We start from the raw sequence: 288358 nt of genomic DNA, 5'->3' as shown, positions 1-288358 counted from the left end.
AAAGGGCAATATAATGATGTATATATATATATATATAATATATATCGAGCATATAAAGGGAGTGTCATTTATTATCTTCCAAATTCACGTGTTATTCGTTTGGTTTCTCTGTGTTAAGGAAAAAAAAAACACTGAAGTTTTCAGAAGAAAATAACTTGCTATCCCCATATGAGACATTGCAAGTTCATCTTCAGTTAGACTTTATAAAAGGTCACATCCGAGATGAGATTCTAGCACTGATTGACGATCGAAAAACCAGTTCTTCTTAATGTGCTACCAAGACAATGTACGCAACGGTATTAATTGCATGCAAGAGACAAACATTGGCTTGTAGACAACGTTTGAGGTAAACTTTTGCATCACGGAGAATCAGTGACAAAATTTATTTAGCTAAATAGTTGTAAATGTATATATCTCTTTTTAATACTTATCCTTAATTCCCGTTACTTATTATGTTATTCAGGACAAAAATGATTCTTCTAGTTTATTGAAGCGAATGGAACATATCAAGAGTAGAAAGGATAAAAAATAAATTACGTCATATTGATGTCTGATTTCATTGTGATCATTTTAAATCTCTACATGGTTACCATCCATGAATGGTTACTTGTAAACCTATAGTAAATTCGTACTATGGGTGAGGGGCTAATGATTTTTCCCTATTTTTTTACTGATTTTTTGTATTTATTTATTTTTACCTAGTCTGGAGAGCCAGCTATAGAGACCAAATATGAGATTTTTTCAAGCTCCTTCAGGCTTCCAATAAGCTGACAATGGTCTCACACCTGGCAAGTAACATTTGAACTAAATTTAAAGTATTTTGATTAGGCTCAAATAGTGTTATCTTTTTATTCAGAAGAAATTATCTGTTGGACAAGTGTGTTGTCGTCATTGGATTGAAGCCAACATTAAGCTCACACGCTCTGTCCTATATTTCAGCAGGTGGCCCCATGCGACTTGTCCCTTATGTGGACCACAATTCCGTTGTTTAAAAAAATGTCATATGAAAGGAAATACAGAAAGAAGTAATTTAACTTTGAAGTGAAGTTTAAATCAAAATTAACAAACACTGTAAGAATTGATGCTGTTTAAACAGGCAAATATTTCATTTCGTGAAGCAAACTAAACAGAATTGAAATAACAACCGATACATTTATTAAAAACAGTAAGATAGGTAAAAATAAACAGAAATATTTTCAAGAACAGTCAACTTTAATCTTCGAATTAATTTGTAACCTACTTTTTTGCTCAATTCATAAAGCAGCGTATTTTGGAGATTTAGCTGTTTACTCTAATTTGGAAGTGCTTTTAAAATAGACCATATTCAAATATCACTAGCAGTGGTAAAAAAACTTGAAGATTAAGAAAGACTCTTCGATTATCTAGAAAGAAAATTATAAACGAATGATGAATTAATTAAAAAAAAACCTAGCGAAATGACTTTCAGTCCTAAGATTATTTTAAGTTAAGTGCGAGGGATTTTACTTGGATGCGTTGGTGAAAGAGATCTATGAGAGGCAACTGGAGAAATATAGACGATTTAATCGCTTTCAAGCTAATCATTACAATACTAATTTCTATAAATATGTAGTTATTTGTTGTTAATGATTCTGTGAAATCACGGCTAAGATGTATAATTGATTTAGTAAGTTATCAAATACTTGCACTAAATCGGTTTCACGTTTATCCGTTATTCATAGTAAATAAAGTTTATTTTTATTGTTTTTTATATAAATTAGTGAAATTTCCCCCCACGACACATGGTTAGTTCGTCGAGTTGCCATATTAATTATATCATTCTATTTTTTTTTTTGAAAAGGGAAATTGAAATGTGTAGATAGAATATGAAAGAAGTCATTTAAAAAATAATCACATAGTTGTCCTACTGTTACGCTCCTGTATGTAATTCTAATATAAAGTGCCTTGTTTTATAGGTATCAGTCCACACTGATAAGATCTTAATTTAATCTGTCTGAATCATTGTGAATAATACATGAAGGTAGAGAGGTTGAAGTAGGAGTAGAAATAATAAAAAAAGTACATATTTCATCGCCTACCTCATAAAAACAAGATGATGGAATATAATTAAATTAGCTGAAGATGAAAGCATAGTTTTGAGGCAGATATAAAGAATTCACAAGGCGTTTTAGATATCAAAGAAACACACACAAAAAAAAACGTTTTCAGAAAATGTAGTTGAATATATTAATAGAAAATCTGGATATTCAGTGTCTGAATCGCAAACATATCCTACGATTTCGTTAATAGGAATAATAATTTAATCAATGTGAGTAGTTTTTCTTTAATTTTAAATAGAATTAAATATTAATAAGGGTTTTAAAAGTTCACTATATCTGCCTGAAAAGTTTAAATTTTATAAGGTAACTCGTGCAATATTCACTCTGACCTATTTTTTATTTTTCATTTTCCTTCTCAAAAATGCTTTCTTCCTTCCCTCATTAATGATAATTATCCCCAACACTCTAAATGAAGACCTTATTAATGAGGATCTTTCCTTATTGAAGAACGTGTTTTCTATAAGAAAGAAAAAACTTAATAAGAGCGCCTCTCATTTCTGAATATTTCAATTTTCGGGGATTAATTATTAAGGAAGATCAAAAGAGGAAAAAATGGATCAAGGAGAGTAGATAAGAAAGAATGAAAAAATAGTTATAGCTATATTTAGATATAGTAATCCTAAGATGATTAAGTCTACGATGTGTATTTACTGTATTCTTATTTACTTCCTTATTTCTCTTCGCTCCATTGGGAGCGTAGGGCCTCACTATATTGTTAACAGCATCCATTTTCTTTTCTCCGTTTGTCTCTCTCTCTTTCTGAGAGAAAAGGGGGAAAAGGATAAATACGGACACACAAAAATCTTTCCTCTAAGATACGACGTACTCAAAACTTTCGGGAGTTACATAAAAATGTAACATTTCAAGTTGATGGACGAATTAGCGGAGATATTTCCAAAAGATCCAAGTGGAAATGAGTGGGAAGAATAAAGTAATATTTAATCAAAACATTCTAGTTAGTTGTGATGATTTATTTTTACACAAAGTACGATTTGCGCACACTTATCCGTAAAGAAAGTTTTAGTGAAGAAAGATCTGTTCAAATAGAAGATAGTTTCTTTTTCTAATGATTTTATTCGAATACGAATTGATTGGAATTACTGCTGAAGTAAGTAAGGCGATGATGTCAGTATTTATATTTTCTATTATTTTTGCGTGTTCTTCAAAAGATTTGTCTGTTTTGAGATATGCGAATCTTTTGAATTACTGTCGAAACAACTAAGAATAAGAATTATTATGTGTATAAATTTGCGTATGTTCTTTGTGGCTGGTATTGTGGTATGTTTTGGAAGAAAGAAAATCCTATCTGCCATCTCCAAGTGAGATTAGCTACGTCATCATCATTTGAATAGCTCTTATGATTTCTCGCATTCTAGAAGGGATTACGACCTCAGGACTTCTGAAAGATAGCTCAAAATATCTAAGATTACAAGGAATAAATATTGATGATTATCTTTTAGGCTCTATTATAACAACAAATGAACTTATATTGTGAGAAGAGTTTATAGAATAGCAAGTCATGGTCAAAGAAATAAATGCGGAGCGAGTTATGGGAGTTACACAGTTAATTACTCATTATGTAACTCTTAAATCGTGATTTAAGAGAAAATAATCAAACTAAACTAAAACAATCAAACAGAACAAATCAAACTTGTTCTGTCAAATCATCATTTGAGAAAAATCAAACAAATCGAACCTTCCATCAATTGGAGCATTTAAGCAAAGAGCTTAAAAAATGAAATTTTGCAGTATACTACAGCGATTATTTGCAAGTTTGATATTGAAATAGGAAGTATAGATTAAAAATTGTAAGCAGGATGGGAAGAGTTTGCAAAAAATAAATATACGCAAAGTTAATTTTATATTAATTTTTATGGATATTTTGGCTATTTTTCTTTAGGATTTCCTTTTATGATTATTAATTTTATACTTTTTTTTCAGAAAACATTCATGGGGTGCTATGTTCTGTGGATAAATATCTATTCTAGAATTTAGTCCGCAGTTCAATCGATATCGAACCCGGGTCTTTCCTTCGAGTGGAAAGAGCTGGGTTCAAATCCCATCTACAAAGCGAAGAACCTTTACAAGGTCTTTTCAACGAAAAGTAAATTAACCGGTCTCGAAAGAAGGATGCAGAGCTTTTTCTTCCTGCCAAACAGCTACCCCGGCCAGACGAACATAATCTTCTTCCGGTTGGTTTTGCTAAATTTAGTTCTACCGCTATTAAACCCCTGTTATTTTATATTAAGGATCTCTTTTTCAATATTTGACTGCTGTCTTCTACTTCTGGACGTCCAGTTCATGAATATCTTCGCGGTCTTCAGAAATATATTTCACACGTTGATAAACAAGAAGTCTTGATATCGCTTCACCTTCATAAGCATTAGTAAGTTTATGAAGGTGAAGCGATATCAAGACTCGGTTCAAAACCCGAATAATAATTATTTTTCAAAATATTTTTGAATGATTTCTACGACAAAGTGTCAAACACTATCTCAGTGATGACAACCCGTTCTAGATAGTACGTTATTAAAATAATATTACAATACAACAAAATTCACAAATATTGTCTAACAAAATCATTTAAACAGAATAATAGTAAATGCATGTTGTTATTATTATTATTATTATTATTATTATTATTATTATTATTATTATTATTATCAACAACAAGAGACCCCCATGGAGTCAACAGACTTTGGAAGGTCCCACTTTCGCATGCATAGCTCATTATACCGCGACTTAAATACATTCACTGTCTCTACACTCACCACACTCTCAGGCAATGCATTTCAATCACCCACACTCTCCGTGCAAAATATCTACTCCTCACACCAACCTCATACAGCTTCCAGGGATAACCTCTCGTTCTCTCCCTGTCGCCAGATATTCTATGAAAAATCTCATCTAAGTTAATCTGGTAATTTTACCTTACCATCTTGTAAGTCTCGATCATTCCCCCCACCCCTCTTCCTTCTATCCTGCAATTTTCTCTGCAATTGCTGGATTACTGGCTCTGCAATTCTCATTCTCTCAATCTGTCCTCATACTCCAAAAATCAGAACCGACTTAGTGCATCGTCCTTGAACACTTTTCAACTCATCATCCTTTTGAAAATCAGGTGACCAAATCTTTTTAATGTAATCCTTATGCTATCTGATCAAAGCTTGTACAATGGAATCAAAACATCCTTATTTCTACAAGTTAGTATTCTCCGCATCATTCCCATAATTTGCTGTGTTATTCTCACAATTTCAAATTTTTTGTAAAATGTTCACGAAATTTCAAGCCCCTATTCACCATCATCCCCAAATCTTTCATCTCCTCCACCTCGTTTAAAATATCCTCATCAATCCTATACTCTGCATCCTATCTTTGCTTCCCAAATTTTAAAACTTTACACTTTGTGGCATTAAACTGACATCTCCCCACATACTTGCTCATTCAGACAATCTATTTAGGTCCTCTTGCAAAGCTATATCTGCTCTACTTTTTATAACTATCCCCAACTTTGCATCATCTGCATACAACTGTATATCACCTTTTAAACCCTTTCCAATGTCATTGGCATACGAATTAAACAACAATGGCCCCAAAACAGACCCATGGGGGCATGCCACTATTGATCTTCCTCTTCTGGATATCCCTCCCCCCTCCCCTACACAACCTGCTGATACCTATCAGACAGCCAATCTCCAATCCAACGCAGTAATCTACTATCCAATTCCATCTGTTCCAATTAATACTAGTTTTGTGATATTATTCTACATCCTCTGTCCAAAATGAAACCGAACTTTTCGAAAATAAAAGAAACTAATGGCGCGAACTGTTGTATCTTTTTGTTGTCGAAAGTGGCAACCTTCCTTAGTGTTGTGTCAACTGTTTATGACATGTGTTTCATTAGAAGCCGAGTTATAGTGGCAAGAATGAGTGTGTTTTGACGAACGGTCGGAAAATGAGTTTCAAATAGGAGCTGCGATTGACTTTTGTGTTAAACTTGGTAAACGTTTCACGAAAACGCATCGAATGCTTCACAACACCATACGGTGATGAATGCTTATCCTGTACTCAAGTTTACAAGTGGTTTAAGTAATTTCAAAGTGGTCGTGAGACGCTTGAGGACGACGAAAAGCTGGGCTGTCCAAAACTGGACTGAGCGAAGTTAACATCCAAAACGTGCGTGATTTCAGCAAAGAAAACCCGAAATCGTCCATGAGATCGATTGAAGATGAATTGGGGATTCCAAAATCAACTGATAACAATATTTTGACCGAGAGTTTGGGCTCGTAAATTTAATTCACGATTTTTTCCCCACAAATTGACCGACGACCAAAAAATGTATTGAATTGAACACTGCAAGGACCTCATTAAAACTGCTCGTACGGACTCAAACTTCCTTGAAACGATCGTTACTGGTGACGAAACGTGGTGTTTTGAGTATGAGCCCGAAACAAAACTTGAGAGTGCTGAGTGGAGCCCACCAGAAGAGGGGCATCCGAACAAACGTCGCTTAGAAAAGTCAAAAGTAAAGACAATGCTGATTTTTTTCTACGATTCCAAGGGCATTATCCGCAAAGAATTCATTCCACCTGGCCAAAGTCAATGTTGAGTTTTATCTCGAGGTTTTGAAGCGAATGATAGCGAGAATTCGTCGAGTACATGAATATCGTGACGACCGAGCGTTCGTCAAAAACACACTGTCACTCTTGGCGCTATAACTCGGCTTCTAACGAAACGAATGTCATAAACAGTTGAAACAACACTAATAAAGGTTGCCGCTTTCGACAACAAAAAGATGCAACAGGTGGCGCCACTAGTTTCTTCTATTTTCGAAAAGTTCGGTTTCTTTTTTGGACAGAGGGTTATGTTCGAATATGCGTTAGTAAAACGTATGAACTTTATTGCATTGAACCTCGTATAAATGCAAAGGTAGTACAAAGCAATGCTAATCTATGAAGAACAGTGCACATTTGTGAGCTTTTCTTCGTTCTAGAACTATTTCAAGACGCATACGCTTGAAATTTAAAACTCTTTCTCGTCTTTAGAAGCCATTACTGCCACCCAATATACAATAAGAGTTCGGTGAATCGCATTCTCATCTAAATTTTTGCGTACTTCATCTTCAAATTCTATGATAAATAAATACTGTAAAGCAGGCACAGACAGCCCTTTAAACTAAAACCTGCTTCTAAATAAAATAAAAGTCTTTCCTGTAAGAATGGCAGTGATGACGTTTTCGTAATCGAAATCTCTGTAAACAACTTAAGAATAAGAAAAAGAATTCCACTCAAAATTGAATAGAATTACGGAGAAAGTAAATAACATTAATTTTTAAAGAAAATCAGATATCGTAATTCAAATTTAAAAAATGAAATAGTTACAGACCGAGGAGAAATTGGAAGACGTACATTTTCTTTGAAACGCATTAAAAATCTCGGAATTAATCTTAAGCTGTACTCTATCTGAATATCAAAGAAGGTTGTTCTGGGTTGAAGATGTCGTCATCAGTAGATCATTTTGCTTCCATTTTTTATGTAGGAAATCATTTACACACAAAATAGAAAATAAAGGACTGGAGAAAAAATAACTAGTAAATTTTAGTTTTTTTTTTTTTTTTGAAATCTGATTTTTAAAATCAAAAAGTTGATATTCTAGTTAATCCATCAGCATTAACAAAGGAAGTGGTATACCGGATGCTGTCGGAGAAAAAGATTCGTTAAAATTAATAATTATAATAAAAAAAACTAAAAATATATCTACATGCGTACCATTAGATAACTCTCTTCGGATTATTTTAAAATGTATTTCTTGATATTTTATGCTTTGTACAGCAAATATGCTACAGAAAACTGAAGAGTATTAACAATGGAGGAGAAACAATACATCGGACATTAGTGAAGAAGAAGATGTTTTCGAATTAATTTAAATCATTCCGGATTTTGATGCTTGATCTTAAAACGCTTTTTCATTAAAAATAAGATTGACAGAAACTATGAATATTTTATTTTACAGTAAAATTACATAGCTTGCATGCGTCGAGTATTTTTTTTAAATTCTTCATAGCAATATAGAATTAAGCTGAAATGGCAAAACTCATTTAATTTTATTAAAAAGAAATACATATTCACAGATTAGACATTTTCACTTTCAGTTTGGCCTGCAGAAATTAGATTTCCTACTTCTGAAAATAAATCATTTATTGATTCGCTTCAAAGAAAGAGCAACGTAGATATATCTGATTTCGGTTCTGCGCTGTATTTCGAGATGAAATGAATCAGGCTTACTCATCTATCTAACCCCCCCCCCCAAAAAGAAAAACAAACTAGTGTGTCGTATTTGAATTTTAGATCGCTATTGCGACCGCACATCGATAAAGAAACACATCTAAGAATATTGTACTTTAAATATGAAATCTCAATTCTCATGGCAATTTCTTTAAAATATCATTAATCTTCGAGTTGGTATCAAAATAACTTGTGTAGGAAACGGAAATCAGGGAACATGAACGTTCTTCGCTGATGTAATTTATTCATTGTGTTACCCGGATGTAATAATTCGAAATTTTGAATAATGTTTAAAGGTTTTCAAGAAATCTAGGAGAGGCGGAGGAGAAAAAAAAAACTGCATAAAACTTCTGGTATGTAATATATGCATAAGTGAACGCATTAATTTGCTCTGCTGACATTTTCACCTCTGATATTTCGTATGTTTTAATACGAATCAAAAAGGAACATGGATTCAAATGTATAAATAGAGAACTTTCAATGGCGAAGATGTTTACCCTCGCAGGCCTCCTCAGCAGATAAGAATAATAATAATCCCAAAAGTAGCTTTTCATCTTCTTTTTGGGATTATTATTAACAGTTTGACAATTCTCTCGGAGTTGTCAAAATGCTCGATGCTGTAGCTGAATCGCATTTAGGAAGTTCATTTTCCGATTATTTTATAACAAATAATCGGCGGTAGATGGCGTTGGTGTAGTTGCAGTCAGTTTGGTGGATTGAGTGGTGGAGACAGAGTCGTAGAGCAGGTGCCCTTCCTCGATGAGTCGTTGGACTCCCTGGAGGTGTCAAATAATAATTATAGTTATAATTAAATGGCATACTTTTTCTCGACATTAGCAACAACAAAATAACTGTGATTCTGATCACAATCACCAACTATAATATCTCTCATTTGTTTTGTGAACCTTCTTTCATTTCAGTGATATTGTCCTCCCATACTTCCGAGTAACAAATGTCCTTCTTTATTGAGATTTATCTGAATTAAAAAAATTAACTTTAATTATATATATATATATACACACACACAGATATACATAGGAATATACTTTTCCTTTGGTATTTATTTCAATAAAATACGTACAAATAAATACACCTTTTATTTTACAAGATCATATACCTACATGTAAAGTGAATAAAGATGATTGTTATTCAAGGATGGAGTAGGGAAGAAGAAAAAGCCCTTTTTAGGACTTCCAGGGTAACAATTAGCAATGCTGAACCGAGGAAGTTAACTGAGGTTCGGCTGTTGCTGTTATCCTGGGTGTGAGTTTTTGAGTTCGCTCCCTTAGGGTTTTTGCCTTAAGGGAGCACCTTGAGTCTCCGGGGAAGGTGTTCTCCGGCAGGGCCCGCTGAGGGGTTCTTGTCGGTGAATTATTTTCCTCGGAATTTGAGCGGTTCTGCTCAGGAGTCGGGGAGCCCATCGGGGTGCTAGGATGGGGCGGCCGACACTGAGCGGAACCAACGCTGAGCGGTTCTGCTTAAACGGGGTGCTTGGACGGGGCGGCCGTCAATGAGTGGAACCAACGCTGAGACATGGACGGTCTTTCGCCCACTATGGAGTGGCCTAGAGATCGTCCGATTTTTTGAGATTTTACCCTTTACTTACTAATCAGGGTAACAATTAGCAATGCTGAACCAAGGAAGTTAACTGGGGTTCGGCTGTTGCTGTTATCCTGGGTGATGAGTTTTTGAGTTCGCTCTCTTAAGGTTTCTGCCTTAAGGGAGCACTTTGAGTCTCCGGGGAAGGTGTTCTCCGGCACGGCCCGCTGAGGGGTTCTTGCCGGTGAATTATTTTCCTCAGAATTTGAGCGGTTCTGCTCAGTGGTCGGGGATCCCGTCACTGAGTGGAACCAACGCTGAGATATGGACGGTCTTTCGCCCACTATGGAGTGGCCTAGAGATCGTCCGATTTTTTGAGATTTTACCCTTTACTTACTAATCAGGGTAACGAATGGCAATGCTGTAGCCAATGAAGTTTTAACTGAGGCTCGGCTATTGCCTGTTACCCAGCCATGACTAGAGCCTTTAACACAATAAAACCCATCCACACAGATTTCCTTCATTCAGATGACGGGATAAAGAGTCAAGAACTCAGCCCATCGCCCAGTTCTTTTAAGAACTTTAAGAACTAGTTATTCAGGGTTAATAGTGAGATGCGGTGATTAATACCCTTGGAGGGTAATGAATGGCAATGCTGTAGCCAATGAAGTTCTAACTGAGTATCGACTATTGCTGTTACCCTCTTGCCATGATCAGAGCTTTAATAGCTCAATAACACCTTATTCCTACACTCTCCTCTACAGATAACGGGGAAGATGAAAGAATTCTTGCTTCGCCCCTTTAAGCCAGTCCTTATAAGGACTAATTATTCAGAGTGGAAGAAGGAAAAACCCATCCCGGGAGGGTAACGGATGGCAGTGCTGTAGCCAATGAAGTTCTAACTGAGGCTCGGCCATTGCTGTTACCCTCCTGCCATGATCAGAGCTTTATTTATATAGCTCAATAACATCTTATCCCTACACTGTCCTCTATAGATAACGGGGAAGATGAAAAACATTCTTGCTTCGTCCTTTTAAGCCAGTCCTTTTAAGGACTTAAGGACTAGTTATTCATTAGTATTATGTATATGTGTTTTTTGTTTCACAAAACTGATGGAACTATTGATGTGTATTGGCATTAAGAGTTATTGGAAAATTATTGGCAAATAACAAAAGAATGATCGAGAAGAATCATTATTAGTTTCTTGCCAATCAGGAGTATGCAACCTCCAATATATGTATGTATAATATTGCAAGTAAACAGGATTTATGCATTAACTACTCTTCTATTATTTCATCCAGGATTTGTTCAGATTACGAAACAGTCAGTAATTACTCTTCTCGAATATAGCACACTCACTCAGATGTTTAAGTTGTATTTATCTGATTCCAATAAAATTGGATTAAATCGATCATGACCGACTTCCTAATTTTACCCCCTCCATATTTAGATAAATGACGTTTCTAAATGTGAATAGGTGCTCTCTCTTTGCAAGAATCCTTTAATTCAGTTTTCTAAGCCACAAAATTTAAGTTAAGTAACAATCTTAGAGGATTATAGGATTAACTATCTTAGAGATATAAGGGTAGGTAAAGTCACTTAAAATGGATTGTCATTTGACAAACAAATATGAATAATATGAAATAATTATTCATATTTTTCTGTGTTATGAATAATTATGCATATATGAAATAATTATTCATATCAGTACAGAAGATTAGTACTGAGAGATCAGTACTAATCTGTTGTACTCACGGTTGTATCATTAACGTTATCTAAAAGCTAATATTATAAGCAAGCAAGTCAGAGAGTACGGCTTTCGAGCTTTAGCGGTAACATATATAAAGATACAATCGCAACCTAATTGTCCCGAGAAGCAATTATTAAAGAGTTTTTATGTTACGTACTGTGACCAAATTATACATTATACTCTTTACTAGAAATCGATAGGAATACGAAAACAGAGTGAAAGATTCATTTAAAGTCTGATAAATTGAACCTTTCATATGTCCATAAGCGAAAAGAAACATTTTTAGAGTCCGAACATTAATAATTTAATAATAAATGAATATAATTTAAATTTGTCAGAAAGATCCTCCTTTAAATATATTAGTAAAAAACTGTTACAAGAAATGTTACCTAAAATATGAATGTCCAAATAAAAGTGATATTCGCCCTAACATACAACTTTCATTTAAACACAATATTTTGTATTCTCTTGCTTCCATTCAGTAACTTCATTTTCGCTGGCCCTTTCTGATTTCATAGTCTACTTATTGACAGGCAAAATAAAGCCAAAATCTGGTTTACGTTGTCTCGCTAGTAATCCAAAATAATCCGTTTCAGCATTAACTTCAGTGATATTAATTTAAGAACGCAAAATGACTTCGTTCCCTTCTTACTAGCGAATATTTAGCTACAGTAAGTTAGTATCGAGATGGATAGCTTACAATTATACTATTTAGGAAGTGTTCTGTATTTGAATTGTAATTCGTTTATTCTACGTTTTAATAAGATTTAACAAGAGCATTAACGCTGTAAATTGCACAGCGATGCCATTAATGTTACCCAGAAGCACCTAAAATAAATACCTTTGGCCACTCAAGCGCTTCTTAAAAATGAAGGCTTTCGCCTATCCGAGGTCACCTCCCTTCAGATTATAAATCCTGAAGGGTGTCTCTGAAAAGCTACATTCGGGATGGATCTTCGCCCTCGGCAAACCTTGTGCAGCTGTAGGAAGAAAGGTCCCAAAATCAAGATAGATAACGTTCGGACTTAATGGCATCTGCCAAGACGTGCTACTGCTGTAATTGCCTCTCAAGGTAGACAAACCAGTTCCATTCTCTAATGTGGTTTCTAATATAAAGATCGAATAGAATAACAACAGTTTTTTTTCTTTCTGCTTGTTTTTGCAGCTTTCATTTCTTTTATAAATTCTTTCAGTAAATGGGTGCGTTTTTAATAATAAGAAACCGTCTTCTCAGTAAAACGAAAAAGACTAACAAATTTACATCAGCGTTTAAATTCCTTAATGATTTGAATTTCCTTTAGTCAAACCCATTAGGACCAATGTACATTTTAATGAATGACTTATCCATAAACTTTCCCAAAAAAAATGTTTCCTTTCATCATTTATTAAGCATCCTATTAAATACACTTATAAAACACATCATTAATTATAGAAAATTTGTACTCGAAATAAAAACATAATGGTCCGCTATGTTTATGTGTACCAACACGATTTAAAAACATAAATTAATTACCAACCTTATTAAGGAATCCCTGAAAAAGAACATTAACTACCAAGTCTTTCTGAATTCTTACTTAAAACCATGCGACCTTCATCTTCTTCTGTTGTACGACGTCTTCTTTTCTTATATACCTTTATTTTTTGAGATATAATCTCACATCCCCTTAGGGCCATCTTTTTAAATAAAAAAAAAGTTGCAATTTACCCTTAATAATTTCGTCTTGTTACAGATGCCTGCTGGAGACGAGGATTTCAAAACTAAATAATTAATAGCATGTGCTACCATGACAACAATGTATTTCCAGTTCATGTTTTACTTACATAATACAGATTGCCTGTGGTGCTCCTGAGAATGTTTTTTACCATTCTGCTGTAGATACAATGCTAACAAAAACCCAATGCTTACATCAGTGAATTTTAAATAAATCTCTTCCGACGGTATTGCACACATGCAAACAGACTAAAATGTAAAAAAAAAAAAAAATCATCTAAATATAAGGTATTATGAAGAACTCCCGAATTTCTCCAGTGAACTAAGAGATTCGATGTTTTGAATAATACATCACTACTTTATTTTTAAACTCTGAACATGTAAAATGGTTTCAAGTCGAGTTACATGGTCAATTCTTAAGGGATGGGCAAATACCTGGCTGATAAAAGGAGCGAATAAGACTTCAAGGGCATCTTTTATTCATCAACTTCTCAAGAAAGATATTTACGAAAGAACAAGAAAATCTGATGATATTTTAAAAAATAAATAGTTTACTCCTTCTTTTCTATCGAACAATAAATATTCAAAAGTTACTCTGTTTTTAGAGATTAGAGTAAATAATGTCGATTTTAATTAAAAATTATTATTCTCTTCCTGAACGAAAAAAAAATTGAAATTTTCAGTTTTGTATTTGGAAAGGCTTTGATTATAGAAGTGCCAGAGAACCTTTTTTTCTCCTCGGGATACATTTCCGTTTGTAGACACTGGCGCTGTTTACCAATTTTTGTGTGCAGCACGTTCCTAGAAACCTGTTTTATAGGTGGGCCAATAAAATAGGCGCTGTTTTGAATTCCTGCAGCTGTGATTGTTGCTGCAGGAGTTCAAAAACAAGTCGACTCAATCAATTATAGGACACACGTAGACCTTCTTTCTAAATAAGAGATATACATACACATAGTAAAGATACATATATTTTAATAAAACGAAAATATAAAATATAGACATTATTTCTCATGTGCAGGCATCTGGATTGTTACCATTTTAGTAACTTAAATGTTTCCATGATATTTCCTCTTTTCGAGTCGTAAAAATAAATAAATAAAATAAAAGCAACTATCGTTTACTGCACGTGGTCTTAATATGTTTATTTCAATTTTCTATTGTTCATTGTACATTACAGATGCTTAGCGACACACAAACTGAAGTTTTGGTATTTTTATGTAAACAGTATTGTAATGTTGATGTACACTAGACAACGGGCACACATTGGAATACTTTTCTCGCTATTTGGATTGGTGTACCCAAAACCTCCTAATCAATTCGTGATTTTATCCAGAAGAAGACTGTCTGTCTAATTAGGTGATTCCCTCTCTCTCTCTCTCTCTCCAGTGAGTTTCATACATGCTCTCTGTTTCTGCGTTACATCTTTTTTTAAAATAGTAATTTTCATGGCCCTTGTTCCACTGAACTAGCCACTATCACTCTTTCGCTTTTCTGTAATCATGTTATAACTCGGCCAGCCGCCAGTCAACATCCGTACACAGTTCAACTCCAAGCATATCGAGCCAACTTCCTCCTTCGTTCCCTCTATCGCTGTTCATTGAAACACATTTCCCCTTACTGTTTCCCCCAGTGAGTAAAAGCGATTATCACAAGTTTTCAGCACACCCTTGTACCTCTTCTTGAACTCACTGAGAGACTAAGGACTCATAAACTGAAGTAGGCAACGCATTTCATTGATTCACCACTCTCCAAGCGAAAAAAAATCTAGTCCTCCCACCCTTCTTAACCACACCCTTACAGGGAAGACCTCTTGTTCTTCCACCACTATTCCACTGGTGAAATATTTCTCCTCTATCAATCCTATAAAAACATTTTAGTAACTTAAATGTTTCAATGATATTTCCTCTTTTCCGCCTATCAATCAACCAACTTCTGTAACCCAGAAACTCTAAATCTATCAAGGTAGAGAGGATTCTTTACATCCCTCACCAACTTTGTCACTCGCCTCATAATGTTTTCTACTACCTTCTTTATCTCAAAGGAATTCAGGAGACCAGACCTGAGCACGGTAATCCAGAAGTGGACATATCATATTAAAAATAAACAGCCTTTAAGATTTATTCAGGCAGCCAACTACCTTCTTAGTCGTTGGGGGTAGTTAAGTTCATAACTAAAGACGATTTCTAGAATTTACAGATGATGACAACAGTGTACGACACACACACACACACACACACACACACACACACACACACACACACACACACACACACACACACACACACACACACACACACACACACACACACACACACACACACACAGTTAATACCAGTAGGACTTAGAATTAAAAGATGGTGGAAGTGTCTGCTGTTCTCTCTCTCTCTCTCTCTCTGCCTTGTAGTTACCGTTGATGGCTTAAGGTGGAGTAAAGCTGTTCAATGATTTCCTAAAAGTTATGGATAAACGCCTTCACTTACTCTTTCTTAGACAAACTAAAAGTCGGTAGAAGTCATTTATTTAAATACATCTGCTGTGTATGAAATTAGAATTTATATTCAAATCGCTTGTACATATTTTTTTCATTAAAGGTTAAACTTGAATACATTTAATTTTTCGTTTGTATGGTACAGTATAGGTAGTAGCAAGAGTCCCAGATTGCCCACTGCTGGCTTACCAGTTAAGGAAAAAAATTAAAAGAGCTATTTAATCATCGGAATTAAATGTTAATGGAAAAAGAGTGCAGTTTCTGAATATCAATGCTTTTTTTTAAATGAAATTGGTTGAGGTCAAAGGTCACATTTTTAAAAAAAAAATGAATTTGTTTTTCCTGTTTGCGCTTACATGAATGAAATACCAGCTGCCGACATTCCTAATTTATATACTCCCGAAGGAAATGATTCGTACCAGCCAGTAAACAGATATTTATTTTCTAACTGTCCAAAGGCTTCGGCAATACAGAGCCGTGACCGAAAAATCCAGTATCAACATCTGGAGACAATAAATTACTTTCTCCCTACTACTTGTGTACGCCTGCACGCTCAGGATTGCACGTGCGGTAACACAACGCCCTCTACGGCACTGTGGCAGTCAAACATCTCAAGAACGTTGTAAATCACGTGGGAATTCCTGCTCGATTGCTTTAGAGAGAGAAAGAGAGAGAGAGAGAGGAAGTGAAGCTCCCAACTGTCTGGACACATGAAAGACTGGCGGTGAATCTCCTTCACAAACAAACGGTTTTGTTTTGGTAGAGATCGAATGTCGTGATTTCGGCCGAGGAAATGTGGAAATGATGCGGACATTTTCTACACCGAGTTCCATACATGCTGTCACCGGACTTAAGATGTGTTGACAGCTTTATTGGTTCCGCAAAATTACGAGGATTTTACAAGTCATTGACAAATAGGTTTCGTTATTGGTGTTTAAAACGAGGTCACAAGAAAATAACAAGTGATCTCGGAGATAACGCACGCTTTGTAGAAGAATCTTTCTTTTAAATGACCACCCTCTGTATATGTGTTAACAGCCATTCCAGAAAAAAAAAAAAAAACTTTCAAATTAGCATTTTTAACTGCCGTGTATAACTATCTAGCAATTTACTTAACAATGAAAAATGCGCAATTTTTTTCGATTGTTGTGAACCTTACACTTCGTGATAGACACGCGTAAACAGAAAAATGCAAAATCTCATCTATCGCACCTAACACTAGTGTTTATCTGATGTACAAGAACGAAATTAGATTTTTTTACTGTATTCTCTTACAAACAAAAAAAACTTTTGTCTTACTAGCTAATTACGTTAATAAAATAATCAAATTCAGTAATCATTTAATGAAGCTAATTTGCATTTCTCCTTTTTCTTTCTATTTTTTCACTTCTCAATTAGAAAGTAGAGAGGCACCACAACGGAATAAGATTCGCGATTACTACGATTCCTAATTCTAACCAGATATTTATGGTGCTGCTTTATCAGGACATCGTTTCAGTTGTTTATTTTTTAACTCAAAATATAAAATAAATATCTAAGCACGAGGTCAGAATAATTATAAAAAATACTTTTATTTTAAATATAAATGAAAAAAAAATAGGCCTTTAAACTGCACATTTCATGGCTTAAATTTGCCAGTTTTAAAATTTCAGTATGAAATTTTAAAAGGGGCAAATTTTTGCCATTATTGGTGTCTATTCATGATGTGTTTATCTGCTTCAGAATGCATCTATTTCTGATGCATTCTCGTTCAGGTGTGAGTTTCAGAATACGTCTATTTCAGGTGTCTGTTTTCAGAATGTTTCTATTTTAGGTGTCTGTTTCAGAATAGATCTCGTTCAAGTGTTTGCTTTAGAATGTGTCTTGGGATGTGTCTATTTCAGAATTATTTTGTTTTAAGGCTATTTTTCAATTGTTAGGAGTAACAATATATATATATATATATATATATATATATATATATATAACCAAATGACTTAGTTCCTGAAATCAAATAACGATGCCTTGTTGATGTTTCAAAACAGCAATGTTTTTGAAACAATGCATTCGGTTTCATTTAATATTATTCGTGTTTCGACTTTCGATTCACTATTAGTATAGAAATGTTTCCAAGTGGATAATCTTTTGTTTAGCTGTTCAGATGCTGTATTTTACTGTGGTTAAATGTGGATTTGTGTCTCTTGAACAGGTTACGTACAATCACAGTACATACTGAAGAACCACGCTTACATTTGGTGATCTCAGCACTCCACATGGCATAACACGCGAGTTTCTTCTTCAGCGGTTTCCTTATTGCTTCCTTTAGCATCAGTACACATCGGTTCGCCAAGCTCAAGTGCAGATAATAGTCACAAAAGGGTTCTTAAATAAAGCAAACAGTGCGTTCCTACAACACAACACTTTATTATCATATATATTACTTGTATTTCCACTTCGGAGAAAACATTTCTCTCACAATACAACAGTTTTTATGAGCTGCTCCTTGTAGATGAGCTTCTACAACATATTGCTTTTTTGTGTTTCTGAATATTATTGTAAATAGGTTGGTTGTCTGACTTCAGCGACTGGTAACACTTTGTTAATCTCTATGTAAGCAAAGTGTCGAGTTTTAATTTCTTTATAAGCATTATTATGTTTGACAAAAGATTACTTGTTTGGCTTGCTCGGTAAACTGAGGGTAGCATAGAGATAGTTTTGTCCCCACTCCATTGTCAAAAAAATGACGGAAGTTAACAAATTGAATAAGTTGAATTCATTAACATCTCCCAAAAGGGAAACATGTAAATAACATGTTTTAGGAGGTGTGTTGTAAGTATAGATTCGTTTAATTAATTACAAAAATGAATAAAAATGTGTTGTTGAAAGTATTTTTTGTAATATAAAAGCGAAAACTTGAAATCCACGTTTTGTTACTTAGAGACTTGGATAAAGAATTCTCAGTTAGTAGGGAAAAAACAGTCTTGGTTACCGAGGTTGAAAATATGTTAATAGGGCGCATTCCTTTCAATGAGACCATTCGAGTTGACTAAGTTTAAGTTGTAACGTATTCTGTTGCCTAAATCACGTAGCGTAACAATCAAGGTAATATATGCAAATCTATTCCAGACCCATGGAATGTTAGTGGTTACCTTAGCTCGCGTATTGTTGATCGATACACCGGTTGTGATTGAATTACTACAGGCCTACCTTCTTTACAGTTTAAAAGAAGCAGCGATAATGTTGAAGTAGGGGGGGGGGGGAACGTATATTTGCAATGTAAAATGAATATTAAAAGCGTTCGGTATGGTGTCTTTCATTCCGTTAGAATTTCGTACATTGTAAAACGTAGATTTTTTATTTAAAATAAAAAAAGTCTTTTTTCCAGTCAGAGGACTCGCTAACAAAGTAACGAATTTTAGTTTGGTTACCACAAAGAATTTCTATTTGCAGACCGTTGAATAATAACCGTGTTGAGTAGTAAAGATTGAAGATGCGATAGTTTATTACAGTTTTCCCCTTTTTCCATTCGCTGAATATCCTACCTGAGCACAAGAACGATAGAATGTTCAATGATTGCCGAAACAAAGATCAATATCTACTCCACACCAGATGTCTCTCACATGTCGTGCCAAAATATAATCGATTGCAGATCATAGTAGCATAGTGGAGAACCAGTCACGGTGTCAGACTCTGCTGAGTGCCCGCTAGGCTCCCCCGTTACGTTTCCTAGTGACTGGGATAGTTCTGGAGGGGGAAAGAAAGAGCTAAACCATAAGCGTCATGCACGGTAACGTACCCACCCAGCCATAGCCTTATGCATAGAGTCTGAAAGGAAATTAGTCAGTCGGCAGATGACCATGTGAGCGTGGACGGTTTTTGGTTAAAAAAATAATAATAATACCACCAGATGCGAAGTTTGGGAGGGTAGAAGAAAGAAAGGCACATGTAAGGGGGGGGGGGGGGCTCACAATAGCTGTTACTCTAAAGGAGAAGACCTTCCAATCACGCTTGTTAGGAAATTTTCACTTGGATAACATCGATTTGTGTTTACATGCAAACTGCCTTTCGCTAAGATTAATCGAATTCACAGTTAAGATTCAAATTATTTTTTAAAATGTTTTTGTCTTAAAAAATGTCATTCATTAGACGTTTTTCTTGATAATATATCGGCTTGTCACTTTCAATTTGCATTCGAAAAATGTTCTGTATTTATTCTTACTTATTTCAAAGTTCATACATTACGCGGTATCCATTGAAATATATTTAACACATTTGCAAAGCATAAATGGAAATTTATCCAACATTAGTATTAGTGAAAGAACAGTCCACGAGATCCAACTATCGCACCATTAGGTGAAAATTACTCTACGTATTCAAATGTTTGTCTCTTAAGGAGTATAAACAGTTGCATTCTAGAGGGAAGAAAGAAATAAAGAGAAACTTAGAGATCGGCTAACTCATCTTTAGTTGGCAAGTTCTTATTAAGGTTGTCGGGATTTGAATCTCATACCATTCTCATCGAGGACACTATTCTTCCGATTCGTTCAAGAAGAGCCCATTTTTAAAATGACTTTTAAATGTAATTCTCGGAAAATAGGGAATCCTTTGCCTAATTTTCATAAACTAGATGATGATAATGATCAGCAATGGCGATATGATCTTTGTCTATCATAGAATCCTTTGTTGGTATCTTTCTAATTACTATTTTCACGTATTTTTGCCGACAAACAGCATCTCTTTTCTTAATAGTTGGGCATTTTAATAAAGCAACCAGATATTTACGACTAAAAAGCGAAACTGAAGAAACTCTATTCACTTTATCATTAATAAAAATTTTCATACTATTTCCCTCAAATACCATAAAGATTTCTTATTCGAATATATTTTATTTAATAAATCATGATCTTATATAAATTTTAGTATATTACATGTCAACCTATAATTGAATTTCATTTGTACAAAAAAAGAAGTTTCTACTTGAGTCTATTCTCCCTGATGTACTTTTTAAAGAAAACTCACGCAGCAGCAGAAGTAGAAAAGACAAAAATTCGTGACTCCGTTTTAAAGAAACTAATAAAGTCGTCTGAATGCTGTGATAATGGAACTTAAACTAAAAAAAATGTAAAAATAGAGAGTAATAATTTACTCTCTTGACTGTTTATATCATAGTAGAAAATTTTCACCTACTTGGAATTTTTTTCCACCGCCTATTTTTCACCATTTTTGTTCCTATGATAACTTTTTTTTGTTTTCCAGGAGACAAATTGTAAAGAAGCATTCTACTGTGTGTTTTAGAGATATATAGGATAAAAACAAACAAACAAATGAAATACAAATAAATAAATAAATAAAAATAAAAACTCGGATTCCTCTATTAGAGTTCTTTTGTTAAATTTCTACGTATGCATCTTCATACAGCACAAATCTAAATAATTCTTTTGACGGCTGAAGGAATTGCGCATACGCCAATGGTTAAGTAGCTGTTAGAATCCTCTCCATCGGAAACGATTTGATTACGAAGGATGCTGACTAACGAGCCCAATTAAGTTCCCTTTGTATTAAAAATTACTTCAAGATATTCTTATTTGTTTCGCGGGATGATAATTTTAATTGGGAATTTAAAGCATGACAGGACATTGCTCGGGGAAGATCGATAACATCAACCTCTCAAATTAATCTCCACACCATCTCATATTTTCTTCTTTAGCGTTTTCTGTCCATTGTCGGATGCAAGTCTCTCTCTCCTCATCATGTCTATTCTTAGCTTCTAATTGCCAATTTCATCTCGTAATTTTTCTAATATCCTAATTTCATCTGGTTTTACGTTTCTTATTGCAGTCCCTTAAGTAAGTTATTTCTTTAGTTTACCTACGATTCAGTCTAAGGACTAGATTGTCTTCCTACTTCAATTTCATCTTTACATCTGGAGTGATGAGTCCAATACGTTTATCAGTTATTCTCTACAGACAGAAGTGCATCACCAGTTCGTTAGTAACTAGATCTGTACATAATTAAAATGCAGGCAAGTAACAATTATACATTAATCGTATTGACATCATTTTTTTCTTTAAATTCGCTGAATTAAATTGTTTACTGAATTTAGATTTTGTGAGGAAAAAACAATTCAAACTCACTCGAGCCACACCTACGTCTCTCTAGTATACAACTATATCCGGCAGTTCTTTTTTATCTTATATTACTCATTATTATCACTTTTTTTCATGGAAATTCCATCTATGGAAGACTCTAATCCTACAGAGCATTGCAATTAGTATTATGACAGCTAAGTGTTAGAAATTTCGGAACCTTTGCTCTAGAGATCAAACAAGGAATTTTTCCAGCCACTTCAATCCTCCAATAAGTAACGTGGTTGTCTCAAACCCGGTGATATCTGTTTGGATTTTTCATTTGAAATTATTCTCCAACATATATCATGACTACACTTCTGTATTTATTAAATATATTTTTTTTAAGAATTAAAGAATATGTTACTACAAAAATCATTTAACAGGCCAAGCGAATTTCTAATTACTGTCTTGATTGTTATTTTATTCAAACTATTCTAATTTATTCAGCGGATACGCTAACCACTTACACTTGGCTTCGTAATAAGTACGAAATAAAGAATGTATAAACTAAGAAAGTTTTCTTTTTCACTGCATGCATAAATCTGTCTCCACTTCAATAAAAATAAGTAAGAGAGATAAACTTCCATCCCTCCATTGAGAGTTTTTCTGAACATACAAACATATTATTCGCGAAAATAATAATAATAAAAACCTCTTCAAACTCCCTTTACTATAAAAGAAACCAGTAAAGTTTCCCATGTAGGAAGACAGTCAAACGAGTTTTCTTTTACAAGCCCCCAAAATTTCTAATTATCCGACACAACAGTGAATCCTCAACGGATAAACAATCTCTCCAAAGCATCTTACAATAAATATATAACATAAGAATCGTGATATTTTTGAGCTAAACTGTAAGTGCCTTGAAATGGTCACAGTCTAGAGCTGCAGTCCCATTGTACTCAGCCGATACAGGTTATATTAAAGCTATTTGGCAGAAAGAAACTGCAACATATCCTTCCTGTACTTGAGGCTTGATAAAAAAAAAACCTTGTGGAGATGTAATTCTTTTACTTTTTTTTTTCATCCTTTTTAAATACCATCAGTACAAGTGTCTCCTGGTGTAGTCTACACACGAAAACACTTATCGATTGATGTAAGAAATCTCCTTTTTTTTTCTCTTCTATGGCTCGCTTCTCCTGAGAGCTTCATTTCTTCGTGCTCTGAGGGCACCGTAAAGCTAGCAGGATTCCTTTTCTGCGTACAAGCAGGAAAGATGTAAGTAGATGTAAGTAAGTGAGTTTTTCTAAACTTCAGTGTATGCTACACGCTCTAGAAGCCAACAACGAACGGGGAAAAAAAAACACCAAAAAAATCAGAATGCCTACCACTTTCTCTACACAGCGAAGCAAATGTCGCTTGCCTTTTTTTTATCTTTCAACCCTCGTCATCTTTCTTCTGAACCATTAGGAAAAGTTTTCCCCCGATTTCATCTTCGATATCAATCATCCCTTGCCCCGTGATTTCGAGCCCTGATCCCAATGAAGCGTACATGTTATTGACTGAACTTGTCAGTCCAGCATCCCGAGAGCCTCCAAAGCTTACATAGCCATATGATGGATGAGGCCCACCTCACTGGGAGTCCCAGTTATTTTACACACGGAGATAAAGTCACGGTGTTACTTTCTTAATACACCTTCTTTGCCATCCTCCTTCTCCTCCTCCTCCTATACTACAGGCCGAAGTTAAAGGCGAAGGGGAAGAAAAAAGCCGAACGCGTTATGTGTTGAGATCTACGTGCGAAAATGCGAAGCAAGAGTGGTCTCGCATCGCGTTATTCTTGGGGTTGAAATTAAGAAACCTGAAAGTCTTGCCGGCCAGGCTGTCATCTCATATGAGAAAGAATGAAGAAATTTAACTCGTGCAGAAGTAGCAAATATCTCTTTCGGTAGACGACATGTAAGAGAAACTCCAGGCATACGCAGTGCGATACGACGAAATCCCCCTAGTGAGATCATTACAATGATCCATTTTTCCGCTGAGAACACCCACGGAAGGGGGAAGTTATGCATTAGTAATATCGAAGAAAGTAAAGCGGCTACTATGGCGTCTTGCAGAAACAACATTTTGTACTCCTAATGCATAAAATCTTATTATTTTCTTTCATAAGGGATTCTGATGTTGAGTTTCTCTTTTTTTTTTTTTTACTTTGTTTAATAAAAGAAATTCGTAAAATGCAAAAATCTAGGATTTGGAAAACACAATCTAACTAGAAGCCTTGCGTAGAAATTAGAAACCACGTCTCGAGTTCATAACAATTGCATCGCGTGCTTTCCCGTGTTGGGTTTTTGCTAAGAAGAAACTTGGATTCTCATTTTATATTCGCGTAGAATAAACACTCTCCGTTGAAAACATTCTCATCTTGAAAGTTGTTTGATTAGAGAACGGAAGATGCTGTTTTGGGAACGAAAACAAATATTTGTTGCTATCCGGTTGTATTAAACCTTCTCGGCTGTTTTATTTCCTGCTTTCAAGGCCGTTTCATTGCCCTGAGTTATATGAAATCAATACACGTAAAAAAAAAAAAAAAAAAAAAAAAAAAATTATTTCAGTTCTATCTTGTCCTGACAGCGTTTAGCGACACCTTGCGGAAAAACTAGAAACTTCGACAGGATTCAAGTAATAGTGATAGTTTCATAGTAATAGTGAATATCATTCCCTGTACACGTATCTTCTCTATTATTCCTTCGCTCTCTTTCTGTTAGCAGAAATAAACATATTAACTAAACGTTTTATTAAGAATACTTTAACAGTTTTATGCCTGCTCTCTTTACTGTCCGCTTATCCTAATATTTTTGCCAGGTTAATCATCCATCACCAAACTATTTTTCCATCTTCATTTTAATATCTCTACACTCATTCCATCTTTAACTCGTATTGGAGAAACTCTAAAATTGTCACTGTCTGTCTTTCGCATTTCTTCGTTCAAATCCACATCTTTATAACTCTGGAATACAATTATTTCCACAGTCGTTATATTCATTGATTCCGAAGAATTTGACTTTTCTAATCTTTCACTGCAGTAAATATCCTTTCTTTATTCTACTTATCATAATCTTCACTCAGTTCCCCAAAGTACTGAACAGTCGTCATATCTCCAGTGGTTCACTTCTTTGAGAGAAAGATCATGACCTTAAATCTTTCAGCTGATATCTCTCCATTTTCTCTTTCCAGTATTCTATTTTCGCTCGCCTCTGATGATCTCATCTCTCTCTCTCTCTCCTTCTCAGGATTCCCTATCGAGTTTTCAAGCGCATTTCCGTATGACTCGATCTCCGTAGAGTGCACCGCTCTCTCTTTTTCATCTTGTCTTTTAATCACTCATTAAATACAAAGAAAATAATCAAAATCTTTTACGACAAAGTGAGATATTTTCAGCTGTATTAAATAATTCTTGGTGAAAAACGTAAGACTTATAAATGCATCCAGTGCTTTCTGTAGACATCAATTCTTATACTCTTCGGTATCATTCGTATTTCTAATCAAATCAGTCTCTCTCTCTCTCTCTCTCTGTGTGTGTGTGTTATTGTCTACTCTTTTATGCATATTCTTCCATGATCTTGTTTGCTTTATCTCACATTCACAATGAATAGAGAGTTTATGTGCCTCTCAATTACAACTTCTTAGCCCTAAACCTTCAGTGTGGGTTTTATCAGGTGAGTTCAGTTTTTTTTCAGTGTCACAGAGTTCACCTTTCACAGATCTTAAAGTTCCAGTTTAGTTCCTATACTGCCATTATAGGATTGCTGAATTCTATAAAAAAAAATAAAATCTTATTAACATTAAATTTACTTTTATAAAGAGTTAAACCATATAATCCTAGTGTATTCAGGTGGATAAATGAGGTTTACGAGTAATAGATTTTCTATCATCATTTTATAGTGTTCATTGTGATTAACTACATCAATAATATATATATAATTACTGCCTGTATACGAGTATTTATGCAGAAAAGATATCAGATTGCCTTTTGCTGTACAATCTCAGTCTGTTGTTGATTCATTTATGCCTCAACTTTTGCCAAGAATTTTAATATGATCATTATTTATGACTGTTGAGCTCAAAGTCTCTACCTTTTACTTACACTTCTGTATTTTTATGAATTCACATATGACAGTGAAATATCCATCAGAATGTTTATATATAGTAAGTAAGCTATTTACGATTTGAAAATAGTAAGCTATTTTCAAATGCAGTTTACGTTCCATTATTTGACTTTCATCCTCTTCGTCGCCCCCTTGAAATACACTCAAGCAACAAAAATTATGACAGTCCAAATACGCTTCAAGTTAAGAAGTAGCTACGTTTTTGAAGGTCTCTTCTAGTGACGGTTTGAGAACTAGAATTTCAAAAGGAAAATAAAATAAACATAGCGTTGAGTCATTGACCTTAGTGTTTTAAAATTTTTGTAAACCTGTCTCAGTTAATTCCGACTTGAATGTAGTTTATTCAACTTTCCGAATTTAACGTTCTACTTACTTAGTCAGCATAATTTCTTTCACAATTTTCTCTATTTAAAAGTACACCCACTTAGTTACAGCTATAGCATCACGAATTCCGGTGATCTGACGTTACACGCGCCCTCTATATTTATTTTAAAAATTTATTAATGCCATAACAATACGCATCCTACTGATCTGCGTCACAAGCGCCCCCTATATTTTTTAAAAAAGATTTATTAATGTCATAACAATAAGCATCCGGTCTGCTCTACGTCAGAGGCGCCCCCTATATTTTTAAGGATTTATGAATACCATTATTCTGATATACTGTTTATCAAAATAACAAACTTTGAGGGGGGGGGGGGAAACAAAGCAAAAAATTACGTAAAAATTGAAGCATATTTCCCTTAAAAAAAGACTGTTAAATAATGAATATTTTATTTATGAAAAAGAAGATACCAAGTTGAAAATCAGCTAATATTTTTAATAGACAGTTCAGTTCTCATTAAAGTAGATAACATTTTTGATTTTTTTTTCGATATAAAATAATTATATAACTTTCGAGCAAAGGTTAATTAAACCTTGGCCACTGGTTGGTTTAGAAGAAAGAGTTCTTAAAGGGGAAAAAATCTCTAATGGTGCTTACGCCTCGAACTTGATCAGCGTCCCTGGTGCACGAGACTTGAGAGTTCCTACGTGATCATTAGAGATCAATTGTTAAACCACTCGCTAGCAAAGTTTCCATCTAATAGTAAATCACTACAGAGGTTTTCTTGCTACAATACTACTCTTGGTCCGAATTATATGAGAGTATTTGTAGAGATTCAAGTTCTCGTGCTTGAGCATAAAATAAAGAATTAAATTTTACCGAAAATTTTGGAGATAATAATGCTTGATTAATATTCCAAAAAATACTGTATATTATTTTGTGTATTAATGTATAATATAATACAATTGGAAACTGGTATTGAAATCGCAAAGTTTACATTTTATGTTGTGAGTTTAAGTCTCTCACAACTATAAACTATTGTTTGTTCTTAAAAGAACTGGGCGATGGACTGAGTCCTTGACTCTTTATCCCGTCATCTGAATGAAGAAAATCTGTGTGGATGAAGTGCTATTGAGCTAAAAAGCTCTAGTCATGGCTGGGTAACGGCAATAGCCGAGCCTCAGTTAAAACTTCATTGGCTACAGCATTGCCATTTGTTACCCTGGAAGTCCTAAAAAGGACTTTCATAAACTATTGTTTGCAAATGTTTAAATTCATCTAGTAATTTAATTATATTAATCATTAAAAGGTGTTAAGTAAAATCACAGCATTTTATAGAAATATTTTTTAAATTAATTTTATTTATTTTATATTAAGTTTTATTTTTATATTAATACTTTTATTATAGAATATTATCATATTTTAATAGAAGAACATTGAATATTTGTCTTAGTATCTATTTATTTATTTTGATTTTAAAGTTGAGTTAAAGAATCATGTTAGTGAGATAACTAGTAAATCTCACCAAATTTTGGGATTTTGGGATTAATTAAAAGAAACCTCACTTGTAAGAGAACGGATATAAAAATATCGTTATACAAGTGTTTACTCAGGCCGATATTGGATTATGGCTTTCAGCTATACTTGCCAAGATTTTTAAAATATGTCACGAAATCAATTGGCTGGATGTCAATCGAATTGTATGTTTAATGATGATGTAATTTGGCTGTTGAACATACCGGTATTGTTTCGTGTTTGTTCATAAATATATATGGAAAAATAAAAATAAATTCAAAATCGTGAATAATGTATGGAATGGTTAAACTGCGTGTGTTCTTCTTGCTGTTTTGTATATTTTCAGGATGAAACCCACTTAAGCATGTTTTAATTTGTAGACCTGAGTGAATGGTGCGATGACAGATTCATTCCTTTGTACATCATTAATTCATATGATTGTGGTGCATACTGAATCCCACGTAATATTGTAGGATATCAGTCTATTTAATGGTTATTTATAATATTGAGGAGGAAAATATCTAAAATGAGATGTCACAAAGTGCCATGCACAAAACATATTACAAATATATCACTTAACAAGCTTAAAAATTACTTTAAAAATTCATAAATTTTTTTAATCCTTATATATAATTGAAAATGGCTAAATATAAAAATAAACAAGCAAATAATTAACCTCATGATCTGATATTATCGGGGTGTAGATGTAATTTCATGTAATTGTTCGAGACACAAAACTTAAAATAAATTTATCTGGATTTTTTTTAATTAAAAAATTTAAACATGTGATTGGAATTAAATACATATATGAGGATCCAGTTTAGTATTAAATACGTAATAAATGTGGGGAAAGTGAACTTCTTGGTTTATTTTTTATCATTTTGATTTTAATAAGTCTTTTAATATTTATTTCAGAAATAGTTTAACTTAATAATAAAAAGGAATAGGAAACTGTTTTTTTTTTGAAATATTACTTCTGTTAACTAATCAATAAACTATAGCAAAAGGGGGGAAAATTAAACTTATAAATAAAGAACATTAGTAATCTCTCTCTCTAATATGATAATAATAATAATAATAATTTTTTAAACATTTTTATTATTTCTCAGATACATTACATACATTATAGGAACACAATTATGCATAACAAATACTTTCTCCTACATAAAGTTTTTTTTTAAATAATAATAATAACAATAACGGTTTACAACGTATATTATTATAATATTCATAATGATGATTATTACAGATGTTTCTTTGCAATTTTACACTCTGTATATACAATATCAATGGATATAATCACTCTCTATTGCATACTTTTGTTACAGTTATTACATATATTAGATACATTTGATTACATATGATACGTTACTTACTTTTGTTTACATATGATACTTACATTACATACATTGGTTTACATGTGATACGTACATTACATGCATTTGGCTACATATGATACATCTTGGATGAGAACTAATTTCTATGCTTTCATCCTCGAAGCTTATCTGAGGATGACACCAATTAGTTATTATTTATTGTGATTTTTTCTGTGTTGGGAAGCTACGAAATATATGATTGAGAAATTCGCACGCACGCGCACACGCACGCACGCACGCACGCACACACACACACACACACACACACACACACACACACACACACACACACACACACACACACACACACACACACACACACACACACACACACACACACACACACACACACACACACAAATAACTTGGAATGTATTGATGCGTCGCTGAACTGGAAGCCTGAACGAATATATTATTGTGTTTCATTAAGTTTGTATGGCATTTTGGGTGCGTGTTTCTTGTTCATAGTATGTCCTTAGAGCTCTTTTCAGGCTATTGTAGTTTGTAAGGTTTCTGTATTCAAAAGGTAATTTGTTTATCATGTCTGGGATGTATAAGTTTCGCGTGGCCTTTCCGTAGTGATTATTGTATTTATATGTGATATAATTAGTTGTCTGAGGTCTTGTTATACAGTATGTATTTCTGACTGTCCTGTAGTTGGCATCGAAATAATGTTTTAGCAAAGCTGCATAGTGACATAAATGGTTTTGCTATCAGTATTTTGTGTTCTGACGTTGCAGTGTATATAAAATCGTTATTTTCTCTTTGTTCCCAAAAGATCAGTTTTATCATTTTGTACTGTAGCGACATTAATCTATTTAATTTGTAGGGTGCACAGAAATCATACGTTGTTATAGCGTATCTTAGTATATTTTGGCATAGTGCTTTGTATATTAGTGTTTTTAGGGGTATGGGAACTATGTCTTTTAACATGTAGAGTTTGCCACTTATTGTTCGGAGTTTGTTGTGCAGATGGTTTATGTGGCTATTCCAGTTCATATCTGCATCGAAGTAAATTCCAAGGTATCGTATTGTTTCAACCTGAGTGATTGTAGTGGTTTTGCTGTTCTGTGTGTTTTTTATGTTGTAAAGTGGATGTTGGATGGTTATATATTTGTTATCAACTGGTCGCGTCAGTGGATTTCTGAATATCATAAATTTTGTCTTTTCTGAGTTTAGGGGTATGGAGTTTTTCGTGAGCCAGTCTGTGATTAGATTTATGTCATGTTGCATATTTGTTTGGGCTATGCTTGCGTTATTGTGGATGGATATTATTTATTGCTGTATCATCAGCGTGTTGGAATATCTTACCTTTGAGTGGTAGCTGATTAATATCGTGCGTGTAAATGTTGAATAGAGTTGGGGAGAGTACAGCTCCCTGTGGTACTCCACAGGTTCACATTCATTTTTGTTGTGTTGAGATCTTCTTATTGAACTAAGTTGGAGTCTTTTGTTTCACTCTGGCAACCTATCTATATCTTCCGAGCTTTTTATTTGTATAGACTTTGAAGTCTGTGACTTTCTCAAGAATATTTTGCCGTTCTTTGTTCCATAAAAATTTATACTTTTTTTCTGTTTTTTTCTTTTCTTGCTTGGTTCAAAAGATTCTGATTGAAAGGTGTTAAATAATAATAATAATAACAACAATGTGTTTATTAGTTTAGAAGAATATTAAATAATACCTTAGAAATGTTTCTGATGCCAAAATCGAAACTTTTTTTGGTAAAAAAGATTCCATGTTACTAGGTAAAAATTCTCACCATTATGTTCAATGTATTCCATGTTCGAGTCCAGTTTATACCAGAAATATTCAGATCGCGCTTTCTACTAGTGAGCACGTTGTAAGATTGACTGAAAGAAATATCGCCAAGCTTAGAATACTACTTGATTTAATTTGTTTTGAGCTGAAGCACACAACGCAACCAAAGCTTCAAAATGATTATAATTGCCCCATGATTTCCTCTCTCTCGCAAACTGAGCCTTAATAAGCAGAAATTTGTAGGTACAACACTGACGCGCTGTTGTAAATAACCATCCAAAAAAATCGAAGGCCATGAAAGCTCCGTTTGCATTCTTATACAAGAAAATAAGCTAAGAGTAATTTACTGAGGTTTTATGAATTCAGTAGATCATCGCTTCCTAGTTAGAACATCCAGCAGGCCAAACTGAACTCTAATAAACAGGACAACCTGTCGGTGCAGTGCAAATGATATGCACGAGATCATCAGTCACATTATTTCACCATCCGACGCATCCGTACAATCTGATCTTTTCCACCGATCGGAGTAAATCGTTTGTCATCAAAAGACGAGAGGGTTTATAAGGACTTTTTTTTTCTTGGCGGCCAGTGTGCTGCGGCAAAAGCTAAGTCAAAAACACCCCGGGGTGCTGTTGTCCCGCCTTGAATTTATGTTTCTCTGGAGTTCCGTAACGTGTCTGGTCAATCATTTATTTTCGATTTGCTGTTTTCTTTCTACCAGGGCTATCTGTATCGACCGCAGCCAGCGCCCTCTATAGCCTATAAGAATTTTTGAAATACATACTGGGCAAAAGCTGTTTATTTTTTTATATTTTTTTATTTTTTCTCCCAAAGATTGGGAGAAGTTTTCTTCTTGCGACTTTAAACTACTGAAGAAAAATATTGCGCTATTTCAGAACTTCATACTGGGTTAGAAATCCATGAGTGCACCTTTATGCAAGCATTATCTGACACCTTATCAGTGAAAGATGAAATAGTATTCTGTATAAATCTTAGGTTAACTTCGAAGCTTCTAACTCCTAGTAAAAGAAATACTGCACTTGTTTCGAAAGAAAATTCTTAGAACTTTTTTTTTTCAGAAAAGATAATAATATTGGGAGAAATTTCTATATATAGCTCGTTCTTTTGCTTGAATTTCACATTTTAAAAATGAATCAAATTAAATAACATGAGCAAATGTAACTAATAATAATAATATTATTATTATTAATTAATAATAATTAATAATATTATTAATGTAGTAACCTCATAGCGTAATTGCTTAGGCAATAATTCAAAACAACCACAACCATATCAATCCACTGTTGCAATAATGAAGCATTTTGTTTGCTTAAAACGACAACAATGCCACCTATCCAAATGTAACCTATTTAATTGTTACAGTTGCACGGGAAGCCTCGCGTTTTAATTGTGGTATGCATTAAAATGTTTCAATTGTTTAACTGCTTTCATTGTTAGCTACTATCTATCAAAGAGGTTCTGTTCAAAGGAGATGGAAGCGTTCCACGTATTTCGGTCTTTCAACACAGCAGCCTACTCTAAACCTATTTCATTTGTCAAACCGGTTTGTTACACATCGAACACTAAAAGCAGCGGAAAGACTCGCCTCATCGGAGACCAATGGTTTTTTGAACCGAGTCTTTGCCTTGTCACAAACGCCATTCACTGAAAGAGGACTTGCCGAAAAACGACACAACGCGAAAGACCAGCCTGAGATAAATGGGAGCTTCTCGTAGCCAGAATAATTCATGGCAGCCGTCGTTTGTCCAATAGATAGTGATATACAACATTGATGACACCATCTTTCCTTTAGCGAAGCGCAGATAATAGAGCACAGACGGTCCTGTTTGTTGAGGTATTTCTACTATTCTCCAAGAAACAGCCATTCATTTATCTTTTACAACTTTCCTCGGAACGCAATACGTGCTTCTGTGTGGAAGAAACGTCTTCGTTAAAAGTTCCTAGAATTGTACTCTATTCTTTTCTTTCTCTATCTTTGTTTATCTCTGTCTTTTTCTTGGTTAGCTGAATATTCTGAAATACGTCGTAAAATCACGTGATTACCGACGTCATCTTAGCAGAGCATTCATAAAACTACATTGAATCACTTATGAGCATTCTATACAAATAAATAAATAAAATAAAATAGCAATAGTAGTCGCTTTGGGTCCATCCGATTTAGGGGGGAAACTATATTTCTTTAGAAAACACTATATATATATATATATATATTTATGACTGTGGCCGTGTGTTCCAGGGACCGGTTTGTCTGTTTTGAGGGATGAAAAACCAGAATTACCGGGATAAAAAAACCTCCACCCCATATGAGACCAGTTACCTTTAGTCGAAAGACACCAGATAAAGGTTCCTCACCTCACTGACGAGAATCGAACCCAGGCCATTCCGACCAAAGGGTTTCGTCTATACTGACTGAGCTACGAAGGCGCCTGGAAAACACTAATGTGATCAAAACAACTAGAAACAAATGCAGGAAAGGTCTGTCATGTTATGTAAACAAGTTCTGTAATACTTGGATGTGATTCCAATAGAATGGGAACCTTCGTAGCTCACTAAACATTGACGATGCCCTTTGGTTGAAAGACCAGGGCATCGTCAATGTTACTATCGAGGTGTAGTCGGGCCAGAGCGATGCCCTGGTACTTTTTAAAAACTATCGAAATTTTTAAATTCATTATAATAAATTATAAGAATTATAATAATGAGACTATAATGCATTTCCAGCTTTTGGTCAAAAACTAGCAGCTTGCCGCTCTTGTCATTTTTGTTTCAGAAAACAATGCAATCTCTCTGCCATATGGCCGTCGCAACAACAACAACAACAACAACAATAATAATGCCGCATTTCGTGCTCTGTATTTTTGTTTCCAAGGTAGAGCCCTGGCACTATTTCTTTTTAAGGCTACGCCCCTGTGAAAGACCCGGGTTCGAACCCCGTCTAGGACTCAAATAACATTTATAAGGTGTTTTTAAATGAAGGATTAACCGCTTCGCATACGATAATGACAGGGATGGCATCTTCCTCCCAGAAGCTTGAATTTTAAAAACCATAGGACAATAGTAGAAGTACACGCTGTCCTACTTGAAGGACAACGAAGATGAATACTGTCCTTCTATAATAATGATACCTCCTCCATCAATATACTAATCATTTTTGATTTCGAAAGTTAAAATGCAAAGTGTCGTATATAATTAAGCCGCCACACAATTTCATGTTGATCCCCTTTAAATTTGGCCCTCCCATTCTTCAAACACACATTCTATAAAAACTTTTCAGAAAATTGCATTTCTTTTTTCTTCGTTATTTGAGCTGCCTTTAAGATCTCTCTTTCTCTTCCGTCTAGCCCAAGATAAACGGCTCTCTTATGGGGATTTCTGCAAGTTTTCTGAATGAGATTAAGCACAGCAAAGCACTTAAGTGTGTTTAAGATTGGTTCGAAAAGAATCGCTATAAAATATTTTAGAATTCGGAAAAACTTTTGTGGATAAAGGGGGAGGGGAAGAGAAAATCCCCCTTTGGTCTTATTTTCTATTTACATCCAAAGCTTCGGATAAAACTGTGACTTTAGTGACTGAATTATGGTCGAGTCTTTGCTCGTGAATCTTAATAGAAAAGAGGAATTTGGAAATTTCTTGAGAAACTTCGAAGTTTTGAATGTTATTTATATAATAACTTAAAGATTATGACGAAGAAACCGTTAAGATAGGAAGAGTGGATGAAAGCGAATAAAACTTATAAAGATTAGGCGATAAAGAGAAGAAGAAAAAAGAAAGAATATTATTTCTGTCTCCATAGACTTCATTTGAAAATATTAATCCAAGTTAAAAACGGAAAACTGCTACCGTAATGTGTTTCTGAGGAGAATTATGAGCCGTAACTGGTCCCGATTTAGCAACAATCGGAAATCCTGGTAAGCCGTTCCCTCTAAAGGTTCATTTATTTACTTCAAAGATTAAATACTTAATGTTTTTCTTTCTTTTTATATTAATCAACGATCGTGCCGGTTGCTAATTTTCATGTGGCCCTCAGTGATTAAAGACCAAAAGGGCGTCAGTTATTACTCTAATATTAGCTCCTGTAATGTCGTGCAAGTGGCAATTAGTTGAGATTTAGTAAAGGTCTCTATCGTTGCTAATCTAAAATATCAAAGACTTGCTTAGTCTCGGACGTAAACTAACTTGAAAAGCACGTAGTGAAAGATAGAATTAGCTTTGACTCACCTCAGAATCCAACGTTGAGCTGACAGCAAATCATTAAAAGTTATATTTTTGCTATCTCCTATCTACAGTCATTTTGTATTATTGTCTGATATCAGTTACCATGGTTACCTTTATCATTGGCTTGGTTGTTTTATCGTACCAGTATCCAATTCGCGTTTAATTTAACAATTGTCACGTATTGTCCATTTCTGTCTTTTATGTTGTTTCTGTTATTGACCGCGCGCGTTGCTATGGTTATGCACGTGAAATGATTTTCCCATAAGTTTCTAGTCCATTTCTAATGGCGGACATTTCACTTCTGACAAATACGACATGGTTATTCGAATGTATTCTACCTAAATTAAGTACATTGCACTTTTACAGTTTGATTAATCACTAACGTAATGAGAACTTACACGTTATTTTGCACATGACTTTCAGAAATAGCAAAAATCAGTCGTTGATTTGTATTTTACGCTATTCAGGTGATTACATTGTCTGATCATACACCCCAAATGTCGAACTCAGGTATTCTTAGAAATCTTATCATTGCAATTACCTGAGGAAACCTCAGGGATAGAACACCCCCTTACAATTGTCTATCTTATGTTAATTTTCCAACCTTGTTATTCATTAAATGGTACTTTATACTCTCAACAGAGTCGCTGCCCAGCGCGTGACTGGTTGGCGTTCTGCTTAATGGAACATGTAATTAATTCTAATGACGTAATCAAGCGGGTTGGAAATTAGCGTCACCTACCTTCCCACCAGTTGTAGGAACTATGTAAACTATCGCCTTCTCTAAATCCTCCCCCCCTTTCCCAACTAAAGTTACCATTCTATTAATATTAATTTACACATATTAATACGATTAATATAATTAACAATCCATTAACATTAATAATCTAATTACGTCTGCCAACATCGGACGCTTTAGGTTATGTACACTCCGAATGCCGACATGTCAGAAGCGATGATGGGATGTAAGCTGAGGTAGAATTAAAGGGATAATTATTCTTGGTAGGACTGTTATCACAAGTGTCGTAAGCGGGAGGGTGAGGCGTAGGGGGAGAATCGCTGAATTCCTCGGTTTCGTCGTGTGACACATCTCAATAAATATTTTCGGAATCTGTATAATTCCCCTCCCCGATGTATAAAACTTTTCCTGTAATCCGAGAAAACCCTTTGTGGTGTAGTCAGTTATAATAAATCATTTTATAAATTTCTTTTTTTTTATTTCCTTGTGAGTTGGATGAGATAGTTCTTGTTCGCTGATTTAATTCGTATCCCTAAGGCAAGCAGTAAGTATTAACGTAAATATGTTAAGTTTTGATGTTGTTTCATCCTGCGACATTGTTGCTGTATTTTATTTAATGTAATACGAGTTGTAGCTGCTAATATCTTAATAGAAATTTCCTGTTGGTTCTAGTAACTGATCTTCATTTTTTGTTTACATCCTTTGTCTTTTTATTGTGTTTTCATCGCCTATACAAAGCCTCCCAATATTCGTTTTTAATTACATCATTGGTTTGTGTTTAAAAAAAATAGTAGCCCATTAATCGAAATCGGAAGCAAAAATACTGAGGTGAAAGGACCAGGATAACAGTATTCTGTCGTTTATTTCAATGTCCAATTTAGATATAATTAAAAAAAAAAACTAAAAAAAAAAGTTCTAAACACTTACGAATAATAGTGCATATTATTACCTACATAAAAACATTTCATTACATTGTGTTTACTATGCTAACGGACGGTATCTGAATTTTATCTGTTTCTTCACTTTCTAGTACTTTTAGAAAAAATTATAATCTCTATTAGAAAATTCAGTTTCTTTCGTGTAAGTATTTTTTTATTTGATCTCTTTATTTAATAAATATCGATGCTTCTAAAGTTATTACACATAATCTTTACATTTTGAAAAATTGATGTTAAAAAAAACGCAGAAAACAATTCATTCTCCAAGGTTTAAGCACGTAAGCATCTGTGCGTGGCATAAGTACGATTCTCCCCCCCCCCCCCATGTATTCAGTAATAGTGCACTTTAAGCGAATCATGAGTCGCTCAGATTAAAGTTGGTGAATTTTGGGGGCCAACATGGATCCATCACAAGCGATCTACCAATGGCTTCTCATTAAGAAAGTTAGTTACTTGATGAGAATAACAGAGCTCATTCTTGTTTTATCAGAAAGCCTTTAAACTGTACTAGTTTGGTTATTGTTGTTTACAGATTTCAGAGGTAACTAAGACTTTGCGCCGAATGTATTATGTCTGTAAATGGCGTGTTCTAGCCGGTTTGCTTATTTTATTTTTTATTTTTTCGTAGAAATGCGCTGCCTCTGCTGTATGAGACGGGTAACTCATCTTTCCTCCATCTTTATGGAAATTCTTTTTTACGTCCTAATCGAAATTCGAACCAGTTCTTTTTTTAATAGAATTACTGAGAAATCTACCCGCATTTTGTTCCTTTACCAACTGTTGGCTGATGCTGATGTCTAGGGATTATATCAGGAAAAAATGGAAGTGTTTAGATGATTAAGTTCAATTCCATTTGAAACTATGTCTGAACAACGATCACTCCATAAAACTGATATGACAGCATGCGTATCTGATAACCAAAGCTGGAGTTACATCAGCTCACCAATCCACATCATTTTTAGATCGGAAACAAAGTCTGTAGCTCCTTATAAAATAAATATTTTGGGAATTGGTCTTCAATATTTTTGATTTAGTTGTTATATATATTCGTAATAACTGTCAAATTCTTAGAGATATTTTAGAAAATGATCTGTAACACCATCATTTTTACTTTATTCTTCATACATATTCTTTCCTATGGTGAACTATTAAATCATCATAAGAAATAGTATCCAATATGTAATTCCAAAACAAGATGTGTATTATATTATATTATATATTTATATTATATTATATAACATTTTTGGGGAAAAATATTGTTTAGGTCAGCCGGCTCTGGGAGAGCTGAAAAATCGTCATTCTCTGTCGGTTCAGAATTCACTGTTGGAATAGGTGTAATAGTCCCTCCTAGAAGTTTCGCATGAGATCTATGCGGGCAGGTGTCCACCTTATGATCTGTATTTCGACACTTTAGGCAGGGTGTTTGGCATTGCTCCAATGCGTGTCCTGCTGTCAAACAGTTTTTGCACTTTATTTTAGTGCAGTCTGCTCCAAGGTGATCGTACGAACTGCATCTGAAGCACTGTCTTCTTACGCCAGGATAATTAACCATTACCATGGCGGAGCCTATGAAAACAAAGTTGGGGACGTCTGTTTTCATACCCATAGTGATTATAACCTCCCCTGATTTCCAGTCTGGCATGTCGATATCGTTTGTCAGTTTTATTTCACGGACGTCTCCATATCTTGAAAAGAACTTTTGAATCACTTCGTCCACTTTTTCAAGGTATTCAAGTGGAAATCTATCTATTTTAAGAGTCATAAGAATACTCCCTACCATAAAGGGATAAATTATTTCCCCTGCACATTCGAAACCTTGAACGAGTTTCGACCGCGTCTCCACATCTTTAACGACTATCTGATACCTTCCACCCCCATAAGGAGTAAAACCGTTAATGCTCTCTATTCTTATCCGGAGAGATGGTAGATAGTATAACTACTTTTGACATTTCTCAAGTTCTTAAAAGAACTGGGCGATGGACTGAGTCCTTGACTCTTTATCCGGTCATCTGAATGAAGAAACTCTGTGTGGATGAAGTGTTATTGAGCTAAAAAGCTCTAGTCATGGCTGAGTAACGGCATTAGCCGAGCCTCAGTTAAAACTTCATTGGCTACAGCATTGCCATTTGTTACCCTGGAAGTCCTAAAAAGGACTGGGTGATCTTCTTTCCCCCTCACACTTTCTACTCTTCACGTCCTTATCCTTATAAGGACTGGCTTAAAGGGGAAAAGCAAGAATGCGTTTCATCTTCCCCGTTATCTGTAGAGGACAGTGTAGGGATAAGGTGTTATTGAGCAATTAAAGCTCTGATCATGGCAGGAAGGTAACAGCAATAGCCGAGCCTCAGTTAGAACTTCATTGGCTACAGCACTGCCATCCATTACCGTCCAAAGGTATTAATCACCGCATCTCACAGTCGATTCTTCCCCTAACTCCTTTGATATCAAAGGAGTTGAGGGAAGAATACCTTATAAGGACTAGCTTAAAAGGGTGAAGCAAGACTGCTTTTCATCTTCCCCCTTATCTGTAGAGGACAGTGTAGGGGTAAGGGGTTATTGAGCAATTAAAGCTCTGATCATCGCAAGAGGGTAACAATAATAGCCGAGCCTCAGTTAGGGCTTCATTAGCTACAACATTGCCATCCATTACCCTCCAAAGTATTGGATTGAATGAATCAATCAATCACCGCATCTCACGGTCGATTGATTTATCCATTTTCACACCTGCCCTAGGGGAGGAGAATACCTTATCCTTATAAGGACTGGCTTAAAGGGGCGAAGCAAGAATGCTTTTCATCTTACCCGTTATCTGTAGAGGATAGTGTAGGGATAAGATGTTATTGAGCTATTAAAGCTCTGATCATGGCAGGAAGGTAACAGCAATAGCCAAGCCTCAGTTAGAACTTCATTAGCTACAGCAGTGCCATCCGTTATATATATATATATATATATATATATATAGTTTTATGAAAATAAAAAAATATAATGTCACCTGAAGAAGGCTGTTACAGGCCGAAACTAGTAGTGTGTTTATATTAAAACCTTTTTAATTAAATCTCGGTTCTAGTCATTCAATTTTTTTCATAAATCTATGTATGTTAACCGAGTCAACGATCATTCTGTCATATATATATATATATATATATATATATATATATTATAAAACTACTTATCGTTTGAGTAATGAATCTGAACAATAATCATTTACAACGCTTAACGCAGATGTAAGTGATATAATAGCAAACCAGTGCTATTATATCACTTACTATAAAAAATCAGTTGGGTAATAATTCAGATGGTTGAAACACATAAGAATTATCAGACAAAGAAATCAAAGTTCCAAAACTCATGTGAAGTTTTTTTTTTCAATTCTTGTTGGCTAATTTAATCCATTTAATTCCTATTGATTAGATAAGTATTGAAAGTTTGTAGTTGTTTAGTCATTAGAAGAATGAAAGAAAAGAAAAAGGATCAGGAAATCGTTATCTAATGCCAGTTTTTCTTCTTTTCTTTTGTCCGTTCTTTTTTTCTAATCTCTGGTGAATAGAGAATAATGAAGAGTGCAGATGCCTGATTGGTTTCATCGTACTATTGCAGTCAAGGTATCAAACATTGAAAACATTCGTTCTGTGTCACTTTTTTTTTTCATGTCTCAAATTAAATTTGTAGTTTTGTGTTTATTTTCTTCATTCCAAGCAGCTATAGTTTTCCCTCTGGTATTTTATCTAATTTGTCCCCCCATTGTCTACTAATTCTAGAGAATTACTCAATGGCATCGTTCGCCCAAACTACTTCATTCGTCTCCTAATCCTCATCAATATTAAACTCTCAATCCGTATCTTTTGTTGCACGTGTGTACACGAAAAGCTCATTAAATAGTCTGTCGACATACTAGAGCTTACTTTTAATCTCCTTTTCACTCTCTCTCCCAAACCATTCTCTACTCAAAGTCCATCTTTACAAAAGGGGGTTTTGTAAAGATGGACTTTTAAAGTAACCATTAGTCATCTTTACCAACACTTTTGATCAAAGTTGAGGCTTAATCCAGAGCTTTTGTGGAGCGATCAAGTAACCCTACGAGTTGGTGAAATACACATAATTCCATAGAATTCAATTGAACTAATTTTTGTTCTTTTTTAGGAGTACATAAAGGCCGCATATAATCCCATTCTGTGTTAAAACTTTAAAAGAAACTTAAGAAGATTCGTTGCATGCAGATCTTACCCAGTTTAGAACTATGGAATTAGACGAATACAGCACTGCGTATTCATAAAGTCAACTTTCAGTTCTATATGAAATTTTAACAAAAAAAATAATAAATAATTCAATGCATATCGTAATTTAAAAATATTTGCATTTGTAGAGTCTAAATTTCGCATGCTGCAGAAAATTCAGAGTATTGTACAAATTTAAATGACTTAATGAGTTCCTCACGTGTATAGGTGGGCGATTACGTTCCTCTAGAAGAAGTGAAGGTAATCCTTTTATAAAATAGAAGTTTCTATTGTTAGGTGAATGTCTATTGGCCAAATGGGATCTTCTCTTTCCAGCTACGGTTTCGAACCTCACTACGTATATATGGATGTTTGTGAATGTCTTTAGTAGCGAATGAGCATCATGTACTGTGAAGCTTCTATCTTATCTTACTAACTAGAAATCTGAATAAGTTTCTAAAGTTCCATGTTTTGTCTTTACAACTCAGTTTTAAATCTAAGTGAAACATTACCCTAAACATCTAAGTGAAACATTGTTCCACCCAAAACAAGAAGCGGTTAAAGACAGAGTACTATAATAATGATATTAATAAATAAAAGGTGTATTCTAAAACTTTATTTATCATTAAAATTTTTTTAAAATAATTAAAAATTTAAAAATTACATATATACTACATATAATTTAATTAGTATTCTATATTAAATATATACTTTTGAAGCAGAAATCTCACTTTTTAATATGTTACAAAAATCGATTCATTCTTTTCACCTTGAACTACAAAATTAGAAATCCGTAAATCCATAATCTATTTAAAAACCTAATATTTTGATTATTACATATTCGCATTTGATAAACTCATTACAGATACACTACATTGAATAGAAAAATATACTATATTTGATATATAGTATGACTTTTCGCTATTCAGCGAACGAAAGTTCCAAGACAATCACGAACAGTGAATGTACATTCTGACAAGATTCTAACAAGTGTAAAAGACTGAAGTCGTCCCCGTTGACTCAGTAATCGTTTCCACCATCTGCGGAGATAATTTCTCCTCTCCCTTTTTTTCCACCTTAAGAGCACTCTTTAAGAAATGACACACTCGTGTTCGTCGTAACACAAGTGTGACTTAGGATTTACATACCGTACATCAAACAAGACGCGCATCTCCAAAAGTCAATTTTTGTTTAGACGAATGTAACTAATAGTAAGCAATGTTAGCAACAAAGATTTGTTGCTAACATTGCTTACTTCTAGCTACATTCTGTTCTATTCATGATTAGCTTATTCGTTCTGGGCGTTTTTTTACTGCTGGAACCAGTTTCTTCATTCATTGTTCCGTGTTTATTCCCAGTTTCACTGTTAATGCTAATTTTCATTGTTAATGCTGTTTTTGTGATAGAGTTTTCCTCCTAGAAAACACCCACAAATATATATTTAAGCATAGAACTAACCGCTGTATCCTAAAATAATTGTATGGCAAGCCAATCTGGACTTGTCTTTAATAAAGAAATTAATTAATGTCCTATAGGTACCGCTGATTCTATTAATCCAACGCCTACAAATTTAGGAAAAATCTTACAGATGAGTTTATCGGAGCGCCTACACGACTATTTCTTGTTTGGAACATATTAATTAAGCTATAAATTACACATAACAACGTTGATGTCCCGCTTTTCAATACACATGCGTATTTTAAATTAATTTTATACACTAATGAGGTTCTCTATATTTGTTCTTGTTTATAACTGTCATCACTGGTCAGTTAAGACAATATTCTTTAAAAATAAGTCTATTTACAAAAAAGAGTGAAGTTCATTTGACAAGTTTTATTATAATGAAGAGTTTGTAAACCACGTACTCTATATTATTAACAAATAAGAAGTCCCATTTTAACTTCTTTCTTGGATACTTACACATGCTGCTACTTTTCATCTGCTAAAAATGTGTCCAAAACTCTAATATATTCTTACAACTTCTTAAACTAGTTAATATTAAAAAATTCATTTCTCCACAAGGTATCTTGAGATGAAAATATTTTTTTTGTTTCCATCCCGCCAGAAAAATTGCAAGCAAATCTGTATATATAGGATACATATCTGTTATGCAAATGAGATACTTCATCCAGTGCAGGTAATTAGGGATTTCTTCCATCGTTCGTTGCCACAACATATAAGCCTCTCCTATTATTAATTTTCTGTGTAATCTTCGTTATAAAAAAACGCCTCTAATTTTAACAAATTCGTCTGCATGAGGGAGGGAAGGATGAGGGGGAACTTTTCCAAAACTTTAAATATATATGTAAGTCGTCGAACCATCTTGAGTAGTTGCTTATAAAAAATGTATCTTATAACCTCGGCGTTGCCAAGGGTAAATGGTGCAGAACTGTACGAAAGAGAGAGAGAGAGAGAGAGAGAGAGGAAAATTAAAATATCTTGTAAGATGGCATCCTGCCAGATTCTGAACATAATAAAATCCCAGTTTTGAAAGAAGCAGCTGCTCAGATAACTCTGACCTCGACGGGAGCTAGCTTTATCATGTGTGCTGTCACACGTCCGAAATATTGACACGTAGAACGAATACATTTCAACTGCAGACGTTCACGGCTGAAATGGGACTATATTTAGAAAGGTCTGAAAAACGCTAGCTTGATTCCGGAAGGAGAAATAAGAGAATTTTGTATTTCTCTCAGAAGACCCAGCAGCGAAAAGAAAGAAAAGTGAAAAAAAAAAAAAGCACACTTAAGTGCCTTGATGGTTTTACTCACAAACACACTCGACAGATGCGACATCTGAGGGGTAAACCCAGAAGCTAGATGCTGTTCGTTGATTAGCCGAAGTGCCCATTAAGTAGCTAGGTAGGCATCGTGTATTAACAGGCGACAATAGAGACATCTGGTGAGAAATTTCGGAAACGTCATTTTTTTTCCCCAGTCAGCAGGCGCAACTAGAAAGACAGCGGAAGCTAAAATTTCAGATTTTTCGAGCTGGTCTGGCTGCTTTGGCGGCAGAAAATCACACTTCCATTTCTCCCCCTTTCAGTGGTCCCAACTGTAAAAGCAGTAGCATGTGTGCATGATGGAAAGAGAGAGAGAGAGAGAGAGAGAGAGAGAGGAAAACTCTTCGCGTTCGCTCTATCTACTCGTCGTGATGACTTCCGGCGACCGTTATTAATGCTTGCCTTTCTTCCACCCTCGTGGCATCCTGACGGACCTCGAACAAGTCAGCAGGGGCTCGGGTTAAAAATATCCGGTTCATCTTCTTGTGGCGCTGCGTAAAAGGATGGGAAGTAGAAGGAGGTGCGGGGAAAGGACTGTTGTTTACTTTTGCTTCGAATATGGAGTTTGAATTACTTGTGGTACTACAACCCCACTCATTCTATCTCCCCGGCTTCCGCCTCATTCATTTTAACAGAATTTTTCGCAGATTGTGGGGATTTTTTTTTATTCTTCTCCCTTTCTTCTTTTTATGACGAATTGTTCGAGTTCTATATTTGCATACATTCTAAAAGATATTGCAAATAGAACAGCACATTATATTTTTGCAAGCCTTAAAATAAAAAATATTACAGAGATATAGAAATATTACAGAAATCAACACTAGATGGCGTTATATTAAAGTTCATCAGTAGTAGGACAACGATTATTGTTTGACAGCAATTGCATTTTTAAACAATCACTACTTTTAACCGCTATTATAGAATATTCCCGAAACTTTTCTGTTATTGAATTATATATATTTATTTTAGATGAACCCCCCCCCAAAGAAAAAAAAACTTCGTAAAAACAAACTCTTGATAAAAACACAAAAGTGATTATATGAGTTTTCGGCATTTTACATGGTCGTTTCAAGCCCCATAGTTTCTTTTGCTCACTTTCTACTGAAACGTCTACCACTCGGTTCGAAACATTACAACCCATAGAAAATTTACTTCACACGTTTGAAATGAAGAGTATGTGAACACTTTTCCTTTCCAAGGATTACAAGATCCGTGGGGAATTGAACTGTTCAGTGAAGAAATATTTACGTTTCATCTTTCCGTTAACATATTAAGCTAAACTGTAGTCGAAGCCAATACCTTAGCTTCATAGAAACCTGACCGATGCTATGATGTGAGAATCTCTAAATTGTGTGCGCGTGTTGGTTATCTGGTCGGATTGTCTATTTTGTGAGATAAAAAATCTCTGCTTCTTCTTCAGTAGGGATTGGCTAAGTTATCTTGAGTTCTTATAATACAATTTAAATCGGACTATTGTGATTTTCAAAGTCGGGACACACACACACACACACACACACACACACACACACACACACACACATCATGTCGAATCCTTGTTCTTAAAATATCCCTTTCTTCATCTGCGTGTGAAAAATGAAGTCAATACGATATGTTTCCTTTCGGTATCATTGATTACGCTCCCGATCTTCTTCCTCGGTTCTCCCCTCTCATGAATTTTTTAGTATTTTTTTTTCACTTGGAACGCTACCACCATCACTGTCAATAAGTGTATTTGTCTCGCAGCTACGAAACCAAATAATCATCAGTAAGAAGAAACTGTGATTGCGTGAAATATCTGCAACCTAACCCATTCTATTATACATGCAGAGAAAGCGGATTATATAAATTGTAAACATTCAATAACACCTGCGAAATAAATACGATTTCTGATTACACTTGTGTAGAGGTTTGAGGCTACACTTATGAAAACAAAGTGATACCTTTCCCAAAAGCGAGTTTATTATTAAGATTGCAAACACAAGCACGCACGCACGCACACAAAAAAACAGAGAGAAAGGACGAAAAAGTCATCATTTTATTGCAAATAATATATTATTGGAATAAAGTATACGTTGCAATATGACTGCGCCATGCAATAGGAGAAGGATAGACAACCGAATAACAAATGTAATGTTAAAATTACAATTCGTTGCTCTAAATCGTTTTATACTATGAAAATCTTTTTTTTTTTTCATTATTCCTTTTACTTGGTTCAATAATTATTTTTTTTCTTATATTTAGTGTTGGATTTCATGTAATTTCATTCCATTCATTGCTGATTGATCATTACATTCTTGTTAGGAGTTTGTTTTAATCATTTAGCTGTAGTTTGTTCTGTTTATTGTTACTGATCGCTTTTGTATTAATTGTTAGACGCCATTTGTTCTGTTCATTTCACTTTTTGGTCGTCTACTTTATTCATTGTTAGATCTCGGTCTGTTCATTGCTAGAAGTCGACTGCTCTATTCATTGGTAGAGAGATCATTTATTCTGTTCATTGTTGTGGTCGTCTATGCTATTTATTGTTAGACGCCATTTCTTCTGGTTATTGTTTGGTTGTCTACTCTGTTCATTGTTTGGTTGTCTACTCTGTTCATTGTTAGATGTCATTTGTTCTGTCATTGTTAGTTGTCGTCCTCCCTAGTCATTGTGTGACGTTATTTGTTTTGTTCATTGTTTTTGGTCGTCTGCTCTATTCATTGCTGGATGTCGTCTGCCCTGTTCATCGTTAGATTTAGTTAGATGCAGTTTGATCTGTTCATTATTGGATGTCGTCTTCTCTAGTCATTCTTCTCTAGTCGACGTTATTTTGTTCTGTTCATTGTTTTGGTCGTTGGCTTTATTCATTGTTAGATGTCGCTTGTTCTGTTCATTAGTTTGCCATCTGGTTTATTCATGGCTGAATGCCGTTTGTCTGTTCATTGCCAGTCTTCGTCTGTTCTATTCATTGTTGGATGTCGTTTGTTCTGTTCATTGTCAGTCGTCGTCTGTTCTGTTCATTGTCAGTCGTCGTCTGTTCTGTTCATTATTAGATGTCGTTTGTTCTATTCATTGTTGGATGTCGTTTGCGCTGGTCATCGTTAGTGATCGTTTGTTTCCCTCATTGTCAGATTTAATTCATGAGCATTTCTGTATTCATTATTCACTGCAAAATAAACGCATATTTAATCTGCGTTTATTTTGCTTCGTAATGCTGACGTTGTAGTAAGACTGCTATATTTACCAGAGCTACAAAAAAAAGTTCATGATATAGGAGAGCACAAATTAAAAATATAACTCAAGTTTTCCTACAAAGAAATAGCTCCTTAACAAACTATCTGATCACAGATGGCAGCACGTGCTCACAAGTATTTTTGATTACTTTGATATCTAAAACTTTTAACTGTTTGTGTGTACTTTCATAACTCTAAGAACAATTTAGGTTACAACGTCTTTTTTAACTTAAATCTTATACAGAAAACAACTCATCAGTAACCACGCACGCACGCACGCACGCACACACACACACACACACACACACACACACACACACACACACACACACACACACACACACACACACACACAAAGAAAAGGAAGAAAACGTAAATTTAATAACGGCCAGTCGGTCGACTTTGTGCATTTTCATTCGTAAAAGCCGAATTCTACGAATTCTTTTAATACTCTCTGGATAATCTAAAACTATTTTTGTATGGGGAGTTAGCGTGGTTTAATTGATGACTTTATAAGAGAAACGGGACTTTTGAAAATGTCCGGCGTGTATTCACCCTCTTTCTCCGTCCATCCATTATACTTACTGTGACAGCGTACCGTAGTCTTTAAATAAAGGCAACTTTTTTTTTACGAGATTTTTTCCCCTGCCGTTATGGATGTTTTTGTGCTATAAATCATTAACGTCAATGTCAAACCGAATATTATTAATTACCCCTTGATATTCCTCACTTTTTCTTACTAGTTAAACATTAAACTTCTTTTATTCTATTAGGGAAAAACAATATGGAACAAGCTATGACTGTCATGGGAATGCGTGCTCAGATGTCGAAAACTCGAAGTTCTAATGTTAGTTAGGGGAACTTAGTAAAGTTTTCTCATATAAATCTAATTAATTTTGTTTCGCGGTTATTTTGACTGCATTTTAATTTAATTAAAATTTTAATTTTAATTTTTAATATTGTTTTATTTTATAATTTTAAATTTTAGTTTTCTAGGTTGATCACATGTTCATTCATTATACTTCACATTTCAAATTAAAATAAATTGAGTTACGTTTATTTAATTTATTTCATTTTATATATTTTTCTCTTAAGATAATAAAAGGGGGATATTATGGATCCCTCCATATTTTATAGTTAAATATAAGAAATAAACTTAAAGTTTTGAAAATTTTAGCAATCGGAGTTGCCTCGGTTTGCACTACTTAAAAGACACAAACTCTGCCCAATAACCTGTATGTTCGCCTCTTATTAGTGCTTAAATTATGTTTCACTGGCATGACAGCTGTTTGAAGACATATGTGATCCTCCTACTGATTTTGAGCAATTCATCGCTATAATTAGTGTATTTGCCAAACCGATGAAAAGAGGTTTTATAATCAGCTTATTCAAGGAATGTCTTGATAAACAGGGCGGAATCTGAGAATTTGTCTCGGGCACAACTTAATAGAATAGTATACACGAAGAAAGAATGAAAATTACATGAAGAATACGAAACTTATTAAGCGGAAAGCCTTCGAAGAAAAGTTCTATTAAATGGAAAATGAAATTTTACATTATTTCTTACCCATTTTTCTTTTCTCGACTATCATAACGTTTCCCTTTATTTAAGTGTGGGGATACCTTTCCAAAAACTCGTAAAATCCCCCAATAATGAGCGACAAAAAGGTCGCTCATTATTGGGTGATCAATGAAAGTCAGTTGGCTCTACACCGCGGCAGGCTTCCCCGCCTCCACCAATCAGAGCCGCTCATTTGGAAGTGTAACAGCAATGCTTCAGTTAACTTCACAGTGTACAGCATTGCCATATGTAAAGGTAAAGCCGTCTCTAAAAATTCGGACAATCCCTATCCCACTGGGCGAAAGACCGTCCATCTCAGCGTTGGCTCCACACGCCACCACCGAGCAGAACAGCTCAAATTCCGAAGAGCATCATTCACTGACAAAGCCCCTCAGCGGGCCGTGCCGGAGAACACTTTCCCCGGAGACTCAAATTGCTCCCTTAAGGCAAAAACCCTAAGAGAGCGTACTCATAACTCTCGAATAACAGCACCCAAGGGGGCTAACAGCAACAGCCGAACCTCAGTTAAACTTCACAGGCTACAGCATTGCCATTCATTACCCAAACACGCAGTAAGATGAAAGAAATCGGCTAATTCTATTGCGAATCTATTTAATATTTAATTTATTTAAATTATAATTATTTATTTGTGTAATTTTTAATATATCTCTTTTATATAAAAATAAAGAAGGTGTAATATTATAATAATTATTAATTTCTTATTAATTAAAATAAATTTTGAAAAATTAATAATAAACTCCTGAAATATAACTTCCTTTTATATTCTACATAAAATTTTTTTAATAATAAAATGATTAAGAACATCCTAGTTTTTTTTTGAATACAGTGTAAATATAAAGCAGGAGTCGCATGTTAAATGACTATAGTTGTATATGGTGGTGGTGGTGTTAAGTTAACTTACTACCTCTTTGGTGGTTAGCTGCCATATTAGTCATAAGCTACATAGCAGGCCTGGTTGGCCGAGTAGTTAAAGTATCCGCTCTGCACCCAAAAGGCTGCCGGTTCGAATCCCGCCGTGAACATGGATGTTTGCGATTGTCTGTGAAAGCACTAGTGGTGGTGGACAGTAGATGGCGTTGTTGTAGAGGATGATGGTAGTTGCGGTTCGTTTTAGTTGATGGATTTGAGTGGTGGAGACAGAGTTGTAGAGTAGGTGTGCTTTCCCTCGATGAGTCTTTGGGATTGAAAACGTGAAGAAGATAATATTAGTCATCAATCACTTCGTGCGTTTGCAGCATATTTACATCATCTGAGTTCAACTGTAGCTAGCGTTATTAAAATATGGAAGCGTGTTTACGAAAAGAAAACCAGGAAGCAGTCGGGGACAGGGAAAAGCGAGAGAGAAAATAATTCACGCATGGTGGAGTGATTTTGATAGCCGACCTTTCAAAAGTCACAAATCTCGTTCTTCAAATAAGCTAGATGCGTTTGTATATAGTTAACAGGATGAGAGTGTAAGATCTCATGTATTAAATGATTTGATGCAGTGTTATGATGGGGGGGGGGGGGAATCAGGATTCTATGGAAATGAATTGTTTGAGTATCAATACGTTATATGTCAGGTCATACTGCAAGGAACGCGAAACGTAGTTGAGCTAAAATAACTATCCATTTATCAACATTTCGTCGCAAATTCTACCCCAAAGAGTGACATTAGTTTCATTGCCAAAATTGGGCTAATGTGAACTGAACTTTGTTGAAATAAAATTTTAAAAAATTAAATATTAAATGTTTCAAAATCATTTTTGTATTAGTTTGAATTATTTTTACTTATTTTGTCGCTAAAACGGTCCGATTTCAAACAAAAACGAGACTATAAAATTTAATAGTGATGCCAAATTTTAATAAAACTCTGTCTAGTTTATATATCTACTAGACAGAAACATTGTCTGTTCAGATATAGTATATAATGAACAGATATATAAACACAGGAAGACAAAACAAATCCCAGTAGTAGGTTTTTATGTCAATCAGTCTTCCCAACCAAGAAAAATCGATAGGAATAAATATCTTCATGTCCAGTACCCTGCACCCTGCAGAGAGTCCCCCCCCCTCAAAAAAAAATAAAATAAATAAAATAAGAGTAAGCGATGCCCTTTCACTGACTGCAAACTTACGTCCTTTCCAGTTTGACTCTCCTAAGTCATTTTAATGCGCAACTCGTCCAGCAAAGAATCTTATATTGTATAATATTTTTATCTTCTTTACATCCGATCCACAAATACACAACTTTTTTTGTACTCTGGCTTTATTTTAATACCATTCTGGATTATCAGCGAAAAAAAGAGGGGAAAAAATCGATTTTAGCATAATTCAACCGTCAAGACTACTTTTCAAACCCCAGCAGAAAAGCGAGGGGATTGTACGAAGCACTGATTTTAGCGTCAAGTAATTTTCTTGTCCTCTACAATATTACAAATCCAGAGGATCGCGCAGACAATGAGGTAAAAAAAAATCCTTAATGCTTACCAAAAATAAAAAAAAATCTGTCCATTCATCACTTTTTTCTTCTAAAGCCGATGCTAAGTTGCAGTTTGCGGATGTCATCGGAAAACTTGGATTATTAATTACTTTGGGAATCTTGTGTTCTTTGGGTGGAAGAGGCACGCTCTAGGTGACCTTTGCCGCTGATTTTTATCTTATGTTAATAAGCCTAAATATCTTTGATAAATTTATAATGGCAAAGAACAAGTATTTGCAAACAGTGCTTCACTGGTTTTCCGCATATCGGATTAAAGAATTCCTACGGGGAAAAAATTTGAAAAGAATTCTTAAGGAGCCACATCCGACTAAAGAAGAAAAATGTATAATCAAATTATGTCGATAAAGATAGAAACAGAACTTAATTCAAAAGCGTATTGGCATAGTCAGGTTTTAAAACGCTTTTTTTTTTACTTGGTTACAAAATGTATTATACTTGACAGAAAATTATATTCTTGCTTTAATCATTATCCAAGTGTAAGCAAACAAGCATTTGCGTGAGAGGTATCTTTCCAATTATGCTACTTGTTACAGAGGCTAATGATTTCACGTCTGTTACCTTAGCATCCCATAATGCAAAGCAACCTTCATTTAGAACGTTTACATGCTGTGCATTTTGGGAAGGGTTACACACACACACCAGTTTTGATATTTATTGAATAAATGTTAAATTGGGAGTTTTATCTCCAAAATCTGTGAGCGATCCCGAAATATCACGGCAGTAATGATAAACCACTGTATGAAAACACAATTACGAGACACTAAATAGGAAACAAACCACAAAAGCAGTAAAACCCTATCATATATAATTCATATATTTCCTATATATAAATACTAAATTGGTATATTATTATATTTTTTAAAAAAATTGTAATTTTAAAATTTTTAATTTTCTTTTAATTTTATTATAAAAAATATTATACGTAACAAGAAATTATATTCTTATTTTAGTCTTTTATTTAAGTATAAGCAAACAAAGTTTACGCGTGGTGTATTTTTACGATGAAGTCAAGTATATATTATTATGTCATCATATTTTGTATTTGTATTATTTTGTATTATTCTAATTAAGTTACATCTTTTCTGAATTAACGATATAAAGTTTCTTTCCAATACATATTATGAACAATGACTGCACTTCCTTAAACAAAAATAAAATAATGATCAAGAACAAGTTCATGTTTCATGTTTAGATCGACTGATGCTGTAACATTGGGATCACAATATACCTTATGTACACTTGAGACACCACTTATTATCAGGAAATGTCAATGTTGTAGTTCTACTAAGAGTCTTATTAACATTCTGCAGGTTATCGTTAACTTTTGCTGTCTGTTGGGATTCTTTTATCATGATAGCACCGATATTTTCCTTCTGAGTGGGGGGGGGGGAAGAATCCTAGTGGGAAAAAAAAACTAATACTTTTCGGAATATGTCTTAAATTAGTAGTGTGATAGGAGCTCGCAAAGATAATTAATGAACCGAATATGCTACATCATGTTTATTTATTTATTTTTTTTATTTTGAAATTTTTACCGTCTTTAAACTGTCAGTTTAGACATACACAGAATCAACATACCCTATAGGACTGCTTTTTATACTATTACCCATCAATCGGATTTCTTTGAGACTGAAATTATTCCTAATTAGTAGCTATTTAACGAGATGCGTTCAGAAAGTTAACAGGTGTCAAGTGTTGATCCCATCAAAAGCAAAATGGTTAACAACTCAACGTCAAATCGCTTTGACGTTGAGAGCTTTGCCACATTTCTGCAAGATCTTTTAATTCAATAAGCTCAACCTTTCACGCTGATTTCATTTAATATTATTTATAATTATCTTTCGCCTTAAGAATTTCATTACGGCTTGTTTCTGTCTTCATTAAGAAAGCATTTGTGTGAAGATTGAGTTTATTATCTCACATGATAATCACGTGTAGACTTTAATTACTTTCCATTAAGTAATTAATTAATGAAAATTTATTATTTAGTGCCGAAGATATACTCTTCATTTCTAATTAAGAAATGCTTAATTTCTTTTTCTTTGTTTTTAAATTCATCCTGTCTCGTTTATCCGAACCTCGATTGTCCAAAAGTTGGTTTGTTTGCAAAAGATTTTTTCCTTATGAATTTTTCTAGCAAATAAGTCCATGATATAGTTCTCGAGTCCATCAGATTATCCGAACTTCGATTATATGAATTAATCGGTTTCCTGTACATTTTTGCTTTGTGTAATGATGCTCCTCCTATAGAGAAAATCATCTCTTTTTTATTTTTCCATCTGAATTTTTGTACCGAATTGTTCGTTATTATATTCTCACTTCCATGATGTTTGCAAGTACGAAGGTTAATCGCTAACAAGCATACTTTTGGTTCCCATGTGACGAAATTCTCGTCGCTAGGGATGTTATCTGGCATCCAAACAGCTGACGCAAAATGTTAAGCTTTTTTTTTCCCCTTACCCTCTCGCCTATTCCTTCATTTAGTCTTGTCCTTTTACGTATTCCAACCCGTAAACTGTTGTCAGCACATGACACGGCCGCGCGCAAGACATGCTCTCACAAGGCCTTGTTAGCCAGGTCCTTGCGGAACATACGGAGGGTTTCGACACCCCCACACCTTCTTCTTCTTCTTCTTCTTCTTCTGGTGCTCCTGGAGGAGTTAACGGACAATGTTGACAGATATTGATTGGAGTGTGACGGTACTCAGCAATGTCATCTGTGAGTCTGCTCCGATGTGACAGCTGGGCGTAAGGAAAAGGGCAAAAGAGAAGAGAAGAGAGAGAGAGAGAGAGGCGAGACGTATGCATGTGCCAATTACGAACACTATTTTCGGGCCTTTTTTCCCTTCGTACGTTTAATATTTCAAATAAATGCCTCATCTTTATGCGCTAAAAATGCCGACGTATACCAAACCAACTTATTTTTCTTTTTTTCTTCTTCATTCGCTCCCTGAGGAAAATTAAAAATGATTTCAAAGAAATGCCGTCAATCAGCATAAATCTTCAACTCATTCGATCACGGATTCTTCTCTTAGAAAACGCAGGTCAATACACATTCTTTAGGTTTGTGTCCCTTATTTATCGAGGCAATAACTGTTCGCAAAACTCGATGAAATAAGTAAATAAATCGTTAGTCATCTTAAGAAAGAGTGATATAAAAACTCCTGGGGAATATTCTCTCTCTTTGCTGTTTTCTCTACGGATGGGGATTCGGCGAGGATAGATTACTCGAAGTACATCCACGTCTCTGATGTTAAAATAAATTACGCTGATTTCTTCACAAAATCGTCGCGATGATATTTTAACAAGATGGAGAACGACTAGGAAACACAGAAAATATAAGAGACTTTGTAGTTTGTTGTTCCACGTGTCACCGCACATGTGTGTATGTGCGCGGGCGCACACACACACACACACACACACACACACACACACACACACACACACACACACACACACACACACACACACACACACACACACACACACTTGACAGATGGTCCTAAATCAGGTTTAATACATCTGTCAACTGTGTGCATTTTCAGACCAGTTCAGATCGGAGGAAGGAGACCAACCACATTGATATAGACCCGACTAACTCGTCTTCAGTTAAAACGCCTTTATAACGGTTCCTTGTATCACTCACAGAGAGAGAGAGAGAGAGAGAATCTCTCATTTGGATATAAACTTACGGCAATCTATCAGTCACCCGAGTTCTTTTTCCCATAAACATCTTTCATTGACTACAAAGACGATTTCTAGTTTTTCTGATGACAGTATTTCGCAATCTTTTTTTTTCTTCACCAAGCCATACAAAACTCCGTAGAATATCTACAGTCAACTCACTGTATATACTGATTTCCACATCAATCTCCACTCTCGAAAGCCAACTTAATAAGCTTTCGTCCATCTAATGCCAATTCTGTTCTTATTTCTTGCAAAATACGCCTTTGCTACATCAGATTAAATTTTCGATAGAATTCATATCCTCCTTTAAAAGAAGATTTACCTTTTTGAAACAACAATAGATGCAAGCTTCTCTTAAAATAAATATTTCATATTTATACTTGTCCCGGCATTCAAAAAAGTGAACTTCCTTTCCAGTTGGTCTCCTTAACCTGACCTGATGAACTGCTTACTCGGCTCAATCTCTGTGTCTATTCGATACTGGAAATTAAACTTATTCATATATCGCCCTTTTCCTCGTTCTTATGGGGAAAGGGAACACTATTATAAGGCAGAGTTCCTAATGATCATTTACACATTTAGAGAAGGAGTCTTTCTTTTGCCTAATAAATCAATATTTTATTTAGCGCTTTCCGAATTAAAAGGCATTTAGTGAAACGTTAAGTTAGGAAAATACAATTTATGTTAATATTTACCATATTTCGTGTTCAGTTACAAACTGAACCCGAAAATGTGGTGTCGATATTTTATTGTTTTCACTTTATTAGCACCAAATAAAACAAATTCGTCTTTTGTTTTTGCTAAATTGATCGCCTGATAATATAAGAAAGAAATTATCTGCAGCACTTACAGGCCCATAAGGCCCACTGCCTGCCGAGTGTCGTTTACTTCCGTAACCTTTGCATCTTACATGTGATATTCCAGATCTTCCGACCAAAGACCTTCAGAAATCGACTTATTTATGGAGACTCTGGTTTGCCTGATACACAATATTTCTAGTACTTCAAAGATGTCTTTGTGCAAGCATCATCAAGCCCGATTTTCATTGGGGAAAAAAAATGAAACCATCACGTGTTAAGCAAACGCTGACTGTTTTCAGGGTTAATTTGTTTGCATTTATATTTGGTCTTCATCAGCCCTTATACGCAGCAGTAGAATGATGTCGAATTTTTAACTGTGAAAAACTTAATCCAGAAAGCTATGGTAGCATTTCACTACTTTTTTCAGTAAAAATTTGGTTCAGCATTACGAATAGCTCCAATAGCTAAATAAACATTCGAATTATCAGAAATTGAACTAGTTTATGTACGAATTTTTTTTATTATTTTGTTGTTTTATTATTCTTTACTCTATACTAAGTTTCAGTACCGCCATTTTAATCTCACCTGACGAATCTTTTCGCAGGCAGGAAGGGGCACCAAACCCAACTGAAGCAGGGTGCAGAGGAATACGCTGATCCTCCTCCTCCTCTACCTCCAGACATTACCGCCTATCCTGGACCTCCACAGACGGAAGGAGGTCCAAAGACGTATTCACCTCCGACAAAATTCCGTCCCTGGGGTCAACTGTTAGCTGTCGGTGCAGTAGTGAACAAGAGACAGTATTCAACCCTCCACGTTCCGAGAACTTCGGTTACTGCCCACCGTGGAAGACAATCACGTCCATCATCGCAGAGTCAAAGGAGAACTCATCATCCTGCAGGCTTATCTTCATCCTCATCCTCTTCTTCGTCTGATTCTTCGGACGAGGAGGACGGCAACAATTCGGAAGTTACATTTACCGGATCAGAGGTGGCGCTTTCGAGAAACAGTATGTTGGATACACAAGGCAGACGTGAGTACATTTCAGTTTAGTGAAGATTGAAGAGACTGTATTAAAATGTATAATAATAACTAGGCAAAGCAATTAGACAAAAGTATGTATTCCAAATGACAATAAATAAACTTAATTTAGAAAAAAAAAGAACAAAAACCACTTTAAAGCAGTTTGTATAATAATGAATTACGTCACTGTGAATTACGTCACAGAGAATGTTGAACGTATGACCTAATTGATTAATGAACTCTACGAGCATTTAATAACAATCATAGCTTGCTATTGTATGAAATGAATCTTTTTTGATAATTCACTGAGATCATTTGCATACAATTTTCTAATGCAGAAATAAGACAGTCAACGATAATAAACAATATTTATTTATGTAATCGCATCGACGAAAAGTTGTAAACTTATGTATATTAAGTGTCGAGGGTGGATTTAGAGTCAGATAATCGGGAACCTTGCTCTGGAGACTAAATATGGAATTTTTTTTAAGCCACTTCAGGTCTCCCGCTACTGGTTCTGCACTGGTAGATGAAATAAACTACCATTTAAGACTTTCAAATCATCAGTGAAATTCGTCTTCTCCCATTCTTGATTGGAGAGTAGATACGTCACCAGGACAGCAAAAAAGTCACATTCCACGATGTAAAAATGAAAGTATTCCATAGCCTATTTAGTAGTACGTCATTCATAGTAATTGTAAGTTTCGTTTGTTATAGAAATCCAAATCTTAATCTGGAAATCGAAATGAATAATTTCACTAATGTTTTCATTCCCAGTAGGAGATTTTTGAACTAAACTGATATAGTCTAAGTTTCTCACAGAGTAGTTTTCACTCGTCCAATATTTGAATATAACTTCATAAAAGTCTGTTTTTTTTCTTTAAATACACTTTGTAAGCTTCGAGATATTTTTTATTCAGTTATCTAGTTATTGCTATGTAAGTCCTTTACGTGCAACAGGAGTTTCTTTCAGATAAATAAAAATCGATCATTAGCATTAAGAGTATTATTCAATTACATTTTAATATGAAATAATTTCCTCATAACTGAGAGATAGTTCTCCCGGAGTGAGTGAGATCTCTAACTGTTCATGTATTGATTTAATTACCATAGAAACGTGCTCCTAGGCTTCCATTATTTGTGCAACAACACATCAATAAGAAGATAACATCTAGGCAAATTGATTGTCATTATAAATTGTTATCGTAGTCATTATCATAGTCCTAGATCAACGTTTAACTTGCATAATGGACTTTTCTTTTCAACTATGGCCCCAGCATCTCAATTTGATCTTTGACCTGATTTACACTCTTATCTTTCGGTCTCACTGAACTCCACTAACTACCTCCATCTAATAAATCAATTATAGTAAGTGTTTCCGATTTCTAACCCTGACTTTTTTTCCCATTACATTCAGCTAATATGCCACACTAGTGTGGTAGATAGCTGTGATATCCTTTGGTTCGAAACACCTTAGTAGCCTCAATCAGTTTCGACAAAAGCCCTTGAGTTGTAAGGAATTGAGTTCAAATCCCGTCTAAGTTGAAGGCAGGTTATGCGGTCTCTCCTACAGACCTATAAGAGCTTTTCGTCACGCAACAAGGCAACCCAGGCGGGTAATTTAAACACAAAAATATGTATGCAGGCTTAAATTAACCTCCTTGTTTTAAATTATGGTTACGAAGAACCAGGTTTGACAGTTCATGCCTCAAAGGCTGTAAGTAACACTTTTATGATGATGATGATGATGATGGAGCCTCCGTAGCTCAGTCGGTATAGACGAAGCCCTTTGGTCGGAAATCGAACCCTGGGTTCGGTTCCCCTTCCATGACGTGAGGAACCTTTATCTGGTCTCTTTCTACTGACTAAACGTGAGTTAACTAGTATCATACGGAGGTAGGGTCTTTTATCTCCCAATAATTCGCCTTAAAACAGGCAAATCGGTCTCGTGAACACACACGGCTATAGTCATAAATATACTTACCACAAGGAAGGCAACGGGAAATCACCGTGCTCATAATCACTCCCACTGGTTTGTAGCGTATGCCCCACCAGCCACAAGGCTGAAGGGAAAATACAAAAAGAAATATTATTATGATCTTAGCTGCCTTCTCATACTAATAGACAGGCATGATACACATTCTGGGAATACCATATTGCTTCAATAAACATAAGTGTAATAGAGTCCATTTATCCTAAGGATTTCTAAGGGAGTGAAATCAAGGATTAATTTATAAAATTATATATTAATTTATACTCATTTAAATGAACATTGCAATTAACCAAATTCCATGAAGATTGCTCACCTTATCTAGTGGAAATTGAAAATCTGAAATATCGGTTTTAAAATCATACGATAAAAATATTCGAATGTTTTGTTATGTTTAAACTTTAAACCTTATTCAAATTCAAGTACATTAATGTATATACTTTTATGTGTAATTGCAGATGTATTTCAAATATAGTGGCTGCATAAGCGTAAATTAGATCAACAGCATAATATTAGATTTTAAGGAGAAAGACAACTGGATATCAGTGAACATTATGTATTCACTGGATATCAGTGAACATAACAGATAAAAACATCGAAACATGGGTTTTCTTTCTATGGGTGCACTTACTTCTTTTGTTTTATATTACATCAGACCCACTCGAGAAATACTGCAAGAACTATAGCGTGTCATTGCTTGTGTAGGCAAGTGAAAATGAAAGAATAAAAGTTGTATTCATCGGAGAAGTCAAAATGAGGGAAGCCATTCCAAAGAACAGACGTAGATGAAATGAATATAAATTTCGATAAATTTAAACTGGGCAGTAAATTGGGGTTTACCAGCAACTGCTCGTGTTTTTATAAGAACATGGCCAACTGTAACCACTTTCCTTTAAGGCTGTATTCTTATAAGAGCATTATAAGAGAATTGAGGAAAGTGGAGGAAGTTCAGTTCGATGTGTTGCTGAACTGACGGCCAGTTCAGCAACACATCGTCTGTGAAATAGACATGGAAGGGAAGAATGCGCTATTAAGAAAGAGAGGGTGGAAATAGAATATATTGTGTGTATATTCGAATTGAAATGAATCTTCTAGCCTTCAAATATATTGCTGGAATAATGTTAGAATACTAAAGAACACTAAATCATTGCAAAATATTTCTTGAGTCAATTTGAAAACAGAGTCGCTCCTTAATCTAATTTCAGGTCTTTGTCTATTTTTCACACAAGAATAGACAGCAATTTTGAGGATCTCACTGAACCGCATGCTGTTGTTAAAATAATCAAGATGATGAATACGTCACAGATATCGTTGTTTAAAACGATCTGTTATCAGCATGTGTTTAAAGGCAAGCTGTATGGGAATGTATCGAAGAGTTGACAAATCAGCTTGGGTGGGAAAACTTCTAGGTCTTTAATGGATTGGACCATGTCATTCCAATCAAAATATTCGCATAGAAGGAAAAATAAATCTATTCTGTTTTATCTCAGATTGTTTTGTTGTGAAATATATGATCACTTCTCTGGTAGCATAACAATGATAAATAGAGCGTTACCTTCCACTCCTATTATTTGTTGATACCGAAACTTATTGGGAAATTACCTAACTTATCTCACTCCGATCTGTCTAAAATTCTTACTCATAATTCAAAGAAATCATACAGAACCAATCTAGTTTTCTGACAAGTCATCATTACTGATACAGACTTAGAAATAACCATTGAGTCCTTCTTCAATGAAACCATAAGTTTTTTTCTTCTTTGCTACGATCCAGTATCATAGGTAATAGGAGCCAACAGAAGAGACAGCCAGACGCCCCCTGGCATAAATAAAGTGAGGCATCTCATGCTTCACCAGGCTTTAGTTATGTCTTCCAAAAGACAAGAAGTGCTTCTTTTTAAGATACGACTCCAATTCTCGATGGGTTATCAACTGGGATTATCAGCTGACCTAACGTTCTCCCATTCTTAATATAAGGAGTTTTCTATGACCAGGGGTCTCTACAAGCTCGTGATCTTGCTCGGCGTTGTCAAAACAGAAGAATAAAGCGAAGAGAGGGGGGGTAAGAAAAGATGGAAAGGGAGGATGAGTTAGGAGAGTATTAGAATTGACATCCACTAGTGTTCTAACCTTATCTTCCGGAATGTCGTTGGTTTGATGGCTCTGAAAATTGAGTTGCTTCTCCTCCGGAAATCTTATAGTTTGAGGGAACGCAGCTATCGTAGTTATATCTCCGCAGACGACGGCGGTCGTTTGTCAGAGATTCGGCGCTGTGTGTTTGTGCTCGTCATGCATACAAACTAGCCAATCTTCAAAGATAGGAAGGAGCGGTTCGTGGAAATGTTGCTCACAGAGAACAAGAGAGAGAGAGAGGGAGAGAGAGAAAGGGGGGAGTAAGAAAAGTTTCATCTTAATAGTCTCCGGGATGTAGAAGGAGAACGTATGGTGAAGTGTGTGTTAACTGTCACTACGAGATCGCCTAACAGCCTTATGAAATGGAGTCCTATTTAGTCTGCTCCGAACAGCTATTAAGTTAGTCAAAGTAATTATGGTCGAGGAAATGCTGAAAAATATCATTGGATTTCTTTTTGAACGAAGTTGTGGTAGTTCGAGATCTTTCATCGTATTACTTTCAACTATAAATCTTTATTGTATTACTTTAGAAAATTTATGCCCAGTAAAGTCTAAAGAAAGTAGTTTTCTTTGATAAATAATTCAAGATTTTCTGCGGTATTTTTGCTAGTGTATGAAAAGATACTTCACTTCATGTCCTTGTTATCGTATTTCTCTAGATAAGGTTCGAAGATATCGCATATATGATCATCGGAATAAATTCCATATTTTGATATAAGAGAGAGAGAGAGAATTTTAAAACTATGACTCAATATAAGGTAGATGGAGTTTGTGACGTTTTTCTTGGCGATGAATATTCGTGCGTTTCCATGGCAATACTAACTGACAAGTAAAGTACTTGACGGAGAAAGATGATGATTACGATTGTGCCTTCAACTCTTTTCCAATCGTGATCGTATCTACTTTTTGTAGAGATGCTTCAGTGCTTTAACGAAGAGGTAAAAATCATCGTGTGAAATTTTTCATAAGTTGCTCAAAACTATATAGGAAGACTTATCATAGAACAATTAGATCTTAGTCTTGTTGTCACTAAAACCACCAAACTAACCGATAGACTAAATATTGTTCATTCGCGTGTGGCAGATCACGTGGAAGTAATGCATGCCTAATAACTTATGAGTGATTGAAATTTACCTACTTTTTCATTTCTTATGCAAGCTCTTTGGCACCATTCTCCAGTTTTTTAATACCTGCTACTAGATTCTTAATACACAGTTTTTGTTACTAAAGAATGGCATTATTAAAGAATTTTCATTCAGTTCTTGATTACGATTGGTCATCGGAAATATTAAATCTGACACCAATACACAAAGTAGGTTGTCTGTGCATACAGCTCGAATTAATTTATTAGGGCTATCTTTTGTATGGACTGTAGCTTCCAAAATGTAACCAAGTAATACATGTCATGTTTCCACTTGTCTTTTCTTTTTCTTCATATGTGAATCTAGCCCAAGATATTAGACAATGGCATAATTGAGTGTTGTACATAGGGAATAAGAATTAGCGAGTCTGGAAATTCTGCTCGAGAAATCTGTCGTGGCACAGTCCCTTCATGTCTTTAGATGTCTTCAGTTGATATATAAATTTTATCATCTGCTATAAGACCATAGCTCTGACCACAGTGGCACTCTAAGCCCGACAACCAGTTAGTTGAAAGGTGGGTACGTTATTCACTCCACCAACCAGGCTAGCAACCATATTCCATCTTGATATTCTATCAACAAAAATAAAAAAAAGAGAACAGACTAAATCATCTTAGAGAATCTTTAAAAATATGTGCATAATTTGATTAACTTTTTAGTACCAAATCTACTAATTGAAATCCTACCACCGAGAGCATAGTGCTTCCATCAAAGTATTTATAACCTGCCTCAGTTGTTAAGGAATTTGAAATTAATTTGGCCATTAAATCACTAGTCCAAGATTCATATTAGAAATGTTCATATTTATTCTGCTATTCTATTAACTACCTTAAGGAAGAACAATCGAAATATTTGATTTTTATTATGGGTGGCAATACAGTCACGCATCAGAAGATGTGTTATTTATTTTGTGCATACCTGATATTGAATAATCATAAAAAAAGAATAAAATAATAAAAATAGAATAATAAAAAGCATTTATTTATAAGGATAGCTACAATAATTGTTCAACAGATGCCTCACCATTCTCATAATGTGTTTGTAAACATGTTTTGAAATAAGACACGAATTGGGAATATTTACGTTTACAAACATGCTGTATTTTGATATTCAAGGGACAAAAATTTGAACAATTATTATAGCTGTCCTTATGAATAAATAAATTTTATTGTGATATAAAAATATAACAATATTTTATGAACAAAAACAACAAAATTGTTGTATAAAATATATAAGCAGGGGAAAAAATTAAGGAAAAAAATTCTGATTATCCAAAAAATAACATCCTATGATGTATGCTTTATAGACACTAAATATAATAAATCTAAATAAATAATATATTAAAAATAAAATTAACTAATTACACTTGATAAGTAAATTAAACCAAGGTAATTAAAGTCATGAGCCGGTGTATCATCTATCAAATCAGTGCGTTCTCCTACTAGTTAGTTTTTCAGAAGAAAAACTCCTACGACTAAGTATTAGACTAGCTAACTCATCTTTAATTGAAAGTCCTTGTAAATATTCCCGTCTACTAAAATAGGCTTCGAATACAAGTCCACTCGATTGCATTGCGGTAATGTAACGTTCAGGTAAGAAACCAAATAATGAACTTCGAGATGTTTTAATGTATTTATTCAAAACAAATTTAATAACAAAATTAATAAAAAGAGAATCGCGAACTCTCTAACTAATAATATGCGATTTCACACTGATATATTTTTTAAAATAATTTATTTAATATTGACTGTTCTATGAACATAAATAAGATCAGTAGTGTTGTCTTGAGATCTTATTCATCTTTTCTGAAAAAGAAAATGACGTATTAAAGTCTAATTCAATGAAGACATTTTTTCTTCATTCAAAATAAAAGTTACATAAACATCTTCCCATATAGCAGATATTCTTATTAAATGAAATCACAAAGTAATGGACGTTCCTGTCAAAATTCACATCCCTGAATTTTTCTGAATACCTAAAGCATTCCTCATGCAAACTGTACAAGCCCAACAAACCTTTCTAAACAGATTTATTCAATATTCTATAGTAATATCCATCTGTTGTTGAAAGAGAGACCTCAAAGAGGATTTGTTATATTGTGTGCTCATAATAGGTAAGACGATTTCATATATCCTACAACCTTAAAAGGGTTCACATATTTGACAGCATAAATACTTGTGATGACACAAACAGCTATTGTGGAGTTATATTCAGAACGAAATAGAAATCTCAGAAGACCAAAAATATGGTTTTAAATGGGCTTCAGATTTCGCTGGCAACTGTAGCAAAATAAACATGAAGTACAGTACAATGGACCGGGAAGATAAGACGAATAAGAAACCTAAGATTCACTCGGTACGACAAAGAAATGTGACAAACAGCATATGAAAAGTTTACCATTGTCAATATGACAATCGTAGTATAACTGGCAATACGAATAGTGCAAAATTAATGAGTGCTAGCGTTGTATGCTTTGTAAATAGAACAACTACAATGCAAACTTGTCAAGGATAATGAATGCTTTTACAAATGGGCGACTATGGATAATTTCCTGAAAATGAAATATATTAATTATAGGTTTATCGGATTGAGATGGAAAACCGTCGTGTTTGGTTTCAGCTTATTTTATTTCTTCAGATATATATTCAATGAGCTCTCATATCAATATATAAAGACATCAGTGGTGTAATTTCCCTAATGTAGTCTTGAGTTATCAGAGAAATATATACGTAAATAACAAATTAGTCAGATTATCTAACTTTAGCCAATCTACATCACTTATGTGACTAGGTTGGCAATTTTTCGTAGGTGGAGTTCACATAAAATAATAATAATCTTCGATTGAACAGTAATAATAAAGCTATGTCTATGTAACTAGTTAATAGTTGCAGAATATGCAGACACGTTTTTTTTTTCACTTTCCTCGTAATAATCCTTATAAAAGCCAACAAGTGAAATCCATTGAGTTAAATATATCGCGTTTTAACAAGGTACACTGACATCTTTCCACAGATATAACCTAGGATAATAAATAGTTACACAAGTTAATGGTTCAAAATTGTTCTACTCCTCGGTATATATCTGAAAAAAAAAAAAAGGAAAAAGAAAAAAAAAAAAAAACTCGGCATAATTGCCTTGGTATGGCATAATGACAATGAACACGCACTGGAAGAAAATGTAGTGAAAAAAGACGGATTACGCATGCGCGATCATTGCACTGGGACTTAACTTGCACGCATACATAAACATTAGAAATCATCTAATTTAGGATTGAAATCCAAGAAGTCATCTAAATATCCATTGGTCACGGAGCAATTAAGGTACCTTGGATCTCTTCATATTTTAAAGGTCCTCATTAAGAACACAGCACACGAAAGTTTCACGCAATATTGAAAGAAAAAAAAGGAGGAATCGTGATCAAATTGCGTGTTAGAGAGGATGAAGCATTGTTCTCTTGTCTGTTTGCATTTTGGCCATGTTTCTACTTTTCCGTCTCTATTTGTAGGTTTGTGAATGGCATTTTTTATTTACACACTGTCATATCTTTTTTTTGAAAAACCATTTATTGTGTCTTGTTAGAATAAATGCATTGGAAATGTGTTTTGACTTATAGAAATGATGTTAGCATGGACTTTACTTTTCAGATGGGTTTGCGAAAATACACTCAGGAACGAAAATATTATGACCACCTACCTAATAGCGTATTGAACTTCCTTTGGCCGACATAAACGCTTGCACCCGTCTTGGCATCGACTCCACTAGATCCCAGAACGTGTTCGGAAGTATTATGAACCAAATAGACAGAATAACGTTCTGTTGCAGTGGATGAACATATGAATCCCATTGAACATATGTTCAATGGATTCATATAAGAAAAATTAAGTAGTTACGACAAAGTGCGAAATTGAAAAACTGCAAAAGCGGCAAGAGTTAAGCGGGACTGAAAAAAAGAAAGACGCAGGTGATCGGAAAGAATAATAAACACCGACCTAACAAACAAGAAAAACAAGTTAAGCAGAAAATTATGTATTGAGACTCAATAATCAGGGGAGTACTTAACGAAGGTATGACAAAATCCTGTTTTCCGGGAGCAAAAATTCATGATATTAGCCACGCCATCCGGATGCAAAAAGGTAAGTTGAAGGAAATGATTGTCTTGGTTGGTACCAATAATTTGAGAGGCGAGAAGAATCCTATGAGGGAAGATGTCAAGGAGTTGATAGAAGAGGCAAAACGGAAGAGCCAGAAGGTGAAAATTGTGTCTCCTACCACGCTGGAGGAGAGCATGGAGTGCCGATGAGTCTATACGTAGATTGTGTAAAAGGAATGATGTAGAATTTGTGGATCTGTGGTCTCTGTTTGACGGAAAGAAGGATTTGTACAATGCGGATGAACTGCATCTGAATGGTTTTGGTGTTAGATGTCTCGGTGATGCGTTACCGAGAATTCTGAAGTGCAACTTCAGGGAAACGTAAGCAATTATGGTGGAAGCAAGTGAGTTTCTGTGAAGGAAACCATGAAGCAAGTGACTGTTAGAATGACCAAGTGAGGAATCTAGTCTCTCAAGCAAAAATATTGAATGGGGGTAGTCAATTCAGAAAGTAAAGGGATTCTGAAGTTTCTATATACTAATGCGAGAAGTATCAGGAACAAGAGCGGGGAGTTTTGGCATTGGTTAGTGCAACCTCGCCAAAGTTGTTGGCATTAGTGAGACTGGACTAACAGCAGATGATGTAGTTACAGGAATTGAATGTGAAGGGTTTAGTATTTTCAGGGTAGATAGAGAAGATTGGATAGGGGGAGGTTACTTCTGATGATAGCAGATGAATTGCAACCAAAACGAATAGGAGAGTGGCTATTAATTTGAAGCAATCTAGTGTGAGATCGATACCAATAAAACAAAATATACAGTTGGTTGTTGCTATATGCCAGGGAATTCCACAGATGATCTGGAAAATATACATCGCCAAATTAGTACAATGAGTACAGGTCGAGTGATTATTATAGACCAATCAGTATCTAGTAGTAGTAAAAGTACTAGCAAAATTGCTAAAAAATAGAATTCAAGAATGGGTAGATAAAAATATGATACTGTATGAAGGTCAGCATGGCTTTGTGAAGGGTGAACAGATATGGCCGGACAGATATCAGAAAGTGGTATATGGATGGGCAGAATCGATACGAAAACAGGTGACTAGTGGTGTGGCACAAGGTTCAGTGCTAGGACTTTTGCTGTTTGATTTGTACATAAATGATATAGGAAATAACCTGAAAGGAAATATTCAGTTGTTTGCTGATGATGCGAAACTAAGTCGAGTAATAGTTAATCAAGGATAGTTAATGTGGAGAGCTTGCACTACGATTTAAATAGGCTGACGGTATGGGCAAAAGTTAATCGGTGTAAGTTTAATGTCGAGAAATGTAAAGTCATGCATTTTGGGATAGATAGATTACAAACCGTTGATATGAAGCTAGGGATGGTGGTAGAGTGAGACAGTTAACGTTTAGAGGATATGGTGCTAAGGTTGCTAAATTAGCCCATAAGATTACATGACTAGTGAATAACACATTAACAAGTAGAGATAAGGAAGTTGTAAATCCATTTTTATAAGGCCTTGATATGCCTACATCTGGATTACTGTGCTCAAGTCTAGTCCTCTGGGTTTCTTGGAGATAAGGAAGCGTGCAGAGGATTCAGAGGCGAGTGACCAAGATGGTGAGTGGCTTGTGGAATGTTCCCTATGAGGGTAGATTGAAGGTGTGTGGATTGCAGAAGTTGGTTGAGCAGATATTATAGAAACATTTAAGTTTCTTAAATGTTTCTATAATATAGAAATTTTATAGGATTTTATAGGATGGATGCAGGGGAAATGTTTCAGCACTTGGCTAGAGGGACGAGAATAAGGGATCATCTCTGGAAGTTGAATAAAGGTGTGGTCAGTAGGGGTGTGAGGATTAGATTTTTTTCCTTAGAGAGTTGCGAATGAGTGGGATGGGTTGCCAGAGTCAGTTGTGAGTGCTTTTTTTTTTGTTAATGGGTTCAAGGAAAGGCATGACGGATTGTGTGGATAGATAGGGTCTCCCGCAGTGAGTCTACGGGCTACATTGTTACCATGTAGGACAAAAGCTGGTCAAAAACAATCCCCGAGTAAGAACTGGCGATCAATATGTGTGTCCATTGGGGACGAGAGTGATATCCATGAGAACAATCGCCATATCGGGATAACGTCAACACCAGCTTTTAACCGGATTGACGGTTATAATGTTTAGGGTTGTGAATATAGTAGACGGACTACATTGTAGAGATTAGTGCATTGATAAATAGCAGGCTTATCTGTAATTATGATATATACTCAGAATATTCGAACTCTATTTTATTTTTTGGAATACTATTTGGTCTGTTAACTCAACGATCGAGATTATTCCGGTGTAATCCGTCAGGTTTAAAGGTTGACGGACGAACCACAACCACGACGACGAACGTCACGTCTAAATTAAAATTGGGATGCGAGTGGAAAACGACAGTCATCACCCTTTCAAGTGTAGCCATTCGTTTTCGGACACCAGGCCGGATATGAACACGATGAAGCAGTCAAAGCGATAAAAAGTTGATGAACTTGTCGGCATCGCATGGATCTTTCTTTCCATCTACTGATGAAACCGAGTTCATTCAAAACAGTTGTAATAAACACAAAACTATTAAATCATTGCAGAAAATATAGTTATAACGCAGCGACATTAAAATCAAATATTAATCGGAGTTGTACAAATGCGTCGTGCTGGTATTTGGCAGCGTATCCCTCGATGAAATATTCAAAAGCTTTCATTTATTTGCTGTCTGCATTCATTCTTTTGCCAGCTGTGATTAAAGCAAACAAAATCCCATTAGCGTCGCCAGTGTTAATGTTTATATGAAGTCCTAATAGAAGCATTCTTGCGGCTCTAATTGCAAGCTGATACTGGGGGTTGTCACATGGGTATGTCCGCGGGCATCAGACATATCCAAAGAGAGCAATAGAAGCCTATGAATTCAATTAAAAATAATCGTAGCGCATTACTGTCAGTGAAATGTGCACGCACTCCGACAGGCTGGGGATTGAGAATAACTATTGGCCTTGCCGAGGCTGTTAGCGGAAATTACATTCCCAATTTCGGAGTCCTCCAGGGAACAGAAGAGACGCATTCGCTGAGTTATACATCTCTCGACGGCCAACGTGACAATTCGACTAACGTTCAGATGAATGCATGCGGAACGTGAACGATCTGCCTTGGCGACATCCGGAACGGCTAGAGAGAGAGAGAGAGAGAGGAGGCACGTCATTAACAGCACCTTTGGGCAGCTGAATTCGGACATCTTGATGTCTTTCTTACGATTTTCTTACTCCCGCTCACTCTCTCTCTCTTTCTCTCTCTCTCTCTCCCCTACTCGCTGTCCGTCTCTGTCTTTCTCTGAATCATTCTCTTCATATTTTCTCTCTATCTTGTTTCCCTTTATTTTGGCTTTTTTTTCTGCTTAGAAAAAGAAAGAAGAAGAGAGAAAGAGCATGAAATTAACTCTCTCTCGATGTATCTATCTATCTCTTTGTGCCTTTCTTTCACTTTCCAACATCTTTCTTTCTTTTGTTCTTTTTCTGTATTTCATTGTTTCTCTATCTCACTTTCGTTACTTTTTTCCCTTTCTGTCTTTCACTTTGTACATACTGACAATGAATTTTATTTTCAAAACGTCTTTGTATGGAATAAAACAAGAATTTACTTTAAAAAAATTCAAACTAAAGCAAGAGTGAAATTGCCGGAGTTGTGCCTACAATAAGTAGGTTCAAAATGCCTTTGATAGTGATGTGTACCTCACCAGATTTACAAAAGGCCATTAGAAGAAATATTCAAGATAATGCCACATGCAACAATTTTTAATAAGCAAAAGTCTTTCTATCAAAATATGCAAACTTCTCTGATCGTTCCTTTCTTTCTTCCTCCTCCTCTCCATATATTCAAAATGATGCCCATTTATCTGCAGTGGCAGTGGAACTTCGTTTACCAAAAGTAATTAAATATTCAAGATGATGGCCAAGTAATTTAGCTTTCCGAAACCTGAGTTTTACTAGGACAGGGTTGTTAATTTTGTCTCTGTCTCTAGCCACCATCATGTTTGGCAAAAATAAAATAAAAAATTCCGCCTCCTTTGTGTGAGACCGACTAACTCCAAACTTAGGTGAATGACATTTTATAAATAGTCTTTGCGTCCGAGATCGTATTCGAGCTCATCTTTCCAAGCCCATATCGTTCCGACTGCACTACTCAGATGAATGAATCAAATTAATTATTAATCCACAGTAATCACTTTTCTGAAGTCCGAGGATATTAAGCTGTACATCATGTCATTTCTGTGAAATCTTCAGTTAACAGTGGCCTCAAATGGTCTCCTGTAAGAAGGATCAGAACTGTCTGTCATATCGAAGAGTCTTCACAAGTTTCGATCAATTCCTAATTTGAGTAATACTCTTCCACTTGATTAAACTTAAGTTTTCCAGTAAAATAGCAAATAATGGTATTATTTGGTATTAATTAATCAATTAATGGTATCATAATGGCAAATAACACACACACACACACACACACACACACACACACACACACACACACACACACACACACATATATATATATATATATATTAAATTACTATTCAATCAATGTTTGATACGTCAGATGACGTCATTCAAAATCAGTTCAAAACTGTAAGAATACTCTTTTTTTAATGAGTAGTAAACCACTTTCCATTTCTTTTTATTGCGATATGTATCTGTTTTTTTTTGTTGACTGATTTTCTGAAATTTCACACGGCTTTCAAATAGTCTTTCAAATGAAATATTCCACGAGTTTTCTATCTTTATTAAATTTTACTTTTAATTGTAGTTAAAACAAGTGTTTTTGTCTATCTCTAAAAAGTTTTAGTTGGTTGTGTTTCGAACTAAAAACGATAAGGAGATTTTGCTTTTAGGTTATTTATCAAATATTTAATATTTTATATATTTAATTTTTAAATATATCTAATTTTCCACTGAAATAGCAGTTTAACTTATATTTTATTCTGAATATTTTAGAAAAATTAGAATTAATTTAATAAACTTTAAAATTTCTAAAAATATTTTATACATCTTTAATTGGTTAATATCAATATATTACATTCTAAGGAGAGGAATCGACGGTGAGATGCGGTGATTAATACCCTTATAGGGTAATGGATGGCAATGCTGTTGCCAATGAAGTTCTAACTGAGGCTCGGCTATTGCTGTTACTCTCCTGCCATGATCAGAGCTTTAACAGCTCAATAACACCTTATTCCTACACTGTCCTCTACAGATAACGGGAAGACGAAAAGCATTCTTGCTTCCTTTCCTTTAAGCCAGTCCTTATAAGGACTATAAGGATTAAATGTTTACTGCGTTCTTTAAAACAGACGCTTTAATCGAAAGGATTTTAATTCCTATGGGAAAAAATATAATTGGTTCCTGAAATTTCTTTTTTCACCCTTAATTTTATTATTATTTTTTTATAAAAGAATTAAGGTATATCTCAGGGTCTAGTTAAAGGAAAACCATGACGCTGAAAGACAATAAAACATATTCAGAATATAAATTTATTATTCTAGTTCTTAACAAATAATTGAGCCAACGTAGTTTGGGGGGGGGGGGTCTGTTTCTTTTTTTCATACAACTGACGGTGTGACCCAATTGCCTCTTCTACTCTTCTGCAAATTTTACTGCTTCTCGCTTCATCAGGGTCAGCCTCTATTAAGCATTGCTGCTTAAAAACTTTGGTTGCACGAAAAACATTTTCCATTTGTTTTTGTAAAATCTCTTTGTGCTTGTCAGTGATTAAATTTTCTTCGTATACTTCAGGAGCTTCCCGCTGTGCATCTAAATTTAGCAGGTCGGAATCACTCAATTTCTCAGAACGAGATTTAATCAACTTAGATTCATTTGAAAAGTCTCTAAAATCATTTGCACAATGTGGAAGAATGTGCTTCCTAACGGCTCGCATGTTGCTAGTTCGACTTTGTGACTTTATAACCAGGCTGAGATTTCTCGGATTTGACTAGAAAAGTCTTGAAAGGCATTGGCTTCCAAAAACAAAAAGACAGATTTCATCGACAATAAATATTTGTTGGTCACAATAGTCCCCCTTCTTCCACGATTTTCTTCAAAATCTTTGGATAATTTGTGGCCACCTCCATATCTGTACTTGCAGTTTCGCCTCTGATTAGAATATTATGTAGGCTGTTTCTCTTTATGAAACGCTCAAACCGCCTAGCACCGTAGAATTCTTATTTTCCACCATAGCCCTTTCTTTCAACGTTGCAAAGACTTAATGCTTTTGATTTAATAAGGTCAGTGCTTAGCGGGATCCGTTTTTGGTTACAATCTTCGATCCATGTAAAAAGAAGTTTCTCTAATTCAGTCATTACAATACTTTGATTTCGAGTGGTCTGCATGTATGATGAACTTGAAGCAGTCTTCCCTTTCTCTTTGTATTCAGCAGCTTTGCTTAAAATTGCTCTTATAGTTGATTCACCCATTTTCGTGTTCTTGTCCTATCTTTGCTCTGGATTCGCCTTGTTCATTTTTCTTTATAAGTTTTTCTTCCAATGAGATTACTTTTCGAATCATTTTCACACTTCCACTTTTTTGCTCACTAATTTTTTTACTCACGATGAAGGGTTGGGAAAATACTTTAAAATAAAAAAAAGCAAGGAAAACAATTGCAAAGGAGGCACGAGATATGATCAACAAAATGCAATGTAATTAACAGATGACATTAAATTTTGGCGGTAAATAGTGTAAAATAGTGTACATGAAAATATAACATAGTGTACAAAAACATAATGTACTAAAACATAGTGTATTTTTTAAAACAGTTAGCCATAAAAAAATGAATAGATAGAAAACTTTTAAAATCTGAACATTTATTTTTAAGATGTATAGGCGTACAAATCGAATTTTAGAGGCGCATTAATCTAATTTGGGTACGCACTAATCTGAGGCACATTAATCGAGGGATTGCTGTATATATGTATATATATACTACCCTAATATAATCTGAAAACCAAAGCTTGGAACTTGTCAATAAGAGCCATAATACTGAAACAAAATTAACCTGACAAATTTTATTTTTTAACGAGAAAAATATAAAGATCGACTTACAGACTGTACTGACTAGGTTATTTTACATGGGAAAAACATGTACTCCCAAGTATATATATATATATCGAGAGAGACGTTCAGTCAATTGCTCAGATCTGTGTTTATAAAGCAAATATTATTACCTTAATTGTTATTCATTGCTTACTGTAGTGTGAAGAAGGAAATCAAATTAATTTACCCTGATATACAGCAGTTCTTGTGTTAGAAACATTGGTCCTCCTATCGGTGTTAAACGGAACTAATCCTAAATTCTAACGAGCCATTTACCTTAATTAGGTTTAAGATTGTTCATATAGGTCATAACGTAAAAATTGTGCGCCGACACCCAAAACCTACAGACTATACACACACACACACTTTTACGTTTTGCTTCCCGTACAACTTCACGCTTGGCTAACTTCAAGCAGAAGAGCCAGGTTCACGTGCCAAGTCGTGGCCGTAGAAACTTTAAAGGTTCCCTCTTAGTACCTGTATCTCCCTAGCCGTGTACAGACGTGTGCGCAGAGAGAGCGATTCCCGTTCGTCTCTCGTGGAGTTAGCGTCGTGGCGCTTGCTGTAGGAGGGAAGAGTGTCGTTTGAGAATCCGACAGAATAGAAGGGGGAATATCTCTCATGGACTGCTCTGAACAACCTCCGGGAGTTCTGGAGACTCAAACGCTCCCGCCCGTAGCGATAAGGTATGGTTTTCGTTGCAGATTTGTGCTGTATTATCTTAAAAGTATTTAAGTGTGGTCTCGAGCTAAAACTAATTACGGTGTCGTCTGGTTAGTGCAGATAATGAAAACGACATTCCCTTGTTGATTTTAAAACTCTTAACCTACTGTTGGTGTTGTCTTTCTGTTTATTCTTATATACAACATCGTGTTCAACACGAAGTAAAATCAACAGAAAGTTGCACGCGCATCCATTGTTAAGTTTCGGATTGTTGTAATACCACTCAATTACAGTAGCTGTTGAAAGGAACAATATAGCGCGTGACTTAGGATTTTACGAAATGCAACAATTGTTTACATTAACGTGAAAATAATAACACGGTTGATTTCTTTTTTTTTCCCGATAATTTACATCTCAGACTATAATTAATATATAATAGGATTTAGTGAGATACTTTTCTATTATCTAATCTGTTTAAACCGCATAGCGATATTAATTTTTTAAATTCATGTACTGGAACTTGAACGAAATAACTAATTTTACAAAGCTGAATACGGATTCAGGCTAGTTTCATTTGTGAGAGCTGCTCACTTTATCCAATTATATATTTAAAAATCCTTTCTACTGAAACTGGAGAAGAGGTTTAAAAAAAAAATTCTACTGTTCCAAGTTTATACTTTTTGGCAACCAAAGTGGGCCACTTTTCAGGTATAACAGCTGAAGTTTCAAGATACCATCAAGAGATAGTTCAACTAGCGAGAATAAAAAAGCATTTCGTATGTTTTTATCTGTCTAGGTCTCACATTTAGTGCTGAAGGCCAACTGGATCTAGACAGATTACGTGATTAACCTTTTTTTTCCCTTCCAAATTTTTTTTTAGAGAAAATAAACCTTGGAAGACATGCAGTTCAGAAACATTATGGAGGGTTTGTCTCTAGTCATCTTGAAGATTTACTGATCAAATACTCCTTTCCTTTGCAACGGCACGACATTGCTGTAGCAGTGAACGCATACCTATATACCTTGAAGTTTGATATAACTACAAACTCGTATTTGATCGCTTATATTAAGATAAAAAAACATCATTTTGGAAAATTTATTTTTCAAAGCAATGTAGTACTCAAATAACTTAATATCTCAGTCAAAATTGTTCTAGAATTCAAAATATAACCGATAATGGAAGATAACCTCGAAATTGAAGGGTTCCATATTTTTTCTCATACTGCGAAGTAATTAACTATGTACAATAATATACAAGGAGGGGATTATAAAGTAAACTCTAGCAATATGAAAAACACGAGAACAACGAATAAATGAAACCATAACAGACATAACTGCGAGCACAGAACGTGGATAGAAGCACAATCACGATAATGCTAGGATTATGTCATTACCGATGGAAGTGTTTTTTTTAAGTTGTCTTCATCCTACCGTGCATTTTAATTGTGTACTGTTTGTTTTAAAAACATTAAAACCGCAATCAAAATGCGTGTTGCACTTTATAGCGGAAATGAAGTTTATGCAAATGAAACCTAACATGATTAAGAATAACATTCAAAGCGTGAAGAGTTAAGAAATGAAAACATATATTTCGAGATTGCCTTCGAGGGTTTCTAAGACCGCTTACTGAAGAAACACCAAGTTTGCCAGACAAGATATTGATTGAGCTTTGTAACTAAATAGCATAAAGTAATCTACAAACAAACCCTGTATTATAGAAAAAGGTATTTTCTATAATACAGGGTTTGATATGTTTATTTGTACTTAGTCATTTTACTACGACGATCTGAATTTTTTTTATTTCTTTCATTTATGCATATTATGTGGAGTAAACTTAAAATATGGAAATATTTATGAACACAAAAAAAACGAACTTAGAATTACGTTATATAAGTAACATTCAGTGGGTTGAAAGCAAAATCTGTAATATTAATACACTCACTACGCAGAATCACTCTAGTATAGGAACACTATTCTTTATCGCAACAATTGAACCTAGCAGCATTGTTAATATATTCGATTATTATTAATATATTCGAATTAATAATATATTCGAATTAATAATAATTAAATTTTACTCAGGCTACATGAATACAGACTACTACACATCAGTTAAAATGTAATCCCAGTCTTTAATTATCTTTAATAATTAATAATTGTAGCTTAAAAATACAAAAACATACGAAACCTTAATGAGCTAATTCAGACAAACTCAGTATAAGAAAGATGCCTTTTGAGTGAAGAGCGATTTTAAAAAATGTGAATTTATTGAACAAAACTAATTTATGAAAGTATAGTGTTACGAAAATGACACTGGGTTTTAATAAGTTGTATTCTTTCCCCAATTTGAAATATCAGATTTCTATGGATTCAAATGTCATTAAAGGAAGAATGTTTCTTAGGTTTATTTCATTCGAGTGGTGTGCGACTACCAACCACGCCGATTATTGGAGGGCTAAATTGGCCTTGAAAAGGTGCATGTTTGGTCTCTTGACAAAGGTTTTTCAGATTAGCAAACATTACTGCACTCTCGGTAAAGCTCGTTTTTGATCTTCTCCGCCCCCCCTAATATGAAAAGTGAAATGATATTCTTCATCCACAAACTACTGCATCGGGAAAATGTGTGGTTCGTCAAAAAATGTATCCGGAAAAACACTTCCCACTTCCTTATCGACTCATCCGCGATTTATGTAGTCAGTTGCGTTGCAAATCTAATTCAGGCCAAGCCAAAGCATTTTATCAAGCGATAGATTACAACAAATGCTCCCGCACTCATTGTTTCGTCGGTACCATAATTGCTGGCCGATAATGACACAAGAAGTCCGGCACTCTCCAGACATAGTAGCAGAAGACCTTTTTTCGATATATATATATATATATAAACTTAACTTAACATAACTTTTTGCGATATATATATATATATATATATATATATATAATGACCGCCGTTGCTATGATACAGCAGAGAAAAATCTGGAAGTCTTAGGGAATGGCATTAGATTCTAAACATTTAAATATTTACCAAGTATCAACTTTTCTGAATACTTCCTAGCCTTTATTAGCCAAACACGTGCACGCGAATACATGCTTATGTATTCGCGTATATATATATATATATATATATATATATATATATATATATATATATATATATATATATATATATATATATATATATAAGCATGTAGACTTTGCCGGTTCATGAGTGTCTAAGAGTTTACAAGGCAGAACATCGGAATAACATGATGACATTTTTAATTAACAACACGATGTTTCATCCTAATTGCACAAGATTTCTTCAGGTGTAAACATACAAACTAATAGACAAAACAATAAGGATTAACAAAGATGACGACTGTTATGTAGTTATAGAAGAGATTGTCGTTATTTTAAAATATTTCTAATTGCATTGTTCAGAACGTTATGCATTCTTACGCATTCGCGTGTACGTGTTTGGCTAATGAAGGTCAGGAAGGATTCAGAAAAGTTGATACTTGGTTAGAATTTAAATGTTTAAAATCTAATGCCATTCCCTAAGACTTCCAGATTTTTCTCTGCTGTATCATAGCAACTGCGTAATAGTTCCGATTAGCGGAGATGTGGCCTCCGAAAAGCGGAGGCCACAACTCCTAGGGTATTCAATATCTCCGACGTGTTCTTCAATGCTGTGTTGAATTGATATTTATGTCTATAGGAAGATAGCTGGAAATCTCACCATAGTTGATAAACACCGGAATACTGAAGTGGGCTATGCTAAGGTTTTGCGGATCGGAACAGTGATCTCATCGTGATAAAGGGAGTAAATAATACTTTGATTTTATATTCCTCAAGTATTTAATGGAATCTTTGAGATGGAATTTTCATTGCTGACATAAAAAACTTTCAAAACGAATCCAAAACAGGTACATAATATTCCTAGCTAGTAGAATAGGTTGCTTTAATCGTTATTAATTGAAATTACAGTAAGAAGCAAAGCAAACTTTGAAATATCGCTTGATTTTATTAAATGGTTAGACGCATCTTGAACTCTTCTGGATGGTTTCTGAACTTTGAGGCAAAATACAAACTTTTCATAAAAAAAAATTAAAATTATAAATTGTAAGCCTATCGGGTCTACTTCTATGCCAACAAGTTTTTTTTTTTCCCATTAACTGCAGTAGTATCATCTGGTGGTAAAACAGGAAACATCTTGATAATAGCTTGTGTTGTTCTAAATGGCTTTTTTCTAGCTTTTTCTCATATAAATATATTTCCATGAGCATTTGTTATACTTTCACCGTTCCTAAAGACAGCGAAAGAAGGTTCCACCGTACTTTCATTGCTCAAAATGAAGCACAGACGGAATTTAATAGATATAACAAACTGGGCCACATGCCTTACTTGCTTCGGCCTTAATTCCAAACAATAACAATACACACATACTCAGTTGTGTAACTTATGTATAAACAAATAAATACCAGGATTAGGAAATATCGCCTTTTGTTTAACGCGTTGAAGGAATGCACTTATCCTTAACAAGATGACAGGTGGAAAGCGGCTGCTTACCGATTTCAAAAAAAAAAAAAAAAAAAAAAAAAAAAAATTAATGCTAACAGAGCTGCTTGTTTCCTTTGGGAAATGAAAAGGTGTGTTTACGGAATTTATATTTCTTATGAATATTTCTTTATAGCTCTGCAATTCTTCAAACCAATCTGTCGTTCTCCACTGAATTTTATTTTTATATTCGACTTTGCATTCACTTTTATTATTTTTCATTTGTTATTTTACGTTTGTGAATTAGCATTGGATAGCTATTCCCTGCAGGGAATTGATTTTCTTCAACTACTAACTTCGGGAAAGGAAATTTTGGTTATAACGAGCATGACAATGCTCGTTATAACCATTAGTTTGCGTACAGACTAATGTTTAGCATGAGAATAATAACAAGCAAGTTCTTTCTTTTTAAGAACAGTTCTTTCGTAAAAAAAATCAGTCACTACTTAACTATCTTCCCAGAAGACTCCATTCAAAGAAAAATGAATTACTGTAGAAACTTAACATGTAATAACCACTCCTTGGATAATTCAACCCTATTCTAATGCAAGTGTTGTGACGTAATGACATGGAAAGGGAGTACTAAGAGAGAGACAACGGTCTCTGAACATTGGCTGGAATCGATAAGGAAGTGGAAGTAAGATACTTCCACTTCCTTATCAACAGTGTGCGAACTATTGAGGCATAAGCAAAATAGTCCATCTTACTATTTAAAATATACTGCGACTCCTTCAGGAGAAATTCGAAGAGGTTTTCACTTTGCCTTGACCCTCAAACAGAACTTGATCTTCTTGAGGAAATTAAGAATCTGGGATTGGAGTTTATTCCATGATAGGAGACATACGAAACTGTGGATTCCTTAGTAATAAACTACAATTTCCAGAACAAAGAATTAATCTGCAGTGTGAGGACCTTAATCAACAAAATGAAGGTTGACAAATATTTGAGTTTCGTACAAAGACCCAGGAGTAGACGAACGATTTATAAAACTGTTTTGATCTGTGAAAAGGATGGGAAATCCTGCTTCGAGCCAAATAATCTATAGTAATCTTTTCTGTCAATGTAGTTAGAAAAGATTGGGTATAGTAAAAGAAATAGAAAACAAAAAGCGTGGAATTGGTTAAACATCCGCGCGTATTTGGTGATTTCTTATAGAATTTCCTCTCCCGAAGAGCTAAAAATGGAAGGTTTCTTAGCCTTGTGTGGTGAATCGGAAGTTAGCCTTTTGTTTTAGAATGTTCTTACGCACATAAGCACTTTTCTTTCTAAGTCTTTAATAATTTAAATTTTCATTTATTGTTTGTTTCTGTTTCAATGTCCTTTTCCGCCATAACTTCTATTTTCGTAACCAATAAATCGCTTTTCTCCTCTCTGTCTATTCCCGTTATTTAGACTTTCTCTCTTTAACATTGACTTATATCCCTCAGCATCCATGCTATCTGTGCGAGCCCAGATGTTCTTTGCTACTTCGTTTTGCTATTTTTTTTCACAACACGAAACAAATTTTTTATTCTTTTTCTAGTCGAGTTTGTGTAAACATTTATCACAAAAAGCAATAAAGCCCAAAGAATTCAAAAGTCACGTGGATAGTTCAAAGCAGTACACACAACACGGACTGTTATTGTTGACTATATCCGGAAGGAAGAAAAGTGTTAAGGCAATCAGAAATTTACTACTTCGAACGTCAGTCGCTAAACTTGATAACGATGTAGGTTTCTATTTAATCTCCAATAAGACTGCAAGGCTGACAGTGTTTGGTGACTATGGTAATCTGATTTAAAAGTCAATGGAGAAATAGGTGTGATTGGAAGTGTGTTCGAAATCGTCAAAATAAACAGTGGGTTGCTGTTAAGATCAATGCTGAAAGTATTCTTTCGTTTATATTATAACCTATTAGGCTATATAATATTCCAGTAATTTTTTCCTTCTTATCACTTTGATGACTATGGTATGAGCAGCACGCGCGATAGGGGGATGATGTCCCTAAGCTCTGACAGCAGTGGTGCAGTTTTGAAGATCCTAGATAGTCTTTCTGATTGAGGTTGGTTGAGTTGAATTCGAAGTCCACTGACAAAGCAGAATCACTGCTTTGTCAGCTGGGCAATCACATTTGTCCAGACCAACGCAGAATAGCAGATTCCATGAATGCAACTCGACGTAATTTCACTCTCTTCTTCAAATATGGTCGTTTATGGTATTGCTAATACCATCGTCACCTAACAAAACGATTTTTAGACTACGAAATTTACATGTTTGCGTAATTATATTCGTTTTTTTCCCTAAAACAGGAGGGAATTGCTCATACATTTTGACATGATATTGTAGTTTCAGATATTTTTCAAAGGAAAGCTTTAAGACATCGGTATCGGATGTGAATAGAAAAGTTTCTTTGGAATGAGGATAGCTGTATCCGATAAGGCATTTTATGGCTATTGAGAGGAGCAATTCTTTCTTTTTTTGTTGTTGTTCATAGGAGCCAATCATGACCAGCTTCAACAATGTGAAGATCTCTGATTGCAGAAAATCCTTTAAATTTTTATATTTGTTTTCATTCTAATTTGGATATGCGATATATCAAGAAAAAATATATGTTCAATAGATACATTTAATAAAATGAACTAAAATATAGTCGATCAGTACTTCTTATTTATATACAATAAATCAGAAGAAGTCCGTGATTATGTAATGCAAATACCATCTGGCAGAGTTACGATGAACATCCTGGAAAAGTTTTTCTGGAAAGCAATTTGCTAGATATTGATGGTATATCCTTAAAATAAAGGGGGATGAGTGCTTTCTATGGTAACTTTTAATTCATTGGGAGGCGTCCAGGTCATCGAGCAAATCATTTCAAAGCCATTACTCTTCTATATTTGCCTGCAGGTGGCGTATAGGAAATGAAGAGAGGAGGAAAAAACTCCCGAGGTTGCAATTTGATGAACGGTAGGCTAAATTTTTCCCATCTGAATTTTGACATGACCTATTGAATAATTCATCTGTTCCGTTCGGATGTCTCTCCTAACGTTCACTTTTATCTGAAACACTCAGACCGATCATAAATCTGCAGGGAAAAAAAGAATACGAACGTCATCAAATCTTCACAAGTATTCGTTTTGTTATGTGAATTCCATCCAACAAATCCTGTCACGTATATTTTTAGTACCGTGATAATCCAGTTCCCCTGCTTAGAGAACAAACATGGAACGTTTAAAGGCCACCTCAGGTCTCCAATATGCAGGGTAGTAGTCTCACACCGGGCGAAGAAAATTGTGTACCACCTAAAGCCACCCATGCTATCGGCGGCCTGTTGGTTTGAGAGTGGCCACGCTATCTACTCACATAACTATACCAGCAATTGTACATCACTTTTCTACTTTAGTGATGTCCATATTCTTGTAAGAATTTAAAACCACACATCGTTCCTGATTGAAATCCAACGATCGGTTTTCTCATCCATCTCACAACTCCATTTGTGTATTCTTTCATTCTTTCTTTCTGTCTGTCTGAAAGTTTATGCTGCTATTTGATGTCAAAGCGTGCAGTGCCTACAACTTCTTATTTTTTGTAGGCATTGCTTACTTGGTATCGCATACTTCTCCTATAGAGTAACAATTATCCACTTATCCTCCAAACTGAACAGTATTATATGGATGAATACTTAATGATTCACCATAGCACAACCAGCGTTTTTTTTTTAGTTTGGTGATCTCTTAATATTCATCGAAGTCATTGAGTAACCCGAAGACCTCGATTAACGCGATTTCGCTCTGCGTTTTCAGTAGCATTTTTCAGCATCTCAACTATGCTAACGTAATGTTTAGACACAGTAGGTATTCAACCCGGTTTTACAGTAGGGTTTTAAGCTTGCAACTGATTTTGAAGACGTGAATACAACCAGTGCGGAAATCTTTCACGTAGTCGATAAGGGAAAAAGAGAGGGTAGCCAGGAATGCTATTTGAAGTATATATCAAGCCTAAAACGAAACACTCATATTTATATTCTTTTAAAACACAATAAGCTTAGTAACGCCTTTTATATGTATTTTTATGAAATCAACATATTTTACTTTGAGGCTTGCATTTTTTCTAGAATTTTGTTCCTCATTTACATCTTCCCTCCCCCCCCTCTTCCATTTAGCTTCTCTTTCATGATTTAATTGCCATATGTGAGCTCCATTTGTGAACTTATTTAATACGTAAACAAACGCATTTAAATCGACTATCGTCCTTGATAATTAGCTGTGACATTGAAAGCTAGATTTGATTTACAGATCTAAAAAAAAACTAAAAAATCACTTATTTTCATCTTAAGCATGAAAATAACAAGGAATGAGACACACGTAGAGTTTTAGTTAACCACGTTTTCATATTTTCATGGCTAAGGGACTTACAAGTAGCTTTTATCACATAAGAGAGAGAATTAGAAAATGATGAAACAAAGCAAGAGATAATGGGCCTGTCTTGCAAAAGTGCGACGATGTAGGAAGCACATTATTATCCAGAATGAGTGAATTCCCATCGGCATTCGTCTTTTCATGCACTACAACCAGTGGTCGGAGCGCGCACCATTTGAAACAGCTCCAGACCATTACACCTCCCTCATCAAACTTCACAGTTGGGATGATGCACTAGGACAAAAGCCGTTTCCCCGGCATCCGTAACACCCATACCACTCTAACCTGTCCCGTCGGAAAATAGTGTAGCGTGATTTGCCGCTCCATATCACAGGCTTCTGCTCTCTATGGAACAGTCACAACGTCGTTTACACCAATGCAGTTTGGGATGCCATCGTTGATATTTGGCTTACGTGTAGCTAGTTTTCCATAAAAACCCACTCTGCATCTCTTTATGTAGTTCCTACTAACCTAGCTTCCTCTCAGTAGACTCGTTGAACTCTTGGTTGATCACTTTTACATCGTACTGCAGAGATTTCCGTGCGGTCTTTCAGTACATTCTTCATTCTCTTGCTATTATCTTCCTGGATCATCGTGTACATTTCTCGGCTGAAGTACCACCCTCTCCTTCCATTAGCTGATAATGTTGCCTACCGTTCATTTTTGGGTAATGCACTGTTTACTAATATCACAAAAGGATAGGCAATGTGTGATACACCACCTCTTTAAAAGGCCGTTAAGTTCTCCACGTGCGATTGACGGTATATGGATGGATAGTTATTTCACGGGATATATCCGCTTGCCTTAAGTTACCAATGATTGCATAGTTTCATTTTTACACACAATAGATTTAGATTTAACGAACAGTTATATTGTTCATTTAACGAACAGTTGTATGCTATTATGCATAAAAGTCCTTAAAAGGACTGGCTTAAAGGGGCGAAGCAAAAATGCTTTTCATCTTCCCCGTTATCTGTAGAGGACAGTGTAGAGATAGTGTTATTGAGCAATTAAAGCTCTGGTTATGGCAGGAGGGTAACAGCAATAAACAAGCCTCAGTTAGAACTTCATTGGCTGCAAGCATTGCCATCCATTACCCTCCAAGGGTATTGGATTGAGTGAATCAATCACCGCATCTCACGGACTATGTAAGTAAAGGTGAAATCTCAAAAATACGGACGATCTCTAGGCCACTCCATAGTGGGCGAAAGACCGCCCATATCTCAGCGTTGGTTCCACTCAGTGGCGGGCTCCCCGACCACCGAGCAGAACCACTCAAATTCCGAAGAAAATAATTCACCGGTAAGTACCCCTCAGCGGGCCGTGCCGGAGAATACTTTCCCCGGAGACTCAATTGCTCCCTTAGGGCAAAACCTGAGAGAGCGAACTCATTAACCCAGGATAACAGTAACAGCCGAACCTCAGTTAAACTTCATGGGTTCAGCATTGCCATCCGTTACCCTATATGGGCATCTCATATAAAATCAATCACCGCATCTCACGGTCGATTGATTCAATCTCTTCTCCTTTAGTTGTTTAAAATTCATAAAAGTCCTTATGAGGACTGGCTTAAAGGGGCGAAGCTAGAATGCTTTTCATATTCCCCGTTATCTGTAGAGGACAGTGTAGGATAAGGTGTTATTGAGCAATTAAAGCTCTGATCATGGCAGGAGGGTAACAGCAATAGCCAAGCCTCAATCAGAACTTCATTGGCTACAGCATTGCCATCCATTATCCCCCAAGGGTATTGGATTGAATGAATCAATTCCATTCATAAAAGTTGCTTCTCAAAATCATTTTATATTAAATAATTTCAAATATGAAAAGGGTGTTGGAGTAAATAATATTTAAAATTCAAATAAATAAATAAAAGTATTATTAGTAATAACTAATAGTTGCATTTAAGTTTATTTCCATTTATATATATATATATATATATATATATATATATATATATATATATATATATATATATATATATATATATATATATATTTATGTTTCATAATCAGCATAAATTGTGAAAATATATATCCTTGAAGAGATATGCATTACCATAATAATAGATTCCATTACTACTGATAATACTGAGTTCGGCTAGGATGTTTCATTATATGCGACAATTTTCAGGAATTAATTTGCCGTATTGTAAGAACTACTATATTTACTTTTTATTTTATTTTATTGCGAAAATAATCTGATGGACAAGGTAAACGACACTTCGAAATACTTTTCTATCATGTAAGTCTTACGGTCCTACCAAAGATCGATCGGGGGTGACAATAGGTCAAGGACATGCCATCACGGAGTGTGATGGGAGATATTCAATGATGCATATGTTTGGATCCCGAAGCGCTAAATGATGATGGAGCTAATTAATAAGCTCCGATTAAATTCGCTCTTGTATGGGTTGATATTATCGCTTCCTTTTAAATAGGTGACAAGATGACACTTGGGTGTTGTCATTTAATTACTATCTCTGTTGTGACAACACTTCAAGTTCTGTAATGAATGTGGACAAATACATCCTTAAACCTTGTCTATTTTGAAATAATTTGAGCTTATATTTATTTGTATATTTTAATGACACCTTCGTTGAGAATAAGAAGCTAAAATTCATACTTTTGCAACTACAACGACCCTTTGCATCAATACTTGGCACTGATATCGTCCTTCGCCGTCTAGACGTACACAGTAGACTGTGTGTGAGAGTTCACGGCAAAAGAAACATCTCAAAGAAGTAGTACGGGAGTGAAAATGGGGGGGGGGATTACTAAGGAGAAAAAGATAAAAGAGCGTGAGGACTTCCAATGGAATTGAAAGCACATTCCATTAGTTTTGAAACATCTTTAAGTTTTGTTGTCTCGCGGATAAAATAATCCCTTGACAGCTGCTAATGGCATAACGTATTTTGACAGCGAAACGTGAAAAACGAACAGACAAACTAAATCGATAGCACGCGCCTACACGCGCACACATACTGTTGTTGAAACGTACTTGGTAGTATTTCGAGTCATTGTCACTAACGCGTTTGTGGCCTGTTCATGACACGCAAATCTACGCGTGAAAGAACGTGCGCGTTTACTGAAAATTATTAGGCTTGGTAGATTATATTTTTTTCCTATAATGTTATAAGTGCAATAAATAAATATCACAATAAATAACACATTATTTAGGCATTTATCAGCGAATCAATAGTGCATGCCTTGTTTCTCCATTGCTGGTCTTCAATTTCTTCAAGTGGACCGATCTTGACTAAACTTGATACAGGGGTCCTTATTCAAGAGGATCTATCAAATTACGTTTTGGTCCTTATCAGGCAATTTCACCTACCTCATTATTTTTAAAGGGTCTCGTTATGAAAACAATCCAACGGTGATGCACAAATTTTTATCTTCCTGTTAGCTTGCACAAGGGAAGAACTGTAACTATGGCAACGCGTTTCGTGCTAAAATGAATTTTATGAAATTAGTAGCGATTAGGAAAAATTGCATCTTGGGTGTTGTCTTTAGGATTTAAGTCAGATACATTAAAATATTATATTAGAAATTCAGAATCTGTGTCGAATACTTTACAATAACTTATTAATTGTGACTTTCAATGAAAATATGAAGCTCTAGACTTTGATCTGGGATTCAGTAAGTTAAATCCATCGAGGATTTAACTTAATAAATCTCAGACCCATTTAACAGCCTTTTTAAATAAACATCATTCAATAATAGCATTTTAAAATGATGATAATAGTCTTAACAATAGCTTTTAATAATAGCCTTTAACAATAGCCTTTTTAATAATTGCCGTTTAAAAGTCTATTAAATAGCCTTTAAAAAGAAATAAAAGTTAAAAACCTTAACTATGTATTCCATTTTTATTGGTTTCTCTGAAATAAGAAATTTCTTACAAGATTTTGTTACAGACATTTTTGCTTAAAATAAGTGGTTCGAAATATCTTTCTTATGTCATTAAAGCCCATAAAATTAACAATAACTTTAAATAATAGCCTTAACAATAGTCATTTTAATAACAGCCTTAACAATAACTTTTAATAATAGCCTTAACAATAGTCATTTTAATGATAGCCTTAATAATAACTTTTAATAATAGTCCGTAACAGTAGCCTTTTAATAATTGCCGTTTAAAAGTCTATTAAATAGCCTTTAAAAAGAAATAAAAGTTAAAAACCTTAGCTATTTATTCCATTTTTATTGGTTTCTCTAAAATAATAAATTTCTTACAAGACTTTGTTAACATATATTTTTGTTTAAAAATAAGTGAATGGAAATCTTTCTTATCATTAAAGCCCATAAAGTTTAGAACGCTTTCAGCTTACAGATTTCAAAGCAGATCAATATTGAGTTCGACTCATTTACAGTGTAATACTAACGTCTTAAGAGCAAAAACTGGTATATTTGCCAAGTTAAAAAAAAGCTTATACTAAATTTAATATCCTGATTTCAGTCCATCACTGATTATAATGATTATGAATTCATTATATTATTTTTAAGTTCATCCGTTGCCCTAGTTAGAAAATAAAGTAAACTATCCAGTCAATCTAAATTCAGAAAATTCTATTTAGATTCGTTTTACACATTCTGCAATTGTTTCCAATAAATGCGAAACTTGTTTATCTTCGGAGTGTTGCTAGTGGATCCATCGGTGTGTTGCAGTAGCGATTACCTTCTATGATCCCAGGGATCATATTACAGGCAATAGTCTCCACTCTCTAGCAGTAACAGAAGCGAGTTAATTAAGCACTCCATGTCTTTTATACAAAACTGCATTTGCCTTGGGCAAGCTTCTGTAGCTAACCTCCTTTTGCTCCTATCTTCTCTCTCTCTCTCTCTCTCTCTCTCTCTCTCTCTCGTAGAATTATCGATCCCGCATGAGAGCTTTAATTGGCCGTCTGTGTAGAAAGGAGAAACACTTTATGAAGACTGTAGAAGGAAGATGCATGTTTACGTATTAAAGTAGTCTTAATTATGTTTCAGGTTAGTTTATTTCCAAATAAACACGCGAAACAAAGAGCAGATTCGATTGAATTTTGCGAAGTGCTGTAAGGTATAAACGTTCCTGTAGGAACACCGACAACCAGATTCGAACAACTTAGTCTTCATTAAGTTGTTATGTCACAAATACCTAACTCGTGCTGACTCCATGGTAACGCATTCTGTGGCTGAAATTTTACAGCGTGCATTATGGTGTGGAAGATACGTTTGTGCATTCTTGTTATATCAGAGATTAGTAATCAAAATTTAACCTGAAATAGGCAATGAACTATCTGATGAGTTGTGTGGTGTTTAGAGAACAGGAAATGAGGAGAATATACTAAGCGGATTATATGATAGATAATAAAAAAACAAACGTAATACCAAAAATACTAATAAAATCGAAATAGCAATGATATAAACGATTTCCATGTAATATCTCCTGTCGCTTCCTCCCAGTAAAGGGATTATTTGAAGTGCAAGCACTTTACCCATCGCATTGGAAATTGGACACCTTGAAGGAACAATTTAGGTGTAGCAAGTTCTGGTGCGGACGTTATACAATGACTAAAACGTCTGAACTGTTACAATAAATATTCAAAGAAACAAAGTTAAGTTTGTCCAGGATTTCCGTAGTCAAATGTCAAGGCAATGGTTATCATTTTTAGTGCAGAAGGTTTAGTGTAAGCGTTTGCCCCTCCCCCCTCCAAAAAACTACAAATCAGACTGTAACAGAACCTTCTCCAATGTTCTAATCGGAAGATTCGGGTTCGACTTTCTTTTCTAGGAAGAGAGGAAGCTTTATAAAGACTTTTTTATTTCAAATGAAGGCGATTTGGATGTCATAGGGAAGGGGCAATTTTTCCCCTTCTCTTATGAAAATAAGTAAACACGCCATGCACTAATGTCACAGCCTTAGGTGTTTAACTTTAACTCCAGCTGAACCAACGCGTTTCGTTTGTTGTAAGGTGTAATTTTTCAGATGTGGCTTAAGAAACGACTGTGTACCACAATACACTTCCTTGGATGTGCAAACGTCATCTTGGTACCGTACCTTTGGTTCTCTAAGGCTTCTTTTCGTTTTCGACAGCTGAAAAGGCATAACATCCTGACAGGCATAAAAATAAATCTTGAATATGTAATTGAATAGGCTCTATCAGCTGCAGCTATCCCCAAATAGGCCATCAGAAATGCATTGAACAACCGAAGGATCATTAAAAGAAAAATTCTATTACTTGCCGACCGAAAGTTCACATATGAAAAACACAGCTCTTTCACATTGGACTGCTTTGGTGTTGAATGAGGGAATTTGTCCTCTTAAGGTTTCTGCTCTGAAGAGAATGAACCAGTTCGAAACAGCTGTCAGGTCAGTGAAACCTTTATCAAACGCACTAATAAAATGCGAATATATGGACGCATGAGCAGCGCTCGTGTCTTTTAAGTAGTGCAAGCTAAGGCAACTCTGATGAAGAGGATTATATTCTCATAAACACTCTGGCTAAAAATTTGGAAACTCAACTCCCGAAGTTTCTGTATATATTCGATTTTGAAATAATGTTGGATCTTTAATATCCACTATTTCTAATTAATAAATTTGCGTATATTTTAGTTTTCCTACAAAATACTGGGTTTCATATATTTTGTATATTCGATCCGAACTGCAGGCTGTAGAGTAAGGTATTTCGTCTATTTTTCTCTTTTCACTCTTTAGGTGGCTTTCCATATAAGATCTCATGGATATGTGCTAGTAAGTCTGGCCTTCACAAAAAAAAAAAAAAAAACTTTTCTAGCCTAAGAAACAAACCTTAGTTTCTCAGTGTAATGCCAGCTCTGTCAAGTGAAGTTCATTCCTCAAAAAAACCGTATCCCACACTGTTTGTCTCGACTTGATCTGGACTATTGCCAAACACAGTAGCCGTACTGGAAGCAGCCAACTGTCAAAAAAGCCTCATTTCAAATGGTATATTCCTGAAATATAAGTTGTTTACGAGGGCTTCTTTCAAAAATATGTCGTTATTTTAAGAACAGGCTTCTTCATATGCTATCTTCCTGTAGCTTTTTTTAAAAACGAATTTAAAATTATGAGAAATATCTTTAAGAAATGCAAATACTACTGATTTTCTGACAGCTCACACCTTCAAGAAAATTAGATAAATAATTTTAAAATAAAGTTGATTGTTTATTGAAATAAATATTTATTTGAATAAATATTTGTAGATTATCAAAATTGAGTTTCTGAAACCCTAACACGTGCTGTTTTTCTATAGCAACTACAGCTTAATATTCATTTGTTAGTTTATTCTTTCCTAATTGATAAAAATGAGTTTCAAAGAATTTGAGATTCTAAAATATCATGTTGTAAAAAAAATCCCATCTTATTAAAGATTCCTTCACGCAATTTGTTTAATCTATGTAAATAGTTTTTTTTTTGTTCCACAAATCACTTAAGTATGAAAAACGAACCTCAGAAATGATGTACTCTGTATACACACTCAAGTATAATCTCAACAGAAGGACGCTCTCACATATCCAAGTATTAATGAATGAAATCTGAAACTTGATGAGATTTTCTTTCTTGTTTGTCTTCAATAAATATTCATTATTAGCTTTATTAAGTAAGTAAACGGTCGAAATATATTAGAAGAAGAAAAACAAATTTAACTGAAAATTATATACATATTTCTTCAACGTCTCTCTCCTTCCCATCAATATCGATTTTAAGTGAAGTAAACGCGTACAAAAATCATAAATGCTTACTAAACGAGTAAGAAAGAGAGGAAAAAAAAACCACTTTTTCAATTTTGTGATTTCTCTTCTTTCTATCAGCCAGTACATAGCAGCAGACACAAAATCACTCACACTGTCAAAATCGGCATTCTTTAGAGTCCAAAAATTCGAGCTTTTCTTCGCAATCAGCAAAGAATGGAAAAGAGTGAAAATAAGAACATAAAAAAAACATACATTTATCACTATTCACAGAGACTCTCCTTTTCTCTTTAAATTATTTTTTTTTCGAAGATAAACGGAGTTTGAAAAGTTCTTTAATTTCCTCCTCTGTTATCACTTAACTCCTATCATTTATCTGTTTTTGTAGCCTCGATTCCAGGCTCCCCCTTTTCTTCACTTTAAGAATACCATGGAGTCATTTCACTTTCAAGAAACTTTGGCACACAAATTAACGGAATCGCTAGGGACAGATTAACCATTTTCGACAATCACAGAACCAATCTGCTTCCGTTCATCTTCTTCTGAGATGATAAATAGGTAATCGCTTGGGATAGAAATTCTCCCGTTCCCTTCCGTAAACTTAAAGGAATTGCCATCGCTCTCCAGTCGTTTATCCTCGAACCGGAAACTTTGAAGTAAATATGTACCTAGGGTGGTCTTATACTGGAATCGAATGGGGGAACGAATGAAGTAGTTCCTGCTTCAAAACTTTAGGATAAGATTTGACGTTTATCTGTGTATTATCCGGGATCCTTTCTTAATTTATTCTTTCGTATTCTTATTTGTACCGCTTCCAGGTGATTGACCTCTTCTCTTTCTATCCTTTTTTTTTTAATTCTCTTCTCTAGCTATCGCTGCTTCGTTGGCTCTGTCTTGTTCGGGATTCATCTACTAGTTACTTCCTCTGCGAATCAGGATTACCAGAGGATTATTTGAAGCGACTGGTTCGGTGCATAATCTGCAAATTAGTAGCTTCGAGTTCCTATTTGCAATATTCTCTAACGTGGAAGTAGTGGGTGTTATAACATTAACTGTGGGCTGCGTATTGTCCAAAAGTTAATTAAGCGAATAATTAGACACTGCGTGAGATGCCAGCTTAGCGTCTAATGGACAAGAGGAGTGGCTCTCTTGCCATAACACGGTGTTCAGATTCCCATTACTATTCAAGAACTTTTATTTTGATGCTAGCCAAACGCTTTTTCTGGAGGTACTTTTGTTCGTTCTATAACTTATAGTGATTTCATCTTTCCCGTGTCACTCATCCTCTTAAGACTTCATGGCCAGCCGCTATTCTTGACGACCACTTTATTGTATCGATGTTGTTACAGATGCAGTGGTTAAGAAACTCATTTTCTTGCCAGTTACATATTTTTTTTTTCTTCGGTTCTTTAATATGATTGCCTTTTGTTGTTGTGTGTTCCATCTCGCGATTCGGTTTTTTTTTTTACATTTATTGCTACTTGGTTAAATGTTGGAATCAATAATTCACTTAATTACTCTACATTAAGAAAAAATAATGCAATTAATTTGAAAGGAATGTTTGCCAATTAAGTCGAAGCGACAATCTTTTGTAACAATTATCATCCTTGGACATTATAATTTATTCATTAACCCGATATAAAACATTAAAAATATCTCTTTTGTATATTTTTCATGGGTAACTAACTGAAAGAGTGATCAATGAATATCCCTCATTATGAAACTAGATTAAATTAATATAGCCTTAGCATAGACATCAGTGATTATTCTACTTTAGGACAAAAATGTGCCCAAATATTTTCCTGTATTTTTAAAGTGCTTGTATTATTAAGATCTTTCTTGTGAATGGTTGTATAAGGCCATGGTGACTTTTTGGTTGCTCTTAATTTATGCTGTTTGTGTCCGATGCCGACGCTATCTTGAAATGGATTTAATAAAAACGGATGATTTAAAAGAAAAAGAAAGAAAGAAACAGAGAGAGAGAGAGAGAGAGAGAGAGACATTATGAAACGTTTATCTTTAAATACTCGGTCAGCATAATACATAAATAGGATATAATATGAATATATTAATATAATTAATTATTAAGTTTAATACTCTTATTGCAAAATATTTTTAAAAAAGTTATAAACTAAAGTTCTGAATTAATTTTAATATCTTTTAGTACACTTTTTGTTTATATGCAAATTATTCCTTGAAATTTTAGTGTTTGTGAGCTGTGAAGATGAAAAGCATTCTTGCTTTTCATCTTCACAGCTTACAAACTTGCTTCGCCCTTTTAAGCCAGTCCTTATGAGGATTGTGAACTTGAATTGTAGCCAATGAAGTCTAACTGAGGCTCGGCTATTGCTGTTACCTTTCTGCCATGATCAGAGCTTTAATAGCTCAATAACACCTTATCCCTACACTGTCCTCTACAGATAATAGGGAAAATGAAAAGCATTCTTGCTTCACCCCTTTAAGCCAGTCCTTATAAGGATTGTGAACTTGAATTGAATTATGAAATTTGTCATAACTCTTCGACTATTTTGAGTAACTTCAATATACAGTACTGTATTAAGCAATCATTATAGTGAAACATTGTTACAAACGTATTCACTCGACGTGTCCTCTCAATGTAAGGCATATTTAAAATTTGATATTTTCAAGATACTTGTGACATAAAGATTGAATAATATAAGCACGTAAACACAAGAAAGATATTTAATTAGCCAAATATTTCGGTCTGAAAATTGCAGACCATCTTCAGTGGCGCTACAAGAACAGTTTTAAAAAATACAAGGTGGAATACTAACAATAGATCATTTAAAAATAGAACAAGACACGTGATGTTATATCAGTAAGTATTAAAGGGGATATTATTAAGCAGAGACACGATTGAAATAAAGATATTAATTAATAATATTACTTAATATCGTCATCATATTTCTGATCTTCGCACCTATATTTCCACAAACTTGGATCCACATCTTTCATACATAGTTCGAAATGTCGCTAAACGTTCTACTCAACGAGCATATAATAAACTAAGTCAACATCTAAACCGCAAATATGAAGCACTTTATTCTAAACAATTCAAGCCTTTCAAAACTCCTGATAATTGGATTGTCAATATATCCGGACGTCCTCTAACTGATAGCGAAACCCTCATCCTGTCAAAAAGGACATGATTTTTCTATTGTTCCTAATAAGATACCATATCTAGATTTCCTAGTTAACATAGAATGGAATCTCAGTCATCTAACTAGTGATAAAGCTAATGCTCTTCGCCTAGAAGTCGCTTCTTCTCTACTTAAAGCCAAACTTCCTCCTTCCAACATATCTCTTTCTGAAATGAAATCTTTACAGTCTTTGAGAAAACATTATCACCAAAGCTGACAATGCGAAAGCAACAGTAGTTATGGACTCTGCAAATTACAGAAGAAAACTTTCTCTTTTACTTCGAGATCGCTCCACATATCAAGAAATTGATTATAATACAACCAACAGACAACTAAAGAAATTAAATTCTCTCTTAGATGAAGTCATCAGTTTAGATAGAGACACAATTGAAAGACTTAAAAACTCATTTTGCAAGACCTCCTAGATTTTATGGTCTTCCTAAAATACATAGGATTGACTTTCCTCTTCGTCCAATAGTAGATTGTATTGATTCTCCTACTTACCGTATAGCCAAATATCTAGTTAAATTATTGAAATCTCACATAGGGAACTCTAGTTCCTTTCTTAAAAACACCTCAGATTTCTTAGAAAAATTGACAAATATCTCATTGCAACCTACAGATCTTATGGCGAGCTTTGATATAGAATCTTTATATCAAAGTACCTCTCAAGGAGACTTTAAAATTACTGGCTGACATCTTTCCAGACGTCATTATAAAACTATTCGATTTCGTAATATACTCTGGATATTTCTTTTGTCAAAACAAATGTTACAACCAAGTAGAAGGAACGGCCATGGGAAATCCTCTCTACTGCTTTAGCCAACTTTTATTTAGTACATCTAGAAAAAGTCCTCTTCTCATCTATTTTCCCTCAACCATCGTTTTGGGTAAGATATGTAGATGACATCTTTACTATATGGCCTCACAACAAAGACTCATTACCTTCTTTTTTAAACAGTATCAATTGCTTACATCATCATATAAAGTTTACTATGGAAATGGAAGAAAACAACCAGTTATCTTTTTTAGACGTTCTCCTCATCCGGTCACCTTCAAATACTCTTACAACTACAGTTTACAGGAAACCAACGTTCACAGGTCGGTATATTCTTAAAGAATCAGCCCATCATCCTTGTCAAAAAACAGGAATCATAAAATGTCTAATCAGAAGAGCCAAAACTAATTGTTCTGCTTGTAATTTTCTACAGAAAGAACTTTCTACTATCCAACAATACAAGAAACTCAATGGCTTTTCCTAAAAGAGTACACAACATCTTCTCGATTCTTATAATTTCAGGATTTCAGAACCTATCTCAAGAATTCTGAAGAAATATGAGTTAACAGCTACTTATTCACCTATTAACAAATTATCTTCCCATTTTCCTTCTAAAGACAAACGCTCAACTATATCTCTTCCTGGAGTTTATCAAATTCCCTGCAACTGTGATCTCTCCTATTTTGGACAAACTGGACGTTCTCTTGAAAAAAGAATCCAAGAACATCAATCCTCCATTCATCACAACAAACCTGAAAATCTGGATTGGCTCAGCACGGGATTGAAACTAACTACAACATCCTTTGGTCAAAAACTCGCCTCTTACATAGATCCCGATATAAATTTGAACATTTATTCAAAGAAAGCGTAGAGGCCTTACTCCATCGTCTTAACCTGTATCGGAATGACTCTATATCTACATCAAAAATCTGGGAAAGTCTAATCAGGATAACTCATTAGTTCATATTTTATGTTATTTAATATTATTAATTAATATCTTTATTTCAATCATGTTTCTGCTTAATAATATTCCCATCACGGCTTGTTCTATTTTTAAATGATCTATTGTTAGTATTCCACTTTGTATTTTTTTTAAACTGTTCTTGTAGTGCCACTGAAGATGGTCTGCAATTTTCAGAACCGAAATATTTGGCTAATTAAATATCTTTCTTGTGTTTACGTGCTTATATTGTTCAATATTTAAAATTCGTTATTTCGTTTACTCATACCCCAAAAGATCTTTATATGTAGCGAAACATATGCACTTAAAAGTGATAGATGCAAATCTTTTTATCAGGTTGTTATGTAAATAGAACTTGAATCTCTTTAAGAAATGCTACTAGAAATCTCACTGCAATAAATTTAGTTTAATAAATAATTAACATTAATCATTAACAAACTTAAATCCAATTTCATTATCAGAATTTAATTCTGATAATTGATTCTGAAATTCTAATTAGGATTTCATTATTAGAATCTTAATTTTCCTGCGAATTATTAACTACACGTATGTAATTAACTAATGTTAATAATTATAATTATTCTATATCAAATAATTTTGTCACATATGTGACGATAATAACTGAACTGAAATTTCCTAATCACATTAGGAAAATACATTAAGCATATCGTTCGTATTTTCTATTATAAAATAGTTTTCTTTAAGGAATGTAAAGCATAGCCGATCCGTGAAATATTTTCTATCTTTATTAAGATAGCAAATAGCCTCGAGACAGACTTCAAATTTAGACAAATATATGGAATTGTAAATAAATTATTTTAATGTTAATAATTAATTCAATCAACAAATTCTGTTTATATTTGGAAAATATCATTACGTTATACTTTTAATCGCACTTTCTCATTACGTACAAGTGATATTAATCACTTGATACACATTAACTGGCACAAATAATTCTACGTCAACTTTAGGTACTGAAACCTGTCTAATCCTGGATCAGTTTTATTTCAAAACGAATTCGTATACTAATATTATTCACTTTCAGCTCAGGAAGGGACGCTGCCTTAGAGGGTGGGTTGTTTTCACAATTTAAAATTAAAGAAAAGTAAATAAAAAAGAAATTAAAAATAATAGTTTTAGATGCACAAGAGAGCTTACACGCTCTGTTATTCCTATATTTGCAACTTAGATTTCTTTCATGGAAGCAAAGAATAAATGTGATTTAAAAGCATTCATTTATATAAAGTCAACCAATCTATATATATGCTGGACACACTCTAACTCAAGTCTGCTCGAGTTAAGACTACTCATTCGCTTACCATCAGATTACGTGTTATTTCTATTTTAGCTGTAATTTATAATTAACAGGTCGAAATAAAAATAGAAGTAGGACAGCACGTGATGATTTCAATGTTTATTATGAATTCATGTATCATTGCTAGAATCCTATTTAAAAAAGGAAAAAAAAAAGCTAATCGTTATATGCATATTTATAACACCACAATAGCAAGTAGTTATACATCTGATTTTTACATTAAAAATCATTCTTATAATATTCAAAAAGTGTTATCGTTACACACTCTGTGTTATCAACATCCTTTGATTGTGTGATTCACATTTAGGACATGAGCCCCATTTATACAGGCATTCAATTGTAGGGGTGGAAACCGGTTTTACATGAATGCCATGGAAAATTTTCTCCTGGAAACTCAGGGTTTCCATCCAAAAACTGGAAAAAAAAAAAGAAAGAAAGAAAAGAAACAAACAAAACAAAAAAAAAATCATGCGAGGTATATTTGCTGGAAATACATAACTCTGTTTGTGGATAGGATTAACTTTTAAACCTTTTTTATCCCTCTATTTTTTATTTTTTACCACTCTATTTGTTTGCATTTTATTTCAAATTTTCTTGAGACACGTTTTACCATTAATGGATATTGATGGCGTGGCCTAAGCTTACCTACACTTGAAATCTGGTCTCCTATACTCCGAACACTTAGACACTACTGGTATAAGATAGTTGCCGGAGGGCAATAAAGACCAGTTTGAGTAAAACACCCTGCACATACGGGCCGGTGTATTAGAAATTTTTATATCTTTATGCTATCTAAATATCTGTAAGTAAACTTCAATTACGTAGCGTATGTCAAATACTTAGATGTTCTATGTATTCTGTGCACGTGTTCTTGGCAATTATTTCAGAATGCTGCTAGTCAGTAATCGTCAATAGTGTTGATCACAATGGGAAAAACAAAGGCTCTTTCGGAGTTCGATAAAACTCTTATTGTGGGTGCTCGTCTGACTGGAACCACATTTTGAAAACAGCAGATCTCACTGGTTTCTCAAAAGCTAAGATATCCAGAGTGTTTAATCAGTAGAAAAATAACTCGCATTGCTTGTGTAAGAGGCATGGAGACAGTGTGTCAAATATGAGATCGCCGTCGTCTGAGAAGGCTTGTATGAAAAAACAGATCTTTCTGTGTGCAGCAATTGACCGAAGCGTTTAATGAAGGCTGTGCCAAACCTACAGCTCACCGAAATAGGGGATGGGAATTGAAGAGGATCGGTATGAGCAGTTGCATGCTTATACGGAAACCACTGATTTCTGTGAAGAACCGGAAAGGTCGTATAGAGTGGTGTCAGGAACACCGTGACTGGACACTGGAAAAAAGTCATGTGGTCCGACGAGTCGCGGTTCACTTGTTATGTACCGACGGTAGTCAGAGAGTTTGGCGAGACCCCAATGAAGCACTGAATCCAGCTTACCTTGTAAACACAATTCGAAGTGCGGGGGGGTGAATGCTCTGTTAGTATGAAATGGGTCCCCTGATATTGCTGGAAGGTCCACCAAAGAAATCTGACCATTGTTGCCGATCAGGTCCCTCCTGCAATGTTGACTTTTTAACCAGTAGGTGACGGTTGTTTCATGGACGACAATGATACTATTCATCTTTCCTGGCCAGCACAAAGCCCATATCTGAATCCCATTGAAATTATATAGACGCGTTAATAAAAAAAAATGAAAATAAAAATAAAATAAAAATCTGGGAACAAAGTCTTCTTTCATCACATCTGAGCTAGTCAAAGGACTGTCTGGTAAACGCCTGGCACGTTGTAGACGTAGATGCAAACCAACACCTTGTAGAATCTTGGCCATACCACACATATATGTTGTAATTCGAGCTAAATGAAGTCCAAACACCGTATTAAATAAAGTTTTCTAATTCAGTAGCCGGTATGTATACTTGCCCCATACGATGGGCAAAATTATGACCGTTAATTTGTCCTAAGTAAGTCAACAGATGCCACTTTTCAATATCTCTTGTAAATAAAATAACTTATGTACAATTTTAAAATTAATAAGCATAGTTATTTCTGGAAATATCGGTACCACTTCATGACTGTGCAGTCCAAATATTTCAGTGATAATTGAATTTTGCTTTGAGGCACTTCTGGCAAGTACTGGATTGTGTAATATTGATCAACAATTGTTGTGTAATAATAGGACACACACACACACACACACACACACACACACACACACACACACACACACTAGACAAAGAATATATATCGCATTAGATATGCGGAAATTAATTTCCATAAACAGTTTTTTTTTCATGTTTCTAAAAAGAAAACCAAATTTAGTGAACATTTCTTGGTGCACATTATTCAAAGTGCGCCAAGAAATATATTTTATTTTAGTCCAAATATTCTAAGCAGCTGTTTTTCCAATACAATAAAACTAGCTTAAATCTTTATTGAATACTAAGTTTGCCCAACTTGAGGCGGGTCTCATGGCTACCCGTATTTTTAAGGTGCATAGTTAATTAGCGTAAGATGATACAACAACCGTCAGGTCCCCTTACGGGAAGGTACGGCACCATCTCATGAAGTATTTTTGAGGTACGAAAAACCTTAGATTTCCTCCGGAATGTAGAGTTTTTTATGAAAGGTTCCCGACATCACAGATGAGATTCGAACCTGGATCTTTCCAACCAGAGGGTTTGTCTAAACCAAGTTACTGAGACTCGGCATACATCCTGTTTATTACTCTGCAAGGATCCCCTTCAACTTTTACATTTTTGGTTCGAAGTGTTTGCAATAGTAACTTAACAACTACTGTACTAAGTACCAAGATCTAGCAGAGTTTTCATGTTATAAAAAATAAAGTAAAAATATATAACGAATAAAATAATTTAAAAAAATCTTTTATTCGGTCCACGATACTGATGTACTATAGTTTTATAATCTTTAGTTGTTGGGACACACACACACACACACATTTTCGCTATAAATAAACCGAAAACTTAAGACATTCTGAAAACCGCAAACTATTTTGTTTTTATCTATTAATTAAAAAATAAAATAAAAAATCTATTAAATATATTTCGAATAATCCGCTTTTTGATAGTAGCAAATCTATTCGACGTCACTTACAGTCCTTGATTTAATTAGATTTCCTTTTTTTTTTTAATATTAACGCATCGTTTTTGAAGTCTGATGGCGCTGAAAGAATTAGCTGTTTTTATTTGCTTCATTTCTCAAATTCCAGACATAATATCTAAACCGAACTTTTTGCTGTTAATAACTCTCTGCAGCGCCTCAGCTCGGTGAAATTTTCAATTCTTTCAAACGAATTTTTAAATTTTAGGGGGAAATATTTTTTTTTTCTGAATTTGAACTTTTTTCTTTTAAAAATGAAAGGATAAAAGAGGAAAAAAGTAAATAAAAAAGAAAGAATAATTCTACACAGCTATTGTAATTCCCGTTATACAAACCAACAATTTAGGAAAAGGAGCAGATTCAGAGATGAATGAGCTAAAACAAATCCCAATAAGTCCAAACTTTGGCTCCAATATTCTCATAGATAAATGTTCATTTTAAAATTTTAAAACTTTACATTTAAAATATCTTATAATCATATCAGATCCCATATGAACGTTTTCCGATTGCCGCATTTAGCTTATAAATAGTTATACCGTATTTCTGTTTTTTTTATACAGTGAAATATTCCTGGTCAAAGATAATTCATCGGCGAAGAAATATTTGAAAAAAAAACTCGTTTTTGAAGGTTTGCTGTAAATCGTAATCATAGCAGATGTATTTGAAAGTGTGCAATTAACATTTTCTGCTTATTCTTAATGCCTTTTGTTTCAGCATTCCTTGCCGGGAATGATATCCTACATAATATCCCGTGAATATTCAATGACATCATTTTAGAGATAAAATTATAGCTCCTGTCTTCCCCAGAAATTATTTTAATAACTTTAATAATAATTATTTTAATAATGCTAATAACTCTTTTTTTTTTCTTGTGAAAAAAAAAAGAGTTATTAGCATTATTTCATTTAAAATGACACTAAGGAAGAAAATTCAAATTCAAAGACCATTGAAGAAGTATTTAAAAAGCAAAGTGTTTGACGAATAACCATAGTAATGAAAGAAAGATATTAATTGAAATGGAAAAGACACTTTTTTATATATTCATACATTATGTAAAAATTAAGTTTATATTAATTAACCATATTATATAGTTATACGTGTTTAGTTATAATTCAAACAATTAATTTTACTTAACTGTCTGCGCGGTTAGCCTAGTGGCTATGTGCTTCGCAACCATATGCCTGGGAAAGGAGTGTACTGAGTTTGATTACCGTCGCCGACGTGAGAAGCTTAAGGATCTTTCTCAGAAATATCCAAGTTAGCCGGTCTTGGGCGTGTCCAGCAGGGTTTTTCCTCCCTCAAGCAGGCAAACCGGCCCCGTGAACACACGCATTTACAGACAGAGGACACATCGGGAGGCATAGGGCTGTCCACCTTATCCTCGGGGTGAATACTGCTTGGAAGGGCTTAAGACAGCCCCGCAACAGCCAATAGGCTTAATGCGTGAAAGGAAGAAGAAGAATTTTACTTACCTAAATATTGTTTCATCATCATTATCATCATCAAATTCCTGATGTGCCCTCAAGATGTGTACAGGATATGATAGTACTACATGAAAAACTTACATTGTTACTAACTTCCTATCCAATTAAAAAATAATCTAAAAATAATATTAAGCTTTAATACTTAAATTTCAATTAAATATAAATAAAAATATTTATTAATTATTCAATTACGATATATCTCAGCTCAACATATCTCAGTGTATTTTTAATAATTCAATTAGAAAAGTTAACTGAATTAATTTTAATCTTATTTCATTTAAGTTCGTAAAAGAACTGGGCGATGGTGAGTCCTTGACTCTTTATCCCGTCATCTGAATGAAGAAAATCTGTGTGGATGGGGTGTTATTGAGCTAAAAAGCTCTAGTCATGGCTGGGTAACGGCAATAGCCGTGCCTCAGTTAAAACTTCATTGGCTACAGCATTGCCATTCGTTACCCTGGAAGTCCTCAATAAGTTCATTTCCCTTATTTCATTTCTTATAGTTCTTATAAGAACTAGGCGATGGACTGAGTCCTTGACTCTTTATCCCGTCATCTGAATGAAGTAAATCTGTGTGGATGGAGAGTGTTATTGAGCTAAAAAGCTGTAGTCATGGCTGGATAACGGCAATAGCCGTGCCTCAGTTAGAACTTCATTGGCTACAGCATTGCCACTTGTTACCCTGATTAGTAAGTAAAGGGTAAAATCTCAAAAAATCGGACGATCTCTAGGCCACTCCATAGTGGGCGAAAGACCGTCCATGTCTCAGCGTTGGTTCCACTCAGTGACGGCCGCCCCGTCCTAGCACCCCGACGGGCTCCCCGTTTAAGCAGAACCGCTCAGCGTTGGTTCCACTCAGTGTCGGCCGCCCCATCCTAGCACCCCGATGGGCTCCCCGACTCCTGAGCAGAACCGCTCAAATTCCGGGGAAAATAATTCACCGACAAGAACCCCTCAGCGGGCCGTGCCGGAGAACACCTTCCCCGGAGACTCAAGGTGCTCCCTTAAGGCAAAAACCCTAAGGGAGCGAACTCAAAAACTCACACCCAGGATAACAGCAACAGCCGAACCTCAGTTTACTTCCTTGGTTCAGCATTGCTAATTGTTACCCTGAAGGTCCTAAAAAGGACTTTTTTTTCCTCAGCCGGTCCCCTTATTTTCTTTCGATTTCTAAGATTATATTTTATTTATATATATTGAAAAATTAGGTGTCCTTTGCTAACTTTTGTTATCTAATATTTATACTATTCGTAGAAGATTTTTCTCTAAAATCTATTTATAAAATAAATACAATAGATTTTTATATTTAAATATTTTATATATTTCTAAAACATTTGACATTCGTAATTTTTTGAACAAAATCCCTCTACGTTTAACGGGAATTGGCTCTTACATGTTTCAAAAAATAATTATCTTTAATAAATAATATTAGCATATCACATTCATGGTTATCCTAGAGATTGAAGTTGACGTTTCCGTCGATACGAAGACAGAAACGTTTCACCAGTGAATTTCTTTACAGCGTAGCATTTTGTTGTATGAGAATCGTTGGTATTCTTTTAGCCTACAAAAAAAAAAAAAGTTAAGGGATGAGAAAGATTTTTTTTCTGTCTTTTCTAAATCCCCATACCAACAAGCGCATAAGAGAACAGGATGGCGCTACAGAACTCACTTTGATTAACAGAAACTCAACGAAATTGGGAGCCTCCACTCCCTTTCTGAATGTGTCCATCTGTCCTTCACGAGACAGTTCTTCTCCTTACTGATAATCTTGGAGCACCCATCTTAAGATTACATGTCAAGAAAGTGTGCCCTACCGAAAAGCAACGTTTGTAGTGGAGCCACATCCTCAGCAACAGCTGCAATCAGCTCTGCCTGATAACAGAGGACGTGAGTGTTTACATTATGCCAAGAAACGCCACCTACAAGTGGCTTCCCTGCTCCATCAGACTCCTTTTTCTTGCTAGGTACACTCGAAGAGCTCCATCACTTGTATGTGCTCACTTATCACCTTTCACGATGTCAAGGTTATGCACACCTACGTCGTGTTCTTCATTCTACTTCCTTCAACAATACGTATTTGTTCTTCGCCAGGCAAGCGACGACAATTTGTGCCTCGTTTGTAAAAACCGCATCTAACTTAAGAACTTCAGACATTCTCAGCTTTTTACTTGGGGTTTCTAATGGATGCTGGCTTTTAGCTCATTATACGAAACGCCTTGCTTAGACAGACACAAAAAGTGAAAATTACTGTTTCGTTTCTTAAATAAGTATCCAATTTTTATTCTCTTTAAGAAAATAATTATAAAAATAAGCGAATCATTTTGAAATTATACCCTCTAGGCTGAATTTTGTGAAATGCAAAAAATGGGACTGTTAATTTGCAAAGGATAAATGATAATAATAAATCCTTCCCTGTCTTACAAAGATATCTACCATTTAAGAATTGTCTACGATCATTATCTTACTTGTTTTTACAAGCAAGAGCAATTCCACCTCTCAAGTTCTAACGATACCCAACTACTGTTAAAAAATTGAGCCCGTGATTATTAGGTGGGTGAAGTCATCAATGATATCACATTGCCTTACTATGTCACGTATTTAAAATATTGCTTCAATTTAAATCTTTCATATTTAGATAGAAGTTTTAGAATTATATCTAGCATGAAAATTTCTCTAATGCAGTATTCTAAAGAAAATTACTGCGAGTATACGATGCCATATTACAAAACACTAATGAAGGCGTTTTGCTTCTGGAATGCTTTTGAAAAATATAAAGAAAGTCATGAAGTTAGCAAAAGAAAATGTTAGGATCCATTCACTTATAAATAATTTGCTTCATTTCTAGACATTTGCCTTTACTAAGTATATCAATTTGGTTGTGCCGTAGGATTTGATCACATAAACGATAAAAAGAAAAAGAGGGTAAGATGGAGTATAAGCGGCCAAGCTTCAGGTTTCAATAATGCATCTCCGACGCAATAAGGGGGTCGCTATGATTAATATTGCATACATTCTACGTAGCATATTACATTCCACCACAAAGAAACGACTTTCGTTTTCAAATTAAGTGAATTGGAATAATTTTTTTTTTTTTTATCTATCTGTAACATATTTATTCCGGGCTTCAAATATGGGTTCAGTGAAATATAAAATTGTCTCTGAATGGTAGATAAAGTCTCATAAAACATTCATGATCTCCGATGCTTTCATCAGTGACGAGATCGAACTTAATGTGTATGAAGTTACGGATGCTATTTATAGAGAGCGATATTGTTTGGAGACGGCAGTGTTATAACAGTTCACAGAAAAGGTCGCGTTGTCGGTACTTCGGTTCGATGAGCATTGATATTTGATCCACAGACTGCGTATCGTTGAATTAATAAGTGATCAACTCATGAACCGACAAATCATTGTAAGAGAATGGGTAGTTGTGGTTCGTCATAAAACTAATTAAGCGAATTTGAATTCTAGCATCTGGTGCGTGTTTTTGAGCCTTTCTGTCAGTTGATAGAATTACTTAAATGTGATGTAAATATGTATTTTTGTAAACATTCCTATAGGTTTCTCCTCTCTCTCTCTCTTCTTTCTTTCTTTTGGCGAAATGCAGTAAAGAATATTGCCATAGCAACAAGTACCCACAGGCCAAATTCCAAAGTTTCAACAAAGATTTTTTTCTCCTTTTCTTTCCTTCACCGTATGCGGTATACGCTGAGAGCGTTGCAATAGTTTTCGTCTTTTCAAGAGACGGGTGGTGTCAGCTCTCGAGACTAACTCTGCCATCAATATTGATGCTCTGGTGTCATAAAATGCGGCGGGCTATTTTCGGCGAGTATAGTGGCAGAAGATTTTGCAATAAATTGCGATCCTCGGTTGATTCGCGCATTTCTTCTGTGTTTCCAGCCGTCAGATACCAGAGACCTGGATAATAAAAATTCAGGAAGCAAGGAAAGTATATATTTTTCTGTGCCTGTCTTTATACAAAACTATATTCTATGATTCTTAAAAACTTTTCGATATACATGCAAACATATAACAAGAATTTTTTTAATATTTGGCGTGTAAAAGAAACTTTTAATAATGTGGTATTTAGACGCTGTCTAATTGATATACCAATCAAATCGGTATTAATAACTTGTTCGTCGTCGTTTCACATATAATATCTAATCATGGCATTAACAACCATACATACAAGGATAAGTTCTCACTAGTAGAACTATGGATTTCCGATACCAAAAAAAAAAAAAAACGTTTTTCGATAAATATTCCGACAACTATAATTTTACGTACATATGAGATTAACATGATTCACAAAAACTAGATAAACTATGTTATCGTGCAAACAGAGTTAACTGCAATTCATAGTTATGCCGTTTATGCCATGTTTGCAATCTTATACTTCAAATAACACAAGCAAACCTTTGATTTCCTCATCTCATTGTCCCACGCCTTCCATACCATCACCCCAAATGGCTTTTCCGTTCATTCTTTTTTCTGTTGTACCTTCATGGGAAATATGTAACCATTGACCAGTCTCAAATTGCTGTACTTTACTCTGTAATATTGCATTTTTTTCTTTCGTTTAAGTAAATTTCTAAAGCGAATGAGTACCACTATTGAAATACGGATCAAGGTCTTTTTTTTTTATTATTATTTCGAAAGGGATCATTTTGTATCAGGTCGAAGGCCGTTTATCGAGAAGCACCTTCAGCCGATCATGAACGCTTCGATGAAACGGAATATTGCTGTTATTTAGGATAATCTACAAAACAAGTTGGGCAGGCAATTTTCAATGAGCAGAAGTATTATCTTCAAGAAAATAGCTGTCTTGCTTACTTAATGAAAAGCATTTATCTTAAAGTTCCTTAATACGTTACATAAAACTATACCTTACCTTTCTGTAATAATAAGTAATTGAAAGGGGGGAGGGTGATCTGTACCCATTACACTCTTTTTGCCATCCTCTTAGCATCATTCTGTTCTTTAGATGCATTAGTTATCCAACATTTAAGAGTCTAATGACTTCTTATAATACCTGCGTCGTAGTCTTTCTTCAAAATCTACTAAACGCAATGCGGGAACATTAACTTAAAAACCCTCATGTACTGAATCGTGTTCTGTGAAAGTTGGCTGCAGTTTAAAAGGATTTCCAAAGGAAATTTATATTCTTCTTAATTAAAATAATGTCAACCAAGTAGCCCCTTCTAATTTGTTTACCTATGACATGTTTTTAGGAGTTACAGCATTTATTTTTAGATGAAATAGACATAACAGCAGAGGAATATCTGGTCTAAATCTGTTGAACAATGGAAATCCTATAGCTGTGTCTGTGGTCTTTTACTTTCTTTTCTTCTTTTACAAACTTATTCTATATTTTGGTCAAATCATTCTCAAATGTAGGTAACCTTACATAATGTAAGAAACAACTATATTCTGAAATACGTTGAAACCAACTGAACCAGTTAACTGTATTGGAAACATCTCAATCACTTTATTTTAGTCAGATCGGAATAAAATTTTTAGGGATCTATAAAAATGAAAAAAAAAAAAACTTTATTTGAAGATTTCTTAAATCACCGACGCAACGGCTAGAAAAGAATTCATCATAGTCAAAAAAGTCAAAAACCGGCACCAAAAAAAATTTGAAAATTTCTTAAAACAGTTAAACATTGTGACTTGTATAGGTATCCAAGTAAGAGGCAAAGAAAACTGCACATTTTTGGTGGTGGGTTTCACTATTTTTGAAGTGTTTTAGTTCTTATATTATCGGATGGATTGAACGTATCAAATTTATTGTTTGTTTTTTTATATCTCTGTCAAATAAAAGTGGTAGATGAATAATGTCTAACTGGCAATCGAATTATAGCAGATCGAATTTTGGTCCTAATAATCGCGATAGTAGAATAATTGTAACTCTTTACCGTAGTTGGCTCTATACTGAACTCGTAGGAAGCCCTCGGATTTAATTTAATACAATATTTTTTGCGCGAAATGAATTTGAATTCTCATTACGTCAGTGTAGAATAAAATTCTACAAACGGTTCGCCATGTTAATCACTGAACTCACAAATAATTTTCGGCCGAATAATATTTGAATATCTCACACACACACACACACACACACACACGACGTACACATAATTTTGTTATATAAGTGAGATATTCAAATATTATTCGGCCGAAAATTATTTGTGAGTTCAGTGATTAACATGGCGAACCGTTTGTAGAATTTTATTCTACACTGACGTAATGAGAATTCAAATTCACTTCGCGCAAAAAATATTGTATTAAATTAAATCCGAGGGCTTCCTACGAGTTCAGTATAGAGCCAACTACGGTAAAGAGTTACAACTATTCTACTATCGCAATTATTAGGAGACCAAAATTCGATCTGCTATAATTTGATTGTCAGTTAGACATTATTCGTCTACCACTTTTATTTGACAGAGATATTAAACAAAAAAAAAATTTGATACGTTCAATCCATCCGATAATATAAGAACTAAAACACTTCAAAAATAGTGAAATCCACCACCAAAAATGTGCAGTTTTCTTTATTCAATTCCCTGTATATTTATTTATTCAATTCCCTGAAGATATTGTAGTCTGCTGCCAGTATAGATGAATATGCCAGCCTAGATAGCTGAATCAAAAGCTTCTTTATCTACTGTAGCTACTAGGTTATCGGTGCCTGTCTTTAGACGGTTTCATCGGTTGGTCTAGCACTAATATATTTACTTATTAGAGGCATAATGTGGACTTAAAAGATCCCGTAGTCCAAAATAGAGTGTCTAGATGATGTAGGCCCTGGTCTATGTGTGATTTTAATGTGTTATAGGCTACCATCTATTATGAGTAATATTATCATACTTTTAGGACGTAAGTAGGCACCTATTGCTGGAAGGAAGAAATAATTCTGTGTGAATATATAACTGAATTATGGGCTCTCCAATAATATTAGCATTTAGTAAATAATAATTCCTAAGATAATTCAGTTAAAACGATATGATTTATATCGTAGAAAAATCACCAAAATTTTCTTAGATATGTTAATTTATCAGTTTTTTTTTTTTACATGAAAAGAGACATTTATAGCAAATATATGACCTCGCCGTGAAGAAGAATATAAGTGTAGCGATGAGTGAACTGTTTCTTGTGCATTTGGATTATGTAAATACTTAATCCTCCATTCACGGTATTTACTACTGTGATAAATATGTAGGCGGATTTCTGAATCATCGTAAATCCGTACTAAATAAATTTAATCAGTACAGTAACTGAATATCTTTCACAACAGAGAAAAGAGAAATTTCTAGATCCATTTTCTTAACTTAACTTTAACAAGATCTGAAAATAAGCTAAATATTAAGATTTATCCGACCAAATAATATTTCCACTTGAATTCATATTGACTTGGTTATATTGACATTGTTTATTAATATCTGGGCATTTATTCTAATCCGATACATTTAAGAAATGAGAGACATAACAATAAGAGATTTATTTCTTAAATCTCTTACGGGATTAAAGGAATAATATGAGAAATAAGCTTACTGACCAAACGTTTGCAAAATCTGCAATTCTCCCAAGCTATCTACGAGAAACGTCTAAAATACTGTATAGTCACCATAATATCCCCCCCCCCAAAAAAAAAATTAAATAATTGCATTATGTTCAAAACCCATATGTGATGTATGATGCAATTTTTAAAAATATCGTATTGCAAACAGCTGGTAGCTAACTCCTTCACTAAAACTAAATGTGTAAGTTTGGGATATTAGAATGTTATATATAAAAGATTATGCCTACGTGGACGAAATTCGCATGTACTAGATGTTATATAAAGTCGGTATCGTCTAAACCGAAAGAACTCTTTCATGATTGTCATGTTCCCATCCTTAACCACCCGGTCTCTTAATTACTCAAAAAAAAAAAAAAAAAAAGAATCGTAAGTAAACAATGCCATGCAAATACCAGTACATGGTCAAAGTCGACAGTAGAGAAAGATTCTGGTTGACCGAGTGGAAATGTCTCTATCCTCCATGCTAAGGGGTTATATGCTTTAGCATGGATGTCTGTGAATTTCTTTAGGTGGAAGAGGAATTTGATCGCGCAGGCGTGAAAAACTTCCAGTTTTCTCTAGCAGGGTTCCTATGTTATCCGATCCAAAGTTTTATAGCCTTTCGGGATTCGCAATACTCATAATCCGCAAGCGTGGAGTACCAAAAGTTTTTTCTCAATCACGCAAAATTCATAAATACACAGAGTTCATATATTATATTAAATTTAATATTTGACGCATACTAAATTATTCAGTTGCAAAATAAATCCTTATATCCTTATAAGGACTAGCTTAAAGGGGCTAAGCAAGAATGCTTTTCATCTTCTCCGTTATCTGTAGAGGACAGTGTAGGGATAAGGTGTTATTGAGCTATTAAAGCTCTGATCATGGAATCTACAGGAAGTCCTAAAAAGGATTTTCCTTATCCTTATAAAGACTGGCTTAAAGGGGCGAAGCAAGAATGCTTTTCATCTTCCCCGTTATCTGTAGAGGACTGCGTAGGGATAAGGTGTTATTGAGCAATTAAAGCTCTGATCATGGCAGGAGGGTAACAGCAATGGCCGAGCCTCAGTTAGAACTTCATTGGCTACAGCATTGCCATCCGCTACCCTGGAAGTCCTAAAAAGCAATCTATCCCCTGATAGACCTTAGATTCTAGCCCATGAAAATTATTAGTCCTTATAAGGACTGACTTAAAGGGGCGAAGCAAGAATGCTTTTCATCTTCCCCATTATCTGTGGAGGACAGTGTAGGGATAAGGTGTTATTGAGCTATTAAAGCTCTGATCATGGCAAGAGGGTAACAGCAATAGCCGAGCCTCAGTTAGAACTTCATTGGCTACAGTACTGCCATCCATTACCCTCCAAGGGTATTATTGGATTGGATGAATCAATCACTGCATCTCACGGTCGATTACCTCATTATACCTGCAAAATAAAATTCATCCTTTCAATTATAGAAAGAGAAAATAAATAAATGAAAGGTGTATTAATTTTTTTATTTTTCTGAAAAATAAAAAAATAATAATTCAACTAATTTTATAAAAATGAAAAATTTTACTTTATAAATGATATTATATGAAATTTTATATATTTTTCTTTTGATAGTATTAATTATGCTTTATTTTCGAATCTACCTTTAGTGCAATATGTTTATTCATTATTTAGTGGTATATGTTTTTTCATTAGTGCAATAATAATGTCAAAAACAACCCAACAAACCCAGCTCCAAAATAATTAAAGTTTTAGAATACTTTTTCCATACAAATCAAGGCAGGTTACAGCAGTACGCAATGGACGCCGTATTAATTGCGATTACTAAAATGACCCATAATTGACACTTTTCAGCTGATGGTGAGTCAGGCAGTCTAATATGAAGATAGTAGGGTTTTTAACTCTGTTTTTAATTCCAGAACAGTAGTCTTATTTGCTTCGGTTGTAGTTTAAATAAAAAAAAAAACCGAAGCTCAATAATTGGTAAGCATAGATTTTTTTTTTTTTTTTTTGCTTAAAGCAAAAAAAGATTTTCCACCGGCATTTTTAAAGCAAGTATTTCTGATTACGAGCCGTGTTTATTGTATTCAAAAGGTATCATATTAGCATATCTTAAGATAAAATGGCACACAATATATACTGGAATGACTGCAAGAAAAAAGTAAAATGAAATTTAGTTCCTGTATTAAAATTAAACAGTATTCAGATTATACAATAACGTTTTACATCCAATCTCTGATTGCAACTAATAGCACGTTGATAATATCCAAGCAATAAAAATACGCTGTATGAAAATATATTTCTACATAAGCCTTTATACACAATCAGCATAAATATCACATTACACGTATATAATGTGCAAAATTATACTTGCGTAATTATATAGAAGAAAACAGTTGGACAGAAGTCAATGAAATATGCTGAAGCCAAAATATGGAATGAAGTTCTTGACTGCTCATGTACAAACCAAATTGACGACATATTGAAAACCGCTTTCGGAATTATTTATTATAAATATAAAATGAAAACATTGTTTAATAAGTATTTATTTTAGTTTTTTCATATTATTTATATAATATATAATGTAAACTGCTATTAATTATTAAATTTTATGTAAAGAAAATAAATTGTTTTAAATTATTCGCATTGAATGCTATTTTTAAAATACACCTTTTTAATATAATACGTATATAAAACTAAATATTGTTTTAGTTTTAAGCCAGTCCCTATAGCGATACATAATCTCCATGCCCATTCAGGGCGAGCAAACTGCTCGTAAATTTTACCCTCACTGTAACCACGACAGATAGCGGGGAATATGAAAAGCATTTTGCTTCACCCTTAAAGAATAATTGTCAATTGTCAATTTTAAGCCAGTCCTTATAAGGACTATAAGGATATGGTATAATTGGTTGGTTAATCGACCGTGAGATGCGGTGATTGATTCATTCAGTCCAATACCCTTGGAGGGTAATGGATGGCAATGCTGTAGCCAACGAAGTTCTAACTGAGGCTCGGATATTGCTGTTACCCTCCTGCCATGATCAGAGCTTTAATAGCTCAATAACACCATATCCCTACACGTAACAGATAACGGGGAAGATGAAAAGCATTCTTGCTTCGCCCCTTTAAGCCAGTCCTTATGACTTAAAAAAAAAGGGGTATAACTAGTAGATATAACTAGAAGGTAGTAGATACGCTAAAATGAAAAACGCTGATGACTATCATGGAAATTAAGAAATTAGCATTAAATACGTGCATTAATTTCATAATTTAATTAAATTATATATAAAATGTTTTTCTCTTATTGTCATTACTTTGGATCGACGTTTAGTCTTTTCATTAATGACAGACAAATCACAGCTGAACAAAGTATTAAAATGACATAAAAAGTGATAGAATTACATATAATTATATAATATAGAATTATATCATTACATATAAAATATTTAATTAAAATTTTGCAAAAATAAATTACGAAATCACTTTCTTTATTTTATAAAAAGTACATAAATAAACAATTCCTTATTAGTACATGGCAAAAATATACACAATATATATGTGTGTGTGGGTGTAGTGAGTAACCGCATTCACATTTTCCCTTGAAGTGCTGTGATAGGCTTCATGGCCAATCACAGCCAAGTAACATGGCTTCTCTGAAACCCCATTAAGGTTCTTTTGGGAAGAACCTTAATGGAGAATTCTATTGGGAAGTTTATGACTGTCAATTGCGTGCGTTTTTCTGGCCATTTTTATACACGATAAAAAAAAATCTGAGTTTTGAGAAGTAAAAACCCTTCTACCTCCTTATGAGACTTGCTACTTCCCCTTCAATTGAAACACTGTGATAAAAGTTCTCCGGATGATACGCGGCATTCGAACCCGGGTCATCCAAAAACGATCGTCGAAACTGGCGATGCTACAGAGGATATGTATTTAATAATACAATTACTAATTAATTAGTAATAAGTTTTAATGATTCTACTTTGTTTATGAAAAACAGCAACAAGTTTAACAAATGTGACCAAACTTTCTGGATAAAAGCAGTTTTACATTCTCTCTCTCTGTCTGTCTCTCTCTCTCTTTTTTTTTCTTTTTTTCTCTGTCACGCAAAATAGGCGTGTGAATAAGTGTGGCTACTCAACGAACCAGAAGAGTATCGTATTCACCAGAAGGGAACTGCAATACAATCTGACAATTTGGTAAATGAGAGAAAAAAAAAAAATCCCGCGAAACCTTGTAACTTTTAACAGCTGTGGTAAACGACGTCTTCGGATCCTCCCACGAACATATTGTCGCCTGTTAAAAACGAAAGTCTTAGCTATAATTAGAATGTAAAATTATGTAAGTGAAATCGTCAGCCCACACCACGTCCGTCAAGATATTTAAATAGCTGGCTAAATTTATCTCTGGAGGAGAATTTGAAAAAAAAAAAGCTTTGGGAGAAAAGCCCATCTCTCTCTCTCTCTCTCTCTCTCTCTCTCTCTCTCTCTCTCTCTCTCTCTCTCTAAGGTTTGGATGCTTTCCCAGTTTCCGTATCGCCGTCTGGTATTCATATGTGTATGAGAGACATCGAAGGAGTGTTAGGAGTTAATGATCCCTCGGCTAATATGCAGCAGTGGAGCATCCGTATGGATGGGCTGCAAAAGAGGAAGAACTTTAGTATTTTTTTCTTTTTTTTTGTCTGTTTTTCCTTTACGTAACTGCCATTTATGGTTTTTGAAGGAAATAACTTTAATGGTATCGATAATCAAAATGCCATAGCCATGATTAAGAATTAATAGCTGAGCAGTTAAACATAATCCATAGTTGTCGATAATTTTCCTATATATAGTAATTTTAATTTAGTTCTTCTTGTCACCGCTATGAGGCGAACTTATCACCAGAAAGAAAATGCAAAACTTCTTTTTGACAAAACACTAAAGCTGGAAAGATGCCAGATTGTTAATGTTTAAAAATATGCGGAGAGTTCTGATAGTACACACAAAAATATCCACTCTCTTTGTGAAGGATATTAACGAGATTTTAAAATAAGAAACACTATTGGAGTGTGTTTAATATTTACACAGTGAGTTTAAATTCACTTTATGCTATGTATCTCATCAGCGTGGCAAGTTGTTTACTGAGTGGAATACTCGGAAAATAGCTCATGAACATCCACAGGTGTCGCTTACAACCTTGAATATTTATATGCTCTCAGTGTGTAACATATAATTGCCTTGCTCATTAACATAAATGAAATGAATTTTATCACTTCCAGTAATTATAATCTACTTGCGTCGATTATCATTTACTTGGCTACTCTGATGTTGATTTGCTCTTAGAAATATTACCGTCTTTTACTGAGTATGTTGGTAGCAATCAGATACATTCACTAGGTGAAACAAAATTACATTAAAAAGCAGCGTGATGATTAAATCTGAGATTAGATTCAGTCATAAACCAGAGCAAATTGCTTGTTACGAGCAAAATGGTGGTTCATATTTCCTTAAGATAGAAAGGAAATAAAAGTATTCAAATCGAGGCTATTCGATTTGCATTCGATTCAAAGCGTTGAATACGTTTATTTATCTTTCTGTAATGTATCCTCTCTACTTAGGAGAGTAGGTTCGAATACCATCTAAGACACAAAGAACTTTTAAAAGGACGTTTCAACTGAAGGTGAGTTAATCAGTGTCATATCATTGGCAAGTTTTTTCTCAAGAAACTCGAGTTCTACCTGTTCTGCAAACCAACCAGGGAACGCACACAATTAACAGACAGGCTCGTAGATTTAGTTACTTCGGCCAAAAAAAAAAAAATTAGTAAAGAGATGGAGAAGGGGAAAAGGATTTTTTTCTGGGTGACAAAACTACCTTTAGGATTCGAAAAAGATATCATGTAATGACACTGACATTTCATTGCATGCTACGATACATCATGATCTATTTCATCTGCAATCAGAAATATTGGAGTGCGAATGGTTCATCACAGTAATAGACATGATGAAAAAGTGTGTTCGTGTTCTACATTCAGTAATCAAAAATATTAGATGTCCCAGTGATAAATAGAATCCATCAATAACCCACGTAAAGGGCATTCAATAAGATAGCAACAGAATACCTGGAAGAAAATATTTGCATTCGAGTGCGTGTGAAAATGGAAAAATGTCACGAGTGATCTAAGGGAAGAAAGGAAAATGGAGGTGGGCATGCCAGTAAGAGTCTCTCTCTCTCTCTCTCTCTCTCTCTCTCTCTCTTGGTAAGTGCAATATTGTCTCAGAGTTTACTGAGAACTATATGATGAACAGAAGACATAAAGTCAGCATGCGAAAAGTGGCCAAAACAGCTGCTTGATTCTAGAAGCTAGGAAAATAAAGGATTGACCAAATCACAAAGTCCACTAACTATGCTACAGTTGATGGAATTACTATTCAGTTCATTCAGGAAGTGTAATGAAATACATTTTAACGTACCGTGTGTCAGTCACTCTTTAGAGTTGATATAGCAGTAGACGGTCATTGATGGTATAACCCACCAGTTCTCTGTTGACGATCGGATACCAGAGGATTAGAGAAATATTTCATGGAGGGATCCTTTTCGTGTTATTTCATGCAGACCGAAGGATAAGAAAATGACCACAAAACGAAGCCATTCGTCCAGTATATTATAAAGCCGTTTAAAAATTACTGAATGAGAATGCAGTTATGAATTTTGGAATGGTATTAAATTCTATGTATTACAAAATTATGAAATTAAATGCGATCAAACAAGTTGTGGATATGAATCATAAAACAGATGATTCAATTATAAGAAAGGCGATGTGAATAAAAACGTCCGCTCCTGTTTGGCGGCATACGAACACTGATCTTTACAGACCAAGAAGCATGCGTCTTGTCGAGCGCACCACACAGCATCCATTAATCAAACATTGTGCGCCCACCTACCAATCCGCCCACCCTCCAAACACACACTTGTATAACGAGTGTAAAAATATTCAGTTATGGCCTTTTTAACATTTTACACTTTTTTTCTGTTTTAGTGAGTGACAAGGACATTTGCTAGACTTCTTTTTTTTTCCCTACTTACACAAGCTAAGTGATAATTGTCCCTTGCCATTTTCCCAATATAGAGAATCTGTAGACAACAACTTAAAATAGATCGTGCCGTTAGTAATTCAGACTTGCATAAGCAGACAGAGATTTCCATGAGGATATGAAGATGACCCAAATTTTTAATAAAAACGAATTTGGCATTCGAGGTAGCTATTTATATAATGAGCTAAATATATATTCATCGGTATAGAGGATCCATGCTACATGTCAGGAAGTTTTGATGAATTTAGTTAAATGTGGTAAATATATCTTGCTCATCGAGCTGCACGTGCCAATTTGCGCAGACTAATAGTGCACGTGCGAAGGAGTAATCTCGTTTGTATGTAACACGTGAAGATACTAGGTAAATTTTATCATAAGTTTAGATGGCATATTTTGCTTTTAAACTCAATAATGATAATAAAATAAATAGAATTCGCGAGTGGCATCTTGGAACTCTTACAATAATCCAAAGATGGTCATCTCTCTCTCTCTCTCTGTGTGTGTGTGTGTAACATTTGTGTAATATAAATAAGTCATTTCTTTTATAGTTTCATGTTTTAAATTTTTAAACATTCTTTTTTTCAGTTCCAGTTTTATGATAATTTTATAAACAAATACTATATTTCATCTACTCTTTCTTCGAACACGAAATGGTAAACCAAGAAACAGATACTATGGTCCAAAAATGGCAAAAATTAATATTACAAGCGTTAATAACTATTGCAACTTTACAAAGTACAATTTTAGTGAGATTTTGCATAGATACCTAACTTCCGTGTCACTCAATAATCTTTTATATATTTCTCTTTCTTCAACAATTTTACAATATCTCCCTGATTGATTCCTCACTTGCAGTGTTAACTGGCAAACAGACATACTCGTCATATATCATCCTGTAAACAGGCGCAATTTTTTTTTCTCTCTATTCATGTGGTTTTTTCTTCTTCTTCCCTTCAGGAATTAGGCCTAGTGGCCTGTTACCGAGCTATCTTTAGCCCTTCTAAGCCGTACCCGTCCCGAGGATAAGGTGACTAACCCTATGCCTCTCGGTGTGTCCTATATCTGTAGCTGAGCGTGTTCACGGGGCCGGTTTGCCTGCTTGCGGGAGGAAAAACCCTAGATAAACTGGGGAGAAAACTCTGCAGTCCACGCCCAAGACCGGCTAACTTGGCTATGGCTGAGAAAGATCCTTAAGTTCCTCACGTCGACGACGGTAATCGAAGCCAGGACACTCCTTTCCCAGGCATATGGTTGCGAAGCGCGTAGCCACTCTGTTAACCGCGCGGACGATATGGTTTAAAATTACCTAATCCTAAATTAGTAAGCCATTTGTATATTTTTCAGACTTGTCTGTCATGCATGGAGAAACACTACTTACCTGGGAGTAACCTGTCGCCTGTGTATGATACTGGCAACTTATGTTTTGTATGGGTTGTCTCATCGATTAATCTAATAGCTGTTTTTATGAATAGAATGTATAATATTTTGGGGGAAGAGACTTTTATAGACATCATCCTGTTAGGAGAATGTGATTCTATGGTAGGCTGGTTATGAGTAGCAAAATATCTCGTGGAATGAAAGGAAACCTATTTTCTTGGATTGAGGGAAGGAATGTGTTTGGATTGTTTGGAATTACGGCTAAATGAACCAATGCTCTGCTATTAAGTATGTTAAGGAATGTATAGTGTATTCGTCTAGCTGATTTGCTTGCTTTCAGAGATAAAAATACGAGTTTTCGGGAGGAGATTGAGAGAAAGAGTGCAAATGCAAATTATGTAAGAAGGAAAAAAATACAGTATTAGAGGTTTAATTTATTCTATCTCATTCTGTCTAGAGATACATGTGTTAGTGAAAGTAAGCATAAATTAAAATATTCCTTTTGGAAAGAAATTCCTACCCAAATATTCTCTTTAGCATTTAGCTGGTGACTTTTCTCTAAGTCTTAGTTGTGCACTACAAGATCTTTCAGACGAGGAAATGAATTAATATTTAAAAAAAAATAGAAATGAATTATGTGAGAAAAATAGCTATTAGAATAAAAAAAGTAAAAAAGACAGGCAAAATTATTGAAGCAGAATCGTAAAAGAGGTGAAACTTAGGGGAAAAAATATCGCTTTGCTTATTCCATAGAAACTTTAGTGTAACCTTTTTCCGATTCCAAGTCAGAATGTGAAGAATGTCGTAATTTGAAGCTCTCTAGTTGGGCTAGAGAGCTTCAAAATACAATTCTCGACATGATTTGGCAGAATTGTCACTGGAATACGAAGAGTTTCCTCAACATCAAAAATACTATCGGATTCCGAAAGATGATCTTGGTGAATTTCTTCCATTTTTACATATTTCAACCGAATTCCATAACGTAACACAGCTGCTAAGCATGATACAAAAGAATATGCAAAGAAGCTCACCAGAAAGAGCGAGATGATGATCAAACTAAGACAGAAATAAGAAAAAAATAATTGCATCGTAATTACACATCCTTATTTATTTGTGTAATTTTGTATGCAGATAAATAAGTATAATTTTTCCTACTCGCATTCTGTGTTCAGTTGCATGTTGGAATAAACGCTGATTCTGTGTACTCAAATTTCACGTGTTCTGTAAAAGGAACCACGCCCATATTAAGATCCTGAGAATGAGAGAGAGAGAGAGAGAGAGAGAGAGAATAGTTTTTTCCCCCCCAAGTGAGAAGGATTAAAGTCAACAATCGCGAAATATTTTTAGAAATGTTGATTACCAAGCAGAATGTGATGGAGTGTTTACTTCTCATTAAGAGCAGCTGGTTCCGTTTTGTCTCGCTGTTTTTTCCCCTCCACCCTGTTTGCTAAACATCGTGAGAAAGTGTGAAGAAAGAAAACGGTTAACCGAACGTAAATCTAAAACGAAAATCACGTGACTTTAATGGACAGCGATGACAGCGTCGTCAAAGTGGAAGCTATCTGCGATATGCCAAGCATCCTCTTCATTGATGTTTCGGAAGTTAACCGCTAAAAATAACGTAATGCGGTCGGCAAATGACAACAATGGTTACACAAATAGCAGACAGTAAGCACATTGTTGCGTTCCCCTCAAACCGTAAATTTTTGTGTGGTCTCCTTTTACCTTTGTGTGGTCTTGCCCTGCTTTGTCTTAATCAAATTTAACATGACACATTGGAGCACACTCACTCCATCTTAGACTTTGCTTTGAGAAGCTTGTTTCGTAGGTTGTCCTGTTGAGCTACTCTTCTGTGAAAAGTGGACACGTGTGAATTGTACTGAATTTTAGGTAGACACAAAAAAGTTATTTTTAGGCGTTCTTCGATGACTTTGTACACGCTTTAGAAACATTGAGTAAACCAATAAATTCTGAAAATAATCACGTAATTAATAAATAATTAATTTTTTATAAAATATCCGTTTGACTAAATTCTCGTGTGTGTGTATATATATATATATATATATATATAAAGCGCTGATCATGACAGGAGGGTAACAGCAATAACCGAGCCTCGGTTAGAACTTCATTGGCTACAGAATTGCCATCCATTACCATCCCAGGGTAGCCAATTTAGTCGCCTCGTACGACATGCATGAGCTTCATTGGGGCTGATATGTAAGTAAAGCCCTCTCTAAAAATTACAACGATCCCTAGACCACTCCATAGTAGTCGAAAGATCGTCCAACTCAGCGTTGACTCCACTCAGTGACGGCCCCCATCACCACCACCGAGCAGAACCGCTCATATTCCAGGGTAGAAAGCATCCACCGACAAAGCCCCTTACCAGGCCGTGCCGGAGAACACCCTACCCGGAGACTCAAATTGTTCCCTCAAGGCAAAATCTTTAAGACAGCGAAACTCAAACTCTCGAAACTCTGCGCCTATTTTAGTCGTCTTTTACGACACGCATAAGTTGCGTTGGGGCTGATACGTAAGTAAAGCCCTGTATAAAAATTAGAACGATCCCTAGACCTCAATGGTGGCCGAAAGATCGTCCAACTCAGCGTTGGCTCCACTCAGTGATGGGCCACCACCACCGAGCAGAACCGCTCATATTCCAGGGAAAAGCATCCACCAACAAGGTCCCTCTCAGGCCACGCTGGAGAACACCCTCCCCAGAGACTCAAAATGCTCTCCCAGGGCAAACCCACCTCACCAGGAGCAACCTTTCGGAAGAAACCTGAGAGAGCGACACTCTACGTCAATTTTAGTCGCCTCATACGACACGCATGGATAACATTGGGACTATTCTCATCCCGGCCACCACACAGGAGGCTATGCATGGACCATTGACAATTGACATTTATGTCTTTAGGGGTGAAGCAAGATGCTTTTTATATTCCCCGCTATCTGCTGCGGTTACAGTGAGGGTAAAATTTATGAGTAGTTTGCTCGCCCTGATTGGGTATAGAGATTATGCATCGCTATAGGAGGTTAAAATAGCTTTTGGTCTTCTATGTTTGAATATGTCCGTTGCCTCGTATGCTGGAGCTTTCTGAACCAAATCGTTGGAGTGTATGGACGTATCTTTATGAAGTTGATTGTTTCTAACATACCATGGGGCGTTCAGAATCATTCTCAAGCACTTGTTCTGTACTCGTTGTATTTTGATAATGTTAGTATTAGAGGTGGGGCTCCAGGCTGGAGAAGCGTAGGTGATGATAGGACGAATCGTCATCTGGAAAAAGCTGCAATTTGATTGTGTTACTTAGCTTGCTATTTCTATTCATTAGCGGATAGATCTGAGCTATGGCTTTAGTTGCCTTTGCGCACGCAGACTTGATGTGTTGGTTGAACGTTAGCTTTTTGTCGAGAATTACACCCAGGTATTTTGTTTCCGTCTGCCAGGGAATTTTAGTATCGAATAGTAATACATCTCCTGCAGGAGATATTGGTCTTTTCGAGAAAAGAATGGCTGAGCTTTTTTTTTTTTGTGTGTGTGTGGGGGGGGGGGTTGATTTCCAATCTCCATTTGGCAAACCAATCCTCTAGCTCTTGAAGCTTTCTGGTGATGAGATGGGGTCTGAGAGATCTGGTTAGTATTGCTGTATCGTCCGCATACAGGGCCAAGATGGAAGACATTGGATTGTGCGGGATGTCCGACATGTATATAGAAAACAACAATGGAGCTAGTACTGTTCCCTGCGGCACTCCAGCAAAGATATAGCGCCGCTGAGATGAGGTAGAACCGTTGATTTTTGACTTGTATTGATCTATTCTGAAGATATGACCGGATTAGATGAACCATTTTTAGTGAGATACCGGCTGAGATAAGTTTGTGTAGATGTCCGAAATGCCAAATTTTATCAAATGCTTTGGATAGGTCTAGGAAAACTGCTGCTGTGCACTGGCGCCAGTTATAGCTGGTGGTGATGTATTCCACAATTCTGTGGATTTGCTGGATAGTACTATGGTGTTGCCGAAAACCCAAATGTTCTTTAGGGCGGATGTTTAGGTCATTTATTGAGGTTTGGATTCGTGAGAGGATGACCTTCTTCCCAACCTTACCCAAGTTAGAGATAATGCATGGACAAGTCCTTATCCTTATAAGGACTGGCTTAAAGGGGCGAAGCAAGAATGCTTTTCATCTTCCCCGTTATCTGTAGAGGACAGTGCAGGGATAAGGTGTTATTGAGCTATTAAAGCTCTGATCATGGCAGGAGGGTAAAAGCAATAGTCGAGCATCGGTTAGAACTTCCTTGGCTGCAGCACTACCATCCATTACCCTCCAAAATGCATGGACAAATGATTGTATTAGTCCTTAACTATGTAACTGATTTTTTATAAGATTTGGTGTGTAGACGATCATTAATTTTTTTAACTATTATTTAAAGATTTTTTAAACATTTTATTTTTTATTGTTTACATAAATTCCTATAATAAAATTTATTAGTTTTACCACCGTACAGAACGCCACATGGGTATTCGATTTTTTCCATATCTTTTCGGTTTTCACTCTCGCAATGTAACAATAAAAAACATGTTTAAAATTAATGTTTGCATAATGTGAAACGATCTGTAACGATCTTTTTCCTGTTCGTCAAATACAAGAAAAAGTGAGCATTTAAGAGCCGTAAACTTATTATTTCATCTATTCCTATACTGTGTTAATAATATTGTTGAGGATGTTTGGAAAATATTGTAAAAGTGGTATTCATTCATCGTGATATACATTGCAAAAGTCGCATAACTTTGCTATATATTTATAGCATGAATTTCACCTTGTTTCTTTGTGGTTTTATATAATATATATGATTGAGAAGAGGAAAATGCCATTGCTAAAACATCTTCGAAAATATATTAATTTTCTGAAAATTTTAAAATTTTAAAATTTTATTTATAAATTAAATGTTTTTCTTAATCTTACAAAATATGTAATACACCTTTATTTGTTTAATATTATTATACTATAATTTTAACAATAAACACTGTATGAAAATGTGATAGGAGGTTTCGCATTGTACTGCCTGTAGGCAAACAAAAGTCATTGAATTTTAATGATTTATTAAACAGGTTTTACGAATATTCAAATATATCTCGTCAGTGATGCCCAGGAAAAGATGACTGAGTGTGGAAATTATTTTTGATTATATTTTAATTTTCATCTTTAGTGAGCATTTTTAATGATGGCCCTTCTACTAAAGGTTATTAACATTTTAGTCCCAGGATATCGTGGGTGAATTAGGTAATTTGTAAATCTAGTTCTCGAAATCAAATACGAATCTTTTCCAAGTCTCCAATGCACAGGTTAGTGGTCTCACTCCGTACGATATCATACCACACTGGATGATGAAATTCATCTAGCACATTAAGACTATCACAAACCATGTCAGAGTGGCATTCGAACCAACAACCACTTAGTTGGATTGTAGAGACGCTATCCACCAAGCCAACCAGATCTTCTATTTTGTTTAATTCAAAGTTAAATAGTAACTTTAAATTGTATGATATATAGTCTTATTGTATTATATACAGTATGAAAAAGTTATATTATTTGCAAGTGCAATGAATTTTAAAATAACGGTAACGGTTTTGTGTATAGCCCAGAAGTGGCACTTGCATCTTCTGTGCTAGGCCACCCGAAGATTAACTTCAGTTCAAGTCTAGTCACCTACTGGAGGAACGTTTTCTAAACCTATCTTGACTGGTTTCCAAGTTAGTCGATCTCTGGCACTGGCAAGCGGGTTTTTTCTCCCGGAAACTCGGGTATTTCATCCCGTAAACTCAAGAAAATCGACAGTAGAACCCATTAATTCAGACAGTAACATTTTCTGTTAGGGTTAGGTACCAAGAGATGGCAGTACTTGCTTGCGAGGTCATTTCATCGGTGGCGATTTATAATCAGTGATAGTCACGGGCCAGTTATCTCTGATTGGCTACCAGTGGAGATTGAACTGCCCACTCAGTCTCCAAAAGGTAGATAGGGTTAAAAGGCCTCGCCTACTCTCTAATGAGGGAATAAAAAGGCGTTAGCTTAGCTTAGTTGTTTAGTGTATACTTTACGATGTGAGGCATCGGCAAATAAATCGAGGATCGAAAAGCCTATTCGCATGAGCAAGCCGCAGTGGACTAGAGAACTTGGATGTGAAGATGGAAGTACAATAGAGTTCCATAGTAGGGAAGAATCAACACTAGTTGAAAGCATAGAAATGAGATATAACAGGAAAGATAGTGCTACCCATGCAAATGATTTAAGTACCATAGTTGTCTGTACCATAATGCATATTCATTTAATTTTTCGAAATCTATCAGACAAGTTTGTTTCACTATAAACGCAACTTAACTCGTTTTGAAATAAAGATAAGAAAACATGGTGGTATTCAGACAAGTTTCAGCTGAAAAAATAGCTTTTTTTTACATAAAAACGTCTTGTTCAAAATCATAAGACAAAATCTTCAATTTATTACATTTGTAAGCCCCGTAAACAAATCAGTACTAATCATACGATTCCTCCCTTCCTTTACATCTCTCAGTATTCGAATTTCTTTACCACATTAACCTCTTATGTTATTTTTCTAAACCTAGTTAGGATTATAGCTTCCTTGAGCTCCTATTTCTGATTCAAAAATCGAGTCCAACCAATCTTTTCAGTATCGTATTACGGTTTCAATTGATTTCTTAAAAAAATTATGATGCATTCTCAGATTATTCTTTCGAAGCATCGACTTTGTTCAACAGTACTCTTGTTTCCACCTTTATACGATATTATTGTGTTCTTTTTTTTTCCCTTTCATTTTATTTACGAAAAAATCCAATTTAAAAGTCCTATCGATCACATTAATCTTTACCAGAAGCTCACATCTCTCAATTCACTGACCTAGATGTTAAGAACAACAATTGCTATTGTCCGCAGTAGTTTGGCACCTTGAAGTCTTAATCGCATTCAGAAGTTTCAAGCTCATCTATCTTCGTCAGTCCAAAAGCTTAAGATATCCGTTTAATTCGTGCAATCCTTTATTTCACAAGATCTATCCATTTAAAAGTTACCTGTAGGGTTGATTTTATTCGTTATCTGCTTGTAACGATGTATTCTGGAATAATTGATTATTTTGTAAAGATGCTAATTCATGATTTTATATTAAAAAAGGTGTTATAACTATTTTAGAAAAAAATACATTAATATATTTAATTTAGCTTAAATAAGAAAAGATTAATTGAGGATATTATAGATGCAATTGTATTTTATATTTAAATATAGAAAAATTTAAAGATTCAAAAATGTATCAGAGCTTATGAGAATATAGCCTTCGGCATCACAGTTGACTTAGTTTACACTACTTAAAAGCCAAATTCTTCCAAGTGCCTGTATGTTTTATTATCGCTTAAATTATTGATTTTCTTGAGATTTTTCTATATTTGGACTATGAAATATGTCTGGATCTATAAAATCCTCCATTTTAATTCGATACTTAATTGTGCAAAAGTGCTAAACATCGTTGTCAATTGATCAAATTGGTGATTAGTACAATAATTTGGGATCATTACTAGAATTTGTTGCTTCTTAAATTTGTTTTAAATTAGGGCCATTTTAAATGGAAAAATGAAACAAAATAATAATCATGATTCAAAATTATATGTTATCAATAAATAAACTGAGTTTTATTACAGAAGACATAAACAGCCCTGGGTATTATTATTATTATAACTATTCGAGTTTTTTTTTCTAATGCTTTTTTATTGTATATGGTTCTTTTACGTTCTTTTTCTTTTCCTCTTTTCCAGGTTTGCTGGACAACGCTGCTGTCATTCCAGCCTCTTTATCCATGCACAACTCGTCTGTGAACCAAAGCGGACGAGGTAGTTGCCACACGTCTTCGGGTAGTGGGAAATCTACAACAACGGGACCAACCATCGGTAGTGGACAAAGTCAAGACATCGACCCAGACTTTGAACCTTCATGTCTCGCTAGGACACCTTCTGGGTCTATTTTCATTCCAAGCGGTAAAAGAATCTCTTGTTCTGAAACAAGATTATGCAGAAACAAGATTATGCAGAAATAAAATTAACCTAAATTCATAGATTAATTAAATGTTTTAAAAATGATAATATTTTAAAATGAAGTTGTTGTTTGACCCATTTATTGCCTTAAAAACTGCAAAGAAAAATACTTTTAAACTAGCAGAGCAAACTGGCTCTGCTAGTTTGCTGGGTGTCAAATGTTAATATAATAAATTCCAGCCTTAGACAGCTTTTTCTCCCTTTTGGTTAGAAAGTAAATTGTAAAAGGTAAGAAATTATATTCTTGTTGCAATCCCTTATTCAAATATGAACTCTGAAAAGTTTACATGTGAACTACCTTCATGACTACATGTATAAAGACTTAAAATCAATAGCATGTGTATAAGTAATCATAAAGATAATTCAAGTAAATTTTCCAGATCTTATATTTAAATAAAATATTAAAATAAGAATATAATTTTTTGTTAATTATAATATATTTTATAATTAGATAATAAAATTTCTATCTTTAATTAAGCTTTAGAATATTTTTATAATATAGCCATACATTATCTTATAATTTATAAAAACGAAATATATATAATCTCTGCACTGATATTTCCTAGTAATGGATTTTTGGCGCAAGAGTGGCGTAATGGCGGTTGCCAAGTGTTTATATATGTGATCAGTGATTTAAATAGTCGTTATGATTTTCTGAAGAAAAGTTTATTTTGTAAAATATTTGCTACTGATGCTGGTAGATCGATTTGATCTACGGGATATTTATAAATAGAGGTAAGTGTTCTTCATTCTGTGAAACATTTACTACCTTTGCTGGTAGATCGACTTGATCTACGGGATATTTACATTGGGCTCTAGGTCCCACTTCTCAAACTTTATTTTAATAGAGTTGTTGCCTTCTGTTAATCATGACAAAACCTCTCAATGAAGGCATATTTGAAGAAGTTTACAAAGAATTCCTAAGATTAGGAAAACTTTTGAGCGACAACAGGCCAGGGAAAGTAAAGCTCTTAGATACATTCCCCCCTACAGCAGTCACAGAAGATAGGATGGATGATTCTAATGAAGGAAGTATGTTGACTGAACCAGAATCAAGTCACTCCACGAATACAGAGAATGCTGCATCTCAGGATAATACTCCGCAGTTTGTGGAAACCAACACAGAATTTCAAACAGTCAAAAAGAAAAGGAAAATCTCCTCTACTGCAGATACACCCAAAACAGTGGAGATAGAACCAGATAATGTAATTAAAGAAAGGGTACCCCCAGTCGTCCTAAGGACCAAGGAGCACTGGACGTCCGTTGCATCCACACTGAAATCTTCAGATATCACCTTCATTAAAGCCACAAACACAGAAGAAGGGATTCGCATACAACCTAAAACATCATCAGATTACAGAAGAATGACCAAACTTCTAGACAACAACAACTTGCCATATCATACTTTTGCACTCAACAGTGAAAAAAATTTAAAAGTAGTGTTAAGGGGAGTAACTGAAACATTACAAATAGAAGACCTCACTGCAGACCTCCAACTTAAGGGATTTAGCCCAATTAAAGTCAGCCGAATGCGGAGAGCTGATAAGACACCCTATCCCCTAATTCTAGTGGAAATAAGCAAAGACCAAAATCATATATACAATCTCCAAACCATCTGTGATCTAGTCATAAAAGTTGAGGCATTGAAACATAAATCAACTACAACCCAGTGCCATAGATGCCAGAAGATTGGGCATGCCCAACGATGCTGCAAGGCCGAATTTCGTTGCGTTAAATGTGGTGGCAAACATGCATCAAATGAATGCCATAAACCTCGTACACTTCCAGCAAAGTGTGCAAACTGCGGAGGACCACACCCTGCAAACTATAGGGGCTGTATAGCATTTCCTCAAAACCAAAAATTACAACTCAAAACCAGTAAACCTCTTCAAGAACAAGCGTCTTCCCATCAAACCATAGTCTCCACAACGGATGGAAGATCGTATGCTGAAGTTACAAGATCGACCTTCCAAAAAGACCCAAAACCAAAGCAGTCACAGCAAACCAACAAACCTATCCTACTGAACATAACAAGCCACTTAGGTGAAATGCTTGCTGAACTCCAACAAACCAGCCCAACTCAAGAAGCCAAAGATATCATCTTAAGGCATACACAATCACTCTTTATGGAAATTCTTAATGGATAAATCTAAAAGAAAACCGAAATCATTACAAATTGTTTCATGGAATGCAAATGGTTTATCTATCAAATTACAGGAGCTGCAGGAGTTTGCAGCAGAAACTCAAGCAGACATCATCCTCATAAATGAAACACATCCTCGTCCAAGTGACAAAATCAGAATCAATAGTTATAGCACTTACCGAACAGACAGATGTTTTGCTAGAGGTGGAGGCACTGCCATCTTTGTGAAAAGTAACATAAAACATAATTCAATAGCAGAACCCCAAACAGAACACATGGAAACTACAGGAATAGAAATACATATGGAAAATACAAGCAGCATTATGATATATGCAGCCTACAACCCCCCAAATAAAAAACTCCTTGAATCTGACTTAGAGGTGATACTAAATACAGGCAGAGCAGTGATTATAGCCGGAGATCTTAATGCCGAACGCTCAGTCTGGAATAGCAGAAACTCAAATATTAATGGAAGAATACTCAACTCTTACACCACTTCAAGAAATATAACAGTAATAGGACCCACTGAACCCACACATTATGGAGCTACCGGTCGTCCTGATGTACTAGATATAGCTATATTAAAAAACATAGCGCACAGCTATCAGATACAAGCAATCAACGACTTAAGTTCTGATCATAACCCCATCATATTACAACTAGGCACCATACAAGATATAACAGAAAACACCACCGCATTTATAAATTGGAAACAACTTCCCTCAGCCTTCCAGGAAAACCTTGGTCCAATACCGCATATAACATCTGCTGAAGATGTAGAAAAAGCAGTGAAGACTCTTGAAAAACAACTGCTGACAGCTATAACGCAGGTAACAAATATAACCAAATGTACACCATCAAATAAACTTCCACAGGATATAAAACGTCTTATCCAAGAGAAAAACAGATTAAGAAGACAATATCAGAGAACAATGGACCCAGCGGATAAACAAGCAGTCAATAGAGCAACAAACCAGGTTCGATATGCCCTAAAGGACCACCGTAACCAACTCTGGAATAACAAAATTCTTCAATTAAACACAGAGGATCAATCAATATGGAAAATGATGAAATCACTCCGTTCAAAGCGTTTTACATTTCCTCCAATCCAAGGTGAATCTAATGTTGTCTACAACGACGAGGAAAAAGCTGAAGCATTTGCTGACAGTTTAGAAAAACAATGCAGCCCCAATTATATCAATACAGATATAAATTTCATAAGTAAAATTCACACCCAAGTGCGTAAAATAACTCAAAATGCCTCATTCCAATCCAATAACAAATCCGTATCACCAACAGAAGTATATGAGATTTTAAGAAAACTAAATAACAAAAAGGCTCCAGGTCCAGATGGAATAACAAATAAGGTACTCAAGTTACTTCCTCGCAGAGGGGTTATGCATCTAGTAGCCATCATTAATGCCATCTTCCGGCTAAATTATTTCCCACAACGATGGAAAATTGCCGACGTTTTCCTAATTCCCAAACCTGGGAAAAATACACAGTTTCCTGTAAATTACAGACCAATCAGCCTTCTTTCATGCATAGGTAAGATAGCCGAACGTGCTATTCTCACACGGCTTCAAGAGACAACAGATATCAACCATATAATTCAAGATGAACAATTCGGCTTTAGGAAATATCACTCCACAACGCTACAAATTTACAGAGTTATCGAACATATAACCCAAGGGTATGAATGGCACCAACACACTGGCGCAGTTTTTCTAGACATCACTCAGGCATTTGATAGAGTATGGCATCATGGACTAATTTTTAAACTACACGAAGTTGGTATTCCATTGCCACTAGTGCTACTTATCAAATCATATCTACACAACAGAAAATTTAAAATAAAACTCAACGGTATCAGATCCACGGAGAGGAAAATCACGGCCGGAGTACCTCAAGGCTCTCTACTATCTCCCCTACTCTTCTCCATATACATGGCAGATCTTCCCAAACTGTCTCCAGCTATCACCGCTCTGTATGCCGACGATACAATCATTATAGCCAGATCCCTCCGTCCACACCTGGCCACAATCAAGCTGCAGAGAGCAGTCAATGAATTGGAGGATTGGTACACCAAGTGGCGTATCGCAATTAATCCAAACAAAAGCTCTGCAGTACTTTTCACCAGACGTAAGGCAGAACCGAATACAAGCATACAAATGTTTGGTAAAATCATCCCTTGGCGCAATTCTACCAAATATCTGGGAATTCATCTTGATAGACGTCTAAACTTCAAGTCACATATGGATAGTGTTACCACTAAGGCAAGTCAGACTATAGCACAGCTATATCCACTTTTGAACAGGAACAGCTTCCTAAGCATAAGCAACAAAATCTTACTTTTCAAATCGGTAATCAGGCCGCAACTAACTTATGCCTCTCCAACCTGGGGTCACACAACTAAAAGCAACATCAACAGACTTCAGATAATACAGAATAAATGCCTAAGAATGGCATTTAATGCCCCATGGTTCATCAGAAACATCCAGTTACATCAAGAAGCCAATCTTCCAGATATTAAGACCTACATGACAAACATTGCAGAGAAATTCTTCACAATCACGGATAATCACCCAAATCAGTTAGTTCGACAGGCAGCGGACTACAAGCCCTCAGATCGTTTCAAACATAAAAAACCGAAATCCTCCATCGCAAGAGAAAGCTGATACAGCCTCAATGCTCACAATGAGCGGGTAAATTACCCACAATAATCTCATCACTCACAATCTAAAATCCAGATGAAGGGATAAAGAGTCAAGGACTCAGTCCATCAACCAATTAAGTTCAAGTTCAAGTTCAAGTTTCCTAGTAATAGAGGAAGGGAAAAATCAATCGACCGTGAGATGCAGTGATGACTGATTCATTAATGCCCTTGGAGGTAACGGATGGCAACAATGCAATGCTGTACCAATGAAGTTTAACTGAGGTTCGGCTGTTGCTGTTACCCCCTTGGGCGATGAGTTTTTGAGTTCGCTCTCTTAAGGTTTTTGCCTTAAGGGAGCAATTTGAGTTTCCGGGGTAAGTGTTCTCCGGCACGGCCCGCTGAGGGGCTTTGTCGGTGAATTATTTTCCTCGGAATTTAAGCGGTTCTGCTCAGTGGTCGGGGAGCCCGTCACTGAGTGGAATCAACGCTGAGATTAGGACGGTCTTTCGCCCACTATGGAGTGGCCTAGAGATCGTCCGTATTTTTGAGATTTCACCTTTACTTACATAGTCGGTGATTGATTCATTCAATCCAATACCCTTGGAGGGTAATGGGTGGCAATGCTGTAGCTATTGAAGTTCTAACTGAGGCTCGGCTATTGCTGTTACCCTCCTGCCATGATCAGAGCTTTAATAGCTCAATAACACCTTATCCCTACACTGTCCTCTACAGATAACGGGGAAGATGAAAAGCATTCTTGCTTCGCCCCTTTAAGCCAGTCCTTATAAGGATATAAGGACTTTCCTAGTAATATATTTGTATAATTATGGATGGATGGATGTTTCTTAAAGTAAATATATTATTTTGGAATTAGTAAATTTGAATTTGAATATGGGTGTAATTCGATGGCACATAAACGTTTTAAGGTTGGTCAGAAAATGGCTGATTATGACGTAGAAGAGCCTATTAATGAAGGGCAAAACCTTCATCGACTCCCAGGTTGCGACGTTTTTGATAACGTATAGCAATATAAACAATTGAAAGGAAATGTGGTGCATTATGGGATACTGAAACACCTGATTGCCTAAGATAAATTGTATTAGACAGTTTTTTCTAAAACATCTGATAAACAAAAAACAACAAAAAAAATTAACAAATTATTAACTTATTATGAAGAATAACACACCCTCTGCTATTGCTGACAGCGTTAAGATCTCGCATAATACATTTTTCATTTAATTTCAAGAAAAAACGTTTATTTGTATAACACGATAATGTGCATCACTGTATGTTTTCTATGAAACAGAACGAATTATTCTTTTCTATTACTCTTCGAAGTTGTAAAGGTAACTACATGTAAGGGCTCTATTAATTTTACAAACCTTAAAGCAGCTCTTACATTATTCTCGTCACGTTTAGTGAACTAAATACAAAAAAAAAAAAAAAAAAAAAACGGGAAGAAAACTTTTCCAAAGCAACGAAATATCAATAAATTTTCTAATGGCTTCTTGTCTTTTCCGGTCTGTATCTTTAAAAATAACCAAGATAATGAGCTACAGAGACAGGAGATGCAAATTTGTTAAAAGGTTTGCTATTCAACAAAATCCAATGAGAAGAGTTTGGGGGGGGGAGAGAAGTCGGGAGAGAAGGCTGTTTGTTTTACGACTTCACCTGGGTGTTACAAATTTTTCCCCAACTTCAAAATTGCCACATACAAACTATAACAAGCTCCACTACAAACATCCGTTACTTTATTTAATATCTCTTCTTAAAATAATAATAAAACAAGTTGAAAGGGAAGATAGAGTACTTCAACGAACGAATCTCTGTAAAACTTCCATAGAAAACACGTGTTTCCTTCATTATTGGGTTTTTTCTCCCGTTGTGTAGCTACATATGGTGCACATTAAGTAATGATTAATGTAATAGCTTGCTCTGTAATGATCCGACACTGCCGTGTTCACCATAAAACGCTTCACTACCCCCCCCCTCTACTCATTTCCGGTTAACTGTTTGTTTTGTAGCTGCATTCTTCCTTGGAATTAAAATATTTCCAAGAATCTACAAGCGCATGAGGATATTCTTTTTTTTCTCTTTTTTTGTTTAAATATAAATTAACGAACTGGCGTTTTCGGAATAGAAACATGGACGAATTAGGTGGAAAATTGAAGGCTTTCGGAAGACTTTATTGTACCCTTAAAGTGATAAATTGCTCTCTCGTGTTTATATTGGCACAGAAGAGACCTTCGAAAGTAATATAAGAAAACTAAGTCAAGAAGAGACGCATAAGTAACAAAATGAACTTTCTTTTAAGATGGTCATATTTTCAGTAATATGGAACAACATTTACATCTTGAACTAGACTTTATTTTGCAGTAGGGAGGATTAAAATCATTAAAATTTATATACGTATGACAAAAAAAAAAAAAAAAAAAAAGATGCGAACATTATTCAAAGAGTTTCCATATTTGTTCTCCGTAACCCAATGAATATCCGGTCATGCACACTTCACCGGTTATTCTGTTTTTAATTAATTTGTTTCTGATTAAAATGACATTTTAAAGTATTACTCCGTCATAATAATATTAACAAGGATGGGAGGGCGGTGTGTCCAACCACTTACTTACAATGCTAGAAAAATCCAATGACGATGCAGTACGTCGTTCAATCACTTCCTCGTATTCGATACAATTTTAGTCTTATGATCATCCGAAGTTTTTCCCGACTTCCCCTTGTTTAATAGGAAGTATCCATCACGAGATAGTTTATAATTTTCATTAACATCTTCAGAAGATGAATTATTTGACAAATTCATCTGTCGTCTTACTTTTTTAAAGTAAACGTTTAATCAGAGATCCTAATTAATTCTGTTGGTATGCAAACGAATCGTTCATCATCTGAAAATCCGTGAATCTTCACCCTTAAATAAACTAAAAAACAAGGCACAGCCATAAAATAGGAAAATACTCTCCAACCCAGATTAATTTCAGCGAAGTCTTTGCTGCAGTTTTGTATTTTCCACGCAAATTAATTTTTCTCCCATCTCTAGGGTAAAGGGACAATATGGGAAGGGAGAACGCAGAGAGAGAGAGAGAGAGAACGTAGAAATGTTAACAAAGCAATAAAGCATTTTTATTAAAGTTTCTGTTGTCTGTTCAGTGGTGATAAGCGGGGTGAGTTTTTATATGGTAGCGGATGCAACCCGCCGCGTTCTGGGTGCTGTGAAATGATAAAACTCCCTTCTTCAGTCTTTTTAACTATTCTTTTTTTTTTTTAAGTTTCACCTTTAACAATTTTGTCATTTTTATGGCCATAAATCGTGACTCTCTCTTAATTTACTATGTTGATTCTTGCCACATTTCTATCTCCATAGATCACACCAAGAGTCAGGTATCGCCTCAGCATAAAGGTGAAATCTCTACACATCTAGACGCAGCGATGCAAGCGGACACTAAAACCCCTCCAGACAGGTAAATAATTCAGCTTTTGTTATTAGAGCAGATATATTAAGTGCGTAATTTATTAGATGAGTAGACGCTTGGTTATTTGCAAATGCTCTGACTTTTATATGCAGAAGTATCATTTAGGCCTGTGCTCATCTAGTGAAATGGTAACTTCTTACACTTAGTTCAAAAGTTTCAACAAATGCAGCAAGAGTTTTCGATAAATACTGAAGAATTAAAAAAGAAGGCAAAGTATACTTCATAAATGTAATACACAGCACTTGGAACTTACAAAGCTCTAGTGTACAGCGTATTTCGGGGATTATTTAACTCTGAAGTTTATCCATTTATGCAATTCCACAATTATTATACATCACCCAGTATTTAAATATATATATATATATATATATATATATTACCGTTTTCTAATTAGATATTTGATATGTTCATCATATTCTGTGGCACAGGTAGTATTTAGAACACGGATATTAAAAATTCACAACAGAAGGCTTTTGTTTCAGCCAGGAAATGTTTTGACTAGTGTTAAAAATGAGTGATATTTTAGGTAAACTCTTACAGTAATTAAATTTACAAAAAATTTTACTTTTAACGAATTAATAACATGAAATATCAATTTATGACCGAAGTTTAAAAAGCAGGTGTCTTAATAAGAATTTTCTTTAAATCTGTGGTGCTTAAAGTTAATGATCTCGAAATTAAATAATATGAAAGAAATAAACTCTTTTTTTTATTATTATTATTATTTAAAAATGGGCCTAAGAAAGCGACGATGACTAGACTTAAAAATACAAAGCAAATACAATTTTTTTGGGAAAAGAATATTGGTCTAGTGAAACATTCTGAGCAAGTTCCACTGTTTGATTATTTTATTTGTGGCGTAACCTCGGCAATAACATTGAAATACAATAAATAGGATGCAAGTGTGTAATGAAAGCGTTATGCAAAATGTTAGATGAAATCTGTCGAAACTGGAACAAAACTAAAAGGTTCAATGTGACCATAAAGCATTTTTTTTTTCTTTCAGGCATTCTTCACCGGCAAACTGGTGCGTATGGCATTATGGGTGATGGATAGTGATAAGATAAATTTTGGAATGTTTGGAATTTCGCTGTCCACCCCCTTCTGTCAGGGACATCACGTGGTGTGTTGGATTCACGTAATGCATTGTGGGCATTATTTAGAGATAAGCAATCGTGTCGTTATGTGTTTGGAAATTTCTGGGGAACATATGTCTCTCTGTGATATCACATGGTGTTTTGGTTTGCCTATGGAATTGTGGGCGATGTTTTTGAGATAAGATATTTTGGAATTTTCCCAGGGTGACACAGATCCGTCATTGTCGTCATGTTTTGTCTTTGGTTGTCTATAGATGGCTGTACTAATTTTCCGATACATTTTGGGGTATTTCTTTCCTGTTAATGGGTGGGAATTCTTAGAGCAGAGTCCTGATGGCGGTAGTGATTAGGGCTTAATGAATAATTTAATTATATGTTGGTGTTCCTCAAACACACACTTTTTTCCATACCTCATACATATTTTATTCTTATTCATATTCGAATTCATATTTTATTCATAATTCATCCGAATATTTTGATTTGTAATTTAAGATCATAAAGTACAATAAATAAATAAATTGTGCGTAAATTCACCGTGATTTCAAAGTGATCTTACTTAAATATGCATAACACATCAACGAAAAACCGTTTGTTCATTTATGCAGAAATAGGAATTTACAGATATCACCAATGCATATGGTGTTTTTCTTGTCATAACATTTCTTTGATGAGGCATGTGCGATTGGGTGATTTTGATACTGCTTCCCATATCAGAATAGACAGTTCGAAATACATAAGTATAAATAGTACTGCTATCATAATAAACATCTGCCACCTTTGCGATGGTTCTCTTGATTTTCACCTGCAAAGAAAAAAAAACATTGTTAGTGATGGAAAAGTTAGCAGATTAGTATAATCCTAATACAGTAGTTAGTTTTGGAAGTATCAAAGCTTTACAGAAACATACAAATTTGGCCACATGAAACTGTGAAAAGTTGGTTAGCAACACAGCCTACTTATGTAAGACATAAACCCATTAGAAGAAAGTTTAAACGCAATCAAATCAAAGTCCCGGAACTTTTACACACTTTTCAATGTGATTTGGTAGATATATATGATTCCATGCAAAAGAGAATGGGGGCGTGTGTTTCCTTCTTGTATGCATTGATTGTTTTTTTCCCGATTTGCGTGGGTTCGAACACTGAAGAAGAAATCAGCAGACGCTGTTGTTAATGCTTTCGAGTCTATTTTTAAAGAAGTGCCATGTTACATAAACACTGATCAAGGAAAAGAGTTTTGCAACAAGCAAGTTCGTGCATTGTTTAAGAACCATAATATTCATTTCTATACGACCAGGAGCGAAATGAAAGCACCCATTGCAGAAAGATTTCTCAGAACATTGAAAACAAAGATCTACAAATGGATGACGTATACCAAAAGTAAAAGTTATACGAAAGTTTTGCCGACCCTTGTATATACTTATAACCTCACACCACACCGCACTATCGGTATGGCTCCTTCGGAAGTTAACCTTCACAAACGAGGATCATGTTTGGAAATATTTGTATGGAACCCAAGAGGAGACTATCAAACCAAAATTTCAAGTAAGTGATAGTGTGGTTTTAAGTGATGATACCCACAAATTTAGAAAAGGATATTGGGGTAACTGGACACAAGAATTGTTCACTATTGCTCAGATTATTAATAGAAACTCTGTAGTATATAGAGTTCGCAGCCGGGACGGAGAGATAGTGAGGGAACTTTCTATGAACCTCAACTGCAAAAGACTGATATACCCAATGAACTTCCGGAAGACGTGTATCTAATCGAACAAGTACTTAAACACCGCAAACAGAAAGGAAAGCTTCAGTATTTTGTTAAGTGGCTCGGTTATCCCTCATCGTATAATTCTTGGGTTCGTAGCGAAGATGTTTTACTTAACCCTTCCCAGTAACGCCAGTATGAAAATGTTTCCTACTAACACGCAAACGAAATTTCAAGTGAAATTACTACACGAGATCAGACTTAAAGGTAAAGGGGAAGTTGCTCTTGCCGAAATTCATCTTCCGGGAGAATTTAATAACATCGATTCCGGTTACGATGAGTTTCATATGATACGTGCAGTTGGAGGAGGAGTCAACACTATCGACAACAACAACATCACAGGAAATAAAGTTTTCGAAAAGTCTAAAGAAGGATTTTACAAAGTGTACAAGATTCTCCATGGCAGTTACAATTCACCCTCTGAACTTCTTCAAGCAGTGTTTGATGTGAGTTCTGTGATTACTGGAAAAAGGAACCCAAATAACACCATTTCTCTGACAGTCCCAAAAGATTACGACCTGTTGTTTCCCAAGGAGGCCTCGGGTTTGGACCTTCTCCTGGGTTTTAATCAGATTGGTGTTAAACTGAAAGGTACAATCACAGGGAAATATCCAGTTGATATAAAGAGGGGTGAACCCGTATATTTTGTTTATTCTGATTTAATCCAAGAACAGATAGTTGGTGATACATGTGCACCATTGTTACGAGTTGTTCAACGCAGCACCAAGTGTTCCTTCGTTTTTGCTCACCGTGATTATTATCCGTTACGAAAACAAACATTTCAGTCAATTAGCATTGAAATTCGTTCTGACAGCAGGGAGTTGTTCCACTTTCGTGGCGGCAAGACAATAGTTAAATTACACTTCCGACAAGTGAAGGCTGACTGATTATCTCATATATTACACAATGCAGGCAGGTAGGGCTCAAATGTTTACGTGGCCTCCTAATACAGCGTGGGTACGGATTAGGTAGCATTTTCAGAAGTGCCTTCTCCTTTCTAAGTTCACTTTTAAAATCTTCAGCGCAATTTGTCGGTCGTCAAGCCTTAAAAGCCGGTCAGCATATGACAGGAGATGTATTGGAAGGGATACCTGTACATCGAGCCTTTATAAACAGAGCATCAGAAGCTGGGAAAACCATTGCTGAAAAGGCTCAGAGCAGATTACTTCAGAGAGGTCAAGGAAGCAAGAAGAAAAAAACGAATACTAAAAGGCGCAAGCGAGATGATATCTTTTGCTGAGGATATGATGTCAGAGTTAGATCTTTTTTTCCCACCCTCGTGTCAACATGTGTGTGGAAAGAAGTTCTTATATCACCTACCAACCAATATCCAGTACTGACAGTGGAGGTCCTGTGGAATTTTGCATACCAGGTACATATGAAGAATACTTGGATTTGGGAAAATCATACCTACGCGTTCATGTGCGCATCACTGACAATGATGGTAAACCTATCAAAGATTCTTCAGTTGGTGTTGTGAATAATTTTTTCCATTCCCTGTTCAGTCAAATTGACTTTTTTCTCCAAGATAAACTAGTGAATGTGGCATCAGACACGTATCCTTATAGGGCTTATATTGAAAACCTACTAAATTATGATAGAGATGCTAAAAACAGTCAACTGACAAATGAAATATTTGTTAAAGATGATGTGGCTAATGTTAGTGATATGTTTACCAAAAGTGAATGTGGGATGCGTAGATGACAAGCTCGAATTTCCCAATCAAAAAGGTCGAGATGTTTGGGCGAATACACGCTGACATCATGAATCAAGACCGGTACTTGATCAACAACGTTTCTGTTCGTGTTCGTATGGTTCCAAAATTTTGTTTACTGACTGCAAATGCTGATGCTAAGGCTAAAGTGCAAATTGAAGAGGCTACACTTTTTCTTCGCAAAGTCAAAATAAACCCAAAGATTCAACTGGCTCACCTGTCTATGTTAGACAAGCCAAACATAGTATATCCCATCAATCGAGTGCAAGTGTCCATTTTTCGATTCCCAAGGGTATGTCAGCTGCCACACGAGACAATCTGTATCTAGGTGAAATACCATCTAGATTAATTATTGGACTGGTCGTTAGTGATGGATTTAATGGCACTTTCAAGAGAAATCCATGTAATTTTCATCATTTCAATCTGAATTTTCTTGTAGTGACAGCTGACCGTATTCAGTATCCCTCACAACCTTTGACTCCGAACTTCAAAGAAAGGCATTACAGGCATTATATGTCATTATTCACATCGCTAGGCAAATTGAACAGAGACCGTGGTAATGACATTTCTTATGAGGAATACATAAAGGGAAACGTTTTCTATGGATTTCACTTTTTTCCAGATCAAAATGCCGTTGCCCACCATGTCGGTCTATTAAGAAGAGGAAGTGTGCGCCTTGAAGTTAAATTTGCTCAACCTTTCCTGAAAACATCACAGTGGTTCTTTATGCAGAATTTGAATGTACGTTATCTATAACGAAGGATCGTTCTGTGTTACTGGACTATGAACACTGAACAATTAGTACGCATACTAGAGTTAGAACCCACCACAAGAAAAGTAGGTTTAGGAGTTTGTGCTCGTGATGAATTGCCACAACATCCGATCAGACAACGATAGTCGATGTTCGTCGTGAACACAGATCCGACTTGGTTGCCAGGACAACATTGGCAAGCTATCTATATCAAAGACAAAAACGGTGATTTTTTCGATAGCTTCGGTCGTCCACCCGAAAACGATATTGTTAACTTTCTGAATATCAACACTAATAAATTGCATTATAATACTGTAACTGTACAAGCTAAGGAATCTGTCACGTGTGGCTTGCACTGTATATATTTTTTAATATTGAGATGTCGTGGTCTTTCTATGCAAAATATTATCAGCAAATGTTATTCTAAGGATTTGTGGTTAAATGATATTGTAGTAACTAATGCTGTTACAGATCATTTACTGAAAATAAAAAATAATAATAAAAAAATTGTTTATTTCGCTTACCATTTTTCCACACCAGTTTCTTATTCCCACGCAGCTTTCTGGGAGATATAAAGACGAACTTGGTACTCGTTCTTCGAGCTGTCCTGCGGGCAGGGAGTGGACTGGAAGCATTTTCCTCACTGGGACTGGCTGATGTTGATGGTTGAGGGGAATGGTTCTGAGTATTCGGTTTGTTCAGGGTAGGTTCTGGATGTGACAGTCTATGTTCCTGTTGCTCTCCTTCTGTGTGAGACAATTGGTTTTTCAAACCTAAATACTTCTCCAAAACAACTAAACATGCTTTTACCTTTTCATCTGGATTTTGATTTCTCGTTTTTAAAATGGCATTCATTTCATCATCGAGTGTGTACAACTCATGCTCCGCTGGTGATTGGAGAAGCGTAAATTTTTTAAAAATATGATTCATTTCCTAATAAGGGAACTCAATAAAGGAACAGTGATACTGCTTAATAATGGAAACAGTGCTCCCCTGTGCTGTAAAACCAGTTTTCTTCTAGTAATGAAGGGAAGTGATTTGTTACTTAGTGCTCTTTTAATTTTTTTTTCCTTCTTAGGCATGACTTCTGGTTGTGTTTTAGTGGAATATTTCCAGATAAAACATTTTTGCAGATTTCACAGAGAGTGGTGATTTGGCTGGAAGTGCAGTGTTTTAAAGCATCATTTGCTTGTTTGGGAGGGGAATGAGATAAGTACTTGGTGAGATATTCATAGCGTTTGAGTCTATCAGCCATTCAGGGATAAACACTGTATTGGGTTCTTCTCCTGGCAAAATCCGTGACCTTAAGCGTAAAATATCAGGTGTTTCCTGTCTAAAACTAAATATGAGTGGGGTTCCCGTGTTGCATCTTTATAAATCTGAACTAATACGTTCGTTTGTGCTGGAAATACTTGGGAAGCTAAATGAGAAAACTGTAAAGAGTCTCGGGAATTTTTGAAAGCAATAACATAATGGCTATTGAGAGAAATTATCGGAACATGTGTACCTTTACAGAATAAATTTTGTGTCAGTAGAATGACACTGAGGTTAAGGTGATGTGAACCTTTTATGAAAACATCAGCTATTTCCATGCTGTCCTTAGCTTCATGAACCAAATCATCGATTATGAGTAAATTTCTCACATTTGAATCAAATTCAGGTAACTTCAAACCATTCACGAATTCTATGTTGGTAATTTTTTAAATTTATCCTGATTTTCACTGTAACAGCAAACGATTCGCTCCGGTGGTGGTTTGATTAGTTGATTACAATGTTCTATGAGAGACAACACGGATGTTGTTTTTCCTGACTGAGTAGCTCTGGAAATAATGCATGTAAGTGGATGTATAAACATAGGGAAAATGATAACATAATTAGATTGAGATTATTTTTATATAATCACAGATCATGTAAAAACAGATAGATACTTGTTTTAATATCAAAAAATCTCCCCATGAAGATTTTTTTATTACAGTCACCATGTAATCATACCAAGACGATTTTTTTCTCTTTTTAAATTCTAAGAAAAAAAAAGCTATTGTGGAATAATAACAATAACAGTGATGTGAAAACTGCACAAGAGAAGGACACTGGAAATTATCGTGTTGGGAAACAATCATGGATTTTTACCTACCAGGTAGAATGTTGTTTAGTTTTCTGTCCCATAGATGGCATCTTTTGTTTATGGATATGTGTGTGTAAAGAATTATCCTTTAAAATACCCATAGGGAAAAGTGCATGTGTCTGTTGACACTATGCGATTCGCAAAAGTGTATCCGAATCTTTTTGTTACGGAGGTCGTTTTGAGTTGACAGCTCCATTTGTCTCTGTGGACAGAAAATGGTACAGGAATTTGGATGTTTTGTGGCTCACCCCTTACTGGTGCTATCATAGATTCCAGATTAATATCAGTGGCCATGCGAGAATTTAAAGTAATGCCTTTGCATTTGGTCAAAATCTTACCCATCCCTGCATTCTGTAGGAATAAGATTTTGGGCCTGTGGTAACAAACAACTATAAAGTCACCATTGAGTTCGTCGCCTAGCTCCATGAATACTCACCAGTGGATGGTGAGTATTCATCCAGTTTTTCACTGAAAATGACAGAATCGGTATCTGTGTATAAAAGTCGTCTTTGCAAAGGTTCCATGACCTCATATAACTTTTTATCCTACCATTGGCAGCTAAAAATGAGGAGATGACAGCATTCCCTTTCCTATTTTCAGGCTCGGTGCCTTCAATAGGAGAGTAGGCAACCATCATTGGCTCATCTGAAACTAACCTGTTCACCTTGGATAACTTTACCGTTATCTAAAAAAAAAGTTCTACGAAGTCTTCATACGAGGAAATCACCTGTGTCTGTGTTCTTAACATTCTCATGCCAATCCTTCCCCATAGAGAATTCAAACAAAGCTCAGCAAGTGAACGTTTACCAGGGTTTTTATTAATGTGTCCACTATTTAACATAGCACCTTCTCTTAGCAAAAACTCATCCAGATAAGACTGTCAGTTTTGACCTTCAGGCCATCCAGATGCTTCCTATTTCAGCTCAGAAAGGTATCAATGTAGTGAGCAAAGAAGTTTTCTTCACCTTCAAATTTTTGAGAAAAACGCCACACCTCGTAAAATTCTATAACTTTATAACCACGAGCACGTGCTAAATCTAATTCTGGAGTGCACCAAAAACCTGTAAAAGATCGGTTCGTATGAGAGCATAATGGGGCCATATCGGAATCACACTTTCCACACAGGGGGAAGATTAATTTTTCGTTAACTGTGATGGGCAAAACCAGTAAAAAGAGATCGGTAGGTGCTTCCACTTTTGCATGGCAAATACCAAAGTATACCCCAGGAGAATATTCGAAATTATCAAGAATAACTTCGGGATGCCCCATAGGAAATACCTGGTATTTCATTACCCATGGATAAAGGCTACTGAAGTCCAATTAGTGAATAACTTCCCCTTCTGACTAAATTTTGTGATACATTTTGTAGCAGTCGGTTTTGTCACCACGCAGAGCACTATGAGGTAAAATGGGATCTGGAATATTAAGAGCAGCAATAAAGTTCTTGAAGGCTGTGTTTTCAGAAATTTCTGTATTAAATTGACATTCCCAAATTGAGATCACATTGAATCCTTTGCTACGAAAATAGTTTTCATGATCTTTGTTTGCTCAAAAAGGGTGATCATGTTTGTATTTCTATATGGTTGGTAAGTATTTGCTCTATAGCTTTCCTGACATCCATGGTAGAAGCAACCGTAGTATTCATATAGAAATCTTCCACATTTCCCATCGACAAAATAAGGTCCAATACAGACGTCCCCCCATAGAACATGCATGTTGTATGGTTATGTTGTTCTGTTGTTCTTGCCATTTAAGCCAAGCCTTTTCGACTTTGCACATTTGCCCCCTGTAATTCCGAGCAGGAAGTATGGCCAAGGTGTTAGGTTTTAAAAAGTTCTGTAGAAATCCTCTCAAACATACTCCTGCAATTGTAATGTCATGGAGAAACGGATCGATCTGGGTGAGCTGTATGAAGAAAGTGCGAAACGTGTTGCAGCTGTCATGCAAAACATGCATGTCATCCCTCATATAAGCCAAAAGTTCTGTTTTCAAACAGTATTCACTGTCTAGCTGATTTTCGTACCAAGTCTCGAACTCTGTACGAGTTTCTTTGTTCATAAATTCTGGCTGGAAATATGATTTTTCAGGGATGACTTCGCGATAATCCATAGAATTGGATGTGTGAAACGTATGAGGAAAGAAACCCTTACGACCTTCTGGGAGATCGAACATGGCTGAGAGTTTCCTCAGACCCACACTAATGTGGGAAAAACTATCAAGAAATGTGATGTTTAAAGGGTCATAATAGATAGCAAGTATCTTTGTTCCATCAAACACTACACTGGGTTGGAAATTTTTTGAAAAAAAATATTCCCAAATAAAATACCCGTCAAAACAACGAAAATTGTGTGCAATCACACAGACGTTTTTGTATTTTGGTTTGACAGTCTGAAGGATCCTACCATCTTGATCCCTTTTCATGATATTCTTGAGAGAAAACTACTCATCTAGGAACTGACCCACACAGTTTTCATCCCAGAACTCACATTTGTGACTAACGAAATCAGCTATACATAATATTGGAACATGATGATGTTTTTTAGCAATAGTTTCTGTGTCAAAAAAAAATCATAGAAACCTGCTTATTTGAGACTTCCAATTTTTGCGCAAAACACTTTTGTTTTGGGTTAACAAATTTGCAGTGGCCGCAGAAATTTTCAGGTGGAGAGACATGACTTTTATCTGTAGAGAAAGTAGCCAAACACTGTCTGCAACAATGAAGTTTTGAACAAATATAATTTTATATGTGCAAATCCAGACAATTGTTGCCGTAGAAAAATATGTTGCATGACTCACACAAAAGAAGGTTCTGCACACTATGATTGGCGTTTGTGTGGCAGCAGGTACACACATTTTTACATTTATGCATACATTTCTGAATTAACTATCCAAAGGATAGTTAATTCAGAAAGCAACATGAATGGTAAGTTAATATTGCTTTCTAAAGTGGATGAACTAACACCCAACTGAATGTGAGAAAAAATTCCTAAACTCCATAATCGCTGAATGATCTCATTAAGCATAGCTCGAAACATTTCAAAAAAACACTCTTGTGGTAGGAGTTCAAGATCATGAAATCGAATTTGATACTCCATTTGATGAGTTTCATATTTGATAGAATTCCGTGATTGGTGCACCAAAACAGTATAAAAATCCCTGTAGAGTGAGGGGTCAGTAGTGGTAGAAGAGCTTTTAGTTTCACATTCGGAATGTAAAAATTGTGAGGGGTCACGAGAGCTTCCAGCCACACCAGCAAGAGAAACACGTGAATTAACGTCACGACCTGTCTGTTGTTGTTCATATTTACTTACAGATGAATCTGTTAAATCAACTTCGACAATAACTGTTGCATGATTATGCACAATGCCACCACTAACAAACTGAATGACTGATGATTGCTATAAAAAATTACTTTCTAGATTCAGAAATCTCTTTTATAAATAAATGTTAATCATCATAAAGTGATTTTGCAATTGCGACACTATGCGATGCTTTCACTAACACATTTACTGAACATCACCCCTCAAAATCTTTCCAAAAAACCCTACAAACAAAACAAAATTAATTAATTAAAAAAATATAATAATGACTTATGGACATTTCACTTAACACAAAACCACTTTGAAGTATTTTCATGAACATGTTTTTAATTCCATTGCAAAACCACCTTATAAACTTATATATTAAAAACTTAGACCTTAAAAAATTACTTTCTAGATTTCAGATAAATGTTACTCAGCATAATGTGTTTTGCAATTTTGACACTATGCAATGCTTTCACTAACACAATTTTACTAAATAACTGCACTCAATATCTTTTCCCAGTCAATAATAATTAAATATATATATATATATATATATATATGTAATGACTTATGGGATTTCACTTAATACAAAGATTGAAAATCAATAACATAATTTTTAATTTTCCATTGCATAAACCACCTTATAACTTTATAGACAAAATTAGCTAATGTAGTCACTAAAAAATTCAACTAATGTTAAAATTTTCAAATGACATTGCCATAAAAATGACATAAAATTAACTTACGTTTTCTCCAGAAAAACTCATTTTGGAACTACGACCTTCTGAATGCATACAGATATTCCAAATAGTAGAAAGACAAAGGGAAGCACCGAGCCCATTAGTCTATTTATAAAAAATCAGAACCAATGGAAAACCAGTAACAACAGCATGTGACATCGAATACTAGTTCTCATCGATCACACGAGGTCAAATTGCAAACCTTTGCTACCTAACAGTAGTGTAATCAATTCCTGTATCACCTCGACAACAATTAGTCACATCAGAAATCATGAGTAATGTACAACCCTGGGAAAAAATTTACCTTTGAAGAAACTGCGATACATCTATGAAAGGAAGTGATTCGAATAACTTAGTTCTCATCATCGCATGAGGTCAAATTGCAAACTTTGCTACCCAACTCTAGGGTAAACATCAGAAATCATGAGTAATGCACAACCCTGAGAAAATACCTTTGAAGAAACCATGATACGTCTATGAAAGGAAATGATTATTTATTACAAATGTCTAACGAATGTTCCCAATCTCTGAATGAGGACTGACCGGATGTGAGTCACTCAGTTATCTACAAACAAGTCTAATGAAAATTAGCAGTGTTCTATTATTTATTTTACTCAGTTATTCTGGTTATAATATGTAGTTAACTGAATTTTAAAAGTATAATAGAAAATAACCAATTATTTGAAAAAAAGAACCATATCAAAAAAAAAAATCCACATTGAGAGATTATCGATCACGGGCAGATATATTAGTCAGGAAAAGACAGTTTGAGGTTATGCTCACCACCTTGGGAAAAAAACATAGTATGACCCAATGCTAAGGAATTAATGGTGTACCAAATGGACAGAAAATCTAAGGAACAAAAGTCAAATAGCTTTACATGTTATTACAGAAATTTCGTTCTTTCAAGATTGTGTTTTGTGTGATATTAGTGTGGATAAAAATTCAACTATTTTGGAATATCTCTTTGCATTAAGAAGAATCATTTTGGAAAGACTGTAAGTAAATTTAAATTATCGTTAGAATTTCTAGACCACATACAAAAAAATTATTGTAAGCTTTTAAGTCTCTGTTTATTTTTAATTAATTTTTTTTAAATGTTTGGTTTTTTCTCTTCATGTAAACTAAAAAAACATCATTACCCAAACATTAGTAAACAAGATACGGTAATTCGAAAACAGGTTGTCATTTGCCAATAATCTTTTTAATGATGTCACCTCCAACTGATAGTGATAACTTCAGAGCAAAAAAAGTGTATGTTTCAGAGACACCAGCATATAATTAAATTATTCAGAAAACCCTAATCACTGCCTCCATTACGATTCTACTCTAAGAATTCCCACCCATTAACAGGAAAGAAATACCCCAAAATGTATTGGAAAATTAGTACAGCCATCTATAGACAACCAAAGACAAAACATGATGACAGTGATGGATGTGTGTCACCCTGGGAAAATTCCAAGATATCTTATCTCAAAAATATCGTCTACAATTCCATAGGCAAACCAAAACACCATGTGATATCACAGAGAGACGTATGTTCCCCAGAAATTTCCAAACACATAACGACACGATTGCTTATCTCTAAATAATACCCACAATGCATTACGTGAATTCAACACACCACGTGATGTCCCTGACAGAAGGGGGGCCCCAGTGAAATTCCAAACATTCCAAAATTTATCTTATCACTATCCATCACCCATAATGTCATACACAAACCATTTACTTATCTACAACTCATAACAATACACATCCAAGACACTGACGTCGCTTCCCTCCACATTCACCCTACTCCTATTTTGTTCATAGTATTCCACCAATCACTCCACGAATCCTTATTCACTAATATCTTCCTTTTCCATTCCAAATATAACGTCACTTATTTGCAACTAACAAATTACGTCACTTATATTCATCTGATAACAACACATCCAACTCACGATCACCTTATCTTATCTTGATCTTGATCTGGTCAGAAGTGTCCCACCAATCACGACACGATTCCTTATCCAATAATATATCTCCCTTTTCCATTCAAAACAATAACGTCACATATTTACAACTAACAAATGACGTCACGTATTGACAACAACAAATGACATCACTTATCTACATCTGAAAACAACACACACCCACCCACGACACGATTCCTTATCTTATCTTGATCTTGATCTGGTCAGAAGAGCTCCACCAATCACAACATGAATCCTTATCTCTACCATCACCCATAATTCCATACGAAAATCAAAACACAAGAACTGAAGCCATTGACACATATGCCCCAGGAAAATTCCAAACATTCCAAACTCATGACGTCACACACACACAATGTGACGTCATCAAATGATCAACAATCACGTCACGATTCCTTATCTTATCTAGATCTTGATCTGGTCAGAATCACCCATACTACTCAAGTCACTAAATGGATGCGAGGAGTTTATACAAATCATGACTGATTTGGCAGTGGTGTGCGTAAAGTGTTATCCTTCATCGAAACTTTGACGAAAGGCAAATGTTAATATGAGAGTTCGGTGTTGTAAATATGGCAGGAGTGGTTAGCTATTTGTCTTGGAAGCGCCAAACAAAGTTCAAATATTCAACTAACTAGCTATTGAAATTACCATTGATATATAACGTTACCTTTTTATCCTTCTTGATATTCCATCACCGTATCTTCCTTTTCCTATTAAACTGAATGGCCTGCCACAACCTAGTAACTTAACTTGGCTTCTTACAAACCCAATATTGCTTATGATAGGGTGGTTAATCCTTTCTGCGCTGTATGGTATGGTTGAAAATGGCATGTATTCTTCTAGCCGATTTGCCTGTTCTGGAGGATGAAAACATCGAGTTTTCAGAAGAACTCTTCCCCCTCCGTATGAGACCGGCTAACTCATCTTCAGATGAAAAATCCTGATAAAGGTTATTTTTCTCCTAGCTTCGAGCACAGTTTCTTTTTAATTAAAGGATTTGATTGCATTTATTTTTATTTCCACTTTATCAACGATTAGATCAAGAGAATACTTCATACTATACGAACATCCAAATACAATTAACATTAAATGTGTTTGTTCTCTTTTATAATATGTGGAAAGAGCTCTTGAATGTTTTTCATTTTAATAATAATAAATTTACTTTGTTCATAAAAAAAGTTCTTATGATTCATTTTCTTTCTTAATAGGTGTCACTTAGCATATTCATCGCCTGTTCCCGTGCCTGTCCTTCCCGTATGTAACAATCTACGGCGTCCCATGTCCACTCACTTTTCCCACTCTCGTCTACACCTAAGGAAAACTTTATCTTCCAGGTGTAGTTGGAAATGTACGGCGATTTTATGTGTTTTTATATGTTTGGGTCTTTTATCTGCTCTGGCGTATTTCGTAGGTAAGTACAAACAACTCGGTCAATAAGAGCTAAAATATATCTAGCCAAGAATATTAAAATTTAAAATATTAAAATAAATTTATTTCAATATTTTATTTTATTTTGTTTATTTTTTAGCTGTGATGTTTCCCTATTGGCAGTATTCAAGTAAACACCCTTGCCCAGTAATGGTTGATGATATGGAGTTATCCGTGGATAGCCATGACATCAAACGTAAGTTTACTGATGCTCAACTCACTCACTTGTACATTCATTAATTTCTTTTAATATGGTGTTCACATAACCTGTTATTGAAATACCGGTTAAGCCCTATTAAGTTTTCTTAAGTTAAAACTAAATAGTTAATTTATATCATAATATAAATAAACATATTATTTATAAAAGCTAAATTTCAATATAATATAAAATTTCGATTATATTTCCACAGTTATTCATTGTCGATCTGTGTGTATTGTTTAAAATGCATTAGTATCCCAACAATAAAAAATAAGTATCCGTTTTCGGTACTTATTTTTTATTGTTGGGAACCATAAGAGAATTTGTGACGTCTGTTTTTGTAAGAATTGGAATTATGAATAACGCACATATATTTAGTGCATCACGTTTATTGAATCTTGCAGACGCACACATGGATTCAATCTCCAAGTTATTTATGACGACGCTAATTGTATATCTATGCTTCAGTACTATCACAATCAGATTTTAATAAAATAATAAAACCGTTTATTCTCCTAAACCCGACATCTACTGTTTATATAATGGAAAAATCATGACAGTGGTGAATTCCCAGCTATTTTGTAGTTTTATTTGTCAGAAATCTCGTTTATTTATGAACTAATATATAATAGTTATTATTTAAGAAAGTATAATTTATTTTTTTTATTAAACTACTTAATAGTTTCTTTTTGTCAGGTAAACAGGCCGTAGTTTGTTTGGTTACATGCAAAGAAACCATTATAGAATCTCTACAGCCTAAAAAAAAAAAAAAAAAAAAAAAAAAAAAAAAACGCAATTTCTTCTTTGTACAAATCCATCCATAGTTTTTGTACACACAATTTACTTTCCAAATTACCTCTTGGTGTGTCTAGATAAAGAAAAGCAATGATTACTTTCAACTCGTCTTTTTGTAGAAGAAATCAAATTTGAAGAAAGATTCTTCGGTATAATAAATTCTAAAGGGAATAGCGAAGATGACCCAGCACAAATGGCTTCGATAAAAGACAGATTTATCACATGTTTTCACAACCTCTCTAGACATCAGCAAATTATACATCACATATCCCCTCAAGACACCTGCTCTAAAGTTTAAAAATTGCCACAGTATACATTCTAACTATGAAAAAGACTAGAATTTTTCTAAGACCTATTAGGTTCCACTAAACAGATCAGAGGATTTTTTTTTAAATGTTGATTCAATTGATCGTAAAACGTAAAGGAAGCATTTGCAAAATTTCCCATGTCAACATTCACTAACAAGTACTCTGATCATTATAGACTTTTTTATTCATTAATAGATGGCGCTTTTGTTGGTAATGAACTTGTTTTTAGATAAATGTTGTTATTAAAAGAAATTATAGTGGGAATACGTTCTTTACAATGTGCTTTTCATTAGAAGCCAAAAAAAGGCTGACGTTTGATATTTTGTTTCTTCACAGTAAATTAATATCAAGGAGAGAAAAAGAAATAAACTAATTCTATGGAGAATAACATTTTAAATGAATAAAATGAAATGCAATTTATTTGCGAATGCAGCAATTAGTATATAAACCGAGAAAAGGACAAATAAACAGATTCGTGTTTATAAAAATGATAATTACAGCTTTTAAAATCAATTTTATATTTTATTTTCCCCAAGTTCTGTGAGTATAACACGGTCAACAAATCATACGTATTTGATTATTTCAAACAATGCTGTAATGTATTAATTTGATTGTTTAATAACATCAAGTGAGTTTCTTCTGTTGCAATGTCTATCATATAAACTCAATGCACACGCATCAACTAAATTAATGCATGAAGTAGTAGAAACGGGGAATATTTATTAAACATAAATAAATAGATTTAAAAAAAAAAAAGCCGGTTCATACGCTTAACTAGATGCTTTCATTCTGCTTTGTAACGCCACTATCCTACTCGTTCAGCAACTAGCACGCAGTCTGTCCTGACAAATTCTACGGACAACAACGAGATGGTCACAGAGTCCCCACGACACCCCAGCATCTTCACAGAGCCGGTTGAGGTTAACGAGGTTCACATCTCAAACGCAGGGAAAGAATGTTGTTCTTGTGTCAGTAATAGGGCGTCGTCGGAAGTACACATAATTGCTGATCCTTCTGAGTCTGGTAAGTTAGCAAATATGCTTAACTTATACCCATCCACCTACCCCTGGTTGGACTACTAGTTACGGTGGCATTCCTTACGGTGAACTTCGATACCCGAGAACCTGTCAACCTCTCCTCTGTTTTACCTTCAACCCAATTGTGAGTTTATGTGCATGACTTCATGTGAGATCCTGTTTCTTGACCAATTTATGTAATTAATATTTTTTTCACCTAAAAATATGCATTCATCTTTAATTGAGCTCAAAATCAAAGCAATATGAAGTATTCTTTTTTTTTTTTTTTTTGCTACATTAGGACTGTCTGTAGACGTCCATATTTTCTAGAACGGTCACTTCCTGCTAATATAACGCAGCATTTATTTTAATAGATTCTTCAGGAATCCAAAATTATGAATCCATAAATAAAAGGCCAAAGGAATAGCCGAGTCAGGGTCCTGGTTTACAGTGCAATATTAAATTAAAATAATGAGACGTTAATGTTTATATGGATCGTGGAGAAAAATCTTTTAATTATAAGGGGAGTTGTTATTAGCTCGCAAGAATTCCATTCTTGAAGTATGCATTGCCCAAATATCGCATTAAGCAAGCATTCCACAAATTCATCTACGCAGAGATTTTTTTTCTCCTTTCTTCGAGCCCTGACCGAATTGAAATGCAACTTGTGCGCTAAACAGCGACTGGGATCTGCCAGAACGAAAGAATGGAAGTAGTCATCTTATTAAGCCTACACCATGTATTATAACCCTCACCCTATCTTGTTATCAAATCCATTAATTTTCTCTCGTTATTTGTCCTGTCCTAACAAAAAGCTATCCATTACAATAATTCTTATCATAAAAAATTAACATCCCCCCCCCTCCACGATTGCTCACGTTCCTGCCACCATAACAATGCATGCTGCACGTGGCACTCTCTGTTAATTGCGTGCGTAGTCTAGTTAATTGCTTTCATGCCATTAATGTATGTATACGCAGATGTCAGACTGTAACAGTAATGGGCATATTTGGAATGTATATGTCCCAACTGTGCTTTATCATTACTTAGAATAAAAATCGTACTTTAATTAAGGTTGTGTTATTTCTGTAAATTACAAACATCGACAACTGTCAACTAGATTTTGTAAGCAGCTTTAATTTATTTGCTTTTTAGAAGTATAAAAAAGCGTATTGAAAACATTTTCTTAAATGATATTTCATATATTTGTGTTAATGACACAGAAGTCTTAATGTTTTTAAGCCAACATGTAACCTAGAGGGCGTTCGCTTTGCAGCTAATATCAGATAAACGATCGATATGTATTTACGAAGTCACTATTTCTATTTTTACTTCAACACATTTTAAAACATATCAAACAGGAGATAAAATTAGTTAAACATCCACCTAAGTTTATAAACTGGAATTTAAAAGAGTAATTTTAAATTTTCAAAACGCTTAATTAAAATTTTAAAAAGACTTCCTAATATTTTATATTTACACACCATTAAAAGTATTATATAACTGTTAATATAATGAATTATAATTGATTTCATGCATAGATTAGTATTTAGATATTTAAATACTTTTGTATACTTTTTAAGTTTCACCGCTGTTATATTTTATATACTGTATTTATGTTTATATTTAAATACTTTTTTAAGTTTCACCGCTGTTATGTTATATTTTATGTACTGTATTTATATTTATATTTAAATGAAATATGTTTTGCATGTATGTATAAAAATAAAACAAACAGTATGTATTTGGATTGTTTTACAAATTTTTATAAGTGCTCGCCTTCCACACGCACATACACGTCATTTTAGTGTTCAGACATCTACATAAATCATTAATCTGGAATTTTGGGCTTCTTAAAACTCGAAAAGAGCGATGTTATATTTCTTGGCAACATAATTCATCGCCTGGAATTATGATAATACGAGTAATTGCACTTCATTATTATAGTCTATTTTATAGAATCTTGAAATATAAGGATTTTTTGAAGAGCTTGTCAAACTATGCGATATCATTTGATTCTAGTTTAAAGCACTCTAAATAGCCTTACTCAAGGATAAATAGGGTTAAAGTCATTGACTTTTTATTAGTAAAGGTAGTTAATTTTCATTAATAAAATATGAACCGAAACTGACAATTTAATAGAAATGACCAACAGAACAATGAGGTATTCGTCAAATTCAGTTTCCCTCTTCCCCTCGGGATTTTCACTGTGCCTAAAACTCTTTTATAGCTATGAAACTCCGCCTCAAGCATGTATTTCAACGCACAAAAGGTATCATGCTTAAGGTGAAAGAAAAACCGAGGACATAGATAACACTAATTCTCTGACACACACACACACACACACGCACACAAAAAAGGTTTATCAGTCACCGAAAGAGGTCATTAATAAACAGATTATTCAGTAAGTAAGATACACTAATATGTCATCTCCTAAAATAGCAGATTCATTTTTTCTACTTTATTATTGTTCTTCGCAAGACAGGGATATAAAGTAAAGATTTATTTCGAGATTATAATTAAAAGTAAACCCGACAATTATCAGTTAATATTAAGGCGAACATTGTTTACTCTTCATTAAAAAATACATGGGATTTTAAATCCACTTAACTTCATTGTTATGTTTCTATGGTAACGCACAATAGGAGAAGCGTAGCTGACGTAAAGGAAATAATTAATTGCGATGATGTTAAACTCCGAAATAGTAAATAAGCCAAATAAATCACCGAATAAAGAAATTCTGTGAACAAAATCCAGACATTCTCTGGTGAAGTATTTAATTACTTTATTGTTTGTTTGTTCACTTATTTTAGAACTTCCTGTGCCAACAAGGACGCTCCCTCCTAAAAGCCAATCCTTCTCGGAAGTGCAACTAGGCAAAAAACACACCCAAAAAGTTCCATCTTACGGGTACTGGAATATACAATTTCATCAACGAAATCCATCATTGGTTAAATTCAATTACACAGTTCCTCACGGTGCTAGCATCGGAGTATACGGTAGACGAGACGCTGTTCCCACTCATACAACATATGATTTTGTTGAGATATTGAAATCTAGGGAAAGAAGATCACGGCGATCGGACAAGGTAATGCAGTAATATATTTCTTTCTTTAATTCTTTTATAGATAAATGTTTTTTTGTTTTATTGAAGGAAAAAAAAATTAATGTTCATGTCTTTTAAATTGATTGTTGCTTTGAAATTTACGATTTCTGGTAATGAACATACTGCTAATAGAGATATTTCCTTAGTGAGTGATTCAATCATAACACTTGGTTATGATTGAATCATTCACTAAGGAAATATCTTTATATTACGTGCTGGACAGATTTTTTTCTGCATATTTTGCTGGTTCCTTTCATGGCACGCGTAAGACCAATTTTAGATCTGTGTGGAAAGCTAAATTGGTAACCTATTTGTTGCCTTCCTGAGTCACTCATCAGTACTTTTTGAGCCAAGATTATTATATCTATTTTTTTTTTTAAAAAAAAGTCAATCAAGTACCAAGAAAGCATAAGGTTTATTGCAACTTCCAGAGTCTGACATTATTTTTTAATAATTAGTAACATTGTAGTTTTGATGTTGTTGTATTCAGAGGGGAGCCTCCACGACTCAGTCGGTATAGACGAAGCCCTTTGATTGGAAAGACCTGAGTTCGAATCCCTTATCTAGAAGGCGAAGAACTTTTATCAGAGTTTTCAACTGAAGGTAAGTTAGCCAGTCTCATATGTAGGTGGTAGATTTCCCTCCTGGAAACTCTGGGTTTTAGTCCTACAATCAGACAAACGGCCAAAAGAATACTTATAGACAATCACCTTATCCTCGAGTTATGGTTACGAAATCCAAGGACACTTGGAGGTCATGAGTGCTTAAAGTGCCTGTTAGAACCACTAATGATGATGATGATGCATTCAGAGGGGAAAAGTTACATTCTCGACTATTATTTTAATTGTCATCGCCATTTTTCCTGCATTCTCGGTATCACATATTTTTCATAAAGCATATGTTCTTTTTCCGATGAAATAAAATAACCAAAACTGGTTGAATCATACAATCCATTATAATATCTAAACAATGATCTGTACGTGCGTCTGCGAGGAAAAGAAAGAGGGAATAATCAACGCATGTTGGTCTTTTTTCGCTATTTTTCAACGTGCTGTTGTTTATTAATAGGTTTATTGCTGTACATTTTGGAGGCTCTGTCCTGTTAAATTGAACGATATTCTAGTTGCAAATTTCGAAAGTTCTTAAAAGAACTGGGCGATGGACTGAGTCCTTGACTCTTTATCCCGTCATCTGAATGAAGAAAATCTGTGTGGATGGAGTGTTATTGAGCTAAGTAGCTCTAGTCATGGCTGGGTAACGGCAATAGCCGAGCCTCAGTTAAAACTTCATGGGCTACAGCATTGCCATTTGTTACCCTGGAAGTCCTGAAAAGGACTAATGTTCACTCCATGACTTTTATTATAATATTATATAGAAAAAATTAAACAGTGTTTCGTTATATTTGAATTAAAATTTAGATTTTTAAAAATGTTAAAATATTTTTCGTACATTTAGTGTAATATTATAATTAATAAGATATTATAAATAAAAATGACGGTTAATAATATTCAACTTAGAACAAGATTTATATCAAGTGAAATTTGAGTCATAATGATTGGTTATAATAAAGAAAGTAGTCAGTGGCTCGCTAAACACTGCTTGGTTAAGAGTCATTGCCATCACTCTTGATTTGTGACTCTCAAATTGAGTTAGCTGGTGTCCAATCCAGTTCTAGCCATAAACGTAGCACATGCTTGCTTTCAAATTCACTGAATACATTATAAGAGGGACATCAAACCTGACTTTATGTGTAATAAAGAGGTGGCGATTCATTGTCCGGTTATCCTGTTGCAGGTCAGTGGTTTCAAATTAAAGACGGCAAGGTATCTTCTGGATTTTTGACCTAGATGTTTAGTTCATTGTACAGTACAACTAATAGCAACGTGAACGATTACAAAAATTCATTTATAATGATGATAATAATAATAATTGTCGTACAAAATTCAAACTATTATAAAGAGCAACTCATTCAACTGCTCCTTTTACATTCATATCAATTACTAGAAATGTGATTTATTTTCATGTTTCACATGGTCAATGATAGAAGAAGTGCCTACCCCCAAACAGAAACATTTGGAATAAGTGGTAATTTTTGTTCAATTAATTTTCTAACTACATTGGAACCAAAGATGTTAAAAAGAAGGTGTGTTTACGAATCTTTTGTTATATTATTATATAGATGACGTACAAAACTTCGTACGTCATCTAGAGCCGCGGTTATTTCTACGAACTATTTAAAAATATTTACAGCTAAGCAGACAAATTATCACCGAAACCAAATTTCCTGTAATGCGTTGTCAACAATTTGAGATTTGATGGATGTATTTCACTCTGAGAAATTACTATCATCTTCCGCTGCAATTTCCGTCAAAACTACGTGTAGCATTCCGTATATCAAAAAGGCGACCGATAAAACGACAGTTTAATGAAGTTATTTGGTGATAATTGAGCCATTCCCATTCAAACACCGCAAGCTGAAATTTTAACATAACAAACCGGCAAAATGTCTTATCTACCGATGTATATAGTTAGTGCGCGTTGCCGTTAATAAATTGTCTAATTATGCTGTTATACATAATTAATCATGTGATGCATATAACGAAGTTGTTAGTAAACTCCACAGAAAGTTGCTGCATGGTATACCACGGAGAGATACTAAATGAATACGAAATTGTCAAGCAGACGTAATACCGGAAAGCTAATCCTACTTCACATTAACTACCCTGGAAGGACCATGAATGAAATACAAAATATGGAATATATTACTGTGGCGTGGCATTAAGTCGAATACAAAACATGTAAAACATATCGCTTTCGATTCGCTTCTAATCTACGTTAATTACAATAAAATGGTATATATCGTCTTATGTACTGAATGCAGAGACAAAAGGAAGGACTTCATCATCATTTAGTCGTAGAGGATAAACAGAATAACGTAGCAATACCTTCAAAATAAATTCTGGATTTAAAATGTTTGTCAATTGCGTTTGGTCTGTCTGTTTAGCTTATTATACTTCGGGTATTTTAAAGAGATATATTTTAGTACGTTACCTGCTTAAATATAATCTTTCAGAGAAAGATGATTATGTATAATTGCATTCGTAAATTAACAGTCGAGACTTTAGAAAGTTATCATTCAGTTAAATGTCTTCAAATCTCAACTTATAATATAAATGAAAGAATATAACTTCTCTCTCTCTCTCTCTCTCTCTCTCTCTCTCTCTCTCTCTCTTTCACGACTATCCACAGCATGCCTCCTCAGATCTTTCGTCTGTAAAACATTAAGAGAAATACTCAATAGCCTTGATACCAATAAATCTCCTGATTCAGATGCATCCCTCCGATTGCACTAAACCTTGTGCTCCAGAATTACCACTCATCCTGTATCGCCATTATGAACTGTCATATTCATTTGACATCTACCCAACATTATGGTGCTAACCATATTTCAGTATGTACCTAAAGAGGGATTTAGCAGTCAGCCAACTTATCGTCCCATTGAATTCATCTTAATGTTTTATAAAATGACAGAGAAGGTCATTAACATCCAACTTCTTCACTGTCTGAAGATTATGAATTAATCAGTCATCAACAATATGGATTCTGCCAAATTGTAGAACAAAAGTCGCTGAGATGTAACAAAAGTTACTTTTGTTAGTTTTGTAAAATAGTTACAAAAGTAATCTCACCTCATTTGGAAGGGGGGGCCATGGCAAGATCTGGAAAGATCCTCGATGCCAGATATGATCTGGCAGCGAGGTCTTTTTACAGAGCTGTTCTTTGTGATTGTGTTGCCATCATCCGCTCTGGTCGTATGCAGAGTAGATGGCTCCCTTTCATATAATTACTTTATCTGTTGGAATATCCCCAGAGTTCTGTACTCGTGTCTACGTTCCTCCTATATAGCAATGACATCTCTCTCTCTCTCTCTCTCTCTAACCTCAAATCCTATTCACAGTCTCTCTGATGACAGTTCTCTTCTTTATTTGAGAAACTGGGTAGTTCTCATTCAAACTTCAAGATCTTCCAATAATCATTATCTTATAAACTATTCTCAAGTGAGGCAAGTGTAGATAGTCTAGTGAATTTTTATGTTATTAAAGCACCTTATTATCCGTGGAGAGAGACTACTTCTCTTCCTCTTACTGCTGATAGTCTTCCGGGACTTGATATTCTTTGTCATTCAAGGAGTCCTAACAGCTTTGGGTCCCAGTCAGTTCGGTGGCGTTTCTATTTCTGTATTGTGCCTTGTGTGTGTGTGGGTGGGAGGTGGGGGGAACTAGTTTCATGGGCGTTGCTTCGTTGAACTGGCCACTACCATCCACTTTCTTATAATTGAGTGGATAAGAGCACATTTGTCAACTTCCATGCGGTTCGAGAATGTTTATCAAACAAATTTCTGTTTTGTCTTTGCTCCGTGTACCTATTTCCTTTTGGGCAGCCTTCTTCTTACTGTTTTTCCTCAATGAATACAATCCCCAGCTTTGCCAGAAACTTGTTAATAGATTCCTTTTTTTTCTTCTTAATCACTTCCTCCTCCCCCCCACCCACACACACACACACATGTCATTGTTTGTTTTATGACCTCTCGTGGATGGGATCGATAGAAATATTTGTTTTCATGATTATTGTTGATGGAAAACAAATGCAGTTTCGCTATATTTGATTTTGATACATTTTCATTCTATGATAAACTACCAGAATCGGTGACAAACATACACGATAAAATCAAATTTTATGCCCATATGAAATCGGTAATATACTTCTAAAAATCTCTTGATAGATTCTTTTTTACCAAAAAAAAAAAAAAAAAAAAGACTAATAAACTTTAATTCATTAAGCGCTACACCAAACCTTATAAAATTTCGCAGATTATAAATTATATCAGAATGGGCACGCATGCAGAAAACACTCGTGATCACGTGACTCACTCGATTCGATTAGCGTCTTGCAATAGGGGGGGGGGAAATCTCCCCTTCCTCCAAACACCGTTTTTCTACCCAACAGTGTGAAAAAGCATGTGAGCGATGGGATAAAAATATTTCTCATCCAAAGAACAACAACATGTGTTAACTAAATGCTCGTGATAAGCAGTAGACGGCGCCAGGGGTAGTTAGTCGACATGGCCGTGTCACCTCAGCGTCACTTCACCATCAGCATCTGTCAAGAGTAACGTACAGAGGACAGCACGTGGAAGTCTTGTGCTGAAAGGAGGAAATGAGCCTGTTTCCGGATGCGAAAGACCACCCCTAGTGTGGTTGTAATTGAGCGACCCCGACCTTCCGTGGGTATTCTGGTGAGGCCTAATTTGTAATCCATCTCTCCCGACAACTCAGTTCAGATCCTGTTTTTAACCTATGGGCGCATCAAAATGTGCTAGTTCAGACAAATCTTTGTCGTTTGAGAGAACTCTCTCTTTCACTCACTTCTCTTTTTAGACGACCTTTAAACTAGAGGTTTGTTTAGAAAACTCTCCTTAACGATAAAGTATCGGATGGAAGAAAGAAAGTGTTTACTCCGCACTTTTAAAGTGAACGCTGTCTTTCGTTACGAAGTAAAGCTATTTAGAATTTTAGTGAGCTGCTTAGAAAGCAAAGAAAATAACAAGTTACACGGATTTTCTTCGATACAGTGACGGTTGCCATGCCAATTAGTCATTTAGTTAGTCTCCTGGGATAATTAATTGATTTCTCATTTTAGCTAACGAGCAAAAATCATTTCGTGTTAGGCTGAGATTATTTTAGAGGAAAAGTAAGTGCTTTCTGTTGGCAAATGAAATGGTTTGTAATTGGAGCGCCACCTATGACAATAGTTGGGTACGTGTAAATGCCAGCCAGTGTTTGATCTGCTTTTTTGTGATTGCCAAATGCTTAGTAAATGGACATGAATAAGACTTAAGGTACAAAATCTAAGCTAGATCCTAAGTTGAAGAAGATGGTTGAAGTCTGTCTGTCAATCCATTATCAATATAAATGTTCGCTCTTTTCAATCGTAGAGTATTTTAACTCCCCATGGTTAAATTCCTTTGGACAATAATTTTAAATTTAGAATTTAATTTTTACGGAAAATCAATCGGTTGATTAATTATTTTTGAAGAATAGAAACTTCTTTCGTGATGTTGTTTTCTTGATAATAGAAAGAAAAGAAATGCCAAGAGTTGCGAGCGTTATTCCAAACTTGATGCGGCTGAAACGACGTGCGAAACAAATATTAAAAAGAAAGAAAGAAAGTGTAAAGGAAATAGAAAACTGAAAAATCAATGAAAGGAGTCACTGCCGTATCCTTTTATATGCGTTGATGAATTCAGTGATAAGAGAATAAAACTATAATTAAATGTAGGGAAGAATTAGCGAATGCTAATTGGAAATAAAAAAAGATCAGATGGACCTGCTGTCAAAAAAAAAAAAAAAAAAAAAAAAAAACTACAACAAAAACAAAAAGTAACTTCTTTATTCCTTTGGCATTGATGCCAGTGTCTTCATTTAGTAAATAAATAAATAAATAAAACTAAAATAAGAAATTGTTTTGATACATTTCCTCTCCACATGTATTCATTTCTAAATAAATATCCAGATGGTTAATGTCTTATTTGTCGTTTTACAGCGTTTCACGATTAGATGAGCACTTCTCCCTGCCTCACGAACACACCTTGGGATTATTTTAAAGCACTATTCAGATAGCTTTAATAATCTGCCAGCTGTAACTCCCTACTTAGAACGTGTCTGATAAAAGGCGAGAGACGTTTGTGTGTCACGTCCGAAGTATCTTGAAAGAAAAGCTTAAGTATTGTGCAAGGAGAAGCAGTCCCACTGAAAAGTACGTTGAATGCGGGACATACAATGACTGTATTAATAATGCAATATGAAGATAGAAAAATACTGTAAGTGCTACATTTACATGTACGAATTATGACAGTATTTTCATTCTATATAGAAAATTTAAGTTTAAGAACCATCAGAAAAGTTCTATACGATGTCTTCGCAAATAACACTGTTTTTAGTATTTTTATGTAGCTTTTAATGTGTGCGAACTATTTATGTAGAAAACAAAACATATAATTATTAATAGCATCTATGGAAAGTGTCGTCATCACTACTACCGGATCGTATGTTTTGTTTGTATGTACCTTATATTAGTTTCCAAAATACAAGCTGTGTGGTTGCAAACGTTTTCGTAGCTCCAACCCACGAAACCTTTTTAAACTTATAGTACTTTAATATCCTGAGTAGGCTAAGAATTTTTAAATAAATTTTATATATTTTACGTATTTCTGAGAGCTTTCTCTGACGATCTTTTTTTTTTCGAGCCTCTTCAGACCTCCAACAAACGAGGTTGTGGCCTCACATCGGGTGATGAAATTCATCTTCCAAAGACAATCATGAACATCCATGCCCATGACCGAGTTCGACGCAGCCTGTTAGTCGGAATACAGATATACTAACAGCTCGACTAATTAGACGAGTTTTCAGATATGTGTGTGTGTGTATACTTAGCGATTGGTAAGGTGTATAATGGTAAAATACCAGCGAAAACCTTGAACTTTCGAAAGAATATCAGTCATACATAAATTTCCTGCAGGATGTGTCCTCAGATTTAACAGAAATCTCACAACTCGCAAGCAACGTCCATAACCTTCACACAATACATTCCAAAAATTTCCCACTGTTTGTTGTTCTATATCCACCCACCCATTATTATTAAAACCGCTAACGAAAGTTGTTTAGCTATCAATCAAAAGAAAAGAACTATATTGAATTCAATAACACTTGTTATGCGCATACATTAACCACCGGAATAAACTCAGCCACATGTAATAACTGCATTTACTACTACTACTACTACTACTAATAATAATAATAATAAATGAAATAAAATAACCGCAAGGAATTTGTATGCATCTCTATGTCTCTTGTTTTGCAGAATTGCATACAAATTCCATCCTATTTTATTTTATCGATTCAAGTATGAACTTCTAATAAATTTTACATTAAAAGTATCAAATTATCAAAATAATTCGAACAAAGAATACAGGGATATGATTGTACCCTAATTTAATTAAGTTATATATTTTTTTTAATTTTTAGTAATAGAGTCCTGTATTAAGTACCGCGTTTGTTGGTCTTCCACGAATAGATATTAATTATAACAAATCACGGCTTTTTTGTTGCTGTATGCTTTATCTTTTCAACATGTACTGCTCTCATTGGTAAATGCGGAAAAGATCGCCAAACAACGTTCTTCAATTAATTCGAATAAGGCTGTCACCGAACTCATCTGTACCTAAACTGGCTCTCAGTAGGAGCAGCATCTGCAAATGTTCCTTCCTCATGAATGACACTAAACAGCTCTTAAATAGCTTCGAATAGACTACGCTTCTATTCACCTGTTTCACTATTCCTTTGAGATTAGCTAGTAGCGTATCGACTCAGGACCGAACGATAATGCTACAACCAACTGTACTTTCTACCTACGACAATCCTTTCTGTCATCAGAGACCGTTTCGTACGCTGTCACCCTCCAAATGTTCAGGTTGTTTATCTCACCCGTTTCTGGGATGCTAACAACTGTCAAATCATCCAGGCTTGCATATCTATTAGGAAAAATTCCTTCTCTATTTCCTTGTCGTCTGTAAGATCTAGAAGAGCGTTGCCTAGGGAACGGGTTTTCAGTTGAATCTCTATATAAAGGTCTTTGTATTCATGGATGAGATCATATTTTTGAATCGAGGCAATAGTGGTACGCTATCAAAGCAAGTTTTAGTGTGTGTGTGTATGTGTGTGTGTGTGTGTGTGTGTGTGTGTGTGTGTGTGCGTGTGTGTGTGTGTGTGTGTGTATGAGAGAGAGAGAGAGAGAGAACATTTAATTAATTAAATGAGAAGCTTACCTTGGCTGGTTTCCCGCATCGCGCTTCTTGGGAAGTACTTCATAACAAGTTTAATTATGCAAGACCTTGTAAGCACGAACTCTGCAAATCCTTTGCATGTTTTTAGGAAGTATAGGCGCAACTTTATTTACGTCCACATGTTTGCCTATCTGAGCTTATTAAAGTACTTTCTCCAAGTATAATGTTGGAAACCCGCCAAGGGGAGTTTCTTAATTTTTATATCACTGAAAGTTTGGTCTAGATTAAGCACAACTCTGCGTCTCTCGCCAAAGTATGCTGGACTAATGTTATTGTTCTATTTCAAATGAAATAGAGCCTCTAGTTTTGAGTAATCAGAATGAACGCTTGGGTCATAACTCTCATAGGACTGATTCAGTCGGAAGAAACAACAATGCCCACTGATCGGAAAGATTCGGATATCTTCGTGTCCTATCTAGGACGTGAGGATTATTTATAAGGATTCTTATAAATGTTCTAATGAAGCCTCTTCTGTTTCGTCTTACAAAACAGACAAATTGACCGGAGTATATATATATATACATATATACACTAACAAACTAACAAATATTATTCTAACATAAATTCAAAACGTTTATAGATCAGTTTTTAAACGGCATGACATACATGGCATAGAAGTGATGATTTTGTTTCGAAAAAATCATCACCGAAAATGCTTCCTCTCAGATGGAAGTGCTATTAATGTGTTAAAAGATCTGGGATAGATCACATTAACATACTAGGAGAGAATTTCTGGGGCCAAATAAAATAGACTGAATGGTTTGTTATGGTAACCGACGTTATGATTGCATGGAGTACCGAACTAATCTCACAGTCATAATGTGTGGATTATGAAGGATACGCAGTGCTGTACACAAAGAGACAATAAGACAGAATAGATGTATTCTAAGAATGTAATACCGAGTTACGTGGTGTGTTTTTACAGTGCTGATGTAGTCATATGAAAGCCAGCTATAAATAAGAACTTCATTTCAACCTTTGAGTTCGCTAGTCCGTTTCATAATAGGTTAATAGATATTAGTTCGACTGTAAATGATAGATAAATATAAATGGAACGAAAGAAAGCAAAATCTACTTGTATTGGGGTCCATTTCGAATATTACCATCTGTATTATTATCTAGTATGATACATTTTCTCCGACTGTTATATTCCATCTAACTCTTGCAGAACTTTCACCCGAATAAAATATAAATTTACTTGATACACTCGTTTTCTGTTTTGCTTATCTTTGTGTTTGGTGAAGCAACAAGCAAAGACAAGTAAAACAAAAGAATGACGCCTACTTTGAAACAAAAAGAAGGGTTGCATCGTCTTACATCAGTCGAGACAAGGAATTTGGAGCGACAGCACAACTAAATGAAATCATTGTTTCCAGAATACTGACAGCCTGCAGAATTGCTCTGGCATGTGTACATGCGCGCCTTTTGTTAAACCTGAGAATGGCAGCGAGGTGAAAAAAAAAAATAAATAATTCCGACAAACAGGCCCGAATAAGAACTTATGATGCATTTCTTCGTTTATTTCCACAAAAGGAACAACTAAAGCTCATCTGAATACGAATATTGATTACGTATGAAAAGGAGATCAACGGCTTTTCCGCTGTAATTGTTTGAAAACTATGCAAAACATTCTTTTACTAATTAAAATTAATTCCGATCTTTATTGTTTATCTTCCGTAGGATGTGTACAGTGTAGAATTCATTCAGTTCTTAGACAGAGGATTGTGGTACATTGCTGTGTATAACGATGGGGACCAACTTCAGGAAATATCATTCACGCCCCATTTAACAGGTATGTGTTTCCTTAATCAGTGAGATTAAATATTCCAAAAATGCTCCAACGAATTAATGTCAAATATATTACCGAACCATATGATGTCGTATACCGATTCTTTAGTGTTGTATTATCGTTTCCATTTAAATGTTTAGTTTATCACTGTTTAGGGCTGCTTAATTATATTAATGTGTCTAACTAGCTTGCTTTTCTAGTTAATAGTGAATAATAAAATTCCCGCCTCTATGTTTAGAGCTTATACAACTAACGTATAGTTTATCTTACTCTTTGTAGACGAGTCCAGCCTTCCCTGTCCATATGATTGTCACGGTCATGGTACGTGCGTCATGGGCAGTTGTGTCTGTAACCCGGATTATGCCGGAGATTCATGTGCCTATCGTGAGTACTTGTTCAGTTTCAGTTTATTTTCTCCCTTCTTTTCCCTTTCCTATCCTACCCCTACTCCGTCTATTGTAGTATTCTCTTCAGCTAACAAAAGTCTTTCCAAGTTTCTCCTCTAGATTATCTCCAACCTGTCCATTGTGTGCTCCGTCAGTTTCGTTGCGTTGTATGTATATTGATCAGTTCAAGTATTTGTGTTTTACTTTAATTTAAGAAACTTTCTCTTATAAATAAGGAAGCCTTTAATTACTTATAAATACGAGAGCTTTGAGCCCCTCATTGAATAACAGCGATTAAAATAATTTTTATGTTGGCAACGTTTGTTTAGTTAATATGACATGAAACGCTCAACGAAATCACTAAACACAACTATCTTGCATACAAAGATGAATCTCTCTATTTATCAAGTTTTGTTTGATGATAGAAACGGATGCGACCTAAGGTTGCCATGACAACAGTCTTGCTTTGCTAGCTCAGCAGTACAATGCTCGACACTTGCTCTGCGGTTGAGTGAACCTATTGCAAATATTCTTTGAAATGCGAAACAAAACGCAAAAAATAAATAACAATAAGAGAAAAAAATCGTGTCCAGTTTGGACAGCTGTTGATCACTTGCTGAAGTGAATTCTTGTCATGCTCCTTTTCTGCAGTTGATGGGATGCAATATCTTCGTTCCTCGTATAGATTTACATTGATAGCATTCAAAAAAAGAAGACTGGAAATCAAAGTCTGAACGTTATTCATCAAATGAAACCAACAAATCAGCAAAGTAAATTAAATGTATGATTTTGCATCATGCAATATGCTTGGCTTTTTAGAGGCTGGAAAATTTTATTCGTTTTAATATTAAATATTTATATAAATCTATACGGTATGTTTCCTTCAATTGAAATTTCTGCAGTTAAAAACTGATTAGACCTCGATAATAATCTTTATTTATTGAGCCTGTATTAACACCCAAAACTATTTAGCATCTCTCGATATAAATTCCGCATAGTTGATATCAGACTAGAGTTTTTAACAATAAGCTCTAGTCTGATAGTCTGATCTTTCCTTTTGGATATAAAGGGGAATATGAAAAGCATTCTTTCCTCACCCATCTAGCCAAAAAAAAAAAAAACTTGATATCAAATAACGAATAGGATATTATGCTTTTATATCTCCATAGCAATATGAGGTTGTCTCTTCATCTATTAGTACTGTATGGCAGAATCCAGAAGGAAAGAGCCATTCGGTATTTTAGCGCGCCAAATTTCTACTTAATAAAATACTGTTAATAATAATTCGTTTATTTGTTTAAAAATGCAATTAAATATGCTCGATATAGAAATAGCTCAACTGAGTGGTGGGACCCTCGCTGAACCGTTTTTAATCGCACTGCTGTGACAAAAATAAGGGAGGAATTAAGACCCCTTCATTGTATAAAATCAGTAACAGCTATCAAAACCTCCAGAAATGGTGTCAAATATTTCTCGTGAAGAAAGACTGGACCAAAATCTATTTCTTTCAGAAACTATATATAGTGTTATATATGTGTCTGTTATATATATGGCATAATCTCATAACAGTTTCACTTTTACCCTTTCAGGTGTATGTCCCATCTTATGCAGTGGGCGTGGGCAGTACGTAGGTGGCGAGTGTGTATGTAGTCCCGGCTGGAAAGGCAAAGAGTGTCAGCTTCGAGAAGACGAATGTGAAATGCCTGATTGTAGCGGACATGGAGATTGTATGGATGGGGTGTGTCGGTGTTTTCCAGGCTATAAAGGAATTCATTGTGAGGAAGGTAAGCTACTTAGTCAAAGTGACCTACTATTTTAGTTTATCTGATAATGATATTAACTATGATAATGAAACAGTGAAATATCCGACTAAGAAAGAAACACAAACATAACAACAAATATAAATGATGGATACAGTTTAAAAACGTAACATATTGGACAACAATTATAATAGACATGTGACAGGAAACTTAACAATTGAAATAGCAGACTTTTGAAACTGATAAACACATGCCGCGGGGCGTGCACGCACGCAAGCACGCACACACACACACACAACACAACAGAGAGAAAGAGAGAGATTTGTAACAAATTAAATGGATGAAATTGCAGTCCATCGTCTTTAATAGCTCACAATTAGTAAAATTTAAAGACTAATAAGGAATTTTTTTAAATATTGTGCATCGCCTTTAAAAGCGTATCATTAATGAAATTTAAAACAACGCAAAAAAACACAAATACAAACGATAAAAGAATTCTAACAATGTACCTTAATATAGAAAGTTGTGGGACAAGAAATTTATGAAGTGGTGTTGCCACATTGCGATTAGTAAGTGGCGAATGATGCTGAGGGGGAGAATTTTTACTGACAGCATTTATTGGGGAGTGATGGCTACAAAATGTCAGTTGTAACCGCTCCAAATGTTCTGTCGCGTTTGTTTCCAAAGTGTTAAGCCGTATTCAACAATAACGACACCATAAATCTTATTGGTGCACATCGGTATTGCTCTTACAAACAAAAATAGCCTCCTATGTGTTCACTTAGATATGCAGTGGGCGAAAATAGTTTTTTTCTGCATGATAATCTTCCCGCGTAGAAAATTTCACAAAGGCACAGTATTTGTTAAGTTTTTCTTTCAAGTTTTTTTAATGTTATTTATTTATTTTAGTGGACTGTTTGGATCCCGAATGTTCGAGCCACGGTGTTTGCCTTACCGGTATGTGCATTTGCAGAAAAGGATGGAAGGGCGCTGACTGTAGCGAACCAGACAGTGATGCTTTGCGATGTCTTCCGGACTGTTCAGGCCATGGTCAGTTTGATCTGGAGCAACAAAGGTGCGTGTGTGATCAGCAATGGACCGGAATAGATTGTTCTCAAGGTAAATAAAAAATAGTTTTGACAATCTAAGTGATTCATAAAAAATTTAATTTATTTGTCGAACTATTTAACTTTATATATATTGCGTTTTTTTTTTTTTTTTTTTTTAGAAAAATGCGACCTTGACTGCGGTTCGCATGGCCACTGCGAAGGAGGCCTGTGCGTCTGTTTAGATAGTTGGAGTGGGTCAAAGTGTAATGAGAAGCTGTGTGATCCCCGCTGTCTGGAACATGGACAGTGCCGAAATGGAACGTGTCTTTGCATCCAAGGGTGGAATGGACGACACTGCACTTTGGGTAATGAAATCATAATTTTAGTCAGTTTGATGCGCAATATTTATTGCAAGAAAATTTGTACCAGAAACTCAGGTTTATCATCTCTCAAAACAGGCAAACTCTCCACGCAATTAAACCATAATACACAGTTTTCATAGACTTAGTTTCTTTGGTCGTAATTCAAAACAACCTAACCAAACTTAAACCAAGAAAAATAAATTTTTGACCTTTAAGTAGTAACATGAAAATCAGGAAGAAAATCCGTCGCCGGTTTATCTATTTTTCTGGGAAAATCATGCAGCCTCCGGAGGAGACCAATTACCTCAACTTTAATTGAAATGCCTTTATAATTCTTTCTTGCATCCCAAATGTTTCCAATATAAGAACCCACACTGCATCTTTCCCATCCTCGTGATTTTGTGCCCGGAAGAATGACACTGTGTGTGTGTGTGTGTGTGTGTGTGTGTGTGTGTGTGTGTGTGTGTGTGTGTGTGTGTGTGTGTGTGTGTGTGTGTGTGTGAGCGGATGAAGTGAACTTTACAACAACAACAAAAAGATTTGAACAGTCATATTAAAGTAGTTGATATGAAGATGCCGGAGAGGTGTCGATAGAGTTTGTTTACAACTGTCCTGATGGATGCCCTGTGCCTTTCATAAGCAAAACATCTTTTTATGTAAATAAATTGCAGGTCAATCGAAATATTTTTTTCTCAGCAAGACGGTGCTGCCCACATGCTTGTTTAACAGTTTCCTGCTCAGTAGAATTCGCACCTCGTTCTGTAGGAAATGATCAATAGGACTTTTCGATTTCTTCGTGTGGGCTGTAATGAGCGATGAACAACAAAGTGTGTTTCGTAAAATCGAGAACTCCAACAGCAGCTTATTAAGGTTCAGCACTGAATTATTTAGATGGGAAATTGCAGTACTATTTAATTCATTCAAAGCTTAATAAGTAAATAACTTTCTCGCATCAGACAAGAAAAATTAAGCAGTCATGTATCAATATTTTAAAAACACGTATATATTCATTCTCTCCTTTAAAAATCAGTGAGTACTTTTTCAGCGTGTTCGTTTTTCATCTCTGATAATCAGGAATTCTTTCTCCTAAAAAAAAAATTCAGTTTTTAATAATAACTAAAAAAATCGGCTATATAACATACAATAATACAACTTCTGCCTCAAAAAAGAAGTCTTCTTTTACAGAATAAATTCGATATGAATAGCATTTACTATATACATTATTCTAAACACATTGAAAAACTATAATTTTGATAGGCTGTATATGGCATTACGTGTGTGTGTATATATATATATATATATATATATATATATATATATATATATATATATATATATATATATATATATATATATATATATATATATATATATATATATATATATATATATATATATATATATATATATATTCGCGAGTACACAGTAATCAAAAAATGACATATTTTTATTAAGTAAATATTTTCCTCTCGTTCGCTTGTATATTTACATAGTGCAATATAAAACTACATTGTGTAATTATACAGTAGTAAGATCTGTGAATTTTTAATCCAGATAAGTCGTTTTATAAATGCTATTATTATACAGTTCCATTGACATCAAATAACTTTTGTTTAATTTTCCTATACAGGATATCGTATTACAAATAACAGCAACTCGCTTGCTTCATTTAACACATCAAATAATTTTATTTGCTGTTGTTTGTATTACTTAATGTGCATTGTAGAAAACAGACAAATCGCTGGATAAAATAAATGTAATTCTAACCAATAAGAAGATAATCGTTTGCCAACATAGAGAAGGTGTATGAAAAGTATCAATATAATTTATTGCAGAAGGATGCCCTAGAAACTGTAACGGACACGGAGAGTGCATCATTGGCGAAGAAAACGAATGGATCTGTCAATGCGATGCCGACTGGGATGGATCGGACTGTGGGATTTCATTAGAACGAAAATGCCAAGACGGAACAGACAACGACAATGGTTAGTAGCACAATTTTTTGTTTTCGTTTATTTTACTGTCTTCTATTCATACGTTGATATACAGAATATAACTTCTCATATAATCACGAATAAATATTTGTTTTACTCATTCGTAGATGGACTTGTGGACTGTGAAGACAGCGAGTGTTGTGTTGATGTCGCCTGTGAAAATAACCCACTTTGTTTTTCGGCCGCCGACCCTCTGGACATTCTGCTTCGTAAGCAACCACCTGCAGTAACGGCTTCGTTCTTTCAAAGAATGCAGTTCCTTATTGAAGAGGGATCGGTGCAGAGCTACGCACATAAGAGCACCTTCAACGACAGGTAAGGTAAAGAAGATGAACGAATGGGAATCTATATCAAGTGGGTTGAAATGATCTTATTATAAAAATACCACCTACAACGATTAATCCGTAAATAACGTGATTTTTTTATTCTCTAAGCCTCCCCCCCCCCTTGGAGACTTTCTCCATCAAAATTTAAAATTATATGGAATATTTGGTAAATTTTATGGTAAAAACAGTTAATTTTGCCCAGTCCCAATGTTTATGTTATATAATGTCTCAATTACAATTAATCACAAATTTTAACTCGAATCTAAGATGGGCAAATGTTCACACATTTACTGCAAGCTTCGTTGTTCATATTATCTGTTTATTTATATTTTGTTTGCTTAGTTAACAAAGCTGTCTCCGATCTTCACGACCTACTACATGCCATTAATTTGGTATTCATATGTGCATTCATGTTGATATACTAAAACAATAGCTTCACTGTGAGTATTCATAATGTGTGCTATAATTAAAAACGTATAATATTTATACTCGTTGGATTATAATAGATAATTAAAAGCTAAAAGCACAGGATAAGACAGAAAATCTTTAATATGAAATGCTGTGAAATATTTAAAAAAAAGCTGTGGTTTTTTTTGTATTCTTACTGCTGCATTAATAGTTAAAATAATACAACAGGTGGTACGAAAGTAATGTGTCACCTATTTTTTCTTCTATCGATACACGCACAGTACAAACTTTACTGATAGGCAACAGACTCCAGTTCCACTGCATTGAGTGGCGCTGCGATAGGCCGTATGAGAGTAACAAAGTAGTTCAAAATGGCCGCTGATATAGATGAACGTACGAAGCAGAGAGTGGTGAATGAATTCTTCGGGCTGAAGAAAAATAGATAGAAAGGATTACTTTCATATCGCCCGTTGTATATTTAAAGTAATTCTGAAATCACAATTGAAAATCTTTTAACTAACAATGAGAATAGAATTTTTATTTAAAAAAATAGTATTATTTAAATGTGGACTCTAATTCATTGAACGTTATTTTAATGCTGCATCAGCACTCTTTGGAATCATTTCAACACAAGGTAAGCATAGAATCTTGAATGCAATTCAATACAAATATAAGTGTTAAAAAAACGAAAAATTTCAACATTTTATGTATTTATTACGGCATTGATAGAATTTATTAACATACGTATGCCATTTATTATTTTTTAAAATATGAATTTGTTTTAAAATATTTCATGGTTTTATTTCTCCGCCTATATAAGTATATTTATAAAGACATCAACAATATATCTCCTTAATACCATTTACCCATCTCATTTCTGTTATCTCTTCGTTCAATGCTCAAATAAGAATCTTATTACTGCATTTGTTCGTGCTCCTATCCTTTAATCTTATTTCCCGTCTTCATGCATGACATCTCATAATCGTTCGTGGTGCTTAGGCTTATCTCTAATTCTCTGCCTAAAACTGTCTATACCTATTGCCGTAGCTAAAACTGTCTTTACCTACTTCTCCGTGATAAACTTTGCTGTTATATATTCTTGTATCTTGTGTACTATTCATCTTATCTCTTTGCTATCTATATTTCCATGTATTACGTCATTCTTTATCCTCCATTAGCCGAGCTTCGGTCATTAGAGGCCAAGTCGTCAGCAACACTGGAACAGGAGTGATGGGTATACGAGTGGGGCTGGCTGGAAGTCCTTTGCCGGGATTTACAGTCACGCGAGAATCGGGATGGTAAGTAATATAGCTCCTCAAGAGCAGAACAAAATCTCAATGGTTTTATAACTTCACTTTATTGCATTTCTTAACAGATGTTTTAATTCAATTAACTTCGTGTTGAAGATGCAAGCAGCTTAATGAGACCTCCTTAGCGATTAGTAAGGACAGCTGGTAATATATTTACTTTAAAAATTGCTTTTGGCAAAAGTTTAAGAGTACAGCTGCCTTCCGGCTCAGCAGTAACTTATTTCTATTTTAAGTTAATTATGTACAAAATTGTTTCCAGTACTTTAATGGTAATATCTTATAAAAGATAACAATTGCTAGCATGAAACGAGAACTGCATCTTAGCGTACAATTAGTTATTGATAGCTAATTCCTGTGACTGACAGTAAGTACAGAATGATCCAATTGAAACTGTCCAAACAGTTTCATGCTGGGAAAGTAAAGAAATTCAACAACGTTTCTGTTTATTTAACTACAAACAATCACTTCATGTTTGCTTGTGGTTTAGGTAACATCCATTTGTGCTTAAAGTAAATTCTTTGGGTATTGCTTTAAGCAATACATAAAACATTTGATGACTCTCATCTTTCATATTTTGAATGACTTCTCCAGTAATAATGATTCTTACTATTGTTATAATGTCATTTTGAATTATTTGAGTGATGATTTCTTTAGTAGTTTGAGCCTTGTCAATGGATTATGACTTGTATTTCTGTGTCCAAATGGACAATATTTTCGTAGCGTGCTAGAACACTTAGTCTATTTATATCCATTATGTTTACGAATAAATTCTGGATTATCACTGCATTATAAATAATTTCTTGAGTTTATTGTTCAACAATATAATCAACCTCTTACACGATGACGTCACTGATTATCAAAATAATGATGAGCATTCACATATTGTCGATAGTAATAGGATTTCGTATAATACACTTACACGCTTTTGAATAATTGAATAATTTTTCGTCATTTTATATAATTTCATATAACCAAAGTCATTCATTTTTATGTTGTATTTATTTAGCTTGAATTTTTTTTTTTGATGGAGTTTAATGATCCTGTCAATTTTCACCAAAATTGACAGGATTGTTTACCAGAGTGGTTTTGTTGTTGGCACTGTTATATAAATAAAAGAAAAAGACAAAGAAATAAAAAAGGCCTTTTTTTATAGAAATATGTCAGTTCAAATGCAGTGGATATTTTCTAGGTTTCATCCAAGGTTGAATTAGCTGATCTCGAAGAGAAGCGCTAGTTTACTTTTTTGCCAGAAATGTTAGCTTTCCTCATAAACCAGTAAACATCGCCAGGAGAAGTAGCGAAAATAACCCACAAAACTAAATAATGGTGTTAATTTATGATAGGTATAAAGAATAAATCTTGCTACGGGGACATGACTTATTAAGCATTATATATATTATGTACAAAATACTCTATCAAATATTTCCGCTTCATTTGATCCCAATGAATTTTTCCAATTTTTAGGGAATTTATGAATAATTTTAGGTCATGGTGTCATAGGGATAAGTGACCAAATAACTCGGTTCTTCACCCCCCCCCAAAAAAAAAATTAATTTATTTGCGTAGCAAACATCTTTGTTCGTTGTGCTGAGAGCAGGTTACTAAGGTATAACGCAAATCGTCGTTATAAGCAAAACATTCTTTTGGATTTACTATTAAAGAAATAGCAAAAAAGGTATTGTCCAGACAATTTTCGTTATCTGAACAAAGCAAAGAAGAAAATGTCCAAATAACATACTCCATCTAATACGTGTTCCGGGGTACATGACCGTGCAGAATTGTCGTCGAAGTATTGGTACATCATTAATTCGTTTCTGAATAATGAACATTTCTCAGACAAGGAATAAACATCAACGATTTCGGTTTTTTAAGAAACTTTCCAAAATCGAAAAAAAAAAAATAGTAAATAATCTCTTAGAAAGTTTTGTTTTATCAATTTAAAAGAAAACAAATATTAAATTAAATATTGGTAGAAATCAAGCATTCTATTCAAAACGTATGTAAAACAAAAATATAAAATTCATTTAAAAATGTTATGGAATTTACAACCGTGTTAAAAAAATCTTTTTTATTATTCCGACATTTCGATCTTCATGTCAAGATCATCATCTGGAGCATACATAAATATACAAGACAAGCTGAGTTAAATTATTAACTGTAAGCTAGAGAAACGATCATTTCTCTAGCTTACAGTTAATAATGTAACTCAGCTTGTCTTGTACATTTATGTATGCTCCAGATGATGATCTTGATACGAAGATCGAAACGTTGGGATAATAAAAAAGTTTTTTTTTAACACGGTTGTAGATTCCATAAATTTTGGTAATGAATTCTGATTACCGTGTAACACTAAAAGAAATGAAAAATATAAAATATGTTCACTAGTTTAGTTTTAATTGTTACTTTACAGGTTTGACATTCTCGTGAATGGAGGGGGCGCTGTTAAACTTCAGTTTCAAAGAAACCCTTTCCGACCGAAAGATCTTACTGTGGTGGTACCCTGGAATGAAATCGTCGTTATCGACCAGGTGGCAATGTCAATGGAAGAAGACAAACCGCAAGAATACAAACCTCCACTCTGTCTGGACCACGATTATGATGTCATGAAGCCCGTTGTCTTGGCAACGTGGAAACATGGCTTTCAAGGCGGATGTCCGGAGAGAAGCTCGGTTTTAGCAGAGTCCCAGGTAATCATACAAGAGTGTGCACTTTACAGTGCGATATTTATGCACGTGAAGCTAGCTATTAGCGTCCATTATACGATTAAGAAAAAAAAAGTTTTAAACTAAAGATTACTTCCAAATGTTGACGGTACATTCAAACAGTTTAAATAAATAAAACTACATTTGTTAGATTGACTTTACGTTTCATTCATATAAATTTTGCGGAATCAAGCATTAAGAATAAGCATTGAGCTTTAAAATATGAGATACAAATCATTTATATCGATATACTTTGTAACTATTCTTTTGTTTCTTGTTATAAATACTTCATCATTTGCAAGGTAATTTCTCCTCTTAACTCTCAGGTCATACAGGAAAGCCTACCAATCCCGGGAACTGATTTGAAACTGGTATATCACAGCAGTAGAGCAGCAGGATACCTTTCCACTATTCAGCTTCAGCTCACCCCCGACACCATACCCTCAGCCCTAAGATTAATCCACCTTCGTATTTCCATCGAAGGAATATTGTTTGAAAAGAAATTCGAAGCAGATCCTGGAATAAAATTTACTTACGCCTGGAACAGAAGGAATGTGTATAGACAGAAAGTGTACGGAATAGCTTCTGCTACAGGTGAATGATGAAAATGTTTTTTAAGAATTCCATGAATTGCAATTACTAATTTGAATATGAAAATATGTTATTTCGACCGTAATGAAAGAGCGTGTATATTTTTAATATTTTGCAGCATTTAGTTATTTATTATTGTTAATTTCCAGTTTTTTGGTATCATTGAAATAAACAAGGAAACAAACATCATAGTCAAGATTCACTGCAAAAACAACTACCATTTGGATAACAATAACATAAATCAATAATAAGCGATATTAACAATATTACAGTGGTGCACGTACAGCAACTTCAACCAATCTTGATCGACGGGAATTATATAATTTTTTTAAATAATTTTTCGATATACTACGAAAGTGCGTCACTTCCTGATAATTTCAATAATTTTAACCTTTCAAAAGATTGTTTTTAACTATGGCAAAGAAACCAACATAAGACCATGTGTTATACCTGTTAAGCGCATGTGCTCTTCTATCCATTTTGCTGTTTTTCGTTGGATGAAAACTTTATTTACCTAAGGGGGAAAATTACATATGAGATTGGCTAAGTTCCCTTTGGTTCAAAGCCTTACAAAGATCCTTTGCATCCTATATTTCGAAATCAAGATTTTCTAACAAAGCTACTTCATTAGACAATTAGGCTGTCTTTTTCAGCGTGTTTGTTTTTTCATCTCTGATAATCAGGAATTCTTTCTCCTAAAAAAAAACTTCAGTTTGTTTTTAATAATAACTAAAAAAATCGGCTAAAAATAACATACAATAATGCTAGTTAAGATTAGGAACGTCAGACTGTGGAAGTTGTTTGCAGTATTTTAATGCAATCATTTGACTAATACGCGACTAAGAACACACTCAACTTCAAAGATAGCGTATGATGGCTAATTCATTGTGAAAAGTTAGGAATAAAATAATGAAAATGCATTAGATTTTTTTCAGTACGTTAAATATGATTTGGTACAGAATGCATTTATGACATCTAAATATAGGAAATAAGTAAATTGAATTTTGAATTCATCAGCGATATACTGTAGAGTTAGTAAAGTCTCTTGAACTCTGAATAGAGTTCACTTCTTTAATGAGTAAGCGCTCAAACAGGCTCAGTGAAGCAGTTTATACTGAGTGAACCAGCAGTTGACCAATGGAGTCACAGGTAAAAATCATTATCAGTCATCAATTCATTCAAAAATCACATCTTCCACGTGAAGGGCTTTCAAAATACGATGCATTTAAGATGCATAAACAATGGAAACCACTCATCTTTTAAGGAAAGATTAAAGATCATAATTTATCTCTTTGTAATTTAGAATTTAAAAGCAAGTTAAATGATCAATCAATTTTTCTAGGAAGTAAAGGAAAAGTGAGCGATAAACAAATTTACAAGATCGTGTATGAGAGAGAGAGAGAGAGAGAGAATATCTGAAAGAATTCATCGCAGCAGCAGCGGCGAAATGAAGAGTCTGCTCACGTTTCTCTGCCAGTAGTGCCGTTTAAATGTCGGGCATAAATCAACATCCGTAGTCCCAGAGACTGCCGTATATATCTACCAAGTGTGGCAAAATGAAATAACGGCAAAGTTGATGTTCAACCCTAACGTTCGCCTGAGTGAACAGCAAGAGCACGCGAAATGGCTTTACGAGCCCATAAACATACCTGCTACAATGCGGCCTCACTCCAGAGTCTGCGACCGTGGAAAACTTTAGTGAGACGTTAACATTTTTCTATTTTTCCACTTCTCAACAGAGGCCGTCTCTCAAATTGATTTGATAAAAGTAGGAGGAGACTACCTGGCTCGCTTCCACGGATATCGCTTCTACGGCAATTATACCACTATTATGTGGATGAAAATCTCAAAATGGGCCTCATTAAAGGCTTCGTTCACATGCCTTCGATAATAACCTGAAAGAAAAATGAACACATACAAGCATTCTCTGTGAACTAGCATAGGTGCCAAATCGACCTTTTCTTAATGCCAATGCACGCTGAAAGTGCTAAGATCGGCTGCAAACTGTAATGCGTGCACCCATAGGATGGAAGTAAAGTAGACAGGGAAATATCCATATATATAATTAACGCAATCAAAAGGGTGTGAAATAAAGCGAGTTAGTTCGAATTACTGAAAATTGAAAGGGCGGTTAACGTTTCTTAAAGAAACAAAATTTTTACATTTCTGTTAAATTTGAATTTCTGTGAAAAATTATAAATAAATGTTAAAAACTATCTATCTAAAAGATCTAAATGTACGAATTATAGTGAACTGTGGACAACCAGATTTTCTCAAGTTATCCAAGCTGGTGAGCGATTATCTGTTGTTAAAAAAAATGAGAATTATCAGAATCGATATGATCCTTATTATCCATCGTAACATTTTACAAAGATATCATATTTTTATATGAATCTCATCCACGGGAGGTTGTAAACCGGTGATCCATTTTAGTACCATAAGTGGCCTTAGTTAATCCAGAAATCCTGTTCTAGACCCTGATGTCTTCTTAAACAGCCTTCAGTGTAATGAAATTAAATAATTGTACAGAATCACTCTTTAATTTCTTTGAAGATTGAGTTTTAACAGACACATTTCGCACGCGCACACACACACACACACACACACACACACACACACACACACACACACACACACACACACACACACACACACACACACACACACACACACACACAGTTCTTATACTTTTCGAACACATTTATGCTACAAAAAGCATAACTTAAATATCAAAACTGCAAAAAACAAAACGCTGAACTCAGAATCAAAATGAACATCCCTTTCCATTTTCCTTCTGCTTTTTAAACGTTACTTTTCTATGTGCGCACTTCTATTCTTGCCCCTACTAAAATGTAGCTTTGTTATAGTTAAATTCTCCTTTGAGTCGGTTTGATTGTGTTATCATCAAATCTTTTTGGGTTTTTAAGTTCTTGCTATTTTCATTGTGTGTGGGGGGGGGGCGTGTGCGCGCCCGCGCGAAGGAGAATTTTCATGGGTTAAGTATCCTTTCGGTCTACATCTTTTGTTCTTACTGTAATTTTAATTCCAGTAATTAAAATCGGATTAATAATTTTAATTGCGTGGATGTATTCAATGGTTCGTATTCTTAACTTCGTCTGACGAAATGAGCTTTTCTTTACATTAAGTGAATAAAAGCAATATAGACTTAGACTTGGAAAACAAACAAAAATACAATGAAATAAAAATTAAGCACTTGAGAAAAACACTGCTATATTTTAAATGTTCTCAGAGAGCTATGGGTCTAAAGTACGTTATAAGAATTATTACCGACATTTCATCTTTTCTCAAATGCACTAATGCCTAAGACAATCACTTAGAAGAGCAAAGGAATTTCGTCTGAATGACTGGAGTTGTTTGTAAATCTGTAAATGACAGTTCACCGACTTCCATCAATTCCTTATTATAGGCTATCTTATGAGTCATCGATCAGTTCTTGAAATTACGTAGATAGCACATCCGAGATCAGCTATGGTTGACGTCACTGAAAGATGGAAACACGATGGTGACAAAGTTGCAACATCCAAGAATCAGTCAATATGGTGACTTCCAAGAGAACATAAATTCTTCTTCTTCTTCTTCAACCCACCCACCCATCTCATTTAGGACGGCTAAAGTTCTCTGATTAGGATCACTAGACTGGTTTGCCTGTTTTGAGGGACAAAATACCCGAGTTTCCGGAAGAAAAAAAATTCTTCACCTCCGTATGCGACCTTATTCATGATTTTATTGAAAAGTCCTGATTAAGGTTCCTTACATCATAAATGACATTCGAACAGGGGCTTTGCAACTAAAGGACTCGTGTATACTAGTTAAGCTATGGAGGCTCTGAAACATTAATTATTACAGCGTGTTGTTTCATTGTTTAAGTGTTGTGAAGGATGAATTATATATCACGTAACTTTATAAGTGTGACATTGATGCCTTAGCTGTGCCAACATGGTTTGAAGAAATCGAGTTTTTTTTTTTTTTTTTAATATCGATTTCAGAAAGAAGTCAGTATCTAAGTTCATTACGAGAGTTGACTGGCATTTTGTTTGAGGAATGAATCAAATTACGTACGCGCTTTATTGACATTTTGTGGAAAGTGTGACGCCTTTAATTATGCAAACGTGGTTCAAGGGGATACTGAGATTTGTGAAGCACTCGTGTATGCGAATTATTTCTGCAATACATAAGAAGTTTAGGTCAAATGGAAAAGTAGAGTCTCACAGATAATCCCTTACTGAATTTTTCTTTAAAATTAAACATTTTAAAAAATAATATAACAAATAATGAACTGTAATCTTGGATTAAATTTTTGAGAATTTTATACGAGCAAATAAAATGATTTTATCTCAAATACACCTTTAATTAATTCATACGATATATTTATATTAATTTGTAATATACTACATTACCTGCATGTGGAGGATTGAATCAATCGACCGTGAGATGCGGTGATTGATTTTATTATGAGATGCCCATATAGGGTAACGGATGGCAATGCTGAACCAATGAAGTTTAACTGAGGTTCGGCTGTTGCTGTTATCCTGGGTAAATGAGTTCGCTCTCTTAGGTTTTGACCTAAGGGAGCACTTTGAGTTACCGGGGAAAGTGTTCTCCGTCGCGGCCCGCTGAGGGGTTCGTGCCGGTGAATTATTTTCTTCGGAATGAGCGGTTCTGCTCGGTACTCGAGGTTCACTGAGTAGAACCAACGCTGAGATTTGGACGGTCTTTCGCCCACGAATGAGTGGCCTAGAGATCGTCCGATATTTTTGAGATATCACCTTTACTTACACATTGCGGTGATTGATTCATTAATGCCCTTGGGGGTGATGGATAGCAACGCAAAGCTGTACCAATGAAGTTTAACTGAGGTTCGGCTGTTGCTCTTACCCACTTGGGCGATGAGTTTTTGAGTTCGCTCTCTTAAGGTTTTTGCCTTAAGGGAGCACTTTGAGTCTCCGGGGAAGGTGTTCTCCGGCACGGCCCGCTGAGGGGCTTTGTCGGTGAATTATTTTCCTCGGAATTTGAGCGGTTCTGCTCGGTAATCGAGTTTCACTGAGTAGAACCAACGCTGAGATTTGGACGGTCTTTCGCCCACGAATGAGTGGCCTAGAGATCGTCCGATATTTTTGAGATATCACCTTTACTTACACATTACGGTGATTGATTTTATATGAGATGCCCATATAGGGTAACGGATGGCAATGCTGAGGTTCGGCTGTTGCTGTTATCCTGGGTAAATGAGTTCGCTCTCTTAGGTTTTGCCCTAAGGGAGCACTTTGAGTCTCCGGGGAAAGTGTTATCCGGCACGGCCCGCTGAGGGGTTCGTGCCGGTGAATTATTTTCTTCGGAATGAGCGGTTCTGCTCGGTACTCGAGGTTCACTGAGTAGAACCAACGCTGAGATTTGGACGGTCTTTCGCCCACGAATGAGTGGCCTAGAGATCGTCCGATATTTTTGAGATATCACCTTTACTTACACATTGCGGTGATTGATTCATTAATGCCCTTGGGGGTGATGGATAGCAACGCAAAGCTGTACCAATGAAGTTTAACTGAGGTTCGGCTGTTGCTCTTACCCACTTGGGCGATGAGTTTTTGAGTTCGCTCTCTTAAGGTTTTTGCCTTAAGGGAGCACTTTGAGTCTCCGGGGAAGGTGTTCTCCGGCACGGCCCGCTGAGGGGCTTTGTCGGTGAATTATTTTCCTCGGAATTTGAGCGGTTCTGCTCGGTAATCGAGTTTCACTGAGTAGAACCAACGCTGAGATTTGGACGGTCTTTCGCCCACGAATGAGTGGCCTAGAGATCGTCCGATATTTTTGAGATATCACCTTTACTTACACATTACGGTGATTGATTTTATATGAGATGCCCATATAGGGTAACGGATGGCAATGCTGAAGTTTAACTGAGGTTCGGCTGTTGCTGTTATCCTGGGTAAATGAGTTCGCTCTCTTAGGTTTTGCCCTAAGGGAGCACTTTGAGTCTCCGGGGAAAGTGTTATCCGGCACGGCCCGCTGAGGGGTACTTGCCGGTGAATTATTTTCCTCGGAATATGAGCGGTTCTGCTCGGTATTCGAGTTTCACTGAGTAGAACCAACGCTGAGATTTGGACGGTCTTTCGCCCACGAATGAGTGGCCTAGAGATCGTCCGATATTTTTGAGATATCACCTTTACTTACACATGCGGTGATTGATTTTATATGAGATGCCCATATAGGGTAACTGATGGCAATGCTGAACCAATGAAGTTTAACTGAGGTTCGGCTGTTGCTGTTATCCTGGGTTAATGAGTTCGCTCTCTTAGGTTTTGCCCTAAGGGAGCAAAATGAGTCTCCGGAGAAAGTGTTCTCCGGCACGGCCAGCTGAGGGGTACTTGCCGGTGAATTATTTTTCTCGGAATATGAGCGGTTCTGCTCAGTGGTCGGGGAGCCCGTCACTGAGTGGAACCAACGCTGAGATTAGGACGGTCTTTCGCCCACTATGGAGTGGCCTAGAGATCGTCCGTATTTTTGAGATTTCACCTTTACTTACATAGTCGGTGATTGATTCATTCAATCCAATACCCTTGGAGGGTAATGTATGGCAATGCTGTAGCCAATGAGGTTCTAACCGAGGCACGACTATTGCTGTTACCCTCCTGCCATGATCAGAGCTTCAATTGCTCAATAACACCTTATCATACACTGTCCTCTACAGATAGCGGGGAAGATGAAAAGCATTCTTGCTTCGCCCCTTTAAGCCAGTCCTTATAAGGATTACCTGCATGTTGTATGGAGATGCGGTGATTACCCTTGGAGGGTAACGGATGGCAATGCTGTACCAATGAAGTTTAACTGAGGTTCGGCTGTTACTCCCCTTGGGTGCTGTGATTCGAGAGTTATGAGTACGCTCTCTTAGGGTTTTTGCCTTAAGGGAGCAATTTGAGTCTCCGGGGAAAGTGTTCTCCGGCACGGCCCGCTGAGGGGCTTTGTCAGTGAATGATGCTCTTCGGAATTTGAGCGGTTCTGCTCGGTGGTGGCGTGTGGACCATCACTGAGTGGAGCCAACGCTGAGATGGACGGTCTTTCGCCCAGTGGGATAGGGATTGTCTGAATTTTTAGAGACGGCTTTACCTTTAAATATGGCAATTATAGCCAATAAAATTCTAACCGAAGCTCGGATATTGCTGTTACCCTCTTGCCATGATCAGAGCTTTAATAGCTCAATATCACCTTATCCCTACACTGTCCTATACAGATGACGGGGAAGATGAAAAGCATTCTTGCTTTGGTCCTTTAAGCCAGTCCTTATAAGGACTATTATCTGCATTGATGAAGGTTGAATACCTGATAGCGTTGGAACTAGTAAAGATTCCTTTTTAAAGTCTCGAAGAAGAGATTTATGGACTCTTTGAATTATAAAATTTTCTTCGAAGCACTTGCATTAACTTAGTATCTTGCCAGACTTTAATATTCTCTGTATGATCTGAGATAATAGTGTGCACACGTGTACAGTACCGATATGATGTGCAGAATCTATAGATGTTTTTCTTTTCTCTCTATAGCGACTCTGGCTTCTCATTAGATAATAATAATAATAAAAACAAGCACTAACTGGATTTTCTGTTTCATCACGAATGTTATGTACAAGTGTAAATTTGCAAAACACTTAAACTGATTATTATTATTAATCAAGGTTTCACTATTTTGTTAAGAGGATAAAATAAAAATATGATCCTTCTAATAAAAAAAATATAAGCTAATGTTTTCAACATCAAACTGGATTCGATAATGAGATCAAATACTGTACTTTTGTTAGGCATTCGAACGAGAAGTTTCAGTGTTACAAATATAAATCAAATATGCTTTTGCTGAAGATTAGTTTTATTTTGTCATTACAGTGTTTCAAAATGTTCCGGATTTCGCAATTTCTTCAGGTGCTTAACGACCAAAGTTCATAAATTCAAGTTTAGCACGTCTATTTTATCTAGTTAATAAAGATGGAGTTTTATTTTTACTCATTAACATTACTCTATAAAGATTCGTGTTTGAAAAGCTGATCTTTTTTTATCATTTGACGGCAATCTATACTTGTCACTTTTTTGTAAACGAGAATTACGTGTGTTTAAGTATTGAAATTACCTTTAAATTAACTAATTATTTCCTTTACCTTATCGATTTTTTTTTTTCTTAAAAAATTATAATTAACCATTGATGCGAAGTACACTGTTTTGTCGGATTCATGTCATATTTTCTTCTTATGCTTGAAGAGTGATAATGGTTGCTCAAATATAAGAAACCACGTTCTTGCGTGGTGGAAATAAGACCAAGACAGCATTTCAGTGAATGAGTATATTTTTAATTAAAAAAGGAAAAATAAAATTTAAATTTAAAATTATATATAAAATTAGAGAACAAATAAAATTATACGAGAAACTTTTAAAATATTTTCTATTAACCATGATTATTTCTGTGTAAATATATGCAATATCAACACACCTAATTTTATTTTATATTTATTTAATTTAATATTAACTCGAATACAGGTTAGTATAAATATAAATAAATATAAATATAAATAAATACTTACTAATTTTAATAAGTAAATTAATAAAACGATTTAATATAAATTTAGTTTTATTTTAAATATTTAATAATATAAATTTAGTTTTAAATACTCTTGATGTAATAAAGATATATTTAATATAAATTTAGTTTTAAATACTCTTGATGTAATAAAAATATAGACTTACTCTAAAAAAAGTTGTAATATTGTTTCTCGCTTCTCCCCGTGTACTATATCATGTTTGCGACTGCTTCGATATCCGCCAAAAATAATAATAATAACTTGCTCTTATGTTCAAGTTATTTCTTAGTCATTTATAACGCTATAAATCACGAATCTTCTTTTGTTCATCCATTTACAATTCAACCTCAAATATGCCTCCTCTTCAACCTTATTCGAATGTTTCCTCTTCATCTCAGAGCTTTATTAAAACAAAATAAACAGTTTACCTAACGAGCATCCATCTGTTAGCCACTTTTACATTTTCTTCAGTTATGGAGTATTCTTAGTATCAAAGTAATGAATTATTCTAGAGATTTGAAAGCCCCTTCAAATTTCTATAATAATCCATTAGTGAATAGAATGGCAACATTTTTGAGATAAATACATATAATAATTTCATAAATATGTATCATGAATCGATGCCATTCAAAAGAGATTTCTTATTTCTCTCTCGGCATTTTGTTTACCTTATTAGAAAGAATAGAGACATTATTTACAGTGATTAAGCGAAAGTTTTCACACAATACAGGGTTTGAATGATAAAATTAACTTTAAATATTCATGACGCCTAGATAGAATATGGTGAATATTTTAACATTGTGCTAGAGTTTTGAAAGGAATTATAGAATTATTAAGCATGATTTAAATGACTTTAAGCAAATATATGAATAATGAGGAATAAAATTGAAAAATGAAAATAAAATTTAGAGAGAATTATATAAAATATTAAAAGTTTTAATATTTTATATAATTATTAAAATATTAAAATTAAATTTTAAATGAAAAGTTAAAGTTAAAAATAAAAAATACATTTTAATTAAATATAATTAAAATAAAAATTAAAATTATATATAAAATTAAAGAATAAATAAATTTATAAGAGAAATTTACAAAATATTTTTCGTTCTTTAAGATTATTTCTGGGTACAAATGTGCAATATCAATGCACCAAATTTTATTTTATATTTATATGATTTAATATTAACTCGAAAGTATTAATTGAGTTATTAATTAAATACATCTAAGAGATCGTAATGAATAAATTACATCTCATTTCTTTGCAGTTTACTTGGGTTATGAATATAGTACATGTCCGCATACTATTTTCTAAGAGATTGTAATAAATAAATTACATCTCATTTCTTTGCAGTTTACGTGGGTTATGAATATAGTACATGTCCGCATACTATTTGGGAGGTACAAACCACACAAGTAAGTGGTCATGACATGAGTATATCTGATATTGGAGGTTGGAATCTTGATGTTCATCACCGCTATAACTTCCACGAAGGTAGGTTATCTTAAATTATTCAAACTTTTCTTAAATTATTTCACTAATTTGATTATTTGTTTTTGAATAATCTATCTATATGAAATACTAATGCTAATTTCTGAAGAGTTTCAACGAATTGTACAGTCAGTGAAACCCAAATTAAAATAATACGTCAAGGCCAAAATATGATTGCCTTTTAAGCACAGTTGTTAGCTAGCTTTCTTTTTAACTGACTTGGATATTTTATCTTTCTATTTTACACCTTACAAATAACTGACTTATATCTTCAATAATGAGGTGAACCGTTTTTAACACTTACTTCTGTTTTTCATCTTGTTGACCTAATTCACCAGCCAATGTAAATACGACTTTTCATTTCGGTTTCACAAGTACACCAAAACTGTCTCCATTTTCACTATAACATTCGATGTCACACCCATTTTAATTATGTACATAAAAAAACTAGCACATTACTGTTTAAAATGTGTTAGCTAGCTACGATAGGTGTTCTCAAAATAAATAATATATAAATTACTCCCTGTATATGTCTCGAATGTATATATTATGAAAGAGTGATGATGGAATTGTCATAATCATTGCTCTCATTCGCATCATCTGGATATCCTCAAATAATTACACTATTCTGATATCAGACAAGCATGATTTGATGATGAAATTAACCATAATGAAATACCCCATAAGATTTTTTCCCTTTCGTTCTACTTTGTAATTTAGCATATGTGCCTGTACGTCTAAACTAATACTCTGACTTTATAACCATGTAAAGAGCGCCTTCCCCACGCACATTCTATTCAATTATGGAGTAAGTTTTGGTTTTCCATTGCTATGCAAGAAGGACTTTACTATCTGTGTGCAGAAAAAGTCTTTGAAATATCCTAAAATTTTACAATAGCTGGGGAAGGCATTTGTATATTGAAAGCCAATCCAAACAGCTCTTCTCGGAACTGGAAATGCATGCCTGAGAATAATTAATCTAATGTGAAACCATAACGAAATAGACTTCTCTGCTAAACGTTTATTAAATATTTGGGCAATAGGAACCAAGACTAGCCTTTTACTCCTAAAAGGTAACGACTAGATGTTATTGGAACACATCACATGAAACTTCATGAACATTAACGGACTTTACTGCAATTGATGTAATTTACCACCAACTGTATCTAGTTGGTCATTATGGAGAGGTTTGACGTAATACCTGCATGTTTAACTTAATTAGCTCCGAACTGTCTTACTCAATAAGGAAATTAATCATTATTGCGATATTGTTTCTGTAGTGATTACAAATATCTCTAACATCAAACAGTTTGTAATTTCTCTCTGAAACAAAGTGATTGTCGAACATATTAACGTTTAGCACAACAGAAATTAGCTCAGACAATAGTCTAAAAGGCAATAATTTATGCGTAGATGGCCTTTCATTGTAATGGTTTGATTTTCATAATTTTATACGCTAAATAGTTGTGAAGTTTTGTTATTATTATAATTGTTAATCTCCAGTCTTCTATCTTTTAAGGTATTTTACAGAAAGGAGATGGAAGTAATATCTATCTTAAGAACAAACCTAAGCTTTTAATGACCACAATGGGAGACGGTCAACAGCGTCCCCTTCAATGTGATTTGTGTAATGGAATTGCAAAGCAGCAGCGTCTCCTAGCACCGGTTGCATTAACTAGTACTCCTGATGGAAGCATTTATGTAGGTGACTTCAATCTCATCAGAAAAATTACACCAGACGGAATGGTTAGAACTGTGGTAGAATTGAGGTACGCTGAAAATCTGTTTAGTCAATGATGAAATTAATATAATTAAAAAGAACTCCTCTTTTACATTACTGATAATTAAATAATATCTTCTTTAAAATTTACAAATAGAATTAAAAGATGATTTCGAATTGTATTTCAGATAGTAGTGAACAATAACAATAGTAAACGTTTTAAATAGATATAATTAATCAACTGTGTAATTTATTATTTTATTTGCATCTTTTCTTTCCTGCGTTTTAATTTTGTTTTGTACCACTTTTCAGTCCAGCTCAAGTTGCATACCGCTATCATCTTGTGGTCGGACCTGTGGATGGAAAACTGTATATTTCTGATCCAGAACGTCATCAGATCTTAAGAGCTATTAGTCTGTTAGAGACTGCTGACGTTAAGAAAAACATTCAAGTTGTTGTAGGAAGCGGAGAAAAATGTCTTCCGGGTGACAAACAGTTGTGTGGAGATGGGAAACCAGCTACAGAAGCCCGGTTGGCTTATCCAAAAGGTAGAACATCTCTCTCTCTCTCTCTCTCTCTCTCTCCTTTATATGTATAATCCAATGTTATTACAGCATAATCTTTGATATACAAGCCAGTATCTAGCAATTTCCACTTAATGAAATGTGGGTTTCTCTCTCTCTCTCTCTTTTCTTTTCTTTTCGTAAGAGAGGCCAGGGCTAAGATGTCAAAGTTGAAGCAGTCGGATAATTTACAGACTTGCATTTTTCAAAAGACGGTTGAAAGATATTAGGATTTTGGTGGTCAGATTAGAGGACATTTTCGCTTCAGATTCATACAGCTATATAATTACTATTATTATTATTTATCGGAACTTAAAGTTTGAATTTGGTTATCCCATCAAATTTATATCAGCTAATAAATACGACATGAAAGAAAGTATTAAAGCTCAGAACACGCGTAGCATTTGATATTTTTATTCCATCCTATTATTAATAAGAAAGTTTAATTGTGTACAATTATGAATCCCAAATCTATGATAAAGAGCTGATATTTTACCACATAAAATAACTGGCAAGCAATATTAATGAACCATAGTAACCGCGTCTTAAAATATTAGCTTTTCAATGAAGAGATGGCGAGTTCTGGTGTTATCACGTTCGTGTTGTGTATAATTACAATAAACCCGTCATTCTCTAATCCGAAATGTAACACGAGTGTAATAATACATTCATGTTATTTACAGAATTAAACGTAAACTACCGCTAAAAAAATGAAGGAGCGATAACCCAGAACTAGCTAACTGACTTCTAGTTCTGAGTGATCGTTCCATCATTTTATTCAGCGATAGTTTAGTTAGAAGACATTTTCGCTTCAGGTTTCTTTTTATTTCCTAATGATATGAAAGATTTATTTTGCTTAAATAGCAAAACCTATCCAAAAAGTCGGGACAGTAATAACAGATAATTATGCTGTTCATGCAAGCGCATTTCCATTATTGAATGTAATAGAGAGCATTTATTTATTCTTGTGAGCTTGCCTTCTTGTATCGCACATATATGTATTCATGGGATGATCTCTGTTACGTCAGCTTAATGCTGAACGCAGTCAGGCTGTATATCTTAAAGATTGTGTGCTGCTTTACATAATGGGTTACAAAACAGCCACATTTAGTAAATCTCTAACCAGTTATTTTGCAATAATGCCTTCAGAAAATCTTAATCATATTCTCGGAAACCCTCGTGAATTAGATAACAAATGAATTCATAATTTGGTAACAATATATCTTCGTAACTAATTTTTTTAAAAAATGAAAATGTAAAACTTCAATTTGTAGAGTGTACGGATACTACTACTGTTGTATACACAGCCTGCAGCAATAATATTTCCTTTGAGGACATATAATGACAGTGAAAAAAAAATCGAGAAAATGATAGCTATTTGTTACCGGAATCGGGACAGGACAGTTTGCAATCTGATTCAAAACTCTTGAGCGACTCATGCAACATAAACTGTTTTCTAAGCTACTAATAAAGTCTATTACGTACAGTGACACAAAACAATTATTTTGCTAGCATAATAGCAAAAATGTGATGGAAATCTTTATATAAGTGACACCAATAATACATACCAGGTACTATAATTACCATGGAAAGTAACTGATTGCAGAAACCATGCATTTTAAACTTACAAATGTTACCAATAAACTGTTATGCTTTCAGACGATATTATAATTTTAATCAGAACTTTGCTTATAATTTTATAAGAAAAATTATCGGGATTGACGACCTCGTGTGACTAGACTGTCCGTATTTATCTAAAACTGATTCTGCTGGTTATTTAAGTTGAAACAGTGTGTTAGATTATCTCATCTTAAGTAATTTTTATTCTTAATGCTTTCACATTAGTTGTGATCATCGTCGGCAGTTTGAAGATAGATCAAATGAACTTCCCCCTATATCTGAAAACCATTCATTGCCATACTGCTTGATCCGTTGTAATATATATAAGTAAAACCATACAATAATGATCATAACTCGAGTATGATTTCTGATTGCGAATTCTTCTTCAAGGCTTTGTGACATGCAATACAGTATATACAATATGGAGCATTTTCTTGAAGTACATATAAAAAGATACTTATTTGCTCAAATAAGGAAATATTTAAAAACTTTGAATTTTAGATTAATAAAATAAAATAAAATAAAAATATAATAATAATTATATTCTTAACACTACTCTAAAATCTATATCTTTTAAGTTTTCTTAGAATTTCTAGAACACCATCTCAGAAAAAATAGTAAAACACATAAAATTGATTATCACAAAATTGTATGGTATTACACAAAAAAGTGATAAATTATTTTCGATCGATGTTCATTATTATATCAACATGTTATATATATATATATATTATATATATATATATATATATATATTAAACATTGGAATTGGTAAGAAAAGAATGAAAGTAAAATAACATTTCCTTATTGATCGCGATTAAATGCTTTCCCTTATAAGTTTCTATTACAAATAAACGTTTCCAAAGACTTCCATCATCCGCTTCTATCTCTTTCACCACAGAGTTTCATTGCTTTGACCTCTTGGACACCGAATTTAATTCGGCGTTTTTCAAATCTAATGGTACATTATTTGCTTGACTAGGCTTAAGGAATGAAGCCTTTTTAGGGTCATCTTTCGAGAGTAAGGAAAGAAAGAAAACCCTTCAAAGGAGAAAATGAGGGAATGAAGCGAAGCTTGGAAGCTATCGAGTCTATGAAATGAGCCGGAAGGTGAAGTTGGGAAGAATGAAGAAACAAGAATAGTGGATCGTTAAAACACGCTGAATGCAGTGATAGACAGAGCGAGAGAGATAACAAAAGAAAAAAAGAATACTAGTTGAGTTTACAAGAAGTGTTGTGACGTAAATTAGATAAGGTAGCGAAACGATATTACTAATCCAAAATTTTCTAAATAATTCTAACATAATATGCTAACAGACCATAATCACTGATTTGAAATTAAGTTTTTAATCATTAAAGGCATCGTTAAATACACGATCATGACTACAGTGGCGCCATCTGAATTAGTATCTGATTTTGTCTCTAACTTCGTATCTGATTTTGTATCTTAGTATCTAACCACATTTGCAAATGTATGCAAGTCATCCACTACTGAGTTTTTAGATAAAATTTTTTTATGAAAATGTGAGGCTAAGCATTTAGAATATTTTTGAAAAAGTATATATTTGCAATATATCAAAATGCATTCTGTCCTTCAATCCTTATTCGAATGATGACCTTCACGCTCAACAGAAAATTCATTTAGGACTTGACGTAATCGGATCATCCTGGTTTCTCTGTAAAGCTTTTCTTAGACACTTCCTTAAACTTACTTGCTAAAGCGTCTCTTTCTTTCCTTTAATAAAGATTAAGTCATCACGTTGTATTAGAAATTATGGAAGAAGTTTCTTTCGTTTAATACACGGTGTCGTAATTCTTGTTGTTGACGACAATGATGTGGCAAACGTCTTATTTATGTCCAATATTCTTCTATTGGTCATAATCCTTCATCGGAAGCTAATAAAGTTAATCCGCCGGACACTTCGCGGTGATCGATCAGATGTTATAACACTCGCTGGACATATCTGTTTCGTTGCCCTGCCATTAAAGCCAGTATGATGGCCTGTGGATATTAACTCTACCACACTACTGCAGAATACGCGTAAAGTTTTTCTTTTTTTCAGAAAACACAGCAGAATATAAAATAAATAAAACTAAGTGAATTTTGAAGTAATGAGAAAATTCATTTAAATGATTTAATTTTTATTCTTTTACGGATATTTGCAAATAGCAAATAAAAATTCCCAGGACCTCACAATATGATAAAATTCAACGCTATTCCTTTGCATCCAAATTATTCAAAATAATGTGTTTCTAATTCAGATTATATTTAAAAATATATAATGTTAATTTTTCGACTTGAAAAATAACGTGAATTAAACCTGTAAATTTAAATTATAACATAAAAACTCAAAACATGCATCAACGTTTCACCTCAAAATATATTGCTCTGTTACCAAAAGTATAAAACACGAAAACTTCAATTTAGTGGGATATTAAAATAGAACATATGGATCTGCCCGTGAGTTCGCCTTTTATTATTGCTTAAATTAGGTTTTACTGGTCTGATAACTAGGCCGAAACCTAGAGAGAGAGAGAAATCCCTCTGTTTAAACACCATAACAATCCAGTGTCCGAAAGTTATAATCATCATAAGTGAACTCTGGATAGACGCGATGCATAATCAATAACCAAAAGTATAGAGCTGGAAAACTTCAACTGAATTTTCGGAACTTTGTAAGTTTCTTTCGACATTTGGCTATAAAATCTGGCTGGATCTATAATATCCTCTATTTTAATATATTGCCTTGTTTACGGTAAGTATTATTGAAAATGATTTTCTTCACAAAATATTGTTTTGGTTGTTAAAGAAGTCAGCATAATAAATTCCCAAGTGCATTTAATAGAGTATTAAATATGTAATCAAATCTTCTTACGATACATATGAAGTTCTTTAAAAGAACTGGGCGATGGCCTGAGTCCTTAACTCTTTATCCCGTCATCTGAATGAAGAAAATCTGTGTGGATTGGGCAATATTGTTGAGCTAAAAAAGCTCTGGCTGGGTAACGGCAAAAAACTTCATTGGCTACATCACGATCACGATCACGATACATATGAAACCATATACTAAAAAAAAATTAAAAAAAAGTTAATAGCATTTCAAATATATAAAAGTCATACATTTTACAAGATGGTGTTTTTGTTTAATCATCAATTTTAATTTAAAAAATAAAAAATTAATAAATTAAGATTGTAATTTAATTTTAATTTTAATATTAAAATTAATTCTTTATAAATATAACTTCGTAAAATAAATTTTTTGTTTATTATTTTGACTTTAAAATGTAATCTTCTAATAACAGTAATATAACAAATTCAATGTCATTTTTACAGGTATAGCAATTTCGGAGAATAACGAAATGTATATTGCTGATGGGACCAACATCCGAGTTGTGGATCGTAACGGGATTATTCATACTGTCATTGGAGATTATTACCACAAAAGTCACTGGAAACCTGTTCCGTGTGGAAGAACGGTCAGTTTATCTCAGGTAAACAACATTTATTACCCAAATCAGTTGAATTTTTTTAGAAAAAAAGTTCAATGTTATTGTTTATTTTTCTTCCCATTTCTTCTTTCGCATATGCTTTAATAAGTGTTTTCCTTTCCTTGTTATAGGTTAATTTACGATGGCCTACTGAACTTGCTATCAATCCCCTTGATGGAGCTCTTCATGTTTTGGATGATCACATGGTTCTAAAACTAACACAAGATAAGCGACTCAAAGTAATTGCTGGAAGACCTCTCCAATGTCCCTCCCCAGCTCCTGGTCGCGATAAGAGCGATCAAGCCACCGATATCTATCTGGAGTCGCCTCAAAGCATTGCCTTTGCCCCTAATGGGGATTTATACGTAGCTGAAAGCGACTCCCAAATTGTTAACCGTGTGAGAATCATTGGTAGTGATGGAAGGATTGTTAAGTTCGCTGGATCGGAATCCAAATGTAGCTGTATGGATGAGAACTGTCGATGTTTTGACGAAGAACATTTTTTGGCTGCAGCCTCTAAACTCAACACCATTTCATCTATTACGGTAACACCTGATGGTAATTTGCATATATGTGATCAAGGTAATTTACGGATTCGATCAGTAACCGCATCTTTTCCGGCTCCTAATGAAGTAAGTGAGTATGAAATTTTTGCTCCAGAGACCCACGAAGTTTACATCTTCAATCGCCATGGCCAACACATCGCAACCAAGAACATTATCACCGGAAAAGCTGTTTATATGTTTTCTTATAATGTGAATACCAGCTTTGGTAAGCTTAGCACTGTCACTGATGCGGCGGGAAATAAAATCTACATCCTCAGAGATTATAGTAATCAAGTGAACACTATTGAGAATACACAAGGAGGGAAATGCCGACTGGATATGTCTCGTATGCGCATGCTCCAAAGTTTCACCACTCCTTTTAATTATAAAACCGTTTTCGACTACCACGGTAGTACCGGTCTTCTAAGAAGCAAGACAGACAGTTCGGGAAGATCATATGTGTATAATTTTGATGAGTATGGAAGGCTGACTGAAGCAGTGACACCTAGCGGAGAGACCATCAAGTTATCTTATAACTTAAGCATCAAGGGAGCTTCGGTGACGGTTACCAGAAATGATCAAAGTCCGGTGTCGCTACTTATCAAAGGATCTGACGTAACAACAAGAATAGGTGAGTTTCCTAATACAGCTTTATGCTTTTGAATTTTACGGTATTTAAATAAGTAACTATATTAAAATTACTTTGTGAATAATTCGTTTTTAGTTTTTTGACATCAGATTTGCATTTTCGCGATTATTTTCAACACATTTCACATTTTTGTTTATTTTTTGTACATAAAAAGGTTTAACGGAAAAAAGGATCACTCAGTACCAGGATGGAAGCCTCATCATTACCACCGAAGACTCTAGCACTGCTGAAATAGAAACGGCATCAACTCCTCTGCTAACTGATAGAAGTCCAGTCATCGGAGAAATCTATCCTATTCCGTATAAACTAAAGGCTGCCTTCAGTGAAGATGTTGTGCAGCGATTCGAGTGGCGATACTATTTACGTAAAGAGGGCAAAGGACAGAGTAGACAGGTGACTCAAGTGGGAAGAAAAATGAAGGTCAGTAAAAGATTGATTTTCTTACCATTCTAAACATGACTTATCTTCACCTTTAGAAAAATACTTCGTTAATGTAAAGATAGAATGTTTTAAAATCATAAAACAGTAGTTTTATTTAATTATTTATAAATAATAATGAAAAATGAAAGTGTCTTTAAATCCTTTCCTTCTGCTTTGAACTTTTCTCGAATGAGTGATTTAACGAGTTGTTTAATATCCACAAACATTTAGTTGATTAATTTTAATCACTTGAGCCCCGTGTGTGATAATTTCAGTCGTCATAAAAGATTCTCTCATTTTTCAAATGTTAGTTGTAATATTTTTCCTATGTCTTCAATGGAAATACATTTTTTATCATTTCTTTTATATCCTTTCTTATGAAAACCCATTTTTCCTTTCCTTAATAGTATCTCTGAAGTAAGTGTTAACGGCAAGATAGAAATATTTCTTGACAAACCCTTTATTAATGAATGCCTGCTTCCTTTCTTGGGTTTGTCTTCCATCGTTCGCTGGGCTGAAAATCGTACTTCCATTCTCATTCAAACCGTATAATCTATTTTAATACCCCAAGAAGCATTCAAAGGTAGCTTTTCTATCAAGTAAATCCCTTGAGTTTCCAATACGGACTGTGCTTTATTAACTGGTACAATGGCTGGTATTTCATCTTATCGGACTTTTCGTGCATGTTCATCAGAGATGCGTTTCCATTATCACCTTTACCTTTGAGCCTGTCGATAGTTTCCAACTTTCAGCATAACGACTCTATTCCCGAGGCAATATTAATGGTGTGACAGAAGACTTCGATAATAAACCACAGAATTATTCCACTCTTTCTTATTCTAATTAAAATGATGCAAGGCAAAAGACTAGCTGGAGAGATCGTATAGTAAAGATAAATACTTCATCTATACTAGATAAAAGGGAATATGACTTCAGGAAGCTATTCATTTGATAGTGTGTGTATTAATGTTTTCATTTTAATCATCCTTGCGTTATGCTGTGTATGTGTGTGTGTGTTGTGTGTGTGTGCGAGAGAGAGAGAGACAATAATATTAAAATGTTCATACTATATATATATATATATAGTTGGATTTTAGGATTAACAGCTGTAGTTAATGATAAGAAATAATTAGTACATGAAATATTTACCAACCTAAGCGGATTAGTTTCTCTTTTCAATCCTTAAAGACCACATTTTCTTTCCCCTTAACATGTTCTCATTTGTGGATATTTGTAGACTAGTTTGGCAATTAAAGTTCTCTGTAACTTTAGGTTTTCTCACTTCAGATGTGATCTCATTTACCTTCATTATAATTGCATTAAGATTGCTTGTTCTTGATCACAAAGCAGTTTATTCACTTTTAGATCTATTTTTGGGGTCCAAGGGTCATAATTAATGCTGGAAGCGCCACAAACAGAGAGAAAGATTAACAATGACCGAGATTTCCCATAGTTGGCATACAAATGAGGTTCACCCGATTCTATTCAGTAAGCAAAATCATTAGCATACAGATTAAATATCAGCAGGCCCAACACATTACCCTCAGGGATTTTCCATGATACTTCGAATGTGTATGTCTGAAATTGTTCGACTAGATTACTGGAATTATTACATAGGCATTAGAATCTCACAGGATTCTGAGATTGCATCAAACTACCAACATGGAGACGAAGAGTTCTCCTTTTATCGCATAAATGTACGTTGCTTTTCATGACTGCCTTTTTTTTCCTTCTGTAGTTTCATCTCTCTGCCTCTGAATGCGAGAATAATATTTTTGTATTGGTCTTTTTAACTTTAACAATAGACAAGATTTGTATGTGTATTTCAATATCTTGGGTTCATGTTTTATGGATTTTAATACTCCGTAGGTGGCCTGCAGCTGTTCGAGATGACGTTACTTTAAGTGCCACGAAGCTTGTTCTCATGGGTCGTTGTTCAATAAAACTATGAAATCTGTGATCGGAATGATGTTACATGTTTTTTTACACGACCATATTAAAAGCCCTCAAATCTTGTAAGTGTGTGTATGGGGAGGGGGGATTTGTCAAACTGAGTCAAAAGAAGAGAGAAAGAGAGAGTTAGTATCTTAAAAGAAGGTCACCGACTTACGGACATAACTCGTGCAGATGACTAATTAGAGTTTATAGTGTTATTTATTTTTTATATACCGATTATTTGAATTTTATAAAATAGTATTATATTTATTTTCTCTTAATCTCTGGAAAGTTATGTGTTACCTTCTGATGCGAGGATTCGCGTGATTTATTTAATTTTTAGAATCTGAATAAATAGATCGGTCTTAAATATCAATTAAATAGATAGTCATTTCAACTTCAAAAGGGATCTAAAGTAATTATGGCTTTATATATATATATATATATATATACTCTTCACGATTTATATTAATTATGGCTTTATATATATTCAGCATCGTGAAGATCTTCAATATTTACTGTGGCACAAAATTTCTAAATAGAGCGTAGGTCAATTTAAAAACATACTCAAATCAAAACTTTTTGAGCTATTTTTTAGAACAATTGTCGTTATTAATTTATCAATTTCTATTTTAATAAAAGGTGTATGAAACTTTTCCACAGTTTTTTTTTCGAAGAAATTTTAAAGTTTATAGATACATTTTTATAAATATATTTTCTACTATACTTTTTAATAAATAGATTTAAATTATCTTAATTTAAAAATTATATTTTAAACCTGTAATACGTCACAGGTTCTAAGGATTTTTTTAATCATTTTATCTAGTCCAGAAACGCTGCTCAAGAGTCCAACATAAAACTTTATACAATCCACTTTATGCCTCCTAAGCTGGGCGGTAGTATCACATACTGGACGATGAAATTCATTTCCCACCTAAAGTATTTTCTAATCTACGGCTAGATTAGAACCCACAGCTTGTAGAGCGAGTACATGATCCACTGGGCCACCTAGGTCTGTTCACCCTCCATCAATAATGTTATGACTTGTGTGATGTTGTTTACAAAATAAATATTCAAAACCTGGGAGATCATTTTCAAGCCATTCATAATGACAATAAATAATTTTTAAAAAACATTAGTGGATATTACAACTCCTCGGTTTTTCTTTTTTTCCTGTCTTAATATTCCATGTTACAACTGTTTGTTTTGCATTTACAACAGTTTTGTGACCTCATTTTAATGCTATTACACATTTTATCTCTTAAATATGTAACTCACACTGCAAAAATCGCATAAATTCTAGCCAACAGGGACGATATAAAAGTGGTAGGCGTATGTGTGGTATGAGTGTTATAGCCAAGAATAGACACCACGCCCCTACTGGACACTTTTTTGAACTAAAATCAAAATGTAGCACAGAGCGTCTCTTACCAAGACTCTGTTTTAAAATAATGCATAGGTATTTTGAATTTATCTCATCTTCATTTTAAAAACGCGTCGTTAGTACTTGGAGATGAAAAAAGTATTGATTTGGAAAGAGGAAACAGTGAGTTCAGTCATAACGGATGATTTTCTTACTTTTTTTTTGCAAACAAGTCGGTGGTTGTTTGTATTTTAAACCAATGATCTTTTAAAGTAGTACTAGTACTGAATATGATTTCTTTATATTTTCTTCTTATATTTCTATAAACAACGGAAAGATATTTGTCCACGGGCTATACTTACTGTTGTGAAGTTAGCATTTAGACTATCAATACATTTCATGCCACCCGACTTAAGCAACAAGCTGTCTATTTTACGATATTCCTGATTATTATTTTTTACAGCATCCTACTTCCCCTTAAAGAAAGATTGTTAACCTATAATGCATTAGTATCGTAGGTGGGACTATGGGTTAAATCCGGATGTCCTGCGGTACTGAAAAACATGATGCGTTTTCAAACCACTTCAGACCTCCAGTAAGCAGGGTGTGATATTATACTAGGAAATGAAAGTCATCTGTCTAGCAAAAGACATTCGCAGCTTGTACAAAAGAGGGCGTGATACTATCCAATCATCTGAGAAGCCAGCTGATTTACCATCCCCCTGTGTTGAGGATATTTTAGGCTATTGTCTTTTGCCATGATAATAAACTTTTCTCTCTCTCTCTCATACACACCACGCGACGAGGAGGAAGTGTGATAGTGCAATACTGATTTGATTCGTTATAAACTTAAGCTTATGCCACAAGAGAAATGACAGATGCAACTTTTGTTCCAGTGTGACTTCTGGTTATTCCTTTGCTTAGTTAGCAATTCTGTTTTTGTTTAAAATCAACTTTCCAAAATACTTCCGAGTTCTATGATTTTTATTGTTTTATATTGTGAAGAATTACGAATATATATTAAAAAAATACAAAGGAAAATATTTTGTAATTCAGATTAGAACCAATTCCAAAAATATCAAAACAAGTTGGCTATCGAATGATTAAAAAACTAATAGTTGGAAGCAACATTTCCATAAATTGATGTTTATATGCAGTGACTTTAACAGCTGTACACGTTCTCCAAGAATTGTTGCGATTTAAGGGACCAATCTTATTTCTTTTCTCATTTTAGAAAGTAAGAAAATATTGTTAGTTTTTGTTGTCTCTTACAACTTCTCAAACTGCTATTTCTGCTGTCTAAAAAAATCGATTTAATCTTTCAACCTGTAGATCAACGGTGACGTCGTCTTCGCAGTGGAATTCGATCGGGAGCAACACAGCGAGACAGTTTACGACAGGAACCAGTCCCCACTCCTGACGGCTCACTACGACGCTCTGGGACAACCTCTTCTGTGGCATCCGACACAGAACATCACCGCCGTTCGCCTAGATTACGACCGTTTTGGAAGGCTCTCCCGCTGGGAACGAGGCTATTTGTTTGAGCAGTACACTTTCGACATCCAGGGAAGGCTGGCAGAGGTGCGGCAAGCTGATAATACGGGCATCATGTACAAGTATGACGAAGGCCCAATGAATATGGTGAGACACACAGTTTCAATGGCATGTGATAAATGCAAATATGCTATACCATTCTCTCTCTCTCTCTCTCTCTCTCTCTCTCTCTCTCACACACACACACACACATCCATGTCTTCCTTTTCTGTCATCATTTTTATTTTTATTTGTACATCACCTTTTTCATCTGATTGTATTTCTTTTCTGTTTTCATTTCTTTTTCATTTTCTCTCTCTCTCTCTCATTCTTGTTCTTTTCTTCGTATTGTTGTAGTTGTGCTGCGGTCCTGGGAATGGGTCTTGGTGATTGTCTTTAAGTAAGAGACGAAGTTCATCACCTCTATGATCATCTCCATTGCTTCGTTTAATGAAAGCCTAAAAGTTCATGTGGGGTTTGCAGATCACAGCTTCTGGATTATGTATTAAATAACAAAAATCCTTAGTCTACCCACGGTAGTCAAGTATTATAGGTTTATAGCCTCTCTTTGGCGAGAGTCGCATAATGTTTTTTTCACCTTCAGCCGAAAAGTCCTTGTAATGGTTCTTCGTGTCTTTGACGAAATTCGAACCCCAAGTCTTTCTAATAAAATCAGTCATCCAATTGAGCTGTAGATTATTAGGATTCCAGAAAGTTACATATAAAGTGATTGGCATTATCTTCTAGAATAATTTTAGATATTTTAGCAGCGACAGAGCTGTTTAGGCTATCTATGTAGCATTTTATAATGTTTCTTGTTAAGATAAAAATTAACGAGAGTCTAATTAATATGCTTTAAAAAAAGGAACTGGCATTTATCCTTTCATGAAGTGGGACTTGGGTAATATGACGCAGACAGTACCGCTATCTCAAAACTACCGAGTTCATTCAAATCAACGGGACGGTCGCATAATAAAGATGAACATTCAGGAAGGAAGCGTGTGCACGTTCTTCGTAGTGTGTTAAATAACATTGTGTTTAGCACCAATGTTGTCACCAATCTCAAGGATCAAAAGGAGTCAAGGGATACTTTTGGAATTCGTTTGTAAACGAAAGTGTTTCCTGTTTAAAAATAAATAAATAAATACATTTTTTTTAAATAGTGAGAGAATGATGTATCTGCTAATTTCCTAAAGTTCCAAGAACTGTGTTAAGTCATTGCCATTTACATACTGAATCTTTTAATTTCTCTTTGTATCACCAATGTCATTACTTTCTGTTAACTGTTAGTATTAATTTACTTAAAACAAATGCCTCTTCATTTTTTGTTATATTTAAATTCAATTGTTTCAATATACAAATACCGATATTTGTATAATTGGTATAGAATTGTTGTTATACGAATCGTTGTGGTATTTGTTCGAGGCAATTTAAACGTAGACATGTACATACCCTGTACTCTATAAATGTATCCTAAAAATATTATTATTTTGCGGCTATTTTTGCCTGTTTCCGTTTAGGAGTCTCCCTTATTTTAAATACATTGGCTTTTTCCTCAAGAAAAATTTTAGGATGTTATAAGTGTATTTTAGAAGTAACTATATGCAGACTAATAGAGGAAGAAATTTTGCACATACCTTGTTCAGATGTTAGAATGTCTTCGTTCTCCATACTTCTGCTGTTAGGACGATAAAGGGGATAGGAAACGTGTGTGTGTGAGGGGTTGTTTGATGCAAGATGGGAAGTTTAAATCAGAAAACCCGTTTTTTTTTAAATATATATATATATAATATTATATTATATTATATTTAAGGGCGCTTCTTTGGGAAAAAGGAAGGGATTTATAGATTAAGAGCCGTGTAGAGCGTTAAAATAAAATAAAATAATAGTTTTTTTTAAGAGGAGTAACATGGGAATTTTCCGAGAAATAATACTATGTATCCTGAAGTATATCACGCCCCAAAGGTACGCCTGAATACTTTGCAACATTATTCTACCTCTAGGGTTAACCAATACGAAAAAATTTAGAAACATCAAAGTCCATCTAATGTGCATTATTTTTCATACCGAGCGTCCGTAGCTCAGTCGGTATAGACGAAGCCCTTTGGTCGGAAAGACCTGGATTCGATTCCCGTCCATGACTGAGGAACCTTTATCTGGTATCTTTCGACTAAAGGCGAGTTAGCCAGTCTCGTACGCAGGTAGAGGATTTTTCCGCTGAAAACTCAAGTTTTTCGTCCCTCAGAACAGCAAACAAATCCGTGACGTACTTAATCCCCGATTAAGTACGTCATAAAAGACGTACTTAATCCCCCCCTCACCACGAGGGCTCAACTAGTCCTAAGGGACGGTTGAAGAACGGGGGGAGCCCCATACGAATAAATAAATTTTCAGACCATTCCTCAGAATAATAAGTAATACAGTTAGACGTTTATTTACAGTCTGATAGAAATTAAAACTGTTGAACAGAAAGGTTTTTTTTTAATTTTATTTCTTTAACGAACAAAAAATAAAGTAGAATAAAAGGAGAAAGTAATTTACATATTAGATTGCATTCTGGATAATGTCTAAAATTGTATTGTAATATTCACAGTGAAATTTACAAAACTGTAAAACTATAAATGTGTTCGTGTGAAAAAAACGTGAAAAAAAAATGTCGACTAAAAAAATTCTGTTTTATAAGTATGTAGATGTGTCAACTGAAAGAAAACTAGAATTTTGGATTACTTTTAGTGTGACATCGCTTAATTATAACCAAAAAAAAAAAAAAGTTATCTCTCATGCTAAAGTGATGTTAAAGCCCAGTTATGTCCTTCATTATTTGATATTAAATCTCATCAAATGGCATGTAAAAAAGTCAGTCAAGTACGGAGTAAACATAAAGACACCAGAATGTAAGAGGCAACTTTACTGACATTATTTCTAATAATGTCATAAACACACTAATTATTATTAATGTCATTGTTTATTGGTATTATGGGATTGCCCGAAGTTCAAAGGAGATTCGCATTTTCAGCAATTGAAACAACAGCGTAAACCAAGTATTCGCTTCTAAATTGCAGAGAACCTTCTAGTTTTTTACTTTAACACATATAACATGTTTTTTTTTGTGAGATAACCCCTATATTTTAAGTTGTGAGATAACCCGTATATTTTTTTAATAAACAGCGTTGCTTTTATGAATTATTATTATTATTATTACTATTATTATCTGAGACCTCCAGCGAGTCAAGGACTCACTGAGGGAGGCTGTAAATTACCCAACCCAGCTATCATACCTGCCCTTAAATTCATTAACACTAGATGCACTCGTTACCCGTAAGGGCAAATTATTCCATTCACTCACTGCTCTCTGGGAGAAAAACCTAGCTCTTACCCCTTTCTTGACTGTGAACTAACTTAACTTCCATGGATGCCCCCGTGTTCCCTCCCCGCCTTCCATATAACGAAAATTTTCATCATTTGAAATATAACACCCACTCAAAAGATTATAGACCTCCATCATATCACCCTCTTTCTCCTGTTAACCAGAGTCTGCAATCCACATACTCGCAATCTGTCCTCATAATCTAAATCCCATAATCCGGATATATTCTTTGTAACTCTTCTTTGCACCCTTTATACAGCTTCTTTATCCCCTGGGAACCCGGGAGACCAAATCTGTAATCCAGATGTGGTCTTATCAAAGCCTTATAAAGAGGCAAAATTACTTCCTTATCCTTACATGTCAAGGTTTACTTCAACATAGCAATTATCCTCTGAGTTGTATTTGCAACGTTTGCTATGTGACCTTTGAACTTTAAATTCTTATCCACCAATACACCAAGATCCCTTGCCTCTTCTGTTTCTTGTCGCATAACCCCGCTAATATAATATGCCGCTGGAATTCTAATCACGCCAAAGTGCATAACTTTACACTTACTAACATTAAACTGAGAGCCATTTTTGTTTGCCCAGATTTCCAGTTTATTCAAATCATTTTGTAATTGCTGAATATCAGTAGCATCCCAGATTGCCCTGTCTATCTTCGCATCATCAGCAAACAATTGCACATCTGATGATAGATCCTGATTGATGTTATTAATGTATAGATTGACCAATAATGGCCCAAGGACTGAACCCTGAGGCAGATTCACACCCACTGTATACCACTTTTTAATATCTGTCTTACGGAACATGAACTTGCAATTCATTCCCTTACCTCGAAATTTCTTTAATAGTTATTTTTTATTTCATTTAGTAGCTTTCATTTTTATTAAGAATATGATCACAATTGATTTTTTAGTGTTCACTTAAATTGCCCCACCTATATGTTATTTATTGCATTACTCATTCCTGTCTCTCCTCACCAATGACTATCCGCTGTTCAGATATTCTTATCTTGTATTATATTATTAGCGCGATTATCTCGCTTCCAATTCAGGGTCCGAGTGTTACATTAGATACGACTTTGTTAGTACAACCCTAGCCGGCCTGCCGCTGGAAGGGGGATGTATTTTTGACTACAGTAGCGTGTGCTCACCGGATCGGTTTGCCTGTCCTGAAGAACGAAAAAACCGAGTTTCCGGGAGAAAAAAACCCTTTATCTCCATATAAGACCGGCTAACTATCTTGTATTATGTATCTCATGTTTCTTTTTTCTCTGGTCTGATTTCCAAAACGAAACCTCCAATACTTGCTTATTGGCATATCAGCATCTCTTTTAATCCTTTAATATTTAATTATTTTCATTGCATATATAAAACTATATTATATTATTTAAATAAAATTCTAAATTTCTATTTTTAAAAAAAGTATTTTTTAATTTTACTGATACACCTAAATAAACTTAAAATAAATGTTTTCCATAAATGGCATTTGTTGACCTAATGTGAGTAGTTGGAAAAGGGAGTGGTGAGAATCGACCGTGAGATGCGGGGATTAATACCCTTGGAGGGTAATGAATGGCAATGCTGTAGCCAGTGAAGTTCTAACTGAGACTCGGTTATTGCTGTTACCCTCCTGCCATGATCAGAGTCTTAATAGCTCAATAACACCTTATCCCTACGCTGTCCTCTACAGATAACGGGGAAGATGAAAAGCATTCTTGCTTCGCCCCTTTAAGCCAGTCCTTGTAAGGACTATTGTGAGTATAAATTAGTGTATTGTAGCATATTATAAACAGCCAATACAGATATACTAAAATTATTATTATATTATAAACAGCCAATACAGATATACCAAAATTATTATTATTATTATTATAAATGTGAAATAATAATTTAATAATTATAAGAATAATGATTTAAATATGAATGTATTAATTTTAAAATGCTCATCCAACGTGATTAAAGTAGAATTTTTACCCTATTTGAGAAAGTAAGTTTGGTTTCTTGCAATGCTCTGTTAAATGCATATAGATCCAATGAATCATTTTATGTTTAAAATAATCAAGAGAAATAAAAAGAAAGAAGAAGTGCAGCCGTTGTAGATGGAAGGCATTTTAATGTTTGCCGGTTTGAACGTTAAAAGAAAAAAAAAAAGTTGAGTTTAAAAGCCATGAAAATTGCGATTTAAAGAAGTAAAATGAAACTTGAACAATACAACAATAGTTTGTTAGATTCAAACTACTTCAAAACTCCCTGACAATTCTGCACTTCTGTTCCCAGCGTTTTTTGTAGTTCGATTAAAACAGGATTGTTGATAAGATAATAAATACAATAATAACAACTTTGTGTTAAATCGATGGAGATGAACTTCTCCATTAAGAATAAAGGTTATTTGTGAAGTTAGAATAGTGACTGAAAGTTTTAAATAAATAAACTTATAAAAATGGGGACAAATATTTAATATTTGAATCTTTCTATCTCTCTTTCTTTAGCCGAGTGAAGTGATTTTACCCAGCGGGAGTCGCTATGTGCTGCAATACGACAACGCCGGCAGTCTCCAAGCGGTAGTCGGTCCAAATAGTCATAAACACGAGATAGCCACACAGACGTCCCTTGGGTTTTACAAGCTTCTCTACTTAGCCCCAGGTGTCCGACATCCTTATGTTCTCCACTTCAACGATCGAGGTCGGATTCTAGCCAAGCTGTATCCGGAGAACAAGGGGAGGGTAGTGTATATTTACGATGACAGCGGCAAACTACAAACGATCTTTTGCGGCCAGGAGAGAACCGACTTTGTATACTACGAACAGAAGGCTTTGTTAAAGAATGCGGCTAAAACGTTACCAGAGATCGACATCAGGGTGGATTTTAGGTATCATGGGACGTTGCTAAAAGAAGAGAAGACACGGTTCACGAGCAGGAGCGGCTTCAACAACGCTAAATTCCGTTATCGTTACGAGAGCCAGACGACTACGGTGGAAGTGGAGATCAACGGAAAAGCCATTCCGGAGACGAAGTACCGATACAGCGGTCAGTCAGGAGCGCTAGAACAAGTGCAACAGTTCCTGGTTCATAGGCCTAAAATAAACAGCATCTTCATCCAGGACGATATGAGACAATATTCCAAGACTATTGCGTTTGATGCTTACGGGAGAACGACCATCCTGGCAATAACCCTTTGGAACAAAGAAGTGTACTCCCTAAGCCTGCAATACGATAGCCACAGTCGAGTGCGTCAAATGCAAATCAAGATCGGCAAGGATGGAACTACATTGTCCGTGAATTACACTTACACAGCCGATGGTTTCCTAGAAGAAGTAAATGCACCTCGGAAGTGGAAATATATCTACGATATTAACGGCAACATGAAGAGCTTCTCCGAAGGTCAGGAACAGATGTCTATGTGGTACGATGACGGAGATAGATTGATTGGCTACAATGAACAACGGGTTTATTCCATCGATACGCGAGGATTTGTGGTCCAGAGAGGAGAGGAAAAATTTATGTTCAATGCTAAAGGTCAGCTAACCCATACATTTCACCTGAATCACTATGAAATCCATTATTACTACGACATCAAGGACAGACTGTGTGCCCGAAAAGACCACAGAGACAACATCACCCAGTTCTTCTACTCTAATCCCAAAAAACCTACTCAGGTTACCCACGTGCACTTTCCAAAGACTAAGGTCACCTACGTACTCCTGTATGATACCAACAACCATTTAATGTACCTACAAGAAGAAGGAGTAAAGTATTATGTGGCTAGTGATCACGTGGGAACTCCTTTAGCTGTTTTCAGTTCGGAAGGTAAGTTGGTGAAGACCATCCACAGGACTCCTTTCGGCAAAGTGGTGACGGACACCAATCCAAATTTCTATCTTCCCATCGATATCCATGGAGGTATACGCGATCCCCTTACTCAGGTGGTCTTCTTCAACGGTAGGGTCTATGACCCACAAGGCCCTCAGTGGTTCACACCTAACTGGGAGGATGTTCCTACTTTAATCAGGAAACCATACAATATACATCTGTACCGTTTCCATGGTAACGATCCAGTAAATAACTTAGCAGAGCAAGACGACTATCTAACAGGTAAGATTGGTCTCGGTTAATTTGTTGAATTGCATGTAAATATTTTATAATAATGTTGACTATTATTTGATTACATATCAATCAAAGAAAAGCCTTGATTTCTCAATCAAGTTTCTAGACATTTTTAAGTGTTTAGTTAGTAAATTGTAATCGTCTATCATTTCACATACTGTCTTAATGCTGAGTTTGTACCACATAACGACTTATACCATTTTAGTCATTTTTTGGCTTTTCCAAGCACTTTAACAGATATTCAAACTGATAAATCTTAACTCTCGCCTCTCTTTCTATCAGGTATAATTTTACAAGCAATATCAAAATCCTATACGGGGGATGTAGTGCTTTTTTCCGAAAATTTGAATGTTTGATTTCAATAAGTAAACCGATCGGAGACATTGGAAATGACAGATATAATATATGATGCAAATTGGATTAACTATCCTACAAGAGGATGAATTAGGTGTATATGAATGAAGCTAAGAGACTTGGGAGTAACGACAGGCCATTCAGCCTAACACATGAGGGGAACGTGATATTTTTATTGCAACAAAATAATAAAGTCCGGAGAACCAAAAAGTAATTTTGCTCTGGTGAATTAATGAAATAATACAACTAAAAGTTTCTGGAAAAATTTTAACTTTCTTCATATTCAAGTTTAGTTTAATCTTTGTTGCTATTTTTTGGAATTCGTGAGACAATTAAGACCATGGGATGTGCATGAATTCCGTTTGTCAAGTGAGTGTGTTCTTGGGTGGATTTGTGTGTTTTGAGAAAAGTAAAGTCAGATTTCCTGGAAAAACAATTCTCCCGCTTTCTTGTAAAAAAACAACTCGGGTTTTTCTAGCAAGAAAAGAACGAGTTTCTCTCAGTACTCTAAAATCTTCACACTTCATACTTTTAGAAAGAAATAGCATTGATATTAAACAATAAAGGGATTCTCTCAAAATTATTGTCGCAGATTCTATATTGATCCGTGTTTCTATGATAAAACTTTCTCTTTTGTGGAGGTAGCAATTCATAGATGAAACTTGCAATAAATTTGAAATTAAATGTCTGTTGTAAATTGCTGACGTTAGGAGAAAAGAACAATCAAAACACAATACTAAGTTGAACTCAGAGTTTGGATTATGCTAAAACATCAAAAACTGTGTTTTCTACTAGTAAACGTTGTTCAGTCACCGAAAATCGTTTTTAGCCATTGGCAAAAGAGCTAATACATCAGTAAAGAGAAAGGGAGAACTCGTTGGAATCAGGACGAACCGATTTTTTTTTCTTTTAACCAAGAACGAGCATTTAAACTTGATTTCACAAATATTAAATTGCATTTTTCCGTTATGAGCCACTGCTTAGAATGGAGGTAGCCTGTCACATTCATTGTGAAATAGAATTCGTTTGGCCAGTTCATTCTTTGTAAGTCATTTGTCCAGTGAAATTCCAGATTGGCCTTCTTACGAATTTCCAAAAGTAGTAATATTGTGACGTCTTTTCAACGTTCTGCTGATCACTAATCACACAAGATCACAGCAGAGCAGAAAATGACACAAGAAGAACTAATAATAATAATAATAATAATAATAATAATAATAATAATAATAAAATATTGGATAGAATCTGAATTATTATGAATCACCAGTCAAATTTTTATTTATATGATATCTTGTTTTGACTGTGTATCAATTATGTGAATAAAATAATAATAATAATAATAATAATAATAATAATAATAATAATAATAATAATAATGTCTCGAAACAAGTATTTCTTAGTAAACAGACTATTTCTTCCTGCTGCTCTCACATCGTTCACTCATCATATTTCATCCTCTTTTTAAGATTATTCTATTTTTAAAATCCTAAATGGCTTTTAAAAATTATATATTCATTCCAATTCTTCTCTTTTCAGATTTATCGGACTGGTTAACAGTGCTCGGTTTCGACATGAAACAGATATTTCCTCTTTCGCCTCCTCCTTCACCTGTATCCACAGGAGACTCTCTCAAAGCATTAACTCTACGAGAAAGTCTTCCCGTTATATCAGGTCTCAGCTGTACAGCCGATGTAGTGGCCACAGAGTTCTCTCGACTCAGCACCGTACCAAGAACGGAAATCCGCGGCTACACCACTTTCCTGCACGACATGAACGCTCCAATTGCCAATCTACCGGCCGTACTCGGAGACGGCATTCTTTTATCGAGACAAGACAACAGGGCCTTCGTCCATGTGGTCAGCGAAGCCAGTCCGATTCTTCGTGACGTCATGACCTCCGTGTTTAACGACACTTACATGGTGGACCTTCATTTTTCGCTTCACGGTCAGGATTCGTTTTTCTTTGTCCAAGAGGACCACAAAAAGATGCAGGAGGACTGGGACCAGATCCAAAGGTTGGGGACAATGTTCAACGTCACCATGCATCCAGTGGATAGCAGCGATGCTCTCTCGAGGAGCGGCCAAGTGGACTTAAAACTGTACAGTCCTAGTGTTTTATTGAACATCAGATACGGAACTAGTGTGATCGAGGAACGCCAGAGGTTGGTTCGGCACGCGAGGCGACGTGCTGTAGAAGAAGCATGGCAGCAAGAGGCTGAAAGGATACACAGCGGATTTAAAGGAATCCACGAATGGACTAAAGTTGAAAGAGAGGAACTGCTGGTCAGTGGTATAGTGGCTAACTATTATGGAACGGATGTTCATGATATAGACAGGTATGCGGAACTGGCTGACGACCCCACTAATGTAGTGTTTAGGAAATGTAAGTATATAGCTTTCGTTTTCCTCTTTAGAATTAATTTAATCGCTAGTTTAATTAGACTATGAAGAGCAAGCGATATCTTTGATCACATAATATTCTATATGACTTACAGTGTGTTATAAAATAAAATATTGTATGAAGAGTTCTTTGTTATGAACTCTTCATACAATACAAAAGCAGATAAAGATATTTGAGAGAGAGAAAGAGAGAGACTATAAGAACGAATAAAGAGAAACTACAAGTTTCTGTTGAAAATAAATGAATATATGTTCTTATAGTCTCTCTCTTTCTCTCTCTCAAATATCTTTATCTGCTTTGAGATGAAACTTTGAAAATAGCTTCTGCAAATTTTGGGAAACGTTTTTGATTCTAAACGTTCCACTTCGAACATCGTGGATAAATGAGGAAACAGAAACATATCACATCTGAGTTAATCCAGTTGTGTTTACGTGACTCCCATCTATGAAACGTTGAACCTATAGTACATTAGTACCGTATGTTCGGTTAAATCTGAGAAAATAATCTTGAAGAACTCTCCATAGAATATGAAATGCTAGTTAAGACAGAGTATACTGTATTAAGTTGTTACTTAAATCAGAAATATATTGTTCAGATGTGAATTACTTTCTTTGGATTGTGGGCCTCAAATCTGGGAGTGGGTGGCGTTTCTCTGTTCGTTCACTTAATTTGCTAAATTTCATAAAGCAAATACTGGATATATCAAAGAAAGATTCTGGTGAATCAAAAAGAGAAAATCTGCGAGAGTGATGTAGGCATCGATAACAGAATATAAACTAATGGTTAGTTTAAGTTTGAAATTCATGCCTTTGATGCAACTTGCCTAATAGTTTATGCTGAAATATCCATATTGAAATATTAGTAAACAAATTAATTGAATGTACAATACATTAAGTTTTCCAATAAATACAATTATGAAGCATTCTCAAATTGCATTTCATTTATCAGTAGTGCTTATGACCTACCAAATATCCTTTGCTTTCTAACCATAATTTGATGAGGATACGGTGGTTACTTTTATGCCTGTAAGTTTCTTCTGTATCTAAACTGCGTGTTTAGATACATGGTTAACTACCAATAAGCCAGTTTGTCAGATGCAGATTTAAAAAAGAAATTTTTTTTTTCTGCTTGATTTATCTCTATTTTCCATTTGTTATTAAGCAGGCTCTTGATATACGAGATTGAATAATCCGTAACGCAATTTCAAATTAAAATTGAAATTCATTTAAAATCACCTCATAAGCCATGTGACACATTCGCCGCCTGTTTTCTTTTTTGACAGTTCAATAAGTTTCCAAAGAATTAATGGATAAAAGTGTGCATGCATATCAGAATTCGGTCAATAATCATAAACTTCACCATAAACCTCTTGTGCTCAAGTAAAATTCATCACGCAAGTCGTAAAGCTTTGCATGAAATCAAGCTATAACTTAATTTCACGCAAAATTGCAGTTTCGCGTGGAATTAAAGTTATTGCTTTCATCACTGCTATTGTTTCTCGGTACACCCAGCTGATGTTCATGTAAACGAAAAGATGTTAACAGACCAGCCTTGACCTGGCGATATCGTGCAAGTTTTCAAAGCTTCAGGTCGTGATAAGATCTCTGACGCCACAAATGCAACGTCATACATTTCAGTTAGTGACGCCTTAGAAGAATGATTGACCAACCCTGCTCTTTATTCCACAGAGAAGCTAATTTCTACAGGCAAGTGATGAATGATTGAAACCGGAAGTAAGCAATGAGATATTCTTAGTGCTAAATTTTATTCATTTACTGATATCGAAGTCATTACGAAGGGAACATATCATGTGTTCTAATATTATCAGTATACTGCGCTATCAATCGCGCCTAGTGATTCCATTAAATTAAACCATGTCATAAAAATAAAAGTGTGCTCTTGTGCTCATGTGCCGTCTCCTATCTAGGAGGTTTGACTACCATGATGTGACTCATGGTTAACTACGGGCGTAACGACACGTGATGAGGATCCTATCTCTTCTACATAATTGTCGTAAGCATTCATGACTGTAATCCGTGTGTGTTCAGGTTTGACTGTTCTGAGGGACGAAAAACCCAAGTTTCCAGGAGAAAAACCCCTCTACCTCCGTATAGACCGACTAACTCACCTTTTGTCGAAAGAGACCAGTTAAAGGTTCCTCGCGTCATAGACTGGAATCGCACTCAGGTCTTTCCGACCAAGGGGCTTCGTCTATACCGACTGAGCTACGGAAGCTCCCAAAAGTGTGCTAAGTACTGAGAAAACAAGAGGTTTGCTGACGCTTGCTTTCTCAGTACTAAAGTACTAATGCCCTGAATATTTCAGGGCATCTTCAAAGACATAAGAAATGACTATACGAGTACTTCAAATTTTTGGTTCGAAATCGGTTGAATAATGCAACCTCTAGAGATATTTCTTCGGGTATGGAGGGGATGAGAAAGTAAAGGGAAAAAAATAGTTGTTTTTGCGTTTTCACTATTTTAAGTTCTTTTTTTTTTTAATTATTTGATTTGAATGCTTCAAAACCAATAAAAAGGTATGCTGAAATAGCGGGGAAAAATTCAGTAGGGATGAATTTTCATTCTTCAGTTTTAAATGCTTTACTTGACACTTCTGTAAAACAATACACAAAAAACTAGGGGGAAAATTAGAGAAGATAATGATCAACTATTCACTATATTAGTAGCATTTAAACGCCTTTAATTAATCCCAGGATTGTTTATGGCACACAGCATAAATCTGCTAAAAGCTCTGCTTTTAGCATGGATAAGAATATGATAAGGGATAAGAATATGATTGTGTTCTATAACATACCAAAACTAATCTCATAATTAACAACTGGCTGCAGCATTCGGTTATGCTATGTTGTCATTTAGTAATGATGTGTCTAATAAAAGTAACCTGGCTTCTTGGGACACGTCGTGAGCTTCTTAAGACAAAGCGACTTGACTCAGCTAAAGTAATTAACTGGACTCATACGGAGATGGTAGGGTTGTTTCTCATGCAAACGTGGTTTTTTTTTTAATCCTGCATAATCTGCCACAGAATAGGCCAAAGAATAAAGTAATCTATTGATAAAGCGGAAAAAATTCGGGGGGGGGGGTCACTCTCATCGTATGGTCTCTCTCTCTTTTTAGTAATGATAGATATTCGGTCTTCTCCATGGTGGAGAAACATTTCCCGTTTTCGCTTAACTAGCAGAAAAGAAAATAATAATAAATTAAAATAAAAATCCTCAAACTGGATTTTATTTATACAGAAACAATCTAACTTTTATGTTTCGAAAATCATCTTTCTATCAATGGCACATCTCGAGGATAAAACTTAAAAAAGCAAGCTAGAATAGTAATGATAAAATGCAAATACAGCTCGAATGAATCGATCTTCAGCTGATTCTGATTTTTTCGATGAAGCAGTAACCTCAGAGCTCCTGAACACACATGATCATAGACACAAATAAAAACGTATATCTTCATATCACCCCCCCCCCCAACACATGTCTCATGCATTCTGAGTGTTAGACAAAAATCATTACAAACTTATCACAAAGGTTTCAGAAAGATTTTTTGGCAGTTTAATTTACAAAATATCATGCCCTGGTAGTTTTTACAAAAATTTGTTTTTCTTTTAACGGACTATTATAAATAAATAATATTCCATCCACACCTTTCCCTTGGGCATACCGAGGAGACAAAGACGTGTTCGTAACGTTCGTTCCACTAGAAGCAGAATTTCAAGTCACGACCTTTGTTATTTATGAGGTACTTAAACCAGCTGTTTCAGTGGGATAGGTTGGTGTGTTCGCACGCGCGTAGCACGACTTCAGTTGATGTGGTTTATAGAAAGCTGACGGTGTTTTAATGTGGAATTTAAGTGGAGTCTTTATTGTATAACTGCATATGCCGTGTGGATATTAACATAAAAAATAACAAGTTCTATCCATATCACACACACACACACACACACACACACACTGAATGAAAATAACTTACTACCGAATGGCTTTATTTATGGGGTGTGCTCATTACCGCTAATGTGGTTTTCGACATAAATACGACTCTCGTATGTACCGAATTCCGCTGTATTATTGTCTCCGGAGATTAGTAAGGGTCAGCAGTTGGTCACAAATGATCTCAGTAATGGCTCGATTTGTTATATGTTATGATAAGTTAATTATTTTTTTCGGTGAGTCAGAAGTCACACGAAAAACACACTCTCCTACCGTGGAACAGGAAATATAGTTCCGAAATATACCAGTAGGATCGCAGGCTATTTATTTATGTATGACGTCATAATGGTTGCTTGCACAGATTGGATCGAGCTACCACAGTGACCGCATCAAGTAATAATGATGGCTGATCAGGGGAGGTGCTTGCAGGAGAATTCGATATAAATCATTCGGATAGCAATAACTCAGAAACCACGTTCCACAAATGCGTGTTGCACGTGGTCTTGGGGATATGCCATAATAACGCAGATACAGCCTACTTGGGGCGAATTATCCTTTACAATAGTCCGAAACTATATTCTGGATCTATTGCTTCCACTGTACCCCAGTTTCTGCAGAGTTCAGCTAGCATAAAAAATTCATTTACGAAACGTCTAGTAATGGTTTTGTGTTCTTTTGATTTAATTTAGATGACATGACTCGGGGTTTTGATTTATGGAGAAATGTTGAATTAAAAACATGGCATGATAAATAAATACGTAAAATATGGCATTATATATAAAAGCATAAAACAAATATGAATTTGTAGATGCTTTTTATAAATTGTTGCCTGCTATCTATAAATGTTTTTCGGAAGATTTTTCATGTTAAAAAAAGACTCGTTAAATACATTAAATATTCTATTAATATGCAGGATTAGAAAAACATACTGTTACCGATGAATTTACAATCAACATGATGGTAACAACAGTAACAAAGTATATTTCAAATATATTTTAAAGGAAAGGCATTTATTTTATATAATGTTTTCTTGTAAGTTTGATTATATTTAGTATAAAGTAATATTTATAATGATTAATCTGATATTTTAATAATACAAACAATAATACTAATATACCTTTTAATGTTTAGAATCGAATTAATATATTATTGAAATAATTGTTTTTATTTTATTGGAAAAAAAAATCGACCGTGAGATGCGGTGATTGATTCATTCAATCCAATACCCTTGGAGGGTAATGGATGGCAATGCTGTAGCCAATGAAGTTCTAACTGAGGCTCGGCTATTGCTGTTACCCTCCTGCCATGATCAGAGCTTTAATAGCTTAATAACCCCTTACCCCTACACTGTCCTCTACAGATAACGGGGAAGATGAAAAGCATTCTTGCTTCGCCCCTTTAAGCCAGTCCTTATAAGGACTTATTTTATAGGAAATTGCTTCAATTCAATTTCTTCAATATTATAAATTGCTTCAATTCAATATTTATAAGTAGATTCTTGCATGGTTTTAAATTTAAACACAAATACTGTATTTAAATCTGTATCTAGAGCAGGGTTTCGGGAGTATGTCAAAATATTAAAATAAAATATAAATAAATAAAACTAACTCATCCACGGTAATGTTTACTATCGGTTTACAAACCCTTCGTGGGTTGTCATATAAAAAACAAAAATATTTGTTCAATTTTTGTTTAATTTTATTTTATATATAATAAATTAATATCCAATAATAAAACAATACTATATGTATAATACGATGATTATATTGTTATTATTATTGTTTCGGTGAAGGGGTAGCGGAAGAGGTGTCAAAGAGGTTAACTTACAAGGTGATGTTGGATTCTTTTGTAACGCTCAGAATTATATACAAAATATGAATGATTTCAAACATGATTCTAAAATAGTAAGGCTGTCAACACAAGATTCGTTTTATGAACTGAGCAAGGACAGGTTGAGAGACCTGCCGGCGTTGTTCTCACCACGAAAGTGTAGCTGCCACGTACACCAATTGGCACCTCACCCGTCCGCCCTCCTTCCCTGTGTATTAATTCTGTTAGCGATGAAAAAAAAAACCGTCAGACAAATAAAAACTGTTGGCGGGATAGAAAATATGTCCGTCTCCTAAGAGACTAACTATTTATATCCTGTGTTGTCTGTTTCAGAGTGCCAGCAAGATAAAAGGAGTCTCAGTTGTCACAGCTTTAAGGAATATGGTTTATTTTTGTACGCTTCTGCCACTGGATGGGGGCTCTGCGTGTTTCATGTTATGTTTGGTACACCATACGACAGCTGCTACCACCACGACATCTTCCGGACTTCGAACACAATACAATCCCTATGTTCATAATAACGGAAGACCAAGACCCACTGGAATAGGTTAGTTTTGTATTCAATAGACTTTTTATTATTTTGTAAATATTTTAATTCATTAACGTTTTAATAGGCAGAAACTCGGATAGCTTTAGAACAGTAATGTTTCAGGAAATATGCCCTGTCCGCATCTTTAGCTCCCTATGTACCTTGAGGATTTCTTTGGTGGCATAAAAATATCTTGAGTGCATGTGACGTTTTATCATTAGTTTTATATCAGTAATCCGGTTTTAAATAAAGTGAAAGGACTAAAAAATAAAAGTGATGTGAAATAATGACACACATAAGAATATTAAAAAATCAAAATATTAAAAGCACTGCAATTAATACTTGGATAAATCAGTGTTGGATATTACAAATAAAAATAAATGACTAGAATGAATTCAAAACATTTGTAAAATAAATAAAAGTGTTAAAAATACATTTGTTATGCTTATATTTTTTAATATTTAAGAATATAATATAATTTATAGACAAACCAATAATTAAAAATGATATCTAACCTTATAATTCAATTATGATCGCCTGAATGCTTCTGGAAGGAATCAATCGACCGTGAGATGCGGTGATTGATTCATTCAATCCAATATCCTTGGAGGGTAATGGATGGCAATGCTGTAGCCAATGAAGTTCTAACTGAGGCTCGGCTATTGCTGTTACCCTCCTGCCATGATCTGAGCTTTAAATGCTCAATAACACCTTATCCATACACTGTCCTCTACAGATAACGGGGAAGATGAAAAGCATTCTTGCTTCGCCCCTTTAAGCCAGTCCTTATAAGGACTTCACAGTTCTGAATGCGCATACGTTATGTTACATTTATGTTTTACTGTATCTCTAATTAAAGATTGATAAATATTTATTTTTTTTAAAATAGGTTTGATGAAACAAAATTAATTAATAATTATATTAAATATGTTTATCACACATCTATCTGTTCTCTGTGTTCTTCTGTAGCAGAGTCAGTGTCCAAGACGTCCTTTGGGTACAAAGACATAAATTCGATTTCTGTCTTAATTCATCAAAATATTCAAAATTGCTCTGAGAACAATTGAAATTGACGCACTAACCTCGCAGTCGTAGCTGTTTCAGTGCAATAAAAAAGAAACGACCAAACTCTGTCTCATGATGACTTATACTTATGTTTTTTAACCAATTTTTTCCTTTCTTTCGTATGTAGCACGAAGCTCATTATCAAAGTGAAATTGCTAATGAAAAAGGACGTTGTACTAACGTTACCACTTCTTTATTATTATTGAAAAAAAAAAAAAAGAAAGGAAATATTTCTTTCCATTTTTTGTGTAAAATGTTAATGCCTTGTATTGAATCTTTGTTTATATATTTCGGTTTCTGGTTTCTCAAATTCCAATTCATTTCCGTCTTCGAGTGTAATCATCGCTCTTTCTCGGTTGTCTTATATTTCACTTCACTTTAACTAAAACTGCAGAGCGTTCCATAAGACATTTCTCTTTCAAAATATAAAAAAGGGATAGAAACGAAAGCGTTTATTATAACACTGGCAAAAAAAAAAAAAAAACATGTTGTCTTAACTTTTGAGTTTTAAATAATGGTTTGTCAAAACTGAAAATTCTATCTTTCCCTAGAGGTCGTAAACGCAGAGAACTTGACACCTTTTCAACGTATAAAGGAGGGTGTTATTTATGTACACACGCTCTTAACAACCGTTTTGGGGTATGTTTTCCGATAAGCTTTTAAAAATTGAATTTGAAGAAACAAAGCGACCTTCACAAACAAGCGAGAAAGACAACGAAGAAAAGAAACCAGTATTGAAAGAATAGTGAACTTTCTTCACCACATTCAGCGTTTAAAATCCCACGAAGAAGCAAAATGTGCCGAATCAGCGATCACAACAACTTAAAGTTCCTCCAAATCTGACATGCGGAAAAGATCGATGGCTACCCCGACTACAGTACTTCAAGCGTTCTAAACCCACTCTTCCGTATCCGGCCCTGTGGAAAAATGTAGCAATATTTTAACGGGCTTTATTTTTGCCGTTTGTCAAACACGAATGCTGAAAACCTCACGTTCCAAACATCACGACGGATAGTTACTTAACACTTCCGCTATTGATTTCGTACTTATTTTCGAAAACCCACCACCTCCTTTTCTTCCTATCGGCAGCATATACTCTTCCTACTATCACTATCTTTCTCATCTTCCCTCCCTCCCTCCCCTAAAAACTCTGTCGATACGAGAACTTCCCCGAACAACTCAAAAAAACTTTTTTAGTATCAAATGTTTGAAAAGATTTAACAATCTGGAGAAGAAGACGCATGGCGATATGGTGCTACGAAACCGTTTAAATGTTCTAGAAATTTAGGTCACCGTCGTCAAAACAAAAAACTGCAGTGGAAGAAAAAAAAATGAATAACTGGAAAAACTAAACGATGAAAGAATTGATGAAATCTGTAGTTCTTACGTTGAAAAATTCCATCTTGTCATACAGGAAGATAGAGAATAATAAAATATATGTAGAATATCACATACACATTGATGCGTACAAAAAAAGAGTTGTAGAAAAATCTTGGGGCGGAAAAGAAAGAGTTGAAAGAAGAGCAAAATAAATAAAAGAAAACGAGAAGACAGAAAAAATCAATAAAGTTCACTTTTGTTGTTGTTGTTCTTTAAAAGGAAGCGAATAAGTCAGTCCTAGGCTGATAATATTAATAAAGAAGAAACAGATTTATTGAAAATGTGAACGGGAAGCAGTGCGAAAGTGCGTTGGTCTATAGAACAAATTTCATATACCAAACGGGGGTCTTCAGGTAACTAATTATTGCTGGATGACAGTATCCCAACAAATAGATCATGATTTGTGTCATTGGGCATGACGAAAAAGAGTTACGCATGTGGTGATGTCATCTGTACTCATAAAAAAGTCCTTTGCGACTTCTTCCTCTTCTGTCTCCCCAAGTTTCTCTTCAAGGGAAGACAGTTTCGTTAATGGATGAAGTGTTGATTTTTGTGATGGATGTTATTAGGGAAGTATGTTGTTTGAAAATGATCAAGTTGCCATAGACTTCGATTCATTTCTGATAATAAAAAATAATTAAAAACGAATTAAGACAGAATAATGAATGTACCTATGCCAAGCAAGTCGATAAAAAATTGAAACAATAGCTCTTTCAGAAAACATGGGAAGACAGAAGAGGCAGAAGTCGCAAAGGAGTTTTTTGTGAGTACAGATGACGTCATCTATACTCACATGTCCAATTTCCTCATGTCCAATTTCCTCATGTCCAACCTGCAATAGCTAGTTACCTGAAGACTCGATCTGGTATCTGAAATAACTTTAAAATATATTTAGAGTTTAAATATCAGCTTTAAATATATATTAAATTAATAAATAAATGTTTACTTTTGCGTTCCTTGATCTTATTAATTTTAAAATTATGATTTTCTGAGGACACCAGTTTTTTCGTGCAAGATATCTTTTGAAAATGATCATTATTACAGATCAGAAATGCGGTAGGACAGGAATTGAATCGACCGTGAGATGCAGTGATTGATTCATTAATGCCCTTGGAGGTAATGGATGGCAACAATGCAATGCTGTACCAATGAAGTTTAACTGAGGTTCGGCTGTTGCTGTTACCCCCTTGGGCGACGAGTTTTTGAGTTCGCTCTCTTGAGGTTTTTGCCTTAAGGGAGCACTTTGAGTCTCCGGGGAAGGTGTTCTCCGGCACGGCCCGCTGAGGGGCTTTGTCGGTGAATTATTTTCCTCGAAATTTGAGCGGTTCTGCTCAGTGGTCGGGGAGCCCGTCACTGAGTGGAACCAACGCTGAGATTAGGACGGTCTTTCGCCCACTATGGAGTGGCCTAGAGATCGTCCGTATTTTTGAGATTTCACCTTTACTTACATAGTCGGTGATTGATTTTATATGAGATGCCCATATAGGGTAACGGATGGCAATGCTGAACCAATGAAGTTTAACTGAGATTCGGCTGTTGCTGTTATCCTGGGTAATGAGTTCGCTCTCTTAGGTTTTGCCCTAAGGGAGCATTTTGAGTCTCCGGGGAAAGTGTTCTCCGGCACGGCCCGCTGAGGGGTACTTGCCGGTGAATTATTTTCTTCGGAATGAGCGGTTCTGCTCGGTGGTCGAGTTTCACTGAGTAGAACCAACGCGGAGATTTGGACGGTCTTTCGCCCACGTATGAGTGGCCTAGAGATCGTCCGATATTTTTGAGATATCACCTTTACTTAAACAGGCGATGATTAATACCCTTGGAGGCTAAGGTAATGGCTGGCAATGCTGTAGTCAATGAAGTTCTAACTGAAGCTCGGCTATTGCTGTTATCCTCCTGCCATGATCAGAGCTTTAATAGCTCAATAACACCTTATCCTTACACTGTCCTCTACAGATAACGGGGAAGATGAAAAGCATCCTTGCTTCGCCCCTTTAAGCCAGTCCATATAAGGATCAGAAATGTATAGCATAGACTTCGCTTGTTTTATATAAATATAAATTACGTTTAAGATACTGACTTATCTTTCTGGAAACCAAAAGCTATGATAAGACGGCTCAACTTCTAATCAGCTACGCCTAATAGTTGTGTGTATTCTCTGACAAATTTAACTGATTTATTTTTAATTCTTCGAGTTACAGTGCCCTAATACTAACGCACGCGAGCACACACACACACAGTGTGCATACCATTGATGCACATATACTGAGAATAAAAACTTTTTTATTTTAATCTGTTTTTGTACATTTTAATTCCAGAAAAAACTTCCTACTTCCGATGTTCCTCTCATAGAATCACGAACACTAAATCATGCATTAGACATATAAATTGGTGAAAAATAAAATGGCCACACAGTATGAAAGCACTTCCGCTCTTTCCTGCTTAATTACCGGCGGATAGATGAGAGATTTTCACCCGCCAACCTAAACTCTCCATTCTCTCTCTCTCTCTCTCTGTGTGTGTGTCTGATGATATATTTACTTGTCTACCGTTAAGCAGAATTTCGATGTCTTGTTAATAAACATACTTCGATAATTTCCGTCGGTTCCGCTATCCAACAACTTTTATGTCAGAGTTGAATTATGTTAGGGTGAACTACACGTTTTCCATCCCCCTTTCCCTCCGATAAGGCTTCGTTTCTAACAGCGTGAACAGCTGATGAAATTTTCAAAAAATTCTACGATAATTCCCAAATCGGGGAGAAAAGATTAGTTCGTAAGTCAAAGATAACGAAATTCGACGGTTTAGAGGTAGTACTAGTTAATTAAACGACATGAAGTAGCGTGGACAGGAAGCAAATAATTTATGGTAAAATCAAAGGTTATCACTTAACTGCAGAATAGCCTTAATTAGGCTGTAACTTAAATTAGAAATTGTAAAATGCTGATCTTTACTGTTCTTGCCATCTGTGTAGATGTTTCGAGGTTTTTATTATATTAAATATTATATTCAGGTTTTCATTTCTAAAATTGTAACTTGTAATTAAATTATCACTTAGTTACATAAAAGGAAACAACACCTTTAATATCCAATAAGCATTGAATTTTGTAGATAGGTACAACTACCTTTTCATGAGATTAATCAAGTGTCTATGTAGGTCAAGTTACTTGGTTCATGAGAAGCTAATGGGTTTAACACGTTATAGCAAGTATGAGATAAAGATCAAGGTTTTAGAAATGCGCATGTTACTTAGAGGAAGCAGAGCATGTGTTGCCTTAACAACCAGATTTCCAGAGACCATTGGTCAGTCTAGAAAAAAATTATAAACATTTTAAATTGAAAGTTTTTATCCATTGTTGCGTGTTTTATCCACTGCGTGTTCAACAGACTTTATAAATTTTATTTTGCTAATTTGGTTTCATTTACTTAAAGTTATTATTGTTTAAATATTAACACTTTAGTATTACTTGCAATACTCTAAATCGTTTATATATATATATATACTTTTATTTTATTTATTTATTTATTTTTTGATTTGTATGAAAGAATATTCTATGAATTCTTGAATTCTCTTATAAGATATCATTTTAATTACTTTTTTTTGTTATTTCTTATAGAAACTGGGATCGACTGAGTTCTGGGTCTTCGAGGAAATGCAAATCTATTCGTTTTTATGTGAGTTGTCACTGGCAGCTGGATCCTGTTAGTCAAGTTCGCGGCTTTTCGTTCGTTGCACATGCATGAGTGAAGTCTGTGCTATTTGAGTTAAAGGACACAAGAAATCCGGTGTGTAGGAAGACTTTGAGCAGTGCCTTTATATGGATACGGATTAAACTCATCACTAGTGTTTCCTTCTCTCTCTTTCTCTCTCTCTCTCTCTCTGTCTCTCTTTCTTTCTCGTCTGAATATCACACAGAGAACGGAGAGGGGAAAATTGATGCTTTTTTCACTTCGAATGGATAAACTGAAGCTGAGAAAAGAAAATGAACTCTTGCTTGTCTTTGTTTTGAGTCCCTCATGAATGGGGGATTATCATCTTTGCAATCTGTGAGTACTCTTAATCCGAATTAATATACGGCGGTTTAAAGACATTGAGTTTAGCCACCGTTATAATCCTCAGGTGCCTCTATTTGCCGACATGGCAATTCAGACTACAAGAAAAAAAAAAAAAAAAGGGTATTCGAATCTCCACTGGTGTCTTCATAACGATGGTACATGGTGGGAATCAGGGTATGCAAAGCACTGCCCGGCCCCCGCTATCCCTCTTAAACAAGTCAGTCAATACTGACTTATCTGAAGTTCAGCTGACAGTTATGTGGTTGGTTTTATGCATTTGTATAGAATTAAGAGACATAACTTTATCGTTACACATATACACATATACGGTATACACTCAATATTGTTGTCTCCAGAGACCGAATTTTGATATCCAGTGTAGAAGAGTTTAGAAGCACTCTCTACACATTTTTAACGTTCTATATAAGAGAATACGTTGCATAGTTTCGATCGGTTTCAAACTATAAACATGGACCTTTTGAAAGCCGAGAGCTTTGTTATTGTTGGTAAAGACTGTCATTTGTTTTGTATACGTTAACAATATGGTTCAAGTACGTGTGTTTCTTGCAGCACAGCATCATAACTAGAAAATATTTAATATGGTTGATTATATCAGATCTTGAAAAAGAATGATGAGCGAAGGTATAATGATGATTATTAAATTATTAATAATTTTAATTAAATAAATAATTTGTAGTGAATAATTTATAGTTCTTTTTGGCTAGATGGGTGAAGCAAGAATACTTTTCATATTCCCCGTTGTCCGTAGAAGAAAATGTATGAATAGGGTGGTATTGAGCTATAAGTTATAATCTGTGTAGATAGGGTGTTTTTGAGCTATTAAAGCTCTGATCATGGCAAGAGGGTAACAGCAATAGCCGAGCCTCAGTTAGAACTTCATTGGCTACAGCATTGCCATCCATTACCCTCTCTGGGTACCCATTTAGTCGCCTCGTACGACATGCATAAGCTGCAATGGAGTTATTCTTATCCCGGCCACCACACAGGAATAATTTATAGTAACATCAAAATATTGTATTTATAACTAATTATAAATAAATAAAATGGTGTTTAAAAATATAAGTAAATAAAATTTTAAAATTTAAAAAAATTTCAAACTCAAAATTTTTTAAATATAATAAGAGGAAAAATTAAATTTTTTAACTCTTTGAGATTATTTATTTATAATTCACGATATTTTTTTCCTGTTCATCTTTGAGTAGAAGACAGTATCTTACGCATATGATGTTGTATCGTACTTTTTAATTATGATGCTGTGCTGTGTTTTTTATATAAAGAAATGTTTTCTTACAGATACTACATTTAAACGCCTAACTTCAGCTGGACTGAGTCGGACAATCTGAACTGCAAAGTGTACTTTCATCACCTTTTGCAGAACTTTATGAAGTTTGTGGAATTAATCGCAAAATAAAAAAACAAGCTGGCAGTAGACGATGTAGATGAATGTGATTTATGTTCCCCCAGGGCCCATGAATACAATCATTAATTTGTCATTTGTGTAAAATAGACGTAACTTTGCTTGTTCCTTTTCCATTATGTAACTACATGCTAACTTTCCTGTCAAATTTGTCCTTCCACCTCTACAGACATGCCAGATTAACACATATGCGTTAGCCCTGTCCTATCACATTCACAGTGGACCAATCAAGGCACACTTGAAGTGAATTCCTTGCTCGTAACGGCTAAAAGAAGAAAAAATCGTATGATTAAGCAGCATGTTGCTTCAACTCCCCTTTCCAAATGCCAGCACTATCCCCATTTATATAAAAAATGCCTCCTATGCTAACCCCCTTCACCCGTTATTCAAAATATGGTAATGAAATATATTTTTTTATTCTCCAAATTGCACAAGGTTTTTCCAAAGGTGCTTATCAACTGATTCAACAAGCAACCGTCCATTAGGACAAAGGTGGCAAGTTTATGACGTCACGCGTGCTATATGGCAGATGTAAATATATGTGCGCACGTTACTGTCTCCTCTTTGAATAAAGCTTCGAACAACACGTCTGGAGTGTCATTTCTTTGAATTGTGAAAATAATTTACATACGCTAACATACAGATATATTTAGCATGCCGTATTAGTCCATGTTTTCATTCATCTTTTAGCATAGAGTAGAAAAATTTTTAATTATATTTTTTTTTTCTGAAGAGTGGTTTGCCACATAGCGTAACGTGTGGCAAGCCACTTCTGTCAATATGCAGCGTCAATATTTTCAGAAACCAAAAGTGAGGCACGTTGTCTCTCAAAAGATTTTTTAAATCTGTTTTTTGGTACTTTACTTTGCCGTCATAGTTGGAAGGGCTTCTATATCATACAATTAATATCCTCATCGCCTGTCTAGTTAACAAGTAAATAGCGAACCTGCTCTCCAATTCATAGGATGCGAGTTCAAATCCCAAATAGACATGGATGTTTATCATTGTCCTACTCATTCTGGATTAATTTTAAAAAAAAATTGCGATCCTAACAGTTCTTCCAGCAGACATCATGCGTCATCTATTAATAAAAGAAAATAATAATAATACTCAGCGCAAACTTCGTGTTCTTTTCTTCTGGAAACATTGTGGTTCAGAAACAACCTTGCCATTGTGCGAATACGTACTGTATTACCAATCATGTAATTCTAGGTAACATGTATGAGAGTTTTCGTGAGAAATCAAACTTCGGCAATTTTTTTAATTTAAAACCTTTAAAATCGAGAAACTATCCTGGGAAATCTATGATTTCCCAGGATAGTCTCAATATTCAGTTCGTTCTCCTCAAATTTGTTTCATTTTTTTTCTTGATATGATGCCAAATATTCTACTTGAAAAATGTTATTTCACTATTTAAAAGATATTTTGCCGAGGTGTATTTCGTATCGTATTATTAATGCAGTTTAGATTTGTGAAGGAAAAACACTAAAAAAAAAGAAAAGAAAAGAAAGGAAAGGAAAGGAAAAAAAAAGTAACAATCATCATCATCATCAGATTCCCGCCATGCACCCTCAAGGGGTGTACAGGATAGGATAGTACTACATGAAAAACTTACATCACCACTAACCCCCTTTCTACAATTTTCCTCCAAATCAGTCTGTTACCTATCAAGACTCCAACATTTTCAGATCTTATATTTCTATCTGCTAAGACACTTTTTACCGTATCAATCCACTTATATCTTGGTCTTCTGAGTCTTTTTTTTTGCTGCCAACCTGGCAGAGAATACTTGTTTTGCTAATCTTTCCTCTGCCATTTTGTTTTAAGTGACCATACCACCTGCGATTAGCTCTGCTAACGCATTCCTGGATGCTGACAATGTCTAGTTCTTTCCTAACATCCTCGTTTTTAATATAATATTGCCATTGATGTCATCTGGTCACGCCTCTAATCTTTCTCAAGACTCTATCTGCGGTCTCTAGTCTTTGGTCAAGTGTTTTACTTCTGAACCCAGCTCTCCGATCCACAAGTTAAAACTGGTTTGAACACTGTCTTGTATACAGCTAATTTAGTGTTCCGACTAATTTCTCTCTTATTCCATATGAATTTATTCAATTGACTTCCCACCATACCAGCTTTGCTGATTCTGTTGTCTATTTCTATATTTAATTTACCATCTTCAGTAAAAATCTTGCCTAAGTAGCTGAAATGTTTTACTTGTTCCACAGGTTCTCCATTCACAACACAGTTGACATTTTCAATGATTCTGCCTATTTTCATTGTCTTTGTCTTTTTATTGCTGACCTTCATACCATATCTATTACAACAGCAATTGAATTTAGTCAGAGAATCTTGCAGACTTGTAGCGGATTTATTTAGAAGTATAACATCATCCACATAAAGCAAAGAGCTGACATTAACATCTCCAATTTTGATATCAGGTTTAATACCACTTTCCTTCATAATGTGATCCATATAGATAATGACCAACAGAGGGGATAACGTACATCCTTGCCTGACACCAGATTTACATTAAACCACCTTCCTGTAATTCTTTCAATTCTAACTGCTGACTTAGAACTCAAATAAAGACTAAGTATTGCTTGATATAATGCCCCATTCACACCATATATGACTGTAGAGTTTTGAATAGCTTCACTCTTGGCACATTATTATATGCCTTTTCCAGATCTGCAAAACTTAAATACAGATCTTTGTCATATTCCCATATGGGAATATGACAATCACCTGACTACTCCAATCATCCGCAATTCATCTCTCTGTGTCCAGGCCTTCTGAACTATGCAGTGCAGCCACTGTAAGACTTTTATACCACCATATTTCAGCATTTCTGGTCGAATATCATCTACTCCTGCTGCCTTTCCACATTTCAGGCCTTTGATGGTTTTTCCTACTTCGAGTATGGATATGTATTCCTTACTGCATCCCTGTTGAGCGTTTTTTTTTACCACTGTGCTATCACTGCTTGTTTCATTTGGCAATTTTTCGAAGTAATTACTCCATACTTCAAGGATATATTTTTCTCCTGTTTTCGTGTCTTTATCATCTCTAACTCTTTTTACAGCACTCTCCTCCATTTCTAAGCTTCTTCAACAACCTCCAGAATATCTTACCACCTTCTTGATATTTATTTTCTATGTTCTTGCCGAAGTCCTCCCATGACTTTTGTTTAGTTAGTTTTACACAGTGTTTAGTTTTTTTTTTACATTTGTCTCTGTATTATAAGAGCTCAAGCTGACTCATTTGCCAGGAACCTTTGATATGCTTTCTTCTTTTCCTTCAATACCTCTTTAACTTCCTGTGTCCATCATGGTGTTCTGACTTTTCTATCCTTTCAGACAACCTCACCACATGCCGCTCTGGCTGAATCATTCAATGGTTTCTTCAGGGCTTGCCACTAAATCAACAAGGTTTGGTTCCTTTTCTCCAACTCTTTCATTTTGTATTCAATAATCTTTGTGTATTTTAGTCTACAATTCACATGTGAGAACTGCTCAGCTTTTATTCGCTTTAAAACTTTCTTACATTTTCTTCTTTTCAATATGAAATTCAATTTTATCCTGCTCAATGGTGATTACTTTCAATTTCAAATCCTCTGCACACTCTGGTGTCCTGCACCACGGAGAAAACATCACTATCGACAGTAACATATAGTCAATGAGATTTTTCTTACTCCTTGCCTCTTCTCTCCATGCGAATTTGTGCACATTTTTATGTTGGAACGTGGTGTTAGTAATAACCAGTCCATGTTCTGAGCAGAAATCCAAACGGTATTTGCCATTATTATTAGCTTTGCTCTTTTCTCCAAATTTTCCCAAAATATTTTTGTATGTCTGACAATCATTTCCTACTCTGCTATTTAGGTCCCCAACAAGGACCAACTTTTCCTTTTTCATTGTGTCAGTTGCTTTCTCTAAAGCATCAAAACATTCCTCCACTTCTACCTTAGTAGAACCTTCTGTGGGACCATAGGCACAAATAAGTCTCATTGTCCAATTCCCCATTCTCATATTTGTCCACATTACTCTACTTGAGACTGACTGCCATTCAAGAAGATTAGCCTCGAATTTAGTATTGAATACTATGGCTACTCCTTTTCCTTGATTGTCATTGCCTGAATATAACATTTCGTATTTATTGCTCAGAAAGAGCTCACCAGTTTTGTCTTTTTTTGCGTCAGTCACCCGTATTATGTCGATCTGGTACTTATCCAATTCCTCAGCTAGCTCCATTTCTTTGCCATTCAGGCTTCTTATGTTGATAGTACCGATCTTGAACTCTAGTTATGTTGATTTGGGGTGTGTTTTTATAATTTGTTCAGTAGCTGACTTTTCGCTGTTCGCTCTGGTTCCCTGGAGAAAACAACGGGGGTCTTGTTTAACTGGGCGACGCCCCGGCCGGCATGAAATTCTGTTATGTTGTGCCATCATTTTATATTTTGGTTTAAGCCAATAAGAATACAATTTGATCGGCTAAATCGCAAATTTCCAGCCTGTCCTCGTTCGTTTAGTATTCACACCACGAGAAGGTGACGAATGGACATTAGGTCAGAAGCTCTGGTAGGTTCTCCGCATTCCTTTTAGGCTATGTGGAGGTTTCCTCTCAGTTATACAGCTTTGACCCTCAAGCACCCCGAAAAGTAACAATTCTTCAAAAATTTTACCATATTTTCAAAAATATGAAAAAAAAAATGGAATATAAAAATACACCATTTTATATTCGTATACATGAATTATAGAAAAGTAATTTATGATTTTGGATAGAAAGAGTTTGTTAAGCTCACTCAGTAAGTCGTGGCGAAGCATTGGAAAATGGATTGGAGATGAGTTTGTCCAAATGAAAAAGATAAAAGAAACATTTCTTTTATATTTTGTAAAATCTCAGTTAGTAGTAAAACTACCACTTCATACAGAAGTGGTAGTTTTCTTGTTTCCTGCAAATTAAAATTTTTAACCCTCCCCAAGACCATCTTAGAACACATGCAAATGAAAAGATGCAGAATATGTACTAGAATTACTTCAAAATATAAATTCACTTCATAATACCTTAAAAGAGGTAAGTGGTGATCGTAGTAGTCCGTAGAAATTCCTATCCCAGTACAAATTGAGTTAATTGACCGTGAGAGATCAATCAACCCACACTTCACATGGAGGATAAAATGAAACATATATTTCTATTTGTATATATAGAACAATACAATTTATGTTAAGAATATGACAACATCGCGTGGTGAATATCCGTCTTTGTGTTTCGCTTACTTACTTTCATTTCCGTCTTTCTTTCTTAATCGATTGTTAGTAAAAGCTTTCTTCCACGTGGAGAAATAAAAGAAATAGTGGATTATGACTTGAATGAAGCACAATACGTTTTTTGTTCCTCGATCATTCCCAGAAGAAAACGTTTCTTTTTAATCATTGCGCAGTTCTAGATCCGGACATAAGCCTTCAAACATGTGTTCATTAATTTTTCCCCTTACTTATTGAAATTCCGTTTTTGTCTTCACTATTATATTCATTCTCTCCATTAGATACATTCTGAAGTTTACGTTCACTTATCTTTGGAATTAGCTGATTTTTTCTTTTTTTTTATCCGCTCAATTACTCCATCTGTGTGGTCAAAATTAAAAAAAAAACAAAAAAAATTTCCAAGCTAATGTAGATTAGTTAAACAGAACCTTCCTTCACAAATAAATATAAAGAGGAAGTCAAAGAGACTAAACCCATTTCTCTCTCTCTCTCTCTCTCTCTCTCTCTCTCTCTCTCTCTCTCTCTCTCTCTCTCCCAGGAATAATATTTTCTGTATTATTGAATACTTTTTTTCGGATATGAAATAAGGAATGCTTGTTCTTATGACAGTTGCACTTTTCTTTAGGTCATTGTTGCCATTGCTCCCAAATTGTCCATCTTTAATTTCTTCTACTTTGTGTCTAGACGAGTCTATTACTAGACGAAGATAAATTGATCTCTATTGGCATCCTACTTCGCCATTTCATCCATTAACGATCTTGGCAAATCTCCGATGTCTACATCTATCACATTCTTCTCAATTCTCGTGTTATTTTTTGCGACAGAAAGAGATAAATCTCTAACATTATCAACAGTATGAGATCCTGTGCTCCTTAAGGAATAACCTTTTATAATATGCTATTCATTTTCTTAACAGAGAGTACGAATTCATTCATCGAATAAATCTTATCATAAAGAAGATAACATTAGTTAAACTGAATATTAGAAAATGCAATCCTGCTTTTTTCCCAATAGTTTTATGGGGAAAATTGGGCCCAGCTTGTTGGAACGACACTAATATATAGTCTGCACTTTAAAAAAAAATTGCCTATGGTTATTACGACATTAGGTGAGGGCAGAATGTGGCTGTCCTCATCTAACTTTGGACAGGAATCATGGAAAGGTGTGGAAAGATTGACTTACTTGGCCGCCTTGACGTTTTTGGGGAATTTGATCAAGTATAGCACAAAGGCCTCCCTTATCACCCTACTATCATCATCATATGATCTGGCTTATATCCTTTGAAGGTAGATCGCCACTTTCCTCTCATTCAACTGCGTGGATGGATTCCTCTCCTCACATTTCCAACAATGCCAAAGTATTCCAAGGCTTTTCATCTTTCACCTCTGTGGTTATTCCGAAGAGTAATGGGATGCACTATGACGGAGTTATGGATGTAATGTGTAGACGTTTAAGTCAATCTAAAAGAGAAATGCGATTGCTTTGACTGGAGAATCAAATGTAAGGGAAATATTTGATATTTCCCTTACATCAAATGTTGCTTGAGAAATAAGAGACTGTGATTTGGTAGCATTGAATTCATAGTTTTGTCATCACTTCACTAGAAAATGGTAACAAAGTCCACGTTTAAGACCTGATTATTGATGATTTTGAAGCTTTTAACATTTGAGGAACTATGAAGGCAGGCAACATAGATATCGTACAGGTAATTTACAAATCGTAAACAGTGTATACAATTAACGAAACTTTCTCGCGCAAAAATAAATAATAATAAAATAAAAATAATAATAATAAAAATTCTCAAATAACAATCAATTCCAATCATGTATTCAGTTTGTATATATTGGATTCATGTCTACGTTCATGGTAGAATTCGGATCCATGACCTTTCGAATGAAAGCAAGTTTCAAACTCAGAAGAAATTGTAAAAATGTTCTTTATTATGTTCAAAATAAATCCGAAGCTCGAGGAATCGAAGAGTAGGAACTATGCCATAATAGATCTCTTTAACATAATAATAGATACTTAAAGATCGTTATTTAATAGTCTTTGGCGTAATATCAAGGATTAAGCTATGTGCATCCTCTGCCCAGTTTAAGGAACAGGTTGCAGCCGTGGAATACATATAATGCAGAAAATTATCTCCTAGATATATCATAAATGCTTCTTCATGACATTTCGCAATTATACACAAACAAAGTTTGAAAACTTCTCTATCAAAACTAGGTACGATAATGTAATTCAAAACGAGATATTGTAAATTTGAACTTCACGTATATTTGTAGCTTATTTTCTCTAACTGATTTTCTTTGCAAGCAAAGACATCTTGTAGCATGTTTCTAGTGGGAGAAAAACCTTATCGTATGCTATTTCATAACTTCAACTTAGAAACACGAAATATAATATTTGTTTAAAGATAACACATTAGCCAATTCATCATTATCATTTCCGTCCTAATATAGTATAAAAAAAACCTATATATTCTTTACGTTTACATTATTTGAATCGCTATTTATCAATATAAAATATAAATATATATATAATATTTGATTTATTATTTATATTTTCCAGAAATAAAACCTAGTTAGTAAGTTCAAAGAAAAAAAAGTAGAAACTTACCAAATATTTTTTTTAATAAATTATTTACAAAATTGTTTGATATACTGTGCAAACATGCATAATAAACATTATGTACAATAAACATATTCTATAATACAGGATAATTTCGATAATAAGAATGCTCATAAGGGAAAAATATACTTACACCAATTTCAAAATAAATTTCGATATGAAAACGTTCCTTGTATGTAGTATTTCATTCATTTCGTTTATTTATTAAATTTGAACTCTTATTTTGATGAGTGAGTGACATTTTTTACGGATCTCTTTCCGTGGCGAAGAATGCTTACAGAAAAAATCGCATAAGGGAATGTAGATTATCTTCAAAGTCAAACTTTTTAAGGTTAAAATTTCTTTCTGTTTTTCTCTTTATTTTTCTTTCTTTTCAGAGTCGGTTTCTTTCTGCGTGGAACGATACCAGTAAGCTTGAGTATTTTCCCCTTCCAAAAGTCACGTATACGCGGTTTGATCCGGGACATTAAGTTTTTTATTCGCGTCATTAATACCTTAATGCTATTTTTCCAAGTGGTGTTTCCTACGAATTCCTTTTTTATTTCGCCCTTTTCGACTTTTCTTTTCCTATTTACATAAAGATTTGCATTAAAGACGACTTGCCGATTTTTCCCCCGTGAGACATAAGCGGCAGAGAGAGAGAGCAATTTACATACTGTCATTGTTAGAAAGGGGGGGGGGGAGTAAGACAAGAAGCTGGGAAGGAGGAGACAAGACATGCGCGGTGGTTGGTAGTTTTCCTTAGTTCTTTGCTGACGTAGGTGAAAAACGTTGGAATGCCAATAAAGCGGAAAAACATGATACGCTTTTCAGAACAAATGGGTGATTACGCCAACAGCTTCTATCGTTTCTCCCCCACCCCCACCCCGCAGTACGGATAGATGTTGCAAAAGCTCGTCCGAGAGAAGCGAGACAGCTAGACTTGTGTTTTCTATCGACGCATCGGTGTATAGCTAATGGGGTTTGTCGTACGGACCTTGTAACAAAAACGCGATGAGTCTTCCATCCGACTTTTGCTTCCGTTTGGAGCGAGTTAATCAAGCAATCGAAACTCGGGTGTGTGTGGGGGGGGGGGGGGGAATGTATAACGTCAGGTAATCGAATGCATCTGTCTTGCTTGGTCGATAGAGTCTTCTGATGCTTGACCACTTTCTTATTGACAGAGCCGTTATTACTTCGAGCAAGCATGGGCGAGGTACGCAAAGATAGATTTGAGTTGCCTTTAAGCATTCCCGTAAGGTTGAGACCAAATGTCATGTTACGTATCGCAAGCTTTTTTTCGTTTCTAAATTCAGATGCAGATAGAAGTAGCTCAGCAAAGAATTACACTGATATAACGCAAAAAAGAAAAGTGAGAGAGAGAGAAAGTGAAAAAACATAGAAACTTCTTTAGACTGCCGGGTTTCCTGTAGACACAGTAAACTAGATGGAGGTAAAGCTTCGTGTGTCAGCCTAATTCTCCAACTCTTCTCCATTTATACTAAAAATAACCCTCAACAGCTGTCACTACTTAAGACAACTGTTACAGCAATGTGTTAGTTCGCACTTGAGTAAAAACTACGATGGATATCCAAGATAAAACGTAGCTGATTATTCCAAAGATGAAGTGTGTGTTACAGTTGCACAATGTAAGGTGAAACCTTAAGGTGAATTTTTTTTCGGTATTTTGAGCTCAAGTCCCCAGCTCAAAAAAAAAAGTGTTTTTTTTCTGAATGACATGTGTCATTTGCGAAGCCCAAATAATATTTTTCTGCCAACACTATTTATCCTCCACTTTATTTATATATTTTTAACAAGGATACCATATTTTCAAGACATCTATACGAATTTCTAAACATTCATCTGTTAAGCACATAATAATAGGTTTAGTATTAGACAAATTACCTTACCCAGCTTAAGAGAAGACTTTTTAAGACTCTCACTAATACGAAACCTGTAGCCAGCAGATTTAGGTCTAATACTGTTACCATAAGATTTCTCCATCTGTCTGTATCATAAACTACATCTTGGGATCTTGCTGAAGATCTTTTGTGAGTTTTATGTGTAAGCACTTGTTTAATCAACTGATCATTTGCATTCCAAACATGGCCAAATTATTCTCTTACTTTCATAAAAGAATAAAGACAGAATGCCAGGTCTTGAAGACAGGTTATGTAGTTTCTAATTATGTCTTCGTTTATATAAGTTCTACTACTTTCATTGTATGATGATCCAAATATCGACCAAAAATCTCAAAATTTACCTCCCTTTATCGTCGATTTGGACAACAAATGGAGGTAAATTTAAATATAGTTTTTTTGATAATATTATGGATTTTACAAGATGGGAGATTAAAAAATATTCACAAGTGCCTTCTCAAGTCTCTCCTCTATCTATTGATGCATATTGTTAATGTTGACTTCCAGATATTTAAAAGTATCGACTTGCTCAAAGATATAATTATAACCAACCAAATTGGACCGATCCTAATGAGTCCTTGAAATACACAAATATTTAGCCATTTCGTTCTATTAAAACAAAGATAAATATTTTTACGTTGCTGCATGCCAAATAAAGATTTTGAACATCAGTCGTGCTTCTTCCACATTTCCTGTTCTCCATCTATCTTTTATTGTACACTATGATTCTTATCAACAACTTAAGCGAAGGATCCGATTCCTTAACTTGTCTTTTTCATCAATAAAATGTGACAGGGAAATCGGACGTAATATTCTTTACGCAGTAAAGAAAATTAGTCCCCTACGAAGTCAACAACGAAAGGATGAGGACAAATTTAAATTCAAAAGAAAGTGATAAAATTGAATCTAATAAAAAAAGAAATTCGTAGAAAAGAAAGGTAAAAAAATAAATGTATTGGCATTTCTGTCAATCTTTCTACTAATACGATATGTAATGTTTATGATTGATTTGTTTCCCTTGAAGAGCATTGAAGCTGAGGGTACACACACGCAGTGACACTGATTAGTTTTCGATAAATTTTGTACTAAAATCAATGTGCAAATTCGATTAGATGACGAAAGTCAAGAAAGGAAAAGAGAGACAGATAGACAGAAATTTCAACTTTTAAATAACTGTATAAACAATACAGATCGGTAATGATGCATTGGCTCAACTGAGCTAAAGCAGTAATTTAAATAAATAAATAAATAAAGTATTTTGGGAATTCAAGTGGTGAATAGCTATTACTGTCGGGTTTCGAAGTGTTTCTTCAAGCTGATGTTGAATGATTTTCAGATAATAAAAAAGACCATAAATAAAGATGTCGTAAATAAAATCAGAAATATTGGAAATGTGTGAAAAGAATATCATATTTATTGATACTTTAGTAACAAATAAATAGTTGAAAAGCATCACTGAAAACAAGTCAGCAAAGCGAATTGATTTACAGGAATTAAAAGTTTGACAATACTTTTGACTGTCGTCTATAGAAAGAAAGAAAAAGTTTGTATTTTTAGTTGTTATGAAAGGTTAATGAAAATTGGTTCAAACATCACAATCTATTTGACAACTTCTGTTACGGACTTGTATCATCGTCTCAAAGCCATTAACTTTATTAAGCTTTTTCCACTTTTAGCTGTTTCTTTCTCTTTTTTTTTTCTTACCGTTTCATTACATCTCTCGCTTCTTCATTCTGTCAAATGCCTGCTTACGACGCCATCGCTTGCACCTAGATTACAAATCACGTGGGATGTTGAAACTCAATCTTCCTGACTTCGCAAAACTCTAAGTGGCCTGCGTACATTTCCTGTGCCTCTTTTTTTCCCCTAACCCCCTTGGAACGCAGCAGTGTGTCCCAGAGCTTCTTACGTAGTATTTTCATTGCGGCTTGTTATGGCATGTTTTGCAACAGTAATTTCCCAAGAGAAAGTATACCTCGCGAATCTTTTAATCCCATTCTTCAAATATTTATCTTTCGACGTTTTTTTTTCTTCTTTTTTCTATGTTCCTTTGTCTACGTGCCTGCCCATAATTAATGCACGAACGGTCGTAACTGAGCCTACGACATTGACGTCTGTCATTTTAATTAGTACAGTATGGAACTGAGTGACGTGAAAGACGGTAGGCGGACGACTCTAATTATCTCTCCCGAACGACGTACGCTTCAAGAGCTGAAAGGGTCTATCGTGATGTTGTCTTCCGGGATGTTTCATGGCAGTAAAATAACGGAAATTTAATTAACAGGAGTACTCGACACGGGAGAGTGAAAGACGCCCATCTCTGTTTTCCAAATGCCTTTTCCCTCCACTGGTGTAGGCAATAATTCGACTGGCACAAAGACACCTACCAATAGAGATTAGGTTCTGGTAATAAAGAGAAATAAACGAGCAACAGTGTGCCTTCAGGGACAACGGAAGGTTGGGTAGAGTATTTTTATTTATTCATTCATTCATTATTATAATTTAAGGTTTAGTTTCGTCTATATGTCCTGTTATTTCGGTCCAGTTGATATGTATATCCATTTTTTTTAAGTTGTGTTTTATTTATTGTGTGTTCTAAATTTGGCTTAAATAGAACCTCTATAAGCGGTACAGTACAATGTTTTCAGCTATAATAATTGATGCACTGGCTGATAAACCTAATGACGTCATTATACAAGAATTTAATGGGTGTTCTTAAAAAGTTACCTTCTTTGATTTGATTGAATCATATCCAAACTTGTTTAATATATTTTTAACATTATAATTTTTATATTTCAATTTTTCTATACAAAATACAAAAAATGCATTCTGTTATCATATCCAGTACAAGCTTCCAACAGTGCATTTTTAATATATTTCAAATAATTTTCAGCTGATAATTCATTTTTCTGATTAGTTAAACACTTTCCGACTCTTAGGAGGAAAAAAAATCATCTCATCGTGGTTTTATGACACGTTACTATCTTGAAGCTTCATCGCAATGACAGGTTTTGAATTGAACTGATGAAAAGTTTTATTAAATATGGAAAATTACCAATTCAGTGTTATGAACTCATAAGAGAGAGACATACTGATATCATTCTCCCAATCAACTAATTTCACGTCGTTTAAATGGCTAAACGAACATTTTAGAGACATTTTTGATTTAAAAAATTATTCACTTATGTTTGTTTAGGTTATAATTTAAAATTTTAGTTTGGTTTGGGTTACTATTTACTGTTTGCTTCTAATGGTGAATAGTTGTTTATTGATCAAACAAAATCGATCTTACAGATTAATTATTAATTAAAATAAATTTATTTTCATTCATAAAACTTCGAATTAAAAATAGAACGCTACCGCATTATTAAGAACCAACTCGCTATTCATTAAAAAAACCCTTCTAGTAAGGTATGTTATTTTTCAAGATCAAAATATTATACCATTAATAAAAACAACATTTGGTTAGCAAAGATATTTACTTAATTAATAGTAAATTAACTTATAATAGTAATAATTAAAATGTTTCAAGGAATCATTTTTGTTTATTTATATTTATATTTTCAATGTATAAACAAAAATGCTAAACAAATAAGGAAGCACTTTTGTGAACAAAAATGCTTCCTTTTTGATAAACAAAAAAAAATCTGGTAAACAAAAAAAAAATGCTAAACAAAATATTCTGGTAAACAAAAAAAATAGCTAAACAAAATAAATGAAACATTTTTGTTTATCTATATTTTCAATGTATAAACAAAAATGCTTCCTTGCAAAATTTTAATTATTACTATTAAATAAAAATAGTGGTCTATAATAAAATAAAGTATATCTATCTCTGTTAAACGCAAATAAATAAAAATATTAACTTTAAATATTTAACGTCTTTAACTCTTACAATAAAAGGATATAAAAAGTTAGGCAATATCTTCTGTCAGCATAAAGCAGCAGAACACGGTGACAGTCCTTGCTATCATAAACACTACTACCAGCCAATGATATCTGTAGATGCAATTCACAACAAACTTTTTTTTTCTAATCTCAACTAATTCGTATAAACTTTGCATGTTGAATAGAAGATTGCACTTGAATATTTACTTACTTGAATCTGTAACTTTTAAGTGCACAATGGATAAATAACATGTAATCATAGGCGAGTCTTTTACTATAAATGTAATTACGTATAACCTTATTTCTTTGCAAAGAAATCCTGCTATCGCTCGAGGTAAAAATAAGGCCGTTTCTGGTAGGTTGAATGAAGTTATTTACACAATTGGCTCATTTAAAATGTTTCATGAAGAACAAAAATTGCTTCCTAGGTATGTTTTTTTCGCTCATGGTGAGCTGAGGTACTCATTGCTCATAACCGAAAGAAACTATGTTCGGATACATCGTGTAAGGAGAAAATAAATTGAAAATATGGCTGAATGTGAACAGAATAAAATTATTAATTTATTCCATGATTGTACAATATGGTAGAAGAGATTTTATATCTTCCCGTCGGGCGAATCAGAGTTAATAGGAACTTGCATTAGAGACAAAGTGGTAAAGAATAAATTCTCCCACTTTTCTTTCGATCCATTAATACACTACCAGTGGAGTGGTTAGTCACCAGTCCATTCTCAGTTCACCTTCAAGCTGATGTAACAAACTTTTATTTTTCTTCTTTCATTAAAGTTTCTTCTTCTTTTTTTCACTGTTCTGCCCATCTACGGTACTAAGGTACCACAGGTTAAACAACCCTGTGTGGGAGTGTCATAAAATAATTGTATTAATAATGTCGACTATACGCAATGATGAACTATTCAGTTATCTTACGTACGACTAATCCCCTTGTACCATTATACTGAAAAACCTCGACTTGAGTAATAGATATTAATTAGCAGCAAACCTTTCCAAAAGGCTGAAAGTAATCTCGCCTGCAGCCATGATGTTCCAAGGTGTTAACATTTATCTCACAAAAATAAATAAATGAATATTAGTAAATAAATGATAAGTAAATCTGTAAATTTCTCGATTTTAGTACAAGAGCACAGGATTAGTGCTAAACTTTTCAGAAACCAAACGATTATATCTTAAATAATTCACTAGCTCAGTTGAAGTGTCGCTTGCATCATCTGCACTAAGCCGCCCAAAGATAAACGTCAGTTCAAGTCTGGTCGCCGACTGGAGAAACTTTTTCTAAGCCTATCTTCGACCGGTTCACAAGTTAGTCGATCTCTGAAGGGGGAAAGCGGGATTTTTCTTCCGGAAACTCGAGAGTTTCGTCCCGTAAACTCAAGAACGTCGACTGTAGAACTGACACTGATTCAGACAGTAACATATCCTGTTAGGATTAGGTACCAAGAGATGGCAGCACTTGCTGCCATCTCTTGGTACTTGGTGGTGGATTATAATCAGTGATAGTCACGGGCCAGCTATCTCTGATTGGCTACCGCTGGAGATTGAACTGCCCACTCAGTCTCCAAAAGCTAGATAGGGATAAAAGGCCTTGCCTCCTCCTCCCTATAAGGGCATAAAAAGGCATTAGCTGACTTTTTTTAATATTTCTTTATATGAACAAACTGGGTAAATTTTAAAGAACAATGTTAATTAACATCAATTTTTTCTACCTTTTATTTCATGAAGTTGGTTAATATTTCTTCTGAGAAGCACATGAATGATGTAGAACAGAATGCTTTTATTTCTATTTAAGTATCACGTTTTATTATTTTTATATATACTTATAAAGTGCATAGAAATTAAAAATGTGGTAGATATTTATATAAAATATATATTTTTAGTTTCGATATTCTAAACTCAATATTTTTATTTATTTCAACATTAACTAAGTTCATATTATTATTATACCTGTATAACATTTTGATAACTTCTGTGATACTAGTACTGAAAGAGGTTCAGTTCTAGCCATCTTCTACAAGGGTTTCTAGTCCTTTTTGTTTCAGTTAGATTTCAGCGTCGATCTTTAACCAGCGTATTGTTTGTTACTTATTCTAGTTGGTTTGATTGTTTCCGGTAGGAAAAACCTGATGCTTTGTTTATTATTACGGTTAACTCATCTTCAGCTGAAAAACCCTAATAAAGATTCTTCTCATTCTAGACTGGATTCGAACAAGACTTTTCCAACAAGAGCATCGTCGATGCCTAATGAGCTACGATGGCCCTTCTCCAGGGGCTTTCTTCTCTCTCTATAGAGGTCTATAGCGCCAAACCAAGGCATTAAACTTGGACAATGATGAGAAGTGAAGATCAGTTATTTACCGATATCCAAAAGGTTGGGATAAGCGAACGCCGGCTATTCAGTTTAGAGAATGAAAAGGCGATAGAGGATTTATGTGTTAATGTTGTTTACATTATGGTCTGTGACACACTGACTTAATTTAGCTTTTTTTTTTATCTGTAACTTGCCAAAATGTTGAGGTACAGACAAATTGCATTTTAACAATGCATGAGCCAAAATCTGATTCGCTCGCATTAAGTATAATAAAAGAATGAAATGAATATATGGCAGAGAAACATATTGCAATAGTGAATTTATCATTGTGTTCTATGACAAAAAAGTATCCTTCTGAACTTTCGATCTTCGAACCTAATTTTCGCATCAAAATAAAAAATATATATATTTTGATGCGACCCACAAGCCTCAATAATACCGTGTTTTATTTTTTATTTTTTTGCAAAAATTTGTTTATAAACCATCATCTAGCCTTTCTCTATCTTCCAGATATCATCATGTTCATGTCAATGGTGGGATTTGAACCTACATAACCAAAAGGCGCAATATGTGTTCTCATCCAGTCGGTTGGAGAGCGAATAAGTCACTGTGAATGTCTTTAAGTAGCAGATGATTTTCATTGTCCGGTGTGAGAATATCACCCTGCTTATTGAACGGCTGAAGCTGCACTTCATGTTTAAGGATTGGTTTCTACTGGAGAAGATTTTGGATTATTTAACCGTAGGCTATCTACGATACTCATACTAATGCAGTATAGGCTTACAACATTTCGTGGGTGGGTTTCACATTAAAGAAATTAAGACGTTGCGCTTCATTCCTGCATGATATTCCTCACTGGCGATGGTTTGTTTCGCAACTGATTCAAAACGTCTAATCCGAATAAAAATAGGACTGGATTCTTGACCTCCAACAGTTTTGAAATCCTTTCTTCAATATTCCTGAATTTTAATAGATTTCCGTATTTCGTCAGCATCTTAAAGATATTTTAACTGACAACACTAAGAGTACATAGAGGAATGGTTTAGCATTCTGTGGTATTCATTGGTTTTTATTTTCCATCAAACTGTCAAACAACTGGAACCGAGATTTATGGAAAGAGGAACCATTTTCTAATCTTCAAATAAGCAGTTTCGGTCTTGCCTTGACGTACTACAGACTATGTATATGCACAGTTTTCTATTTCGCATCCCAAATTAACTGTCTATTCTCTGTAACTAAGACAATAACAACAGTGACCTTCGGCAGGAAAGACTTAGGTTCGAACCTTTATAAAAGCCATTCAACAGAAGGTGATTTATCGGTCTCATTTGAATGTTGAATTCCCCCCACTCGTCCTGAAACTGCGGATTTTCATCTAGCAAGATAACCAAACTGGCCAGAAGTGTACACGCAATTTACACACAGTACTGACCTCAATTCGAAATTTCAAAGCCTTAATTCTAAACAACAAAAACAAACAAATAAGAAAAAATATCGGAACTTTAATTAGGTTTCCCTCAAGCCCAATTACTTAGCTGCGACAGACATCAAGACTATGAGGCTAATATATGTTATGCCCGTTAATTGTGCTTTTCTAGCGAATTTACTATTTGGGTGGAAAAACCGGATATTCTGGGAGAAAAACTTTTCCACCTCTGTCCAGAAGGCGATTCACTGGATTCGAACCATTTTTTTTCGAACAAAAAGATGTCGTCTATCTACATACCAAATGAGCTACTGCGATTCCTTCTGTGACAACCCATTTAGCCTTATACTTTTTATACTTTAAGTGAAAGATGAGAAAATTATTCACAGTCTTGAGATGATTTCGGAAAGGCGCAGAAATATGTTTTGTGTTTTGTACTCGGTTTTAGTTTGTTCAATTTATACCAAAAATTTATTCTCTTGATGAATTCCAGCTGTGATTTTTTGAAAGGGTAAATGTCATTGCTGTCCCTCAAATTGATTATATTTTATGCATAGACACCCTCCATACATATACACAAACACAAATTATCCAATGTATACAAAGATGAGATGAGTCAATTTTAAGTTTTCGCTTTACGACAATCCCATCTACAAAAGTTTGGAAACATATACCATATTAGCAATACGGAATAAACTACTGATTGGATAAATCGAGAATTCTCTTTTTTTAGGTTCTAATGCACAAGGTGTTGGAGAAGAGGCGGCTCATGCATAGGCACTGCGGAACTGCAGCACCACCAATTTTTCTCGATACATAAATATATTTATTAATTTATTTATATTTGCTTGTAATATTTAATTTTATCATCAACAATCCTATACAATTCTCTTATTTTGTATAAAAAATAATAAAAGTCCATCTTGTAGCACTTAGGAGGGCGAAGGTTAGCAGCACTGTGTTTACCACAGTATCATATTGCTACGCGCGCAAGCGTATGCACATCATAATGAGATGCGAGCTATTAGTGTAATGCGGCACTGTCCGTCGCGCAGTTCCACTGTCGTTTATATGCAGTTTGCGCCAGTAGTAGAGTTGTAGTGCGTATCGTGTTTACTCCGTCTCTTTAAATATTTGGACATTACAATTAAAGACATAACATTTGTTAGTTTTTATTTTAGAATATTATTGGGGTTATGATAGCGTATTTTATTTTTAAGTAATTTTGAATTATACCAAACTGTAGAATTTTATCGATAATAAACAATATTTTTTCATGTTTAAGTTTTTTTAATTTTTACCATAATTTTGATATTTTATCCAAATGCGTATGTATGTTTCGAAAGTTGCAGCATCCCCACGATTTCAAGCCACGAGCCTCCACTGTGTTGGAGTATGATTCGGTTAGAATTACGACCAAAGCAACTTTTGTGGAAGAAAATCCTTTTCTCTCCGCATGAGACTAGTTATCCACTGGAAGCTGAAAATCCTTGCAAACATCCTAGATGACATTCGAATGATTATGTTTTGGTGTCAAAACTTTAAAACTTTCTTTGCATAATTTGACAATATCATCTAACATGGATATAATCTTCCCCTCACCTCTTGGTTCTACCGATCTTAATCTATAAATATATCTTACGTATATTAACCTCCACTTACTTTCCGTGAATGTGAAATCAAACTAAATGACCTTGCCTCTGACAGGAGCAATTTTGCAGCTACATATCACAAAAAAGTTTGTCGACAGCCTTTCCATTATTTTTACCAAAATGGTTATCTTGTAAGTTTTGAAAGAGATATATTTCATTTCGTCCTAAAGTGTATGTGGGGGGGGGGAGAGAGAATATTACCCAGAGAGAGAGAGAGAGAGAGAGAGAGAGAGAGAGAGAGATCACAGCCATCAACGGACATTGATCTCATTCCCATTGTCACCCAAGCTGGAATCCCATCATATGCTAATGTCATCTCTTTACCGATGCTGTCGTTTTGATTTAATGTATTCTGCTGGAGTTCGATCTTTATTCCAAACCGTATAATTAATGAATCTGTGTGATAATTTCACTGGATAATGAATAAATTTAGAAAAATGACATCTGTTAACCAAGCCATTTTGCGAAAGAACAAATGTTCTTTCTGAAAACAATTCTTTTAGAACTGAAATTCTATCTGATTCTGAACTTATCTTGATTAGTAAGTGCAGGTACTCTTGCTGCTATTATCTACCATTCATGACTCTTCTGTTGGGGCAAGTTCTAATATATTTCTAATGACATGACTAATGTAAGATGCTTTTTTAGTAGTAAGACATTGAATAAGAATTGATTTTTATGTACGTTTTTCTAATTTTAAAACAATTTTCAATCTCAAAAACTTGCTTTATTTTTTTTTGTTTTCGTTTTCTTATTTTGATTATTTTATTAGATCCGATTTTGCTATCTCTCAATGCTTTTAATCTTTCTTTAATTTAACAAGCTTCTAGAAACTCCTCTTGTACTGCGATCAAACAACTCTAAACGCAGATAACTCTCCTTCCTGCATTATTTTCACTCAGAGATGAACTGTCGTCCCTGGAGTTTGAGTAATTACCTGCTGACTTAAAATACCAATGAAGTCGATATTCCTTTACATTCTCCTGATTCATTTAGTATGCATGAATACGCTTGCAAATTATTTATTGAAATGTTCTGTGATACCCATAGACCTTTCGATAGACAATTCTTATCGCTTGTTACCCTTTCTATTCGTATTGCTATTAACATGAAACTCTTTTCCCTGCTCCTTTTCTATGGCTTTTTTAATTAAAAATCCCGGCTGGGATGACTAATATCCAACCAAGGTTCGCAGCTCAATTGTTATGCCAAATTTGTAACAGACGCTTAGGAATAACCAGTTGTCATGAACTGTTATGTCCGTAGAGTATTGTCTTGCACTCCGGGTAACCATCACTCCGTGCTACCCCACACTAAGGTACATATCATGTAATAGACCTTAGGGACTAGGCGGGTCCCATAAAAAAGAGAAGTTAGGCAGAGCATGTCTGTACTTTTCAACTATACAGTGATGTACTCCATGCTGACGAAATCTCTGCAGGCATTTCCGGTTCATATCAATTAACAACCCTTCACACGTAGTTCAGATTTTGCATAACAATTTATCAGGGAACTAAAGTTTAATATGACTGAGTAATTTATATACCAAGACTCCTTGCTCGATGTTTCTGGATACAAAGCTTAAAATTAACGATGCATTCAAAAACTTATTAGCTTGAAATTTTCCTTACTAAAATTACTCGCCCTATGTAAAATGTATTCCAATTACTACGGATTTTTTTCTGTCCTTAAAGTAGCTGTTCTAACGTCTGTCGTATATGGCACTGTGGATTTATGAAGCAGAAGAAGAAAGACTGTTTCTCCATAACGAATCTCTTTTTTTTTTTAAATTCCCAACCTTTTCCCCTTTGTGTACCCCTTTTAAACCCATTTCTATAAATTGTACCCCTTGTTTTTAAAATATCGGCAATTCAGACTTAACATTTATCGTTCCATGAGTAACGTTTTACATTTTCACCTTTACCACGAGTTGCCTACACTTGTACTACTTTACGGGTCACCTAGACTTGCAATACATGCAGGCACAAACTTGACTTATTTGTCTGTTTGCTTACTTGGGAAATGGAGTAAAAAACAAGGTTTAAAATAGCTTGGCATCTTTAATATGTTTTACATTTTGTTTACTTTACTTGTTTTTCGACCATTACTGATTACTTTTCGTGTACCCCTGAACGGCCCAGCACGTATCACTGGTTGGGAACCGATGGTATAGGCCAGTGTGGTGGCGAACCTTTTCATTTGCGCGTGCCAAAAATTTACAAATCGAGTTGCTGACGCCGGGCAGTTTTTAATAGGGGAAAAATTAATAGAAAATTAATCTAACTTAATTTATTTATTTATAAATTTATAATATATATATTTATTTATAATATTTTATAAATAATTATTTATAATTTTATAAATATTTATTTATAATTTATAAATAATATTTTATTTTATAAAATAATATAAATAATATATAATATAAATATAAATAATAATATAATATAAAAAGCCTTATAAATAATATTTTATTTTATTTATAATATATATATTATTATTATTATGAAAACCTCCATGGAGTTAAAGACTCATCGTGGGAGGTCCACTGTTATACACACACTTTATTATACCGCGCCTTAAATATATTCACTGTCTCTGCACTCACCACACTCTCGGACAATGCATTCCAATCATTCACCAATCTCCATGCAAAAAACCTGTTCCTCACTCCCTTGCTCATACCCTCCTTATACAGCTTCCAAGGATGACTTCTTGTTTTCCTCCTATCCTCACCCATTCTGTGCAAAATCTCCCCGACATTAATCTGGTAATAACCTCTTAACAGCTTACATGTCTCAATCCTATCGCCCCCCTCTTCCTTCTATCTGGCAATTTCTGCAAATTGTATTTTGTCAATGTCTTCTTACTCTACATTCCGGAGACCAGAAACCACCTTAGTCAATTGCCTCTGAACTTTTTCCAACGCATCTTCATCTTTTTGAAAAACAGGTGACCAGATCTGTGCAGTAATCCATATGTGGCCTGATCAAAGCCTTATACAAATGAACAATGACATCCTTACTTCTACAAGCCAATGTCCTCTGCATGCATCAATCCCATTATCCGGTGTGTTCTCGTCACAATTTTAGTAACATGACTCCGAAATTTTAGGTCCTTGTCTACAATCACTCCCAGATCGCTCTTCTCCTCTACCTGTTCCAAGATATTTCCACCGATTGCGTATTTACATCCCATCTCTGCTTCCCAAATTTCAAACCCTTACACTTTGAAACATTGAATTGATGTTTCCACTCATTTACCCATTCAGTCAGTGTATTCAAGTTTTCTTGCAAAGCTACAGCATCCGCTCTACTCCTGATAGCTCTCCCTAACTTTGCATCATCTTCAAACAACTGCATATCACCATTCAGACCTCTCCAAATATCATTTACATGTAAATTAAACAGCAATGGACCCAAAACAGACCCTTGAGGTACACCACTAGTAACTTTTGTCTTCTGGGATATCGCTCCTCCATAGACAACTCGCTGATACCTATCAGACAGCCAATCTCCAATCCAGCGAACCAATCTACTATTCAGCCCCATCGGTTCCAATTTGATTACCAGCTTGTCATATGGCAATTTATCAAACGCCTTTGCAAAATCTAAATGTACCACTGTATATGCAACACCCTTATCCAACGCATTTGTCACTTTATTATAAAAAATAAGCAGATTGCTAAAGCACAATCTTCCTTTAGTAAATCCACACTTGCTGCCAAAGAGTATTTTTCTGTTGTCAACCCAATTCTGAATCTTAGTCCTAACTAACTTCTCTAATACCTTGACCACAACTCCAGATACACAGACTGGTCTATAATTCAAAGCCTTATTCTTATCACCTCCCTTATGAATTGGAACAATTTTATCCTCTTTCCACTCTTTTATAAAATTTTATAAATTATATTTTATTTTATTTGTAATATTTATTTATAACGTCCTAAGCAAATGCTAAAATATAAGCCAATTGGAAAGAGAGGGTAGGGCAGGGCAGACCTCAAAAAAAGGATATTGGATGGATAATGAGAACCGGAACAGACCAAAATGGTCTATACCCGTAATTAGGGTTATGATAATGATGATGATATTTATTTATTTATATATACATTTATAATGTTATTCAGTGTAAAACTGATTATTATATTATTAAATTTAGTTTCATTATGTTGGTTTTAAAAAAAATAAAAAAAACAGTAGTGAGAAAAATATTTATGCATTGTAACTCATCATCGAAGTTAACTGAGCAAGGGAAGGAGCAAAAGAATGTCATCTTGTCGGCGAAACGCTTACCATATTTACTCGAAAATAACTCGCCCTCGCATATAACTGGCACCCCTGATTTTACTTTACGAAAAAAGACATTAAAAGGTGTTGCATATTCCTCGGACACGAAAAATATTTAAGCATGTTCACGCCGAGGTGATGATGACTCGCTCCCTGCGGTTAACAACATGCCCTCCCCAACAGCCATTATATACTGCAGATGCAAGAAAGACAAGTAGTATTTTTATTGTATCCCTGAATAAGGTACAGAGGCTTTTACAGTCTGTGTAATATATTTCTCAACAAATTGTGCAATTAGAGACAGCTGGAATAAAAACGGCGCTAACTAATGAATCACATCTCTCTTCTCACAGAAACTATGCTGTACAGACTGAAGCAAAACCATATGTTGCAGTATCTAATTAAAAACTCTTGTCGAGTTTTCAATTACATAAAATAAGTGTTTGTTTTATTGTATTTGAAATTCTCGATGTTATTATGACAGATCACAAGGCTTACTTCAAATAAACTACCACGAATTGAAATATGCCATATAATGCATGCGTGAGTTCCTGTGCCAGCTCAAACGCAAACGAGCAGCAATAAAATTCAACCAAAGGCTAAACCTTTGTGTGAGTTGAGCCCACTGATAAAGAGAAGTTCCGTCAGAGCGATAAACAACACCCCCTCGTGAATGTGTTTAAACTAAGAAATATATAGTGAATGTTGTTATGACATATGGAATTCAGTTGAATAGAATTAGCATTTCAACTTAACCATTGTAGTTTGCCTTTGACTTTGAGTCGCCAGACCTTTTGTTAACACCGCACCAATCACCAATCATATGCACATCTTCATAGCTGCTCTCTGGTGTAAAACAAAATTTAACTTGTACGTATTCTAACCTGTAAATCGGTAACGTGCCACCTCTGACACGCATGCCATAGGTTCGCCATCTATGGTGTAGGCTAATGTATAAGCTGTGTATTATTATAAGAAAGAATTTCTCTGTTGTGTAGTGAGCATAATGAGTATTATAGTTTTAATTAACAGATCTAATGCGATTTGTCATTTTAAACCATGGCCTTTTTATATACCAAAATACACAAATACAAAAAATATGTATGTTTGTGTGTATGTATGCGAGCACACGAGAGTTGCCCTTTCAGTGATATCAATTCCATAGTCACCAAAAACAAATACAATAGATTTTGATCGTCAAGCCTGTTCTTCTAGTTTCATTTTAAATCGAATGAATTTAATTCTTTGAATTCATTTTGATTTTATTTTTGCTAAACCGCCTTTACAGCTTACTAAGCCAAATTTCTAGTCATGCTTAAATGTGTCACTTGAGGAGATAGCTGATTAACTTCCCTTTCACATTCTTAAATCATGGATCATGAGGTCATGAATGTAAATCGGATCCAGTACTGAACGTTGAGGAGCTCCAGTTCGGAAGATGGCATTCGCTCTCAAGGTAGAATATTTGAACTGCTTGCTGTGTGTTTGTGCTGAACTAGATATTAGCTTAGATTACAGTTTAAAATTGTCGTTCACGCAAGCAGAATCAATGATACAATTGTCAGTTGTATTTTACTTATTGCTGTTGCCTATTGGAGGCCTGAACCCATGGTAAAAGTAACCTTACTGCACTACACCGCCACTAATAGTAATAAAAATAAACAAATAAATAACTCCCTTCGAACTCTTCACTTCGAAAGCAGTAATTCCTGGCTAAGCCATAGAAATGAATACTTATAGTTACTAAAGCATCAGATTCTGTCTGGTATCTAGTAAGAATAAATAGCACCAAGATAGAATAACCTAACTTCCAATTTCATAAGCAAAACGTACCGCAAGGTAGACAGAGACTTAAGACACCGTGTTTTGTATGCATTTTTAAACTAAGCCAAATGCAATGGCCTTAGACATGGCAGGAGTTTTCTCTCAGGAAACTCCTGAAACGGAAAAGGAGGCCTTTGAACTTATTGTTTACTAGATACCAGACAGAATCTAATAAAAGCGGAAAGAATAAATCCGATCTTCGATGCAATTCGAAATAGATTTACTCAAAGAAAGGGTAATTTTTAATTATAACTATGTATAAAAATCACGAATATTAGAATAAAGGGATGCGTCATAATGTTGTGTGTGTGTGTAAAACACTATCAACGTGAGTCTAAATTGATTCTCATTTCAGTTTTTCTTTTCTATCATTACTTTGCGGTACGTTTATAATGAACAATAAGCGACGAGATAGTTTCCCAACAGTGATGCGCAAGTGTGGGAATAGCCACCACATCAGATAGTAATCACATTTTTGGAAATATAGAATGCGATTCAATTACGCAGCCAAATCCATAAAGGAACATAAGAGAGAGAGGCTGAGAAGATAGAGCGTGACAAGCCCACCTACTGGCATTGGCTCATGAACTTTACCGGCCACCCGGGACTACACAAGAGCTAAGTAGCATAGACGTTCTAGTAGCATCGAGACCCACAAGTCTTGACCACTCCAACTAGCAAAGGATGACGAGATTGGCTCACGGAAGATGGAATTAAATCTGATGCAAAAGTTCCAGTCTGTGCAGTAACTAATTATGAGAACATTGTAGACTTATCGATCGTGAACGACTCCAGTGATTAAGAACAAAATCAAATCCTGTTTTGAAAGCACTAATGGTTCTCTTATTAACTTCTTTTGTCATTCAAATCTTTTTTTTTTGCTTATTTAGAGAATTAAAACAACTTTCACTATCAAATTTATCTTCGTATTTTGTTGAAGAAATTTTTTAAAAAACAATTTTATTCAAATTATTATTTGTTTATTTGTTAATCATTTGTTTATTTGCGACTTAATTTGTGACTGCCATCAACAACTAAGAATTAAGGATAATTACAGTCAGAACAAGATAATATCATGCAAATTATTAAAGTTTGTCACTTGCATTAACTATGTGCTGAGAATTCATCTATACATGAAAACTTTTCTCTGTTCTTTGATATAATGTTCATAAAATCTTTTCTATATACGAGGGTGGTCTGAAAAGTTCTCGGCTAACAATGAAAAAAAAAAACGAATTTATAATTTCAAAATAATTTTTATTTTTCAACATAATCTCCCTTAAGACGAATACATTTATTCCAGCGATGCTCCAGCGCCATTATCTCGTTCCTGCAGCGGTTCTCAGTAAGATCTGCAAAATAGTCTTCTACAGCTGCAATCACCTCTTGAATCGAAGAAAAACGCTAATCAGCGAGGAAGAGTTTTAGTTTGGGGAAGAAAGAGAAGTCAGTGTGAGCCAAATCTGGGGAATAGGGTGGATGTTCCAACAATTCATAGCGCAGATCCCTTAATTTTCCTATTGCCAAAACACCTTTGTAGGCAAGTGTCATGATGAAAGATGATTTTTTTCTTTTGCAAACCGGGTCTTTTCTCACGAATTTTTTCTTCTAGTCTAGTCAAAAGATCGGAATAATAATCCCCGTTATTGTTTTACTGTTTTCAAGATAATTAGTAAACAAATTGCCTTTAGCATCCCAAAACACCGATGCCATGACCTTTCCTGCTGATGGAATTGATTTTTGTCTCCTTTGATGCTGAACAACCGGCTTCTGTCCATTGTTTTGACTGCTGTTTGGATTCTGGTGTGTGTAATGGTGAATCCAAGTCTCATTCATAGTAATAAATCGACGCACAAAATCAGTTTTATTCTGGTTAAAATGCACTGTTCGGAGATTTTCATGCGAGTGCGTTTTTGATCTGCTGTAAAGCTTTTTCATTTGCAATTCTTCATGCAAAACAGATCCTACACGTTCTTTTAAAATACCTATAGTCTCAGCAATTTCACGCACTTTAACTTGTCGGTCATCCAATACCATATCCTGCACTTGATCAATGATTTTTGGTTTTGTTACACTTTTTGGACCTCTTTCACGTGGATTATCTTCAAGGCTGGTACGGTCATGTTTAAACTCGGCAATCCATTTCTTAATTGTCGTAAACGAAGGAGAAGAGTGCCCATAAACTATTATGAATTTCTTTTGGCGTTAAACCTTCTTTTACAAAGGATTTTATAACAGCACGATACTCAGTTTTATCCATTTTCAGGAATACAGTCAACACGTTTGCTTCAGACAGCTGCATAAAGCAAACTACTTGATAGAATGACTTGCGATTCCACATGGATACTTATGACAGATGTATCAACTTAGAAAACAAATATCTTGACGATAGTGTTTCCATCTATGGTCGAGGCCGAGAACGTTTCAAACCACCCTCATATAATCGTAATCAGCTGGTAAAATAGTTTTTTTTTTTTTTGTTACAATTTCCAGCTGTCCGGAAGCGACTCAAGCGAACTCTGAAGTTAAAATCATTAACTAATGCAAGGCATCTCCAACAAAGAGAACGGAGAATCGAATTCCACTATGAACGTGGTTAATTGCAAATATGTTTAGTGTGGTAGACAGCCTTCGCCAACTGATGTATGACAACCTACTTTTCAGAATAATAATGATGATGATGGTGGTTTATTTTATTTTTTTTTATTATTTCTCAGATAAATTACATACATTATATGAAGACAATTATGCATAACTATGCATAACAAATACTTTCTCATACATAAAGTTTTTTAAAAATAATAATAATAACAATTACTGTTTACAACGTATATTATTATAATATTCATAATGATGATTATTGCAGATGTTTCTTTGCAATTTTACACTCTATATATACAATATCAATGGATATAATCACTCTATATTGCATACTTTTGTTACAGTTATTACATACATTTGTATACATATGATATTTACTTTACATACATTTGTTTACATATAATACATACATTAAATACTTTAGTTTCCATGTGAATTTCTCTCCGTTCATCCTCGAAGCTTATACGTAAGCTTATCTGAGGATGACACCAGTTGGTTATTATGTATTGTTTTTTTTTTCCTGTGTTGGGAAGCTATGAAATCTATGATTGAGAAATTCGCCCGCCCGCCTGCCCATCCGCCCGCTCGCCCGCCCGCACGCGCGCGCGCACACACACACACACACACACACACACACACACACACACACACACACACACACACACACACACACACACACACACACACACACACACACACACACACACACACACACACACACACACACACACACACACACACACACACACACACACACACACACACACACACACACACACACACACACACACACACACACACACACACACACACACACACACAATAACTTGGAATATATTGATGCGTCGCTGAACTGGAAGCCTGAACGAATATATTGTGTTTCATTAAGTTTGTAGGGTATTTTGGGTGCGTGTTTCTTGTTCGTAGTATGTCCTTAGAGCTATTTTCAGGCTATTGTAGTTTGTAAGGTTTCTATATTCAAAAGGTAATTTGTTTATCATGTCTGGGATGTAGAAGTTTCGCGTGGCCTTTCCGTAGTGATTATTGTATTTATATGTGATATAATTAGTAGTCTGAGGTCTTGTTATACGGTATGTATTTCTGACTGTCCTGTAGTTGGCATCGAAATAATGTTTTAGCAAAGCTGCATAGTGACATAAATGTTTTGCTGTCAGTATTTTGTGTTCTGACATTGCAATGTATATAAGGTCGTTATTTTCTCTTTGTTCCCAAAAGATCAGTTTTATAAGGTCGTTATTTTCTCATTGTTCCCAAAAGATCAGTTTTATCATTTTGTACTGTAACGACATTAATCTATTTAATTTGTAGGATGTACAGAAAGCATACGTTGATATAGCGAATCTTAGTATATTTTGGCATAGTGTTTTGTATATTAGTGTTTTTAGGCTTATTGGAACTATGTCTTTTAACCTGTAGAGTTTGCCACTTATTGTTCGGAGTTAGTTGTGTAGATGGTTTATGTGGCTATTCCAGTTCATATCTGTATCGAAGTAAATTCCAAGGTATCGTATTGTTTCAACCTGAGTGATTGTAGTGGTTTTGCTGTTCTGTGTGTTTTTTATGTTGGATGGTTATATATTTGTTATCAACTGGTCGAGTCAGTGGATTTCTGAATATCATTAATTTTGTCTTTTCTGAGTTTAGGTGTATGGAGTTTTTCGTGAGCCAGTCTATGATCAGATTTATATCATGTTGCATATTTTTTTGGGCTATGCTTGCGTTATTATGGATGGATATTATTGCTGTATCGTCTGCGTATTGGAATATCTTACCTTTGAGTGGTAGCTGATTAATATCGTGCGTGTAAATGTTGAATAGAGTTGGGAGAGTACAGCTCCCAGTCGTACTCCACAGGTTACTGGTAGCTCTCTGCTTCGGTTTGACCCGATATGTGTGATATGCTTTCTATTTTGAAGGTAGTTTGTAACCCACCTGTGAAGAGGCCTGTCTATTCCAACATGCCTCAGCTTTTCTAACAAGGTTTGATGTGTAAGTGTATCGAATGCTTTAGTTAGATCAAAAAAGACTACCATGGCAATTTTGTTTTTGTCTAAGATGGTATTAATTATGTCTGTAAAGTCTTCCAAGAGAGATGTTGTTTCCTTATTTTTCTGAAAACAATATTGTGTTTTGCGGATAATATGAAAGGTCTCTGTGTATGCTGTGAGTTTCTTCAGTATGATCCTCTCCATAATTTGATTGATAATTGGTAATGTTGCTATGGGTCTGTAATTGCTGATTAAATTTCTTTTTCCATGTTTGTATATGGGTGTGATTATGGCGGTCTTTAGCATACTTGGTATCTGTCCTGTTTTAAATATTTTATTCATTAGTTTTAGTAGGATAGGACATAAACTAGTTGCATGTTGCTTTATATCTTTAGGTCTGATACCATCTATTCCTGGGCCTTTGTTTGGTTTGATTTGCTGTATTGCAGAGAGATGTTCTGCTTCTTTTATGGTTGGGAACCATAATGTCTGTTTTGATTGTGGTCCAAGTGAACGGTCTCGGTTTGTGATTGGGAGAATATTTCTGTGCAGTTCTTGGATGGAGTCTGCAAAGTATTGGTTAAAGTCATTTGCTAGTTGTTGGATAGGTTTTGCGTCTTTCATGAAGCTGTGTTTTATGGTTTCGGAGGCGGAGATGTTGGGAACACAATCTAGCATCTCATTGATCAGATACCAGGCTTGTTTCGTGTTGTTTTGTGCGGAGGTTAGTTTGTCTCTGTAGTAGCTTCTTTTTGCATTTCTGATTTGTGTTTTAAGGCGATTCCTTGTTATCTTATATTCAGTTTTTAAAGCTGTGTTATTTTGAGATCGCTTTAATTCTTTCCATAAAGCGTCCTTTCTGTGTATTTCAAGGATTAAGTTTTGTGTTATCCAAGGATTTTGTGTTGTTTCTGAACGAATTCTGACTTTCTTTGTAGCCTCCAGTGTGAGTTTAATGTTGTTGTATAAGATATCTGCTGAATCTGATGCCAGGTGTTCCCAGTCTGTTTTTCTTATTTCGTGGTTGACTATTTCTTCGTCTATTATTGTTTTCTGTCGCTTTTCTTCTGTGGGACATTGCATGGATATTGTTTTGGTGTGCAGGTTTAGAGCGGTGAAGTAATGGTCTGCTACTTTGCACTTTATGACTGATGTAGTGTAACTGTTTGGTGGTGCTCGGACGTTTATATGATCTAGACAGGAGGCAGTGATAGTATTTCCGAATAGTTCTTCTCTAGTACATGATGTTATTGTTGGTATTAGATTATACATGGATAGCGTGTCTAGGTATTGTACAGTGTTGTTCTGGTTTTCGTTTGCAATATTTATGTTTATGTCGCTAATTATCATTAGGTATTCGGTTGAGCATATTTCTTGGCTTGAAAGCCAGCAATTGAGTTCGTGCAAGAATTTTATCATGTTTAGGTTTGGTGGCCTGTAAATAGCATTTAGTATTATGTGATGCTGTCTATTGGTGGTATTAGTGATTTCGAGGCAAAGGGTTTCAGCATGCTGAAACTGATAGGCCGTTTCTTTTGCTATTAATTTTTGTTTGATAAATATTAATATTCCAACCCCTCTTTTTGTTTGGCGGCATGATCTATGTTGTTGGAAGCCTGGAATTTGGAAAGCAGTCGCTTCGTCATTAGTTGTGGATACTTCTGTAAGAATCAATATATCAATAATATCATGGTAATTCCTCAGATAAGCCTGTATCAATAACCAATGTTTTCGGATGCTTCTGATGTTAATATGCAAGATTGAGAGACCTCTCGCTTGTACTGTGTGTTGTTTCCATGCATCAAGCGATTCGAAAGTACAATTACTGATGTATTCTGGTGTAATTACATCTATCTGATGGTTCACATTCATTTTTGTTGTGTTGAGATCTTCTTATTGAACTAAGTTGGAGTCTTTTGTTTCACTCTGGCAACCTGTCTATATCTTCCGAGCTTTTTATTTGTATAGACTTTGAAGTCTGTGACTTTCTCAAGAATATTTTACCGTCTTTGATCCATAAAAATTGATACCTTTTTTCTGTTTTTTTCTTTTCTTGCTTGGTTCAAAAGATTCTGATTGAAAGATGTTAAATGCTCAGATAAAAAGATTTTTATGCGATGGCTTTTATGAGATTGTCTCTTGTGGCTTTGCTTGTCAGACGAACTATGACTGGTGCGAGTCGTGGCGAGCCTTGTTTTTTGTTCTTCCTGGGAAACCGATTTATGGTCTGAATATCATTATGCTCTAGGGGGATGTCAATTGCATCGCCTAACTTTAAAACTACGTCTCTGAGATTTTCTGTGGATTCAGTTTCTGTATGACCATTTATGACAAGGTCTTCATTATGTTGTTGTTGTTGGTTTAAAACTTCGTATTGTAGTTTCAGGGAATTAAATTCTTGACGGAGTTCCGATGTGTCTTTTATCAATTTGTGCTGCCTGTCAGTTAATGCATTAATGCTGGTTTTAATGGCTTTTACCGTTTGTAAGACTTCTTCGACTTTTGAATTATTAAATTTAACAAACTCTTCATATTCGCTAATTTTTTTTGTTATTTTTTATTCTGTTTATCAAATAGTTCTTGGACAAGATCTACCAAGCTGGCTTTTATATTTTCTAAACCTTTTTCTAGTAATAAATTAACGGAACTCAAATTATAAGACTCACTGGTATTTTGTTGTCTGTTCAGTTCATCGTCCGATTCTGTCTCCGGCGTAATCAGTTGCGTCGTGGGTGGTGGCGTTTCATTGTTCTCTCTACAGTTTATGCACTTCCATTCTTCTCGTGTGGCATTGGATTTGTGTTTGCCAGGTTGTTTCTGAAAGTCCAGAACATGTAAAGTGAAGATTCCTATGGCATTTCCTGCAGGTTATATAACATCCGTCGGACGGTAATTCCTTTTGACACTTGTTGCACTTCATGACTCACCTTTCTTCCTCTGGACAGCTGCAAAGATGGCGACGTCCTTTGTTCTATGCTCGTTAGCAACCGCGGTGTACGCTTCAATTTTTAGCACACTCAGATTTTGGATTCCACTTGGCCGATTTCGATGAATTATATGTCACTGTCTTCAGCGTGACAAGTAGAGTTACTTTATGACACTTCTAAATTAAAAACAGGAGTTAGAACCACATTAAAACTATAAAAAATGGGACCAGCGATACAACCATACAACCGTTCGTATGCCTACATACTACTACTACTACTAATAATAATAATAATAAAAACTTGGAGGAAGCTATTCTGAATTCGCACTATTTACGCAAACTCAGCGAAAACTGTTAAGAATTACTGGAAAAAACTAAGAATGAACTGTGAAAGATATTCTTTAGGAATTGTCTTTAGCTTTCCTTTCGTATTCCTTTTCATATGTTTAGCCTCTTGGAAACGAGTTCCTGACTTCAGTATAGGAAACAGATTGACGTCTCGCTGTGATAGATGTGGCGAGTTCGGTTGTTGTGGCAACAATGGAATGCCATATTTAACGAGAAAGTTCTTCACAGGGAAAGAAGAATGTGACGATGCGTCATTATCCTGTTGCAAACAAGCACCAGCTGGGATTTTTTTCCATTTGTCGGGTTTCGTTTCCTAATGGCTTCAAGTAATCTGCGTAACATAAAATTCTTTGTTCAATGACTGGCCTCCTTGAGCACAAATTCATAATGCTCATTTTTCGACATTATTCATAATGTCGTAGAATTGGGAAATTAACTTGACCTCGCACTTGATTTCGGTACAATTGCCTCGCTGATTTTTGCAAGCGATGATTAATTACAATTTGATTTCCAAATCAGAGCCACAAATCCAATATTCTCCATCAATTAAGAAACTGTTCATAAATATTTCTAATTAGCAGCCCGAGTTTTCATTTTTTCGCATTTCCTAAAGACTATATTTTTATTTTATTTTATAATACCAGGATGTCAAGAAGAAAGGCCCTTATAGGTTGAATTCTAGTCTCCGAATACAGGACTTTATTTTAAGCCCAGTTATTATTATCTGAACACTCTATACATTACATAATCTATCCAGATTTGACTGTACATTCCACTGTCTCGTAAACCACGTTTTATCCAGAGTTTTTCATCCGAGAAACTTGGATTTTTCATCTCACAAAACGGGCACGCGCTTTACAACCATAATAAAGCCTCATCGTTGCTTCCACCGTAATTCCAAACAGCAACATCACGAACCCTTACCAATAATGCCTCTGCAGAGGACAACTCCACTCGGAGTACCATGTTCAGTGACGATTCCAAAAAATTTATCTCACAGTGTTAGGCCATCATCCTTTTCAAACTTCTTGTTTCACATTTAAAAATATTAGAATTGAGATCTGAGAGTTTAGGTGTCCAAGAAGTTATTATCATTGCTGTAAATTCATTTCTAGATATATCTGAAGTGATGAATTAGTGCATTTCCAACTTTGATCATAGAAACGTAGTATTTTTTTGGATATACGTGATCAGGGATCTGTTGCCGAAGGCAAAAAAGTGTCAGTACATATAGATGATGCAATTTGTCATTTATATTTATATCGCCTTTGGTGTAGGAAAATGAAACTATGGGTGCTGGGGGAGGGAACACTGTTGAGTGTACTTTGGGACGTCATCACACCTAGACTCAGTCTGGTTATTTCATTATTGTCTAAGTTTCAGGCTATTAATCAATGTCTTGATCGTGCGATGGCTATTCAATCTTAAAATTCTCTATGACGGTCTATGACGTTTCTCTTACTCAAAGTGAATTTCCCTTCTTCTAACTATTTTATTCACTTTTACAACAGCAGTATTTGACAATCCAGAGATTTTTATAGTTCCTACCAGTGGCGGTTCCTGGCTTGAAATCGTGGGGGTGCTGCAACTTTCGAAATATACATACACACTGTAAGTACAGTGTATACGTGTCCGGATAAAATATCAAAATTATGGTAAAAATTAAAAAAAAAATTAAACATGAAAAAATATTATTTGTTATTGATAAAATTATACAGTTCGGTATAATTCAAAATTATTTAAAAATCAAATCCATTCCTTTAATTGCAATTAAAGGAATGGATTAACAATTTTTGGACATTACAATTAAATCCTTTAATTGTAATGTCCAAATATTTAAAGAGACGGAGTAAACACGACAAGCACTACGAACACTCTACTACTGGCGCAAACTGCATATAAACAACAGTCGAACTGCGCGACGGACAGTGCCTCATTACGCTAATAGCTCGCATCTCACTATGACGTGCATATGCTTGCGTGCGTATCAATATGACACTGTGGTAAACACAGTGCTGTTAGCATCCTTCGCCCTTCTAAGTGCTAAAAGATGGGTTTTTATTATTTTTTATACAAAATTAGAGAATTGTATAGGATTGTTGATGATAAAATTAAATATTACAAGCAAATATAAATAAATTAATTAATATATTTATATATCGAGAAAAATTGGAGGTGCTGCAGTTCCGCAGTGCGTATGCACGAGCAGCCCTTGGTTTCTGCTATGTAGGTGCGTTTAATACGAATTCTTGTGTATTTTCTTTCCTTTTTTTTTCGTAATGAGAGTAGAAATTTCATTGTAATGAAAACGGCTACTTTCTTTGCTTTTATTTTTCATTTTTACACCGAGTTCAACTTAATCATCTCTACGAATATACTTTTCTTCCGAGGTTCAGTTGGGCTCATGATGTAACTGTGCATCATGTAGATACAGCCATGTATTTGGTGGTCTTCTGTATTAATCATCTGACACAAAGCGATCACCTCATGTATGTTGTACTGTATTGGATAATCCAAGCCAGCAGAACTTAATTGGATGAAACATGCGGTCCTCCATAACCTGTGTGAGGCAACTTATATAACTGTTGGAGGCTGGTAAATGTGAAAACAAACTCTTCAAATTCATGTGTTTCAATTCATAAAGCATTTCGATGAAGTGCCAGCACATATGAATTCAGAATGTATTATTATAGATTACAACATTCGCATCCCAAAAATCAGTGGGCTACCTTAACAACAAACAGCATCAATGTGTATGCGCATTTGTCTTCATAGACAACTTTCATTCATCAACCAATGACAATCGGTGGCAGCACGTTTTCTGCAGTCAGAAACACAATTTCTGCAAGTTGGCTCATCCAGACCCTGCGCTGTGTTCACCGCTATAACTCTAGAGAACAAGAAACTGTGAAAGTTTACACACAAACTGGGAGAAGGTTTATTGAATAGATGTAGCTCAGTTCATACCGCTGTGTGCATTAGTTAAAAAATAAATAATAAATAAGGACATAGTAACCATAAAACTTCTTCAAAAATCTGTTTATTCAGCATTTCGCTAGATTTTGCTTATGCAGAGTGATTTTGAATAACGTGACAATCTAATGTCATGTTTTTGTTCTCCGTAAATTTTCCAGAAACATATTAATGCCAAAAATGCTTTCACTCCTAATTTGATGGTCAGAAAATATATTAATTCGCAAAATTAATATAATATAGTTATTTAGTTTCTCAGAGCCTCCGTAGTATAGACGAAGCTTATTGGTCAGAAAGACATGGGTTCGATTCCCATCCGTGACGTGAGGAAACCCTTATCTGGACTCTTTCGACGAACTAACCCAAGGTGAGTTAACCAGTCTCATACGGAGGTAGGAAGAGTTTTAGGAAGAAACTAGGGTTCATCGTCCCCCATAACAGGCAAACCGGCCCCGTGAATACACAACGATTACAGTCATGAATACGTCCCAGCCATATGACTGTCCCGAGCTCGGATAAAATTGGAGGGGGGGGGGGAAAGCAATGGTGGACTACCGTGCAAAAATCTCACCAGGAATACTTTGTAGGCAATGTCTACAAAGTATTCCTGGTTCGGAAACGACTGAAAGGGAAAAATCAGACCATTTAGTTTCCTCAGTAATGTTTGCATTAAGTTTCCCACATAAATTAACAGAATCATCTCTAAAAACCGGATGAGCAGACAAATCGACAATTAGACCTAACTTCTCCAACGAATTCTTATATCTTAAACAAAATGTGATCTTGGAGAACCAATAAAGGAATTTAGATCTCCTCTTAACACTTTATAATATTAAAGGCTATTCTTTACAATCCATTATGGTTTGCACTATCTTACGCTATTCAGTTTCTTTGTGAATATCAATCGCGAAGTATTAGGAAGAATGCGAACAAACTTGTACACAAATTTCCCGCTGTTGTAAAGCGCATTAAAAGGCCAAAAATTCGTTTCTTTTTTCTTGATATTCAAGTGTGGAATTGTTTATATCTGAAGAAAAGCAGGAGTGAACGTTAATTTTATGGCAGCGTTTCGTGTTAAGGCAAAGATTTAGAGGGGGGAAAAAAATGAAAGAAAACATTCGCCTTTGTTTTATCACTGTACAATTAAAATTAAACTAGGCACATACTAAATTGCGAATTAATTAAATAGGAAACCAATACATTAATTTGGTTGCGCGGATTACTGGCATATTAAGAAAAAAAAAGGCGAAATGAGTCCATTAAGCGCCAATATAAAGTAGAATGTTCTTTGGAGATAAAACAGGAATATTTAAAGTTCCAATTTTGTTTTTCGTATCACTACAAAAAAGAATTTTCCTTTTTTATAGTGAGAAAGCTGTGATTCTTTAATAATGTGACCGAAGCAAATGACAGGCAGCATCTAAATTGCGTGTGTTCTTCTGTCCGGTTTGCCTGTTTGTGAGATGAAAATAAACCCATTTTATGGAGGGAAAAACCCCTTCACCGCTGTATGAGGCCTAAATCACCTTAAGATAAGAAGTCCTCATAAAAGTTCTTCCAGTCCTGGATGGGATTCAGTCAAACCAGAGTTTTGCACAAATGCGAGCTTTATGTTATACAGTGGCTGCCTACCTATCGGTCAGTGGTTGACTAAGGACGGGAACCTGAACTCGTAGATATTTATGACTAGTGTAATCTATGAAATAGATTACGCTACTTGTGACGTATACGAATACACTTGGAAATAAAGAAGAACACTATAGAATGATGATGAAACAACGAAGTCGATAATTCAGACCAGGCGGTTTAGTATCCACATAAAAACATCAACATCATATAAAGTACAAAATTTTAAAAAAAATCACTCCCTGGGGAATTAAAAATGCACGTGTTAATCTTTAAAAAAAAGTGGCAAAGCGGTTTTAAATCTAATACAGGTTTTCTCTACGTATACTTAAAAATGCATTCTCGCTTTTATGTTGAACAACATTGTGATTTAACGACTCTCTTAAGGTGTTGTTGTGAATGTTTCGGGAATTTTACGAGTATTTTCGCGTAAAAATCGATAAACTCAGAAAAGCATAACACAAGAATCTCTTCTTTAGACTATCCAATATCACTATAACAATAGATTGAGGAATTTCTAGATAAAAACCAGTAATATACTCTCAGACATAAAAAAAGAAATAACTGAAAGAAAAAAAAATCTCTCAATAACTATAAAATACTTCATACTATTGTTCAAGATTTTCGCATTAATATAATGAGTGTGAATCGTCCGTGTAATACCTTGATGGTGTGTGTAGCGATTGCACAGTGTGCTTTGCATTTACCTTCACTGGAATACTTTGCCTGAATACTAATTACTACTAATTAATGAAAGACTAATTTAATGGACACTGTTGGAAACACTTCCTCTTTGTTTCTATTTGTGATGTGAAGTCCACTGTCGTCGGAACGAAGAGGACTGAGAGAGAGAGAGAGGTTATACGTTTGCTGGATGTTCTGATCAACTAGTGCTTCAATAGATAGTCAAGAGCAGTCCTCTGCACCATCAGGAGCGATCTGAGAGTTGGGGATAGCCGATAATTACAAGATGGTATTCATCTCCCGGTACGCCAGTACATATAATTCAAAGTTTGTTCGAAATCAAAATTCATTATTATTGAAAACATAAGCAATCATTTATTGTTCTTTTTCCAAAAGAGTGGAACTAAATCGAGTGATGACTTGCTTGTCATCCTTTCTGTGTAGCTTATATACTAAAATAATCATAACTTTTTTTCACGCTAATTCACATCTTTCACATTAAATTTCAGAACAGAATAATAGCAATTTTGAGCTAGTATTTACTGAAAATGAACAAAGAAAATATTCGAAAACAGTTTTCTATTTAACTGAACTGAAATACTTGAAGGTTTCCGGATGAACAGCCTTTCGGATCTATTCTAAGAAGCTATAAATGATACTTGTGCTGCCATCTAGGAGACACTGGAGATACTTTAGGGTAAAAATATATCAACCAGAAAGGCATGCGTGAAAAAAAAATTGAATTTTCTTAATGCAAATACTTGGTTATGCAGCATATGAGAGTGTTTTGTTATTGTTATTTTGTAATAGCTTGCTTTGAAACTTACAAAGTTTCAAGAGTGGTCAAACTCTTGAAACTTTGTAAGTTTGAAACAGATCAAAGAATACCGATGTTTGAGCTTAATTAATTATCTCTAATTAGTATCATGGTGATAGCAAATCTTGACGCAATGGACATGGGATGCCAAGGCGACAAACAGCGAGCAGAGGAGAGCATACCACTTCGTGCTGCCTTGCAATTGGGACTAGTTAAGTGATCGTAAAAACTCCCATAAAACGTATCTTGTGGTTGAGATTTGCGGAACGAACAACTACTGGGTTTGCTAATAAAAGTAAAAGAAATAAAATCACAATTCGCACTTCCTTTTCCCTTTTCTGACAAGAATCAATAATAGCTTTCGCCATGAGAGTAACATTAATATCTCAGTACTAAAGTGACGAAACTCTACTCAGGAGATCTTATATTAGCCTTTTGTTAGTGCTTGGAATAAGGATCTGCTCTCAATCACTAAAAATTCCATCCCTAGCTTTGCCAACGAAAACAATCTTCATTCATCCTACTCCTTTGACAAACCATGTAGTTACCATGCGTCCCTTATATCAAGATCATCTGCAACCAGAACCTTAAACATTGACCTCCATACCATCCTTCAGGTAGGCAAGGATGACCTAGCTCTCTTCAATGCTGCCAAAACGCACTCCTGCGTTTGGCAGCATTGAAGAGAACCTTCTTCCGCAGAAGGGATCTCAGCTGACCTTCCCTCATCCTTAGTAATACACACATCACCAAACAGGATGAACTCTCTCCTTGGACTGACATTTACCAGCTGTCTCTCCTTTCATAAAAACATCACATCAGTAGCTTCCTCAGCTTCTAAAAAACGAGGCATTCTTTTCCGCTCAGCTATTTTACACCCACCGAGCTACTAAATCCCCAATCCGCTTGTTTATAGAATGCTGTTCACACATTTGGGTGGTATGTATACCTAAAAAGTCTTGACTGTCCAGAGGAGAGCAATTTAGTTCATAGATGATCATTCCCTCACAGGCTCACTTCAACCTCTATCTCACAGACGCTGTTTCAGTGTCTTTTCTTCAGTATTGTATTCCCACGTTCACTACTCCAGTGAATTGGCGAACATCATTCCTCAACTTGCTGTTGGGGTCTATTAAAACAAGAGCAGCTGTCCAACATCGCTTTACGGTACCACTGCAAACTCATCGACCCTGCTTCTCCCATTACTCATTTATTCCATCTATCTCTGGAACAGCCTTCCCCCATGATGTGTTTCTAACACTTTCAACCTTTAACTCTTTAAGAAGAATGTCAATAGATTTCTTCTTTCTCACTTGTTATCTGCACCTCACACAGAGTAAGGATGTGTTATAGGTTCTCGTACCTGTCGTGTGTGGGATAAGCTGCTTCGGGGAAGATTTTGCACTTATGTACAAAAATACCAAGGCAACTCATATGTCGGAAGCTGCATTAACATAATTTCTGATTCACTTTTCAATCATTTTAAGCTTAATAGGCAAACATTGTTTGTACACTTGGATGATGTGGAAAAAAATCTAACATGTTTTGGGTTTTTTCCCAAAAACATAAATATTAGCCATTATCAAAGCGTCAATTTTATATTTGCACAAGGAAAAAATGTTTCATTTTGTGAACACAGCTAGATGAAACTTATTAGAAAATATTTTCCTGAATCCTCCTTGGATTCAAACTTAGATTTTCCAATCAAAGGGGAGATTATCTTTCTTCATCTGTGCATCTACAGAGATTTCGTCATTTTCATATAAAAAATATCAGTTTTCCTTAATTCATTATACTTAATTTTATTTATTTCACTGTCAATAACAATCAATAATCCTAATTAATTACAGGGTAAAATAAAAGTTGGATATAATGGAAAATAATTAAATACGTTTGTTAAAGAAAGCAAACATTGGAATAGTGACAATGTTGAAAACTGAAATTAGCTAAAGGGAATTAAACATTTGAAAAAATCACGTACAAATCTGTAGTTGGGTGAAAATAACAGGGATTGTATGAAAAAGAGAAAATTTGAAAATACCTAACTGGAATTAACGAATAAAATTATAAAATAAAAATGCTATAAAATACTTTAGAAAGTATAATATTATCTATAAAATATTAAGAAATATTTCCAAAAAGAACAATCATAATATAAATTTTAGAGAAATTTAAATATACCTAAATAAAAAATTTTAAATGGTTAATAATATATTTTTAGCACAGAATAACAAGAACTATAGACAGGATAAATCAATCGACCGTGAGATGCGGTGATTGATTCATTCAATCCAATACCCTTGGAGGGTAACGGATGGCAATGCTGTAGCCAATGAAGTTCTAACTGAGGCTCGGCTATTGCTGTTACCCTCCTGCCATGATCAGAGCTTTAATAGCTTAATAACACCTTATCCCTACACTGTCCTCTACAGATAACGGGGAAGATGAAAAGCATTCTTGCTTCGCCCCTTTAAGCCAGTCCTTATAAGGACTAACAAGAACTATAGATTAATGGTGAGTGTTCAAGAAAGATGGCGGCTCGTGTGTTAGTGTTTAGTGTCGTGTATTATTGATGATGAATTATGAATTGGTTTGATATGTTTTTAGCGATTTATATTTATGCTTATTCATTAGTAATAGTAGTTAATTGCTTGCTACCATAAACAGTCACTTTATTTTCCATAGTGTTTATCCATGTAAGTCATTTGTAATTACAAGGGCAATACGCTAGGCCTACAGCCGCTAGTATCGCCTTTGTTTGTTTCTTATAGTGACATTTTATTGCTGGTAGACACCTAAGAGTGTCTACGGGATTTGCTAGTGGACCCTCAAAAGTCCACAGGATTATCTTTACCTGCTCGCGACACCTGAGAAATCTCTACTCTTTCTCCATCTGTGTCTTGAAATGGCAAAACTTGTGAATGAAACCAGGTTCGAGGATGTATATAAGGAATTCCTCAGACTGGGAAAGCTGCTGAGTGATAATTGGCCGGGAAAAGTGAAATTGTATGACACGTTTCCACCCGAATGTGTCTCAGACGTTGTCGCTGAAGATCATTTAGAATCGGTGCCTTCTACTCCTTCAGACTTTGTAGAAGTGCGTGCACGCAAAACGCGAAGAACAACAGATGAACCGCACAATGACAATAGTGAAATGGAACAGGATTCTCAGGGTTCGGACGCCGCTATTTCTCCCAAAGAAAAGGTGCCTCCGATCATCCTTCCTTAGAAAAAAGCATAAGTGGGCAGCTTTAAGATCCACAATGTCCAATTTGCATATTGGCTTCATTAAGGCCAAAAACATGGATGAAGGCATAAAGATCCAGCCAGCAACAGTGACAGACTATGGAAAGTTGTCCAAAGAACTGGACGACAGAGACATCCAATATCATACCTTTGCGCTCAGCTCCGAAAAAACTTAAAAGTAGTCCTTCGTGGTGTCTGTGAAGACATTGACACAGCAGAAATAGCTGCTGACCTAAATTCTTAGGATCTGCCCCCAGTCAAAGTGAGCAGAATGTACAAAGCTGACAAGACTCCCATGCCATTGGTCCTTGTTGAGATTCATAAAATATACAAGGATATTTACAACTTAAAAACAGTCTGTGGTCTCATCGTCACACCGGAACCACTCCGTAAAAGATCATCTTCTGGGCAGTGCCACAGGTGCCAGAAGTTTGGCCATGCCCAGAATCTATGCAGAGCGGAATATAGATGTTTAAAATGTGGAGACATTTTAAAACATCTATATTTAAACATGTGGACAGCCACCCAACCAATACCTGCACAAAGCCGAGGACTACCTCGGCCAAATGTGCCAACTGCAGTGGTCCTCATCCCGCGAACTACAAAGGATGTACTCAGCACCCAAAGAACAGACGGGTGGAGGCAATCAATCAGCCCTCCTCCTTCAGCCCAAGAACACCAGAGGCCCAGACATCAAAACCGGAGACTCAGCGGCCACAGTCGGAGACCTCCAATAATAGAGACACCCAAAAGCAAACAAGAAGCTATGCTGATGTGACACGTACAACTAGACCAAATCCAGAACAAAATCAACCAACAGCACCTAAAAACCTAACAGCTGTGTTATTATAGCCTCACTAGCAAACATGCTACAAAATTTCAGCCTATCAAACCCTATTGAAACCTCCACTAAAAGATTTCTTCGTGAAACGCAGGTCATCCTCACAGCTCTCATAAATGAATAGTAACAAACTCATTCCAGCATCTCTTCAGATAGTTGCGTGGAACGCAAATGGCCTTAAAAACAAAATTCTGGAACTGTGACACTTCACATCTAGGTATCAACCAAATGTTATTTTAATCAGTGAAACTCATTTAAAACCCTCAGACAATCCTACGATAAGGGGCTATCACCTATACAGAAATGACTGACTACTCTACAGAGGCGGCGGCACTGCCGTCTTTATAAAAAACTTCATTAAGCACAACTCTGTGAGCATTCCTTCAACCACTAACCTTGAGATCACAGGAGTGGAAGTAGTCACCAGCTCCACTGCAAACTGAAAATCTACTCAGCTTACAACCCTCCCTACAAATCTCAGTTAAACTCTGATCTAAATGCCATCTTATCCATGCGCCAGATTTATGCACCAGAGAGCCCACCATTATTGCCGGGGATCTGAATTCCAAGCATCCTGCGTGGAATTGTACAACCACAAACAAGAATGGTTGCATCCTTTACAATTGCTTAGGATCAAGCAACGCTGTTGTGGCAGGCCCCACCGAACCAACTCATCTCAGTACATTCGGCACTGCTGATATCCTGGATATAGCTATCCTTCAGGATATTAAACTTCAATTCAGCATCATATCTATGGATGAACTATCATCCGATCACAATCCAATTCTACTACAGCTGGGAAATCAAGAATACCTATGTCCTCCTTCTCAATCCTACATTGCATGGGAAAGACTGTCAGCAGCACTGAAGGATTATATTGGACCTGTTCCTCACATACGCACAAAAGAAGAAGTAGAAACTGCAGTTACAAATCTCACGCAACAAATTAATTCTGCTATAAAGGTAGCTTCCTCCTACAAATCTGCCCGCAAGCCAGATCGTTTGCCTGAAGACATCATGAACTTGATCAGAGACAAAAACAGAGCTAGGAAAAGATACCGTAACACGTGTGCACCACAAGATAAAATAAATCTAAACAGATTAAATGGGGCAGTAAGAGATGCACTCAGAGCCCATAGAGACCAAGTATGGGGTGAAAAGTTATCCTCCATTTCTCCTACTGATCACTCCGTCTGGAGACTACTGAAAAATATCAAAAACAAAGACAGATCCCTTCCTCCAATATTCTCTGACCAGGGCCTTGCTCACACAGATGTAGACAAAGCAGAAGTTATAGCACACAACTTAGAGGAGCAATGCAGGCCTTCGTATGGAAACGTTGACTTTGACTACATTTATAAGATTCACAACAAGGTCAGACACTCACTCAAACTTCCTATCTCCAGCACCGAATATATTGCACCAGCATCACCTGCTGAGTTATATGACATTATTAAAACATTAAAGAACAAAAAATCTCCTGGGACAGACGGCATTACTAATCGGGTGATTAAACTTCTGCCCCAAAAAGCAGTAGTGCACCTGACCAGTATAATAAATGCAATTTTAAGATTTCACTATTTTCCTTCCACCTGGAAACTGGCTGACGTAATTCCTATACATAAGCCAGGCAAAGACCCACACCTACCGCAAAATTATCGTCCAATCAGTCTTATCTCAAATCTGGGTAAGGTTGCAGAGAAGGTCATCCTCTCACGACTCCAAACCTCAGTAAATGACCTAAACATCCTCCCTAAAGAACATTTCGGTTTCAGGTAACACCATAGTACTACCCAGCAAATCCACAGAATTCTGGAATACATCACCACCAGCTACAACTGGCACCAGTGCACAGGCGCTGTTTTCCTAGACTTATCCAAAGCATTTGACAAAATCTGGCATTTTGGACTCCTGCACAAACTTATCTCAGCCGGTACCTCACTAAAAACGGTTCACTTAATCCATTCATATCTTCAGAACATATCAATGCAAGTAAAAATCAACGGTTCTACATCCTCCCAGCGCCACATCTTTGCTGGAGTGCTGCAGGGATCTCTACTGGCTCCATGCTGTATATAGAGAACATGCTGTTCTCTATATACATGTCAGACATCCCGCACAATCCCATGACTTCCATTTTGGCCCTGTATGCGGACGATACGGCAATACTAACCAGATCTCTCAGACCCCATTTCATTACCAGAAAGCTTCAAGAAAACCTTCTAAAGCTGGAGGGGTGGTTCTCAAAGTGGAGATTGGAAGTCAACCCCCCCAGAAAAGCTCAGCCGTTCTTTTCTCAAAAAGGCCAATGTCTCCTGCAGGAGATGTGTTACTATTCAATACTAAAATTCCCTGGCAGACAGAAACAAATTACCTGGGTGTAATTCTCGACAAAAAGCTATATTTCAACCAACACATCAAATCTGCGTGCACAAAGGCATCTAAAGCTATAGCTCAGATCTATCCGCTAATTAATAGAAATAGCAAGCTCAGCAACAGAATCAAATTGCAACTACACCAGATGATGATTCGTCCTATAATCACCTATGCCTCTCCGGCCTGGAGCCGCACCTCTAATACTAACATTATCAAAATACAGCGAGTGCAGAACAAGTGCTTGAGAATGATTCTGAACGCCCTGTGGTATGTTAGAAACAATCAACTCCATAGAGACACAAATATTCCCTATATTTTCTCTTTTCTACAGTCCTTAGCAACCAAGTTTTTCCTAAAGACGTCCACACATCCCAACGATTTGGTTCAGCAAGCTGCAGCATACGAGGCAACGGACATATTCAAATATAGAAGACCGAAAGCTATATTAGCCTCCTTTAGTGATGCATAATCTCCATGCCCATTCAGGGCGAGCAATCTGCTCATAAAGTTTACCTTCACTGTAACCACAACAGATAGCGGGGAATATATAAAGGATCTTGCTTCACCCCTAAAGACATAAATGTCAATTGTCAATTGTCAACAAGAACTATAGAGGGATACAGGATCGACCGTGAGATGCGGTGATTAATACCTTTGGAGGGTATTAATCATTGCCGCATAGATGGCAATGCTGTAGCCAATGAAGTTCTAACTGAGGCTCGGCTAGTGCTATTACCCTCTTGCCTTGATCAGACCTTTAATAGCTCAATAACACCTTATCCCTACACTGTTCTCTACAGATAACGGGGAAGATGTAAAGCATTCTTGCTTCGCCCCTTTAAGCTAGTCCTGATTAGGACAAGAACTATAATGCTAATAATGGGATTTGTCTCATTTTCTTTCATTAATTATATTCCACTTTCTTTTAAAACTATTTCGCATAATTATGAATGAATGTTGGAGAATCGGAACGTATGAAACGCTGCCTGAAACAGAATTTGCTTTAATCGTGTTTTGAGGATAGTTGTACAGACATAAAGATGAATTGTGGGAGTAATATATTGTAGTTGAATGCAAGAGATGACTCCTTGATCGTAAATACGGGAGTTTGGAAAAAAAATCTGGAGCCAATTTTAGGAGTATTTCATCTTCTGATTGTGGTTTTGGATTTGGGTTCTAGTAATTGTGAGTGTTCGTAATTCTTGAAGAAAAGAAAGATTAACATTTGTGAAGTTTTTGAATTTTTAATGACACTGTTGATGACGTCATTCGGTTAGGGACTCAGAAATAAACAACAGCAAAAAAAAAAAAAAAAAAACTGGGTTAAATTCCTTTCTAGGACGCAAAAAACAAAATATTTTTTTTTGTTTTTTGGAAGTAAAATGTTAAAAAATAGGCCAGAGAATAGATGAATTAGAAGACATAGCAAATAATGAAGTTGAATTAATTAATCGCCGTGTCATCTCCAAAATTAGGATTATAAGAGACGTGAACTTTGATAGCCGTAACAGATCCATGGGACTAATACCCAAGTACAGAAAGTGAAGAAAGGGAAAAAAACTGTTTAGTTGAAAAAAGACGAAAAGTGCAGATCAAAGAATACCGATCTCTGAGCTTAATTAATTATCTCTGATTAGTATCATGGTGATAGTAAATCTTGACGCAATGCACATGGGATGCCAAGGCGACAAACAGCGAGCAGAGGAGAGCATACCACTTCGTGCTGCCTTGCAATTGGGACAGTTGAGTGATCGTAAAAACTCCCATAAAACGTATCTTGTGGTTGAGATTTGCGGAACGAACAACTACTGGGTTTGCTAATAAAAGTAAAAGAAATAAAATCACAATTCGCACTTCCTTTTCCCTTTTCTGACAAGAATCAATAATGGACATAAAAATATCCAGTCAATGTGGAAAGAAGAGAACCAGCAATGTTTTTACTCTGATAAGGTATCAACGTATTCTTGGGCATCCTGGAGAACAACATAAGAGTCTTCGCTGTTTGATTGGATACACGCCGACTGCAAGGAAATGAGTCTGTCTCAATCCCCTGATCTCTTTCCCATTTAAGATATTCTGAATGATTTGAAGAGGGTGATAAATCTCACTTCGATCGTATTCTGTGCAACAATTATCATTTTAATTGATGCATTTTATTGCCAGCTTGGCTGGACGAGTGGTTAGCGTATCTGCTGTCCTCCAGACAAGGCTGCGGGTTCGAATCCCGCGATGGGCGTGGCAATTTGTGATTGTCTGTGGGAATACTAAAGGTGGTGGTGGTCGGCGGTAGATGACGTTGGTGTAGTGCGGTTATGTTTTGTATTGTGTGGTGCAGACAGAGTTGTAGAGTAGGTGCTCTGCCACGATGAGTCTTTGGACTCCCTGGAGGTGTCACGTAATAATAATAATAATAATATGCTGCTTGTAATAACAAGTTTGATTACGTAATGTTTTGCAGCCAGAAGGACCACTATGAGTTCGTTTCTAGACGCCGACTAGAAATTTTTTAAATTTATTTATAGCAATTTCTGCTTAAATGATTTTATTCTTATTTGTGAGATTACCATATTAACAATATTTTCGTATACCTGTAGCAGGGGAAAAAAAAAAAAAAAAACATTATCCTTTTCTTTTTTATCATTCTTCAGTGATAACAAGTTAGGGGAACACATTTTCTAACAAGAGCTCGCAATTCTTTGTAAACTTAAGCCCAAGTAGAAAACCGCTGATCTTCTTTTATCGATAGGAATGTTCTTATGAGATGCACATAAGGATAATCCCTTAAATTAACTGAAATATATTTAATCTCTTCAGTTACAAACGAAGCCTGGGCAGCTTTTTTCTATTTGGTTGACTCCATTTTGTCAAGTTCTGACGTTTACTGTCTTAGAATTGGGCAAAAAGAGTCACTTCTGACTACATACATATCTTTAGACTCGATAATAAATTTTTCTCCTAAAGAACTAAGTATTCGAGAACATAATGGTCTGTACTTATAAAAGGAAGGAGAAGATTTACAGGCTTCGACTTACGAAAATCATTATTTCTTGCAGCAAAAGTTTCAGTCAAGTCTCATGAACCCCTTCCACAGCTTAATTACTTGTGTCAAAGAGACCATGGGGTTTAGATGAAATTTTCGAATTACGGTATATGTTCCATAGTTTTCGCCAAGTAACTCTGAATTGTTATCAATGAGTCTACAAAAACGCACAATTTATTTATAGATTTGCTTCGCTTCTTGGCTATGTAGCTTGTTATTTTGAAACTGTAAAATATGTTAGAATAGAGCTAGATTGCTGTTCTAAATAATAGTGCATTCACAGTTCTCCTTAATAATTTTATAGCAACGCTATCCACGAAAGATTAGTAACTTGTATCAAGCATGGATGACTCAAACAAACTTGGAACTTTGGACACCAAAAATGACTTTGACCCTAGTCTGCAAAATCTCAGACGACGAAACGCATGTGCCCCCACCTACACATATCTTTATACGTTTGCTCATTTAATCTTGAATAATGCATATTTATGAAGAATATACACGATAAAAATCATTAAACAAAATTACTTCCTCCTTCTGTCTCCTCAGTAAATCTAGAAGATTAGTGGAAGGCATTCCAGACATAGTCAATATTCGAGATACTTCTAATTAGACTAATTGTCCTAATCAAGTCGGTTAACGTCACTAAGTTGCTAAAAAGACCTAAACTAACTTTATCTTTTGGATAAACTATCTGGTCAAACTCTTAGAGGAGAAGGGAACACAGCACCCACACTCCTTTCCTCGTGACGCATAAACAAATAAATACGATGTGACACTGGCGAGAATTATGCATGCCAGACCACCAACAGAAATTGAAGATTTCCTTGTTAGTCTCCTCCACGCTATCCAAACAAATAAAGCTATTCATGTTCTCTCCTTTAAAAGTACAAATGTCACTTGTGGGCAATTTAGAACAGGAAATGCAAAGACCTCTTCCGGCAGACGAGACAGAAACTCATTCATAGAAACTGAACAGCTCTCTTCAGAGAATATTAAGTCCATCTTTTAAATTTTATAGCCGTTTTATTCCTTCCTTTAGTTCATTACTGCCAATCGACAACGCACTTAACATAATTATTATGCATCTTAAATATTTTTGAGTTGTGTTTTTATTGGGAAACTTATAAAAAGAGCCGGCGATCGAGTTATCAGAAATGGAGTTAAGCCAATTCCAATTTGCTAAACTACATTGCAAATTATCCCTTTTGCCATGAATCAGATAAAATACCTAATTTGATAGTTGAAAATGTATTAGTGCAACTCATATAAATATAGAGACAAATATAGAAGCAGATTTCTTCAGCTTCTATTTACGCAACCTCGAGAGCGAATCCAATCTATTTCTTCTCAAATCCTTAAGAGACATTAACTATAAACCCACAATAAAATAATAAATATAGATTAAAATGAACCAGTATGTTGTGTAATTCTCATTATTCTCGGATTCGCCGCAGTTTGTCAAGTGATACTAATCCACATTACTTACAGGCAGATGACCTACTCTCAGATTGACTTTCGTAACCATAACTTCCGGATAAGGTTTTTGTTTAATATATATTTTTATGATTATGAAGATTACATATGATAAAAAGCTAATTTAGAAAGATTATTGAACTTCTTTTCATATCAAAAAGATTTTTTTAGTTTTAATACGATATCACCGTGTTTTTCAAATTCAAATTTATTGTAATATATCAGGAAATTATAAAAATAAGACTACATTGGAATTTTCAAAATGCAGACATAATGATCACTTCCAATTGTAACACCAAAATATAAAAAAAAAATGAAAATGTGATTTTCAAATAAATAAAAAACACGATAAATTTTGTTGATATTGCGCATGCACAGTGGAATCTTAGTGTCGTCTGGCAGCAATTCTATAAGCACATTAAACAGAGTTGCAAACATTCAGAGAATATTCTCCAGTGAGAATATACAGTGCCTAGAAAGAAGTCAGCGAACACCTCCATGGGTAAAGTGCATTGTGCCATGTAAGGAGTCACGTGTTTGTATCGGTATAAATTAGAGGAACACGATGCTCCCAAGTCAGTGCAATTGTGTCCGGATGAAATGGCTGCAAGTAGGGAACTGACGGAGCTTGAAAGAGGTTGTGTGACAGGATGCCATGCTGCAGTCCCATCTGTTCGCCAAATCGTTGACAAATTGAGCCACTCCAGATTAACAATCAGTGATACCATACTGAGATGGAATCGACGGAGTCAACTGCAAGTGCTACCCGCAGTAGGCGACCCATCACATGCAGCAAACGTCGCCGTAGGGTGCTATGAAAAGAATGTATAAAAACGGCCATTCTTCGGAAGGCACGTTGCAAGCCCCGAATTACCTAAAGGAACATGCAGCGTCAGTGATGCTATGTACAGTAGGACGTGGAAGCTTGGAAAGCTGTGTCATAGAGCAATGAACGATGTTATACTCTCTACCGAGTAGATGGATGAGTGTGGGTGTTGTAGATGCCCAGTAAACGTCTCTTACTGTGCGTAACCCCAACTATGAAATTCAGAGGTGGCGCTGTGATGGTATGGTCTTGTTTTTCCTGGGTTTAGCTTCAGCCCTCTCTTTATGGTGCCACGAACACTGAACTCCAAGAGATATCTGAACATTCTGGACACTGCAATGCTTCCTAGTTTATGGCGTTTCTACGGAGCTGACCGTTGTTTGTCTCTTTCATCAAACAATGCACCATGTCATAATGAACGTCACCACACTTGACTGGCCTCCAAATAGCCCTGATCTCCATCCTATTGAACATCTGTGGGATGAACTGGAACTCGAGTAAGGTCAAGAGACGTCCGCTTATATACCTGCAGGAAGAATGTCCAAAATTCCCGTCGATCACTATTCTACGCTTGTGGAAAGTATGCCCCGTAGGGTACCTGCAGTCAGCGCAGTGGAAGGAGGTTCTACGTCTTATTAAGGAGGACGCTATGGCTGTTTGTTCCTCACATTACGGTGTCCGTTGACTTCTTTTCAAGCAGTGTATTTATCAAGCGATAACTGGATTTCTATGAATTGTTGTGTGTGTGTGTGTTCGCTGACCTGCGTTTTGTGTATTGAAGAGGGAAAATCTCGACTTTACTAGAAAAAGAAACAAATATCTACAACGATGTTTCAGAGCTAAGTCAGGCTTTATTTGCAAGGCTTAGATAATTTCCTTCGCATCTTAGAAGGGATTCGAAACCAGATCGTCCTAACTGAATTGTCTCTTAAGTATCTGTACAATTCTGGGTAGGTATAAGCGAAAAAAAAATAGAAATTGGTGAATGCTAACATCTGTGGTAAAAAAAAAAAAGACTGATTTGATTCAAACCAATATTTAAATCAATAAAACAAGAAAAATGAACTTGCTGTGCAAAACCATGCAAGCATTGCAGACACTAAATCAACTTGACCGAATTTAGTAGAGAAATGTTGGGCAAAGAAAGCCCTAAAATGAGAAATTTTTTTTGGTTTCCGCATTCTCTAATAATAACTCTCTCCATAAATCGGTTCAGGTCCGAACTTTAAAAGGCGCAAATTTCACTGGCACTCATCCTGCAGCTAATGCTGAATATTCTGGCTTTGCTTTGTTTCTCTACATCTTTTATATGAAAATATTTTAAGATCTGAATAACGCTTTCGAAATACGCTTCGCTAACCTAACTGATTCATTGATTTAACAGGTTGCACTTGATTATTATTCTTACAGTGGATATTTAGAAACACAGTATACTAATGTTTTAAAAAAGAAATGAAAGCTAACAGAAGCCAAATATTTCTTTAGAAATAGAATGAAAATCAAGTGTTCCCACAACAATTAATCATTTTTAAAAATAAAATATTTAAAAGTAAATATTTACATATTTACGGTAAGTCATAGAGTTTTATCCATTCCTAAAACACACAAGTGAATTAAAACTACGACTGAAGATTCTTTTGTCGTTTCATTTTGTAACTTTCGTGGAATTTCATGCTTTCACTCGATTCAATTCTCAGTTGCAACTTATCATAAACTGCTTAATGAAGGCCTATGAGACGAAAGAATTCACAATCGTAAAGTCAAGAGAAATATCGTACATCTACTGATTGCTTTGATGAAGATGTAGAAGCTAAGACACTCCAGAATATTGTATACTGTGAACTATTACAATAAATTGTAATTTTCTGCTGTTTTGTGCACCTAAATTTAATTCCTTTAAAAGGAAATGTATTTTCATGGGCACTGTTCTACCGAAATGTGGCTACTATCATTCCTTTTCTTTCATTAAGTTTGTAAAAAAGGCAGCTGCTAGTCAATAATCCACTCACAGAGCAATTTCAAATTTATAGAACACTCTTTTTTCATTCTATTCATCTCTCTCTCTCTCTCTTCTTCTTCAAAAATCTTCCTCGGGCTGTTTCTCCTAAAGACATAACCACTATCTCTACGTGAAAAACATAATCAGATTCATTTTTCTGCTTAAACACTTGCCACCACTCTGTACTGTTTGCTTTGTAAGTTGGGCAACACCTATCGTGAGTAGAGATGATAAAAAAAGAATAATAATAATCAGTACAATGCATACATCTCATTCACATCATTACCATTGATAATGAGTTTGAACAAAGTTGGCGAACCTTAGAAAGAAAAAGACAACGAAAATGTGCAGTAAATAATTTTATTAGTTTATTTGAATGAAAAGGATATGTTGCCATGGCAATAACAACAATGGCTTTGTTATATCAAAAGTAGCAGAGTGTATTGTGTCAAACGTTAGCAACTTACATTACACTTTACGTGATATTTTATCACAACGAAACCGTAATTTGAAGTAAATGAATCTTCAAAAATGTACACGCACTGCTTATAATTCCTTAAATTGTCTATTAGAATAATATGAATGGAAATTGTTCCAGAACTTTAAGAACAAAAACTCTTGAACTATTATACATCCGGGCAATTTATGATGCACTCGATGGAACAGCGATAAAACCAATTTGTATTTTATCATGGAAATCAACTGCGTAAATATTTTTGATTTGATCTTAAGCAAATAACAAAAAAATTAATTTTCATTTCCTACACATATTTTTATTAATTAATTTTTTTTAAAAAAAATCCATGTTTATCAATCCGATATTTAGTAAGAAGATTTTAAGAATATCTTTTTAATGTCCAATGTTTCTGGTTTGAGATAAGAGATGGCGCCACAATACGAGAACTATCCCACACCATTATATTAAAAAAAAAAAAAAAAAAAAGAGCTCAAAGATTGAAGCAGACAAATTGTCAAGTCGCTACTGTTTTTGGTTTCTCTTTTGCAAATCCAACGCAGAATTCTAAGAAAAGAATTCCACATATTGTCAGAATATTAATAAAGTCTGCAAAAAGATATTTTGAAGAAATAATGCATACCTTTCTCAAAATCGGATAACGTAGAAATAATTGCAAATGATGTCGATTATGTAATTCTGTCCTTTACTGCCAATGGGTAGAAGATTGGAAAGAAATGAGACAACTGTTCACATTACGTAAGACGGTCATTAGTCGAACTAAACAGAGATGAGACATATTAAATTGAGAAAACAATTATGGGCTTTTTATGAGTCTGCTATTGCATAAATAGTATCGCTATTTCATATTATAGTTATGTAATTTTTTCAATAAATAGCGATTGTGATGTTTTAATTTTATTTACTTTTTCTGATTTTCCGTCTTGACTTGTTCAAATCCACATTGGCTGACTAATATTTGGTGATTTTACTGATAGAGTTTTTAGTAACAGTAGGAGGAGTGATGATAACAAAAATAAGAGAATAAAATGGAAAGAATAGCTGAAGAGTTTCATGATATCTGAATAACTTCCATGACAGAAGCTCAGCAGATTTAGAGCTTGATTATAGTTACCGATTTTTCTACAAATTTCATCGAGAAATTTGTAGGACTTCTAAAAAAAAAAAAAAAAAAACGTTCCCATGTAAGTCGAAATAAATCCAGCTTTTAATCATGCAACTCACAAAAAACAACCCTTCAAATTGCATCATATCCACACATTATTGCTAGTTAGGATTAGGAACACCAGATGGCAGCAGTTATCTATCATATATTCACCAACCGTTCGACTTACATATATATACTACGGAGTTCGACAGAGGCGTATGCCACGTTGCAGACCTATCTATTCGGTAAATTGTTGATAAATTGGGTCATCCCGGATCAACAATCAGTTACACCAGTGGTGCTCGACCTTTGTGAGACCGCGGCCCGGTAAATTCTTTTTTTATAAGACGAGGACCCGGTCCCAACAAATTTACTCGTAAATAATACTTTTCCATTTTTGTTTTTTCAAAGTTCATACATTAACCGAACATAAGTATTAATAATTAATTATGGCATAATCATAAATAGTATTAGTACACTTGTATACGGTGTGGCATGTATACGGTGTGGCATGTTGACAAATATAAAATTACATTTAAATCAGTTATCATAATCAATCTTTATGATAAAATTTAAATCAACATCATAATTAATTTGTGCTGATTTTCATTGACATATCCCATTCTGATTTCCAAACATTTATAATATTATTCAGTGTAAAATTGATTATTGTATCATTAAACTGATTTTAATGATGTCGATTTGGGAAAAAAAAAAAAAAAACCGGTAGTGAGAAAAATATTTATGCATTGTAACTCACCATAGAAGTCAGCTGAGCAGGGGAAGCAGCAAAAGGATGTCCACTTGTCGGCAAAACACTTCATATACACACGCCAAATATTTATATACGCAAAGTATGTAATTTAATATATAAAAATGTATGAATCTCTCAATTCTAAACACTAGTTCTGACACTAACTAATATTTTGAATTTAAAAACGCAGCACTTTAGCACAGCAATTACCAGTTATTGAAAAAGTTAAACTTTCTTTTATTACAACTGAGTTTTTGAAGGTTTTAGTTAGGCTAGAGACTTTTTTGAAGCGGTTTTCTGTCCGTTAACTTATTAATTCTGGGATGAATTTAAGTGATAGCCAAGCGGAGACAGTCACAAAGTTGCAGGCGGTTCCTCTGTTTCGTTTTGAGCACAATCATGGCAGAAAATGAAGTTTCACAAAGACATGTGGTGGAAAAACAAAGAAGAAATCTCATTGCTATTTCATGTAAATTTGGATATTCATTTTTCATTCTTATCCAGAATTTCGAAATACTCATAGAATTAAAAGTATTTTGTAGTCCTTTGTTCCGATGATAATTCAATAAGTTGAAGGGTTTCTTCATGGGAAAGGGTTGTCTCTTTATGTTCAACAAAGGGGTTCGCAATCGACATATTTTCCCTCCGGATACTCTCACGTTGGGGATGATACTTTCCAAACGACAACAACGACACCTTCAAGTGGGTTCTAATAATATCAGAAACTGAATTCTGCGAAAAGAAATCATCTGCTTCCATAATATAATCTAAGTACGACTGAAATATTTCATTATTTTGATTCGATTGCAGAACGAAATATTTCATTATTTCGTTCTGCAATCATATTAAGCCAGGGTTTGAATTTCTTTTTGGATGATTCCATCTTGTTCCAAGCATTAAATATTGTTGTATCTGGACCTTGAAGTTTTAAATTCAACTCGTTTATATAGAAAATATGTCGCTGAGATATTCCAGCCTGGCTACCCATTTCTTATCCTGGAAATATGTGACAGGTCACTTTTCTTACTAATTAGAAACAGCTCAACTTCCTTTCGGAGTTCATATAACCTCTTGAGAACTTTACCGCGAGACAGGCAACGAACGTACGAATGGAAAAGAAGATTTTGTTAATCAGGGTCCAATTTCATCTCAAAATGCTTTTAACAGTCTTGTATTTAAAGCACTATTTTTATATAGTTAATAATTTTAACAGATTAAGACACTTCATTAAACTCAGGTGCCATTGTTTTGGAGGACAGGTTTTTCCTTTGAATATACTAATACGTTGACAATAAATTATTGCCCGCCATATCCTTAATTTTAGTGACTAAACCTGAATTTCTCTCTGTAAGACAGGCAGCACCGTCAGTGCGAACTCCGACGCAATTTTTCCATTCGAAACCTCTCTCTTCAAAAACCATTTAAAACAGAAACACTTAAAATGTCTTCCTTCATGTCACTTTCATCATGGTCAATATATCGCACATGCGTAAATAAAACGCTGTTGTTCTGAATATCTGTAGATTTGTCCAGTTGTAATGCAAACAATTTAAATTTTTTAATTTTTTCAATGAGTTGCATTTCTGTATCTTCTGCCAAATCAGATATCCTCCTTTCAACTGTATCGAATGATACAGTTGAAAGGCGGGTGGGATGTCTTTCATTTTACTTGCCACAGGATGGCCTAATCTTCATTACAAGCCGTAATCAAAGAAGGCTTAATGAGTTCTTCGCTAATGGAATATGACTTTTTACATTCAGCTAACTGTAATGATATTAAACAGGATGCCGTCAGAAGCGAAGTATCAGTGGTTGAAACCTGGGAAATAATTTTCTTTTCTATTTTAAGTGCATCTCTTTTACGCGTAAAGAACTCAATGGGTTTGTGGAATAAATCGGAATGTTTTGTGTTGAGATGTCGGATAAGTCGCGATGGCTTCATAGCTTGAACCACTGACACTTCACTTCTGACGACATTCTATTTAATACCTCAAAACGTCACACAACATGTTCGATATGCTTCCCTGCGTTGTCGGCAACGAGATAAAATCGCATGCTGAACCACAGAATGTAGAGTTGCCCTCGAAATGTGGATTTGGCACGTAATACTGGTCTTGAGGTCCACTAAGCTGGCAATGTGTCCACGATACACAACGTCTCTGAGATGTCCCCACGACCAAAAGTCGCAGGGATTTAGGTCCGGTAAGTGCGCGGCTCGCGTTTTATGAAAATGGCGGCTCACCGCAAACCCACACGTCGCACGACGTGTGGGTTTGCGGTTGCCCAAATTCTTCAGTTCTGCGTATTCACAGCACTATTCAGATGGAAGTGAGCTTCGTCAGTCGAACCAGACCTTCGTCAGTGCTTCATGGCCAGTCGCTGTCCGGTTCAATCCGAGCAAAACATTGGAGGACAAATGTTTCTCGTGCACCCTGGTCATGATTAAGCAATTGGCGAACGTAGGAAATCTTGTAAGGACAGCAGAGCAGAATTTGCCTTACGACTTTGTGAACCCTGCTTACGGGTTAGTCTAAGATAGTGCAATACTCCATATATCTTTTCTCCACTTGTGAAAACGAAATCAAAACTGTTGTAGCTAGCCTAAAAACAACCAAAACTTCAGGATACCATGATATTAACACTAGCATTGTTTCTCAAAATCCGATTCAATCGGATTTTGAGAAACAATGCAAAAGGATGCAAAAGAGTGAAGCTTGACGTTTTTATTCCCGTTGTCTGAAGAAAACAACCTTGGTAGTAATCATTTATGAGCATTTAGCATGCTCTATTGGGGATTGAGGGATTAAGCGATATCATTTGAAAGTAGAGTGACTTTAGGTCTTTCGTGTTTGTAGGGGTCATATTCGTTGTAGTGTGCAGCTATTGTATCAGCTGATTAGGCTGATACGTAGCCGCTTTTGAAAATGAGGAGATATACGGAATATTGGTATCACGATGAATCTGTACGTTTCTGACAAACCACATTTAGTATCATTCGCAAGCATTTGTTTTGCATCGAAGCGAAAGTATCGAAGGATACCTTCGCACAGATGTATCTGATATGGTAACTGAAGAGCAATCTTTTGTCTAGTAGTACCCAAAGGTAATTGGTTTCTATTTGCCATGGAATTTGGGTACCAAACAGAATAATGTCCCCTTTGGGAGATGCTATTCTTCTAGTGAAGAGTTATGGCTATGCTTTTTTTTTTTTTTCTGAGGGTTTACTTGCATTTCCTAGCATTGAAATGCTATCTAGAAGTTTTTTGGTTACAAGGTGAGGACGGAGTGATCTAGCTAGTACTGCAGTGTCGTCTGCATATAAAGCCGTGATTGACGTCATGGAGTTCTGAGAGATATCTGCCATCTAGATTGCAAACAAAAGCGGGCCAGTAAGTATCCTTGAGAAACTGCAGCCAAACGTCTACGTTGGGTAGATCTTGTTCCATTAATTTTGACCTGCATTTTGATTAAATGAATCATATTCATAGATCTCCTGGTGGTGATAAGTTTTTAAAACAAATCATAATACCAGATTTTATCAAAAGCCTTTGCTATGTCAATGAATACAGCACCTATGTGTTGCTTCCAATTATAACCCGTACTAATATATTCTAGTAGACGATGAATTTGCTGGGTGGTACTGTGATTTCGACGAAAGCCGAATTGTTCATATTGTATAATATTTAGTCTGTCTGCTGCTGATTTTTTTCGGCAATTTTTTCTAGACTGGATAGCAGACTGATGAGGCGATAATACTGAGGCAAATGTGGATCTTTGCCAGGCTTGTGAACTGGTAAAATTTCAGCAATTTTCCAGGAAGGAAGGAAATATTGTATTCTTAGGACTGCATTCATGATATTGACAAGATACACTACAGATTTGCGTAGCAATTGGATGCCTTCGTGATGCCATCCGGACCTGGAGCTTTTTTACTGTTGAGAAACTTGATGTTGTTAATTATTTCTACTGGCAAAATAGGGTTAATCAGAGTTGAATTATTATTATTATTATTATTGTTATTATTGTTCCGAGCAACTCGACAGACTCATCGAGGGAGGCCCTAACATCATGTCAAGAACAACTATTCGACATTGACACAGTATCTATCATACCTTGCCTTGAACTCATACACGGTCGTAGCACCCACAACAGACTCTGGAAGCTTATTCCACTCATTCACCACTCTCCAAGTAAAAAACCTAGCTCTAACACCCTTGCCAACCACGCTCTTGCCCAGCTTCCATGCATGGCCACTAGTCCTCCCACCACCAGTCATATTTTCAAAAATATCTTCTGGATCAACCTTATAGAAACCCTTCAGTAATTTGAATGTCTCAATCATATCACCCCTTTTCTGCCTATCGTCCAAACTCTGCAACCCACAAATCTTCAACCTATTCTCATAAGGTTCATTCTACAGACCTGCTATCATCTTGGTCACTCGTCTCTGGATCCTCTCCACTTCCTCCCCATCACGAAGAAACCCTGGTGCCCATAACTGGGCACAGTAGTCCAGATGGGGTCTTATCAAGGCTCGATACAGAGGAACAATAACTTGTTTGTCTCTGCATGTTAAAGTATATTTCAGAAGCCAAGTGATTTGATGAGCTGATTTAGTCACTTTTGCAATATGCCCCCTAAACTTCAATTCCCTATCCACCAACACTCCCAAATCCCTGGCCTCATCAATCTCCTGGAGTACGGTTCCACCAATGCGATATACTGCTGCTATTCTTTTCACCCCAAAGTGCACAACCTTACACTTTGCCACATTAAATTGGCATCCATTTTTCCTAGCCCAGGCCTCCAAACTATCCAAATCATCATGTAAAATTTTGACATCCTGTGAACTCACAATTGCTCTACCCAACTTTGCATCATCAGCAAACAAGTGAACACTTCCTCTCAAATCCTTTCCTATATCATTGATGACAAATTGAAAAGCAGTGGTCCAAGAGCAGAGCCCTGCGGCACACCACTAGTCACAAGCCGTCTTTTAGACTCCACTCCTACATAAACCACTCTCTGGTATCTCTCCTTCAACCACCCTCCTATCCATCTCACTAACCCTATATCTATCCCCATCTGCTCCAGTTTACTGATGAGGGTTCCATGTGGTATCCTGTCAAATGCCTTGGCAAGGTCCAGTAGTATCACTGTAGACCCATTATCCCTATCGAGTTCAGCCGTCACCGTGTTATAAAACGTAAGCAAGTTACTGAGGCATGATCTACCCTTCACAAAACCATGTTGTCCCCCATACAATATCCCATTTTCATCTATCCAATCATGTATTCTTTTCTTGACTAATTTCTCAAAGACCTTGACAATGATTCCTGATATGCTAATCGTCGGTAATTTACAACAGCAGTCTTGGAACCACCTTTATGCAGTGGAACTATTTTCCCCTCTTTTCACCCCCTCGGGACTATCCCAGACCCGAGACTCAAATTAAACAAAATGGTCAAGGGTACTGACAATTCTTTAGCTGCTTCTCGTACGACACGAGCTGGTATACCATCCAATCCCACGGATCTATTGACATTGAGGTTATGCAATAGACTACTCACCTCCACTTCATTCACCACAATTCCCGTATAATATACTGGTTTATTCGTTTCTGCAATGTCACCACCTGGATGATATATACTTGCAAAGTGCTCGCTCAGTAACTCAACTATATATCAACTGATTCAGTTACCTCCCTACCATCGGCATTCTTTAAAATCATTCTGCCATGTACATTTTTCCTTTTACTTGCTACATATCTAAAAAAATGTTTAGGATTCTCTTTAGTCTGCATGGCCAATGTTCTTTCGTAATCCTTTTCTGCTTTTCTTACCACACTCGTCACCCTGCTGGCCTGCGCTTTATACCGTTCATGTGCCTGCCGGTCACCTTTCTCCTTTAATTCCCTCCATAGTTGTTTCTTTTTTTGCAGCTCAAGCTTAATGGTGCTATTCATCCATTTAATCTTGATTTATTATTATGAATCTAGGTACACAGTCAGCCATTGCTTCATGCAAACACTTCTTAACTGCCTCCCATGCACTATCAACTTCTAGTCCTTGCAGTTGTACATGCCATGGCACTGAACCAATCAAACTCCTAAGCTTGTCATACTTTCCAGCCCGATAACTCCACATGTACCCTGTCTTAATTGAAAATTCCATACCTTTAGCCACATCCCAAGTCAAGACCCTATGATCACTCTCACCGATTGGTGGCAAGGTGGTCATATTTGTCACAGCCAAATCCTCAGATGTAATTACTAGGTCAAGCACTCTCTGACCCCTAGTATTTTCCATTACATGCTGTCGCAGATAGTTATCCCTTAATAACCGCATAAAATCCAATTCCTTCCTCCCGTGTGTCCTCTCCTCACTCCAATCAATGCGACCATAGTTGAAATCTCCCATAATAACCCTCCTTCCACTCATTTCTTCTATTTGCTTGTGCATACTGTCACCACCATCTTTTCCATCACCTGGTCTATAGCAACACCCAAATGTATATTTAGTTCTGCTAGCCACTATCTCACAGCAAATGGCCTCAAATGTGCTCTTTTCTCTATCCTGCAATTCAACTTCTATTCTCCTTGGCTGTAGCTCATCAGCTATCATCAACAATACTCCTCCACTCATTTTATTCTCTCTGTCATTCCTGAACACACTATATCCATCACATTCAATCCCACTAGCTATATCATCTACAGTCAGCCATGATTCACTAATACCAATAACCTGTGGTCTGGAAGTGCCAACCATGACCAAAACTCTTTCTTCTTGTTCCTAATACTCCTAGCATTAGTGTATATGAATTTAAGACCCCCATTAGCCCCAACCCTACCTTAATGCCTTATATTCACTATCCCACTCTGATTTGTTGTCCTTATTCGCTCGGGCATATTATATTCATTCATACATTCAACTGCCTCCCTGAGGACTGTATATCTACTTCCGCACCCATTAATAAATCTAGTTTCCTTGAATTTGCACATCCACTACATTCAGCAACACTTTCTCAAGTCTCCTTACATCGTAACCATTCAAATGCAAGCCATCCATCTTATATAGATCCTTTCGCCCATCGAACTCACTCCACACATCCACAAATTCCACACCACTCGTCATACATAACTCACGCATAAAGTCATTCGCAATTATGGCCCTCCTTTTAAACATTTCACCGTCATACCGTGGCAAAAGACTAATCATTCTAACTCTCTCACTCTTTTCTTTTGCTACCTCAAACAATTCATTCAGGTCTTCTATCATTTCCATTTTATCTCCTTTCAAATCATTCGTACCTGCCACAACAATCATTTCTTTCACCCTTTCCTTTTGCTCTCTAATAGACTCAGTTACATCCTTTATGGTCGCACCAGGTTGGAACCATACAGCACTCTATCCTTCATTTTGTTCATGTTTACACTCATACGCCTATTTTTCCTGTCATACTTTTTATTATTGGCTGGTTCATTCAGTCGACTTTTGCTCATACGCTCTAGCTGCTGTTTTGCCCTTTGTATCGCCCCATTCAACAACGCGATCTCACTCATTGCATCTATCTCATCTTTTTTATTCTCTGTAAAACCATTAATACTATAATTCACACTTTCTACATTCACACTCTCACAATTCTCTGGTACAACCTCGCCGTTTCTTGTCATATCCGTATTTTCTTCATTCTGAAGTTTGACAAAAATATCACACTCACGATACGAAATGAACCTCAATTCCTCATTCTCCCTACATTTTCTACACACATTCACTCCTTTATTATCATCTAACCACACTCCGCAAAGCGCACATTTCGCAGATAGTACACTGAATCATCTCCTTTACATTACCGTTCTTGAAAGAAGATGGCGAACCATCATTAATGGCCACCATTTTCCTTCGTACTGGAGCCATACTTACTAGTAACGTATTTTATCAAATTATAAATTATAAACACCAAAAACACACAAACAGACGCACTAAGATACGCAAGGCAAACAAAACTACGCAATATTAAATTAAATTCATCAACGATAACTGAAAATAACGCTTATCTTGTCAGGAGCTTTCACGAACACTACACACTACGAATCCTTCTAGCGGCGACTTCCCGACATAGATTATGTTATTAAACGCTTTAGTACACTAACTACACTAATAAAACTACAATAATATACTAAAATTACACAATTAAATCTAACAAAATATTAATAAATCCACAAAAATCACAAATTTTTCAGGAGCTCTCCGACCGTACGTCCTTTCACCAGCTAGCCTCGACACCAGTCCCCCTTTTTGTTAGATTGTTTTAGTGTGCTTCGAACACGGCAATGAATATATATATATACAGGGTGTCCCAAAATTCACACAAGAAGTAATTTTGATAGAAAACACAGGTTGTTAATTAAAAATTGTAATTTCTTATTGATTCATAAAGTATACAGTATAGGGTTATGCATGGAATAGCATATCGGGTAAATGGCCTCCACGGCTTTGCTGGCACATACGCACTCTTTTGTCGAAATTTTCCATGACCGTTTTGCATAAATGTGGCTGAATTTCGTTGATACAGCGCTCAATTTCCTCCTTCAAGGCGTGGGTTGTCGTGGGCTTGTTGGCATAAACCTTAGACTTCAAAAAACCCCAAAGAAAAAAGTCCAATGGCATTAAGTCACATGATCTGGGCGGCCAATTCTGATCACCAAAACGGGAAATTACACGACCAGGAAATGACTCATGCAGTAATTGAATTGTTTCTCGGGCTGTATGGCATGTGGCACCGTCTTGTTTAAACCACATGTCATCCACATCCATATCTTGCAATTTAGGCACAAAAAAATGGATTATCATGTCGCGATAGCGAGCACCATTAACTGTTATTGCCTTACCGGCCGCATTTTCGAAGAAGAATGGACCGATGATGCCTTCAGCCCAAAATCCGCACCACACAGTGACACGTTGTGGATGCATTTGTTTCTCAACAATCACTCGTGGATTTTCTGAACCACAAATGCGACAATTTTGTCGATTA

The 288358-nt window shown here is 35.2% G+C and overlaps 1 protein-coding gene across 3 annotated transcripts; it reads left to right on the top strand.

Moving 5' to 3' along the window:
- Positions 1-56672: 56672 nt before the first annotated feature.
- On the top strand, positions 56673-224549 carry LOC150106715 (teneurin-m-like). Of its 3 annotated transcripts, none has more exons than XR_016548368.1 (27): positions 56673-56742; positions 125133-125351; positions 133581-133677; positions 148373-148575; positions 148693-148788; positions 153724-153998; positions 164599-164710; positions 164987-165091; positions 166683-166877; positions 167763-167972; positions 168082-168267; positions 170100-170249; positions 170366-170573; positions 172171-172290; positions 174713-174989; positions 175331-175598; positions 185519-185659; positions 187176-187425; positions 187689-187924; positions 192894-193051; positions 193180-194224; positions 194397-194662; positions 199293-199601; positions 205354-206956; positions 208859-209704; positions 215835-216048; positions 222087-224549. XR_016548368.1 is itself a non-coding variant. In XM_090393303.1 (26 exons), coding segments are annotated over exons 1-26 (7599 nt in total). In that variant the 5' UTR covers positions 56673-56720; the 3' UTR covers positions 222089-224549. The 3 variants fall into 3 exon arrangements, 1 of the variants encoding a protein (XP_090249429.1); XR_016548369.1 differs by lacking the exon at positions 56673-56742 and adding an exon at positions 73743-73877; XM_090393303.1 differs by lacking the exon at positions 215835-216048.
- Positions 224550-288358: the final 63809 nt, after the last annotated feature.

The sequence above is a fragment of the Typopeltis vanoorti genome, chromosome 5 (assembly GCF_054136105.1).
Source record: "Typopeltis vanoorti isolate ZY-2024b chromosome 5, IOZ_Tvanoo_1.0, whole genome shotgun sequence".
Classification (NCBI taxonomy): domain Eukaryota; kingdom Metazoa; phylum Arthropoda; class Arachnida; order Uropygi; family Thelyphonidae; genus Typopeltis; species Typopeltis vanoorti.
Note: the sequence above shows the minus strand (reverse complement) of the source record. Positions and strands in the feature narration are given on the sequence as shown.

Bases quoted from the DNA above. Each gene is read 5' to 3' on its own strand.
- LOC150106715 (XM_090393303.1), top strand. From the start codon at position 56,721: ATGTTGGATACACAAGGCAGAC. The intron at 174,990-175,330 runs GTAATCATACAA...CTTAACTCTCAG, and splicing joins CGGTTTTAGCAGAGTCCCAG to GTCATACAGGAAAGCCTACC. The intron at 199,602-205,353 runs GTGAGACACACA...CTCTTTCTTTAG, and splicing joins ACGAAGGCCCAATGAATATG to CCGAGTGAAGTGATTTTACC.